This window comes from Hippocampus bargibanti, linkage group LG03 (genome assembly GCF_051943395.1).
Source record: "Hippocampus bargibanti isolate YZ-2025 linkage group LG03, ASM5194339v1, whole genome shotgun sequence".
Taxonomy (NCBI): Eukaryota; Metazoa; Chordata; class Actinopteri; order Syngnathiformes; family Syngnathidae; genus Hippocampus; species Hippocampus bargibanti.
The window spans coordinates 27,928,649-28,217,006 of record NC_142736.1 but is presented as its reverse complement, the minus strand read 5'-3'; the positions used below and the strand labels follow the sequence as shown (position 1 = coordinate 28,217,006).

At 40.4% G+C, this 288,358-nt stretch overlaps 6 protein-coding genes and 1 long non-coding RNA gene across 12 annotated transcripts in view; 3 read left to right on the top strand and 4 right to left on the bottom strand.

The window, feature by feature from the left end:
* Positions 1–1,142, bottom strand: part of chrna3 (cholinergic receptor, nicotinic, alpha 3) — an 8,328-nt gene extending 7,186 nt beyond the window's left edge. The window contains exons 1-2 of the mRNA XM_088992939.1: positions 1,016–1,142; positions 471–610 (exon numbers count right to left, since the gene is read on the bottom strand). Of these exons, the coding sequence (XP_088849065.1) occupies positions 471–610; positions 1,016–1,067 (192 nt within the window). The 5' untranslated portion in view covers positions 1,068–1,142. The remainder of the gene's footprint in view (positions 1–470; positions 611–1,015) is intronic.
* Positions 1,143–4,256: 3,114 nt separating this feature from the next.
* On the bottom strand, positions 4,257–9,621 carry chrnb4 (cholinergic receptor nicotinic beta 4 subunit). Its single transcript, XM_088992940.1, has 6 exons — positions 9,350–9,621; positions 8,315–8,460; positions 8,191–8,235; positions 7,925–8,034; positions 5,771–6,824; positions 4,257–4,836 (listed from the first exon to the last, which is right to left on the bottom strand). The coding sequence occupies exons 1-6, from the start codon at positions 9,396–9,398 to the stop codon at positions 4,669–4,671; spliced, it is 1,572 nt and encodes a 523-aa protein (XP_088849066.1). The 5' UTR covers positions 9,399–9,621; the 3' UTR covers positions 4,257–4,668.
* Positions 9,622–25,182: 15,561 nt separating this feature from the next.
* On the top strand, positions 25,183–34,404 carry ube2q1 (ubiquitin-conjugating enzyme E2Q family member 1). The gene is made up of 13 exons (XM_088992942.1): positions 25,183–25,377; positions 25,655–25,759; positions 27,247–27,369; positions 27,442–27,495; positions 27,631–27,771; positions 27,954–28,038; positions 28,969–29,029; positions 29,111–29,201; positions 29,281–29,339; positions 30,011–30,059; positions 30,178–30,273; positions 30,885–30,951; positions 31,916–34,404. The coding sequence occupies exons 1-13, from the start codon at positions 25,219–25,221 to the stop codon at positions 31,945–31,947; spliced, it is 1,122 nt and encodes a 373-aa protein (XP_088849068.1). The 5' UTR covers positions 25,183–25,218; the 3' UTR covers positions 31,948–34,404.
* Positions 34,405–78,156: 43,752 nt separating this feature from the next.
* Positions 78,157–172,377, top strand: shf (Src homology 2 domain containing F). 5 transcript variants are annotated; one of them, XM_088992926.1, is made up of 8 exons: positions 78,157–78,860; positions 97,959–98,091; positions 140,132–140,350; positions 142,232–142,330; positions 151,472–151,618; positions 158,799–158,973; positions 159,234–159,353; positions 168,789–172,377. In XM_088992926.1, exons 1-8 carry the CDS (start codon positions 78,432–78,434, stop codon positions 168,973–168,975), a joined length of 1,509 nt encoding a protein of 502 aa, XP_088849052.1. In that variant the 5' UTR covers positions 78,157–78,431; the 3' UTR covers positions 168,976–172,377. The 5 variants fall into 5 exon arrangements, with proteins under 5 accessions (XP_088849052.1, XP_088849054.1, XP_088849053.1 ...); XM_088992928.1 differs by lacking the exon at positions 142,232–142,330 and having other exon boundaries at positions 78,158–78,860; positions 151,475–151,618; XM_088992927.1 differs by lacking the exon at positions 142,232–142,330 and having other exon boundaries at positions 78,159–78,860.
* On the bottom strand, positions 83,672–104,700 carry LOC148900887 (uncharacterized). The gene is made up of 3 exons (XR_016114526.1): positions 104,655–104,700; positions 85,934–86,040; positions 83,672–84,712 (listed from the first exon to the last, which is right to left on the bottom strand). It is a non-coding gene; the product is annotated as an uncharacterized LOC148900887 (long non-coding RNA).
* Positions 172,378–176,328: 3,951 nt separating the features above from the next.
* Positions 176,329–181,510, bottom strand: LOC148900885 (ubiquitin-like protein 7). The gene is made up of 11 exons (XM_088992923.1): positions 181,447–181,510; positions 181,021–181,195; positions 180,413–180,532; positions 180,249–180,334; positions 179,363–179,447; positions 179,243–179,300; positions 179,035–179,171; positions 178,079–178,128; positions 177,816–177,992; positions 176,633–176,746; positions 176,329–176,560 (listed from the first exon to the last, which is right to left on the bottom strand). Exons 2-11 carry the CDS (start codon positions 181,193–181,195, stop codon positions 176,420–176,422), a joined length of 1,143 nt encoding a protein of 380 aa, XP_088849049.1. The 5' UTR covers positions 181,447–181,510; the 3' UTR covers positions 176,329–176,419.
* On the top strand, positions 180,489–269,338 carry cd276 (CD276 molecule). 2 transcript variants are annotated; one of them, XM_088992925.1, is made up of 10 exons: positions 180,499–180,625; positions 180,709–180,845; positions 181,972–182,269; positions 183,929–184,037; positions 200,747–201,097; positions 204,662–204,958; positions 229,845–229,982; positions 236,425–236,469; positions 247,943–247,984; positions 269,101–269,338. In XM_088992925.1, exons 4-9 carry the CDS (start codon positions 183,983–183,985, stop codon positions 247,963–247,965), a joined length of 909 nt encoding a protein of 302 aa, XP_088849051.1. In that variant the 5' UTR covers positions 180,499–180,625; positions 180,709–180,845; positions 181,972–182,269; positions 183,929–183,982; the 3' UTR covers positions 247,966–247,984; positions 269,101–269,338. The 2 variants fall into 2 exon arrangements, with proteins under 2 accessions (XP_088849050.1, XP_088849051.1); XM_088992924.1 differs by lacking the exon at positions 247,943–247,984 and having other exon boundaries at positions 180,489–180,625.
* The last annotated feature ends 19,020 nt before the right edge of the window (positions 269,339–288,358 follow it).

Below are 288,358 nucleotides of genomic sequence, written 5' to 3'. Positions count from 1 at the left end.
ATAACTATATAAATAAATATATAACTATAAATAAATAAATAAATAAATAAATAAATAAATAAATAAATAAATAAATAAATAAACGCATTTGTATTCTGTTTCCTTGCTTTGACTTTCCATTGGGAGAAGTTTAGTCATACAATATGAGTTAGAATTTTTAAACATTTGTTTGCTTCACAGTGTAATTCCCTAAATCATATTTTAATGTGTTCAGAAAAAAAGAACAACAAATTTGAAAAAAAAAAAAAACAGTTGCCTCCATTCCGCCCCTTGTGAATTGCCATAATCTGGATGATCGATAATGCTGCCAAACCCAAAATTGTCACGGTGCCATCATGCACCGTTGCCCATACATCAGTCATGCCGATATCCTCATTAAAATGAGCGATGAATGTTAGAGAAAGAGTCGCTCCATGAATCCCTTGCCGAGTATAAATCCCCGTACACTATAGGCAAACCAAGCTTCTCACCACTTTGACCAGTTGGGACATGGAGACCTCAAACTGCACAATGACCGGCTCAGATACGTTCTCCACCGGTCGAATGAACTGATTGTACTTGGAGAAGATGACGGAGAAGAGCTTGTGCTCACCCTCTGAACATGCGCCTCCTGATGTCACAGGGACACATAGACAGACAAATTGATACGGTCTCCAACACCTGTGATTACAGTTTGTGAGTTATTATTTTTTTTCAGGGAAAAAGAGGAACAAATAGACCTAAGAAAAATAATTGAAGACAAGATGCAGGTCGATGTTGCAGATAACACAATATATGTTTAAAATGGATATATTTTAAAATATTTTTCGATTATCTTCTGACAATTTGGTTATTACTATAAACTTCACAAAGTTCAGGTTGTACAATACAAAATATGACGTTTTTTTAATTTTTGGTGCGGAAGCTAATTAACAAAATGTGTATATAAATAAATCAATTGTGTAAAAGCATTAGCCGATCCAGAATTAAGCATTTTTTTTCTGTTAAGTCACATAGTAGTAGAATTCCAACTCACCCTGAAGATGCGACAATAAGGACGCCAAAAGGAGGCCAAAACTGCCTTTCATTTTCCTGGGTGCTGGAAACAGACTGTGCTGAATCCAAGCTCAGCGAAAGTCAAGTCGAGGATGAGTGAAATGATGCAGAGCGCCAACAAGCGTGAGTGAGTGAGCCGGAGGGAGGGTGGCAAGCTGAGCCAGCTTCTGACAGTAGGTCGATCGCCACGGCAACCTATGAGAATTTGATATGACCCAAGCCAGGGTTGACATGCTTTTTTTTAAAATGTCCAGTCCATTTATTCAAGTGTGTTTTTAAATGCATTTATTTATTTATCTATTTATCCATGAATATGTTTATTTTATTTATTTAGCATGTTGAACTCTTCAGTAGCAGGCCTTATTGTGATCACCACAATGACAATATCTATATGGAATATTATCTTCGAACTCATAAATTAAGCTTTGTTAGTCAACTATGAAGCTCCATGGGGGCGATGGTATGGCAACTACATATTTCCCTCAATTCAGTAAGAATAATAATACTAATAGTATCTACAATACTATTAATAAACAGAGTGGCTGCCTTTACGGTAGCTCCTGTATTTTGTTTTCCTACTTTTTCTTTTCCTTTCCTCTTAGTTTCATCACTTTGCTGCTGTGAAATGTACATTTCTCCACTAGGAGACTAATAAAGGCTAATCCATATCTGCTCATACATTGTACGTATAGCATTTACGAGAGTAAAGTACCCCCGAGCTCTAAAATAAAAGACCACACCCTGAAATAAAACCAGATAAGGACCACAACTATTAAGGAGAAAAGAGAAGCTGTATTTTGGGGTGTCTGCATTCATTTGTAGATGTACATTTGTTTTCTAAGGCGGTAAAAAAAGAAAACCACATTCATTTAAGGGCAACCAACGTCACTTTTTTGTTTTTTAACTGACATCAGAAAAACGTTTTATAGCATCTAAAATACCCAAAACACGCTGTATGATATTTTTATTCAAATGCAAAACACCAATAACAATGACTTAATCTGCAAAAAAAAATTGAGCTGCGAATTGGGCATTTTCAGAAAGTCCCGCCCCCAGTTCGTGACGTCATGCCACGACGTCTTGCATTGCTGGAGAATCCAAACAATGGCTTCAGATTCAGAGGATATGCCTTCTTGTTACACATCCAGTTATGAATATGATTCAAATAGTTCTGAAGAGGAAAGCATACATGTTTGCAATTGATTAAATAGTTTATTCCATGCCATTTTGAGGCAACATTGGGGCAACAATGGATCACCAGAAAAGAGGCACAAAATAGCGACCTCCACAGGCTGATAAATTCCTTATATGGAGCTTGGACTCCCTCTTCTGGCGGCTTTTGGGTGCAACTCGGTTCTCAGACCAAACATGTACAGCAAAATACATTGACGTGATGGAAGGACTGCTACAATGTGTCTTTTTTCGGTCAGGGGGCGGTCCTTTCGTGACGTCACGTTCGGACTCGTCACCAACTCAAAAACAAGACTTCCTGAATATTCAGAGCAAGTCTTAAAACGTAAAATATAGCTATATGCGGTGGAATCTTATTAAAATATGCTCAGTAGAAGTCATTTGAAGCCATTCTAGATGTCGGTTGTCATTTAAAAAGTGAGTTGTTATGAGCATTCTATTAAAAATTATGCCCATTGATATGATTTACATACAACATAAAAAATCTATTTTTCCTCCTGCTATACTGATTTTCCATGCCGTCCTTCAGTCAATGAACGAGCAGTCCCTGAGAGAAATTTAGAGAGTCGTGCACTGACATGAAATGGAGAGGTGCCAGATGGGAACACCACTGCTGACGCCGGAGCCTTGAGAATATATAAAAGTGCGTGGTCAGGTTATTTGTGTTGGCCTCGTCTATATGGTGCCTAATTGTGTAAATCCTATCCTATCCATCAAATTGAAGAGATACAGGCGCTCACACACATACACACAAAGCTCATTAAAAGTCACAGTCTACTAAAGCATATAATAAAATGGATCTCATCCTAGCAGCTAATGACAGTAAAACAGTCTGACAGTAAATCAGGCAGCATGCAAAGTAAACTGCAGTTATTCTAAAAACATATATACAAATTAAATTTCATATTATAGTCCATTTGGAGAAAAAAAAAAGAAAGAGGGGCGTAGTTAACATTGAGCCTGATTGCTATCTTGTGATGAAGCCTTGGCAAAATGGCCGATAGTCTGCGGAAAGTCATAATGAGCACACTCAGCACGATTTAATGAGGGGTTTCGATGGTGTGTGGGAGTGGGTGCGATTTACTTGAACTACCAGATTTAGTGACAGAGTTTTGTGATGTGAGCAGTGACAAATCAATTTCTATCGGTTATTTCAGGTTGATTGCTCAAGATGATTGTTTTTGCACCTCCCTGAGCTCAAAGTGCATCTTCACCTATGTGCATTGCTTGCACCAACAGGAATGGCTCCAAACAGAGGACACCTCATTGTGTTGCCAGGTAGATTTTTCACAATTTTTCACCACCACTTTAGTGACTTTCAGATAAATAAATAAATAAATAAATAAATAAATAAACAAATGTAGGCACTTTAATTTTTTACTAGGTAAAAAAAATAAAAAATATCAGACTCAGTGCTTGATAGATGAAAAGAAGCAGGCCCAAGAAAAGACTTTTGCAGAGCCATCAATAGATAGAATAATAGGTTGATAGATCAAAACCCACCTATTTAAAATTGCATTTTCTGTGTAGCTCTCTCTTGTTTCTATTTATAATTGTATTTTATTCATTGCGTTCTATTTGTGATTGTATTTTATTTATTATAGTACCTACGCTTGTCTGTGACTGGAAAGTGTCCTTGAGAGCTTTGAAAGGTGCTTAAAATGTAATGTATTATTATTACTACTATTATTATTATTATTATTATTATTGGATGACAGACAGAAAGAAATCTTACTATTATTATTCCTCGTAAAAGCGAACACCTATTTTTTTTATTCAACTACAGAGTGTTCTTTAATAATAATAATAATAATAATAATAATAATAATAATAATAATAATAATAATAAAATATTTCATTTATAAGCGCCTTTCAAAACTCTCATGGTCACTTTACAGTCACAGGATAAGTTTTTCTGCGGGTGAGCAGCGGCAGCCACATGCGCCAGCTTCCACAAGCTTTATACGAAGAGACAATGAAAAACCCCATAAAATGACTAAATGAATTGACAAAATGACAAAACTATTGGCAGTTGCCGTATTTTAATTCTTTCAGCAATGATTATTTCAATACTGACAGTGTAGCAACACAGATAGACAGATAATATAAATATACAATGTTTATTCTCTACAAAAAAAAGACAAGCATTACAGCTGCTAATTGAGTCAGTTGACGCACATAACAGATTGTCATTTCCATTCTTTTCAATGAAGGAAAATGATTTGACATGAATGTTTTGAGTTATGAATATGGCCTATGAATGAATTACTCGTATCTGAAGGCACCACTTTTTCTTTTCCTTTTAACACACCTCATTGAAAAAGTTACAGAAAAAGCAGATCACACACTAAAACAAGTTCATCCTTTATCCCTGCAGTTCCACAGATTGACAATGACTTCTTCCCTACCAATCATGCACTAATTTATTTTTTAATGCGCTGATCAAATGCGAGGCATCTCAGACGTGGGGTGCTGTTGTTGCTGAGGCACCTGAACATGGAAGAGCGGTTGGAGGAACAGGCCCAGGGTACCCACCACACACACAATGACAAAGATCCACAAGAACATGCGATCCACCACCATGGCCACGTACTTCCAGTCTTCTATCACCTGTGAAACAAAACAGCATCCATCTCAGGGGTGAGTAGCTGTGCGTTGGATCTCAAACTGGTGGTCTTCTAGAAGGATGTGGTGTATCATACAGACTGGGTTATCAGTTTTATGGCCTTGATAAAGCTTTGCCACTATTGACCCTTTCACCCCTTTTTTCATCTGTTCTTGATGGATTTTAGAAGCGCTCATTCCTCACTGGTTCCTGTCGATTTGATTTGGCCAAGGCATTTGAATTGCTGAGTCACAGTTGCTAGTTAAGATGAGTGCTATTTCGAAGGAGGCAAGGAATTGAAGAGTATCAGCACATATCATTTTGGTCCCAGTTTAATTGAGAATGGATGATCGAATTCTCAATGAAAGATTCAGTTCGCGAGTGTCAACAGTGGATGTTCAGATTATGGTAGGCTAGCGGCTCAACATGAAGTTTCTTTCGTAACGGCCTATGTATTTAAGAAAAGTCTGAAATATTGAGAAAATCTTGCACCTACTGTATTATGCTATGCTACACCACACAAAGTTAAGTTACACAATGCTACGTTATGTCACATATGCTAATTTACGCTAGCTATTTTCGGCCACGCCGCGGTTCATGTTGTTAGACCATGATCAGACTTGTATTTCCTGAAATGTAAACATGGCTGCGAATCCAATTTCACCACACTTCAATTTGCTGCGCTACTATACACACGACACTATGACGGCTAGACTACAATAACTACAATTTGGATCTCCACAACGTAATCAAACTTGTGTTTGTGTGTTTGTGTTTTTATCACTGCAATGAACCTATGCTGAGATGTACAATGCTGCTTCACCATCAACAAGCATACCAGAACCACAGCAAAGCACTAGCGAACCTGGCAATGGCTTGGGTTAGATATTTCAAGACCCTTTTAGATAGAAACACACTCAGCAAAAGAATTATACGTACACTTTGGTCATCATCATCTGCCATCATGTGCTCTGCCACAAAGCACACCCCGTTCACAGCCTCTTGGACATTGGAAGCCAAGTGTGAATTGCTTCTAAGATGTCGGTCCTGCGTCAGGGAAAGACCACTGGGAACGGAATCTGTGGACTGCAAATTGCCCTTCTTGGTGTGGTGGCTGAACTCCAGAGGAAGGGTTGTACTTTTAAGTCCTTGAGTAGGGTCAGCAGAGTCTGAAGGTAGCAAGGTTGAAGACGTCTTGGGGAAAAGAGTTTTGAGTGCGCCAGGGGAATCCAAGCTCATTTTTGTGCTTCCAGATTGGATGCATCGCTGTTGTTGTAGCCTCTGACGTTTACTGTCATTATGAGGACGTCTCATGAAAAGCAAGGTCGGCAGTTTGACCAGAAAGATGATCTTCACCCAGGGGGGCATGGTATGCGTGCTGGGGGAGCGGTGGTGGACATTGAGCACACACACACTGGTGATAATGGAGAAGGTCACCAGCACCATGGTGAACATCAGGTACTTGCCGATCAGCGGCACATCCAGTGAGGTCGGAGGGACGATCTTAGAGATCAGGAGCAAGAAGACTGTGAGGGCCAACAGGACAGATATGCACAGTGTCATCTTCTCACCGCAGTCAGAGGGCAAATAGAAGACCAGAATGGCTAGAGAGGTTATCAGCACACACGGAATGATTAGGTTGATGGTGTAGAAAAGCGGCTTCCTCTTGATGATGAAGTCATACGTGACGTCCACGTAAGTGGCATCCAATGGGTTGACCGTCCGCCGGCCAGGTAGTGCCAGGATGTCCCACTCGCCGCTGGGTGTGAAGTCATCCATGCTGGCCACCTCAGTTTTTAACATCAGGTCAACTTCGGTATAGTCGTAGGTCCATGAACGGAACTTGAGCGTGCAGTTTTGCTGGTCAAAGGGGAAATGCTTAACCTCAATCTTGCATGCGCTCTTGTAGATGGCAGGTGGAAGCCAACTGATGCTGCCATTGGAGAGTAAAATGACGTTGGTGAAGACTGTCACTTCATAGGTGCCGTCAGCACTGTTTGGACGACAAAGGCATTACTGAATCCAGATCTTATGTCAACTTGTTGGTCAGGAATGGTTGAAAATTAATCTTTAGTCTACTGGGATCAGGAAGCCTTTATCGAGAACAAGTGGGTCCTTAGTATCAGAAAGGCCACCACTCTACCACATAAGCAAAGTTGCTCCAAAAGAGAAAAAGTCCAAGTTTGATGATGCAAACTCCACATAGACAAAGGTTAATATATCTGCGACATGATCTAATTTCAGGATTAAAACAGGATGATTAGCGTGATGTGGTTTTAGCATTTTTTTATCCTTGAGATACTCTATAAATGAGACCTACAGTGATACCTTGGCTTACGAACTTAATTGGTTCCCAGACAGTGTGTAAGGTGAAAAGTGTCTATCCCAAAAAAATATTTTCCCATAGGAAACCATTAAAATGAGAGTAATTCGTTCCCAGGTCCCTATAAAACATAATTTTCTACTTTCTAATTTTCTAAACCTTAAAACTACCAAACATATACCTTATTTTATGTATAATAAATGTGCTATGGTATTATAATTAAAGAAATAAACTGTACTGTCTAATAAAGTCATTTTATTTACCTTTGTGATGGTCGTTGATGGCTTGATGGAATAGAGTGGCCGGTTTCCTCAGCATTAAACACTTGATGAGGAATGTAACCTTCTTTCACCATCTTGAGGAACGATCCCTTGTAGGTGCTTTCTCTGTGATAATTTTATCTAGTTCCTCATCAATTGTGTTTAGCTGCCTTTGAATTATCAAAGTTGAAACTCTCTCACTGTCGTCTGCCTGTCTCTTTAATGTTTAAACCACCTCCCCTCACCACTGCGTTCTTGACCAATCACGTGGCTTTAACCGAAGACGGGGGCGGGGAATAGAGGAAAAAAAAGTCGGCAGCCATTTTCTTTTTGGAGAACAGGCTCGTTCGCGAACGACACATCACATCACAAATTTTCATAAATTTAACATTCGTAAACCAAAAAGTTTGTAAGCCAAGGAGTTCGTAAACCGAGGTATCACTGTACTGTATTACTGGTTTTAAAATTGTGAAAATGACACATAATATGGCTCTTTTAAATGCTACTAACTTATTATAGAGGACGATTTCAGGCAGCCAGACGTGTCTGGATGGGATACGTAGCTTGTTGATTCCCTCGTACTTGGCGGGGTCCCACGATAACCTGTAGTCCACCCAGTGCTGAACAGAAAAACAATAAGTAAATCCGACTTTCCAACTGCCATCTTCTTTTTCAGTGAGTATTCATAAGAATGTTGTGTATAAGCAGTCGAATCCACTTGACATAAAAAAAATAATAATAATAATTTCAAATTAAACTTTGTTAATTCTATTAACCTGAGTGAGCCAGACATTGGTGGTCATGATCTGCTCCCTTTCATTCTAGAAAATGACAAAATAGAATTAACAATGGAATAAACCCTTTCTTTGTATTTTCACGACGACTTGAACCAATACATACAACGCTAATGAGCTGTGCCAGAGACACTTGCAGCTTCACTGTGACCCTCTCGGCCGGGTTGACCGCAGGGCGGATGAGGGGATTGTAGTGGTTCTCGCCAAACAGCCAATTAATAAGACGCTCTTCTGAGTCAGCACTCGAACTGCCTGGACACAAAAAAAAGTTTCATATTTAAATACACACTACACATAGTATCATATATTTAATTTGAAACTGCTTATATACATACAGTGTTTGACAAAAGCAAATTGTTTGTTACTCGCCAACAAAACAAATGAACTGATAGCAATTCCAAAACTACAAGTCTTTCATTATTTTAAACATTTACTGTATGAGTTTGGTCAGGGACTCTCAGGAGGTGCTTGAGAAATGTAGTTTTAAAGAATATTTTAATTTGAATATAATTTAATGTCGTCATTATTATTATTATTATTGTTGTTGTTGTTTTTGATATTAATATTGTATTATTAATATTCCTAATCTTATTATTACTATTAGTAGTAGGGGTAGTAGTAGTAAAAAAATCGGTATCCCGTCACTGTAAAGTGTCCTTGAGTTTTGAAAGGTGCTTAGAAATAATAAAAAATATATTATTATTACTAGTAGTAGTAGTATCATTCACATTTCCTCTTCACTAATCATTTTATGTTCAAGTAAACCTGAAAGATGAAAACAAATCTTAGTGTGGCATTGGAGATCATCAATTGTGCGCGCCAATGTCGCCAATCTCACTGAATATGCTTGAAAATTATTTATGACAAATAATGTATTTTAAATTGTTATTGTCGCCAGCAGCGTTCATAGGTCCTGTTTTTTTTCCTCGTGTAAAATACATGTTTTACTTCAATAAAAGTTTTAAAACTGAATTTGAACACACAAAGGAGACTGGGCAGAAAATGTACTAGTACGTATATGCATACACGATATTCTGCAAAAGCCTTGGGACAGCCAGTGTAACAGTGCAAGTTCTTTGGTTATTAATAATGTCGACATTTCAGCAACTTGTACATAAATCACGAGATAAATAGCACTTACCTTGTATTAACGTGAGCACAGAAGCGACAATGGCGAGAGTCGTCGTCATTTTTCAATACCGCGTGGTTCGTCGGGACTTGTGAGTCAGGCGAAGTCTCAGAGGAGAGCTTTTTTGACCGCGCAAACCGCAGGCGACGCGCCCCTGTGCGGAACCGGCATGGAGCTCCTATCGGTAATCCAAATTATCGGCCCAAAAAGTGTTACAAAATGCTCCATTGTGATGTACCTTAGTTGAAATTAACACAGGCAAAAGAAGAAGAAGAATTCGCTGTGTGTACTTTAGCAGTTGTTCGTTCATCCGTCCATCCTGCAGGGGGATTCTCAGGCTATGTGTCCGCTCTTGCGGCGTCTCAAGCGGCACGTGAGCGTCCGAGACATGCCCTGTTTAAATTTACAGTTGGAGCTCTCGTGTCATGAAGACAACTGTCATTTCTTTAGCATTACAAGTCAAACTTCTTGCATTCCTTCCATTCTGTGGTCAAATACTGTACACTGTTTAACTTACATTTGAAACCTTCATTTTTTTTCCAGCAGAATTTGGGTTTTCGTCGGCGACCTGTCATGTGTTATGGGGAGCGATGGATAAATCTTAAAATTTGCCTTGAAAAGTGGTCCGAACATCTAATCATTCGCAAATTTTCCCTTGAAAAGTGGTCAAAACATTTTTATTTTATTTATTTTTTTTACTTTGTTACTTCCGGGCTGAGGGAAGGCGGGCGCGTGCGGCTGCTGCTGCTCACCTGCAGAAAAAATATCCTGTGACTGTAACGTGTAGTTGAGAGTTTTGAAAATCGTTTATAAATGAAAGGTATTATTCTTATTCTTACTATTATTATTATTATTATTATTATTATTATTATTATTATTATTATTAAAAAACACTATTTCTGGTATTAGTGTCAGGTCACACCACAATAGAAACTGCATACATATTAAGTTCCAGAAATCATAAATCAGGAGATTTTTGTACTCATGGCTCTGTGATGCCTCTTAAAATAATTGTGAGTGTTACAAAAGTGTCAATTAGAAGTAAATAAAACACAAACATGCTTTCATTGTTTATTTATACATTTCTCTGTATTGTGTCAATAGTTGCTTTACAAAGTGAGCATTGTGGTCAAAAAACGGGAGTGATCCAACCAAATTGTGAGACTTAACATGTATGAAACTGGCTTTAGGAACATTAAACGTAACCTCTCATGGCGGGAAGGTAACTGGACTGGTGTGCAAAGTTCAAGCTTGCCTCCCCACAGTTTGAGTTCTGGTTCCATGCAGTCCTTTTTAGATTACATGAATTCGATTCCACTCCTGAAAAAATGTGTTGTGACATTTACTTGAAAAAAGTTTCATTCAAAAATTCAAAATATACAGGATTCTGACAGACTTTCAAATTGCATAATAAATGAACTCTAGGATAGAGAAAGAACGGACCTGTCGCCATCACAGTACCATTGTGCAATTCCCCCTACCCCCACCACTGCACCATCATACATATATCATAACAGACAGTTCATTACCTGGAGTGCTACATGGGCTCCAGTTCTTCACAACCTCGCCCTTATGCGAAATTATCGTCTGCTCCTGTCGATTGCTCATCTGATTGATTCATAAATTGCAACCTATTTTTACCCTTAGGAAATCATGGAAATATGAGGTGGCTTATTTGTCACCACCAGAAAGCTCTTATCGCTTTACAGGCAACTTGTAAGCAACCTACTTATCTGTCATGTGCGTGAAAATGTATATGTCAAACTCAACCTGACCTCGAATTACAGGTCGTGCAAAAATGTGTCCACTGCAGTGCCAGGGTTTTTGTCATTGTCACTTGAATTCCAGGACTCGCAGAATATTTTTAGGACTACATAAACATTCAATACAGCGTTAGAAACCGAAGTGTCTCTTCTTTCATCAAGAAAAAAAAACAGTTAATTCCTAAATTATATGGGCCTGGAGTAATCTGAGTCTGAAATGGGGGTGGCTGTCCAAAATACAATGCAATACATACATATTGGCTTATATAGATCTAGCTACTAATTATCTATTGGCGAGCTAGCTAGCTTTCTATCTGTTTGAGTTACTTCCGGGTTGAGTGAACGCTGGCGCGTGTGGATGCCGCTGCTCACCCACAGAAAAACTTATCCTGTGACTGTAAAGTGACCTTGAGAGTTTTGAAAGGCACTTATAAATTAAATGTATTATTATTATTATTATTATTATTATTATTATTATTTAACAATAGCTGAAGCTGTAACAAAGCACTAACATTGACAAAAAGGCTGCGCCCTCGTGGAAAAGAAAAAAACATTGCCAGAGGCCGTGGCCAGCGCTTGATCGGCACCCAAGCATGAAAAAACATTCAGGAATGGCGCTCTACGTCATATTTTCAATACCCGAATAAATTTGTGAATGGCAGTAAATGAGTTCAGACCGATGTGATGTGAAGAGCATCCATTATCTGACCCGCTTATCCTCAATTTCATAACTTGATTTTATTTTCATGCACCATTAATCCTTGAAATAAATATACACATTTTGTCATTTTGCTTTCTACTGATAATGACAACACATGGATCAGGTAAACGACCAGTCACGGCTCATTTGAAGTTCTGAAACTGAGCTGTGAGATAGCTCCACTCACCTCGATTACTTTATTTTTGCTGTCGACTGAATTTTTTTAGTGACTCAAACATAAATTTCAGACGAAAGATCTAAATTGCATCTTATATTACTTCTGGTATTTTTGGAATAGAGTGTAGATGGAAAAGGGAGTGTATAAAATGTGTTTAGCCTTGGTAGGGGGAAGAGTCATTTTAGTGTTGTATGATACCTTCATAAAGATCACGTCGGCCCATATGATTTAAAGGACAGCCGACAGCAATTTTTTGTTTTCTAACAGACATCAGAAAAACGTTTTACAGCATCCAAAATACGCAAAACACTCAGGCTGATATTTTTAGTCAAATGCAAAACACCAATAAAAATGAGCTAAAGTGTCCCAAAACTACTTCGAAATGACGATGATGCCGAGTTTCAGAAGGTCCCGCCCCCTTGTTCGTGACGTCACGCCAGGACGTCTTGCCTTGCTCTAGAATCAAAACAATGGTTTCAGATTCGGAGAATATGCTTTCTTGTTACTCATCCAGTTATGAATATGATTCAAATAGTTCTGAAGAGGAAAGCATAAATGTTTGCAATCGATTAGAGAAGTCCTCCTGTATCAATTCGAGCCATCAGGATCCCAATGTAGCGTCCCAGAAAATGCACAAGATGGCGCCCAAGCTCCGTTGGAAATGGGCTGATTTGTTTGCTGGGAATTTGTGTCAACTCGTATCAAATAGTAGTCTTGGTGCAACACACAACGATTCACCATCGCGTTATTTATGTGTTTTCTTTCTAATTTCGGCATCAACACGAAGTTTTCAGACCAAACAAAGTACCCAAAATGCATTGTGTGTCGCTTTCTTGGTCAGGGGCATTCCAGACGTGACGTCACGCCAGGCATCGTCATCAACTCGAAAACAAGACTTCCTGAATATTCAGCGCGAGTCTTAAAACGTAAAATATAGCTATATGCGGTGGAATATTTGTAAAATACCCTCAGTAGAAGTCATTTGAAGCCATTATACAAATTATGGACACAACTTGTCCGGAGACGTCGGTTGTCCTTTAAACCACAATAAAAGCGTCATCATAAAGCAGGTAGATCGACTACATAATTTTCTCCATGCAAAATCATGTATAGTGTAAAAACTAAAACTAAAATAAGTCTGCGTGTAATAGATAAATGGACTGTGCACATCCACTGTAATCGGATGAAGGTTATCTTGTGGAGCCTCAGAGTTCCGAGGGATCTGTTGTTGCTCATGCCATTTAACCAAGTCAACTGGCTCCCTAATCACATTCAAAGCAGTCTCTTTACTTTGTTGTGACTGGAAGCAACATGAGGCTTCTGTGAGAGTCCCATAAATGAGCGCATCACTCCACTAATGCCTAAACAGTTTACAGGGCCTAGGGGATAAAAGGGGGAGGGGGGAGGGGTTGGAGAGGCTGACAATGAGAAGAAAGGGAGGCAAAAACTCGTATCTAAGAGGGCCAATGTCTTGTTAACTCATTCACTGCCATTCACGAATGTATTCCGGAATTAAAAATATGATGTGCAGCGACATTCCCGAATTTTTTTCGGTTTTGTTTTTTCTTGCGGGGGTGTCGATCAAGCGCTGGCCAGATCTCTGGCCATGGCCTCTGGTAATGTTTTTTTTCTTTTCCACAAAGGGGCAGCATTTCCCTCTTTTCAACGTTAGCGCTTTGTTCCAGCTTCAGCTATTTTAAAATAATAATAATAATAATAATAATAATACAGTAAAGTCTCATTATATTGATATCGGTTATATCGATAGTACTGCTTATTATGATACTATTTCTATGAACGCAAGGAGAAAATTTACCTGCCGCAGGATCGGATATATCGATAGTCCGGTTATATCGATATTTTTTCCGACTCCCGAGAATATCGATATAACAAGACTTTACTGTAATAAGTTTCATTTATAAGCGCCTTTCAATTCTCTCAAGTTTACTTTACAGTCACGGGATACAGAAGTTTTTCTGTGGGTGAGCAGCGGCAGCCACACGCACCAGCGTTCACTCAACCCGGAAGTAACTCAAATAGATAGAAAGCTTGCTAGATCGCTAGTAGCTAGCTCTATATAAGCCAATATGTATGTATTGCATTGTATTTTGGACATCCGTCCTCATTTCAACCTCATATAAATACTGACACATATAATTTAGAAATTAACAATGTTTTTTTTCTGATGAGAGAAGAGAGTCTCGCGTTTCTTACACTGCATTGAATATTTATGAAGTCCTAAAACTCAATATTTTGTGGGTCCTGGAATTCGAGTGACAATAACAAAAACCCTGGCACTGGAGTGGACACATTTTTGGACATGTCTGGCAGTGAATGAGTTAATCAAAATGGCTCATCTCCCCCGGGGATGTACAAATTTGGGCTAGCAAAGACTCTGTCGTTGCTTATTTTTATTTTGCTGTGTGAAAGGAAAAAGGTGGAGATAGTGGAGGTTAATTCGCCGGGTTTTAAAAGCACCACCCTGATAAACATGCAAGCTGAATGTAAATGTCAAACTGAAAGGGATTATCGGAGATTTCAAGGATTGTTTGGTCAATTCAAGAGTTTTCTCTTGCAAATAACAACATCAATATATGTGAGTGAGCAAATATGCTGGCTTCTCTGTTTGGAATCGACCGTAGTCCTTTTGGGACTTTACGTGAGTGGAGAACGGGGCTGAAGTGCAGAATGAGAAAAGTTGCAAACATATGGCGGCTGTGCTGAGAAAGCAGTGTGTGGGTGATGAACATTTTCCACCAGTGGATGCCATCACAACAGAGGGGGCAAGAAGAAAGAACAAATAAAGCTCTCGAGGGTAGCGACTCACCATCTGGATTGTCGACTGCGGTGACATATCCAATTTGGATCTACCTGTGCGTGGACCGCTTGCGAAACCTCTCTCTCATGGGACCACATCTTGCGCAATGAGATACATTTGTGCTCTTGCACAATTGTCAAATCAACCAGTCAGACCACAAAAGATCCTGGCAGCTTTAATTAAATAAATAAATAAATAAATAAGGTGAACAAAAAACTAAATAATAATAATAATAATCATCATGATCATAATAATAATAATAATAATTATTATTATTATTATTATTATTATTATTATTATTATTATTATTATAAACAGTACTTTTAATCATCATAGTCCTTGTAATAATAATAAAGATAATAATAAGAAGAATTAAAACAATAATAATTGAAATAAAATCATAAATGCTATATAATAATTGTAATAATAACAATAGCCATTGTAATAATAATAGTACTTAATAATAATAGTAATTGTAATATAATAATAATAATAATAATAATAATAATAATAATAATAATAATAAACAGTACTTTTAATCGTCATAGTCCTTGTAATAATAATAAAGATAATAATAAGAAGAATAATTCAAACAATAACAGTTGAAATAAAATCATAAATGCTATCTAATAATTGTAATAATAACAACAATAGCCATTGTAATTATAATAGTACTTGTAATAATAATAGTAATTGTAATATAATAATAATAATAATAATAATAAACAGTACTTTTAATCATCATAGTCCTTGTTCTAATAATAATAAAGATAATAATAAGAAGAATAATTAAAAAAATAATCATTGTAATAAAATAATACATGTAATATAATAATTGTAATAATAGTAACAATAGTCATTATAATAATAATAGTACTTGTAATAATAATAATAATAGTAATTGTAATAATAATAACAATAATAATAATAATACACAAAAGAGGATTCAGAAAGTGCTTAAGATTGAATGACTGTGTTGTGTGTTGTCATATTATTATTATTATTATTTTTTTACTTCAATTTGGCGCCGTGAGACTGGTTGCCTTTCCGGCAGCTCCTGTATTTTCTACTTCTTCCTTTTCTTTCATCTTATTTTCATCACTTTGCTGCTGTGATATGTAAATTTCTCCACTGTGAGACTAATAATGGCTAATCCAATCCTTATTCGGGTTGTGGGTAAACTTTGAGCAAGAAATGGCCGACACCCTACCATGATCGCCAGGCATATTTCTGTTCTTCCGAATGGGGGCGATATGTGAATGAAATCTTTAAAGCATATTGATTCTCCTGTATTTGCTACGACCCCCCCCCCCCCCCCCAGTTTGCATCATTTGCTTTCCATTGTTTTCATGCACGCATAGCATCATCCCCAACCTGTGACTAGCCGTATCCAACCCCCACAGAATACAGATCCAGGTGGCTCATTTACATGCCCAACACTGACAAGCATTGATTGGATCTCCACAACCCTGACCATCACCTTCAAACCCCAGGAGGGTTGCCGTGGAAAATCACACTCCGTCATACTTAAATCCGATCGGTATTGACGTCAGAGACAATTCCTGTTCTGCCGAGCTCTGGATGTAATCGGATCTCAGTCTCCACAATCAGATTTTGATGAACTTTTATACTGTAATGTCGTTATTGTATGATGTCATGTTTCTCCGGCAATGACAAATAATGTACTGTACACCCTCATCACCTCATCCTTACACTGTAAAGAAATCACAGATTGAATTTGAGGAATTTGTGTTCAATGCTTCTTCCCCGCCTTACTGGTGTCTAATCAGAGGATTCGTCATTTTCAACTCAAATAATATGACACGTGGTGTTCCATTTTGTCTTCAAGTGACAGAGCAAATATGCGCCTATTAATTGGCTAATCTGTCTTCACCGGAGACTTTTCATTAGTGGCATAAGTGAGACAAGGTTGTAGATTACTGCCACCTGTTTCGAATAACACAGCATGCCAAGAAGCCTCCTGATATAAGTTGACTGTTTTGTTCGTGTACAATTAAACTGCTGAATTTAAGCTAAAATACAGTGAGACCTCAACTTACAAACACCTCAACTTACAAACTTTTTGTCTTACAAACGTCAAATTTATGAAAATTAAACCTTATAATAAGCACTATTTTCATAATACACACCCACCACGGCTGGCGGAGTGATCTTCGGCGGAAGCACACGACCGAACAGCACCAGAGGTTAAGTTACCAACAGTCCTTATGGAAGGTGACTCTCCTTCCATAAGCCATTAACGACCATCAAAAAGGTAAATAAAACTTTATATTGCAGCACAGTTTATTTCTTTAATTACAGTCCTCATGTAATGCGCCTCTCTTTCCAAACAGCAATTCCCTTTGACCTTCGACTTCCAATGCCATTCCATCAAGCCATAAATGACCATCACAAATGTAAATAAAGTGACTTTATGATACAATTCAGTGTATTTCTTTCATTACAATACAATAGCACATTTATTATACATAGAACATATGTTGTGTGTAGTTTTAAGGCTTATTTAGTTGAAAAGTCTATTTTATGGAAACCCGGGAACGGATTATTCCCATTTTAATGGTTTCCTATGGGAATTCTTTTTTTGAGATACACACTTTTCGCCTTACACACTCTGTCTTGGAACCAATTAAGTTCGTAAGTTGAGGTCTCACTGTATAGCAAAAAATAGCTTTTTTTAGATTTAGACATCAATTGATTTCTAACAAACATCTTCTGGCCCGGATCTAAGAAACTCACGGAAAACGCGTGGGTCTGCCTCGTCATTCAATACACCACAAAAGAGGAAGAAAAAAAAAAAAAAAGAAAACAAAATCACCTCCTTGAAATCTTGGTTTTTGATTAAGTGTTGAAGGAACTGCAACCTCCAAACAGGACATCGATCAGTACTTTGAAAGACGTCAACATTACAACACTTTGTCCGGATAAACTCGTTTTGAAGCAAGTTGCTGGTAACTGGGTTTGTTATCTTAAGCTAGCTAGCAGCTAAGAAAGAGAAGCGCACATAACTTCGGCAAATAGCTATCAAGTGGGGAATTGTTGAAATCGTCATGCGAGAAATGTTTGCGAGGACGACATGAAAATACGAGGAGCAATTTTGTGGAATAAAAGAAGAGAACGGGAAACAAGGCGATTTTTGCAAGCTGCCGTGGGTTGTGTTATGCAGACCCGGTTTGTACATTTCTTACTCTCACTTGCTGAGAAAAGAACTACTTTCAAGTACAGTACAGTGATATCTCGGTTTACGAATGCTTTAGCGTACACTTTTTTATGCTTTACGAACATTAATTTCGTGAGAATATAATCTTGGCATACAAACTAGTTTTCGGGAAACACACGCAGCGCCACGATGGCTGGCAGACTACTTTTCCACACCCCCTTTCTCCGAGTGCATACATTATGTATGCATGCATGCATGCATAGGTGGTTTGCTATCGAGTGGATACTTTTGCTTTTTTCGGGACCGAAAAAGACCCCACCACAGGCTAGTGTTCAGCCAAAGAGGACACAAAACAAAATTACGGTCGAGCAGAAGAAGAAGATCATCGAGAAACACAAACGAGGTGTGCGTTTGTGTGACTTAGCGTCCCACTATGCTAAGTCGACCATTGCTACGTGTGGCTAAGGGTGTTTCTGAGTTGTCTAAGCAACGGTCTCAGGTAATAGAAGAGGTTGAAAAACTTACGGTATTTGATTAACAAAAAGCAGCTCGCATGGGACAGTGTGAGTGAGGGTATTAACGCCGAGAAAGCACGGCAACTTCACTCGGATACCATCAAGAGGCAACTACATCAACAACCACCACAAAGACAAATAAAACGACTTTATTTTACAGTATAGTTTATTTCTTTAATTACACTACAATAGTACATTTATTATACATATATATTATATTATACGGTATATTTTGTGTAGTTATTAGGCTTATTTAGTTGAAAATTATGTTTATGGGGACCTGGAAGTTGATTATTCTCATTTCTAATGGTTTCCTATGGGAAATTAATGTTTGGAAGACACACTTTTCGCTTTACACACACTTTCTGGGAACGAATTAAGTTCGTAAGATGAGGTAATCTTGATTTCTCTCTGCAAATTTCCTCATTGTGGGACTATTAAAGGCTTTCTGATTGGGATGGGTGGAGTTTGCATGTTCTGCTCAGGCCTGAGTGGCTTTTCTCCGGGTACTCCGGTTTCCACACACAATCCAAAAACATGCATGGCAGGTTAATGGAATACTCTAAATTGTCCCAAATTGTGAGTGTGAGCGTGGATAGTGGACTATCTATGTATGCCCCGTGACTGGCAACCGGTTCAGGATGCCCCCTGCCTATTGCATGGTATGCCCCACAGCCTTGTGAGGATAAGCGGATCAAAACACGGATTGATGGATCTTTTCATAGACTCCATTACAAACAGAATAATGTCCTCATCAACAGTGAAGCAGACTGTTTCTGTCGCATATTTTACACATCAAGAAGCACGGGAGCAATTTTAAGCATAAGTAACAATGTAAATTGATCCGAGAGATACGCTACAGTGATGCAGCCGCAACTCAGGGTGACATTTATTCGGCCTTTGCCCCGAATGGGGCTCTGTGGACTCATTGGAGAAGTACTAAAACTGACTAAGACACATCGAGTGGGCCCTTTATTGTTCAAGAGAATTATTCTGCGAGTTCTCATTCTACTGTATTAATGCGGAAAAAAAGTCATATTCTATAGAAATTAAACAGCCGTTTATTTTGAGCATATTGAGTTTATGTCATTTTAATTATATTTTCATTTAAATACATATTTGTGATACTGAACTTGTTTTTGATAATAGCCTGTGTTTCATAAACGTGTTTTTGTTCTCATTGCGTGACCCTTAATTTAAAAGAGTATTTTAATTCTCCATATTTCCTTGTTTAAAGTAAATGCCCTCTTCCTTATTAACTAATTCATTGCCAGACGTGCAAAAATGTGTCCACTTCAATGCCAGGGTTTTTGTCATTGTCACTCAATTTACAGAACTCCTATAATATTGAGTTTTAGGACTACATAAACATTCAATGCAGCGCAAGAAACCTTAGACTCTCTTCTTTCATCAGGAAAAAAAACGTGTTAATTCCTAAATTATATGGGCCTGGAGTTATCTGATCTTGAAATGGGGGCAGCTGTACAAAATGCAATACAATACGTACATATTGGATTACATAGGGCTTTATCAACAACTGAAGCTGGAACAAAGCGCTAATATGGAAAAAAAAATTGCCAGAGGCCATGGCCAACGCTTTATCGCCACCCAAACAAGAAAAAACAAAACCACGTTTCTCCATATAACTTAAATTTACTCATTCATTGCCAGACGTGCAAAAATATGTGCATTCCAGTGCCAGGGTTTTTGTCATTGTCACCGGAACCCACAGAATGTTGAGTTTTATGACTACACAAACATTCAATGCAGCGTAAGAAACATTAAACTCTCTTCTTTCATCAGAAAAAAGAGTTAATTCCTAAATTATATGGGTCTGAAGTTATATGAGTTTGAAATGAGGGCGGCTGTACAATTCAATACATATAGCTTTATCGCTTTAACAAATGCTGAAGCTGGAACAAAGCGCTAAAATGGAAAAAGCGGAAATGCTACCCGCTTGTGGAAGGGAAAAAACATAGCCAGAGGTCTGGCCAGCGCTTCATCGGCACCCGAACAAGAAAAAAAAATGTGAAGAAATACGGGAATGGCGCTCTACGTCATATTTTTTATTCACGAATAAATTTGTGGATGGCAGTGAATCAGTTAATCCAATCCTATTCATTCAATAATGTCAAGCAAGGCTACCGAATAGAACATGCTAATGTTTGTGTGTTTCTATTTTATAGCAAGCAGTGGGCTTCCTGACACGACGGCCATCATCTGGGGAGTGAAATCGTAAAAGTAATGAATGGCGAGGAGTGATTCGCCGAGATGGAATGAGGTGACGAGACGGACTTTTAATTAACTTTTCGCCTCGTTGTCGATGTGGAGGGCAAAAGAGCAAGATGAATCAGTGAGGACAACAGCAATCTGCTGCTTTATTGGTGCGTACCCAAGACCCTCTGCATGATAACGTGCATGTCAAACAGACATGCACCGCTAACATGAATGATACACACGAAGCCATTACACTTGTTTCATTGAACAACATGAAAATGGTGTATGACCCAAAAGTAACTTGGCGAGCTCGTACCTGCACAAAGGCTGAACCGCTGATTTATGTGTCAATTAGGTTACTTCCTGGTTCATGGTAGATGATGGTCATTCAGATGCAGTGATGGGCAATGAATTTCATCGCTAGACCTTCAGAAGTGCTACGTCTGAATCAATCGAGACTGAAAAATGTGTGGTGTGATTGACGACAAGTCCACTAGAGGGTAGCATTCGCCAGGAAATAACTGACTGACCTTTCTTAATGATGTCCATTTTTCCTTGAAAGTCCATCTTGAAAATGGCTTTCACGGTAATTCTCCAACCAAATCAATTTCTTCTCCTCCTTCAGCCATTGTGGGTTGACAAAACTGCTATTAAATCAACAAAATATACTGTATTTGCATATGCAGCTTGCTACTGATACAGTGTGCTAGCTCTGGCCAGTATGTTCTTATGACTAGGGGCTAGTGATACAATGATTGGCTAGTGACTATCCAATCGTAGTTTGCGAAAACAAAACTCACTTTTCCAGTGCCTCCCAGCAGGCCTTGGGTTGTCAACTCGAAATATGATCGTTTGAAGCAACAGTTTCATCGACAATTATTTTATGCTCCAAGGCCTGCAGAATTGATTGTGAAGGTGTCCAGGTAGATTTCTGACCCTGGTAACAAATGATGGCTGAAATATGATTGTTTAAGTGCTTAAATAAAAGAACACATGACTGGAAGCAGTGCAAGAGTGGAAAAGTAATGAAAGGAAGCTGAAAGACATTTTGGGAATTATTTCATAAGAATTCATGGACAAAATATAACCATCATGATCCGGGGGGAGCTTATGTTCATGGTCAAATAGAAAGCATATACAGTAAAGTCTCGTTATATCGATATTCAAGGGAGTCCGAAAAAATATCGATATAACCGGGACTATCGATATATCTGACCCTGTTTGCATGTAATTTTCTCCGTGCATGCATAGAAATAGTATCGATATAACCGGGACTATCGATATATCCGATATCGATATAACGAGACTTTACTGTAGCTGTAGTTTTAGCCTGGCTTTCACTTAAAGGACAACCGACGTCCCCGGACAAGTTGTGTCCATAATTTGTAAAATCACTTCAAATGACTTCTACTGAGCGTAATTTAATAAGATTCCACCGCATATAGGTATATTTTACGTTTTAAGACTCGCGCTGAACATTCAGGAAGTCTTGTTTTTGAGTTGGTGACGAGTCCTCACGTGACGTCAGAAAAGGACCGCCTGCTGACCGTGAAAAGGACGCATTGTCGCATTGTCCTTCCATCACGTCAATGTATTTTGCTGTAGTTGTCTGGTATGGGGACCTCGTGTTGCACCCAAAAGCCGCCAGAGGGCGTCCAAGCGCCATTTAAGAATTTATCAGCCTGTGGAAACGGACGTGGCCACAGGATGTCGCCATTTTGTGCCTCTTTTTGTGAGAGATTTTATAATAATAATAATAATAATACATTTTATTTGTAAGCGCCTTTCAAAACTTCCCCCAATGTTGCCTCAAAATGGCCCAAATACATTCTTTAATCGATTGCAAACATGTATGCTTTCCTCTTCAGAGCTATTTGAATCATATTCATAACTGGATGTGTAACAAGAAAGCATATTCTCCGAATCTGAAGCCATTGTTTTGATTCACAAGCAATGCAAGACGTCTTGGCGTGACGTCAAAAAATTGGGGCGGGACTTTCTGAAAATGCCCAATTCGCAGCTCATTTTTTTGCAGATTTTGGACACTAAGTCATTTTTATTGGTGTTTTGCCTTTGACTAAAAATATCATACTGCGTGTTTTGGGTATTTTAGATGCTATAAAACGTTTTTCTGGTGTCAATTAAAAAACAAAAAAGTGACGTCGGTTGTCCTTTAAATATCAAGGAGTTTATCCATAAAGAGCAAAAAAATGCTGACTTATCATTGATTATTACTATTAGGTCAAGGTCGTGTGCATGTGGGTGGGTGGGCTGCGAACATACATGTCACCATTGTAACTTTAAACTGCAGAGCCAACACAGTGACATACTCTTTCACTGTCTCTCTTTCTGACACACATACACACACACACGCACACACACACACACACACACACACACACATACATATACACACTTTACAATAGTCATTGGTATGAAAGCCAATGACTGAGTTTGCGAAACTCGAACCTCAACCTTTCGTAACATCAGTTATGCCCCCTGACCTTTCTGTTTAGAGCGTACAATGTTGGCTTGCCTGCTACACGACCAGGGTGCACGATAGGTCACCCATAAATTTGTCATTCATCCCTTGAGAGGTTTATTGTTGACTGCATGTGGAAGAAAACAACAATTTAATGGTTGATTGTATGAAATGCAAAATGTTTCAAAATGTGTTGCAGTCATCAAAAAATCTGTATTAAAGGTAATAATGATTTCATGACAATAAAGCTATTATTAAAGGGAAAAATACTAGGTCCAAATATCATAAACATACTTTAGCATTATTATTATTATTATTATTATTATTATTATTATTATTATTATTATTATTATTATTATTAGTAGTAGTAGTAGTAGTAGTAGTAGTAGTAGTAGTAGTAGTAGTATCATCATCATCATCATTATTATCATCGTTATTATAATGACTGGTACCAGTCTTCATTCTGCTTTCAGAATATGTTGGTTATACACTAGTAATGAAAGGGATTATTTTACCTTTTTTTGCGCAAATTACGCAAATTATTATTTTGTTTGTAAAATAGATTCAAGAATCAAATTAACGCACAAAATTCAGCCCTCTATCTGCTTCCCGCTGTTTTCGTCATCACGTCAAGAAGTCATTGTTGTTTGGTGAAATACTGCCCCCTGTTGGAAATGATATATTAATACAATCATACGAATTGAAGTCTGAATCTGAGATTCGATTTCCTGATGGACTCTCCTCTCCAGCATCCCTGAATAGATATTTTTAAGGAGATTGAGGAATGTGATCCCACTTTAATTCGATTTCTGGTTCCCCTTCTTAAAAAGGGGGTTCATCACCTGAGCCTGCCAATCTAGAGGCACTGTCCCCGATGCCAACACAATGTTGATGAGGCTTGCCAACCAAGACAGGCACACAACATCCACATTCTTGAGGAACTATGGGTGAATCTGATCCAACCAACGCCATCAAACATATTTTTAACCACATTGTGACCTCAAACCCAGACATTGGAGTTGTGCTTACCCTATCTCCACCATACAATGTGCTCTGCTTCCCCCTCCCGAGATGCCAGATTATGGGTACGGTTTTCCTTGAAACTGTCTAAAAATAAATATTTCTCAATAACTTCACCGGTCCAGGTTTCCACCTCAGAGACTACCCAAGTTGTGTTTGAAATCACTAATAACAATAATATTTCTACAGTATGTTAACAGAGTTAAATCTCACATGTGCGCATTGAATGGTTGACCCTGTGAAAACTGCAGTGCTCATAACTTTATTTAAGAAATGATAATAACAATAATAGTGGCCAAATTTTAATGAGTATATTTGATAATTCAAAGACAATAACCCTAAACAGACTGTCGTTTTAAAACTGAAAATATAATTTCAGCTAAACTTTTGCCTTGGACCTCCGCGGGCTCATGCGCGGTGGATTGTGGGATGCTGCGGGAACGGCGAACTCGCGGAACGCCATCTTTAAACCCCAAACAGAGAGGCCAACTACGCTACCAGTAGGTGAACCGGGATGAAAAACTGTCCCTCCTCCGCCGGACTATTTCCACCCTCAGCGGGTTAGCGGGACGAACCGTGCCCTCTCCCGCCACTTCGATGAATAACGGCGGCGCCGTGCCATGGGAGCGAGTGGACGAGATGAGCTGACGTCGCCTTGCAGCCTTTTAAGACAGTTGTCATCATAGGCGGCCAACAACAATAGACGGAAAGACAACAACAACGGACTAGCATGCTAACGTGCTAAAGGCTAATATTAGCCGCTACGTCGCTGAAAACATCGAATTCAAATCAACTTGGACCGGACGCTCCCGCGGAAAGCACCGCTTCGTTGAAATCACAGTGGAGCCGGAGGGACAAATTGTCATTTTTTGGAATCTAAAATTAAACCCGGATATATATTTGTTTTCAATTTTAACTTTTGTTTTTGCTTGTGGCATAAACTAGCTACGAGCTACAGCCCCGGCTTCTTCTCCCCCTCCCCAAGCGGCCCGGCCGGAGATGCGTGGAAGATGTCTGTGTCGGGGCTGAAGGCCGAACTGAAGTTTTTGGAGTCTATTTTTGATCCAAACCACGAACGATTTCGGATTATCGACTGGAAGCCCGACGAGCTGAGCTGTCAGTTCAACGTAACTGGAGAGAAGCTGCTGATTATTCACTGTAACATAACGGTCAGTACGCTCGCGGCGATTGACGTGTTTATAGGGGGGTTAGCAGGTAAGCTAAAGTTAGCCGTGAAAATTCTTGGTCAAGTAGTCGACTCTGCAAACTCGGTGATAAAATATTTCTTATGACCAACGAAGTGAATTGCAACGTTTCCTAGAGCACACGTGATCATATTTAAAATTGGTTGAAAGTATATTTTCTGATGTTGCTGCCAACGAGCTAAATAAACTCACTACAATGCAAGCCATGGACTCAAACCCTGCATTGTTTTTATGTCTCCAGGAGTCATATCCATTAACACCACCTATTTGGTTTGTGGACTCAGATGATCCGAGCTTGGCACAAGTTTTGGAGCGTCTGGAGGATGTGAGAAAAGGCAGTACCTTGGTAAATATTACCACCATATTCTGCAAAACACTTGAGTGTCTACACGCTTTATTGTATGATTGAATTGAGTGGGTCCGGCTGATTTATTGCCAATTTGTGGACAGATGCACTTAGTTTTCAAAAAAAATATTTTTGCAGTGAGTATCAATTGGCCCATGGATTGACAAAAGTCCACCGCCTGTTTCTTAGGAACCAATGAGTTATTTGCGAGAAGAAAAAAAGAAGCGATAGTGATGATGGTGATGATGAGACAGTATCATCACATGTGCAAGATTGCTGACAAATTTATGAATCGGCAATGAGATATATCTCATCTCACATCTGCACTGAATTCATTGGAACATTTTCGTGATTTCAAGGGATACGTTAAAGTACGTTCAACAATACATCATGGCCTTCAATAAAACCTGGTGCATGTTTTGACCAGCGTGTTAGTTAAGATTAACGTGACAATGAAGAGCCACACGATATGCAATCATCCAATATAGGTTTGACAGGCTGGCGAGGCTCCATGAGGGGTCCCTTCTCTTATGTCGAGGAGCATCTGTGAAATTCACTTAATTGACTGACAGATAATTTTGAAAATTGCAGCATAAATACATGAAAATGGTTTAATTTAGCATGCAAAATGTGATTCATCAGTCATGAGACCAAAATTGTGCTGGCTGATTATTTTTCAATCATTAAATTGCGTTTAATGATTGCGCAACAACACACAAAGTGGCTTCACGTAACACAGACAAAATGAGATGAATCAAGACAGTTTCTTTGCTCATGTAACGGTTTATAAATGCAAACAAAAATAATTGCAAAATGTTTATTCAGCAATGGAATGTTTTTCAAAGTAACTGAAGAGCTGACTTGGAGTCAGTCACATGAAGGAGTCATGCCGTATCGCCTATGACAAAAATGTATTCGGGTCATTTGAGTGCATTGTGTCAAACCATGCTAGTCTTTTCCAGAACATTTTTCTGGGTATGCTTTCTCAAATGTTTTTACACGTCACGCAGGAAGCACAAATCCAATTGCCACACACTTGAGAAAAATCAAATCAACAAAGCATGCGGTTGTTCGCTTTCCCCCAAAATAAGTTTTATTTTTTATCACTGAGTAATGGATTTGCTTTTCTTCCACTACCAATTTCATTTCCCTCTTTTAAAATGTCATTTTGCTCTTGCGATACTCTATCAAATAATCATTTTATCAGTACGCTAAAATCCTTCCCGCACCATGCGCTGGGACAAAACCCTTCTGTGTGAAAGAATAGCGAAAAGCTGTAAATGTTGTCAAAATATCCGGCGAATAAATGTCAGATCTTCTGTTTAGATGTGACATCTTGCTGCGAAACTGAAAACTCCCTATTCTTACCCCTATCTTCCAGCAATCACATAAAATGAGTTTTGTTTGTGTTGGCTTCAACCAATCACTTCATAAATGTCAACATGTCATCCTCTGGCTCCCCCATCCCCAACTTTCCTTCTTACCAGCTATTACAGCAGTTAAAGAAGCTGATTTGTGACCTCTGCCGGCTGTACAACCTTCCCCAGCATCCTGACGTGGAGATGCTGGACCAACCGCTGCCTGCCGGCCCTGTTGGACAGGATCGGAAGGTACGATCGGCGCTATTTATTGCACCTTCTAAACATCTTTATCAGCTTAATGATGTGGATGTTTGTATGTAGCATGGGACAGAAGAGGTCACATCAGAAGAGGAGGAGGAGGAAGAGATGGGAGAGGTAACAATATTTGTACAAGAGCACTTCCTGTTTATGAGACACAGAAGCTAAACACCGCTCTATCTTTTCAACCATGCAATCACGCAAGTTCGCATTTTAAGCGGTATTCACATCTCAGCTGTGGCCCCCTGACAGGACATTGAGGACCTGGACCACTATGAAATGAAAGAGGAGGAGCCCGTAGAAGGCAAGAAGTCCGAAGACGATGGTATCGAGAAGGAGAATCTGGCCGTCCTGGAGAAGATCAGGAAGAACCAACGGCAGGACCACTTAAATGTGAGTCGGACGTGTTTATATGTTTGCTGAACCGGTGGCGTTTACTCACCTTTGAAACACAGCTCAGCAAAATTGGATATGTCTGGGGCCGTTTGTGTTTTCGCCCCTCAATAGATTGTGACAGCATCTGTTTTTTTCAGTGAAAGTCTTCGTCCTCGAGTGATTTGGTCAATTGCTTTCAGGGTGCCGTGTCTGGTTCTGTACAAGCTTCGGACCGCCTCATGAAGGAACTCAGAGAGATCTACAGGTCTCAGAGTTACAAGACGGGTAGGCTGCTTTGTGCCCCGAAAACCAGAATCCACCATAAACAGTGTGCGTGAGCACATCCAAACATGTACTTACTCTCCTACTAATAATTGAACCCCAGTTATCGTGATACATTCCACATGACCTGCAAAAGGTGAAAATTTAGCATAATCAAAATTTCAGTCGTATAAAACACTCGTCATTGCCAAAGAAGATGCAATGTGCGGTTCCTTCAAGCTGTTTGTCACTCCCAGTTAAAGTTGTAAAACTGATGACACATCAACGAAAAAGAGAATTAAACATTGTATATGACATGTCTTGCATCTCACCTTTTACATGTAAGTAATGTACGAAGCACGAACTCATTGACTGCCAGACAATGTGCAAAAAAATGTCCACTCCAGTGCCAAGGTTTTTGTCATTTTCACTCAAATTGCATCACCCACAGAATAGAGTTTTAGGACTGCATACACATTCAATACAGTGTTAGAAACCTTAGACTCTCTTCTTTCACCAGAAAAAAAAAGTTAATTCCTAAATTATATGGGTCTGGATTTATCTGAGCTTGAAATGGGGGTCACTATACAAAATACAATACATATTGATTGATATAGCGCTTTAACAACAACTGAAGCTGTCACAAAACGCGAACATGGAAAAAGGCAAATGTTGCCCCCTCGTGGGAAAAAATGCCAGGGGTCTGACCAGCGCTTTATTGGCACACAAGCACGAAAAAAACAAACCCTGAACAAATCAGGGTTGGCGCTCTGCGTCATATTTTCAATTCCAGAAAAATTCTATTTTTGTATTCTCAGCATTTTGTGGGTGAGTTGTCACCAAATAAATAGCAAAACAGTGGAATTGTGGAGTCAAAGACAATTGTGACCATTGGATATGCAGAATTATTGAATGTAATGATAATTTGTATTTCCATTTTTTTTAATATGTCAGGCATCTATTCGGTAGAGCTGGTCAATGACAGCCTGTACGAATGGCACGTCAAACTACGAACGTGAGTGAAAATTGTGCTTAGACGTACCTTTGTTTTGGGTCTGCGCTAACGAATGAATGTCATGTTCCATTCATCCCACAGTGTGGATCCGGATAGTCCTTTACACAGCGACTTACAAGTCTTAAAGGAAAAGGAAGGAATGGACTACATTTTATTAAACTTCTCCTACAAAGTGAGTACATGGACAATTCAGAGCCAAAATTGCGACACAAAGAGGCAAATGTTTCATTGTATTTAATTTCCTTCTTCAGGATAATTTCCCTTTCGATCCTCCATTTGTGCGGGTTGTGTCACCTGTGCTGTCTGGGGGGTGAGTTATTGAAAATGCAGTGGGTCATGAGACATTGTACCCAAACTGAAAACTCATATTTATTATTTTAGTGTCAGCCACCTATCTAACATAGCAGTTGAAATATTGTAGTTTGTAGCCATTGTATACATAACATAAATTCTGTTTTTTTGTTTTGACTTCAAGATGGCACTGCAAGCTGCCTTTCCAGAAGCTCCTGTATTTTCTTTTTCTACTTCTTTCATTCCTTTGCTCTTCCTTTCATCACTATGTTACTTCGGGGTAGAGTGAACGCTGGCGCAAATGGCTGCCGCTGCTCACCTGCAGAGAAAAAGGGTTCTTATCCTGTGACTGTAAAGTTTTGAAAGGCGCTTAGAAATTAAATGTATTCTTGTTATTATTATATTGATTGTTTTTTCAGACATGGTGTGTTGACTCCCCTCCCTTTTTTATTTTGCTGAGTAAAATTGTGTTCAGGGGATGAATTGGGGGGGGAAAATGGTTGAATGAATTTTACACCACCACTATGAAAATGTTATACATTATCACGCGGGGGAAAAATTGTGAGCTTTTGAGCATGGGAGAGCCCTAAAATGGCATTGTAATTACTCATTTGTCATAATGCAAACTATTTAACACATTCAAGGTTTCAAGGCGGAATTTAATAATGCTTCTTGTTTGTTCCCCTTTAGCTATGTTCTCGGAGGAGGTGCCCTGTGCATGGAGCTTCTCACCAAACAAGTGATTTATTCTTTATATATTCTTCAAAAGTTCATTTGTGCTTGTTTCATTCTTATTTATGTATTTATTTTTTAATTAAGACCCTTTGTAACGGCTCCATCACTTTTTTTGCCCACAGGGTTGGAGCAGTGCCTATTCAATTGAATCTGTCATCATGCAGATCAATGCCACTTTAGTCAAGGGAAAAGCCAGAGTGCAGTTTGGAGCCAATAAAGTAAGCGAGTGCAATGCTGTTTCGCTGTTTTTCACCTTGTGTTTCTTCACCTGGATTTATTCAAAAGACCGTTTGATTGGAGCTAACTGCATCATCAGAAACGTATTATTTAACTGAACAATTGTTATATACAAATAGATCGGAGATGAGCATAATCATTGATTACTAGATTCAGAATTCAATTGTCTGGTTAATCATAGTTGAAAAAAAAAGTCAATCTGAAGTGCGCTACTGTTTATTCAGTCAATTCAGTGAAACTATTTTACCATGTAAAGAAACAGGATATGACATATAGCCATTGGAAATTTTTGTTTTGGTAGATGGAGTTGAATTGTATTTGTAGTTTTATTCGTGATATATTTGTGTGATTTGTATCATTTTGATTCTATTATTATTCATGCAAAATAAACTTTCATTTTTGAAATGTGTATAGGTTTTTCATCATAAAACTCCCAAGTGAATATTTGTTAAATGAATGGATTGTGTTACTTACAGGGGACGTTATGCTACATACACAAGACTGACTTTTGTTGTCATCCGATGAAGCATTTCAAAAATGGCCCGTATTGTTGTTGGCCCAAAGTTTGACCTTGATTCATCTTTCCTTGCAGAACCAGTACAATCTAGCCAGAGCACAGCAGTCCTACAAATCTCTTGTCCAGATCCACGAAAAGAATGGTGAGTACCCATCCCCCCCTTTTTTTGTTTTCATTTACGGACCCTTCAAACACAGCTGAAATGCGACCGTTTTTCTATGGATTGAGTTTCTGAAATAATTTTGACGTGGTAGAAAGAAAGGTTCTGTGGCTGTCCTGTTAAGTAACAGCACAGATGGGTGAAAAATCTCTCGCCAGAAAGTCTGGCATTAAAACAACATTGGGCGGGTTGGTTTAAATATATTTGGAGAAAAAAAAAAAACATTTTTTTTTAAATCACAATATTAATGTTTTACTAAAATATAGTGAAGAGGTTGACTTTCCGTTCAAGTATCCCAGCAAGAGGGCTGAAGAGGCTCTCGCGTCACTTCTGCTTTACCAAAGACCCAGAAGGAATATGATCAAAGTTCACTTTAACTCATTCACTACCAGACGATGTGCAAAAATGTGGCCACTTTTGTCATTTTCACTCAAATTACAGGACCCACAGAATATTGACTTTGAGGACTCCATAAACATTCAATGCAGTGTAAGGAACCTTAGACTCTCTTCTTTCATCAGGAAAAAAAAAAGTTTGTAGATTTTATTTGGCTCAAGAGTTAAATGTTACCTCCTCGTTGGAGGGTAAAACATTGCCAGAGGTCTGATCGCAACTTGATTCGCACACCCTCACAAGAATAACCAAAACCCGAACAAATTCGGGAATGGCGCTCCACGTCTTGCATTTCAATTCCCGAATAATTTCGGGAATGGCAGTGAATGAGTTCATGATCTTGAAGTCGTGGCTGTTGTGACATCTTTAAAAATGTATCACAACCGGGGTTGGTTCGTAATGTCAAAAAAAGCCATTTTACCATACTCTGGCTTTATTGTTACCTTATGACTTCACACATAAAATTGAAGTTTATTTATTTATTTTTTTGCAATAGTTCTCCTTCAATTACAGTTTAATTGCTTACCTGTTGTTTCCTTTTTTTGGCCTCTAGGATGGTACACACCTCCAAAGGAGGATGGTTAAAGATTTTTTTTTCTCCTTCATGCTCTCAATTTTTTTTTTTTTTTGTGACCAAACTTTTTTTTTCTTCCCCCAAACATTTTTGTTTTGGGTGCAAATGGTTTAGAACGTTTTGTGAACAAGCCAAAATTCTTCATTCATTGACCAACCAATCAGAAACAAGCACATAAGAAAACATACCAACGCACTACTTTGGACGTCGATCCTGATGTCACATATTTATCTCCCGATGGAAACGGTGGATTTAATAATTCCAATGCCGCCGCCCATCACAGAAGTTCATTTTTTAATGGGATGGGAAGGTGCCTATTTGGCTGCAGAACCCGCATCGGCCCGCTCCACCATAGTGGTGCCCAAACCCAACAGCGTCTGGGCGGACCAACCACTTATATCAAAGCCAGCTTGCATTTGGACATCCTTTTACAAGCCTGCAGGCCTCAAATGAAAAGAACACGTGCACACTTTTCCTTTGTCAATTTGAGCCAGGCATGGAAAATCCGACAAAAGAAAAAAAAAATGGACCGAAGCAGTCGGCATCAGCTCACACTGTAATCTAGTTGATTTTAACGCCACAGTGTAAACATGTACATTTGTATTTCTGCAAGAGGATGTTTATAATGTAACCCCGTCCCGGCCCCCCCTTGAGACTGTACAAACTCAACGTGGGCCGTGACTATCAACTGCAGCTTCCATCTTGGAATGAAGAAGTTGCAACGTGGATACTCTTACATAAGGAAAGTCAAGTATGCCATATTTTTATGTAAGGTTAATGACTACTGCAGTTTTTTTATATTAATTTGTCATCCAGGTAACAATAGCCTCTTTTACACACAAAGCCTGGGGGTGAAAAAAAAATGCTGCCTGCATCGGCGCCACAACAGAAGATGAGACGTTAACGAGAAAAGCTGTCATCTCTAAAAACCTGGTACCATCTGTCCCAAAGTCTCACAATACTTTTGGTATCACATTTCTATTACGGCTTCCATTCTACCTCCAAAAGCCGAAAATCAGCGTCGATGTCATCCTCATTTTCCGTGTGGCTGCCGTTCATCCTGAATGGCAGGGGAAAAAACAATAGTTTTTGCAGGCAGTGTTAAAGGGACCATTGACTCCTTTTGTATGATGGTGCCTCTATATCACAACTGTCACTGGCATTCCTGAAGGTTTTGGGTTTTTGTTGATGTTTTATTGTTTTGTTTTTTGTTTGTTTTGGTCATTCCTTTAACCGGATGAACCTCAGTCAGGCTATGCATGGAATCGTCATTTAATCGGGCCGCTTAGTTCTCACAAACCACAATGTGGTTTGAGGATGTCTGAAGGTGGGGAAACAAAAAGTGACCTTTCCGTCTTGTCCTAAATGGTGTTTTCGTTTTTTTCCCCCTCAACTCACAGCAATAGTCAGAACTTTACAACCTCACTAGTACCATCACGGAAAGTCCTTTCCCATCTGTGATGTTATGTGATTCCTGTTTCGTAGTAATTCCGCATAATGAACTCCCATCATGGGTCTTCAATTGTGTCACAAGCTTTTTTTTTCAAGTACAACATGCTAAGAGTCAACATAGGAAGCTTCATCACAAGGTTGTGGTCACACTTTTGGTTAGGTCCTGAATCGCAACAAAAATGAGCCAAATCATCTGGGCAATGTTTTTTGTTTAATTTTTGTGACCATACTAGACACCAAACTAGAGTGCGAACACAACCTCAACATCCCTTTGAAAAAAGACGACAAAACATCAGCTGCCGCTCCTCGCGTCACCATGTGTATTCATTCTCCAAAACGGCATTGACGCAATCAGTATTCATGCTGATATCCTGTGGAGGGTTGGCACAAACTCAGGAAATCCATACCGCAAACGTAGCTACGGATCTTCAAAATCACAACTTGATCATTGCTGTACATGCGAATCGATCCCAACTCCTCAAAAGTTACTGAACGGCCTCGGTGGATGGAAACGGAACATCTGTTTATAGGCATTGTCACTGTGTAACAGCATTGCCATGACTCCAAGGCTTCAAATGCAATATTTTCATCTCATTCAGGTGTTTTATTATTTATTTCAAAGGCAACATTAGAGCAACAAATGCCTCTTGGCACTTGGCAGTGGCTTAGTGTTGCCCTGCGGTTGGAGCCAGTTTACAAATTCCAATCCAACGTTTTAACCTTTTACCTTTCCGATGATTGTCAACCATAAGTCTGGTGTGCACTGAAAGCGCCCCGCCTACCCCCTTAGCTCGACAATTTCCAAAACCAACGCCGATTCAAAGGCAAAATGACGCCGGATTGATTATGTTCCGCTAACCGCGATTGTCCCCTGGCTTCTTAAGTTATGCACTGGTTAGCATGCTTTGCATTTGGTTAGGATTTTTTTTTGTGTTACCCCCAAGGGTGAATTTGACCATGTAAAATAATTTGTGAACTTGCATCAAGTTTATGAATAAAGAATTTTATGAACTATCCATGCGCTCTTCATGAAATACTGATTTACAGTTGATTAATAGATGACCGAATGGCTCGCTGTACTTCAGACAAATATGTCTGGGCTCCTACAATCATGATTTTTAGACCCTCCAACACACGCATACACAGCGATGTCTGGCTTACGACCAAGGCTGAGCTGCAAGAGACCAAAGAGCATTGTGACTGCCAGAACCTTTTGTTTTTTTAGCAGTACTACATTCTCAGATCCTGTGGTCCATCAAGAATAAACTTTAAAAATCACACAAACATTGTGTGATCTTCCATTCAACTTTGTACCATATTTGACAGTTGTCATCACAAATGTACCTACCTTGACATGATTTCTGTAATGTTCCCTTAAAAATGTACTGATCAGTTGGAAAACGTAACAGTATTTTTGGATCATGGTCAGTTGGTTCTTCTCAGAAGCTGAGACTTGAGACTCATGCACACCCTATCGATGACTGTTGTGACTTTGCTAGATTCTGAGCCATGTGGAAAGCAAAAGAACTTGAGACGACCTCTGAGAAAAAGTAGTTGGAACTTAAGAAATTCGGAAAAGGATATAGAAAAAAATTACCAAAGATTAGAAAATACCAAAAATTGGTAACTTGTTAATAGCAAGTCACAGTCAAGTGAACAAAGATGTCTTCCACAGCTGACACAAGATTGTCCAGAATATACAGGTATGGCGAAAACCAAAAGCAAGTGGTCTGCTGTTTCAAGATACAATATAACGGGTCGGGAATCGTGATCCATATATGGCTCTTTTGATGATTGCAACTGGCTCGCCAATAAAACTAAATACACTACGCTTTTCCGCTGTTCATTTCCTGTTTGGGCGGCAGTTGGCTGAAAGCGCAATTTTGATTGGATGATATTGACCTAAGGTGGCTATTGATGCTAAAAGAGCATTTTGATTGGATGATTGATTGATGTCGAAACAGGTAAAACCCCCATTTTTAGATAAGCCTGCGAGTAAAAAAAAATGCCGAGTATCGAACACTTCAGGTTGAATGAACCAAAGGATTCGCCTTTGTGGAGAGAAAAGGTTCTGCCGTGTTTCTAATTTGTAAAACAATACTATGAATGAAACAGTTGAATATCAATGGCACTTTGACAAGCCCCATGCTAACTTTAGCATCAATATACTACTTTTGTGACAGACAGCAGAAAGCAAGCGTGCAAGCTAATGACACGTGTGCAGGCTCGCTAGCAGTAGCTTCGCCTGTGGACGTGGGAAGTTGACTTTCATTCATTTCATTCATTTGGCTGGATTTTTTACCAATCACGAGGAACGGATAACTATTCATGTTAATGGTGAGTATTATCACAAAGTTATTTTAAATATTCGGACCTATTGTTGTGTTAGTGTGTTTGTGTGTGCGCGTGCGTGTGTGGCTCTCGAAGAAAAATACGTACGTATTTCTAAATATTTTACTTTTATGGCTCCCTTCGTCGAAAAGGTTCCCCCTGCAATATAATAACGTACTTGACCCAAAAAAATGGACACATTTCCGCAAGGTATGGGAATTTGTGAGCACACTTGTACATACACGTCAACATAAACGCATATTCTTTACATCCTCAAAAATACATTATCCAAATATGCATCTCAACCAGATTCCTAAAAAAAGGAATAACGTCGGCCTTGTGCTATCAGAACCACCGACTTATATTTACGACCTAAATTATATGCATTTGTCTATTCCCAACACTCTATGCTCTTCATTTTATATTTTTCTGGGGTTTAATTTCTAGTTTTTAGTCTGCTTGCCTAATATTACATAAGCGTTTTCCCAGATCTCTTGATGGTTTGTCAGAGTATGCCAAGTTTGAGCAAACGCATCTACATCTGTCGCAGTCTTTATGTCCACGATTAACGATTAACTAATTTGAAACCTGTTTTCCTGTTCGACCATTTCTGTTTTGGGTTTCGTCGTTTTTTATCATGGTGTTTGATTCCATGAACCGCTAGGTGGCAGTAGAAGACTGTCAACATTTTTTTGCTTGCTAGCCAGGTTGAAGGAGTCCTAAATCTTTTGGGTCATTCAAACTGCGTCGGTGAACAAGAAAAACTCTCACTTTTATCTTGCTGTGCTTTATTTTTTTGAACTTGATGTTTGTATTCTGGTTTCGAGGACCTCTAGGGGGGCCATCTTGAGTCTATTATTTGTTACAGGGACAGATTGAAGAAGTCTAAAGGCCTCAAGGGGGGGGGGGGGGGGGGGGCAGAGGAAAGAAACAGTCCATATCTATGATTAAGTGTCCACATGGAAACCTCTCGATGGGCACGGCTTCAAGCACAGGCTGTGTCTGTGTTTGGCAGTGTTCACTGGTCGATCACATTTTTGGAGTTTACCATCCTTTGGTATCTTACGGAATGATGTTTGGATATTCAATGTGATTCTGATCATAGGATAAAACCTGTACTAACAGGAAAATTCTACGCAAACAAGTTCATAGAATGAAACGGAGTGTTTTCATTCAGTAAATCATTATCAAGAATCAAGGCAATTGCTGCAATTCATCAAGCAGGAATAATTGTCATAATGTGATGAGTTACCAAATATGGAAAACAACTTAAGTACAATCATACCTCGGCTTACGAACGATTTAGCTCACGAACCTTTTGCCTTACGAACGTTAAATTCGCAAGCATATAATCTTGGCATACAAACTATTTTCGGGGATACACACGGAGTGCCACAGTGAGTGATGTCGTTCACGAACGAGCCGGTTCTTGGCGCTCCTAACAAGAATCTGAAAATGGCAGCTGACTTTTTTTCCTCTATTCCCCGCCCCCAGTCTTTGGTTAAAGCCGCACGTGACACAGGAAAGGCAGACGACAGAGCTTGAAACAAAACAAAAAAACAAGTGAAAAAAAATCAAAAGCGAAAGGTGAGAAAATGGAGAGAAAACACAGTGAAATGTGGACTCATTTCAACTTTATTGATAGTTCAAAGGCAGAGTGTAGACTGCAAGGTTAAAATATCCCATCAATCATGCTCCACAAATAACCCGCACAAGTCATCTGTACAATTTGAAAAGAAAATACAAGCAAGGGAACCAGCTATTAATGAAGTTTCTAGTGTGTCTGCCGGCATCTGTTGCAATATCATATCTTCCAAGATGTACAACCCAGAGCTCCTTGAGACACTTTACCCAAAAAGCTATCCATTCCATCAAGCCATCAACGACCCTCACAAAGGCAAATAAAACGACTTTATTATATAGTACAGTTTATTTCTTTAATTACAATACAATAGCACATTTATTATACAAAATAAGGTATATTTTGTGTAGTTTTAAGGCTTATTTTGTTGACAATTATGTTTTACGGGGACCTGGGAACGGATTAATCCCATTTTAAAGGTTTCCTATGGGACATTAATGTTTGGAATACACACTTTTTGCCTTACACACAATTTCTGGGAACCAATTACGTTTGTAAGCCAAGGTATCATTGTACAAAATTATTTGTACACATACCATGGGCGCTAGTACACGTGATTACACAAATTTCATTAATATGCTCAATTCTTCCAAACAGCCTTTAAAACAGTGCAGCATCAGCAGGTGTTTCCTGGTATTCAACCCATTTTATGGCGGCCTGTGTTGTGATCCTTGTTAGCTAGCGTAAATTGAGCAATCAGGGCCGCTCAAATGAGGTCTGCCTTTTGAAGAAGAAAAACTCCCACTGTGACTCTACGACCATGTTGGGGCCGCCGCATCTGGGCGCTAACACACCCACACAGAACCACCCTGAGAAACTGTCGCTCTGTGGCTGTCATAGTCTGAAGCGCTTCACATTTAATATAGCACGACTGTCCATCATCAAGGCTTCAAATATCACCAATAGCTGATTGAATTTAAATGAAAAGAGTTAGGGGTGAATCTCATTTCTTCTCATGACGAGTCGCCGGCTAGCATGAAAGCTTTGTCATCTGTCTCGTCTAATTGCCATCACGCCGTCCGTCCTTGGGTTAGCCATTTCAATACTATCAAGTCGACAAGGACGTGAAAATGAAAAAAGGGCAATGAATTGCAAGTGAGTTGAGAAGACAAAGAAACCAATGTCTGCGTGAAAAGAAAAGCTGACAAGATGGAAGTCATTGGCGAGGTACCGTCATGCTAAACGACTACACATCTCTGCGTTGACAAAATTGTTGGCACCTTCTGTAATTTACAAAAAGAAATAATGTCACAGATATAATTTGAATCTGAGGAAAAGATACGACTAGCATGGAAATGAACCATTTGTTGTTCATTCCCAGTTGCCGTGTGACCAAACTAGGTTGTTTTTCACCCTGCGTGATCGCTCACTACAATTTTGCAGCTGTTCTTGGTGTAGTGGTTCACGAAGATGAATTCCAGGCACTTAATCACCTGTCATCCCATGGTTAGCATTTCGCTCTTTGCGTTACGCTACATCAGGTAATGCATCCAGAGATAAAAGGTGTCACATAAGTGCGGTTGCAACCACGTGTGGTGTAATTGTTCACATAGTTGACATGAATGCAGCTGGTTCTAGATTCCCAGTCAATACCCCATTTTTTTACTTTCCTATAACGTAACAGCAGCTGCTGTATTTTGTTTTCCTACTTCTTCCTCTCCCTTCCTCTTCCTTTCATAACTTTGCTGCTGTGAAATGAAAATATCTCCACTGCGAGAGTAATGAAGGTAAATCAAATCCAATGTAATTGATTGGCAACGATATCAAAGTTCAATTTTATGCCTTGACAGCTGTGTCTTGGTGCAGTGGTTCATTTTACTGATTTTTACACAGTTTATTGATTCCACAGGTTATTGATTCCTCTGTCAATAGCCTTCCTGTCAAATGATCCGGTGAGGGTATAAAGAATTTGGAATGCCAGATAAATGCATTGAGGTTGTTCAATTTGTTATTTCCGGGTTGACTGAACGCTGGTGCGTGTGGCTGCCGCTGCTCACCCGCAGAAAAAAAAACATCATGTGACTGTAAAGTGTCCTTGAGAGTTTTGAAAGGCGCTTATAAATGAAATGTATTATTATTATTATAATAATAATAATAATAATTAAGCCGCGAGAGTGGCTTCATCTACTGCAGCTTCTGTATTTTGTTTATTGCGGCTGTGAAATGTGAAATTTCTCCGCTGTGAGACAAATAAAGGCTCATCTAATCTAAATCTAAAATGGTTCAACAGCAATATTTGTTAGTGTGGGGGTTCCAAGAACCAAATGACATGATACCTCAGTTTACGAACTTAATTGGTTCCCAGAAAGTGTGTGTAAGGCGAAAAGTTTGTCTGCCAAGCATTTATTTCCATAAGAAACCATTAAAAATGAGAATAATCCGTTCCCAGGTCCCCATAAAACAATCTTTTACTAAAAAAGCCTTAAAACTACACAACATATACCTAATTGTATGTATAATAAATTTGCTATTGTATTTTAGTTAAATAAATACACTGTAGTGTATAATAAAATCGTTTTATTTACCTTTGTGATGGTCGTTGATGTAGTTGCCTCTTGATGATATTCGAGTGAATCCATGTCACCGGTCCACCTTTTGACCTTATATCAAACAATTCATTCATGATCGAAATGCGTCAGTAGATTTTAGTTAGTCGCTGTTGCTGGAGTGATTAACTGGGACAGAATGCAGTTTTTCTGCGACCTTGAACAAGATCGACATTATCAAACGTAGCTGTTTAATGTGCTTACTTTTTGAGATATTTCACATTGGGTGTCCTTGCTAGGCTCAAAAGAGGCCAATGTGTCGTTCTGCTCCCCTGCACAGACGACGTTTACATCACACCGAGGCTAAATGGATTTCCATTAGCGCCGCTGTGACTTATCCCAAATGTTTACTCAATGTTATGTGGGCACCCTAGCGGAAAGTTCCCACCACTCTACCCAACAATAAAAAAGCAAATATGACCATTAGGCGAAGAAATTGTGTGCACACGCTGACGGCTGAAAGAATAGGGCAAAATAAGACTGATTGCTTCGAACCAGCACTATAAAGGCAATAAACGGCAGCTGGACTGTTGAAAAATGCACGCAGTTAGCTGCGGGAGCAACATCTGTTTTCTTGGAGGAGCTCAGGTCTTTATGGATACGCCTCATCAGGCAACCAAACCCGCACTTAGAGGATCAATAAAAAGAAGCATGAATCCTGGTGAAAAAGCCCATCGGTCTCTCTGCTCACCTCCCCTCACGGTGCTTTTCGACGCACATTTATCCTCCTCATCCCTTAAAGCCTCCATCCCAAAAGATACATTCGTCTCTTCTCTCATTAGGCGCTGGATGGTATCTTTATGCCAAATAATGAGCCAGAGATAATTAGAAACATGAAAGATTGGTACAGCGCAATATGAATGGTGGAATCTATCTCCTGAAGGTATAAAAACAATAAATAAAAATAAACAAAATGTACCACAAATGAGACGCTCAACGGGTTTCATCATCCATTAAGTTGGGAATAAACAAAAAAAAGTCATGGTCTTCAATTAAGTACCGTGTTTTCCGGTGTATAAGGTGCACCCAAAGGCTTTGATTTTCTTCAAAAGATGATCCTACGCCTTATATGTAAAGTAATATTGAGCCACAACAGGTCTCGCAACTACTGACTCCATTTCCCCCAGTAGAAGAAATAGTTCTTAACCCCAGACTCTACTGTAGCGCCTTATAATATGGTGTGCCTTATATTTGGAAAACCTTTATATATTTCTATATTATATTTGGAAAATATTTTTCATTCATTGAAGGTGCACCTTATACTCCGGTGCACCTTATATATGGATAAAAGTTTGAAATTACAAAATTCATTGGGGTTCGCCTTATACTCTGGTGTGCCTTATACAGTCTGTTTAAAAACATTTAAACTTTTTTGATTTTACATCAAATTGGGTATTACAGTAAAGTCTCGTTATATCGATATTCTCTGGAGTCGGAAAAAAATATCGATATAACCAGACTATCGATATATCCGATCCTGCGGGCATGTAATTTTCTCCTTGAGTTCATAGAAATAGTATCGTAATAAGCAGTACTATCAATATAACCGATATCGATATAACGAGACTTTACTGTATATCATTTAGAAAAATATTTTTTTTCTGCTATAATTCAGTGTCATTTAATTATGATTATTTGCCCAAGTTGTGCTGCTTATACTCCGGTGCACCTTATACACGGGAAAATACGGCAAATTTCGTGCTAGATTCAAATGCAGATGGACCTTCATGAAGCTTTTAATTCAAGTCGTTCAAGAATCAAATCAATGTTCCTCCTTGAAATAGATTGACATGCCCTGAATTAAAACCTTGTTTTTGTTCTGTTTTTAACTAAAATAAAATTAAAATAGCACTTTGGAGGTATCAAACCCAGAACCAGAAAAAAACATCTGTTTCCAGAGTCGACTGAATGTTGTATACTGATTTTGGTAGGGTATCAAAATCGGAATCATCTTTTTTGGCCAAGTATGTAGAACACACAAGGAATTTGTCTCCGGTAGAACACCCTGAACTAGTATAATTATTAAAAAAATTGCAAAGAGGCTCGATACAGTTCTATTTGGATTACTGTTTGGAGAGTTAATGGCAATGGGTGGAAGAAGCTGTTTAAATGGCTGCTGGATTTGGTGTGCATGGATTGGTAGCGTCTGCTTGAGGGGAGTAGCTGGAAAAGGTGGTGGGCAGGGTGCGGAGGGTCCATTAGGATTTTCCGTGCCCTTGTTTCGATTCTTACAGTGTGCAAGTCCTCGAGCGTGGGTAGGGTGTGCCAATGATTTTTTTTTCCCACCGTCCTAACTGTCCGTTGAAGTCGGATTTTGTCCATTTTTGTGGCGGCCCCGAACCAAACTGAGATGGAAGAACACAGGATTGATTTGATGACAGCCATGTAGAAATGTTGTAGCAAATCCTGTGGCAGGAGACAATGCTTTTGCATACGTTTTGGTCCGCTCGATACAATGCCACGGTTTTCTAGTCTACAAAGATGATGGGGACTTGTTTCTATCTTGGCTCATAGACACCCCCCACCAACCTCCTACTACAACTCCTAATCTTCCGCCTTATTTCCAGTAGCAGTGTATGGTGATGGTGATGATGCACAGACGACGTTTACATCACACCGAGGCTAAATGGATTTCCATTAGCGCCGCTGTGACTTATCCCAAATGTTTACTCAATGTTATGTGGGCACCCTAGCGGAAAGTTCCCACCACTCTACCCAACAATAAAAAAGCAAATATGACCATGAGGCGAAGAAATTGTGTGCACACGCTGACGGCTGAAAGAATAGGGCAAAATAAGACTGATTGCTTCGAACCAGCACTATAAAGGCAATAAACGGCAGCTGGACTGTTGAAAAATGCACGCAGTTAGCTGCGGGAGCAACATCTGTTTTCTTGGAGGAGCTCAGGTCTTTATGGATACGCCTCATCAGGCAACCAAACCCGCACTTAGAGGATCAATAAAAAGAAGCATGAATCCTGGTGAAAAAGCCCATCGGTCTCTCTGCTCACCTCCCCTCACGGTGCTTTTCGACGCACATTTATCCTCCTCATCCCTTAAAGCCTCCATCCCAAAAGATACATTCGTCTCTTCTCTCATTAGGCGCTGGATGGTATCTTTATGCCAAATAATGAGCCAGAGATAATTAGAAACATGAAAGATTGGTACAGCGCAATATGAATGGTGGAATCTATCTCCTGAAGGTATAAAAACAATAAATAAAAATAAAGAAAATGTACCACAAATGAGACGCTCAACGGGTTTCATCATCCATCAAGTTGGGAATAAACAAAAAAAAGTCATGGTCTTCAATTAAGTACCGTGTTTTCCGGTGTATAAGGTGCACCCAAAGGCTTTGATTTTCTTCAAAAGATGATCCTACGCCTTATATGTAAAGTAATATTGAGCCACAACAGGTCTCGCAACTACTGACTCCATTTCCCCCAGTAGAAGAAATAGTGCTTTACCCCAGACTCTACTGTAGCGCCTTATAATATGGTGTGCCTTATATTTGGAAAACCTTTATATATTTCTATATTATATTTGGAAAATATTTTTCATTCATTGAAGGTGCACCTTATACTCCGGTGCACCTTATATATGGATAAAAGTTTGAAATTACAAAATTCATTGGGGTTCGCCTTATACTCTGGTGTGCCTTATACAGTCTGTTTAAAAACATTTAAACTTTTTTGATTTTACATCAAATTGGGTTTTACAGTAAAGTCTCGTTATATCGATATTCTCTGGAGTCGGAAAAAATATCGATATAACCAGACTATCGATATATCCGATCCTGCGGGCATGTAATTTTCTCCTTGAGTTCATAGAAATAGTATCGTAATAAGCAGTACTATCAATATAACCGATATCGATATAACGAGACTACTGTATATCATTTAGAAAAGTTTTTTTTTCCTGCTGTAATTCAGTGTCATTTAATTATGATTATTTGCCCAAGTTGTGCTGCTTATACTCCGGTGCACCTTATACACGGGAAAATACGGCAAATTTCGTGCTAGATTCAAATGCAGATGGACCTTCATGAAGCTTTTAATTCAAGTCGTTCAAGAATCAAATCAATGTTCCTCCTTGAAATAGATTGACATTCCCACCGTCCTAACTGTCCGTTGAAGTCGGATTTTGTCCATTTTTGTGGCGGCCCCGAACCAAACTGAGATGGAAGAACACAGGATTGATTTGATGACAGCCATGTAGAAATGTTGTAGCAAATCCTGTGGCAGGAGACAATGCTTTTGCATACGTTTTGGTCCGCTCGATACAATGCCACGGTTTTCTAGTCTACAAAGATGATGGGGACTTGTTTCTATCTTGGCTCATAGACACCCCCCACCAACCTCCTACTACAACTCCTAATCTTCCGCCTTATTTCCAGTAGCAGTGTGTGGTGATGGTGATGACAGATGAACACATGACATCATTCCATTGAGCTGACTGATATGTTTCATAACGCAGAAAAGGCTCTGCCTATACAGGGTTGCATTATCCCGATGAGCTCTTGTTTTTTTTCTTTTCTTTTGAAAGGCTGGCACAAACCGCAATGAATCACCATTTATAGGAGTTCTTACGAGAAGCACAAGGTGAACACCTCCAACTCAATTACATTGGCCGTGTTGAATAGGCGCCCTCTTGGATTTTATTACATAACAGTGGGTGTGCTTGTGTAAGATCTATTGAGTGATGAATTGAATTAATCCAACAAATTCAGTTGGGAAAAAAAAGAAAATACCGGAAATGTTATTGTTGGATGCTTTCCGTAACTGCTGTATGCCGCTTAACCGACTTTCCATTGAGTAGACACACTCGAGAAAATAAGTTGTGTCACAAAAAAGAAATACTTCAATGAAGTGCTTGTGGAAAAAAAATGAAAATATGAATAATAATTGCACTGAAACAAAAAAGGGTCCGAAAAATGTAAATGAGTCAAACATTTTTAAATGGTTTTATTATACACAGCTTTAAAAAATGTCAGTTGAAGATGTATGAATTAATATTTAATTTTAATTATGCAAACTCAAAGGTAGAAAAATGCAATAAAAAATTACAAAACTTACCCAATTCATAATAATTAAATAACACTGAATTAAAGTAGAAAAATGTTTTCCTAATGATCTAAAACCAAATTTTATATAAAATCAAAAAAAGTTTAAATATTTTTTAAAGAGAATGAATTTTTCGGGTTATAAGGTGCACCGGGGTATAAGGCGCAACCCCAATGAATGGTATTTTGTAACTTTTTCCGTAAAATAAGGCGCACTGAAGTATAACGCACACCTTCAATGAATGAAAAAGGGTTTCCAAATATAATACAGTGGGACCTTGGCTTACGAACGTAATTGATTCCCAGACAGTGTGTAAGGCGAAAAGTGTGTATCCCCAAAAATTATTTCCCACAGGAAACCACTAAAATGAGAATAATCCGTTCTCAGATCCCCATAAAACATCATTTTCTTCTTTCGAATAATCTAACTACACAAACTACACCTTATTTTATGTACAATAAATGTGCTATAGTATTATGATTAAAGAAATAAACTGTACTATACAATAAAGTCATTTTATTTACCTTTGTGATGGTCGTCAATGGCTTGATGGATTGTAGTGTCCGGTTTCCTCAGCATTAAACATTTGATGAGGAACATAGGCTTCTTTCACCATTTTAAGGAATTATCCCTATAGGTCAGGGGTCGGGAACCTATGGCTCGCGAGCCATATATGGCTCTTTTGATGATTGCATATGGCTCGCCGATAAATATTACATATCATAACACATATTGTCGTTTTTTTCGCCGTTCATTTCCCGTTGGGGCTGCAGTTGGCGGAAAGCACAATTTTGATTGGATGACACTGACCTAGAATGGCCGAAAGCGCCATGTTGATTGGATGATAGTGGCCGTCAAGTTGAAATAGGTAAACGCCCCTTTAAATGAGCCCAAGTTGTGCACTTCAGTGTGAAGGCACCGGAGCATTAGAGGAGAGAAAATGTTCTGATTCTAATTTGCAATGAAACAATACCATCGATGAAACAGTCGAATGTCAGTGACATTTTAACAAGCCCCATGTTAACGTTAGCATCGACATACTTCTGTGAGAAGTAGATTGCAGATAGCAAGTGTGGAAGCTTATGAGCCGTGTGCAGGCTAGCTAGCAGTAACTTCGCCTCTGGACCGGCAAATTGAATTTCATTCCGATCGTTTTCCTGGATTTTTACCAAACACGAGGAACGGAAAACGTTCCATGTTAACGGTGAGTACTGTCACAAAGTTATTTTAAATAATACATTCTGATATTTTATTGAAAAGTGGCCGCGCGTGTGTGTGTGTGTGCGCGACGCGAGCGTTCGTATGTGCGCGCGCGTGCGTGTGGCTCTCGCTGAAAAACATTTCTAAATGTTTTACTTTTATGGCTCTCTTAGTCAAAAAGGTTCCCGACCCCTGCTATAGGTGCTTTCTCTGTGATCATTGTATCTAGTTCTTCATCAATTGTGATCTGTTTAGCTGGGTTGATAGCTTTTTGCGTCAAGTGTACAGATGACTTGTGCGGGTTATTTGTGGCACCTGATTCATGGGATATTTTAACCTTCCAGTCTACACTCTGCTTTTGAATTATCAAAGTTCAAACAAGTCTAAATTTCACTGTTTTCTATCCATTTTATAACCTTTTTTTGTTTTTTTCTTTTATTTTTCACTTTTGTTTTTTGTTTTAAAACTGTCATCTCCCTTTGGTGTGTGTGTTTTCTCTCACTCTCTCTCTGTTTGCCTGTCTCTTTAATGTTTAATCCCCCCCCCCCACTGCTGGGGTCTTGACCAATCACGTGGCTTTAACCGAAGATGCCATTTTGTTTTTTTGGAGAACGGTATCACTCTCTTTCTGTCTGCAACCCCGTCCCCGACTGCTGCGTCACGTGGCTATAACTGAATCACGTGGCTATAACTGAAGACTGGGGGTGGGAAATAGAGGACAAAACAGTCGGCCACCATTTTCTTGTTAGGAGAACGGGCTCGTTCGTGAATGACACATCACTCATTGTGGCAGCTCCGTGTGTATCCCGAAAAATAGTTCGTATGCCAAGGTAAAATCTTCATAAATGTAACGTTTGTAAACCGAAAAGTTCGTAAGCCAAGGGGTTCGTAAGCCAATGTCCCACTGTATATACCGTATTTTTTGGATTATACGTCGCTCCGGAGTATAAGTTGCACCAGTCAAAACATGCATAATTAAGAAGAAAAAAACATATAGGTCGCATTTTTGGGGAAAATTTATTTGATAAAATCCAACACCAAACAACATACATGTCATCTTGAAAAGCAATTTAAAATAAATTAATTAAAATAAAATAGAGAACATCAGGCTCCGTTTCACTTCTTTTTTTTCTAACATAACACCGCAGCTCTCGCTCTACGCAACTCCGATGGACACACCTCCCTTTTGGTAACCCAGAACAGTCTTTTACAAGTTATTCAGATAACTCTAACACAAAGAACATGCTAACAAGTTCACCAAAATATCAGGTTTTACTCCAAATCACCAAATCCAAGGAAATCTTCATCCTCGGTGTCACTTTTAAATAACTCCCCCAACTGGGCAGGTAGACAAGGCGCCACTTCCTCTTCTCTGCGCTCTCGCGGTTTAATGTGAAAATAACGTGAAATGATATACAGTAATAAAAAAAGCATATACAGTAAAGTCTCGTTATATCGATATTCAAGGGAGTCCGAAAAAATATCGATATTACCGGGACTATCGATATATCCGACCCTGTTTGCATGTAATTTTCTCCGTGCGTGCATAGAAATACTATCGATATAACCGGGAGTATCGATATATCCGATATCGATATAACGAGACTTTACTGTATAAGTCGCTCCGATTTATAAGTCGCACCCCTGACCAAACTATGAAAAAAACTGTAAAAAAAATACGGTAAATATATAAAACATTCCAAATACATGTATAAGGAACACAACGTTATAAGGCGCTACAATAGAGGCTGGGGTTACGCACTACTTCTTCTAGAGCAAGAAATGGAGTCCATGGCTGTTGACAGACATTGCAAGACCTGTTGTGGTTCAATTCCGCCTTATTTCCAGTAGCAGTGTATGGTGATGGTGATGACAGATGAACACATGGCATCATTCCATTGAGCTGACTGATATGTTTCATAACTCAGAAAAGGCTTTGCCTATACAGGGTTGCATTATCCCGATGAGCTCTTGTTTTTTTTTCTTTTCTTTTGAAAGGCTGGCACAAACCGCAATGAATCACCATTTATAGGAGTTCTTACGAGAAGCACAAGGTGAACACCTCCAACTCGATTACATTGGCCGTGTTGAATATGCGCCCTCTTGGATTTTATTACATAACAGTGGGTGTGCTTGTGTAAGATCTTTTGAGTGATGAATCGAATTAAACAAATTCAGTTGGGGAAAAAAAAAGAAAATACAGGAAATGTGATTGTTGGATGCTTTCCGTAACTGCTGTATGCCGCTTAACCGACTTTCCATTGAGTAGACACACTCGAGAAAATAAGTTGTGTCACAAAAAAAAATACTTCAATGAAGTGCTTGTGGAAAAAAAATGAAAATATGAATAATAATTGCACTGAAACAAAAAAGTGTCCGAAAAATGTGAATGAGTCAAACATTTTTAAATGGTTTTATCATAAACAGCTTTAAAAAATGTCAGTTGAAGATGTATGAATTAATATTTAATTTTAATTATGCAGAATCAAAGGTAGAAAAATGCAATAAAAAGATTACAAAACTTACCCAATTCATAATAATTAAATAACACTGAATTAAAGTAGAAAAATGTTTTCCTAATGATCTAAAACCAAATTTTATATAAAATCAAAAAAAGTTTAAATATTTTTTAAAGAGAATGAATTTTTCGGGTTAAGGTGCACCGGGGTATAAGGCGCAACCTCAATGAATGGTATTTTCTAACTTTTTCCGTAAAATAAGGCGCACTGAAGTATAACGTACACCTTCAATGAATGAAAAAGGGTTTCCAAATATAATACAGTGGGACATGCCATTTTGTTTTTTTTGGAGAACGGCCTCACTCTCTTTCTGTCTGTAACCCCATCCCCCACTGCTGCGTTATTGACCAATCACGTGGCAATAACGGAAGACTGGGGGCGGGAAATAGAGGACAAAACAGTCGGCCACCATTTTCTTGTTAGGAGAACGGGCTCGTTCGTGAACGACACATCACTCATTGTAGCAGCTCCGTGTGTATCCCGAAAAATAGTTTGTATGCCAAGGTAAAATGTTCATAAATGTAACGTTCGTAAACTGAAAAGTTCGTAAGCCAAGGGGTTCGTAAGCCAATGTCCCACTGTATATACCGTATTTTTTGGATTATACGTCGCTCCGGAGTATAGGTCGCACCAGTCAAAAAATGCATAATTAAGAAGAAAAAAACATATAGGTCGCATTTTTGGGGAAAATTTATTTGATAAAATCCAACACCAAACAACATACATGTCATCTTGAAAAGCAATTTAAAATAAATTAATTCAATTAAAATAAAATAGAGAACATCAGGCTCCGTTTCACTTCTTTTTTTTCCAACATAACACCGCAGCTCTCGCTCTACGCAACTCCGATGGACACACCTCCCTTTTGGTAACCCAGAACAGTCTTTTACAACAGTTATTCAGATAACTCTAACACAAAGAACATGCTAACAAGTTCACCAAAATATCAGGTTTTACTCCAAATCACCAAATCCAAGGAAATCTTCATCCTCGGTGTCACTTTTAAATAACTCCCCCAACTGGGCAGGTAGACAAGGCGCCACTTCCTCTTCTCTGCGCTCTTGCGGTTTAATGTGAAAATAACATGTGAAATGATATACAGTAATAAAAAAAAAGCATATATAAGTCGCTCCGATTTATAAGTCGCACCCCCGACCAAAGTATGAAAAAAAAACTGTGATTTATAATCCGAAAAATACGGTAAATATATAAAACTTTCCAAATACATGTATAAGGCACACCACATTATAAGGCGCTACAATAGAGGCTGGGGTTACGCACTACTTCTTCTAGAGCAAGAAATTGAGTCAATGGCTGTTGACAGACATTGCAAGACCTGTTGTGGTTCAATATTACTTCATGTATAAGGCGTATAAGGCACAGGGTCATTTTTTTAAGAAAATGAAGGCTTTTGAGTGCACCTCAGACACCAGAAAATACCGTCTTTATTAAAGGTTTAAGAAAGTTCAAAACAAACCAGATAAAAATAGGAATGAAAAATCTAAATGGTTTTTATTTAAAAAAACATTGAAAAACTTTTCATGTATATATTTCAAAAAACAAATGCCGTGCCATGACCAAGCTTGAGACGACCGATAAATCGGAATACTGATAGTATTACTCGTTAAACTCCTAGTTGGAACTGTGGGATACATAAGTACAGATTTCACCTCAAGGGACCTTTCGAAGCTTCTACTCCAGCCCATTTTTTTCCTCACAGATGGACAAACAAACTGTAGCCGGCAAAAACATACCGTCCATACCATACAGAAAGAGGTAATTACCTCCAGGAAGGTTTTATGTCCAACAGATGTGCCCAGATACCAAGATACAGGCAACGTTTCAATCACGTTAAAAAAAAAAGAAAGAAAGAAAAGACAGCTTCCAGTTCACGTAGAGACAAAAAATAAAAAAATACATGTCGGGAATCAATTAGTTTCCCGTTGAGCTTTCCTCATTGTCAGGCTGGCTGCCGGCCAGGAGGACCCTTGAAGAGAGATAAGGCCGCACACCCCCTCGCCCCCCCTTTCAGTCAGATAGGCATCTTATCGGCCTGTCGTCTGCATCTTGGCCTCTTGTAGAACACAACGTTAGACGAGTCCCAGCAGACCTAAAAATCCTTTGTATTTGCGAAGGCGAGCAGTGGGAGAACCATTTCTATATTTGAGGGCTTTCTTACGAAATGCTAGTATTAACTCATTCACTGCCAGGCGTGCAAAAAATGCGTCCACTCTCGTGCCACGTTTTTTTACTTGTCACTTGAATTTCACGACCCACAGAATATTGAGTTTTAGGATGACATAAACATTCAATACAGCCTTAGACACCTTAGCTGCCCTTCTTTCATCAGAAAAAAAGAGTGAATTATATGGGTCTGGAGTTATATGACCTTGAAATGAGGGTCACTTTAACAAAAGTTGAAGCTGGAACAAACCGCAAACATGTAAAAAAAGGGAAATGCTGGACCCTTGTGGAAGGGAAAAATATTGCCAAAGGTCGGGCCAGCGCTTTATCGGCACCCAAGCAAGGAAAAAAAACCAAACCCGAACTATTTTCGGGAATGGCGCTCTACGTCATATTTTCAATTCCCGAATATATTCGTGAATGGCAGTGAATGAGTTAATGTATATTGACTATGTTCCCATGACGCTTGAGTACAAAGATAATACCAAATACTTTTAGCAATTATTGTTTTTAGTATAGCTGACATTGCTAATTGTTGAAAGGAATTACCATATTCTCCGCACTATTATGCTACACTGAAAGCCTTCTTTTTTTCTTCAAAAGCTGACCATGCGCCTTAAATTTGTGAATGGCAGTGAATGAGTTAAGATTATTTCTGTCCTATGGTAAAGTGAAAGTGAACGTTTGTTCTATCGTCGGCTTTCCGAAGTCTCATCAATCTTTTGGCTGCACTCGTATCTCATGGTGGCTCGGCTTTCACTGGCGATAGCAGTCGATAAACCACAGTGACTTGGAACAGGAGCAATTCAATTAAAAGGGATCACCAAGACACAGAGAGGGAGGGCCTATCGGAGGTCATCTATCCGCAAGTGTGATGAAAAGGGTGTCCGGGGGGGTGGGTGGAGAGACGGGGTGTTGCACTTGCACGTCAGCGCTTTCTGTACTTTTTCAGCCGATCTGGGTCCCGACAAAGACGCTTCCATGAAAGGAAATACTCGTTCATTCAGTTGTTGCAGCTTCCCTCATGAAGATAATTACATACATGGCAATATCAATCACTTTTAACTTTTTTATGTTTCGTTATGGAGCACACATTTTTTTGAATATTCTTACCCCGAATCCATAACTGTCAATCTCCGAGACACTGTGACCTTACTAATGGCTCAATTTTTACTTACTGAGAAAAAAAAAACATACATGTGTGTAATATTTTATTGCGCAATTTTATGAACAAAATTTCACATATAAACATTTTAACAAGTTACCAAATATTTCTAGCAATAGTCAAGTATGATCTTTGTCGGAGAGCATTGTGCCTTTTTTGTTGTGGACAAATTGAATACACATTCATGCAAAGTTTCATACATACTCAATGAACTTGTCTCAAATTATATTCAGTCAATAGGCTAGTGTTCACGCAATGCACTGATATTTGATGGATGGGCTTGAATTCCAACCTGATGAAACAGATGTAGACTGAAAGTTTGATGGATGGCGCCAACTCCCTCAAGTTATTTAATATATCCGTATTTAATGACCTCCTCTCAAAGATTCATTTAATCAACTCTGTCGCCAGAGTCCTTTGTTTCGCCAAGTTGAACTTAAAATGACTCAAAGAACATCATGTAGTCCCTCCCTCAACACTATGCCGCAAAACAGTGGCCACCTGTGCATTTCACTACGCCTTCAGTAATGCTAAATCTGAATCACCCTTAATAAATCACCCTTAATAACTATTTTGTGACAACCTGTACAACCTTTACTGCAGCTACAGCTGCAACTGTAACTAATATAATCCAGGTAGATTTCTGACCCTGGTAACAAATAATGGCTTAAATGAGATTGGTTTAATATTTAAATTAGAAAATACACATCTGAGAGCAGCACAACAAGGGAAAAGCAATGAAAGGAAGCTGAAAGATATTTTGGGAATTATTTGATAGGAATTCATGAAAAAATGAGAAGAAAAGCGCGTCAGAGCAGTGCGCTGATGCGTATGTGAAACTGTCGCGGCTTGGAATTGAAGCGGATTTATGTGGGACAGGAGATCTGAGACAGTCTCTTTTCGTCAATGGATGTGACAGCTTTGTGGTGGCTTTCAACATTTGGCCTTTAACAGACATGCACATTTCACCATGACGTCCCGGATCCACTGCTGAAAAGGATGCTTTGATCCTCTTTCATCTAGAATTGCTTCATACAACAAAGAGGGTGACGAAAGATTGAATGACTGCATGTGTCTTTTATATTGTGTCACTTTATATTGTTTTTTGTTTTGTTGTTTTGACTTCAAAATGGCGCAGCGAAAGTGGCTTACAACAGCTCCTTTATTTTGTTTTTCTACTTCTTCCTTTCCATTCCTCTTACTTTCATCGCTTTGCTGCTGTGAAATGTAGATTTTCTCCACTGCGAGACTCATCAAGGCTAATCCAATCCAATTCAATATAATTAACATCAGTCTGTGATTCAGATATTTTAGGCCAGCAGAGAAGACCTCGCAGGCCCTGACGGTCCACCACTGCCACCAACCATTCATACCGTATTTCCAAGCAGTCTGCAATGTGCTTTTTATTCAAATCAAAACCGTTGTACTCAATTTAAAACTTTATGTAATCCACTTTTTGCCTGCACACTCATTGATTGAACAAGCTGTTTTTTTCATTACTTGAGTTGGATAAGTGAGAAATTACTTGGATGCTTTTTTGTGTACCAATTTCTCCTTCCGTCGGTCTGTCCTCTCTATTAGTCACACGTGCATTCTCAAGGAGGCAAAGCGATCCACTCTAATTACCCGACGCTCCCTCCCCGCAACTTGTGTTAATGGCTGCTTCCGCCTTAAGTAGGCTATCTATATGCAAAGTCTCCTCTGATGAGTTTCTTCATTATTTATTCTTAATATATGACTGTAGCACCATTGAGTAGGAGCAGTGTTAGCTTTACACAATGCGGTCAAGTGGGAATGTCACACAAGACAGGTTGAACAAAAGGGAAAATAAATGAGAGCTTTTTTTTGCAGCGTTGTTGTTCTGCGTGAAAGGCACTAACAAGGAAATCTCATGCAAAGAACATGAGAAAAATGCCATATAGGAATAATTTGATCATACTTTGCTAAAATCTCTGATTCTGCAGAAAGCAGAAAGCCAATCTGAGGCCTACCACCCATTTCCAATGAAACCAGATCGGGGTTTGACACTCCGCCGACCTTGATCGAAGGCTGAAATTCGATCCACTGGTCATGCACTTTGGAGCCATTAAGGTTGTGGTCCACACGGACAATACATCCTTGCATTTTCTATCGCCCTTGTCCTTATTTGGCTCGAGGATGATCTTATGTTAAGGTACATCAAATCCCAGAAGATTTGATTAGGAATTATGGATTATTTCTCCAGCATGTTTTTCCATAGGTAACATCTTGCTTGCGATTTGATTAGCAAGTAGCACATGAAATGCCAGGTTCACATTCATTTCATTGAAAAGCTTGCTGACTAATGGCATTGACCGGTCACATCTTGTTCCACTACACTCATAATGTTTTCCCTCGCCATTCAGTGTATTTGATTTCCATCTGAGGGGGCAGGAGGGTGGCTCCTCGAAGCATCACTTCCACCGATGTCCCCGGCATTATACAATTATGCCCCGCAGACATTGTCACAGCTCATTTCTGAGAGAGGCTCAAACAGCAGCCCCCCAATTGCCCCCACCCCCAAGCCCCAGTGTAAAATTCATTTATATTCGCCTGCCCAGATAGGATTATAAATCGGCGGATGACAAAATGGTTTCCGGGAATTCATCTTGAGTCGATGTCAAAGGGGGGGATGTTTCGAGGGCGTAGGGTAAATTATAATTCAAATAGTTTGCCAGAGAGTCCAAATTCTTGCCATCCAAAAATGGTTCTGTTAATCCTTAATTTATTGGAAGAGTTGAGGCAGGCTGGTTGGTGATGATGTATTTTAGATTAGATTAGATTAAATTAAATTAGATTAGATGAGCCATTTAGCAGCAAAAACAAAAGTCAAGGCAGGCACTCACGCGGCACCATCTCGAAGTCAAAAACAAAACAAAAAACAAATAATGTGACACAACACAAAGGACACAGACAGCCATTGAATCTTAAGCACTTTCTGCACCCTCTTTGGTACATGAAGCAGTTTGAGATGAAAGAGGAGAGGATCAAAGCATCCTTTTTACCTGTGGATCAGGAACGTCATGGTGAAATGAGCACGTCTGCTACAAGCTAAACGTTAAAATCAAACACAAAGCTGAAGCATCCATTGACGAAAAGAAATTGCCTCATTGTTTTCCTACTTTCACTAGTTGCAGCAGGCACCAGTGAGTCACCTTGAGTCCCTGATGAAGTGATGCCTCCGTCAGTGAAAATACAGTCACTGCTTTTAATGCCTCGTGCATAGTTTGCTTTTATTATGTAGCTTTATTTATTTAATTATTTCTGTATTTATTTATGTTTATTTATTTACTTGTATATTTTATTTATTTATTTATTTATTTATTTATTTATTTATTTGTCTGACTGAATGTATGCTTAATATATTTATTTATGTATTTTTGTTATGTACGTATATACAGTAAAGTCTCGTTATATCGATATCGGATATATCGATAGTCCCGGTTATATCGATACTATTTCTATGCACGCACAGAGAAATTTACATGCAAACAGGGTCGGATATATCGATAGTCCCGGTTATATCGATATTTTTTCGGACTCCCTTGAATATCGATATAACGAGACTTTACTGTATTTTTATTTATTTATTTGTGTGTGTATGAATGTATGCATACATTTATTTTTTTATTTATTTACTCATATATTTTTGTTTATTTATGTAGTTGTATAATTTTATTTATTTATTTATTTGTGTGTATTTATTTATTTATTTATTTATCTATTTATTTATTTTATTTATATTCTGGGTTGGGTTGGGGGCTCACCCTCCTGGTCATCAAATTAGCCAACTTGTCAAGGGATCCGCAGAGGAGGGAGAAGTTAGCAATGGCTTATTTGCTATAGACTGGCTTACCCCTTCAAAATAAGTTAATTTCAGCGTGGTTACAAACAAGGTTCAAAAGTTTTCTTCAATTCTTGAACCTTTCTGTATTCTATCCACAATGCATTATTTGTCTCATTAAAAGTAAAAAATGTTAAGGTTGATATTTTTGGGGACAAATATTAGCAGCCGTTATTTATTATTTGTTTCTTTTTTATTATTCTTGCTTGATATATGCCCCATCTCAGCCATAATTGATGGATCGGATTTGAGGACAGCACCGTTCTGTCTTGTATCCAATCCTTCCCAGGGACACCCGGTCCCGCGGTGGTGTTGTTTCATTGCGCTACAAGATGGCAGAGCGTCCAATTAGCTACATTTCACATGTCGCTTCACGTTAGCATGACCTTTGCCAAAGTGCGACAACAGCGGCGAAAACAAGCTGCCGATAAACAGGCGACGACGGGTGAAGAAATAAAGAGATCATGGAGATGATGCAAATGCAAAAGAGAAGGGGAACATGATCCTATGATGTTCACATGAGGAAGGTGAGGGGGCTATTCATGAATTCATGAAATGCGATGAAACTTGAGATGAGAGCACCTCTTGTAAGAGTCTTTATCGTTTTGGAGTATAAAATCCAAAGTTAGTGATTTAGAGAAATCTGCCAACTCCTACAGTGCACTTAAGGTTTCTTACTCTGAGGTTGTCTCACAGACCTTCAAATTGGCTGTAACATTCTCTTTAGTGGCATTTGTGTCTTGTCAATCACAAGCAGACATCTTTTACAGCGTGACCTCTCTACTGCCACCTCAGCTTCTCCTTCCCCCACTTTTTTTTCCACCTCTTCACATCTATCCGATGATCACTTTTTCATTTTTCCTCCCACAACGTTCATTTCACCCAGACACAAATTTTGCTAAGTGTATCAATTAAAACCATATCATTGTAATAAAATGCAACTCCTCTGCCCCTCAATTTGCTTCATCTCATGGGGCACCGACCCTTCTGGAGCAACTGACGTAGAAGTAGACACCAGGATAAATAAACTATAAAAGATAGTCGAGTGGTTAGCACACCGGCTTCACAGTGCAGAGGTCGTCGGTTCGCGTCCCGGTCCGGCCTCCCTGTGTGGAGTTTGCATGTTCTCCCCGGACCCGCGTGGGTTTTCTCCGCGTCCTCCGGTTTCCTCCCACACTCCAAAAACATGCATGGCAGGCAGATTGACCACTCCAAATTGTCCCTAGGTGTGAGTGTGAGAGTGACTGTTGTACGTCTTTGTGTGCCCTGCGATTGGCTGGCAACCAATTCAGGGTGTCCCCCGCCTCGTGACCGAAGACAGCTGAGATAGGCTCCAGCAACCCCCGCGACCCTAATGAGGAATAAGCGGTACGGAAAATGAGATGAGATAGAAACTCACAATCCCCCAACTGCACAAATTACAATACAATACATATTAATTCATATAGCGCTTTAACAACAGCTGAAGCTGGAACAAAGTGCTTAAAATGGACAGCCATCATGCTACAAGAAATAAAGCAGTAACAAAGATAGTAGAAAGCACTACGGAGTTTAATCAAGATTGAACCAATTAAACCACCAATTAAAAAAAACTGAAACAGACCCTAAATCAGTCACTAACTGACAAAAACATACAAATCAAGCAACCAAAAAAAGAAACAAATGACTAACTCCCAAAACATTAAATAATAACTAACCAATCAAAAAAAGCTACCCAAACCCAAAAAAACCCAACCCCCAAAAAATCTAACTAAAACTTAAATTAAACTAAACATATGTTAATGTTAAGCAGATTCCTTACTTACAGTGTATTGTAGGTGTTCAAATACCTGACATGTTTCGGCGACTACTTCCGCCTTCGTCAGTGTAAACTAAACATACTACAATGAAATATCAAATCAAAAATTAATAAGTTATATACCATACAACAAGAAAAATAATCAAATAATTGGCCATTTAATAACCAAGAACCCCCCTCCCAAAAAAAAAGAAAACACCCTAACAAAAACTGACCTACCAAGAAAAAACACATTAGATCAACCAAAAACAAAAGAAACACAACTTCGACCAAATGAAACAAGATACCACTTCCAAACCAACGAACAAATTAATTAATAAACAACAGGCCAAATAACCCCAACCCCAAAAAAACCTCACCCCTAAAGAAATTAATAACCACACAAAAAAAGCAAAACAACTTACCAACTACAAAACGAAAACTAACTGACCAACTAGCCCTCAAAAAACACATTTTTTATTCCGTTTCACACTAACTAACCAACCGAGCATACCAATAAAGAAACGCTGACGCACAATCTCTCTCACCTTTCACAAGTGACATTGACTGTCAATAAAAAATAAAAAAAGACAAACCAAATGATCGTCCAGGGAGCTCCTTCATAAAGCTTTCCCTGGGCGGCGTGATGACTTGCCAGGTGGTCAAAAGTGCAAACATGCCAAAATGTGAAACATCACAATTCCCTCGACAATTAAAATCTCCCGTCATATATGACAACATGCAAATGGTGGCGTATATCAAGGGTGTCAAAGTCATTTTTTTTGCCGCGGGGCCACATTGCTGTTAAGGTTTCCTCTTGGGGGCAGTGGACAAATGTACATTTCACAGCAGCAAAGTTATGAAGAGTAAAGGAAAGGAAGAAGTAGAAAAACAAAATACAGGTGCTGCTGTAAAGGCAGCCACTCTCATGGTGCCATCTTGAATTCAAAACAACAACAACAAAAAAACAAATGTGACACAACACAAAAGACAGTCATCCAATTTTAAGCACTTTTTGCAACCTCTTTGTTGTATTAAGCCGTTATAGATTAAAGAGGAGAAGATCAAAACATCCTTTTCACCAGTGGATCAGAGACGTCATGGTGAAATGTGCACATCTGCTACAAGCTAAATGTTGAAAGCAAACACGAAGCTGTAGCATCCATTGACGAAAAGAAATTGTCACATCTCCTGTCCCACGTAAATCCGCTTCAGTTCCAAGCTGTGACATTTCCACATACACATATTGTGTAACTAGTTTTCAAATTTGAAGTAAAAAAAAAGCCGTTATTGTGGTTTACATTGGCCAATTTTAAATTTTGGTTCGGACATTAGCAAGCATCATAAAATGTCCTTTCATGGGCCGAATAAAATTATATGGTGGGCCATATTTGGCCCCCGAGCCTTGACTTTGACATCTGTGGTGTAAATCATTAACTATGGTGATTTTTAAGTGTTTTTCTACCAACGTGATGATCTGTCATCATTCGCACCGAACAAAGGCATAAAACACTCCGGAAAAGGATGCCTGTAATCAGTTTGCTTGTAATGTCATTTTACTTATGGAGTCCATCAGCGTGCCAATCTAGCTGCTCACAAAAATCGTGCGCACAAACTGGATATTCAAACTGACATTGCGTCAATGTCAGCACAATACACTTTAATAATCCATTAGGAACCATCGCGGAGTGGGCCCACTGCCCACCCTCCCCCCACACTAAAGTCAATCCTCAAGTGCATCTTAAGTGTGCGTCACGGCCATCCATTTGGCTTCTAACGTGGCGGCTAAGTGTGAGATCAGGCCTGGGAAATGATGGTGGAAAAATCATGGCATGCTCAACAAAAAATGGGGAACGGAAAATGTCTGCGTTGTGATCACTTTTTCATAAGGAATGTTGATTGTTTTTGGCTCATTCACTACCATTAAATAAATTAGTAAATAAATAAGTCAATTTCTCCATTGTGAGACTAATAAAGGCAAATCCAATCCAATTACCGAATTTATTCAGGAATTGAAAATACCGCCATTTCCGAATTTGTTCGAATTTTGGTTTTCTGGGTGCCGATAAAGCACTCGTCAGACCTGCGGCAATGTTTTTCCCGCCCACAAAGGGGCAGCATTTGTCTTTTGTATAACCGGCCCCACTCATACAACTCATATTACTCCAGACCCATATAACTTAGGAATTAACTGTTTTTTTTTCTGATGAAAGAAAATTCCCTAATTTGTTCAGGTTTTGTTTTTTCATGCTTGGGTGCCGATAAAGCGCTGGCCATGGTCTCTGGCAATGTTTTTTCCCTTCCACAAGGGGACAGCATTTCCACTTTTTCCATGTTTGCGCTTTGTTCTAGCTTCAGCTGTTGTTAAAGCGCTATATAAATCAATATGTATGTATTGCATTGTATTTTGGACAGCCACCCTCATTTCAAGCTCGTATAACTACAAACCCATATAATTTAGGAACTAACTCTTTTTTTCTGATGAAAGCAGAAAATCTAAGGTTTCTAACGCTGTATTGAATGTTTATGTAGTTGTCAAACTTAATAGTCTGTGTGTCCTAGAATTTGAGTGAAAAATGACAAAATGAATGAGTTAACTTTATTTACCCTGATTTAAAAGTCAAAAACCACCAAGTGCTTCTCACTGTAATTCTCACTGAAAAGTGTCCATTTTCCAGCTGGACTTCCCCTTGCACGTTTGTGCACTTTAACTCCTCGTTTTCCCTTGGCTTTTACAACCCCGGTTGTGCCGTTCGGTCCGTTTTACAACCTCTGCTCGTCCCACAATGGCGCCCAATTTGCAACAGTGTGATCTTTACATACTGTAACGACAGCTTTTTGCGACTCCGGGTGGTAGTTAGCATGCGTTTTTATTTTGGTGAATGTTTCCTCACGGTGTCATACGGAGGCATAGTTGTATAAGGAGGGAATAGGCCTCCATAGGCTTCTGTCTGGTCCGCTCACGTGGTATCTTCTAGGGCAATTACACTTGAAATTGGGCAAGGCGAGAGCAGCGCAACACAATTTCTCTCCACGCCCCTCGTGTCAACACACACGCACATATATAAATAGAAATAAACCACTTTCTCCTCTTCCCGCAAAACTGTCTTTTCCAATTTCTCTCCCCGCCCAGCTTCTATATCCATTAAGTGTGACATTCCATTCACCCTTTTAATCACCTCTGTATTGGTTTTGTCTTTCTCCTCCGCCACAAATAACTTCATATGTGATGCTGGTAAAAGCCACACATCATCTGACAAGAAGCACGAGTAGGTGCACTCGCGCAATCTATGGTTGTGAGGTTCATTTTGACAACCCCATCTGTAAATGAAGATAAAAATGTCAAAACACTTAACTCATTCACTGCCAGATGATGTGCAAAAATGTGTCCACTCCAGTGCCAGGGTTTTTGTCAATGTCATTATAATTGCAGGACCCACAAAATATTGAGTTTTAGGACGACATAAACATTCAATATAGTGTTAGAAACTCTTCTTTTATCAGGAACAAAAAAGTTAATTTCTAAGTTAAATGGGTCTGGAGTTATCTGAGCTTGAAATGGGGGCAGCTGTAAAAAATACAATGCAATACAGACATATTGGTTTATATCGTGCTTTAACAACAGATGAAGCTGTAACAGCACTAACGTGGACAAAAGGCAAATGCTGCCACAGGTCAGAAGAAGAAAAAACAAACCCGAACAAATTCGGGAATGGCGCTCTATGTCACACTTTTCAATTCCCGAATAAATTCGGAAATGGCAGCAAATGAGTTGAAATAAATATTCTTTTTCTTTTCAATTTTGGAGCACAGAATCAAAAGGGGGCGGGGTAGAGGATGTGCAATGTGACCGCATGGCTTCGTTTTGTCGCTGAAAACAAACGACTGTCCATTTTTCGGGTGTTGAAGGATCCTCTGCCTGTGGTGACGGGCGTTCAATGGTGCACAAACAGCTTACAGGCAGGCAGGTAAGCGAGATGGCTCCCCCTTATCAGGAGGATGTCTTTGTCTGTGTCCTTGGAGGTGAGCAGTCGGGTGGAGACGGACGGATGGAGGGAGGGAGACGGAGGAAAGGGAGGATGGGCTTGCATTCGTATTCCTGTCACATCTGCGATCGGTGGAGGAAGGTGTGTGGAAGGGCACTCGTCAGGGGCTCAGCGAGGCTGTGGCAGGAGGTTGAAGAAAGGCTAAAAGATGTTAAGTTCTTGACAGATGCTTGAAATAAATAAATCCAATTCGGGCTGGGGCTGTCTGGCCTTGGTGTAAAATATTGTTTTTTTTTCCTTGAAAAATTTCTGATTTCTACTTTCAAAAGTCAATCATTTTATCTTATTTTTTTTCCTTTTGCTGTTTGATATTTTTTTCCTTGACATCAATTAATTTTTTCCCAACAAATTTCAAACCTGGCATGATTTTCATCAACTTTCACAGTAATGCAGTATTATATTATTACAGTAAAGTCTCGTTATATCGATATCGGATATATCGATAGTCCCGGTTATATCGGTACTATTTCTATGCACGCACGGAGAAAATTACATGCAAACAGGGTCGGATATATCGATAGTCCCGGTTATATCGATATTTTTTCGGACTCCCTTGAATGTCGATATAACGAGACTTTACTGTATCATGATATTGTCATATTATTTGTTATTTAGTTATTTATGTTCTTTTGACTTCAAGATGGCGCCGCAAGAGTGGCTGCCTTTCCAGCAGCTCCTGTATTGTGTTTTTCTACTTCTTTCTTTCCTTTCCTCTTCCTTTCATACTTTGCTGCTGTGAAGTGTAAATGTCTCCACTGTGAGACGTGTAAAGGTAAATCTAATCCAATCCATAATTCAAGAATGGTTGAAAAAAAAAAACATTAATTCTTTTTGGCTGAAAATGCCTTTTTTTTTGTCTATAGTAAATTATAATTTTATATTTTTCATTCTAATTTAACACTTATTCAATAGTAGAAATAAAATGGAAAAAATGAAATAAAACAAAAAAATGGCATGTGAAAAAAATGTACAGAATAAAATTGAATTATGATCAAATTATTTTTTAAAATGTTTTTATGTATGGGATGGACACACCTCATGCGGCACTCAGGTCATTTTCACAAGCACTTCGTGTCCATCAATTCCCTCTCGTCTTCTGTATGTCACTCTGTTTGGCTTATGATCTCAAGCAGAATGAGTCACTGATCAATACCCTAATAGAGACCTTCTCTCTCTCTCTCTCTTCCTCCAATCAGCTTGGTCAAAAAGCCTCTGCACTTTAGCCGTCCACAACAAAGAAATACATAAAATAAAAACATCAAACATTGATGGGACAGAAGCCTAAAATGAGATTTGGAGAAATCCCAATGCTTCACATTATTGATCCAAAGCTGATTGGCCCAAAAAGCCTCGCTGGTATCATTTACCGCTTAGACTTAATGGCTTACACGCACGGCCGCACACACTGATATGGATGGGCACAAAAAACAAAAACGAAAGATATACAACCACTTTATGTTACTATCAGAACGATTAGCTGATGGTAGGTAATGAGTTACAGAACCACAGCCGCTGTGTTTTAAAGTCTCTGTGGCAAAAAAAAAGAAGTGAACAAAGCAATTAGCCAACTTGTATAAAATCATGAACGCCTTTTATTGTAGCATCGCTTCTTATTAAAAGCGAACGTCTCTTTTATGCACCATGCACGGTTTGTATTTAATTGCTTTTAAATTGGCCAAAAAGATGGAAACAATTGTCCCATAAATACATACAGAATCAGAAAGTCTTTAATAGTCCTGCAATGGGGTAATTTTCATCGATTATAAAAAGCTAAACTAGTTTATATTTGAGCTATAAAATGTATACTCAAGTGGATATTTTTTTTTGTATTTCAGAAGCATCTCAGCGGTTGAACATGATCCATTGTGGAACTACGGTTAGTTTCTGATTTTATCACATTTATTAAGTTTCAATAAACACCGCATACTCATGTATTTGATGGTAAGCACCTGCAGCAGGTTAGGGTGATTAAGGATAGCGACGGCAATGTATAAACAGGTGCCAGTAGTGTGATGGCAAGATGGAAATAGTACTTTGAAGAATTGATAAATGAGGAAAATGAGATGCAACAAAGAGTAAAAGATGTGACTGTTGTGGACCAAGACGAAGCAAATATTAGCAAGGATGAAGTGAGGAGGTCACAAAGAGGATGAAGGGGTGAAAGGCACTCGGCCTGATGATTTACCAATCGAGGTATGGAAGTGTCTTGCAGAGGTGGCGGTAGTGTTCCTGACTTGGTTATTCAACAAGATCTTAGATGGTGAACAGATGCCTGAAGAATGGAGACAAAGTATACTGGTGCCCATTTTTAAGAACGAGGGAGATGTGCAGAGTTGTAGTAACTACAGAGGAATAAAGTTGATGAGCCATACAATGAAACTATGAGAAAGAGTAGTTGAAACTAGACTAAGAGCAGAAGTGAACATTCGTGAGCAACAGTATGGCTCCATGCCAAAAAAAAGAATACGGCAGAGGCAGTGTTTGCTTTAAGAATGCTGATAGATAAGTACAGAGACGGTCAGAAGGAATTGCATTGGGTCTTTGTAGATCTGGAGAAAGCGTATGACAGGGTGCCCAGAGAAAAGCTGTGGTATTGCATGAGGAAGTCTGAAGTGACAGAAAAGTATGTCAGAGCGGTGCAAGACCTGTATCATGACTGTAAGACAGTTGTGAGGTGTGCTGTCGGTGTGACGGAGGAATTCAAGATGGAGGTAGAACTCCACCTTGGGTCAGCTCTGAGCCCCTTCTTATTCGCTATGGTGATGGACAGGCTGACAGACTGTTAGACAGGAATCTCCTTGGACCATGATGTTTGCAGATGACATTGTGATCTGTAGCGAGAACAGGGAACAGGTGGTGGAGAAACTAGAGATGTGGAGGTATGCCCTGGAAAGGAGAGGAATAAAGATCAGTCGCAACAAGATGGAATATGTGTGTGTGAATGAGAGGGATCCAAGTGCAAGAGTGATGCTACAGGGAGAAGAAATAAAGAAGGTGGAGGAATTTAAGTACTTGGGGTCAACTGTCCAGAGCAATGGAGAGTGTAGAAAAGAGGTGAAGAAGCGTGTCCAAGCAGTCTGGACCGGCTGGAGAAAAATGTTAGGTGTGATGTGTGATAGAATAGTTTCAGCTAGGATGAAAGGAAAAGTGTATAAAACGGTGATGAGACCAGCCATGATGTATGGACTGGAGACAGTGCCACTGAAGAAAAGACAGGAAGCAAAGCTGGAGGTAGCAGAGCTGAAGATGTTGAGGTTTTCTTTGGGAGTGACCAGGTTAGATAGGCTCAGGAATGAGTACATTTGAGGGACAACTCATATTAGAGGCATACTAGTGCAGCGTGTTCTACCGGAAACAAATTCCTTGTGTGTTCTACATACTTGGCAATAAAGATGATTCTGATTCTGATTCTGATTCTGATTCTGATTTGGAGAGAAAGTCAGAGAGGCCAGACTGAAATGGTTTGGACATGTCCAGAGGAGAGAGACCGACTATATCGGGAGAAGGATGCTGAGCCTTGAACTGCCAGGCAGGAGACCGAGAGGAAGACCGAAGAGGAGGTTTATAGATGTTGTCAAAGAGGACATGAAGGTAGCTGGTGTGAGAGATGAGGATGCACAAAACCGGGATAGATGGAGGACATTGATTCCCTGTGGCGACCCCGGAAGGGAAAAGCCGAAATGAAAAGAAGAATAAACACTGCAAAAGTGCCTTTTCTGTTTTAAAATAATTCTCATTTGGATCAGTACGAGGATGCATGGTTTTTAAGCAAAGAGTGAGGTGATTTGTTAGTCCTTCTGGGCTTACTGCATGAAAGTATGTTGAGCATAAGCTGTCTCCACAAGTCCTGACCTCTGTGGTACTTTGTCAGAGCTTCAGCTCTGACCTGGTTGTGGAAGCTCAGTGTGGGACTGACAGAAGGAGCCAATTAGTATGAAGAAATGCAATCACATGTCACCTCACGGGTGGACATCCGACTGCCCTCCCCCTCGTCCGAACATGTGGCGATGTGACTGATGGACACCGTGTGATCCATTTGTTTTAATGAATGTTTTATAGCGGAAAAAAGTGCCTGTGGAACTGTTGAGAGTGTACAACTCACAATTGATCCTTTTATACAATTCCATTTAATCAAGTATCTTGTGAGTGGACATCTCCCTCTGGGGGAACTTGCTTTTATTCGCCATTGTTAATCATGCTCATTCAATTGGGACACATCTTGAATCCATTTTGAGAGAATGATAACCTTTTGCAAGAATGGACCGTCGCCTGTCATGTCAACAATTGGAGTCATTTTATAATATTTTAGGACAACTGTATAAAATGTGTTCCGTTATTGTTATTTTAATGACAATGTCTCAATTATCTCGAGCGTGAGCTCTATTCACCCAAAAGGGACGCACGCAACTTGTGACTGGACATCACATTTAGTCCTTCTTGGATCAAATAGGACAACAGAAGTGTGATGTTGCGACATGTGCGGACACTGAATATTAAGTGGGGTTAAAGTAGTTATATATAGTAGTTAGTAATTTCGCTGTTGTTTGTGGAAGCAAAGTGAACATGTTGTAGTGTTATCTTGTGTGTTTTTTGGGCATGATTTTTTTTTCTTCTTTAAAAATGTTCCACCTCCTAAAATTTTGGCACTCACAACTTCCCCTATCACTATGTGAATATATCTGTTATACCAGGACTGCCCCATGTTTATTTATTTATTTAATTATTTATTTGGTTAGTTAGTTAGTTATTTATTGTATATATGTATTTCTCGATTTATGTTTTTATCTATTATCTATTATCTATTATCTACACATTTATCGATTAATCTATTTATCTATCTATTAATCTATGTATCTACTTATTTATCTATGAATCTTTTTCTCTTTATCTATCCATCCATCTATCATACATCTATCATCCATTTATATGTATTAATCTATTTATCTATTCTTTCAATATCTACTTATCTTTTTATCTATATTTATTTGTGTATTTATTTATCCAATCATCTGTTTATTGATTTGTCTATTTATCTATCTATTTATTTATTTTTACCTATTTGATAGACACACCAGGACTCCATCAAAAATAGCACTAAACCCTAGCGTGGCAGATAAGGTTAAATTCCAGATCAGCCTTGGATTACTGTAAAGCTGCGGGTCAATCAATGGAATGCCCTTTGAGGAAAGTACGTCATCTACCTTGTATCTTCGTAGTCATATAAGATATGAGAGGTATCAGCATCAAGACCACTGGCTTCAAGACAGCCTAACAGGCTTTGAATTACGGCTTCTATGAGACAGTAGACCAAGAAAAATAATAAAGCCACTGGTGCCGGGAGCCACCCGAGCCTTCGTTGCACATAAACATATATCTAATAAACCGAGGTTATGGCCGAGTTGGATGTTTTTTAGAGAGAGGGAAAAAAATACATTCCCAAGACTTTTCAGGGGGAATTTTATGTGCGTTCTTTGATTTAATCAGTGGTGAGCTTGGAGCTCACTGGTGTCGTGTATATCGTTGGCCTTATAGAAAAGATAGCAGTATTTAATAACATATTTATTTGAACACCCCCAAGAGGGAGATCGACTGACTCGACCAGTGTCTGCCCCTTGACCAAGACATCCATCGTCACATAAAGTACACCCTGGACTGGCATTCAGCCAGGCTTAAAGATACACTGAGATAAAAACAAAAAAATAAATATAATTTTTATTTATGTATTTTTTTTAACGAAAAAGTTACAACATCTGAACGCACATTTAAAAAAAAAGGAACATTGCTATTGTTTTTTCTCTATGCACTATTTGGATCACCTGTTTCTGGATGACAAGGTCCAGTGCCACCTTTCCTGCCAGCTTGCTCACCTCTCGACTCACATGCAAATGAGACCTTTTTAATCTCACACCAGAAATGAGCTACCGTAAAAGATACCCCAGGCGTCTTCCATCCGTTTTTTTTTTTTTTTTTTTTTTTGGTAGCTGTGATGAATACTATTACGATGCTTTACAGACCCACCTGCAATATACAAACTGAGTGTGTGTGCGTGTTTGTGTGTGTATGGGCTGCACTGTAGTCGACTGGTTAGTACGCACAGTGCAGAGGTGCACTGTTCTATTCCAGCTCGTTCCGGCTTCCTGTGTGAAGTTTGCATATCCTGTGTTGTTGTGCTTTTGGCTTTCCCAACGACCTGCTAATCTATTTGACTACAAACAAGTTACAAGACTAAAAAATGTAAAATTTCCCCTACGCCAACCAAAAGAAAATTCCACAGTGTAGAGCAGTGCTGTCAAAGTCATGTTTTGCCGCAGGCCACATTGTAGTTAAGGTTTCCTCTCGGAGGGCCGTTATGAATGTCAGGAAAACCATTACAATGTTTCATCTCTTCCATATATTACACACAGAACGCACAACAAATTAATGAATAACTAGTTTTCAAATTTAAAGTAAAAACATAATAGCTATTTCTTTCATTAGGATACAATAGCAAATTTATTATACATAAAATAAGTTCTATTTTGTGTAGTTTTAAGGCTTATTTAGTTGAAAATTATTTTTTTATGGGGAACTGGAAACGGATTATTCTAATTTTTAATGGTTTCCTGTGGGAAATTAATGTTTGGAAGACACAGTTTTCGCCTTACACACACTTTCTCAGAGCCAATTAAGTTTGTAAGCTGAGGTATCACTGTACATTGGCGGAAAGAAGCGCAAGCCTCTCCATTTTTAACCGATTCGATTGATTATGTAGATGAATGTATGGCTATTGGCTTTGTGACAGGAAAAAGTTCATCACCCCGCTTGTATCAGTACCTTGTAACATACCTGTTAACCACCCGTATTTTGCCGTATTCTGTACAATTTTTACACATTTTTAAATGTGTACGGCATACAAGAAAGTTTGTACGGGAAACACAAAAATGGTTGAATAACTAAATAAGTAAATAAGTCCAAAAGAAATGTTTCGCCGGTGCACACTGGAAAAAAAATGTCAAATATAATTTTGAGATACTTTCGATTCCTTTTTCGTCATTAAATATTAGCAGTAATGCTAATTATAACAAATATCGCTACTCGTAAAAAACAAGTCCGCGCAAAAAGTCTCGAAGAAACAGTTCCAAGAAGACAAGCTCCGTTCAAGTTGCATTTTATTTTGAAATCAGTCAAATTAAACATTTTACTGTGTTTTTTTTCCACCGTAATAACATTCTTTTTTTTAATAAACATTATACATCGTAAGAAATACATAAATACCCTTTGAAACCAGCTCGTCAAGTGTTGCGATTGATCAATGTTAAAAAAAAGTACAAAAATGAACTGTAAATAAAAAAAAAACACTGTTACACGCGACATTTTGTTAACATTGCGCAATGAAATATTACACACACATGTTTTTTTTCTCAGTAAGGGAAAAATCGAGCCGTTAGTAAGGTCACAGTGTCTCGCAATTTGACAGTTATGCATGTTACATGGGACAATTTGAAATTTATGTTCGGACTTTAGCAAGCATAATGGCACTTGATATGCTTGATTTGCTTTCGCGGGCCAAATAAAATGATGTGGTGGCCCAGATTTGGCCCCCGGGCCTTGACTTTGACACCTGTGGTATCGGGAAAAAAAACAACAATCTTTAATTACATTTCCGACCGACTACCCTACTATATAGCTACTTAACTGAGCAGCGACGATCACCTGAACACAGTTCAAGCAGCAGGATATGGACTTGTGGTGTGTTTAATGAGGCTGAAGTAAAGGCTCCCAGCAGGCTGGCCATCAGCCCAGACAAGCTCCCTCCTCTCATCTTATGCGACAGTTATCCATCATCTTCAGGATGTCATCACATTCATGCCCTCGCAACAACGGCACTCCGGTGGGTTCTATCTCGCTCTCGGATCGGACCCCTGGAGGAAGTGACTCATGGTTCTTGAAAAACAACAAGTCTCCAAATGATTTTCTTTCCTCTTCTTCAGGACATAAAACAAAGACGGCGAGTCCATTGTCTGCTGATGATTTCCCTGGAGTGAAAGCCGTTCTGAGCCACCGAGCTGTGCCTAATTTGTCTAGAGGGGAAAAAAGGTGTTCGGAGAAGTGCTCAAAGAATGCTTGGATGTTTAATCTCTCTTCTATTGTGCGGCATTGTTTTTTTTTTTTTTTTTTCTTTTTGGGGGAGGAGGGCACAAATGCTTCCTGAATCAACCCCCCACCAACCCATTGGAGATGCTAATGTGGTGATGGAGAAATGTTGTACACATTTGTGGAACAGCGGCAATTATATCAAGTGACACGAATAAACTTGCACAAATGATAAAACGATATACAGTGTAATTACAAGCATACCTGTCAGTCTGCGAGACACTGACCTTAATAACGGCTCAATATTTCCTTATATACTGAGAAACAAAATGTACACGTGTAATATTTCATTGCACAATTTTATTAACAAAAATTCACATGTAAACATTAATACTAACAAGTTACCACATATTTCTAGTAATAATCAACTATGTATGTTCTTTGTTGAATATCATTGTGGCTTTTTTGCTGAGGACAAATTCAATTTGTCCACAGCAAAAACAGAATTTGTTTTCTTATGATGTATAATGTTTATTAAAAAATGAATGGTATTACAAAAAAAAACAACGTAAAATGTTTAACTTAACTGATTTTCAAATTCCACTTGACCGGAACTTGTCTTCTCGGAACTTTTGTTTCTTCTCGAGACTTTTCGCACTGACTTGTTTTCTCTGTGGTTGACTTCGCTTTTTACGAGTAGTGATATTCATTATAATTAACATTACTGCTAAGATTTAATGACGAAAACAATCAAAAAAAAATCAAAATTATATTTAACAATCCTTGCGTTTTCCGTACAAACTTTCTTATATACCGTACACATACAAAATAGTGCCAAAATCGTACAGAATACATTAAAATACATCAGTTTGACAGGTATGTTACAAGGCACTGATACATAGATACAAGCAAGGGGGGTGATGAACTTTTTCCTGTCACAAAGCCAATACATTCATCTACATAATCAAATCCGTCAAAAATGGAGAGGCTCACGCTTCTCTTCGCCAATGTACAGTGGTACCTCAGCTTACGAACATAATTGGTTCCCAGAAAGTGTGTGTAAGACGAAAAGTGTGTCTTCCAAACATTAATTTCCCATAGGAAACCATTAAAAATGAGAAGAATCCGTTTCCAGGTCCCTATAAAACATACTTTTCGACTAAGTAAGCCTTAAAACTACACAACATATACCTTATTTTATGTATAATAAATGTGCTTTTGTATTATAATTAAAGAATTAAACTGTACTGAATAAATAAGTCGTTTTATTTACCTTTGTGATGGTCGTTGATGTAGTTGCCTCTTGATGATATTCGAGTGAAGTTGCCGTGCTTTTTCGGTGATAATACTAACACGGTCCCCTGCGAGCTGCTTTTCGTTAATCCAAATCAACTGAAGTTTTTCAACCTCCTCTATTGCCTGAGACCGTTGCTTAGACAACACAGAAATACCCTTAGCCACACGTAGGAATGGTCGACTTAGCATACTGGTACTGGGACGCTAAGTCACACAAACGCACACCTCGTTCGTGTTTCTCGATGATCTCCTTCTTCTGCTCGACCGTAATTTTATTTTGTGTCCTCTTCGGCTGAACATCAGCCTTTGATGGGGTCTTTTTTGGTCCCAAAAAAAGCAAAAGTGTCCACTCGACAGCAAACCACATATGTGGCATACGTGGTTTGCACTCAGAGAAAGGGGGTGTGGAAAAGTAGTCCGGCAGCCACAGTGGCGCTGTTCGGCCGTGTGGTTTGGTGTTCTTCCGCCGAACAGTTGTCCGCCAGCCATTGTGGCGCTCCGTGTGTTTCCCGAAAACTAGGTTATATGCCACGATTATATTCTCGCGAATTTAATGTTCGTAAAGTGAAAAGTTCGTGAGCTAAAGCGTTCGTAAACCGAGGTATCACTGTACTTGTATTGTCTTATAACATAATCTCGTCAAAATGCAAGCTATGGATAAAGCGCTGCTATTGCCTGGATAGTCCGTTCAATTGAAACCTTTGCTAAGCTCCACCACAAAAATGCTCGCAGGCCAATCACTGGGCGGCACAGAATTACTCACAAAGCGCTAAGCATCTTTACAAGAACAATATTGCTATTTGCTCACCATTCTCTGTGATCAAACTGCGCCCATATTTTTTTGTTGTTGTATTATTTCCATGGTGTGGCAGATGTAACCTGTAATAGGAAAACTGCACATCAGAGTGATGACCAGACTATTTCGATGCTGTCTTTTGAGGGAAAGGCTGTAACAAATGAGAAAATTTATTGTCATGCTTGTGCGTCATTGAAGACTGATTGCTATTGTGTATGCGTGTGTGTCAAATAAGTGCTAAGCAGCTCACTCGGGTTTGGATGTGGCTTCATAGTCACTGAGTGCCCTCAATTCTGCTGCTGCTGACATCGTTTTCTCCATTTAGTGAGTTCATGTCGATTTCTCAGAATGAAAAGATTATCCCTTATGGAAGCATCGAGAAGATTTGCTTGAGTCTAATTTCAAAGCCGGTTTCCAAACCTTTTATTTGCAGAAGTATATAGGTACGAATTGTCCTCAAACACCCTTTTAGTTTAGGTTGTAAGGAAATATGCCCATCATATATTTTTCTTTCTGCATTCTGCCAATATTTAAATACTGGAACCTGATTTTTTTAAACCCTTTCTTCTATGCCTCAAAAGGAAGAATGGCCAGAGGAAGAACAATTTATCAGAAACAGAAGGCCGGCGAGGTGTCACTCGTTTGCTGTGCAATCACAGGTACACTCCTCACGGCACAAACTCACAGCCTTCAGATGACCTGCTAACTTGGGCTTCTGGAGCTTAGTGGAAATTATTTTCTAACGTTCATCATTGAGAAAACAAAAATCCTCATACCACGTGCTTTAAAAACGGAGGATAAGACGAGCAAACAGAAGCAGAGAGATGTGAGCACACTTAGCTGAGAAGATGAAGGAAGCGGTGTGCCATTAGCAACATTTCCGCATGACACTCTTTATCACTTTTTAATTTTTAATGGATTGAACATTCTCCCCAAAATAAAACTTGAAACTAATACCATTTAATGTTATAGTCACAGTGTATTACAAATAAGTCACTCTGCCAACGTCCCATCCTTGGCTAACACCATCTTGTTGACGGTGATAACGCTAGCTTTTTGTTGCTAGCACTCTGCATTCGTTCTCTGACTGTGAGACTTAATATTTATGTTTATTTCCATTAGAGTAAATCTAATCTATGAAATATGTAGAGTCCATTTTGCAATCTGTACAAAATCAATTTAGCCGGGGATTTTCCACCCCCCAAAAAAAACAAAAACAATAGCCTAAAGAGCTTTTCCAGTACATTGTAAAAGTAAACTAAAATGAGACAGCAGCCCTTCAACTCCATCACAGAAGCAAATTGGAATGCCAAACCACAAAAACAATTCAAGTTAAAAGAAGGTCAATTCTGATTTGGGGTGACGTAAACCTCAAGCTCACTTTCCTTCCTTCCTGCCTGTCATCCTGTGTTTTGTTTTGTATTATTTACCACCCCACCCCCCCAAAAAAAACAAAAACTGTAAGCCACCTGCCTGGTTCAGCGCAGCCTACCGTGACACAGACAGACATTACTGGGTCACATAGACGCCGTTAGCCAGAAAAACGTGTGAGAGTGAGCGAATGTCACGCTCACCCGGCCAACAGCATCAGACACCTGAGATTGGATCTGTTCCTAGAGCTGCACTAGGCCAACAGTCTGACACTTACTTTATCAGACCATGCACAACCATTACGGACCTTTCTACCGTGACACAACTAAGTTCCAAATGACCTATTTTTCCAACTTGTAGTGTCCACATTTGACATAAGATGGACACCAGGAGCAAGCCATTCAGAGAACCGCTGTTATACGAGCCTAAGGAGAATTGTTTTTCGGAACCTTGATGGTCTCTGTAATTGGACATGCAGTGTCTTTAAAAGATGGTCCAACTTGGATAGAAAGTCCCTCTTTACTTCCTAAGCTTTATTTATCAATGTAAGGACAATTGAGAACAGATTCTCAATTGAAAAGCTGCGTAGAAAGAAACAATAGACGTTGCAACTTCTGGATGACTGTCCAGCCATAATGAACAATGGCTCCCGGAGTTTGGGCCAAGTGGTCGCAAACGGCGAACCAGCTCCTTTAAAGTATTTTTCAACGTATTTTTCAACGTATTTTTAAAAATTGAATGAATCCTACTACTTTTCATAGATCTATACTTTGGAAATTTGTCCCCAGGCCATATAAAATGAACCATAGACCAGAGAACCGATTGCTTGTTCTGCCATTGGTTCATTTTGGAAAGCCAAGGACTGTCCTCCAATGTGTCCTGTAGAATGCATGCATGTACAAGGGCGCTCTTTAATAATACGTGAGATGAGGTCCCTTTATTTCAGAGCGACCGTCAAAATGAAGGCTTCAAAGAGCCATCGGTCCATTCATTTTTTTTGTATGCGCAGCTCAAGGCTTGGAACAGCAGAGGTGGTGCAGGTTAACGAAGGAGGTCTTGACAAGTGGGATTGTGTTCAAAATGGACTGCTTTCCATAAAATTGAATCTAAAGTGCTAAAATAATTGGATACATTTGACAGTAAAATCTCAGTCGTTGATGAATAAAATAGATAATCGAGCCGGAAATGAGTGGATATTAATTTCATGTCATTTTTTTATTTGCTTTTGGATTTATTGTTAGTTTATCTAAGCTAAGGAGCAGTCTGAACAAAAGAAAAATAGCATGAACATGAAGCCAGTATTCAAATGATATGATGATCATTCAAAATGGAAAAACGTCACTTCCAGCTTTGCCTTCACAATTCAAAACGATTTTATAGTAGACCTCATTAAACAATAGAGGCATTTTATGTAATTTTCTTCATTTTGCTGTCTGGGCTAAAAAAACAAAACAAAAAGTTCAAAATGTGCCCAAAATATCGTGTTTGATAAATATTTTCACAGCGCCAATCACTATGACAGACTGGTTCTGCTGTCGCATCATTTCCAGCACAGCCTGACAAAAAAGCCCTCAAGGAAAAACAACTCAGCAGAGGAAATAAAGTTGTTACATGTCCCGCAAGACAGCAAGTCTTATTTTATTTATTTCAGCTGCATGGCAACAAATGAAGGCATTAAAAACGCCCCCCTCCCCCAAACCCCATACTGAACCTAAGCTGACAGCCTGCCTGAGCTGCGTGAATTTTAGGATGATTTTTGTACGACCCACATACACAAACATACACACTATAGGAGGGCGAATGCACAGCCCTAAATGTTTTGTAATTGGTTCTTGCACTTTCAAGGTTATTAATCACGTCATTAAAATGTATAAAATGTTGGCTATTGATCACGCGTGACAGAGTAGATCAACCATATATCAAGGATTTTTATTCCTGTTCTGATTGTGGTTCTTGCTAGGCAGACCCCATTTAACTTGATTGGAACGGTGATGAAAAAAAAAAAACAACGTCATATAGCAATTTGTCCATTTGGTTGTTCAAATGACAAGCTCAGGCCTCAACTTTGTTTTATTCTTGCTCAATATGGCGTTGGTTACCATGACAACCGAGAGTGGAGCTTGGGCGCCATCTTCTGCATTTTCTGGGACGCTACATGGCTGTCATTGACGCTCAAATTGATATGGGAGGACTCCTTAAATCAATTGCAAACATTTATGCTTTCCCCTTCGGAACTATTTGACTCATATTCATAACTGGATGAGTAAGAAGAAAGCATCTTCTCTGAATCTGAAGCCATTGTTTTGATTCTCCAGCAATGCAAGACGTCTTGGCGTGACGTCACGAACTGGGGGCGGGACTTTCTGAAAATGCCCAATTCGCAGCTCAATTTTTTTGCAGATTTTGGACACTTTAAGTCATTTTTATTGGTGTTTTTCATTTGACTAAAAATATCAGCCTGCGTGTTTTGGTATTTTAGATACTATAAAACGTTTTTCTGATGTCAGTCAGGAAGCAAAAAAATGGTTTCAGTTGTCACAATTCCTTTTGTTTAGGACACATTTGAGTTCTCCAGACAACCCTCCAAAAAAAACTACAACCACAAAATGTGTGACATTAGTACTGTAATAACATACACGGGTGGCTACAGGTGCACGGCGAAACATATAGTCGGTGCTGCAGCGTAATGGCTGCATCTCAGCGTTGCGATTAGAGAGAGAATCTGCTGGTATTCGGAGTCCAATCACTCTTTTTATTGCGCCTCCCACTTTCTGCTGCCTGAGCTGTCAGCCATCAAAATGCAAATGCTGTAAACCGACATCTCAAAGGAGACACATCCTCTTTAAGTAGCTCTATGTGCAAGGGTGACTATATGGATGTACTATATGCATATAGTGTATGCAGCCATCGGAAATACTATGTCAATCTATCTTTCAACTGATACCTGTCTGTTTTTCCTTCCAGTCTCCCACCTTTATAAAGTGCTCAGTCCTTTGTATGTACTAAAAATATCAACCTGGCTGATAATCACATGCGCTCAACCACTGTGGTTCACTATTTAAAGGACAACCGACACCATTTTTTTGTTTCCTAACTGACATCAGAAAAACGTTTTATAGCATCTAAAATACCCAAAACACGCAGGCTGATATTTTAGTCAAATGCAAATCACCAATAAAAACGACTTAAAGTGTCCAAAAGCTGCCACAAATCAGCTCGACACTGGGGATTTTCAGAAAGTCCCGCCTCCAGTTCGTCACGTCACGCCAGGTCGTCTTGCCTTGCTCAAGAAACAAAACAATGGGCTCACTGAGTTCAGATTCGGAGAAGATGCTTGTTACTCATCCAGTTATGAATATGATTGAAATAGTTCTGAAGAGGAAAGCATAAATGTTTGCAATCGATTAAAAGAGTCCTCCCATATCAATTCGAACCGTCAATGACACTAATGTAGCGTCCCAGAAAATGCACAATATGGCGCCCAAGCTCCGTTAGAAATGGGCTGATTTGTCTGCTGGGAATTTGTGTCACCTAATATCAAATAGTAGTCTTGGTGCAACACACAACTATTCACCATCACGTTATTTATATGTTTTCCTTCTAATTTCGCCATCAACACGAAGTTTTCAGACCAAACAAAGTACCCAAAATGCATTGTGTGTTGCTTTCTCGGTCAGTGACGATACCTACTGTGACGACACAGTAGGTATCGTCACTAACTCAAAAACAAGACTTCCTGAATTCAGCGAGAGTCTTAAAACGTAAAATCTAGCTATATGCGGTGGAATCTTTGTAAAATACGCTCAGTAGAAGTCATTTGAAGTGATTTTACAAATTATGGAAACAACTTGTCCGCAGTCTTCGGTTGTCCTTTAATTGTGAATGCTGAATCTTGAATAAAGATGCGGAAAATCCTACTGGACCCTCCGCACCCTGCCCACCACCTTTTCCAGCTACTCCCCTCAGGCAGGCGCTACCGATCCATGCGCACCAAATCCAGCAGACATTTAAACAGCTTCTTCCCCCAAGCCATTAACTCTTTGAACTCTTTCAACAGTAGCCAAAATGGAACTGTATAGTGCCACTTAGCAGTTTTTTTGACAACGATACTAGTGCAGCGTGTTCTACCGGAAACAAATTCCTTGTGTGTTCTACATACTTGGCAATAAAGATGATTCTGATTCTGATTCTGAAGTAAATGTTTCCATTGTGTGAATTATTTTATGAGTGAAATTATTTTGTGGTCGTGAATGAAAAGCAACACACACACGCCCACACACACTGATAACTTGACACTTATGAAAAAGGACTATTGAAAGTACGAATCAACCAATCAAGTAGTAAATGTTCTTGTCGGTGATCTTAATCAAGGGAAGCACCGACCGGATACAGATCAACGATCTCGTAGGTAAATATCCCAAGATGCATTTCGTGCTACAATCACGGAAATACATCCGCCAGAGTAAGTTAACACACAGCCATTCCAAATTAAAACGAGACTTGCGTTCTTCAAGCATGGTCGAATATGTTGTCACAAAACTGGACATGCCGAGTTAAGATCTCCTGGATTCTTCTCATTGGGAAGATTAAAGGGCACCATCCCCTCCAAGCAGCCCCCATTTACTTCTTTCAATGAATCATCTCATGTTCCACAATTCCCATTTTTCGGTTTTGGTTTTGGAACACCGCACTGTTTGACACAGCTGTCGATGACGTCACGAGAGATTAGCCGAAGCGGAAATCGGTCAGTTGGAGCGCACGCGCTATAAATGGAGTGTCCAGCAGGGGACAGTAAATGTCGTCAGGTAACTGAGACCAGGTTGCTCCGAGAAAGAAGGAGGGGAGGAAGAAAGTAGGGGGCGTGTCCTCATAGTCGCTCCCATGTTGCGCAGCGTGGAAATGTGACGTGTGTGTGAAGCACACACATTCATTACACTACAGTAGAGAGCGAATGTGAGCATGGTGTGTTTGTTGTGTCATTGCGTGTGAGGCTTTCACAGCAAAAAAGTGCCCCTGGCGAAGCCTTTCACACCCCCGGCCGGCTGTGGCTCCCGGCTGACCCACGGACTTAATTCTCATTGGCAATTTCGGACTCCTTGAACTTCAAAAGAAGAAGAAAAAGAGGGAAAAACTAGTATCGTCGTTTTTGGGTCGTAAGCGATGCTCTGGCAACATGGCCAAGTGGTTCAAGGAGCACCTCGGATTCAAAACTGCCAAAGCACCACCTCCGGCGCCCCCGAAGCCGGACTACCGACACTGCCTCACCAGTGTGCCCGGCGCGCCTGGCTTCCAACCTGGAACCACTTTCACGTTAACTCCCGCTCAGCCGGACATCCTTGCCGCTTACAAACTCCAAAAGGAGCTGGACTTCGAGGACCCGTACACTCCCGGTGGAAATATCTCCTTTCCCGTGGGCTCGCCGGACATCAAGTACGTGTCTCCGAAGCACCGTCTTATCAAGGTGGAGACGGTGGAGAAACCCAACCCGGTGCCCGGTGCTGGTGGAGGAGGCGGCGGCGCTATCGTGGTCGCTCAAGCCGTTGCAGTTGGCAGCGTGAAATCTCCCACGTCGCCCTCCACGGAGCAGGACAACAAGGACAAGGTTGGTCAACTTTTTTGTCTTTAAAATAAAACGATTGACGTTATAGACGAGTTGGTTTTATTGGGTTGCTTTAAAATGTTGCATTTATTAAAATCTGAATTTCGTTAACTTTGCGGGGCTGACCCACTTTGCGACAACCGGTGGAACTTGTCACACTTCCGACTAATGACTAACCTGCGCAGCAGAAAGTGCTGCGTGAACTGCGGTCCACAACCGACCCACGAGACCTGTAGTAATGAAAAGCAAATTTGTTCTGTGCTTACTTTCACTTTGTATTGTATAGCACTTTTATTGTCCACGTGGTGCGTTATAGTGAGCTTTTGAGGACTGGGCTGTGTTTTTACATTTTTGACATTTACCTATTACTGTATTTGTGTGTGAGTATGTTAGGGTGTGTGTATTCTACCTATCTAGCGATGAACATTTTTGTTTACATATGGAGAAGATTGATTTTCATGATTATTTTACCAGTTAATGTCCTGTGTCACTCCTCATTGGCTTTTGGGTACTGGAGCTGATCTCAACTGACTTTTAACGATATGCGGTACAAGGCAGATATTGGACAGTCAATGCAGGGTTTTTGAGGAATTGAGTTTTGTGATTTTTTTTTTGACAAATGCTTTTAAAATGATGTACATCCGATTTAGTTTAACCTGTAATAATAAATATTACAGGTATAGGTGATTTGGCTTTGGGCAAGAGGCGGCATACGCCCTAGATTGGTTGCCAGTCATTCACAAGACACTCATACAAACAGTAATCAACGGTTGCACCTCCTTATAATTAAGAGTCTTCATTCTGCATGTTTTCAGGCTGTAAGAGGGAACCAAACTATAAGCCAAATTATTTTACACTATTTTTTTTGTTTATTGCTAAGAAGTTAACACTTGCACCCATGCACACTGCAGGGAGCTGTTGTGTCAGCACAAAGTCAACGTGGAGACAGACAGCCAGGCAGAATGCTTCTTGGAGCACTGGCCTCTCAGGAATTCTCTCTCTCTCGCTCTGTCGCTCTGTCTCACATTCACACAACCACAGGCGAAATCTGAGAAGTTTGGTTCAGAGAGGACGCGCTTGTGTGATGACGCATGTTATCCGGTGTTGTGGAATATTTGCTACTCATATTCACAGACAACATACAGCAACTATGTGTAAACACACAACAAGTTGCATCTTTGAATACTGATATTATGATTGTCGACTTGTATTGTCATGAGCAGCCAGGACAGTGAGTACTTATTTGTGCTTCAGCCTCACTGTCTAGAGCAGGCAGCACTGAGAAAACTGCTTCTGATACACCACTGTGAAGCTTGCACCAAAACACCAATTCCATTGAGGTGCAACAAATAATTTGTTAACAGAATAATGAAAACTATTAAATTATCTAACTACTCAATTAATGTTAATCAGACACATTTAGATTTTTTTTAATTTAAAATTGCTGAAGTTCTCAGAAATTTTGATTCTCAAATTGAAGTATCCGATTTCCTTAGTCCTCCATTAAAATGGACTGATTATGTTAAATCCAAATCAGACATTTGCTTTGACTTGTGAAAACAATTCACATTTTTTTTGTTGATTTTCTGACTGGGTTTGGCTCAACCCAGGAACAGCATCATAATTAATTTCTTCATGCATTTTCTGCAGTGCATACATATAAAACTGACATATTTGAATAAAGAGATAAAAATGGATAATGTGTTTTTTTTAAACGATTTACAGACTAACTGTCAAATAATCCACCGATTACTTTCTATTATGAAATAAATCTTTAGTTGTTGCACTCAATTTTATTCATATGCAAGTGCTACAGCACAATAACATTGATTTATGGTGGTATATTTGAGCTAACACCGTGGAAGTGACTCAAGAGGCAACATCGAGATGATAACTTTTTGTACCTTGTTCATGCCGAAATTCGTGTTCTGTAGCATCCGCGGCTGATTTTCCTCCTCCCTCCCACCTCACTTTGGCACTCTGAAAACAACTGTTATTGCCATCCAACATATATTTCCCATATGCCCGAAGATCAGCAAGCATGACAAAATCATAAAAGGCACCTTCCGCCGCAGCTTGGTTTTATCAGTCCTACACATCTGTGTTAACGATGTCATGCAAACAGGACACCCCCCCCCCCCAAAAAAAACAACAACAACTATAATTTCGCTTCAACCAGTGCAGCTGTTCAAGCTGATTAAACAGATTACGCTGTAGTACCTTCTCACACACATTGCCTTTAACAGACTTCACTTTGTGTAGTGTGCTGCACATGCTGAGTAGTAGACGCAATGTGAAATGAGTGCTGACAGCTTGGCACTCAAGAGCAGTGCAGTGAAAGATGGGCTTTAAAGGTTTCTCGTCAGGTGCTGAGGGTTTGACACCAGGGTTGTATACATTGTGAAGTCTGACGCTCACTTGATCTGATTCTCTGTATCGATTGATTTGGGGAACAATTGGACGCTTGTATTACACGCACATATGAAATGAATGGAGAAATCATTACGACACCAGGCACGGAAAGAAAAGAATACTGTCTATGTTAATGTTAAACTACATATATTCTAGAGTGGATCAATGGGCAAAAAAGATGAACGCAGAAGTAGTTAGATTGCTCGAGGTTATACATTTGCCTTGTTACCATTTAATGCATATTCAAGCATGAACGTTGGCATGCATCTCCTGTAAATAAAATGGCAACTTACTCATTGATCTATGCTAACACAAATCAAGGAAGCAATGTGAGTACAAAATAAAATGTAAAGGTGACTTGTTAAGGCTTTATTTATTTATTTCATAAAATGCTAACATGCTAACAATTGATCTGTGAATATAACCATGAGATAGGAACCCGAGTGAAAAAAAGAATACATTCAGTCATTGGTTTACTAATCGTGCGAATAGGTCACATGCTAACATGGTTCATGTTGGAATGCTACCATACAACTAGGCAGAGTGGCAAAGTGACAAATAGTCTGCACGTTTCACCTAATTGCTTTCTATATCCTTCTCGTTTGCTGAGGACAGTACTACGACCACTGACTAAAAAAATTGAAGCTAAAAAAATAAATTGCACCAAGTGACTCGGCTTCTCCTTGCTTGGCTGCATCGATGTTTTAATTACTTAACTGATGAATGCTAATTATATTGGCGCTAGGCTGATTAGCAGAATGCCAATAGAAGAATGGATGGTTATTTACCGGGTTTGTATTTACCTATTAAAGAAGGAGGGGAAAACTAGATGGCTCACTTTTGTGGCGATTTCAGTTTTTAAAAATGGAGTGAAAGTGCAGTGGCTTGGAATTCAGTCTTAGCATTGTGAATTGCTAATTTATCTTGAAGAAGTTGACTTTGTTGTCAAAACCTCACTGAAAAAGTGCAACAGATTCAGCCAAAAGCCAAAGCAAGAAAAGTTCCACATGTTGACCCTGTCACGCATTATTTCTATTTGCCTTATTTTGTATTCGGAAGAATAATTCTGAAAGACGAACAAATTGGAAACAGGGATAACTAGTTTTGTAATCACTCAACTCAGCTCTCTTTTACTAATTTTTTAAGACATCAATCTCGTTTGGTGAAGAGAAAAACCTTGAGTTTCGACTGTCACTTCAGCCTTCTTTGAAAACAGCTACTGTATTTGTTTGATTTTTAGTCAAGTGAGTGTCAACAGGGTTACAAAATGATTTCATTAGTTATTATACCAGGTTCATGGAAGTTGACACGTGAATTACTTTTATGGGCTACATAACATGATGTGGTGCGCCGAATCTGGCCCCCGGGCCTTGACTTTAACACCAGTGCTTTAGATTTAGAGTATTATCATTGATCATTGCATGGATTCCAACTCCCTTGTTGTGTTCTTTCAAGGCTGTGAAGTTGTGTTGTTTTTAATGACGGCAAGCCCTTCATGCTAGACGGCGTCGAGAGAGGTGATCAATTCTCATCCCGCCTCCGAACTCATTATAGGCCTCATCGGCTAGCTCATCGCCACCCTCAACTTTTAGTCAAGGGCGCCCAGAAAGTGATGATGAGTTGCGCTTGATGAGACAAAAGAAACATATTCTAAACAAAAGGTGGTGGTGCAGAGCTCACGGGATGCTGCGGCATCCTCGTGGCCCGCCATCATTAGTGTGTGTTTGCACTGGGGAATAAGGCTGCGCCAGTCTTGTCGAGCCAGCTTGCACTGAATCCTCCATACATAGTAACACATTTCCACTGAGCTCATTTTAGTACTTGTCCTCAGTGAGCCTTTTGTACTAGAAAAAAAACAAGCTCAGCATTCCCCAAAAAATCATTTATTAATGGTTGTAAAAGCTGCTCCGCCTCGCCAACACTGACCAGCAATGGATGGATCGAAACTGCAATATTCTGTCTTCTAAGGTAGTATTGTAACAGACGTTTAAAATGGTGACCTGAAATCAATTTTGTAGTTTCTAGATTGGGGTGTTCCCTCAACTCGGTGGATCAACACTTTGGTTTGATACACCATCTTAGGTTTGGTGCATTTGTTTAAATGGGGCATTTCAGAGAGGATCACAAAATGGCAGACCCCACAACAGGACGTTTAAAACAGGACCTTAAATTAGGGACTCAAAAGCAGAATACTACAAAGAAATGGAATCGTAACACAACGTTTACCATAGCATTTTGATCGAAGCTGCTCAGTACAATATTGTATGGCTTCGGAATTTTTTCAAGAGTTTTCAGGCTCGCAATTGATATGATACCTTTTACGGCTTGAGAGAAGAAGAAAAATCTAAAAAGGGTGAAACTGCTTTTATATTTATTGTTGTACAGATGATATTGGCTCCATATACAGCACTTTGCATAGTCAGTTGGGTTGAGTCATAAAGCTAACTATAAATACAGTATTGTGAAATGTCCTTGTCTTTTTTTGTCTCTGTCAATGAATATCATCATGAGCTTTCAAGGTTCATTTTAGTTCTTTTTCTTCTTCATGTAGTCCCAGTAGTTTTCCCATTTCAGTCAGAATGTGTTCACCTGGACCCTCACCTCAGCACTTCAAAATCAGCATATTCTCTTGTCCTCATCTCAGCTCTCTGATAGCCCGAGAAATGGCAGCCACTCTCTCATCAATATGGTCTGTGAGAGTTTCTTTTTACACTCACAAGCTCCCGAATGGATGGAAACATCAGATCACTTCATTTTTTGTAAGAGGGGTCCTTTTGAGAGTGCATTTTAAGAGGTCTGTTAGGCCAGATTGATGTCATAGCGTTATATTTGTCACATTTAACTGTAAAGACATGCTTAATAGCAAACATCTGCGAAAACATATGGGTCATTCTGAAAACCTGGCTTTCTAAACACCCCATGAAAAGGTACATCTGGAAAATATGGCTCTCAAAAAGAAGAATCAGATGGGGCAAAGATATCCCCTTGCAGTTGCTATAAAGCTGGATTTTGAAATCACAATCCTGCAAGGTTTACAAAAGATGAACCAAGGAAATGTTTTTTTCGCAAAGATGCATCTCGCAAAAGATTTCCACGCCGCTTTATCATTTCACAGAGGCAACACCGCTATTTGTGTACAGTTTTCCATCATGCGTCTCTTTCAAAAAGGAACTGTGATTCGAAGGCTTTTTTCTTCCAGTGCGGCTAAACACCACACACTTCCTGAGCTATTTGAAGTGTCTCAGGAATGTTTCCTCATATCACCTTGGCTTGCTCTTGTCAACAAGTTACTCACCAGTTCAAAAAATACCCAATGACTGTCATGGCAAACATTCTCTGCAATCCTGTTCGTGACGTGGAAGTTTTGGAAAAAGGAAGTCACTCTGTTGTCTTGGATTTATGCTTATGCCTCATTCGCCTTCGCTAGTTGACGTGATGTCATCCTGTCGAGAAAACATAGGAACGCCTCAGCTATAATTTAGCAGTCCACATAGATCATTACATAAACATCACTGTGCCATAATCAAATGTTATTGAATATAATAAGTAGTCCATAGGTTTGGTGGTTTTATCAAGAGTGAACCCAAAAGTCTTTGGATGGTCTTTCATGACCACAATCGGACTGTCGTTTCCAATAATTTTGCCCTGATGAGCTCAGCTGAACATCTCCACCACAATTAAGCCTCACATGGCCACCCTCAACACATGTCATCCATTTTGTTTAATGGCAGCGTATGTCGCCTGGGGGGTAATCTTGGTGGTTGGGCAAATTCTCACAACCCACTGATTAGATGGATGCGAGAAATTGGCGCAGCGCTCTCCTTTCTACGAGTCAAATGTATGCAAACATATACTTTACACAGCTTTTTGATTAATAAAAATATGTATGTATTTATATAAATGTATCTCACCCAGGCCTAATAATGTGACAACAGTACTAAGCAAATATATGTTCATAGATCTATTTCTGAAAATGCTTTTCTTTGGTCCTCTTTCAAAACAAAGTCGTCATTGAACATGATGATTTTTTTTTTGTCATTTACCGTATTTTGTGTATAAGACGCACCTGCATATATGACATAGGACCATCTTTTGAAGAAAATGACGGCTTTTGGGTGCGCCTTATACACCAAAAAATACTGTAATTTTTGGATCAAACTTAAAACGCTAATATATTATCATGAGTTGGGCGAATTCCAACCTGTTGTCAATCATTTTCTACTCACAAAAAAAAAATCTCGTTAATGCAGAAAGTCAGCCACTGTCTGTAATTGTTTGTAATAGCTCACTCACTCCAAGATTTAGGAAGTGCTCCCTTCCTGGCAGGAAGTGTTTACGTGTTGGTGACATTCCCTTTTTAACTCGACAAGTCTGCCCTCGCTTCGCTCTCCAAAAATATAGAACCAAGGGTTAAATTGTTTGCAGCTGTTCCGGCGAGAGCCAAACACCCGGATGAAGAGTGACAAATAGTGATTGCCCCGTGGCGGTCACACGCGCCACCGATGATGCTGCTTTGCGGTAATAGATTGGCGATTGTCGCTTACAGCTGAGCATAACAGCCATTTGAGACTCCGCCCAGTCTAAGCATTGTCTGTTGTCTCCTCATGGGGCCATATGAGGCCACGTTTCATCATGTCAAAACAAATAAAAAGAGCTTTGTTTACCTTGTTGTGGCTCTGTGGTTATGTTGAGATGTCAGCCAGATAAGACCTAGAAACCTCTTAGTATGCATCATCATTCTTTCATGTTTGAGCTGGTGTCCTCCATAAGCCTGCTCATGCATTGTCAAAGAAAAACACAAATTAGCATTTCCCTTGTAATTACAGCACATACGGGATTAACATAGTTTATAACTTTTCAACAAGCCTCTGCGCGGCCGCGATTGTACTGCAGCAATCCCGCCAATAAACCTATCAAGGGGGTGGCAAAGGAAGGAAATTGGGTGCCATCAAGCGTGTCGCCAAGTACTTCATCTATCACACACTAAACAAACTTTTTATATGGCGCAACCCAGACCCTCCGCTTGTTTCTCATGAGTTGCAGCTCTAAAGATGGATTTATGCTGTATGAGATGTTTTTAAAATCCAAATTACTGCAATGAGTAAACCCTATAGATGGTAGTCGTGTTTGTGTGTGTGTGTGTGTGTTTGTGTGTGTTTGCGTGTGTGTGTGTGTGTAACTAATTAACTGTTCAATCTAAAAGCATACCTTAAGGATCCCTGCAGACAAACTATACTAAAATGGACAATTATATCACCATAATTTGAAATCAGGATGGAAACCATATCATGATTAGCACAGTATGTGTACACTGCTGACTGGGCTCATAATATGGAAGTTGTGGTCCACAAATTACATCTCTTATTGTACGCAATTTACCAGAGATCAATTCTCGAGGTGGTTTTGATCAATCTATGATGGTACTTGTTTGAAGGTACGAGCAGTACAAAATGAACGACTGCAATGGTTTTCGAAAATGTCAGTCCTGCTCATTTACTGCTGTACTTGTACTTTTTCTGTTGATTGATGAATCTAATGGTAGCGCAAAGCAATGTTCAATTTCCCACTTGACATGTGTGGCTGATGTTACATCAACAAGGGGAGATCTTGCGATTCATAAACTTACTTTGGGTGAGACAATCGTAGATCCCACCGAGCCAATTTCTGCTTCCGCAACGTCAAGGATGATGGAAGCTTCTCTGCACTGAAGTTAAAGAGTGTGGATCGCTACTTGAACGGGAAATAAGATGGCTGAATTCACACCCACAGTGGCGCACCTCCCCACTGTACCTAAGCCTGCCTACAAAATGACAAAAAAAAAAAACAACTCCACACACGCTTGCCGTTGCTGGACAGATAGATAAAGCCCCCAAATTTTAGATCGGTTCTATTAACCCAAATCCTGGAGATGATTACTTTCTAATCCATGATACATGGCTACAGTTTGAATCTGTAATGCGAATGACCCAGCTCTGAACTTCATACATGCCATTAAATGACAGATTGTAAATATTTTGGGCAGTTTATTGCCACTGGTGTCTGGTCAGTGATATCACAGCTCTGGAAGATCTTTTATGCAAACTGCACTCGTCTATAAACATGACAGTACTTTTAGGGTTGCCCCACATCGGCAGAACTGCAAAGATCTGAAATGCAGACGTTGAATGTGTTTCTAATTTCAAAGTGGGAGTGGGGTTGGTAATAAATTTACTGCAAGCGGGGTGGCACAGATGTCTCTTAGGGAAAGGAAACTAATAGCTGCGTGTGTTCAACATGGAATCCTTTCAACATCTACCAAAAATGTACTCCCCGGGCTGAATTACAACTAAAATAGAAGAGACTTTAACTAATAAATTATCGCTGCACTTGTTTTGGAAGAACTGCCAGCTTGCGACCTTGCTTTATCATACCCACACTGCCTCCCACTTAAATCCCTGTTTGTTTTGCTTGACAGTCCCATTCACGTGTCCACAAATTGCTGCGCCGAGACGATACTTCAATTAGATTAAAGCAAAGCAAATGAATTCACTGCACGAAAAATAAAAAAAAAACACAACTCAGAGTTCCTCTTAAGTGAAGTGCTCGCGCAGCTTGATTGAGAAAAATGTCTTCAGAGCAAGTACAATGCAATTGCCTTCTCTACTCTCTCAGTAGGCCTATAGAGGAAGTGCCTGATTTTCCTGAATGTGCCAGAGCAGTAGTTGCTTTTGGAAATGTATTCCATAAAGTTTCATTGTCATCAGCTTGTTGTATCCATGGTAAAACGCAGTGCTGTGCGCCATCTGCCCAATCTGTCCGGGAATGTTTTAATGCAGTTCGGTCCTCTGCAAAGGATGCCGTGATTAATGGTAACGAGAATTGTCACAGACAAACAAAACAGTACTGAGAGCGCGTATTGCGTTGTGCCAAATGACTTACACGAAACGGCCAAGCACCTCGCGATATGGTCAGTAGTTTTGCAAGAGCCTTCCTAATGAGGTAATTCATCAATCGATGCAATTGTAAAAGTGTTGTTTTAAAAATCGCACAATGAGATAGCAGCTAGCTGCGCGAGCACATCTACCTCACCGTGAAGAAATATGTATGGCTGTTCTCCCTGTGATTTTTGGAAGATTTCTTCAGATATTCACATTTCCTACCGCATTCATTCTAAAACAGACTGTGTGGGGTAATGAAAGACTCCAAATCAGGGGTTGACCAATAGATATAAGTTTGCATCAACTGGTGATCAGCTCCCCACGTCCTGCAGGTGTCGTTGGCACTCATTACATACTGTTTCAAACTGTCCGAGCAAAGATGGTTGATGTTATCTCAGTCTGTCCTGTCTACTCTGAGGTCTCTGGACTTGTTGATCTCTGGGTAATTTGGCTTCTTCCTACATGATAAAAACATGCTTGTTGGGAAAAATAAGAATGTCAAAGTTGAGTATGCATGATTGTGTATGTTTTCGGGGTCGCCTCCAGGTCACTACTGACCTCAATAAAGACGCTCTATGGAAAATGGATGGATTATTCAACAGTCCTGATTGTCACATGATCGGTTTGGAGTTGCTGATTGTTGGAGCTATAAAGGCTGTCAATTCATACATGCCCGACAACCTTTTCGGCCCTTTTCCCAAATCAAAATTTTTACTGCTTATTTTCACAAATCTCACAGTAGTGGTCATATTCAAGTCGGTAGCGTGTGGTGGACAAGTCACCAGATTAGTCTGTTGTGGATCCCCCCCATTGTGAATTGAAACTATTCATCGTAGAGAAGATGTTCCTTGTGGATGTCAGAACAGCTGTCACATTTTTTTTTTGGGGGGGGGAAGCGGGTGGCGCAAAATGTCCTCCCACATCTTGTCTTCTCTCCTTTGTCTGAAGCGCTCCTGCTCGTTGCTTGTTTTGCATTGTGACAAACAAAACCACAGCAGTAAAAAAACAACAACTTTTGAAAGGCTCTAATGCAATATAGCTGCTAAGCACTATGTTGTATCGGGCAATCGTTGGCTGCAATCCCTTGTGGCATGAACCATAAATCACATATGCCAGTCTCTCTCTCCCGGTCTGTCTCTCTCTCTCCCCCGCTCTCTACCGTTCTCCCTCCCTTCCTCCCTCCCTCCACATTGGATAGCCTGGTGTCTTTTCTGCCATTCTCAGCGGGGCTTCAACCATGACAAGCTCTATTCCATCCCAGCCGCTGCGGAATAAATGTCGCACTCCCATCAGCGCGACTGAGGCCTGTCAAGGAATTTGTCTGGTTAACATGCACAGCTCATAATTACTCAAAAATATCTAGACCGTTGAAAAACTAAACCATCAGCAGACCATTTCTTAATTAGAAGTGTCACATCTCCAATCCCATGAGCTCAAATGACAACAAATGCATCCACTTTTTCTCTCTCTTCAGCCATATGCCAACTCCTCTCTCTAAGTGCACAGAAGGACAATTCCCGTCCATGTTTTCTCTCTTGTAATGGAAAAATGAGGGCCCCAATCGAATTGAAATTGGAGAAGCTCTCGGGTCGTCCGATATTGAGCCAAAGTGGCAGGTGCCAGTTGCAGCCTGGCCGCCTCCCTAATGTTCCCCCTGTTTCTGCTGATGCGAAGAGGACCTTATTGGCTGAGAGATGCGGCACATTTCAAGTTTTTGCCCCCGCTGGGGAATAGTCGGATATAAGAGACAGGGTTTTGAAATCTGAGTTCGCAGCAAAAGTAATAGACAGAGGTGCCATTGGGACATGTCTTAAGCTGTTGCTGTAGTTGGGCAAGAATCTTATATTGCAGCACTGTGATGAATTTCAACCTTGGGACAACACAGAGGCCATTCAGATTCAGAGTTTTTGAAGATCTTTTTAGTAGGGCTTAACAGAAATGATTTGATATTCATGCCTCATATCAGAATATGAATACAATTCGAAAGGACTTTCGGTTTGGTGAAAACTGAGGATTTTTATAAATATATAAATAACAAGAAGGGATGTGGAAAATTACTCAACATTAATCAATTAATAAGCAAGCATTATATTGTACTCTTCAAAACATTTGCCTACCTATTAGATTTTCTCTGTAAATGTTGCTATATTCTTGGTAACTTAACAAACAGTGCTAAAATATCACCGTTGTGATTTCTTCGGCCGCTTTAGTCTTGACTGTGACTTGGCTGCGGTCCTGACGCACCCTGGCCATGCCATGAGGCAGATGGTGTGTCCCCGGGCGCTGCTGACTTGCCGATCGCAACCTCATGCTTTCTCCTGCTGTCAATTGGTCATTAGTTTCGCGGGAGCGGACGAACATTTTGGGGCAGTATACAAATACGAAGCCTCTCATCGATATTCACTAACGGTTATGAACAAGACAGCGGGGGGCAGGTTGATGGGGCTTTTTAAACACTGTTGATCACAGCGATTGCCAGTTTGGATGTGATGAGGATCAATTATTAACACTGTTGCCGAGGAGTGGAGAACAAAAGACTGGGTTATGAATCCGTTGGCTAAGAAAATGTATTGAACTCATTGAAAAAACATGGGATTCCTGACTTACATGTTGATTGAAACGAATGGAGACATTTATGGAAGCTTCTGGAACTGTACTTTTTATGTACCTGAATGGATTGAAACAGGTTGACCTTCAATTTAAATTGCTGTGGTGTGAAAAGATCGCTTTAGTTTCTCATTGCAGATTTTAAAATACAGGTGCGAAAGAAAATTTTTTTATTAATAATCTTTTTTTTTGAGTCAGTCACACACTTTGAGTAATTCCATATTCCCATTGATTGTGAGGAGGAGGAGGTGTTTGCTGACTGAACTGCAATTTGGAGGGGAGTGCATTAGGGCAGTACATTATTCCAACAAAGTTAGAAATAGCAATTCATGCCAAGTGAAACTGAAGTTAAAACGAAGAATGTTATGAAGACAAACGACTACATGGTAAGAAATGAAGTCGACTGCGCGCAACTAGCCTTTTGTTTAACACTACGGAACATAAACATGGACGCCCACGACGTTGTAAGGGTGACCACTTGATAACGTGCAACAAAGACAAATTGTTGTTCGCGAAAGCATCTCCACATACCGAGAGTTTAACTTCACTTGGGAACTCATTTAATATTCATGGCGAGACACGATATTTTATTTAATCTAAAGGACTATTGCAGTTTCTTTAATCAAATCAAGAGAGTTCAACTGCAAATCTAGTGAATGTTTTGTAAAATGGACAACGGCTGCCAACTACTTTCAAATGATGACGTCTATTTTGAGAATGCATGCCATTTTGACTATGGTGGATTAGCTGGACAGCGCTGTACCTCCTGTCTTACACTTCAGAGAAGCTTTATCGAATCAGCATCCTGACATTTCTTTGCTGCCATGTCATGCTCCTTATGGGTACTCTGGTTTCCTTCCACATTCCAAAAACATGTGTTTGGTTAGTTGGAGAGTCTAGATCAGGGGTGTCAAACCTACGGCCCCCAAAGAGGTTTGATCAGCCCCGCAGGATAATTTAAAAGTTGAAAAAAGCACAAACGACATGGAATTCAAAATTTTAACAAGGATGAGGTGCAATTCAAGGATTGTCCACTAGCGGGCAGAGTAGTGCTGTTTTGATCAACGTAGAAAAAAACAGCGGCATTTTTTTCAACCGTGGTCTTTTTTTTCAACCGCGGTTTCCACACTCTCATTAGCCAAAATGTCATTATCCAAACGTTGAAAAGTAGATAAGGAGTGAATAATTTTCAATGAAAAATGGACCACGTCATATTTTTTACAGTGATGCATGGGAAACCTCTGGGCTTGGTGTGTTTTCAACAAGTTTCGGTAATGAAGGAATATAATATTCGACGCCACTACGAGACTCATCACAGCGAAAAATATGACGGCTTGCAAGGACAACTGAGAAGTGTCAAGGTCGACGAATTGGTGGCGGGTCTGAGGAAACGGCAGTCAACTTTCACCCAGAGCTGAGAAGTCAGTGAAGCAGCAGTAAAAGCCAGCTATCTAATTGCTAGCAAAATAGCATTAGCATCAAAGCCGTATTCCGACGGTGACTTTGTGGGAGACGCTAATGGCAAGTGGCAACTCCGCTTATTTCCCCTGCCTGAGAGATGTGTGTATGACCAGACCTCAATGGAAGCGGTACAAAGACAAGATTGCAGGATTACTGTGGGAGTTTGAGAAATGTTTTAGGTATTTGGTGAACAGTTGCAATGCATATACTGTATGTGAATGATAAAAGTAAATTGCACATTTGTTCATGAAACGTTGTGTAAAAGGAATGTTCATTAAATGTCATCATTTTCCTAATGTTCTTGTGCTTCTTTACACCAAAACTAATGAAAGACATGATATTTTGGTTATTTATAGCATGTAGGGTATACTTTTAATGGTCCAGCCCATTTGACATATACGGAGGCCATATGTGGCCCATGATGTGAAATGTGTTTGACACCCCTGGTCTAGATTATGTCGTGGTGTGAACGGGAGTGTACATTTTTGGTGTACGTTGCCTCCGCTCGGCGTTTTATTTAAACACACCTCATCCCTCGTATTTTGTTCTAGACCAGTCTCATACCCACGGTTTAATGAAATGCATTGGAGACTAAGATTGAATCAAATCGCTCCCGACCGTTCAAATTAATGGCTCAGCTGCTGCGTCTGATTGCAAAATCCCATTTTTTTTATACGTTTGAAATATCAGCAGCTGTGTAAAACTCAACTCTCAACTCTCATTTTGATTGCCCGTGAGGGCAAAGCACACACTAGTTTCTCTTTCAAACATGACAGCTCTTTGAGATTTTATAGCTTAACTTGACACTCAGGCAATGTTTGAAGGCTGTTGGCAAGGTTTTCATTGCTCACTCGTCCTTCGTTTGTCCAACGCTATGTCAACAGGAAAGGCAAAGATGATGTCATCCTTTAGGAGCAACTCCGCCCGTAACTCAATCAATGATGCTGTTGTTTCCTGAAGCATGCTAAAACATCCTGCAGCTCACAAGGATCCATAACAAGGCTGTAGAAAGTGTTAAAAGACCTTGAATAAGAAATGTATATCTGCAGTTCCAGTGGAGCCTTTCCTGTCAAATACACAGTTTGAATTTCCAATTATTTTATCACAAGAAATGAACGAATGCCCCCAAGCGTGTTTGAATGACAATGATGTGACAACAATGTACCATTTTATCGTGTCTTACAATTCTATGTTGTCACCATTTGATTTCACTGCGTCCCACCACAGGCTAGTGTTAAGCCGAAGAGGAAACAAAAGAAAATTACGGTCGAGCAGAAGACGATCATCAAAAAACACGAACAAGGTGTGCCTTAGCGTCCCAGTACCATTACGTTAAGTCGACCATTGCTACCATCCTCAAGAACAAGGAAGCTATTAAGGGTGCTTTTGTGTTGTCCAAGCAACAGTCTTCGGCAATAGAAGAAGTTGAAAAGAATCTGTTGATTTGGATTAATGAAAAGCCGCTAGCAGGGGACAGTGTGAGTGAGGGTATTATCACTGAGAAAGCATGGCAATTTCACTCGGATATCATCAAGAGGCAACCTGTAAGTTCGTCATCCATTGACAACTACCATCACAAAGGTAAATAAAACGACTTTATTATACAATACAGTTTATTTCTTTAATTACAATACAATTGTACATTTATTATACATAAAATAGGGTATATTTTGTGTAGTTTTAAGGCTTATTTCATAGAAAATTATGTTTTATGGGGACCTGGGAACAGATTATTCTCATTTTAATGGTTTTATATGGGAAATAAATCTTTGGAAGATGAACTTTTCACCTTACACACATTTTTTATTACTGTAATTGCATTATTGTTGTCAATTTGAATTACTTACCAAGCAGGACACATATGCTTAATTTTTGATAGACAGCTATTTTGTTTGACTTTCACTGCACACGTTTTCCCTCCTCAACGTTTGGGCTGGACTGTTTGGTCTTGCATAAGTTTGCAGTTGAACTCTCTTGAGATTTCCTGGGGTCTCATGACATTTGCATACACTCGGAGAGTGTGCACATTTCCAGAAAATAAGGAATCTTACCGCCGGCAGCGCATTCTGAGTTGGACCAGCACCAATTTACTTTGTCAAAACCTGTCCAAAAGTTTAAATCTACTAGAACACGAGGCCAAGTCATGTTATGCCAACAAGGAGACACATTACATCACTTAGTGTGTTTTTGTGGGGCATGGCCTCCAACCACTTCATGGAAGTACCGCAGTCGGATGGGAATTGATTAATTATGTTTTCATAGTGAGAGTTACTTATTCGTTGGTCCAAGATGCGTATGAGCTTGGTTTTGGAACACAGGTCGCCATTACTGTTGCTCAAGCTTTCATGCTAACTCGCGACCAGGTGGTAATCAAACTGTGTTTGCTGTTGATATTTATTTTGCTAAGAGATTTGAGGTCCTTTGGGGCCCTGAGGTCGTTGTTTGTGTTACTGATTTGTTTTTTTTTGTTACCTCTATTTGCAAGACAAACATATGTATTTTATTTTGTGGCGTAAAAACAAACCAAGGCGATGTTTGTGCTGGACTTGAAACTCACAAAAGCATAACATTTGAGGAACCCATAATTATGCTGCGGCAGAACAAGACCTATTTATTTTCCCTAAAAAGGATGGAAAAGAGCACCATTGTAATATAGGGGATTTAACACAGAGTAGCTGTGAGGAAATTCACCCCGAAGGTGTTACAAAGCAGTCGATGCCATGGTTAAAAAATAGATATATATTAAGCTAGGTTCCTATCAAGCGGTTCCATTTTTTTTCACAGTTTGAAATGGGCACATACTTATTTTATTGTTTTTCCATTAACTTTAGTTTCTAATCGTAGACTTGTATGCTCTGCATATACAGTACATTGATTGTCCTTTTCATTCTCTATTTTATGTCTTTTCCTCATGGCTCTGCGCCATCGCGCCGGAGTCACATTAGTTTTGTGTGGAAAAATGATCAGCTTCAAGCTTCGAGGCAGCCATTTACTGTGACTATTTTTTGCCATCAAAATAGTCAAGTTATCGAATAATCATTCCAAAGCCTCACAATCGGGCCACATGCGCCACAGCAACACCACAAACAAACCCCACTGTGAAATTCAGAGTGAAACATCAACGGTTTCATTTTTGTCTTGATAGACACACAAGTATAAACTCTATAGAAAAACGGCTAAGTGAACATTGTTAGTTTTTACATCGTGGGGAAATATAAGTGCTGTGAAATACTCATTGGACGACTTGTGTGTAAGCAATTTGACTTTTTACATGTTTTCACAGTCATAACGGGCCTACGAGATTAACACGACAAAAATGAATTTGGCATCTTTACACTAGATGGATTGTGTTTTTGTCATTGTCGGATAACATGCTTAATATTTTTCATTAACTTCATCTGTGATTGATTTAAACGAAGTTAAACTGTGACTCAGTCACTCCTATAAATTGTTGGTGCTTTCCCAATTGAAGTGAAATCACTGTTATATCATACATGGGTATTTAAAGCGTGATTGAGTGTTTGTGTGTGTGTGTGCGTGTGTGCGTGTGTGTGTGTGTGTGTGTGTGTGTGTGTGTGTGTGTGTGTGTGTGTGTGTGTGTGTGTGTGGGCTGCGTGCACGTTTGGCTATGCCTGATTGTTGTCTCAGCATAGCCCTGATGAGTGATATGCTTGTTTATATTTAGTCTAAATTATTTCCCGGTGCCAATGACTCACAGGGTGTTGTGCCCATCGTGTACACTCAGGTCGCTGCATTAGCATTTGGCTGATTAGACTGATACGTCAGTGTGTTTTACTAGCACAGACCAAATTTTTAATTATTACGTGCCTTGTTTGGGCACAGTGAAGGTCACTGGAAGTCACGTTCTGAGTGGTGGGATCTTAATGCAATCAAGGCATGTTAATACAAGGGCTGATCTTTTTGGTGCTCGATATTTTTCGATTGGCGGCGGCAATAGTGCGAGACGGCTGTTTAGCCTACAGCTTTCCTGTCACGTCTTGTTTTCTCACCAAAATAATTCCAAATATTGACACATTGTGGAGTTTGCAGCATTCAGCATTGACTCATTGAGGGCTGCTGTCACTCTCCATGTTTCTTAGGGAAATATCGGGAGGAAGTCCAGCAGGTAATAGAAAGTGAACACACCCCATATTGAATCAATAACAATTCATCATTTCAAATCTGACATGAACTTCAACCATCCACTTTGCATCACGCTTGTTGTCAATAGGATGTACAATTCAGAGTCATCAATCAAACCAAAATGCTTGTTTGTGTTAATAGCCATTCTTGGGTATAAGACCGAAAGGCTGCGGTTAAGATTTCAACTCTGAGCCTCAGAATTTTGTGAACAGAAATCCACCATGCTAGCTTTGGCTATCCATTCCTTTTTCTAAAATACATGAGTGATGGTTCTTCGCATTTTGGTTGTGGATTTGGGTGAAATAGAAGAGCAGCCTAAACTGGTTACGAGTTAATCTCAGTTACCTCTACGAAGACGCACTTACACTTACTACCATGGACAATTTCGAAAAATAAAACACCAAAAACATCCAACTGTTTATGAAATTTGGAAGATAATAGACTAAGTTTTGGAGATTCTTCCCTTGAGGATTCCATTGCAAAGTTACTCTCTGACTACGACTACCCAAGCAGTCGCTAGGCTACCACTCAATGTAAACAAATAAATCCCACCGGCATTGCGTTAAATTGCGCGTCTACTTTGGTGAAAGGAAATTCAAGTTTGAATCTCTCTTTGAATAGCTCTCTATGATGCTACTTTTAGGTACTCTGCTTTCCTTCCACATCCCAAAACTATTTTCTTGGTGTTCGGCGAGAGTCTGAGTGTCAGTGTGAGCGGTTGTTTGTTTATGCGTGTCCTGCGATTGATTGTCCAAGATGAAACATGGCTCCAACCCAAAGTCATGATGAATTGACACTAGTACCCTAATGAAAGCAAGGCACGTGATTGGGTGTTACATTCCAGGTAAACAGATGCACATTTACCTTGTGACACTTTCTGTATGAGCAGTCAATGTCAAGATAAAATAATATGGAGTAGGAACATAGAACATTCCCCAACAGCAAGAACAAACTCCTCCGCTCACACCTCTCTATTAGCGCCAACGTCTGAGAGCACAGATGGCTCCAGATGGACCTTGAAGTTCTTTCAAAGGACAAGCATTTACTTTTTAAGAAGCTGTGTCTTGGTGAAGAAAGCAAATATTTCACAAATGCAAATACAACCCTTGGAGGAGCCCTAGATGAACACTCTGTTCCTTCCAGTTTTTGCTCCGTGTTCCTCTGGTCTCAGGACGTCCCCTTAATTGCCATCTACTGCGCAAGACTGCAATTAGCTTGGGTTTGCTGGCCGGCTGGTCGGGTATAAATCTGCCAAATTGCTTGTCTTAAAGTCCAGCAGGCCAGCTCGAAGCCTCTACTTTTTGAAAAGTGGGCCTGTCACTGTCATATAATTAGGCCAAGCAGCATTTTCAGGGAGAGCGTGCTGGAAGCCCCAAGATGGGACATTGCGGTGTGCCGGCGTATGTATCGCTTCATCTCGCGGGCCAACTCTGCAGATGTCCAGTGCACATGACGCCTGATCTATCGTCACAACCCTCCTGACACCTCATCATGTTTAAGAGTGCAGAAAAATAATGCTTGCCGCAATTTCAACTTTCCCCTTGTCGTATTCCCCTCACAGCTCATTATCCTTGAGGACTACGCCGACCCGTTTGATGCCGAGCAGGCTGGCGGTACTCAGGCCACCACAGAAAAAGTGACCCCTGAGAATGATGGATACATGGAGCCATACGAGGCTCAGAAGATGATGGCGGGTAAGTGTGATGAAGTCTTGTCACATTGTTGATGTCCACAGTTGGAATATGTTTCACTTTGCATTCATTCTTTAGTCAATCTAAGTTAAGTGAGTCATGATGCTGATGTCCATAAATTCCCCATCCGACTTCATTTTTATTTCATTTTAATGGAAAACGGAAAGATAATGCTTTGCTGTCATCATTAGTTTTGTGAAGACTGACTATATTCGTTTATCGGTTATTAAAAGGCATGAAACTCAAATGGATCATCTTCTTCTTTTCCTTTCGGCTTTTCCATTCAGGGGTCGCCACAGCGAATCAGTGTCCTCCATCGAACCCGGTTTTGTGCATCCTCTTCTCTTACGCCAGCTACCTTCATGTCCTCTTTGACAACATCCATAAACCTCCTCTTCGGTCTTCCTCTCAGTCTCCTGCCTGGCAGTTCAAGATTCAGCATCCTTCTCCCGATATAGTCGCTCTCTCTCCTCTGGACATATCCAAACCATCTCAGTCTGGCCTCTCTGACTTTCTCTCCAAAGCCTCTAAAATGAGTTGTCCCTGTGATATATTCATTCATGATCCTATCCAACCTGGTCACTCCCAAAGAAAACCTCAACATCTTCAACTCTGCAACCCAGCTCTGCTTCCTGTCTTTTCTTCAGTGGCACTGTCTCCGGTCCAAACAAACATCATCATCATGGCTGGTCTCATCACCGTTTTATACACTTTTCCTGTCATCCTAGCTGAAACCCTTCTATCACACATCACACCTGACATTTTTTCCCAGCCGTTCCAGCCTGCCTGGAGACGCTTATTCACCCCTTTTCCACACTCTCCATTGCTTTGGACAGTTGACCCCAAGTACTTAAAATCCTCTACCTTCTTTATCTCTTCTCCTTGTAGCATCACTCTTGCACTCAATTTGATCATAGGATGTAGCAATATATCTATGTTGAATATTTATTCTGCAGTTAACGTAGCCATATTGGTATAAAGTCTAATTGTGATATTTTCAAACATTATCTTTATCTTTTCTTTTGGAGAATATTTATTGAGACCATTAAATTCTTGATTTTTTTTATTAGTCATTTTTCAAATTTAGTATTATTTTCATTTCATTGTACTGTTTATTTTTCAAATGTTATTTTATTATTTTAAATCAACTTTTAATTGCATTTTTTTCTTTTATATTATTTTGTTCGGATCAAAAGTTTTTTTTTTAATGATGCATCTGAACGGCTTATTATCCCACAATCAAGTACCACAGTAGACTATGGCAAAACAAAATAGTGCATTTGGCGATTGCCACCATTTCGTGCTGTTATTTGAACATGCATGCTTTGTGGAATTCTTGTTGCAATGTAATTTCGCCACACTCTTTCACGCTGGGACTCACCAAAGGCACCTCCGATGGCCCGGTGCTGCTTTAACATGACAGGTGCAGCAGAGCAGAAAGCAAATGTGTGTCATCGAGGATTTGGAAACATTTTCAAAAGCGGATACTTGCCAGGAATGATATGATATCTGCCTCAAAGCGATTTACACAGGAATAAGGTTGAGAGTGGCTCTGAAAAAAGGTTATTTTCTGTAGTTTTTACATAGAAGCAGCTGCACGCTGGGAGTTTCTTGGAAAACATTTTCTTTTCCTTCTCCTGAGACCACAACAGTTGTGTCCTCATGTAAGAATTCAGTTCCACCACATTCTCCACACTGTTTTGTCACACTGCTCATTCATTCTGTGGCTGAATGAGTAGTGACCAAAAATGTTTTGATATATAAAACATGGCTTCTTAACAGCCTGATTGAAATCATTTAGTTTTAAGTGAAGTTGTGTTAAAGTGAATGGTGAATTGAACACTTATTCAGGATCCCAACCAAATATTTTTTGAAAAAGTGACAAGTACCAACTACAATGCCCCCCCCCCCCCCCCCCCCCCCCCGCCCACCCACACACACACTTTTTAGTGTTATCAACCAAGACCTCAAACGATTTTTGAGAGCTCTTTCAAAGAAGGATTTCGCTCCGATGCATCCGGACTGCAAATGGATGGCAATTTTCCTCTATCGCCACTGGCTAATATGTGATGTCAGAATTTGTTGGAATTCAAAAATAACCCAGTCACAAACATGATTTAGGAAATAATGCAGGCGATAAAATATATATTTGTTTCATTTCATGCTTGATGAGGAAGCAGATATTCAAGAGAACCGCCTACAGTATTTTTATACAAGCAATTAAATGGTACATTTTTCATAAATGTCACTCTTAAAGGACAACCGACATCTTTTTTTTGTTTCCTAACCGACATCAGAAAAACGTTTTATAGCATCTAAAATACCCAAAACATGAAGGGTGATATTTTAGTCAAATGCAAAACACCAATAATAATGAGATAAAGTGTCCCAATACTACTTTGAAATGACCCCGGAAATGGCGAGTTTCAGAAGGTCCCACCCCCTTGTTTGTGACGTCACGCCCGACGTCACACCCGACGTCTTCGCCTTGCTCAAGAAACAAAACAATGGCTCACTGAGTTCAGATTTAGAGAAGATGCTTTCTTGTTACTCATCCAATTATGAATATGATTCAAACAGTTCTGAAGAGGAAAGCATAAATGTTTGCAATAGATGAAAGAAGTACTCGCGTATCAATTCGAGCTTTTTGGACTCCAATGTAGCGTCCCAGAAAATGCACAAGACGGCACCCAAGCTCCGTTGGATATGGGCTGATTTGTCTGCTCGGAATTTGTGTCAGCAAATAGTAGTCTTGTGGAAACACACAACGATTCACCATCGCATTATTTTTGTGTTTTCCTTCTAATTACGCCATCAACACGGATCAACACAAAGTTTTCAGACCAAACAAAGTACCTAAAATGCATTGTGTGTCGCTTTCTCGTTCCTGACATGACGTCACGTCAGGAATCGTCACCAACTCGAAAACAAGACTTCCTAAATATTCAGTGCGAGTCTTAAAACATAAAATATAGCTATATGCTGTGGAATCTTTGTAAAATACGCTCAGTAGAAGTCATTTGAAGTGATTTTACAAATTATCGACACAACTTGTCCGGAGGCGTCGGTTGTCCTTTAAAGGGCAACCGACGTCACTTTTTTGTTTTTTAACTGACATCAGAAAAACGTTTTATAGCATCTAAAATACCCAAAATACGCAGTATGGTATTTTTATTGAAATGCAAAACACCAATAAAAATGACTTAAAGTGTCCAAAATCTGCAAAAAATTGAGCTGCGAATTGGGCATTTTCAGAAAGTCCCGCCCCCAGTTCGTGACGCCACGCCAAGACGGGGAATAAAAACAATGGCTTCAGATTCTGATAATATGCTTTCTTGTTACACATCCAGTTATGAATATGATTCAAATAGTTCTGAAGAGAGGGGGAATGTGTCACCCAAAAAGAGGCAAGAAAATGGCCACCGAGCTGTGAGGAATGAATCAGCCCGTTTCCACAGGCTGATAAATTCGTTCCATGGAGCTTGGACTCCCTCTGCTGGCGGCTTTTGGATGTAACACACGGTTAAAAAAAAAAAACAGTACAGCAAAATACATTGACGTGATGGAAAGACGCTACAATGCGTCTTTTTTTACGGTCAGGAGGCGGTCCTTTTCTGACGTCACGTGAGGACTCATCACCAACTCAAAAACAAGACTTCCTGTATGTTCAACGCGAGTCTTAAAACGTAAAATATAGCTATATGCGGTGGAATCTTATTAAAATACGCCCAGTAGAAGTCATTTGAAGCCATTTTACAAATTATGGACACAACTTGTCCTGAGACGTCGGTTGTCCTTTAAGTCACATTCACATGGTTGGACTCTCCTTGTCCGACCATGTGATGTGTTCTTAAAAAAACGCCCACGAGAGTAACAGGAGTGAGCTTGAAATGGACACATTCAATAAACATTTGATACACTGGCAAGATTATATAAAAATTGAGCTTTTTGACACATCACAAAGTTGACTTTGAAACATAGCAGAACCATAGGTATGTTCAAAAGCGTCTAGTTTTTTTTTATTTGGCACAGGATGTCTTCAGTCTGTGGACACGATAAAATCTCAAGATTATAAAGGCAATCTGAAGCGGTACCCTGTCGCGCAATGTGCAGGTCATGCATCCTGCCGCACGATAAAATCCCCAAAAAAATATATAACTGAAAACACCCACGAAGGGCAAAGAACATAACTTTGGACTATTGTGAAATACCGTCTTTCGATTAGCCTTAATCAAAGTCAAATTGAACATCCATAAACGTGTAATTTTCAGACAAGCGGGGCCTCAATCCCTCAGATGACACCTTTTCACAGAGTCCCATCACAGATCTAGATCTTGACAAAAAGAGTGTTCTCGTTGTCTCCTCAGCAATTTTCCTCTCATGGCATCCAGACAATCTCTTGTTTTCATCTGTCTTACTAGTTTGACCCTGGCCCAGCCGTTGCCCCAGCCGAGTAAAAAGGAAGAGAGAGAAAAAAAAAAAAGATTTATCGCCTGTTCTTAGCTGCTGGTGGCTGTAAAGAAGAAAAATCACAGCAACTGTTTTTTTTTTTTTTTTCTGGTGGCAGCACTCGAATGAGTTTTAAATTGAGCTAGATTTGCTTTTATTTTTTCCTCTCCTGGCGACATTAAACTAGGATGGCAGCGGGATAGGATGTCAATGTGATAAACTCAATGGAGCTTTCTTCTACATTATGATATGTTTTTGTTTTTAATCCTATGATACATCTTTCCGAAAGTTTTGACAGAAGCTTCATGTTTTGCAAGCTCAGGTTTTGACATCATGAGAGCAATTCATGAAAAAAAAACCTTCAACCATTGTCTAATGTTTATATTCAGTATGAATTTAATAGATTATAGTTTCACCGCATCACCGAGTCAGGCATTTTAAAATGGCTAATAGGAAAGTGCATATTTTATAAATCATCAGAAAGGTATCCATTCTTAATGGTAATGTACGATGCAATTGAAGTATTTGTTTTAGCTCAGAATGTGTATGTTTAGGCTTTAAACGACTACATGTATTAAACATTTTGAGAGGGCCTCCATTTCTAATGAATTTCACCTATTTAAAACCCTTAAATATCACATAATCTCCAATGTGTAATATTCTGCAGATGGAACAGGCAGACAGCCAATAATGAACAGAGCGACACCAACTTCCTTATTCACAGTTAATGTCCAGCCTGCTTTTTGTTTTAGCACCATCGCCATGCCATTCATAAACTCCCTCATAAAGTGAACTCTGTGTAAAATTCAACAATGTATAAAAAGATGGAGCGTATATTAAAACATCCAATTAATTCATGAGAGCAGCGTGGGAGTGAATAATCCTTTAATTGCCCTTTCAAAAATAAGCATAACATGGGAAGGGAGTTCAAGTAGATTTGCTTTAAAACACAATGATCATTTCTTCGTTACACAAGGCACACACCCTAAATACACAAAGACTGATGATGCTCTGGCTTAATTTACCGCCGCGTTGGAGGGGCATGTCATGACTTCCTCAGCCCTAAACGGCAGCCCGTCCTCCCTATGAGTGAGCTAGCTTGAGGTCAACCTGCAGTCATGCCAAGACATCCACACCCTCTAGGCCTGTCTGTAAATCTGCTCCATGTGTACAGGTCTGTTTTCCCACCATGCCTGACGTGTTTGTCGTGTCTATACGCGTCAGCCATTACAATGTCAACTTTGAATGTGTGTGATTCCAAATTTTTTTTCTTGTTTTCTACCACGGCGACCGTGTTTACATTAGATGGATTCTCATTTAAAGGACAACCGACACCATTTTTTGTTTCCTAACTGACATCAGAAAAAACGTTTTATAGCATCTAAAATACCCAAAACACGCAGGCTGATATTTTTAGTCAAATGCAAAACACCAATAAAAATGAGTTAGTGTCCCAAAACTGCTTCAAAATGACCTCGGAAATGGTGAGTTTCAGAAGGTCCTGCCCTCTTGTTCGTGACGTCACGCCAGGATACTCCAGACACAAAACAATGGCTTCAGAGAGTTCAGATTCGGTGAACATGCTTTCTTGTTACTCATCCAGTAATGAATATGATTCAAATAGTTCTGAAGAGGAAAGCATAAATCTTTGCTATCGATTAAAGAAGTCCTTCCGTATCAATTCGAGCCGTCTGGACGCCAATGTAGCTCCCAGAAAATGCACAAGATGGCGCACAAGCTGTGTTGGAAATGGGCAGATTTGTCTGCTGAGAATTTGTGTCCACTTTTATGATGTTACCGCAATCTGTAGTGTTGATGCAACACACTACGATTCGCCATCGCGTTATGTGTTTCTCCTTCTAATTTCGCCATCAACACGGATCAACACGATGTTTTCAGACCAAACATAGTACCCAAAATGCATTGTGTGTCACTTTCTCGGTCCGGGGCATTCCAGACGTGACGTGACGTCAGTCATCGTCATCAACTCCAAAACAAGACTTCCTGAATATTCAGCGCAAGTCTTAAAACGTAATATATAGCTATAGGCGGTGGAATCTTTGTAAAATGCGCTCAGTAGAAGTCATTTGAAGTGATTTTACAAATTATGGACGCACCTTGTCCGGGGGCGTCGGTTGTCCTTTAAAATAGTACCTGGCACCTGCGAAGAAATAGAACCTTTAATCAACATACCCGTTTTTGCTCTCTTACAATCATGTAATTTTACCATTTTAACGTTACATTATGTAATCAATTCTCATTTGAAACCAAAGGGAATGATCTAAAATCCACATCAGTCTGCTCTCGCAACTTTGTCACTCATATTGCTAACTTGCAATCTTTTCATTTGACCAGCATGCAAGCATTTTATAAATTATTTTAAATTCTACCGGTATACAAGCTACAGATGTGCATGTGTGATGTAAAATGATATAAAAACCTTCATTATCTGTAGTAACTTTTTGTTCACTCATTTTGTTTCATGCTAGCACACCACGTTTTAGCATATTAGCAATGATTACACCTTCATTTGAAACACAACCTACAGTAATTAAAGACCATGATGTAAAATCCCTGTTAATGTTGGAGCACCTTTTGTACTTGCATTTCTATTTTGCTTTATGTTAGCTTACCAATGGGCTAGCAGGTGAGAATTTGATCAAGTCTAAACTGAAATATATATAATAACTCTGCGGTGTAATAAGATGCATTGCTTATGTACTCAGGTTGCTATTTTTTGCGCGCACACAGACACAAGCACACACACTCACACACACACACACACACACACACACACACACACACACACACACACACACACACACACACACACACACACACACACACACACACACACACACACACACACACACACACACACACACACACACACACACACACACACACACACACTGTTGCGTTCAGTAGTAGTAACACACATCCACATTCAGCTGTCATTCTGTTCATTCCTAGAATACCACAGCAACAAACTAATCACAGGTGGAGATGCCGGAAGAGAGGCCTCTTTTGGTTTGTTATTACCGTCGCTACGGAGGTTGGGTTTCATCACCATTGGTTTAAGAAACATCGTCGCGCAAAGCCGTTTGCAGAAATTTGCTTCCGCATAGGTTAGCATACCAGCTGCTAGCATTTTTATCCAGTCTCATTAACTTTTTGAAATAGCAAAGGGTACGGTGTAAAATCATTTTCAATCGGCCTTAGTGTACTCTTTTCAACTTGTTAGCATATCAACTGTGAGCGCCCGAGCATTTCATACAGTGTCATAGGTCTTTTTAAATAATTAGGTGGCGTGTAACCTCTGTGGACATGCCTAAGTAAAGGGCATGTCCATATGTAGGTTGTTTCACCCTGGTAGAGTTATGCGATTCTGCTTATATATGGTCCAATCCCAATGACATTGTTGACGCTGTTGAGACTTGTGCTGACAAGCACATGGGGCGGCGCGAGTACTCTTGGTTAACGTTGCGTCAGGGCATTTCTCAATGAACATACACGCACCCACACACCCACCCTTCATATTCACTCACTTACTTAGACACAGCCCCCCAAAAAATTCCTGAATTTTCTCACAGTTGCATCGCAGTCCGGTTTTGCAAACCAAACTGCTCACGTGAATTAGCTCTGCGGTCCACTGCAATTCCCGTTGCCACCGTTGCCAGCACTGAAAGCCTCAGACTGAAGACACACATTTTTCTGGTTGAGTGTTCGGAAGTAATTATGTTCTTTATTACTGTATTTAAGTAAAGCCATACGTAATTTTATCTATTTTTTAAATTCCATAGCAATTGAAATAGATACCTGTACTGTCGACTTCATTTTTACTTTGTCAAATACTTTTTCCAGCCTCCATAAATAGCGAATCTATACGTACTTCTGCTTCAGTATAGAGTGTGAGAACTGTTGTCCTCCTAATGTGTCCAATGCAAGTAATGCCAGTGGTTTGAATTATTTTAGTCATTCAAACTGTGTCAATATTGGTTTGTCCTCATGTGGCAGGTTATCGTCCAAGGAGTCGGGGAAAATGTTAATGTTTTCCACAATGGTTGACTCATGTTCGTGTGTAAGATGCTTGGAAGTGTTCAACAGGAACACTCCCGGTGATGCAGAGCATCTAATGCCAGGAGGTCGAGTCATTGTTCGCCATGGAGTTAGCAGTTTCCGTTACTCATGAAAATGATGTAACCGAGGCTGCTGTTGGCCTCACAAATCCAATGCCGGGAATAACGTCGAGTCAGGAATGTCTTGGGGCATTTTGAACTTTATCCACATATTTTATTATTCTCTTTACATATAAATATGATGCCAAAATCATTAGGGTTGCGGCTTTGCTGCCCACTTATGTCACAGAGAGTTCAGTGGGCATTCTGAATTTGTCAATCTGATGAGATGGGAATGTATTTGCGCTTTGTATTGTATCCTTGTGACACATTCATAAAGTATAAAATCTGCCCCCCTGACAAGTATCGTTTGATTCATTTTTGATTGTCTTTACCCTTCATATTCCGGTCGACATGGTCATGGTAGGTGCATCTTCTATTGTCCAACAGCATAAGGAGCATAGTTGCTCACTAAAAACTGATTAATTTCAAATTAAATCAGGTGTCAAGTGGATATTCAGACACAAGGATACTGTTTAAAAAAACTAAATCCCCTTTTACTGCCTTGAGATCTTCATCCAATCTCACTGTCAGCAGACTATCTTTAGTTACTGCAGAAACGCTTAGAAGCTGTTCAACACAAAACGCAGGTATCACAGGCTTCTTAATTCGCGTTTGGCTGAGATTTCTATTTTGAGACATTAAAAACCCCACTTCGCAAATTTGTTTCTCTGCAATATTTCTTTTAGTTTCTGTGCCGCCACTATGTGGAATATCAAGGTGGCGGATTAATGATTCAAGTGCAGTAGCTTTCAGACGAGACTGTAGATTCAATGTTGGTTTTGACAAATGCTGTGCTTTTGCTTCAGACTATCCTCTTTGACAGCAGAGGTTAAGAAGACAAAAAGGTGCAGAGTATTACAAGCCTTCTATTTATTCATTAATCCAGTTGTGATCCAGTTGCGTAGTTTTTACTCAGTTGCGTAGTCGTTACTCAGTTTTTCTTGGCCTATGTATTGCTGTTTGTATATCTACCAGACTCTGTTCTTCGGCGGGTATTTGCTTTTTATCTCTTCCCTGTGTATGGACTCCTAGTGTCTTCTGGTGTTCAGATTGAGACACCACATACTGAAATGGACGCAGCACTTGTGAGATTGAGCTGTGTGGCAAAAGTGTTGAAGCAGTAGGATGTTAAAATGTCACACAATATTCAAGACAAAGTTATAATTTCTGTTTTTGAACTGTTCAAGATTCAAAGAGCCATTTTCATCATAATGGCAAGCCGTGATAGCATAATGAGTACTCATAAAGTAGCATACTCAGTACTCAAATAGGGCACCAATGTAGTCTGACTTAGTTAAGACATTGGGTTACATTTTTAAACTTCTCCAGGACATCGTGTGTCTCGCTCGCACAGAAAGAAAAAACATTGTTGTGATAATTTTGTTGTCTCACAAGCCCATTGTACGCCTCCCTTTAAAACCAACATACATACCGAATCGTGGTTTTGTGGCGTCCCACTTGTGAATTTGCATCTGTTGCTGTCGTGTACCCCAGCAGCTGTAGCTTGTAAGACTTGCACTTGGACACCCTCACGCTGAAAGAGAGCTTTGGCACGGCCTACTGTCAACACGCCTGATGCCCTCGCTTGACTTTTAGCGCAGACTTGCGCACTCGTCGCACACCCACACGTTCACTATGTGATCCGTGCCAGCCATCTGCTTCTCTGCTGCTAATTCACGCTCAACAGCCAAACTCGAGTCAAGTAGCAGCCTGCGACGGCACGACGCAAGCTCCGACTTGCGGGCACTCGAAGGCGAATGGATACTTGACATATCCAATGACCCGCAGGAATGTGTGTATGTGTGAGAGTGGCAGCTGTGTAAACCTCTATCTTGCGAAGCACGTATCAATGCCTGCTACATCCAATGCCAAACCGCTACATCCCTCGACAGGGTAGAATGTAATGGGGTCGTTAATCTCTCCTTTTAAAATGAATGACTTCAGACCCACCGTGACCCGTGCCAATGTGGCTACACAATCTCCCCCCCCACTCGTTCCTCCTCTTCAGCCACCCAACTGTGAGATACGGAGCTCAGTCATTCCATCCATCCATCCCTTCATCCATCGTTGGATTGGCACTACCTAGCATAGTAGGATATTGGAGGCCAGGAGGAATGTGCTGGCGAGGATGCAAGCTTCCTCTCTGTCTTGCTGCTAGAGTACTTCTTTGTGCGTAGGTTATATGATATTTGACAGCAAAGTGATGAAGTTAAACACGGTCAGCAGCTCTGTCCATTCAGCTGCTGAGACGCTGACAACTACTGTATGTGACAGATGTGTTTCTCACTGCTTTAAAAAATCATGTTCATCAAAGCAAGATTGAATATGTCTTCGCATCCTCCTTTGTAGAGTGAATTCTTCAATGAAATAGCGTAAATGATTTACAATCGCCCAGCCGTCAGATTCGGATTGAAGTCAGGAGTTTTTCCAGAGATGTCGTAATTAACTCGTCTGACATTGTACAGTGCACTTTTGATTCCCATTCAAAGACTGTGCGAATGCTTGTCTGTTTCAATATGTTCCCTCTGTTCGATTGTCATTAATTCAGGTTGTCGTTTGTCTTTTTGTCCAAAGTCAACTAGAAAAGGCTTCAGCGGATAAACGCTATAGGAAAAAAATGGATGCATGGATGGATCGATAGTACCGCTTATTACAATACTATTTCTATGAACGCAAGGAGAAAATTACATGCGCGCAGGGTCGGATATATCGATAGTCCCGGTTATATCGATATTTTTTTCGGACTCCCGAGAATATCGATATGACGAGACTTTACTGTACTTCCAAAATGACCGTACCGCACCTCCGCAATACTGCAATGACCATACCGCAATGACCACAATGACCATACCGTAAAGAGTTTGATGTTTCTCTTTATTTGTAAGTAGGTTCGTTGTCAGATCTCCCAGGCAGGTGACGCGCAGAGCTTGATCGTGGCGTGGAGTCGAGCAAGTCGTGCCGTGATGTCCGTCCGACGCCCGGCATGAGCCGGGCGTGAGTCCGAGTTGAGTCTGCCCCGTGGTTCGCCCAATCTCTCTGTCCTGCGACAGCTTCTTTTATACAATTTGCAAGCGTGTGCTATGCGTCAGGGTGATACGCACATCAAGGAGATCAAGGAATTGAAAGACATGAAAGTGTTGAAAGGCGCACTTCAAAATCATACACTCATGTGACGCAACAGGGCTCCCCTCCTGGATCCGAAGTCGGTGAAAACGATGAAGGAAAAAGAAATAAAAACAAAAGTCATTCTGCGACATGGTGAGGCCAGGCAAGATGACGGTCACCGGGCATGGCAGGCGTCGGTGGGGTGGTTTCCGAGGAGGTTTCGTGGTGCCTGAAGTCGTTGTACGGGAGCACGGCAAAGAGTGCCCTACGACTGCCAGTTTGAGTCGATCGATGGAAACTTTCCTCGCGGCCGTCGAGTCGATGCCGGAAGGTCTTCTCACCGTGAGTTGTTCGGCTGGGATCGGTCAAGTCGGAGAATCGATGAGGGATTGTGAGGACGAAGGTGCGTGGGGTTGGCCATGCTGCCGGGCTCGGACAGGCCGGTCATCGGCGACGGTGTCGATGATCGCGCTGCCATGGCGCTCTGCAGGACGCTGAGGAAGAACGCTGACATCGGCGGCCGTGTCGGCCATGAAGCGTCTTCCCGAAGTCCGATCGTGGACATAAGCGATGTCCGACGATGTCCGATCGTGGACATATATGATGTCCGATCGTGGACATAAGCGATGTCCGACGATGTGCGATCGTGGACATATACGATGCAGCTAGTTGCAGAGTCGCCAGGCGAATTGGACGATGTCGGCCATCAGGGTGCGGCAGGTTTCACGGTGGGGTCGGGGCGCCCACGGGTGGTGGCGGTCCATCGGGAGCTCGGCTTGAGGGGTCTTGCTGTGAAGATGCCGGGTTCACGGGCGGCTGGGAAATCTGGGTGTTTCCATTTGGAGAGTTGATTGAGCTGAGGAGGAGGGAAAAAATGCCCCTGGCTGGCTCGCCAATAAAGAGTTTGATGGTTCTCTTTATTTGTAAGTAGGTTCGTTGTCAGATCTCCCAGGCAGGTGACGCGCAGAGCTTGATCGTGGCGTGGAGTTGAGCAAGTCGTGCCGTGATGTCCGTCCGACGCCCGGCGCGAGCCGGGCGCCTGAGCGGGTCCGTGCAAGTCTCTTTGGGTCTGTGAGTCCGAGATGATTCTGCCCCGTGGTTCGCCCAATCTCTCTGTCCCGCGACAGCTTCTTTTATACAATTTGCAAGCGTGTGCTATGCGTCAGGGTGATACGCACATCAAGGAGATCAAGGAATTGAAAGACATGAAAGTGTTGAAAGGCGCACTTCAAAATCATACACTTGTGTGACGCAACAACCGCACCTCCTTTTTAATTTAGCATTAGCTGGCATAGACAATAAAGCTTCCTAATTTTGTTTCGCCCTTTTGCTGAGGTTACCTGCTTCTGATCATCTAAAAAAGGCAATTTCAAAACAAAGTGGCTGAGTTCCCTTTAATTCATATGTCATGTTTGGATACACAATTACTCAATTTCGTCCCAAACACTGAAATTTGCGCTCCTAATGAGCTGCCAATTATCCAACTTGTGATGCTCTGCTGCCGTATTTGGAAAAGAACACAAAACAAAGCAACAGCTTTCATCTTTCGGTTCTGTGGAAAATGAAACTTCAATTCTTTGTGTAACAGAGCTCCGCATTGTCCGTCTCAACTGCCTCCAGTTGAACTTTTTTCCGCTTGATTTTGTTTTCATTGAATCCTCATCAGACATTTTTCTTTTGCCTCCCTGCCTCATTTCGAAGATTGACTTCCGTTCTTTTCGACTGCCTGTTTCCCTCAGTGCACGCACACTTTCCATCATTCTACCCCGGAGGCAGCCGCCTGAGAATCCTGCTTTCACTTCCATAGACTATGCGCTAAGCTCCTTACAGGAGGCATTGTTGTCTTATAAAACAACCCGTCGCTCTCTCCAGGAGCCAATTTATTTGTGACATTTACCCATGGATGACCTTCACTTCCTCAAGACACGTGCCGTAATGTGTCCTCCTCGGGCAATTCGGCCCATATTATTACAGTTTGATTCCCACAGTTACCCTTTCCTCTTTATGCACGACACGTACACCCTCTAATTGATTTGTTGTATCTGCACCAGTGTAAATTGGAGTCTCACTTGTTTTTAAGGCAGCAGATTAATTAGAAAACCGGCACCAGATTACGACCCTATCAGAGCAAGTGGAGTAAGTGTCAAGAAGCAGTTACGCTGGAGGATGCCATTCACCGGGCAATAATCTGTCATGCATACCCGACTAAGCAATCTATTGTCAAAACAATAAAGAGTGGGGAAATTGAATGCCCTTAAAAGACAACCAACGTCTCCGGACAAGTTGTGTCCATAATTTGTAAAATTGCTTCAAATGACTTCTACTGAGCGTATTTTACAAAGATTCCACCGCTTATAGCTATATTTTACGACTTGCGCTGAATATTCCGGAAGTCTTGTTTTTGAGTTGGTGACGAGTCCTCACCCTACGTCACTGAAGGAACACCCCTCATTGAGAAAGGACATACCTTGCATCACCTCAATGCATTTTGCGGTACTTTGTTTGGTCTGAAAACGTCGTGTTGATCCGTGTTGATGGCGAAATTAGAAGGAAAACACATAAATAGTGCGATGGTGAATCGTGTGTAGATGCGGCAAGACTTCTACAGTGTATTTGATGTTCGCTTACAAAACGTCCCAGGAGACAATTCACACGGAGCTTTGTCGCCCTCTTCTGCCTTTTTTGGGTACTGTGAGTACTAAAGAGTTTGTAACTACATTTCTCTCCAGATGCATTTAAATGACCGGAATAAATTATTTAATCAATTCAAATCAATCAACATGTATGCTTTCCTCTTCATAACTATTTGAATCATATTCATAAAGCATCGAAACTGAAGCCATTGTTTTGATTCTCCAGCAAGGCAAGACGTCTTGGCGTGACACCACGAACAAGGGGGCAGGACCCTCTGAAACTTCCGGTTTCAATTTGAAGTAGTTTTTGGACACTTTAAGTCATTTTTATTGGTGTTTTGCATTTGACTAAAAATATCATATTGCGTGTTTTGGGTATTTTAGATGCTATAAAACGTTTTTCTGATGTCAGTTAGGAAACAAAAAGTGATGTCGGTTGTCCTTTAAGTTCTGACTGTTTTGAGAAAAATTGACGTCTGGAGGGTCGGGGGAGGGGTTGCAGAGTAGCACAATACGATGGACCTTGGCAAACATTGTCAGATAACTTGGTACTTTTCAAACATAGCATGGCAAGACGTCTGTGTAAGCTCTCAGTTGTACAGGAGTGGTCCATCGATGAAAAGATTTCTTCAGCCGTCATCTGTACTTCAAGAAGTACAGATGACGGCTGAAGAAACATTTTCATCGATAGCATGGCAAGCTAGATATATCTGTGTATTTTATTATTTGTTAATTCTTTATACTCTTTCTGTTTTTACTTGTTTTTAGTGTCACCACCGGTTAAGATGTATGCCATAAACTTTTTCTTTGAACTGTCTGAGGCTTTTATTGTATAGCATCCTCCAAACTTGAGTTCAACTCCAAATGCCATTTTAGTGGGCATCAAATGATGAACTCTATCTCTACATTTTGCTTTTTGCGACATTCACTTCAAATATTGAAGTTTGGACCCCTACCAAGCAAATTTGCAAGCATGGACCGCTTCAGACCTCAACGAACCTGGCAAGAATGATCATGAGCTTTTCAATCATAATCATTTCGTATTGTATTTCTGATGCGATCGCTTCAATTATCTCTGTCGGCAGGTGACCTATTCATGCATATTCTTCTGTTCCAAATGTTTGGCAGCTTCATCGCCGGCGAATATAAGACTCTTGACAGCAGCTCCATGCGACCTTTTCCCTTCATTACTTATTCCATCAAGAGAATAATTACTCTGCGTAAAGGCAAATCGCGGGAAAAACTGTGCACAGTTTTCGTTTGGTTCTCATGGCTGGCTCTGTCTCGCTCTCTTTCTCCTTCTGTCCCTCTCTCTCCTTCTCTCTCTCTCTCTCTCTCTCTCTCTCTCTCTCTCTCTCTCTCTCTCTGTCTCTCTCTCTCTCTCTCTCTCTCTCTCTCTCTCTCTCTGTCTCTGTCTCTGTCTCTGTCTCTGTCTCTCTCTCTCTCTCTCTGGCTCCATACGGTCATTGCTTCAATTCCATTTGATCAATCATGGAATGGGCTTGCCGGTGCGGTGAGGTGAAGCGATGGTTCTACTTGGGGGCTGGCTGCTGTGGGTTTCATGGAGGGGTGGAGGGGGGGGGGGGTAATAGGATGGTGCAGCTGGTTAATTTGATATGGTGTGTGTGGCCGCGGAGCCTCATTAGGGCCTGGGAGGTGCTCCATTATGAGAGGTAGGATATCACTGGCGGGAACAAAAATGGATGGGAACAAGGTGTGAGTGGGTTCCTACTTTGTTTTTTTTTTTTTTTTGAAAAGTATACTGTGGTATTCAACTCAAAAACATAAAGAGATCATTTTCATCATTTTCAATGCCATGTTTGAAAATTGTTCCCATGCATGAACTGACACCCCTACAGGATAATTCATGGACTTTTTGGCAAATTTCAACATTTATTGATATTTTCTGAACTCCTATAGTAATCTCAGTGTTGTATCGAGTCGAATAATGCTAATCCTGGAGGAGTCTGAGCCTGGTTGAAGGACTTCCTGACCTTCCTTCTTTTGACAGCACAGCAAACAAGTTTCCACTCAATCAACATTGCTTCTGCTGGTTGTAAACCAGTTCCTGATTAATCACTTCTTGAAGTAAAATGGAGGACATATTTTATATCAGGGATGTGTCAGCAGCCATTTCCAATTACTTGAACTCTTCGCAATCATCTTCCAAAGATTCTTGTTTCGGTGTGCAAGATTGCACAACACATTTTCTGGTGACCGATGCATTCAAAAGTATTGTTTGTGATGGATCATTTTTATTTTGCTCTGAGATTGACAGCATGCAAAGTGGTCATGCAAAAATGTTTGACGCTGTAACGCTATCACCCCTAAACCCGCGGGGCTGAGAATTCATTTCCATTCCGTCGTCGCTTTTTCCTGACAACTGTGTTACAACATGCGGCTGCTCTCTCCCCCTGTGGCCAAGCGTATGACGACGTGTGGGAATGGGCAGAGTAAATTATTCATGTCAAAAACAAAATAAATACATCTCCCTTGACCAAATCCAATAAAGGTCATATGATTTGAGAGGTGGTCTGGATAGGGAAAACTTATGCATCTCATGGCGCCGTCAAGCCCTCACCCACCCACAATGGCTCTCAATAATTGACTTGTGCTTTGTATTGATTTTCTAGTGATTAAGAGCATCTTGGCTAGAGTGGAGGCCAACGTCTGTCTCCTCGGCTAGCCTATTTTAAATGACTTTTGCCTCAGCACAGAAATGTGGTTAACTTCCAGCTTGGTGATCTGGCATCGCTAATCACCATTGATTGATCAATACAGTGGAACCTCAATTTATCTTCTTTCAGCTTGTGAAATGGAGCGCGACCAACATTTTTTTGGGGAAAAGATGTCTTCAAGGGGACATATTCAAGAAATTTGTCTTGCCTAGTGCTTGCAAGCAAGTAGCCAGGTTATTGGATTACCGCCCCATTACACTAAATGCTTTTATGTTCTTTTTCTATTTTGATACTTGGATATCATGTTTGGAAGCTCGTATTAAAATAGACTTTTTATGTGATTTCAGTTTTAGAAAAGGCCATAAGAATGTCAATTTTCATCCCCATTTTTACTTTTTATGGCAGGGTCCAATGGAAAATTGCCTGACACTGTTTAATAATAATAATAATGATAATAATTAATAAAACATATTTCAAAGCTCTCAAGGACACTGTACAGTCACAGACAAGCATATATACAATAATAAATAAAATACAATTAATAAAATACAATTACAATAAAATACAATTTACGATAGAAGAAACCAACCCCGCACACATCATGCACAATCAATACACAAGCCAGGTCGGATATTTATGTATCACCTTCCCGTTTGAGAAAGAGATATACATTCATTCAGGAACAACAATAAAAAAAAAGTGATTCTGCCAGTGTCGCTAATATGCGGTTTGGATGTCCGTTAAACCGGCTCATCGTCTTCCATTCGATCGGAAGAAACCTGTCATTTGTTTGCAAACACTGAGTGGGCAAGTTGGTACACACACACACACACACACGCACGCACGCACGCACACCGACAAATCCGTGTAATAAGCAAGCTCAAATCATTCAGAATATGTATTTTTTTAATACTCTTGAAAATGCTCATTCAGCAAGTGGCTGGACTAAAAATACTCTAATTATTTCAGTACCTATTGGGGAATGTAAGCTCCTTGAGTTATTCTAAAGAATCAATGACTATGATAATTAATTTGATGTTATGTTTGATTATGGCCTTACATGACCAACTGAGTTACTGCAATGTTCATACCATAGACATATTGTTACGGAGCTTTTCTGTAAGGTCTCTTTAGGTCACAGGTTGGCCCGGGGGCCAAATCCGGCCCGCCACATCATTTTTTTCGGCCCGCGAAAGCAAATCAAACTTGTTCAATTCCATGATGCTTGCTAAAATCCTAACCAAATTTTCATATTTTTGAATGTAAACCACAATAACAATCATTATTCTTGACTTCAAATTTGAAAACTAGTTATTCATTAATTTGTTGTGCACTCTATATATGGCTTCCCCAAATTCATAACGGCCTTCGAGAGGAGACCAGTACTACAATGTGGACCACGGTAAAAAATGCCTTTGACACCCCTGCTTTAGGTTGATAGTACAGCAAATTTATTTTAAGAGCCATGTGTTTAGCATTGATGATATTTACATCCGAGTTTGAAGTCACTAGACTCGAGAATCCCACTGTGTCGGCTTTCCGTTTATAGGTGTGAGACTTGGATACAAACCTGCATCGTTACATGTTGACTAGACTCCTTTGGTCCTCATTCCTTTGAGAAAAATTCCCAGGTCCCTTACGGACGACTTTGTCACTGAAGCCAAGCATTGACTTCTGCAACCAATCTTTTGCTCTTCCAGGTACATCCAGAGGCTCACTTCCAATTCTTTACAGCCTTGTTGTTTTTGTTTTAAGGTTGTGAGATAGGGACAATAATCTACCACATTTGACTGGATTTCTTTGGTACCACGTCCCAGTGGAGCATGTTTAACCACTGACAAAAAAACATATTCTTTTTCTTTTTTTAGTCGACCCAAATGGCTTCAGTCATATATAAGTGACAGGCACATCTTAATGCCCAACGTTTCATTGCCGCTCATCAGTCTTGTGCTCTTCATAACAACTACTGACAATGTATGAACTGCATCTGTTTGTGATTTTTTTTTTTTCCTTCACTGATTGGAAAGGAGACACACGTCTGTGCTGTTTTCTACAGAGCTTAATGTCATTATCATTTCTCAGCTCTCATTTGGACTAAGTACTTGTGGCAGAGATAGAGATGTGCTGCTCATACCAGACAACAGGTGAATTACAGAGTCCAGTGATTTGTGATAGACCCTTGTGGTATAACACACTTGTAAAGCACCTTCATTTTGAGTTCATCCATCCACTTTTCTGTACCGCTTATCTTTGTTAGTGTTGCGGTTAATTGGAACCTCTCCCGGCTGACTTGGGGCGAGAGGCGGGGTACACTCAGCACTGATTGTCAGTCAATCGGAGGTCATTTTCAGTTCATTTTCACAATTAGGGCAGCGAAACATCCAGTGAACTGTACCTTATATATCACCTTTGGCAATATGTCTTTTTGTCATCACTACTGTTATACAGTTAAAGTTGAGGACAATTTCATAGATTGTTTAGTTTAATTATGGTTTCCTTGTTTTGGACAATCACAATAATTGTTTTAGATATTTCCATAGATTGGCCAGGGCATTTCCAGTGTTGGTTCAACACAATTCCAGTGATTATTCTGGACAATGGGTCCTTCACAACGTATTCTTTAAGGCTGCCTCAGTGATTAGTAAGGACATTTCCATCAAAGTCCAGTGATTGTTATGGACATTTCCAGTGATTAACCAAGACAATTTCAATAATTATGTCGGACAGTCGATGGCACAAGCCAATGATTAACAGACCCCACTCAATTACACTATAGTGTCCTTTTCTTGCTGTCCGTTCGCACCTGGCTTTTCTCTCTGGGGTGGAAACAAACCCTCTTTGAACCAACAAAATGTGCAGATGACTCGCCACATTGCTTCTTCACACTCTTACTGGCTTCTCCGCCATGCTCCACCAGCAAGTCCACATGTCACTGCCAGCTGGCTGACTCGCGGGGCATGCAGGTAGGAGTTACCAGGCCCTTTAGAATATCCCCGGGTGTGCTGAGACCACCCACAGGCTTGTCGTGCCAAGTCAGGTTGGAGGTACACTGTGTCCTGAGGAGAAAGACCCACGGTGGGAGCATTTGCTCTCTGCAGTATACTGTTTTACCTTTTGAATGGATCGTCATAGAAGCCACTCAAAGCACTGTAACTTAAGAATGAGAACAGCTGGGCCATTCAAAGCACACAGGAAGCCCTTGGACACGAAATCACCGCTGCTATTGTGTCGCCGGCTACCCTTTTAGATTAGAAAAGTTAAAATGGGAACAATATCTCTTTCTCCTTCTGATATTCAACATATTCTTAAACTGTATTTTTTTGTATTTGGGGAATTCTATCATGAATCGGATGTAGTACAATTTAATATTTTTTTTCAGTTTTACTGTTGTGAATAAACCAAGTTACAGGACATTGGAGGAGAAAGTCAACACAGCCATTTTCCTTTTTGGTATCGGAACTGTAGGATGAAGGACAGCACATTTATTTTTGGGAACGGTGAAAAATAGGGACATACTGTAAATGTCAAGGCAATTTTCTGTTTCCTTGTTGAAAGCAGTCCTCACTGTCATCGCAGACTCTCAGTGTGTCTGCAAACACTTGCAGAAAAAAGAAACATTTGTTTGGCTCTATAAGTAGCACAGATATGTAAGAAGGGTAAGAAGTGCACCATAGCCCTCGGGATGTCAGAAATTTGCCATACGGGTAGGTGATTTGTCAAACACTTGCAAAAAAATAATATTTTAATCATACCCCCTTAGTTTCATACTGATACCGACTGAATACACGATCGTGCAACCTTTTCAGTTGATGGCACCAGCACAGACTTGGTCACACCATATCTCACCACAGGCTGTTAATCCCTGTTTGTAGCCAAAATAATATAGCATTTTTGCTGCTGTCTGTCAGATTGTTTATATATTTGTATTTGCTGCGTTTGGATTATATGTTCTTGTTTGGGTCCCAAGATCAGAACCACAGCACATTCAGTCAACCACAACCACAACAAAGCATTTGAATGCTGCTACCGTGTCTATTCTTAGATGTGCACCCGGCACATCATTTCTTGAAGAGAGCAAGGCACTGGTATGTCTCGTCTTTCTGTCAGAACACAACCATTTCAGCCATGAAAAGGGATTCGACTTGCCAAAAGTTAGAATAAGATCTTCTGGAGATGAAAGTTATGCATTCCAAATATGGTTGCATCGACATGTGGCCTCTGGCTTGCACCCGAGGGCAGTTTGAATCACAATGCAGTTTGGATAAGAAGTGGTTGTGTCCTCCCAGGCTTGGCCAAGATATTGTGATTCAGAATCAGAAAACCTTTATTTGTCCCACAATGGGGAAATTTGCAGTCCACAGCAGTAATTTGAAAGGGGATGGGGTTGGTGATTCTGCCCCAAAGGTGGGGAACAAAATTGTGTTCCAAGATAAGGATTTTTTCATGCTGCATAGTCAAGTCGGTCAGAGTCAATGCCAGATAGGCATCATTGTTTTCGTTGTTGCAGTGTACTTTTTCCTGTCACATTTACCAAAATTTGGTCTCACATGCTTTGAATGTTACAAAATGTAACAAATAAAATGTTGTAAAATGTAATGTAAAATGTTTGCTGCTGTGAAATGTAAATTTCTCCACTGCGAGACTAATAAAGGCAAATCCAATCCAATCCAATCCAAAATCAACCTCAGAAGTATGAATTGCTAAGATAAACAAATGAGTTGCTGTTATTGAAAAATAATAAATCTTGAATGATATGCAAGGACAAACCTGCAGAGAGAAGGCAACGGCTATGTTACGAGGTATGTCTCTACATACTGACTAAATACAACCGTCTTATTTACCAATTTTTCGCACTGAAACGTTTTGGTACTGGGCAGCCATCACATTCACAGTAGTCCCGCTTTCATACACATGACAGGTTTCGTTTTTGCCATCACTGGGCCGTAAAATGGTCATATCGGAGCCCAAACAGGCTTTCATCTATCTGCGCCTTCCTCGTAGAACTCAGTGAAGCTGGATCATTCTGTAAAGGTCTTCGTTGTGTCACACGATCGGTGAGATCGTGTGTCAACAACAACCACACCAAAGTTGGACTCGCAACCTTTTCTTTCGACTTTTTAAAGCCATCGTACATACAGTAGAAACAACAAAACTTGGGCAAACCTACTTTCAGACTTTGCTGGTGATCATCTCAACATTTCTTATAGGGAAGCCACTGTAGTAATATTTGCCTTCCTTTTTTGGGTTATAAACAGATAAATACACAAACAGTATTCAAAGTCAGTCCTTCGATTTTTATGCAAATAACCCGTGCGCAACGGTGATCCCAAGGCTACACACTAGGTTCCGCCCTCATTACTTTAAGGATGTAATGCATTTTTGCAGGTCTCAACCTCAAGGCCCACACGGATTCCTGCGAGTATTACATTCATGCATACTGCCGGTGTAAATGTTGATTCCTGCAGGCACACACTATACGATACGGCGTCTTATCTGTCGTAAAATGTTTACACCTCTTAAGGCCCGACTACACATGTCACAATTTGATGTTTTATGACATCACATGTAGCTTTTTCACGGATGATTTATGACGGGATTTACGCCAATAAATCCGTCTTGTCGCTTCCGAGCTGAGATCTGATAGTGCTGATCAGCATATCGCAGGCGCAGGGGACTGCAGCTTGAGTAATTGGACCCTTTGGGGCTTTTGAAGCGCTTGGGTGCCGACTACCATGACCTAGTATTTCCTGCATTGGGAGGATGCAGACAGGAAGGCCTGATGGAGGGAGTTAGATGGAGAGGTGGGTCAGAGAATGTGGAATCCACAGTTGTTTTTTGTGCACCTCCTGGCCCATCCGTATGATCCATTACTCATTTAAGCATTTTTCATTCCCCTTTGGGTATTTTGTTATCATCCTGCGATTTATCAAAGTTCCTTACACTCCCATCCTGAATGAAACCATCTTCGACCCCCACTTATCCAGGTAATTGATCTTCTACAGTCCTAATGAGATCTGCGATACCAGGTAGCTAGTCTGTGTTATGCAACAATCTGACATTTTTTCTTTGGGATTTCTTGCAAGTACAAGAAAACCATTTTCAGGATTCCAAATTTTTATGTTGCAGTGGATAACAAGTTGCATTTTTCTTCAGTTAACTTTGTCAGTGAAAAAAATCATTCGTAGTAGATAATATTGGCAATAACTGTAAATACTCATTCATATTCTGATTTTCTACCATTCAGTATGATACAGAGATTCTCGCTTGGAACTTATTAGATAAGGAATAGAAAGTAGGACTTTCTTACGCTCTTGCCATACACCTACTCACTATTTGTTAATAAATACAAATCAGCTCAGCCCCTGGCTCCCTCACATCATTGCTTGCGGTATTGTAGTTGTAGTTTATCAGACTATTTCATTTATTTGAAACGGAACTGAGGTCTCTACAGGGTTCATCGACTGAAGCTAAAGCAATAAAAAGGTCCTTGGTGTTTTAGTTGCGTGTGCAATACTGACTTGAAACTGTTTTCACTTTCCAGAAGAGAAACTATCTTATGTCTTCCTCAAAAAAATGTATTTATTCATAAATATTTCAGTTGGTACATTATATTGTATTTACTGGAGAATAAACCGTCATTATTTGTTTGTGTTGAGAATGTTTTCCGGTTTATGCCAAATTCCTTCAATAAAATAGCAGACCCATACTACTGCCACTTTTAATTCTTAATAAAACTGCCTCTTGTGACTAAAATTACTCCATTCCATGCCACCCTTCTGTGGTGGGTTAAATCCCGACAAACAAACAAAAGCGAGCAAAACTCATTGAGAATGGAGTTACATCATCTGAGATCAAAGTAAAGTCACCCCAAAAAAGCGCTTATGAATAAAATGTATTATTATTAAAACTAACAAAAAGTTAACTTGAAGCAGAATTGTTCTGTTTTTAATTTTTACTGCACGTTCCAAATTGTCACAGTCTCTACACATTTGTTCATTTTTTTCGTCTATTATTTATTTATTATTATTTTTTTCAGAGGGGTGATGTTCTATGTTTGTTATTGAATGTCATAGTCCCACCCCAGTGTGGCATACAATAATGTGGAACACCATGAAGAGCATCAGTTTACTTGCAGTCTTTGCCCTACTTAATAGATTCCTTTTCCAAATGATTGTGGTTTAAGAAATAAAAACAGCTCGTCACTTTAACGACTACATAAAAGGCTTTCTCCTCCTTCATCCAAAAGAACATGACCTATTTCTTCTCCCGACTATCCATACAGACAGCGTCCTCCCGGTACATATTTAGACTTTTCGCACAGCACACGACCGCAAAATAAAAATAGTTTCACTTCCAACTTCGGGATCTCACTTTCTATGAAACTCCCTTGCATGCCAGGAAGACATCCAGCTCTTATGCAACGCAGGTGGGGTTATCCTGGCGAGCGGCAGGCACTGGCTTGACCCAGTGAGTCGCTTTCCTTTGTCAGGATGTGGAGCGGCAGCGTGGGCGGGAGGGAAGCAGGGTGCGCTTCCGTCGTCCATTCACACACTTAAACGAGCTTTGTGTAGCCACACGCCTTGTTTCCAGACAGCGGGTAAATATTCAGAGGCAGTTTACACAACACGGTGATTAACTGAAAATAGAATTCATGTCATTTTTTTGGAGGAGGATCATAGTTTTTAGAATGTAAATAAGTAGAAACATACTGTTTTCAAAACAGCACCTTGGTGCTCCAGCGGTTAGAATGGTACAACATGATATTTTGAGGTAGTATGATTAGATATACGGTGTGACTGCATTGCTTTATGACTGCAGTTTTGTAAACAGAAGTGGTGAAAATAGACTTGGATTTTCCTCCTATTTTATTTCTCAACCACGCCAAACAACAACCCCTGCCTTAGCAACAAAACTTTGCCGTCAACCACGAACACCTATGAATGCTTGTAATAGGAACATAAACCATGCGTTAACGTTGCTGTCATCTACTTTTTATGATAGTGCGGTACTGCCTTGTTTTAGCCGACAATGTTGCAGTATTACTTATAATTTTTTTGGACGCTCCTGTTGATCCACCACGAAAAAAACATACACACACACACACACACACACACACACACACACACACACACACACACACACACACACACACACACACACACACACACACACACACACACACACACACAAAAACAAAAAGGTGAAGCATCGATGAATAGTTTTATTTATTTATTTATTTATTTATTGCCACTTTAAACTCACCTTGAATGAACCATAGCTGAACTTTCTATTATGAGTAAAACACTTTAGAGAAGTGTGACATGCTTTTATGAATGTTAAGCTAATGTCACACAGATAAAGGGAATGTGTTTTCATTTTCGTTTGTTACACAAACAACCGGCGTAAGCATCACGAGCACTCCACTGACTGCCTGGCTTCCATATGGCCTTATTGAACTCCAGTGACATTGATGCCAGCAAATAAACTATAGGTTATGTTTGTCGACTGGATCGTTCGTCCATTGACAGACGGGAAGGAAAAGAGCAAAATCCAGCACAGGAGGTTTTCGATGGACAAGTGACACTATGTAAACATCTGGGCTGATTATTAATTCAACAGAAGTGCAGGCCAAGCAAGGTTAAGAGGTGCCTGAGTCAAACTGCTGCTCTGCTTATTAATTTCCTTTGATCAGGAATAATTGCATTATTTAAAAAACGTCCAATCCGCACGATGGAAAGTGATGAATCAGATATACCCGGGAGGTCTCCCGTGAAGCTTCCATGGTGAAACGTTGTCAATATAAAGAGACAAAACTGCTACTGTAGAATGACTTTGGTATTCCTTTATAATCACTTCAGTCCAAGCTATTGCAAAGCATAATCATGGATATCATAATAATAAACAAAAAACATTGAATGGTCTGAAGGCAACCTAACAGAACAACTACAATTAAGCCATAGGAACCCAAGTTTTATACATGAGGACCGATCATCATTATTTTGCATGTAGCGGTCACATCTGTTGTGGCACCTGAGACCCTCATGAGGACAAGTGGCGAAAGAAATGGATGGACATAGTCTGCCATCATGGAGAGCTCCATGGATATCGCTCGATATCCCACAGCTGCCACACAGAGGTTGCTCCTTGTTTTCTGAAGCTGCATGTGCAAGTCATTTGAAAAGACAGATTCTTGGAAAGTTTATATAGCCTTTTAATTAGTGTTCACGTTATCATAGGCACTCATAGGCCAAAAATTGGCAGCAGTAGTGGAGGGAAAAATACTAGTAGATATACAGACACTCCCCAATTTACGAACAAGATACGTTCCGAACCGTCGTTCGTAAGGTGAATTTGTTCGCAAGTTGCTTCAGTGCTATATTTTGTATGGGGTGTATGTATAAGGCTTATATAAGTATGTTTAAGACTGAGAGCTTACACAGACGTATGTTTAAGATGTATATAAGTATGTTTAGAGCTTATATAAGTAACCTGTATTGGTTTGTACTGAAAAATAAACATAAACACAAACATAAAATAGATGCTCTATAAAGATGTGTATATGTACAACTGGAGAGAATACTACATATGTCAGTTCAAAAATGTGCGTATGTGTGTACCGTTGTTTGTAACTCGAATGTTCATAAGTAGCGGAGCATCTGTACAATACAATACATATTGATTCATATAGCACTTACACAACAACTGAAGCTGTGATATATACATTTACCGAATTGTCCTAGTTAGGACAAAGAACCTTAAACTGCACGTCAAGGTTTACAAACAAATCATCAAAGGTTTTTTCATACCTTATGTTGTGGATGATTACCTGTGGAATACATGCCGAGATTATGGAGAATATGGAGAAAATGGCTAAACTGACGCAGAGCAATAGAAAACATTTTCGCTGCAGCTTGTAGGCTACAGCAGTTCACCACTATACTATGCTCTGCTGCACGAATAACGCATCACAAATTCAACATCAGATGGTGTTTCAAAGAATCCAGGGAGTTCGAGTCATTACAACGAGAGCATGTGTGACGAGGTGCTGTTTAAGCAATGTAAATTAAATAAATAAATAAAAAAAGGAACGTTCCACTCACTGCCCACATCTGAATTTGATAAATCAAGCCCATCTGTGTGGCGTCATTAAGCAGGCTATCACGGTGAAAATGCTAATGTTTGTTTAATTAAGCCTTGGGCGACAAGGGGAAGCTACAGGTGTTTGCGCTTCTCCCACCAGGTCTTGGCAGGCACACAACTCCATTGATGTAATGAACGATTCTATAGGTATTTCAAGGTTTGCATGTTTTAATTGCGTATCATTTGGCATCCAAAGCAAATTTCCATCACTTGTCATTCAGGCGGCGCGTTCGTCAAGCGTTTACGGCATGGTTGGCGTTCTATCTAGCTTCCATCAACGTGTTGGGACAGCAAACCTGAGACCAGCTGTCTTAGCTCATTATGACAATCAACGCTGCTTGTGAAAGAGGGTATATACACACACACACACACACACACACACACACACACACACACACTGACAGTTTTCATTCAGCGACACGTATAGCTGCCTGGCTTTTGTTACTAATGGAAAAATCGACTTGGCTTTTGAAAGCACTCAATTAGGTCCAACTAAGTGATAGCAGGGAAATGTGAACGTGGACAAGTAATTACTACATGTCTGCGGATTGCGACCCCGGCATGACAATGAGCCGATTAGGGAGTAAAATGTTAGCGGTAGCATTAGCAGAACAGGGCTATATATGATAACGTTGGTTTCGTCCTGATAAAATCTTGTATAAACAGATTACAGTGCCAAACAATATGACTGTAAATGAATTTATCAATATGTTCTATAGCAATATTGATCTTTTCTCCATATGCTGTTGTATCCGTTCAAGGTCACAGCAAATAATGATACAATACAGTATATTGCAAACTGGATATTTTTTCCATAAATCCAGACCTAGTCCACTTTTTTATCTCCAGTTTTTCCTCTCTCTTTAGCTGGCTGAGACAGTCACATTGGACTCCAACAAATTTGAATCTTTTACATGTAAGCCTCAGGACAGTTTCTTAAACAGTCATGTATTCTGACAATCCACCTTTCATCTTGACTCCCTGCCGTGCAACTCCTTTGTTTGTTGACAATGGAAGCTGGAACTGAAGTTGCATTCAGCCGCCAGCCCGTCAGAGCCACTTCTCACCAAAAAGTACTTCCGCCAATAGCTCTGTGAGCCACTCAGCTTTTGTTGGTTGCTGTTTGTTTTTTCTTTTTTCTTTTTTCTTTTTTTTCATTGCAGCTCATCCAATTATAATGAAATAGATTTCTTTTTACAGCCACCTACTCCCTCCTTCAGCATTCTAGTGGCATACAAAGTGCTGAGACACAAACAGGAAGTGGTTTTTCAGCCTTTTCCCTACTTAAGATTAGAACAGTTCCACGGCACAAGATAATGGGGCTCTTTTAAGAAGAAAAAAAAATATTAAATAAATATACTATATGTACTTAAACTGAACGTCTTGTCAAAAAAAAGACATTTCAGTCATTTTGAAATAAATCATAATTATGACCCAACGAATCTCTATACAGCATACAACTACCATATCAAATGTAAAATGAACCAAATACACCTTTTATCTGCCTTATCCTGAGAATATGACTCTGAAGCATGTAAAATGCATTGAAATATGTGATATAGAAATAATATACGTCGGTGTAAACTCTCAGTCGTCGGTGTAATCTCTCAGGAGTGTTGCATCGATTAAAATGTTTCTTCAGCCGTCATCTGGACTATAGGAGCGAAATGTCCGACACCTTCAAAGAACTACAGATGACGGTTGCAGGAACCTTTTCATCGATAGAAACAATCTAAAAACATGTCAAATTATTTTTAAGGTTGCCCTACACACTTTAAAAAGTCAAAAAGTAAACATATTTTGAATGTGATTGATAAAAAAAAAAGCATAAAATGTATATGAAACGACACTAAAGCAAAACTATAGTACGTCAAACTACTAAACTTGGTAGGTAAGAGCCAATGATTGGATGCAGGATTTGGAAAATGGTGAACAAGAATAAGCTGAGCCACGTGCTGCTTCCCCAAACAAAAAGACATTTCATCTGATCACGGTTTAACAGGCTGCTTCAGTACATTTCCATTAGAATGCCCGAAGGCAATTCAATGTTGTTCGTTGATTTAACCTTGTTGGTCCTTGCCGTATTTCCCTTCCGGGAAAGTTGGGCTACACTGGTACTACTTCTTACCATATGCTTTGCATTCCTGTCCAACCTGAAGGCTTTTAAACAATGTGGCAGATGGTGGATTATCCAAACAAGTGGATAAATAACCTGGCTCCCCTCTGAGCTTGGCCGCTACGTAGAGCGGCCGAGCGCCCGTCAACTGGCAGCGACCACGGCCCACGCATCACCGCCCCCGTGTGTCACCTCCTGTGTTTTCGCCTGTTCCCTTCTGACCTTTTTTCCTGTCGAACATCGCTAATTTCTCAGCAATGTGCTCATTTTTGATGCAGTATTCTCGTAAGAGGCTTTGGCTCCATTAGGTTTTTATTTGACATTTTTACAAACCTGTCCGTTTTGTTCTTTATCACATGCACCACAAAAGTTGGATGGTCCTATCATATTCCGAGATGTACTGTAGCAAAACAATTACTTAATAGTTGCCTTCCCGATAATGATCTGGACAAGTCATCGAGCAATGCCAAGGTTCAGACCTCGATTGTGATGTATTGCCTGCCTTTCATCTTAATCATGATCAAATGCCTCTTTTCCCAAGTGGCTTGCATTCCCCATATGCCTGGAGACAGAGATTCTCTATGCGCTGCTTGAATAACTAATGAATGCTAAAAAATGAGCCTACCTTATGTGGGCAGACAGCTATTGGAATCTAACAAATGATAGAATAACCCCCAAACCCTTACCGCCACCACCAGCACCACCCCCCTTCCCCATCCGCCGTGCCATCTTCCTCAGCTACTGCATTATCTTCTCATCCGTTCATGTTTTTATTCATAGCCTCTCCAACCGTCCATATTTCTAGTCAAGACTTGTTTGCTTCGACTGGCAGGCTGAAAAGGTCAGACGCCATTTAGTTGGGTTGTAGTTGAGTGTAAAATGGGGAGTACATAGCCAGCATGGCGATAATACATGCGTACACATTAGCCTTGACTTTCTGAAATGAGCTTATGAATCACACTGGAGTGGGAGAAGGGCGACAAATTCCTTGAGAATCGAAAGCCTAACGAAGAAATTGTCCACCCCCCACTCTTCCTGACAGGATCCCTGGGGCTTCCTGTGTCTCAGCAGGAAGTGCATGAAGTCGCACTCTCTATAAGTCTCCACACAGTGGATCGTCAGTCGTCAGTAGAGTCGATAGTGTCCTTTGAGCGCCCACTTACGACTTTAAGAAAATAATTAAATAACATGCACAACTGCAGTTTTCAGAGATGATGGTGGGGAATGCTGAACGAAGAGTTATGTATATGCCCTGCTTTTAATTTCCTTTTACTACTGCCAGGTTACTGGCTCATAAATTTAAACCAAGCATATTAGACACCCGCAAGAAGCAAAACTGACACATATTGGACTCATTCACCATTTTTATATTTTCTTTCATGTTGCAAGAAAACAAAAGGCACATGAAAGAAAAAAGTCTGTTTTCCAAAATAAATCACGTTTCTCCATACAATAACTTAAGTTAACTCATTCATTGCCAGACGTGCAAAAATATGTCCACTCCAGTGTCAGGGTTTTTGTCATTGTCACTGGAATTCCAGGAGCCACAGAATATTGAGTTTTAGGACTACATAAACATCCAATGCAGCGTAAGAAACCTTAGACTCTCTTCTTTCATCAGAAAAAAATAGTTAATTCCTAAATTATATAGGTCTGAAGTTATGAGTTTGAAATGAGGGCAGCTGTACAATGCAATACATATTGGCTTATATAGCGCTTTAACAACAGCCGAAGCTGGACCAAAGCGCTAACATGGAAAAAAGGGGAAATGCTATCCCCTTGTGGAAGGGGAAAAAACATTGTCAGAGGTCTGGCCAGCGCTGCATCGGCACCCGAGCAAGAAAAAATAAAACTTAAATTCTGGAATGGCGCTCTACATCATATTTTCATTTCCTGAATAAATTTGTGAATGGTAGTGAATGAGTCGACCCACAAAAAAAGAAAAACAGATAATTCTGGCAAAATTTAAAGTGGTATTTTTTCCCCCCTCCTTTGTGTTATACTTAATTATTTTATTTAAAGAATAATATTTTGTTTCTTACATATAATTCAAATTTCTTGCGATTATTTAAAAACAATGTCAGCAGTAGACATTTGAAATATTCCGCTATTTTAATAACCATTTTTATGCATTTTAAATTGAACTGCAGAGATCTTTTGCACCATGCAATTTATTAACCGACCGGAAACAAATTCCCTGTGTGTTCTACAGACTTGGCAATAAAGATGATTCTGATTAAGATATGCCTCTACAATGTTGCACGTTTATATACATTCTTGGACACCAATGCGGTATCACCATTGCGAAGGAGCGGTTTTCAACTGTACCGCACCCTGCTGAGACCTGCGTGTCCCTGTAATATTTTGCTGCCCTCATTAAGCGATACAAAAGGCAGAAAATATTCAAATGACTCCAGCATTGCTGACACACAATGATAGTTTGTATTGTCCTATCCGAGGAGAAAAAAAAGAATGCCACCATTTTATCTGTCATCACTGGCATACTTCAAGCATGCAGCCTTGTGAGGCTTTTCAGTCGTCCATAATGACACAGTGGAGTTTTTAGCATGCACGCTAAGAACTCTTTTTGTAACTTTTACGCGTTGGGGTAATTACAGTCGAGCACAGGCGGTGTGTGTGGCATTCCCTTCAAACGGTGTGATGTAAAGTGGGTAGATGGTTGGAGTGGACATTCCTGGAGGGGAACGCACTCCACCACTCGGGGGCGCTTCTATCTTTTTTTTTTGTTGCTTGTGTTACATTTTTCTTTTTCTCTTCTTAGAGGGCACAGATGTTGTTCCTACAAAAGGCCAGACCACATGGAGGATAATTACACTCCTGTGAATGACAATTCATTCCAAATAATTTGGTAATAGCATCCCTTGTCAATGTTGATTTTAACACAATACTGCCAGCCAGTTCTTAGGATTTGGAAACGTTGTTTTTGCCACATAGCGTCAGGATTTGTCTTAGATGTTGAACCCTATTGTGCCTCAATACCCTTACAAGTATTCGACTCCCATGCCAGTTTCCTGTGTAGAGTTTATAATAGCTTTCCTGAAAGAGTGAAATACAGCGTGGACAATTTATTGGTGTGCTGACTGATGTTAGGCAGCGCTACTTTTGAGATTGATGTAGAGCTTGTGCGCTGCGGCCATCCAGAGGTATCATAAAACTAAAGACCCGCACGCACTGAGGGAAGACGAAGGGTCACGGTTGATCTTGAACCAATCCCAGTTGACGATGAGCCAGTCATCTGCATTGGACTTGTTGCCAGGCATTCGCTATTTGCAAAAACATCTCTTGATGTTGTTTTTGTTGCTGTTATTTGTTTATTTTTTTTTTTTTTGTGAAACCAAAATTCAGCTCTTCTCAGCTTTCACGTTCTTTCGTTGAATATCATAAAATGCCACAGGGTGGTGCCGAAGACGGCTCTCTATTGAGGCAGCAGCACTGTAATTGGTCCCAAAATGAATGTTAAATCCCTTCGATTAACAGTGAGCCCTGTGCAAAGATAATGACATTTCGAATACAGAAAACAAGGAGGGGGTTTGTGTTAAATATTGATTCAAACGTTCCAGAATTTTGAATTTAAGATTTTGATCCCGTGACATCACCTAATTATTATTATACAACACCTTTACATTTCGTTGCAAAGATAATGTAATATGAAACAAGGAAATAGCTGCATTTCGCAACAAATGACCCAGCCTGTAAAGCTTTTCATCCCCATTCAGTAGCAATAGCATCTATCAGCTGAGATAATAACACAACATGTATTTGTTAAGACAGGGCCTCATTTAAAGACAGGGCTCACGATTTGAGAAACTGTAGAGTGCCCTCTCCAGCTTAGTTTAGAGGTAATAAGAAGTTGAAGCATGTGTTTCATGCTAAACTACTGTATAATCATTTCAAGGTCATTTTACATAAACTTTTTTACCATGGCAATGTCACCGTCTCTGGATTAAACCGCCTGTAGTCCCCGTGCAAATTTCCCCCGAGGAATGCCACAGGATTTCCAAATCAATATAAAATTGCCTTTAAGAGGGAGGAGGCATTTTTTTTTTACTCCGACATAATGAATATTGATGTAGTACTCATTGATTAATTAAACATAAATTTAGAATTAACCACCGTTGCAGCATGAATGATTCTAATTCGGCTTTTAAGTTGAGAAATATTGTGTGTGTGTGTGTGTGTGTGTGTGTGTGTGTGTGTGTGTGTGTGTGTGTGTGTGTGTGTGTGTGTGTGTGTGTGTGTGTGTGTGTCTGTGTGTGTGTGTGTGTGTGTGTGTGTATATCTAAAGCATCTCCACAAGTTATTGCGAAGGGTTCACATACAGTTCAGAGTGGCTATTGTTGTTGCCACATCTTAGTTACCCAGTTTTAGTTGTAAAGCATGTCTTTCCAGACACTCACTGTCACTCACTATGAATATAGTGAGTGACAGCCCAGAGAGACGACAGAAACTCAAAGGAAGGAAACTTTTTTTTTTGTTGGCCGTCTGCATCGTCTGGCTACTGCAAGAACAAAACCAAAACTAGGGAATAGCGGTAGGATTCAAACGGTGATTTACTGATGAAACTTTTTCAACTTTGAGGGAGAGGTGGTATGTGATGGATGGAAGGATAGATGGGTACACATGGGATGATAGTTCACTCAGTTGTCAATATGTCCTAATAGTATGTCGTGTGATTAAAAAAAAGTGTTTTAATACATGTGAACAAGTACAGTGATACCTCAGCTTACGAACGCTTTGGCTCACAAACCTTTCACCTTACGAACATTACCTTTGCGAGAATATAATCTTGGAACACGAGCTAGTTTTCGGCGGATGAACCAAACCACACAGCGCCATGGTGGCTGGCAGACGAGTTTTCGGCGGATGAACACCGAAACACACGGTCGAACAGTGCCACGGTGGCTGGCGGACTAATTTTCATCACCACCTTTGAGTGCAGACATGGTTTGTTATCGAGGATACTTTTACTATTATGGGACCGAAAAAAAGACCTCACCACATGCTCATGTTAAGCCGAAGAGGACACAAATGAAAATTACAGTCGAACAGAAGAAGGAGATCATCGAAAAACACGAACGCGGTGTTGGCTGGCGGACATTATGCTAAACCGACCATTGCTACCATCCATTGACAACTACCATCACAAAGGTAAATAAAATGACTTTATTATACAGGACAGTTTATTTCTTTAATACAATAGCACATTTGTTATACATAAATTAAGGTATATTTTGTGTAGTTTTAAGGCTTATTCAGTAGAAAATTATTACACTTATATTATAAGGCTTATTCAGTAGAAAAGAACCGCTGCTGCACGTAGATAAGTAGATTGATGAATAGCATGATAGATAGATACATAGGTAGATAGGTAGGTAGATAGCAGTCATTACGTGCCTTCAAAGTTAAGGCCAAGGGTCCAAGGTAAGGATGTAGCAAGTGCCCCTATCATCACTAATAGGCTCTTAACCCCCATTGGGAAGAGGCCATGACAATTCATCACATCTACTTTGACGTGTCACCAAGCCCCCCTTGGCCCCCCTGCACTCCTTCATGACCACACATGCGTCTTTCTGCATCACCAAGCATGCCGATGCCAGACACGGCTGACTTATTTCTTTGCCGATGACTCTCACTCCCTTTAAGTCCCCAGCTCGGGCTCTCGCATTCCCTTGCTCTGTCGTCTTCCTCCAGCGCCTATGAACTCCGGCTGCACTCTGGGCCTAATCCATGGCTCTTCTTATCTGTGCAGGAGGAACAATAGCCACATACAGAAAATAGCTTGGCTTCTGCACATCACTGCTCACATGAAATTATGTTTTTCGTGCCTCCTATTACAGTGTTCGACTTGCATTTTAACAGGATTTACATAGGGCGGCAATGACACTGTAACAGTCGTGTTTTTAATTTTTGTTGGCATTCGCAGTAAACTCTCTGTGTCTGTGTTTATTGCCAATCTCACCAGAGACGGCACTCCAGGGGGGTATTTGTGTCATTGGGGATGAAAGTTGAGTGAGAGAAGCATCATTCAGACACAGCAAGATACAGTTTTAAGTTTCAACCAGAACAATAGAAGACAAGAAGATGAGACGAGTTCCCTTTGTTGACGATCCACACAGGGGTTTATTTATTTTGTTTCAGTTTGTATTCGTTTGAACTTCAAGAGCAAGTAACCCACACAGGGATCAGTTTGACAGAAAATGGACCTTTCTGTAATGTAAGAAAGTTGAACTTATTGTATGTTCTGTTCTCGCTACCCTGATCTTATGAACAAAACCCTCTTCCTAGTTGACGCTCCAGGAGGATGTGATGCATAACAAAAAGTAATGGCTGCTGGAATGCAATTTGGTAATTATGTGCCAGCAGCTTGAATAATGGCTTACTGAAGACCCACGGATATATGTCGTCGAACTACAGTAGTTGTAAATTTATTTTATGACTGTTACAGCGTCTGTGTTTTATACTTCCCCGTTCAGTGTTTGACTTAAACATACATTCCATACAAAACATAGCACTGAAGCAACCGACGAAAAAACTCACCATGCGTATGACTGCTCGGAACTTATCATGTTCGTAAGGTGGGGAGCGTCTGCACTCGCACAGGGCCTTGGAGTGAGTATTTGTATGTGTGTTGGGGTGGGGGGGTGTCCTCCATTATCCCGCCACTATTCCAAAGCAATCTCCACATTCATCTTTTCCATTAACCAGTTTTCACCTCACTCTTAATGAGCTGTGATTGTGCCCATCTACCGGCCGGGATCGATGCCCAAAGTGGACTCGGGGAGTATGCATGAACGAGGCATTGCCTGATCTGGATTAAATGACGCACGCGGGAGAATTCCCTCAGTGTTTTGTTATCATCTCCAGTTTGACAGCCAGTCCACTTAATTAGTGACTACGCCATTGCCAGACGCTCACTTCCAATCATGTTCAATTGAAAGCAAGCACACAATTTGCTCCTTTGAACATCTGGCGAAGGACCCAAGACCACATCTTTATTGGTCTTTATTTTGAATTGTAATTTTAGAGATGGGTGCGCTTCTAGAAAACTCCAGAGTTAGAATGACCATCTTGAGAGATTCCAGCAAATAAGTATTGATATGATACAAATAAGTATTTTTCGTGTTGCTTGGCCTTATTTTCAGAATGGCGGATTAGATATCTAAATTGAAAGAAATAGAGAGACTTTTAAAACTGAAGAAAGATAAGGAACGCTTCTACAAAGAAGGCATCGATGCCTTTTTACAGAAGGGGGTTTATTTATTTTGTTTCAGTTTGTATTCGTTTGAACTTCAAGAGCAAGTAACCCACACAGGGATCAGTTTGACAGAAAATGGACCTTTCTGTAATGTAAGAAAGTTGAACTTATTGTATGTTCTGTTCTCGCTACCCTGATCTTATGAACAAAACCCTCTTCCTAGTTGACGCTCCAGGAGGATGTGATGCATAACAAAAAGTAATGGCTGCTGGAATGCAATTTGGTAATTATGTGCCAGCAGCTTGAATAATGGCTTACTGAAGACCCACGGATATATGTCGTCGAACTACAGTAGTTGTAAATTTATTTTATGACTGTTACAGCGTCTGTGTTTTATACTTCCCCGTTCAGTGTTTGACTTAAACATACATTCCATACAAAACATAGCACTGAAGCAACCGACGAAAAAACTCACCATGCGTATGACTGCTCGGAACTTATCATGTTCGTAAGGTGGGGAGCGTCTGCACTCGCACAGGGCCTTGGAGTGAGTATTTGTATGTGTGTTGGGGGGGGGGGGGGGTTAACGGGTGGGGGGTGTCCTCCATTATCCCGCCACTATTCCAAAGCAATCTCCACATTCATCTTTTCCATTAACCAGTTTTCACCTCACTCTTAATGAGCTGTGATTGTGCCCATCTACCGGCCGGGATCGATGCCCAAAGTGGACTCGGGGAGTATGCATGAACGAGGCATTGCCTGATCTGGATTAAATGACGCACGCGGGAGAATTCCCTCAGTGTTTTGTTATCATCTCCAGTTTGACAGCCAGTCCACTTAATTAGTGACTACGCCATTGCCAGACGCTCACTTCCAATCATGTTCAATTGAAAGCAAGCACACAATTTGCTCCTTTGAACATCTGGCGAAGGACCCAAGACCACATCTTTATTGGTCTTTATTTTGAATTGTAATTTTAGAGATGGGTGCGCTTCTAGAAAACTCCAGAGTTAGAATGACCATCTTGAGAGATTCCAGCAAATAAGTATTGATATGATACAAATAAGTATTTTTCGTGTTGCTTGGCCTTATTTTCAGAATGGCGGATTAGATATCTAAATTGAAAGAAATAGAGAGACTTTTAAAACTGAAGAAAGATAAGGAACGCTTCTACAAAGAAGGCATCGATGCCTTTTTACAGAAGGAGCAGCGCATGGACTTCATTTATAAGTAAAGGTAATGATAACATTTTTTTAATTCTTTTTTTCTATGCTACAGTTTATATAAAGAATGCTGACATGACATTTTAAACAAAACACGTTAACTGTTGCCAATCAAATGGTGAATAAGCTACTCTGTAGAGTTCATATGTTTGTAAATCTGACTGTGATGACGTCAGTGCCTCACCAGCCGTGAACCTCACCGCACGTCACTGTGCTAGGCCCACACCGTGTTAGAACATCGCTTGAGCGTAGTCTGCACAGTTAATAAAGATGCTTATATTTGAATTAACGTATTTACAAGAAGAAAGTGTTGTCTTCATCTTTAAAACAGCTTACATGTGCAATTACTTAGCCCTTAAGCCTTTCAAACAGAGCCTTTTCCCCAATGAGACTCAGTGTGCTGTGTTCAGGGGCTGTCGTACAAAGAAGCCTCGTTTGCCTCACTACCTTTGACTCACTGTCACGATGTTTCTGTTGTTTATAGAAGCCCGCTGTGTGAAACACTCACTTGTCTGGCTCGCTTTATCTATAGACTGACTTTCTTTGTCTTCACATCCCCAAGGTTTTCGTTCTTCTTCTTCCTCTTCTGTCACTTTGTGTGGCTCATTTCCATCATCGCTTTTTGCGCCGTAGTCTCCTCTGTCTTGCTCTCCGCCACAACCCTGGGACCGAATCTATGTGCATGTCGTCTTGTGCTTCACAAGTTTTCCACCTCCAGGCCATCGGAAGGAAGAGTAAATTAACGTCATGTAAAAAGTAATACATGAGCATGTACCAGGCATGTATGGTATGTATCTTCTCGGTTAAAAACAATTGCTGTTCTATTAATCATGGAGTTGTGTAAAAGTAGTGTTTAAATACACTATTTTAAACAAAAGAAAGCTGATGTAATGTTAAATTGTTTTATTATTGTTAAGTTCAAATGCTACTTTTAATAACAAGTAAGAATTAGTGGCTAACTCAACCAAGCACCATCCAATTTTGACTGTTGACATTCAAGATTTGAGTGACATTTATTGATCTATTTATTTGTTTATTTATGTATTTTACATTATAACATATATTAGTTTTGATCAGCATTTGAATTTTGCCCTATAGAATTTGCTCTATCGAATCGAAACAGTCCACAACTAGCTACCATGTGGCTAGTAGCAAGCAAATAACGATATATTTACTGACTTTGAGGCATTTATGTGTCCTTGATATATTTTCAGGTTTATCTTGTCAATATATGATTTGTTCACATTTCCCATTAGTATGTTAGACTAATGAGACACTAAAGACACTAAATTAGTGTTTAGCAAGGTATCAGTTAGCTCAGGCTAACGGCTTTGAATGTGCTAACGACAAATATAAAGACACTCATTCACATTTTCGCCTTGCATTCACACAGACATCAATAACAAGACACTTTTATGATTTCACTGGGAAACTGTAAACATTTCCACCACAGGGTAAGAATGTATAAAAAAAGCTTTCAATCTTTTTCAATTGGATATATTTTGCCCCTATGAAGTAATATTTGTACTGTGTAGTTTTGACATTTTTATTTCTTAAGGAGCAGTGATAATCAAATTGTGAATGAATATCCTGTACTAAACTCAATCTGAGAGTGAACGCTGGCGCGAATGGCTGCCGCTGCTCACCCGCACAAAAAAATCCAGTGACTTTGAAGTGTCCTTGAGAGTATTGAAAGGCGCTTAGAAATTAAATGTATTATCATTATTATAAACTCACTCTTCTTTTCACAGCCAAAATGGCAATATGTCTGTCATAGCAGCGACTGTAGCAAAGTTGTTAGTATTCTGGGAGCACGAGCCACCTCACGGCTCCTCTCTCCAAGCGGAAAGACAGTCACAACAGTGAGGCCACCACGGTTCAAGCAGGGAGCAATCACCTTCCTTGTTGGTCGTGTGACTGACCGACAACTTGCGTGCCGTCATATGACTCCCACTTCGGCTGCACTGCAGGACGATATCACGCCAAGTAGATACTTATAGGCTCTTCGGATACTCTGGACATCGTAATTATATCATTTTTCTTTGGCATTCACACAGTTATAGCAGATTTTTTTAAGGCAGGGATATTAATGTGTGCCTGGAAGCAATTGAATGCGTTATCATTTAATTCAGCCGCCTCAGCAGGATATCATCATCCACTCAATGGGTGTATATTCATACCCATCAAAGCGTGAGAAAATCCATATGAAATGTTAGTACCTCGGGGCTTTACAATTAACAAAATGCACTGTTTAAAAAAAAGCCTGAAAGGAATTTGTGAAACAGTGAAGCTGTGAAAAGTAACCTGCGCCACAGTTAGGGTTCACTGTAACTGAAAAGGTATGGAAGTCGATGATTGTGGCATATCCCATGAGCCTCCTCCAGTTACAACTACCGAGGCAATCATACATAAAGCAGAAAAAAAAAGGTTAGAGGGCAGTCGAGGCTCTCTGTGGCAGACACAGAAAATCTTTAACACATCAGATCGGCTTTACGCTCACATTCTGCCGACTTACTCTTTATCCCCCCCACACCTTTTTTAAAGCCATTATTCCAATGGCATTTAACAGATGCTTGTGGTCACTGCTACTGCAGCTCTAATGAAGCTTTCTCCATTTTTACAACACTCGCAGCACTCAACAACTTTCCAACTGACTAATCAGAATTTAGCCACAGTGCTCTTGTCTTACTTTTTTTAAAGGGCTGGTGAGTTTTAAATGAGTTGAAAAGGAAATGCAGCATCTGGACAGGAAGTAGGGCGTCCTGATGGGGACCAAGGGGGTTGTCAAGGTGTGGGCGGATCGGCCTAGATCTTAAACACAGAGGTCAGAAATTGTGGCTGAGTGGCAACATGCAAGTTGTTCGATGTTCTGGCAGTCACTATAATTTTCTTAGACAGATGTGTCTCCACCCAGCACTCCAAAAGCAAACACAAGCTAGCATCGAGGGATGGAAGGAGTTGCATTTTGATTGCAATCTACCTCAGTAGCCAGGACCATATCAAATAGTATCACTTTTGGGTGAGAGGTGGATTACACCTCGGACTGGTTGCCATCTATTTGCAGGATATATATGATCAAACAACCAATTACACGAACATTCACACGTAACGTATGGCCAATTTTAACGTCTTACATTTTTGGGATTGTGGAAGGAAGCTCAAGTCCAGATAAAACAAGCCAACTCCACACTGAGATGATCACTGTCGTTCATGGACTGTCTTGATATCAAAAACTAAATGAACCCCGATAGAAAAATGGTTCTCCACTCATTCAAGATTTACTCTACTCCAAGATTTCCAAAGATATTTTGCTCCTCTGCTGGCGAGCCTGGACCTCTGTAAATTACATGTGAGATCAAACTGTGTGACTGTACCTAACACCGAAGACTCTGATACAGCCATTTTCACCTCACCTCCACCAGAGGTCCCATTAAGCTTCCCAATGCATCGCTCGTTTTTGTCCGCAAGAGCTACCTGCGGGTAAAGAGGCAATTATGCAGCAGCGGTGGCATAATATTTCATTCCCTTCACATGGTGGACACTAACTGTTTCATGAAGAATAGGAGAGCGGGAGCAGAAAATGGGGAGCTCTCAAGGGCATGGTGCTTCATTAGGAGTGTCGCTTTACTGGGAGGATGAAAGGATTGGAGTGTGTTCTGGTTTGGGGCAGGTGGCATTGAGGAGATTCGTGACATGAATGTCATCGGAGGGCAAGACCATCAATAAGACATGAAGAATCCATCTAACTATCTTTTCTTCTTTTAATTAAAATAATATTGTTTCTATGTTTGTATGTCTGTCTTGCTATCTAGCTATCTATCTAGGTAGCTATCTAGCTATCTATCTCCATAGCTAGCGAGCTAGTTGGCTAGCTGGCTAACCAACCACAGTTACACCAGTTTCTTTTGAAATCAGCCATGGACTGCAAATTTCCCCATTGTGGGACGAATAAAGGTATTCTGATTCTGATCGCATGTGATAGTATTGGTGACATAGGTGACATCTTGCATTTTCCCCAAAATCCATTTGTCCAAATAAGGCCTACGCCCATAATACATGTGGAGAAAAAAATCTGATATTTGGAAATGAAAGATCACTATAGACACGTTGATAGACAGTAACATGTGTTCTTTTTATAACTCAAACAGATGTGCCTGGCTTCTGCCACTGTGTGTTGGCAGATGTGAGTGGTTTGAATATCAGTCTCAAAATGCCTGTCGATGTCCATCAAATGAAAATGGACCATACCAAATCGCATAAAGTTTGATATGACAATTTATTTTTTCTTGTCATTGTCTTTAGAAATTCGATCGAGCAGTCGTGGGCCGAAGGACGGCAGCACCAAACAGCTACCCCTGTATGACACTCCGTACGAGCCCACCGAAAATGGTGGAGACTCTGACCCTGAACGTTCACGCTGCCCTCGGGAGAGTCGACTGCCTCAGGACGACGAGCGGCCGCCCGAAGAGTACGACCAACCCTGGGAGTGGAAGAAGGAGCGAATTTCCAAAGCCTTTGCAGGTACGTATATGTAAGCTGCGATTTATGGTTATAAAGTTGGTGACAAAAGTGCCACCATTATGAATTTTACACTTGCACACAAAACATGTCATTTTATTTTTTTGGATAGGAAGGATTTTAACATAGTATTTTCTCAAAAAAAAATCTTATGGTGTGAGAAAAGTCATTTTCTCACTCACTATTTTACCATCTTAACTCATTCATTGCCAGATGTGAAAAAAATTATCCACTCCAGTGCCAGGGTTTTTGTCATTGTCACTGGAATTCCAGGAGCCACAGAATCAGAATCAGAATCAACGCATATATATATATATATATATATATATTGGTTTATATAGCGCTTTAGCAACAGCGGAAGCTGGAATAAAGCGCTAACATGGAAAAAAAAGGGAAATGCTGCCCCCTAAAATGTAAAGAAAAAAAACCTTGCCAGAGGCCATGGCCAGCGCTTTATTAGCACCCAAACATGAAAAAACAAAACCCAAATACATTTGGGAATGGCGCTCGACGTCAGATTTTCCATTCCCGAATACATTTCTGAATGGCAGTGAATGACTTAAGAGTAAAGAAAAAAAAAATACAAAATGTGCCGACGCTTTTTTGTTGTTGTTGAATGAATCAAACGGATACATGTTAGGTTGTGTTCCGCTGCTTTAATATCATATTATTTAAGTCACCGATATGATAGTCCTTATTTGGCAAAGACGTTTTGAAAGGAAATCTACTCGGGAGTCAGAAAAAAATATCGATATAACCGGACTATCGATATATCCGATCCTGCAGCATGTAAATTTTCTCCTTGCGTTCATAGAAATAGTATCGGAATAAGCAGTACTATTGATATAACCGATATCGATATAACGATACTTTACTGTACATTGTGTTTTATTCCATAGTTCTCAAAGAGTTTTTGATGTAGAATGTTTTCCACGTTGATATCTTACATTCAGGAAGAAGCTCTTTCTATATTTGGCATATCCATGCTATCAAAGTTAGCATTTGATAATGTGTTAGCCTTGAGTAAAGCAACATTTACAGTAGATCTATAAAGACCTTGAGTCCGTAGACGTCGTAGCCATATGAGATATGAGTGAGGGAAATTGCGAAGATGCTTTTCTCCTTGGAGATGTATCATCGAACAAATACTCACAGGATAAAGTCAGAATTATTGCTTTTTATTGTAAGGTGTTATCCTTGCTCAGTTTTATGATTTTATATGCTGAATATATAGCAAATATTAAAGCTACTTACAATATGGTGGACAGGTTGACATATCGCTGTCACCCGGTTCAACAATCGTCCCAGAGACGGACGGCGGGACCATGCCGTCCCAAGGATGGACACTTCATTCAGGACAGAATGCCCATCACTTCTCCACACATTGACCCTAGCCTCAACAGGTTGCAGTTGACAAAATCTAAGCATGTTATCAACCAATTGGTGTTGATGACTATCAAGTGGGAACTGCACTGTAACAAAGTGAATTTTGACTAATTCTTACGATAAGACTGAATCAATTTTGACGAGGTAGTCATTATGTCATTTTTTTAACCAATTTCTATTTTCTCCCCCGGTTCACTGTTCTTAAACACACATCCCATATGCCTTTTCTCTTTTTCAAGCACCTGCCACCGTGTTTATTTGCAGGTGTTTCTCCGTTGTACTCTTAGTGCTTTTAAGCAGGGAGGGTGGGTATACAGATTTGGTTCGTCAGGCAGGTGCACGTAAGGCAAGGTTGGCTAAGGCAGCCATAATATCAAAACAGGGCTGTTCTTGACAAACAAATATGAACAAAAATAAATAAATCCTACTTAACCAGCACTCTATATATATATATATATCTGTGTATATATATTTTCTTTTGTTTGTATCCTTGAACAGCTCTGCTTTGTTATGACTGCATTAGCTACGAGGGTTCTGTAAGTGGCACTGGATCAGTTCCCCACAGAAGAAAGGACTGCACTTCTAAATCCCCCACAGGTACCACCACTGTGCAACTGGGCGTCTTTGTCTTTCTCTCTTTTTTTTTTCTAATGTGATGTTTTCACCATAAATCATGTGCTCAATTTGGGATTTATACAGGGGGGCTTAGGGGGAGATGCCCTCAGGTTGCGGTCTTTTGATTAATAGGATGAAAAAAGGTCGATCTCTTGAAGTGAAAATCAGCTGGCTTTGAAGGTGTACGCCACTGGAATGACATTAGCAGGGGCAGTGTGCAAAGGCAACAAGTGTGAAAATATTGACAGTTTCCTTCAGAACCATAATATATTCCATAGAGTTGGCAAACTGTGTGTGTGTGTGTGTGTGTGTGTGTGCGTGTGCGTGTGCGTGTGCGTGTGTGTGTGTGTGTGTGTGCGCGTGTGTGTGCGCGTGTGTGTGTGTGCGTGTGTGTGTTTGGTCACACTTAATCCCCTACTGCTAAATTTCCATTCTTTTGTTCATTTTCTGTTGCACTTAGTTATTTAATTGCATACTTGATGGGTGGAGAGACACACTAGAAATCCAAATATTTGCATATAACACATGCATTATGATTATTAATATTAATAGTACTAGTAGAACGTCTGTGTAAGCTCTCAGTCGTACAGGAGTGGTCCATCGATGAGAAGGTTTCTTCAGCCGTCATCTGTACAAAAGTGAAGGTTTCGGACGTTTCGCCTCCTATCCAAGAGACTTCGTCAGCGAACTAAAGCCTGACTGGTCGTATTGGCCCCATTTATATATCCCTAATGTCCAGACCTAGTGGCGCCGGACACAGCTATGATAGGTCCCTACTCTCAGGTTGGGGGGGGCGCGGGACCCCCCCCTGTGGCCCCACTGATTGTTCCTACATTCCTGACTAACGATTGGCCTATTACCCCCACTCCCCCCGGTATCACCTCATCAGCATAACGACCCTCATCAGCATTGCGAAAGTTGCCTAACCTGTTTTGCCTGAGCAGGCTATTGTATGAACGATCCAAATTGAACCTCACACCACCCGACCGGTTTAATGAAGGATTTTGTTGTTTTATAAGAATCGCCTCTTTTACCCCCCTTTCAAACCATCTATGTTCTTTCGCTAAGATTTTAACCTCATTGTCGTCAAATGAGTGGTTAGTAGCTTTTAGGTGCAAATGTACTGCCGATTGAGGCCCACTAGTATTATCCCTGCGATGTTGATAAAGTCTTTTTTTGAGAATTTGTTGAGTCTCCCCAATGTACTGCTCTTTACAATTTTCATTCTTACAATGTATGGAATAAACTACATTACTTTGTTTTTCATTTGGTAGCCTATCTTTTGGATGCACTAATTTTTGCCTTAACGTGTTTATCGGTTTGAAATAAGTAGGAATTTTATGTTGCCAAAGGACTCTTTGTAATTTTTCAGAAACTCCTGCAATGTACGGTACTGCTACTCCTCTCCTTTTAGAATCTTGAGAATTATTGGTTTCGTTCGCTATTCTTTCTTTCTGACATTTGTTGAATGACCACTGAGGGTACCCACAGTTAGTGAGTGCTCTCCTGATATGTTTTGACTCCTTTTCTCTACCTTCAGTGCTAGTTGGTATTAGTTTAGCCCTATGCTGTAGGGTTCTGATAACTCCTAGTTTATGTTGTAAAGGGTGGTTAGAGTCAAAAAGTAAGTATTGGTCAGTGTGCGTAGCCTTCCTAAAGACTTCTGTTTTAAGCGCTCTGTCCTCTTTTATAATTACTTTACAATCCAAGAAGGCTAGTTGGTTCTCTTGAATGTCCTCACGAGTAAATTTAATGTTGAAGTCTACAGAGTTGAGATGATCTGTGAAGGATTGAATTTCTTGTTTCTTAATTATGACAAAAGTATCGTCCACATATCTAAACCAGTGTCGAGGTTTTGTCCCTGGGAAGGATGTGAGGGCCTGTTTCTCCATCTCTTCCATGTAAAGATTAGCCACTATGGGTGAAACTGGTGAGCCCATAGCACAACCATGGATTTGTTTATAAAATTTTTCCCGAAATTGAAAATACGTAGTATTAAGGCAGATTTCTAATAATTGGCAGATGTGATCCGGTTTCAGTTTGGTTCTTTCATGCAGAGAAACATCCGCCAGCAGCCTCGTCCTCACCACTGAGACTGCTGCTGGGGTTGGGACAGATGTAAAGAGAGAAGTCACATCGTATGATGCCAAAGTTTCCTCAGGTTCCAATATGAGGTCTTTGATCCTCTCTACAAACCCTGTGGTGTTCTCTACGTGGTATTCTGTGTTACCAACCAACGGAGCTAAAATAGTTTTTAAATATTTGGCTACATTGTATGTAGAGGAGTCAATGCTACAAACAATGGGTCGGAGGGGGAACCCTTCTTTATGTATTTTTGGCAGGCCATAGATACATGGCGTGGCCTCTCCCGGGTATAATCTAAAATACATCTGTTTATCTATATGTTTTCCTTTCTCTAGCTTTTGGAGACAGTCAATCATTTCTTTCTTGTATCTATTGGAAGGGTCCCTTTTTAGTTGCTCATACGTGTTAGAATCACTGATTAACCTATTTATTTTGTCTTCATAATCCAAAGTGTTGAGCAGCACTGTGCATCTGCCCTTGTCTGCTGGCAAAATAGTAATATTTTTGTCTTTTTGTAGAGTAGTTAACGCCTTTCTCTCTTCTAATGTTATGTTGGACGGAGGAAGTTTGGCACTACTGAGAAGAGCTGATATTTTAATGCGTAGATCATCTGCCTCTGCATACGAAAGTTTGTTATTTTTAATAGCCGATTCAGTAGCTGTGATATAATCTATTGTAGGTATAGTTTTAGGAGTCACTGAGAAATTTAAACCTTTGGTAAGTACTGCCTTTTCTGTCTCTGAGAGATCTCTGTCTGACAAATTTTTGATCCAATTCTCCCTTGCAAACTGTTCATACCTAATTTTACGCGTGTTTACCAGTAGCTGAGATTGTTTCAGTAAAAGTAATTTTTGAAATTTACCCTTTTGTCTCTCTTTGGTTTTGCTGTGGTGCCTCATATAACCGGATTTAGTAAATTCACACACTTCCTGATAGATTTTGTGGGTAAGATTAGTTTGTAATCGCTGATAATAAGTTTCTATTTCTGACTGTTTGTTTTTTATCTCTATGTTAAGTCTCCTAATTCGCAAATTTAGAATTTTCCTAGTATAATTTTGTTGCATTTTATCGGCCAAGTATCCGGGTTCCAGGGTGCTTGCTTCAAGCATTTAGGAATTAACCGGCTCTGTCTACATCTAAGATTGAATCTGAGGTGGTTCTTTAAATCAGCTAATTTAAAGGTGGCCTTTTCTAAGTTACGTACCAGCAGAAGGATGTCTCTCCCAAAGTTGGCAGCAATACGTCTGTGTAAGCTCTCAGTCGTACAGGAGTGGTCCATCGATGAGAAGGTTTCTTCAGCCGTCATCTGTACAAAAGTGAAGGTTTCGGACGTTTCGCCTCCTATCCAAGAGACTTCGTCAGCGAACTAAAGCCTGACTGGTCGTATTGGCCCCATTTATATATCCCTAATGTCCAGACCTAGTGGCGCCGGACACAGCTATGATAGGTCCCTACTCTCAGGTTGGGGGGGGCGCGGGACCCCCCCCTGTGGCCCCACTGATTGTTCCTACATTCCTGACTAACGATTGGCCTATTACCCCCACTCCCCCCGGTATCACCTCATCAGCATAACGACCCTCATCAGCATTGCGAAAGTTGCCTAACCTGTTTTGCCTGAGCAGGCTATTGTATGAACGATCCAAATTGAACCTCACACCACCCGACCGGTTTAATGAAGGATTTTGTTGTTTTATAAGAATCGCCTCTTTTACCCCCCTTTCAAACCATCTATGTTCTTTCGCTAAGATTTTAACCTCATTGTCGTCAAATGAGTGGTTAGTAGCTTTTAGGTGCAAATGTACTGCCGATTGAGGCCCACTAGTATTATCCCTGCGATGTTGATAAAGTCTTTTTTTGAGAATTTGTTGAGTCTCCCCAATGTACTGCTCTTTACAATTTTCATTCTTACAATGTATGGAATAAACTACATTACTTTGTTTTTCATTTGGTAGCCTATCTTTTGGATGCACTAATTTTTGCCTTAACGTGTTTATCGGTTTGAAATAAGTAGGAATTTTATGTTGCCAAAGGACTCTTTGTAATTTTTCAGAAACTCCTGCAATGTACGGTACTGCTACTCCTCTCCTTTTAGAATCTTGAGAATTATTGGTTTCGTTCGCTATTCTTTCTTTCTGACATTTGTTGAATGACCACTGAGGGTACCCACAGTTAGTGAGTGCTCTCCTGATATGTTTTGACTCCTTTTCTCTACCTTCAGTGCTAGTTGGTATTAGTTTAGCCCTATGCTGTAGGGTTCTGATAACTCCTAGTTTATGTTGTAAAGGGTGGTTAGAGTCAAAAAGTAAGTATTGGTCAGTGTGCGTAGCCTTCCTAAAGACTTCTGTTTTTAGCGCTCTGTCCTCTTTTATAATTACTTTACAATCCAAGAAGGCTAGTTGGTTCTCTTGAATGTCCTCACGAGTACTTACTTTTTGACTCTAACCACCCTTTACAACATAAACTAGGAGTTATCAGAACCCTACAGCATAGGGCTAAACTAATACCAACTAGCACTGAAGGTAGAGAAAAGGAGTCAAAACATATCAGGAGAGCACTCACTAACTGTGGGTACCCTCAGTGGTCATTCAACAAATGTCAGAAAGAAAGAATAGCGAACGAAACCAATAATTCTCAAGATTCTAAAAGGAGAGGAGTAGCAGTACCGTACATTGCAGGAGTTTCTGAAAAATTACAAAGAGTCCTTTGGCAACATAAAATTCCTACTTATTTCAAACCGATAAACACGTTAAGGCAAAAATTAGTGCATCCAAAAGATAGGCTACCAAATGAAAAACAAAGTAATGTAGTTTATTCCATACATTGTGAGAATGAAAATTGTAAAGAGCAGTACATTGGGGAGACTCAACAAATTCTCAAAAAAAGACTTTATCAACATCGCAGGGATAATACTAGTGGGCCTCAATCGGCAGTACATTTGCACCTAAAAGCTACTAACCACTCATTTGACGACAATGAGGTTAAAATCTTAGCGAAAGAACATAGATGGTTTGAAAGGGGGGTAAAAGAGGCGATTCTTATAAAACAACAAAATCCTTCATTAAACCGGTCGGGTGGTGTGAGGTTCAATTTGGATCGTTCATACAATAGCCTGCTCAGGCAAAACAGGTTAGGCAACTTTCGCAATGCTGATGAGGGTCGTTATGCTGATGAGGTGATACCGGGGGGAGTGGGGGTAATAGGCCAATCGTTAGTCAGGAATGTAGGAACAATCAGTGGGGCCACAGGGGGGGGTCCCGCGCCCCCCCCAACCTGAGAGTAGGGACCTATCATAGCTGTGTCCGGCGCCACTAGGTCTGGACATTAGGGATATATAAATGGGGCCAATACGACCAGTCAGGCTTTAGTTCGCTGACGAAGTCTCTTGGATAGGAGGCGAAACGTCCGAAACCTTCACTTTTGTACAGATGACGGCTGAAGAAACCTTCTCATCGAAGTACTAGTAGAAGTATCGATGAAAAGGTTTCTTCAGCCATCATCTGTACTCCTTTGAAGGTGTCGTATGTTTCGCTCCTCATCCGAAGAGCTTCGTCAGCGAACTAAAGTTGTGCTGGGACCGACGCCTGCAAAGAAGTACAGATGACGGCTGAAGAAACCTTTTCATCGATGGATTACTCTTGTATGACTAAGAGCCTACACAGAAGTTGTAAGACAGCTGACTTTGGTTTCAACATGTCACCAGTTCGTCACAGGACATAGACAACAACCATTTTCTGTTTTTGGGCCTGCATCAAAGTCACGTGATTGTACCGGGACATATGAGACATTTAAAAAAGTCCATTTTCCATCTGGCCTCTTTACGAATGCATTTGGCTTGATAGCTCTGCGTAGATAAGAGTTGCAATCCTCTCAATAACGCTTCCTCTCTCTGTCATTATGTCGCCGTTAAGCAGCACTCAGACATTTGTTTTTACACACACTCTTCAACTTCTATTGAAAGCCCTCGTTACATGTGTCTCGATTTTTATTATGCCAGCGTCAGCCGTGCCTTTAAATATGTCATTTAAAAAAAGAGAGCTGCTCTTTAAAAGTCCTTTGATTCATTTCGCTTGTGTTTCTAAATGTAAGACCTGGAAAAACAAGGATATGAATTGAGTCCAAGTCTTGTCCTTTGAGGCTTATTCTTCTTCAATGTGTTGAAACACCCTTAGATGTATACATCAGGGAGCATTTCTCCATATCAAGGCCTCAGCTGGTGTAATTCCCTTTTTTCAGATGCGCAGGGGAATAAGAGCTGATGTCTGCAGCATCAGGAGATATAGATTGATTTAATCTCCGCTTGAGAGAGACGTCTTTTTAACCATTGGTTGCTATGGATTCCCGAGGACATACAGTATGCTTATCAGTGGGGAGGAACGCTTGTGCCAAGCAAACATGTCAAAGATGGAGATTAAGTCAGGACTATAACGCAGGAATGGTATCATGGATCCATTTTGCAAACGTGGAATTAAAATGAGCTTGGGATGTATCGCTGACACTGAATTTAGACAGTGTTTCAACACTTGAATATTGCTATGTTTCATACCATAGTTTGGTAAGAAGTGCCCCCAACCTCACACACACACACACACACACACAATTTATCCAGTTGTTAACGCCGTTGCTGTTCACAAAATGCAATAATACTTTCCATTGGCAAGCCACTAACTGTCCTCTGTTTTATTCTTGTAGTGAAGGACGTGATAGGCCAGCTAATATCAATGACTAATGTACTCGCCGACAATTGAATTTTAATAGGCCGTTCCAGCACACATGAAAAAAAGCTTCACCATTTTATACGGCCACATTAAATAGGAAAATGAAAGTGTCGCCCAAACAAAATATGATGTGAATGCTATCATAAAACGCTTGCTCGCCGCCCGCTGCCCTCCCACTAGGGTCTGATAACACAATGCCAGACTATTTATTCTCGTTAATGATCAGCCAAGGAGAGCCAATAACACTCCACAATATGTTTTAATGTAAATTCCAAGCCTTGTTAAGGTGTTGGGAGAGTGCACAGACTTTTTTTTTTTAGTTAATCGCTCATCCTTGTTGTGACCTCATCAATAGCAGCAGCCTCAGTCGCACAGTGGCAACAAAAGCCTCTTTTGCCGCCGCTGTTGACTGAGGCGCTGATGGATGAGTCGGGAGTTGAGGAGTAACCATGATGTATGATGTGCGGAATAAGTGAGGAAGCCTGTATGGGAGTGAGAGGAAGTGTAATGGCGTTTTCAATCTGTAAGAGCCGCCATTGCTAGAAAGATTCACGCACTGGAAAATGTAGATGCTACTGTTAATTAGCATTAGCATCAAGCTCGTAAATGACTTATGGTCGGATTTCTTTTGGGGGGGGACAAATGATCAACATCTGAGATTTATGCTGTCACATTTAGGAACGTATTAACTCATTCACTGACATGACTGAATTCACTCGAGAATTGAAAAGTATGACATGGAGCGCCATTCCCGAATTTGTTCGGGTTTTGGTTTTTACTTGCAGCTGTGGTGCGGATCAAGCTTTGGTCAGACCTCTGGCAATGTTTTTCCTTCCCACGAGAGGACAGCATTTGCCTTTTTTACAGCCTGCAGATAATTCAAGAACAACATAAGCTTGACATAAACTTTTTTTCCTGTTGTTAAAGCGCTATATAAACCAATATTTATGTATTGTATTGTATTTTGGATAGCCACCCTCATTTAAAGCTCAGATAACTCCAGACCCATATAATTTAGGAATTAACTCTTTTTTTTCTGATTAAGAAGGAAAGTCTAAGGTTTCTTGCACTGTTTATGTAGTCCTAAAACTCAATATTCTGTGGGTCCTGCAATTTGAGTGAAAATGACAACAACCCTGGCAGTGGAATAGACACATTTGCACATCGTCTGGCAGTGAATGAGTTACGCCAGTGTATGAGAAGAAAAAAGGATTGGTATTATGTTTTTTTCAGATTCTTGTTTCGTACACGGTAGACAGTAGCCACTATTTTGTATCATTATGAATCAATGAATCTGTTTATAACTTAACTTTATGAATCGGATCAAAGATTGATGTCACTCGCCACCTCGCAGTTGTCTGGTATGATACTGCAATGATGTACTCGTACATCGAAATGATTGCCCTCACCGTGTATCACATTTCTACAGGTGCGTTCAAGAGTCGCCTTTATGAATTTTTAATGACTTTTCCCCAAGCTTAATGAGCCAGAAAGTCCTCAAATAAATTATCGATAGGCTTAATGTTTCAGCGGCAGGAGGATTATGGAGAAAAAATAGGCGTCTTCGTGCAGATGACCTTCAAGACAGCCCTTTCTTTTAAACGTGTGCCGCCGCTTGCTCTTATCTTCACTAGCACACATTGGCCCGCACACACACTCGCTCTCCTCACAACGTTTTCACTCGCAGGCTCCTTGTTGGCAGCCCCGCGAAAATACTTTCACCAAGTCTGCATCCTTTTTTTCCCCCATACAAATGGAGCTCTTTCACACGAACATGCTCTGAAATGGATCTCCATTGTACAATGTGACAGATTTTGGCATTGAGAAACTGAACACCGGAAGCGAGCAAAAAACGAGTTTCTTGGTGCACGTAATTTGCGGTGTAAACACGGCCGCCTTGTGTTGAATATGCACGTGTTAGCAATTAGCCTAGTAAATTAAGCGTAGCCAAATTAAATAGCAATGGAGCAAACCGGCATGCTAATGAATAGGCCTGAAGTAACGTATACCTGCCTTTTGAAATCCCATTCATCAAGGTCAAACGAATGCAAGGTCAACACACTTCCTTCATTCTGTGCGGTGACTACTACCAAATGTGGTTTATTGTTACAATCAAACCAGCTAGTATCGTCTCAAGCTAACTTTTTCCCTCCTGTTTTGCTTCCTTTTCTGTTTCCAGCTTCCTGGGTTAGTTGATTCAAACACCTCTCCTACCTCAACTTGTGAGAAGTGTCACACTGATTTCTTCTGCCTCTCTTATCTCTCCGCCCTTCCCTTTGTTGTCATCCACCTCTTTCTTTCCTCCTTGGGGTGTCTCTTGCAGTAGAGATTAAAGTGATCAAGGACCTACCGTGGCCCCCTCCGGTGGGGCAACTCAACACCAGCCCTCCCCTAGTGGAGGAGCTGGAGTCGCCCTCGCAGACGGCTCAACCCTCGCCCGGACAGGCCGCCAGTGAGCAGCACCAACAGGGTGGGTGTTGGTGTTCAATGTCTTGTCCCATTGACTCCCGACATCCATCATTTCATTCATTCTTTTACCATGTATCAATCCATACGCCCTTTTGTTTTACTCGCGGTTGCAGTGGAGAGTAATTGAAGATGATGAATTATAGGTTTGGAAAGCCAGAGGGCTTAAATGAGTCTCTTCTTGATGTGGTTTTTTACAGTATTATTTTTGGACGTTGACCTTAACTATTTGTAAGGATAAAAAAGCATTTTTGATCACTCAGCCAGTGTGTCAAGGCATCCTGACAAAACAATGGCATATCTAGCTTTCATCAAGGCCATTATCACCTCATTCACTGCCAGACATGTGCCAAAACGTGTCCACTCCAGTGGCAGCGTTTTTGTCATTGTCACTTTAGTTCCAGGACCCACCGAATATTGAATTTTAGGACTACATAAACATTCAATATTGCGTTAGAAAACTTAGACTCTCTTCTTTTAATCATAAAAAAGGGAATTCCTCAATGATATGGGTCTGGTTTTATGCGAGCTTGAAATGGGGGCGGCTGTGCAAAACACAATACAATAAAATACTCTTATTTCATCAGAAAAAAAGCGTTAATTCCTAAATGATATCGCTTGTAATGTCAAAAATACAATGCAATGAATACATATTGGTTTATATAGCGCTTCAACAACAGCTGAAGCTGGAACAAAGTGCTAACATGGAAAAAAAGCTGCCCCCTTGTGGAAAAGAAAAAACATTGCCAGAGGCCATGGTCAGCGCTTTATCGGAATTAGAGTTTCGGATCTTTGCAACACAATGTTTTTGGTCTCTATGCCACCATGTTAGCTTCTTTTACACACATATCTAGTAAGTCCAAATCAAGGTAGTGGATGTAAGGTTTGAGTCCTGGCTGTTTGTTGTGATGACATGTTTCGACCTTTTCAAGCACAACTGAAAATAAACATGAGGCGATATTGACAAAATAATTGCAGACCAGGAAATACCTCATGCAAGGTGTTAACTCATTCACTGCCATTCACAAATTTATTCGGGATTTGAAAATATGACGTAGAGTGCCATTCCCGAATTTGGTCGGGTTTTGTGTTTCTTGTTTAGGTGCCGATAAATCGCTGGCCAAGGCCTGTGGCAATGTTTTTTCCTTTCCACAATCGGACAGCCTTTATAAATGAAATTTATTATTATGGTTATTATTATTTCCTTTTTTTCCCATGTTAGTGCTTTGTTCCAACTTCAGCTGTTGCTAAAGCGCTGTATAAACCAATATGTGTATATTGCACTGTATTTTGGACAGCTGCCCTCATTTCAAGCTCGTATAACTCCACACTCATATACTTTAGGAATTGACTTTTTTCTCATGAAAGAAGAGAGTTCTAAAGTTCTTTCTGCTGCATTGAATGTTGATGCAGTCCTAAAACTCAATATTCTGTGGGTCCTGGAATTTGAGTGACGATGACAAAAACCCTGGTAATGCAGTGGACACATTTTTGCACGTCTGGCAGTGAATGAGTTAATATGACGTCCACGTCAAAGGTGTGTGTGTGACTATGAGGCTATTTATTACACGTGATCAGGCTTCTTAACTACTATGCTATGCTAATTATAGCCTTTGCTAATTATAGCCGATAGGTATGGGTGGGATTTCCAGGGACGATTGAAAGAGCATTTCGTGGCAATACTAGTGCCAAGCACTAGCTTTTGTAAACACCACACTTTTTCCATCTGGATTACACGTGGCGGAAAATCACTCACTCCTGTGCTGAGTTTTAAGTGCTGAAGGCTCATTAGTTTTAATTGTGCCCAACTGCCTCTTGTCTGCGTAATCACTCACTCTGACCCCCCATTTCCTCTTGTCAACACACACCGCGCTTCCAGATGGTTCCCCCAAATGGAAGCGTCCTCGCTTGACTAGCAGGGGGAAATAAAATCACACTCAACTTAAGTTGTTTTTAGTCCATGATGTAAAAATAGTTACTGTCATACAGATGTAAGCAGAAGTTAGCTCGTGTAATATCACAGGTTGCATGACGTGATCGCAGAGGTGTCGCCACCCAAGGCGGAAGCAGATGTTGCCGTATGAGTGTCTGAGTGAGACATGAGCTTTGGGTCTTCACCCAGGTTGGCTTATAAAGTCAAAGGTCAATTGTTGTTGATGGGGGAGGGGAGTAGCTGGAAAATGTAGTGGGCAGGGTGCGGAAGATCCAGTAGGATTTTCCGCGCCCTTGTCTTGAAGAAGTTCAGAATCGCTCGCTGAGAGACAAATTTTCACCAATAGGCAGCTAACAAAAGATCTACCATATTTTACGGACGAAAGGCCGCATTGGATTGTACGCCGCATGATCAGCTTTTGAAAAAAAAATAAGGCTTTTAGGTGTGCCTTATAGTGCGGAAAATACGGTATGCGGTTGTTTGATTTCCATTGATTGGTTGTCTGGTTCTCCAGGGACCTAACTACTTGCAGACAGGTAATTAAAAAGTCAATTATTGAGGAGTTTGGCTTTAGACTTTCTGCTGTATTGCCTCTTATAGACGCTCACAAAGAAGTGACCTTCTTGAAAAGCAGTCCGAACACAGACGCACAGTGAATTGCCGTCATGACGCATAGAAGTGAAGGACGTGTGGCAGAACTAATGCAAGGGAATGGGATCTGCCCCTCGTGGAGATCAGCGTGTTAAAGGATACCCCAGCTCGCTGTGAGCGAGGACTTGATTTATGTTGGCCATTCCATGGGAACGCTTTCTGCTCCCCCCGCCCCCATTGCTTTGAGAGTGGAATCTAACTGTAAAGCGATACTCACCCGGTTTGAGCAAGTGCGGCAGGTTTTCGGGTGCCCTATGTGACCGTGTGACTCCCATTTGCTCAAGCGCTTGTCCTCATCAGGGTCACGGGCGAGAGATGGGTTACACACTTGACCGGTCATTATGAAACAAATGAATCATGAGAGAGAAGTCACTATAAAAAAAAGAACATTCACTCTCACATTCAAACATAACCCATTCACTGCTATTCACAGATTTATTTGGGAATTGAAAATTTCGGGTTTTGCTTTTTCTTTCTTGGGTGCCGATAGAGGGCTGGCCAGACAACTGGCAATGTTTTTCCCTTCCACAAGGGGCAGCATTTCCCTTTTTTCCATGACTTTGTTCCAGATCCAGATGTTGCTAAAGTGCTATATAAATCAATATGTATGTATTGTATTGTACTTTGTACAGCCATCCCTATTTCAAGCTTAGCTAACTCCAGATACGTATAACTTAGGAATTAACTTTTTTTTCTGATGTAAGAAGAGAGTGTAAGGTTTCTTACACTGCATTGAATGTTTATGTAGTCCTAAAAGTCAATATGTAGTCCTAAAACCCAATATCCTGCAATTTGAGTGAAAATGACAAAAACCCTGGCACGAGAGTGGACAGATTTTTGCATGTCTGGCAGTGAATGAGTTAAATAAGCCTGAGAAAGCTCAAGCAAGCATGCAGTGAATTCAGCCCTGAGCCAAAATTCTAACCCAGAACCTCAATTTTGAAGCAGATGCACGAACCATGATACCAACATACTCCTACCTTGCCTCTCCCCTAAAAAAAAACCTTAAATAATAATCATAATACGTTTCATTTATAAGCGCCTTTCAAAACTCACAAGGACACTTTACAGTCACAAGATTTTTTTTTTTTCCGGGTGAGCAGCGGCAGCAACACGCGCCAGCATTCACTCAAACCTGATGAGCTCATTTCAACTCTGTTGCTAACCAAAACAGAAGTACCTGCTGACATATATGCTCCATGTTTATGTTGTTGGAGATTATATTAAGTGAAAAGTCTTGTTGCATGGTGAAAATCAGTCCATATTGAATGTATGCTCTGGGGGCTTTTTTTCCCCGACATGTCAACATGCATAATATTCCTATTTAAAAATTAACATACAGTTTCCATACAATTTAACGTCTTTATAATAAAGCATTATTTTCCAAATTATGACATATTATGACTTCATGATTTTCAAACAAAGTCCACATATCACAATGAAATGTAAAGGTCCTAAAATGTTCATAAAACTAGATTTTCAGTTCGTCCAAAATCATGAATATTTTACTAACAAAATACCTTGATTACATTTTGACATACCATCTAATCTCTACTTGACAGCCAGACACATTCTACTTTGACCATTTTTTTTCTCCTCCAGTTCAATTTTTTAGAGTGCTTCCTTTAGAAGGCTGAAGCATAAAACGGGGCATGTGTTCCCCCCCATCCATCAACATCCGACTGACACTTTCATTCAATTCCATCGACAATCGCTGCGCCAATACATGCATGACAGTTTGTGTGTGTGTGTGTGTTTCTCCAGATAACTGTGCACATTCTCATCCCTCTTAAGCCGCCTGTCGGGTCCTTTTGTTCTCCTGGCCAATCATTCCGTCAATCTGTTGGAGAAAAGAGGAGTAAGAACGACTCGCTGATGTTAGAGCCTAAAATATATATTTTACTACCGGGAGGGTAGCAAATGCAATACTTTTAGATTTTAGTTCAATCACATACTCCATTTCTTTTGTCTTGTCTCAAATGGATGTAGGTAGACAAGAGCAAGATGTGGTCAAGTGAGCAATCCATACACTCAAGTACACAAGTTTGAGCAATGCACTTTATATATTGTTTTTTTTAAGGTTTTATATTATTAATACACTTTGACAGCATAGTTTGTAGAAATGGTGATGTCAAGCAGCGTGTACATATGATTGTTACGTTGGCATGTTTCAAATACTGCATAAAATAAAATGCAAACTGCAAAAGGTAAAGGAAAATGTTTCATTTTTAATAAAACAGCTGTCAACAGGGATAAGAGGACCGAAACCTTTGTTGTTCCCAATGGTCAGTTGCCATGGGAACAAAATGTAGCACACTCATACCACAGTGGCTGTCGTAATGTGATATCCCGAGAAAACCAAACAGGTCTTTAACGTGGACTCACCTGGAGCATCAGGTGACTTTTTTTTTTGGCTCCACCTCACCCACAATCGCCTCAACATTCATCTTGGGTGATTTTAAAGTAACTGATTTCTCATCATGCATCAGGTTTTAAGAACGAGGACATTAAAACAAACACAAGTTAGATGATCCAATTCCGTGGGTTTGCGATTGAATCAAGAGCAATGAGTTCATTCAGGTGAAGAGGAGCCCCTGCTGTTTAAATTTAGAATGACACACTCGTCTGCTTTCATTGAAGCAGACGACATTGCATGTGTTTGCATAACATTAGCATACGCTGCGCATAAACTAATGACAAACACAACAGCGGGTATGGATTTACGAATAAAAAGTAATTTGCCTAGAAAGCGTGATAGATGAAGAGCGTCATACGTAATGACACTTTACTCAAACGAATGTCAATCAAAATATATCCATCTTGGATAAAATGATTATCTTGATATTTTATGAACATTTATAGACATGAGATAGACAGCAACCTTTTAGTCATCCACAAGGAAAATTCACAATTAGATAAATGGCGGCTGCTGCCACTACTACTACTACTACTACTACTACTACTACTACTACTACTACTACTATTACATTTCATTTATAAGCGCCGTTCAAAAATGCATCATTTCAAATGCAAATGCCCATCCTGCTCTTACAAGGAGATTGTGTATAACTGCTACCAAATTTGAAGATTTTGTAATTAATGATAAGCGTTGTTTTCGCAAGATTTTCGGTGTTGTCTCTCCCACTCTCAAAAAAACAAAAACAGTTGTTCTCTCAAGGCAATGTCATTTAAAAAAAATCAGCTCCAAGAACTAATTCACATGCAATTTGGTTTGTCCAGCATTAGGAGACCCACAAAATCACCAATTTTGGGTCCTTTTAGCATTCCCATGGATCCTTCAAAGACTCACTCGAAAAGAAAAAAAATCTAACCATGTGCAATAGAAAGCCGAGTGACATGACAATGCTGACATATTTCGTTCTAATCATTGCATGTGTGCTCAGCACGGTATCAAAACTTGATGACTCGAGACTAAAAGCGCAGATTCACATCGTCAGAACTTGGCCAAATGTCTTGAGACTAATTAGGGCCCCACCCATTCATCAACCTCTCCAACGACTTTCTGCATGAAATGTGTTTTGAATTGCACGGCGGGCCGCATCAAATGTTCTCAAAGAGCATATGCAGCCCAGAGGCTCAACATATCTCACTGGACATGTTGTTACCCGTTCTCATAGCACACTGGAGATGACTCTCCATTGATGACATAAAGACGCTGCCAGCCCCATATGTCAATTTTCTTCATCGAGCATTCGCACCACCCAACATCTGCTACGGAAGTTATTTGCACATGCCGGCCCCACCACTGGTGTGTCACCATGTCTCTAAAATAGGTCTCTTCCAAAGCTAAGGGTGCTGCGACTTCAATTATCGTGATCGATGATGGCGGGAAAGAGACCAAAAGCCACACACATGGGAAACACACACACACACACACACACGCACACACACACACACACACACACACACACACACACACACACACACACACACACACACACACACACACACACACTGAATGGCCACATGGCTGAATGGCCATGTGAGCCTGATGTCATTCCCCACTAAACATGTTTGGTGACTTCTACCGGTCGGCCTTGAGCGCACTGGACCTTGTGATGATGTGTAATGTTTAACTTTTCTGTGTTTGTATGTTTGCTACTGACATGGTCACACATGTAGGAATGTAAATATGCATGTATTTCAATAATAATAATAATAATAATAATAATACATTGTCATTTATAAGCGCCTTTCAAAACTCTCAAGGTCACTTTGAAGTCACAGGCTAAGCACATGCGCCAGCGTTCACGCAACCAAGAGTAACTCAAATAGATAGTAAGTTAGCTAGCTAGCTAACAGATAACTCATAGATAGATAGATAGATAGATAGATGGATAGATAGATAGATAGATAGATAGATAGATAGATAGATAGATAATATTCAATATTCTGTGGGTCCTGGAATTAAATTGACAATGACAATAACCCTGGCACTGGATTAGACACATTTTTGTCTGGCAGTGAATTAGTTATGTTATATGTTGTGCAATGGCCTCGTCTGTTATCTGACTTGAATCTGGCTGAGGTTATTATTTTTTAGGACTTGGATTTTAAAAAAATGTTTTATCTTTTGCAGTCCAGTTTGACAGCGTGGAAAAATCTAGAACGTCGCCCACCAAGGATGGGAAAACCCGTCCGTTGCAGCGACACTCCAGCGGTTGCTTGGTAAACACCAAAATGACGTCAGCAGAGCAGCCCGGCTCATCCGTAGGGGAACGCGTTGATCCCAGCATGGCCTTGGAAAGCCAATTGTAAGTTGCTACCCGTTGAAATATAAATCTGGATGCTTTGCGTTTTTAAAAAAACGTAACAAAGTACTTCTCTTGCAAACTTCTCTTGCAAATTTCCCCATTGTGGGACGAATAAAGGTATTCTGATTCTGATTCTGATTCTCAAAAGACGCTTGACCAAGTTCACTTCAAACCTGACCGTGAATAGTGAATAAACCTGAATAGAAACCATGTAGTGGAAAAAGAACTTTTAATTTCCTTCTGTGTTTTACTCTCTTCAGCTGGTACCACGGCGCCATCAGTCGAACGGATGCAGAATGCCTACTCCGACTGTGCAAGGAGGCGAGCTACCTGGTGCGGAACAGCGAAACTAGCAAGAATGACTACTCCCTCTCACTTAAGTAAGAATGACATTTTTCTTTTTATTGAATTACATGCAGTAAAACCTCCACTCACGAACTTTTCGCCTCAAGAACATTAAATTCGCGAACATATAGTCTCTGCTGACAAATTAGTTTTCGGCAGATGAACCAAACCACACGGTCAAACAGCGCCACGGTGGGAGCCACGACAAGCTGACGCTCGCTCACGGCGTCCCATTTCGTCACCCCCATTCTGTGAGTGCGGACTTGGTTTGTGTTTTGATAGACATCTTGAACCATATTCAGTGTACTTTTGCTATCATGGAACTGAAAAAGACCCCACCACAGGCTAGTGTTAAGCCTAAGAAGACATTAAAGAAAATTACGATTGTGTGACTTAGTGTCCGAGTACCATTACGCTAAATCGACCATTGCTGTCATCCGTAAGAACAAGGAAACTATTAAGGGTGCGTGTGTGGCAAAGGGTGATTCTGTGTTGGCAATAGAAGAGGTTGAAAAACTTCTGTTGATTTGGATTAATGAAAAGCAGCTGGCAGGGGACAGTGTGAGGGAGGGTATTATTGCCGAGAAAGCATCTTCCAAACAGTAAATCCCTCCCTCCCACCTCCCCTCTGCATGCCATCAAGCTATCAACTACCATCACAAAGGTAAATAAAACAGCTTTATTATATAGTACAGTTTATTTCTTTAATTACAAGAGAATAGCGCATTTATTATACATAAAATAAGGTATATTGTGTAATGTTAAGGCTTATTTAGTAGAAACGGATGTTTTATGGGGACCTGGGAACAGATTATTCTCATTTTAATGGTTTCTTATGGGAAATAAATGTTTGGAAGACTTACTTTTCGCCTTACACACACTTTCTGGAAAACATTTATGTTCGTGAGCTGAGGTATCAATGTATTTGGATGACTTCCGGTGTGACTTGCCTACTATCAGACAATTTAGAGGTCATAATAACCCAGAAGCGGGAACACATCGGGAAAAAAATAGCTTCAAATTCAGCATTAGGGCTCTGTAGCATATCCTGGCTGTATTAGGGTGAGAGGTGGGGTCAACCCTGGACTTGTTGTTACAGGTCACACAGACTGGGAACTTCCTTCACAGAGGTCAGGCGAATGAATCACTACATTGTCGTTGATGTGTATGCAAAATCTTTTTTTAGTCAATGAATGATTAATTCAAGGTTGACCAACTCTGCATGTGTACATTCTGTTGGTATCAGAATCAGAATCAGAATCAGAATACCTTTATTCGTCCCGCAATGGGGAAATTTGCAGTCCACAGCAGCAATTGAAGAGGGATGGGGTTGGGGTGGGAGTGAAAGGATAGAAAACAAGATATTCTAAGCATAACAAAATAAAAATGTCAACTGTATACTGTGCAAATGTAGATGTGCAAAAACCATTCTATAAACAAGACTGTACATAGTGCAGAATCAATAAATGCATTTAGATATATTGCAACAACCCATATTTACAAGTGTCCAGTTTTTTTTTCTTTTTTTTTCACATATAATATTTCATATTTCACGTATAAAATGAGCGATGAAATTCTTGAGTGCATGGGAACCTCCACTGGGACCACAAAGGTATGCTTACTTTGTATGGTACGCATTGTCCGGTTATGCTAATGCTCTTCACCTTTCCCACCTCTACCTCCCGCCAACATTGCCCTCATTCCTCACCTTGCCACAACGGCCTCATAAACCGCTGACAGTTCAACTATTGCCTTTGTCCGTCAGTGAACTTTGACCTCCCGTGAAGGGCAGCTCTTATTGGCCGAGTTATGTCTTGACATTTTGCGGCAACGAACTTTCCAGCCCAAGGGATGAAGTCGTATGGCGTGCTTGTCGCTGCAGCTGGTTGCCAAGACGACGGGAATGTTGCTCGATATTCTCTGACAGCCTGGCAAAGTGATTTATTTGGTTGAGGTATGGAAATATTCTCGATTTGAAGGCAGACATCTGACATTTCGGAAGGTCCTCGCGATTTTATGAGAACCTTTAGAAGGGAGATGAAAGACAAACGAATGCCGATTAGCCTTTAGCATCAACTTGCTGGAGGCAGGAGGAAAAAGAGAATTGTATATTGTACATTTTCCATGTACAAAAATGTGTCCACTCCAGTGTCAGGGTTTTGTAATTGTCACTTGAATTCCAGGACCCACAGAATATTGAGTTTTACAACTACATAAATATTCAATACAGCACAAGAAACCTCAGACTCTCTTCTTTTATAAAAAAAGTGTTAATTCCTAAATTAAATAGGTCTGGAGTGATATGAACTTGAAATGAGGGTGGCTGTCCAAAATACAATGCAATCCATACATACTGGTTTATATAACACTTTAACAACAGCTGAAGCTGTAAAAAGCGCTAAAATGGAAAAAGGGCAATGCCACAACCTTGTGGATGGGAAAAACATGGCCAGAGGTCAGCGCTACACCCGAACAAAAATAAAACAAAACCCGAACACATTCTGGAATGGCGCTCTACGTCATATTTTTAATTCCTGAATACATTCGTGAATGGTAGTGAATGAGTTTATGTTTCTGCACCTGGCCTCACCATTTATGATTTAGCCATGAATTTAAAAACATAATTTAAAATAGCAAATCCATGTTTATGCAACTCAAAGCATTCCCTAATACACAGAAAATATACAATTCCAACTTTGAGGTAAACACAACCCTGAGCCATCACTAGCTAATTTGACAATATATTTGCTATTTCACCTGTCACTTGAAAGTGGCATTGGATGTTCATCCAGCCACCAAGTCAGAGGAAGTGAAACAGTGTGGTGTTGGTGGTTAGTATGTAAATTAATGCAGGTGCCGCATGGCTCACCCACAGTCACATTTTCCAAAACAGTCCGCAAACAGAGAATTTACTTTGTTTTGTTGGATGAGGAAGAACTCCAGAGACCCAACTGCAATTAAAAAGTATATTCTCCATCATATCTCCCCTTTTAAACGCTTTTTATTTGCCAAACTGCAATCTGTTGATGCTAAAAGCAACCAAAGTAATTTCCCAAGGGCTCCAACCAGTGACGCACGCTCAATAACAAGCACTAATTCAATATTTAGCACAAAATGATCAATAGCTGCACAACCACAATCAACGTCCTCGACCTTTTGGCTTCGTATAAAATTGCACTAAAACAATCAGATGACCACAATAAGCGTGTCTCAGGTCACTGCGGTGGGACAGAAGATACGAGGTTAGCCTTCTGGATCCCGCCGCCACCATTAATCCACATCACAAAAGTGTCCAGCTGGACCTCCATAACGAGCCAGCAGCCATTAAAGCAGATATGCAGCCGGTGCAGTAAATTGACTTATTCATGGTCTTGAAGCTACGGCGGCTGCTGCTGACTGATATTAAAGGTTTTGCGTAGGATAACTTTTGTGACCCCGACACATAAAAGATAGTCGTACGGGGTAATGCGGGAAAAATTAAAGTCACATTTCCAACGAGTTCCCTGTGGTTCACACGCGTCAAAATGTACTTGTACGGATGAAGAGCTCGCTCTGAGTGAACACCTTAAACATGGTGGACACCTTATCACTGATAGAGGCCCTCTTAAAAGTACTTGAATCTATTTAAAAGCATGTAAGAGTTTTTCTTTTTTTTCTTTTTTCTTTTTTCTTAGGGGGCTACAATGTATCCACCATTATAATTGGGCATACACAGTACTGAGAGTCACAGTCAAAAGTACAGTGATACCTTGGCTTACGAACTTAATTGCTTCCCAGACAAGTGTGCAAGGCGAAAAGTGTATATCCCAAAAAAATGATTTCCCATAGGAAATCATTAAAATGACAATAATCCGTTCCCAGGTCCCCATAAAACATAATTTTCTACTTTCTAATTTTCTAAGCCTTAAAACTACACAAAATATCTTATTTTATGTATAATAAATGTGATATGGTATTGTAATTAAATAAATAAACTGTACTGTATAATAAAGTTGTTTTATTTACCTTTGTGATGGTCGTTGATGGCTTGATGGAATGGATTGGCCGGTTTCCTCAGCATTAAGCACTTGATGAGGAACGTAACCTTCTTTCACCATGTTGAGGAATGATCCCTTGGAGGTGCTTTCTCTGCGATAATTTTACCTTTTTCCTCATCAATTGTGTTCTGTTTAGCTGGGTTGATAGCTTTTTGCATCACGTGTACAGATGGCTTGTGCGGGTTGTTTGCGGAGCCTGATTGATGGGATATTTAACCTTGCAGTTTGAACTATCAAAGTTGAAACGAGTCCAGATTTCACAGTTTTCTATCTATTTGCTCATTCTCTCTCTGTCATCTGCCTGTCTCTTTAAGGTTTAATGGCCTCATTCTCTCTCTGTCTCTGTCTGTAACCCCCAACCTCCTCACTGCTGCGTTCTTGACCAATCACGTGGCTCTATCGAAGACTGGGGGCGGGAAATAAGGACAAAAACAGTCGGCTGCCATTTTGTTAGAACGGGGTCGTCCGCAAACACACATCACTCATTGAGGCAGCTCCGTGTATGCAAAAAGTTCGTATGCCAAGGTAAAGTTTGTATGCCAAGGTAAAATTTTCATGAATGTAACGTTCGTAAACCGAAACGTTCGTAAGCCACGGGGTTCGTAAACCGAGGTATCACTGTAGTTTTTCCTTAACGACTAATCTAAGTCAATCTTCTGAAAACCATGGGAAAACACTCTTCAAAAATCATTGCTGAATAGCCCAGAAAAAAACAAAAACTATGACACATGCGAATATTTTGCCGATACTTCTTCCCCAATGTGCTGCTGGTCCTCAGACAACATCAGTTCTCTTCCCTGCGGTGCGACTGTGTCAGGCCTCAAAAGCAATCTTTGGATTGATTGGTGGTCGCGGCATACGTCGAAGCGCCTCAAAAGCACAGGTGACGAGTTCACCCCTCTCGCTCGACATGAGGCGAGTTCCCCAGCTGCCACTGAGATTGAGCGCAAGACCCAAGGTGAAGATGGTCTGTGTCTCGGATCGCTGAAAAATGCATGAGGCCAAATGGTGGCACGTGTGTGTGCGCTGCATTATTGATAAAGAGCCACAGAGTCTTCCTTGGTCAGTTCTCTGACCTTATGGGAAGTGTTTTCTGTCTGCCCTCCCAACCTACTCGCTCTTCCCCGACGACCGTTGAGTTACGAAGAAAGCCTTTTTCATCTTACTCAATGAAGTCGAAAGAACTTTGAAGCATCAACGAATGAACAATAAAGTCGTCTGTGATGGGACAATGATGGATTTGGTGTTCGGTAACGGTCATTTCTATTGTTCACAGATCCTATGGACGAAATATAAAATACAAACAAGAGTTAACGTTGAAACACAACTTGGTTGGTAACTCATTCACTGGCAGACGTGCAAAAATGTGTCCACTTTAGTGCCAGGGTTTTTGTCATTGTCACTTGAATTGCTTATTAAGATTCCACACCGCATATAGCTATATTTTACGTTTTAAGACTCGCACTGAATATTCAGGAAGTCTTGTTTTCGAGTTGATGACTATGCCCCAAGTGACGTCACGGAGAACGTCCGTGACTGAGAAAGCGACACAAAATGCATTTTGGGTACTTTTTTTTCGTCTGAAAACACCATGTTGATCGCGAAATTAGAAGGAAAACTACATAAATAACTCAATGGTGAATCGTTGTGTGTCCCAGCCAATTGCGGTAACACGCATAAAGAAGGTGTAAGTTTCCACAAATTCCCAGCGGACAAATCAGCCCATTTCCAATGGAGCTTGTGCGCCATCGTGTGCATATTCTGGGCACTACATTGGAGTCCAGATGGCTCAAATTGATACGGAAGGACTTCTTTCATCGATTGCAAACATTTATGCTTTCCTCTTCAGAACTACTTGAATATATTCATAACTGGATGAGAAACAAGAAAGCAACTTCTCCGAATATGAACTCTCTGAAGCCATTGTTTTGATTCTGGAGCAAGGCTGTATGTGACCAATAGTGACATCACAAACAAGGGGGTGGGACTTTCTCAATCTGCCCAGTTCCAAGCTCATTTTGTGGCAGTTTTGGGACACTTTAAGTCATTTTTATTGGTGTTTTATTTGTGTTTTGGGTATTTTAAATGCCATAAAACATTTTTCTGATAAGTCATTTTTATTGGTGTTTTATTTGTGTTTTGGGTATTTTAGATGCCATAAAACATTTTTCTGATGTTAATTAGGAAACAAAAAAATGGTGTCGGTTGTCCTTTAAGACTAAATAAACATTCAATACAGCGTTAAAAACCTTAGACTCTCTTCTTTCATCAGAAAAAAGGTTAATTCCTAATTTATATGGATCTGGAGTTATATGAGCTTAAAATGAGGGTGGCTATCCAAAATACAATGCAATACATACATTGTGGTTTATATAACATTTTAACAACAGTTGAAGGTGGAACAAAACGCTAACATGGAAAAAAGGGAAATGCTGCCCCCTTGTGGAAAAGAAAAACATTGCCAGAGGCCATGGCCAGCGGTTTATCAGCACCCAAGCATGGAAAAAAAAAACAAATTCGGGAACGGCACTCTACGTCATATTTTCAATTATTGAATACATTTGTGAATGGCAATGAATGAGTTAAATTGTTTGTAAACCAAAACGGCAGCACTTACCAACACACAATTGTAAAGTACGTGAAAGTGTTGGTGTTTTACAGGTTAATTCCTGATGATGTAGAAATAGTCAAAGGGGGACCCACGGCAATTTGGTGTGAGACAGAATTGTGTCGGGACTAATTCAATTTGCGCTCATGTGAAATGAGGGATGCCCTCAGCATATTTGACGCTCTGTAAAATTTTAAAAGGTTATCGGCACAGTCAAGGATCATTACCATTTGACAGACTATTTTAGTTTGACATCTTCAATTCTTAACACTCAGATCGTCATTTTACGGGATGTCGGATAATGTCGTAGGCATGGAGATAAGCCGCCATTGCCAAGGACGAGCACGCTCATTGCGAGCAATGCCAGATATTCATCTTGCCTTGAAAAAACCTTGTGCTCTATTGCTCTGCTGCCGATGTGGCTCTGCGGGATAATATCGCAGATCTACAACCCCAAATCATCTGGTAATTCTAATTAAAGGTTAGAAGTTAGATTCAAGGTTCGTACAGAGAAGTAAGAGTGAAAGTTGGGGTGACAAGATAGGAATTTGTGATTAAGAGGGTCAGGAATTAAGCATTACACATCAGGGTAGGAGCGAGCAATGTTGTCCTTGCTGCTGTCTCAGAAGGACAATATTGTGCATAAACAACTTCAAACATTTGCTTGCAAATCATCGTGGAATCTAAAAAAAAAGAAAACAAACAACAAACCCTGAAGTGGTTTTGTTTTATGTGCATCTCGATGTAACCTAGCATGCGCCCCCCCGAAGGGATCGATGAGTCATCAAAAACACTTTGTAGCGACTATTTTTAGCATTTTAGTCTCCTGGCTGGCCAGCAGAGACTAACAACAGAAGTGGCGATACAGAAATGCACCAATTTCAAGTCGTTCATGACACTCTGGAGACTTCATCATAGAAGAGTCACTGAGGTGTGTTTATTCTGCTTCATTCGAGAAATATGACACAGTGACCTCATCTGTCAAGCGCTAACTACAGGAAAACATTTTGCCATTCTGAGGACATCCTTAGATTGAACACTTTGCTTTTTTTTGGAACACTGTTGTCATTAGTGTGCTATTTTTTCTCTGTGCATGATAAAGCATAGATCATAGGTGTCAAAGTCAAAGTAATTTTATTCAGCCCGCGAAAGCAAATAAAACTGCTTGCTAAGGTCCGAACCAAAATTTCAAATTGTCCAATGTAAATAAACCACGCTAACAGTCATTATTTTTTTACTTCAAATTTGAAAACTAGTTATTCATTAATTTGTTGTGCACTCGACAGTGATACCTCGGTTTACGAACCCGTTGGCTTACGAACTATTCGGTTTACGAACGTTAAGTTTATGAAAATTTTACCTTGTCATACCACAATGAGTGATGTGTCGTTCACGAACGAGCCCGTTCTCCTAACAGGAAAATGGCAACTGGCTTGTTTTGGTCCTCTATTTCCCGCCCCCAGTCGTCACTTAAAGCCACGTGATTGGTCAAGAATGCAGCAGTGAGGGGGTGGGGGTTATAGACAGAGAGAGAGAAGCCATTCTCCCAAAAACAAAATGACAGCTGACATTTTTTTTGTCCTTTATTCCCCGCCCCCAGTCTTCGGTTAAAGCCACGTGATTGATCAAGAACGCAGCAGTGAGGGGAGATGCTTTGCACATTAAAGAGACAGGCGGATGACAGAGAGAGAGTGACAAAATGGATAGAAAACAGTGACATTTGGACGCTCTTCAACTTTGATAGTTCAAAGGCAGAGTGTAGACTGCAAGGTTAAGATATCCCATCAATCAGGTTCCACAAACAACACAACAGCACAAGCCAACTGTACACTTGATGCAAAAAGCTATCAACCCAGCTGAACAGAACACAAGTGATGAGGAACTAGATACAATTATCACAGAGAAAGCACCGACAAGGAATCATTCCTCAAGATGGTATAAGAAGAAGCCTACGTTCCTCATCAAATGTTTAATGCTGATGAAACCGGCCACTCCATTCCATCGAGCCATACAACGCCCATTACAAAGGTAAATAAAACCACTTTATCATACAGTACAGTTAATTTACTACTATACTATAGCACATTTATTATACAGAAAATAAGGTATATGTTGTGTAGTTGTAAGTCTTAGAAAATTAGAAAGTAGAAAAATATGTTTTATGGGGACCTGGGAACGGATTATTCTCATTTTAATGGTTTCCTATGGGAAATTATTTTTTGGGATACACACTTTTCACCTTACACACTGTCTGGGAACCAATTAATTTTTGTAAGCCATGGTATCAATGTATTCTGTGGGTCCTGGAATTTGAGTGACAATGACAAAAACCCTGGCACTGGAGTGGACACATTTTGCACATATCTGGCAGTGAATGAGTTAACTACGTATTTTTCTATCGGCCACCTCTGATGAGCATAAAAATGTTAGTCAGTTTTGTTTTGTAATTTTCTGCCAACGCAATTAACAAACACGAGTTGCTCAGTCTAACATTCCGACTGCTCTGTTTATTTTCCCTAACGAGATATATGGAATGTAAATAGTACACGGTTCCCTGCGGCCTGCCTCAGAATGTAAATTTTCTATTTGCGAGCACAGGATTATTGAGAAACTGTAAAAGGTATTGATCTGAGGCTGGTGGAAGCGTGCAGAGAGCCTCTTCATTTGCTTTTTACTACTCTAGCTTAAGTGATTTATCCTTAGGGTTCATTAGCCTCATCTCCATGCCAGGCACATGACGCCTTGCACTTTAAGTACAAGTCTTAGTCGCGTCTCCCGGGTTGTGCAATACCGACCCTTTCTTCTGTTTTTTTTTGTGTCACTAGGAGCAGCCAAGGCTTCATGCACATGAAGCTGTCCAGGACCAAGGAGAACAAATACGTCTTGGGCCAGAACAGCTGCCCCTTTGACAGCGTGCCTGACATCATCCACTTCTACTCCAGTCGAAAGCTGCCCATCAAGGGGGCCGAGCATATGTCCCTGTTGTACCCCGTCGCCATCAGGACACTATAATACCCCATGCAAAGCAATACCCCCCCATTATGGAAAAAGAAATCTCCAAACTGCTGATTTTGACTCATCTTACTTATTGACCGATTCTCAAGGATTTGTCTCTTATGCAGGAATTTCTTTGTTTATTTATGACCGACAAACGCGTACTTCCCCTTTTTTTAGGGGGCGGGGGTTTCCATTGAGAGTTTTGTTGCGGCTCTTCATTTGGAAAACATGGGTTTTCTGTGAGGCTAATACAAAGGATGGGCACCTGACTCAATTGGATTTCAGCTGAATGAACGCTTGATAACGCTACCGGGAAGGTCGCCACGATTGAGGTCGGTGTGATATATGACGATTAAGAAACAACAATGGAGTTGTCACTCACATCTCAACTCGTTTTTGTCACATCCCATAGGCATTTGGGGGATACTGACCTCCTTTTTGGACAGCAAGCAACTGAGACTTACTGAACAGAGAACTCAATTTTCCTTAAATACATTAGGAACTAGCTAACAATCCTTTTAAGTACCCTGCTAACAAAATAGTGTCCTTGAGTGTTTTGAAAGACGCTTAGAAAAAAAATGTATTATTATTATTATTAAATTGGAACAGGCAACGGCGCATTCCTGAAGTTCTGAACTTCCATTATAATGCGTCTATATAAGCTCTCAGTCGTACAGGAGTGGTCCATCGATGAAAAGGTTTCTTCAGCGGTCATCTGTACTTCTTTGAAGGTGTCAGACGTTTCACTTCTCATCCGAAAAGCTTTGTTTCATTGAATTTGCCAGTTAAAACTGTTGATGGAAAAGACACTTTCGAAATGGAGATTTTCGGCCCATGTATGACAAAATTAAGAAACAAGACTGTAGATTCCTGACTTGTGTGCATACCATCCACTTGTTGCTGGCATTAACTCATATATTTTATGACAAACTGGCAAGCAAGCAAACTACAGAGTAAACCAGTCCCAGGATTGGATTATCGATCAAGTACTTGACTCCTCCTTCCATGCTAATGGGGTCTTGAAAGAAGTTGCCAGCAAGCCACTATTGTGGAAGTCTGCGAGGATTGATCACAATGCTGTCATATGCCTTAGTTGAACCTCAAATTCTGAACTCCCGGTTTCCAGAACGGGTGAGAATGAAAAAAAATACGTAGTCTGTGTCCCTGCTTGTCCGGCAGTGTCGTCTCTCTGATATATTGCCCCCTTTTTTTTTAGACGTCAAACTTGCTGATGTCGGTTCCAACCGAGCGATGCACTCAATGTTGTCTCTGTTACATGACTAAGAATGCACGGATTGTTAACATGACCATCCCTTCGTTGATACTCTATGCACGTCGACGTATTGCAAAGGGAGTGCGGGGGTGCATGAAGAAGTCTGAGGGTGTCCGACTTTTGCGTTGATCTCTCTTTCATGTCATCGTCAATACTCTCCGTCATCCGTCAGCGAGGGGATGGGGAGGGGGGCGGCGGGGGTGTTACACCAACGGCAACCTAAGTGGCAAGACATGCTGGGAGAGAGTGTGATGGACGGGTCAACTCATCCAAAAAGCCCAGAAAAGGAACTAACCACCCCCCCCCCCCCAATCCCCGCCCGACTTATTTTTTAACCCTGTACCCATCCCGCCTCCCCCCTTTGCCACAGCGCTTGCATTGTCTACCTCAAAAAAAAATCAATGGCGTTCAGCCGTCTGTCTGACGATCAATAGGTACAGTGGGACGGCCCGCATCGATCCGCTCTCTCTGCTTCGTAATTTCCTTAAAATGGCATCATTCATTTTGGATTGAAACGAGAAAAAAAAATGAGGGCGAGCAAAGGACAATTCAAGCCCGGCTTTGGTGTGTTTTTGTCACTACTACAATGCTTTGTGATATCAGACGTTTGGTTGAAGCCTTATCGTGCATGGAGATCAGCTGAATGCTATCCTGCTTTTCAACGATTATTCCTTGACTGTAATTTATTGGTGGGCTAATTAGCGCCCCACTTTTTTGTTGTTGTTGTTGTCGTGATCGTGTTCTCCGGGGTGACTCCTGTGGTGCTCTCGTTTTGCTCTTCTTGTGTGTTTGTCACGCCTCGGCCCAATTCTTCCTGACCTATCGCAGTGCAGTTTATTGGAATCCCGATGAACATTCAAAGTGGAACGCTACATTTCACGTCTCCCATAACGAAGACTTAAGAACACTGGCGGTCTTGCTTTGAACCATTTGAAGAAGGTCTGTCACTTCTTCCTGGATTTTGCTCACCAAGCACACTTTTAGTTTAGCAAATTAGCATTCGTGATGCTAGTCCCCAGACAACTGTCTATTTCAGAGTTGTTTGACAACCAAGCCTTTCCATTGGTCCACTATCCTAAATTTGACAAATTATACGCGTACCAAGCACACATAGATTTATTTTGGGCATGTTAGCATTAGCAATGCTAGTCCCCAGGCAACTAACTATTTCAGAGTTGTTTGATAACCAAGCCTTTCCATTGGTCAACTATCCTAAATTGACAAATTATCCGCTTACCAAGCACACTTAGATTTATTTTTTTGCAAATTAGCATTAGTGATGCTAATCCCCAGACAACTGTTTATTTTGTACACTGCATTACATCGTTCAACGACTGACACATTCAAGTTCTAAGTGTCCTTCCACTGTAGTAGATAGTTTTCATCTCCCCTGCTATTTTCACTCAACGATTTTAAGGTCATCATAGACAACAGAAACAGATTCACTATCACTGTCATCCTGTGTTGATGTTTTATACCCTGACACTGAACATGAAATGAACAATGATAGCCCCTAAACACAAATCCAGCTCTTCTAATCAGTGGTGTTTATTTATCACTATCAGCTAAAGCCTTGCATGCATTTTAAAGTGTTGCTTGGTGAGCAAATCCACAAGAACTGATCAAGTTTAGGCGAGTGTTCGTACAGAAGAGCTCTGGAGAGATCACTGCTAAGTGTGTGCTATGCAACTGGAGGACTCCCGATTAGTGTTTCAATGGTACCGACCGTCCCACGTCCCAACGACTTCCATGCCTAAAAAGTCGGGCAGGGTGCGGTCGCGGTGACGACGTCTCTGCAGCTTTACTATGACTTTTAAATGGACCTATGAGAGAAAAGATTTGGAGAAGATAAACGAATGTCGACGTCAGCTCTTCACGACTGCTGCAAACGGGTGTTCTAGTACTAGCCGGGAGGCCTTACTTAGCTTTGGAGGAAATAGACTGCAATCCACGGAGGACACTTCCACACATCTCTATGGAAAGCATCTCTTCTGTCTGAAGTGTCTTAAATTGTGTGCGTGAGTGTGTATGTACTGCGTCCCCCTCATGGCCAAATGTATATACTGAATGTATTGTAAGCACGGGGGACGCAAAGGCATCTAAGTAAATAAATAAAAGAAGAAATAGGGTTTATTATGATTAAATAGCAGTGTCGTGTCATGTTTTTTTTCGGATGATGACATCGGTTTCCATGGTTACGCGACTGAATAGCAATTCACAACTACATTGTGTTAGGCAAGGACTGCGGCTATTAGTAGCCACTGCACAATTTGCGTATTGATCCATATAGAAATACGATACTACACTTGACTCAATGGACTGCGTCTTAGAATTATACACCTCAAACAAAAAAATAACCTGACAAACAAATAACATCAACTAACAGTGCTACCAATTTTACACGAACAAACACAGCAGAAAGTAGCCAAACCAAATGAAAAATCAAGACGTAAGCAATTCAGGAATAAAAAAAAACAAAGTAGAATGAAATAAAAATAAACTGGGAGTAGTAAGTAGTAAAATATGAACTATTTACACCAAAATAAGTAAATAAACCACTGGAAATAGCTAGCTATCTAACAAGCAAATCTGAAAGTACTCTTGTAACTAACTTACAAATACATGATAGGAAATTTAGGAAACAGCCTTTACTTTTCCAGAAGTAGCCCAAGAATGAACCCACAAAAGTCTGAAAATGTTAACGAACAAAAAACTGACTAGCCAGAGATTAGATAGTGGAAGTTAAGAAATGTAAATAAATGAATTGTCAAACCAAGACATTTCCTCATCACCCCAATTGCTAACTTCTTCTTCTTTTCCTTTCGGCTTGTCCCTTCAGGGGTCGCCACAGCGAATCAATGTCCTCCATCTATCCCGGTTTTGTGCATCCTCTTCTCTCACACCAGCTACCTTCATGTCCTCTCTGACAACATCCATAAAACCTCCTCTTCGGTCTTCCTCTCGGTCTCCTGCCTGGCAGTTCAAGGCTCAGCATCCTTCTCCCGATATAGTGACTCTCTCCTCTGGACGTGTCCAAACATCTCAGTCTGGCCTCTCTGCCTTTCTCTCCAAAGCCTCTAATATGAGTTGTCCCTCTAATGTACTCATTCCTGATCCTATCCAACCTGGTCACTCCCAAAGAAAACCTCAACATCTTCAGCTCTGCTACCTCCAGCTCTGCTTCCTGTGTTTTCATCAGTGGCACTGTCTCCAGTCCAAACATCATGGCTGGTCTCACCACTGTTTTATACACTTTTCCTTTCATCCTAGCTGAAACCCTTCTATCACACATCACACCTGATATTTTTCTCCAGCCACTCCAGCCTGTCTGGACACGCTTCTTCACCTCTTTCCCACATTCTCCATTACTCTGGACAGTTGACCCCAAGTACTTAAAATCCCCCACCTTCTTTATCTCTTCTCCCTGTAGCATCACTCTTGCACTTGGATCCCTCTCATTCACACACATATTCCGTCTTGCTGCGACTGATCTTCATTCCTCTCCGTTCCAGGGCATATACCCCCAATTGCTAACAAATAAACCAAAAGGTGCTCCACTTTCACATCAACCAGCAAATTGTCTAGTTATTACCTCACTCTAGGGTTCATAAAAATGATGTCTAGCCCGCTAACTAACAAAAACAAAACATGGAAAAGTCTGCTTTAAAAACATACAAAGTACCCAACTCATGAGTGAAAAAATGAAACTAAAGCTAACTAGAAAACTAAACCACAAGTTACTGCCCTGAAATTTGAAAATAGCCTCTGAGCTGATGTGCTGACAAACCAGGAAGTAGTCAGCCTGTACTTTATTAATTCAATTCTTAATTTTAACATTCACTGAGGCCCACTTTTGTCTTTAACCGTGTTATTCATGAAAGCAATACGCTGAAAGAAAACATGTAATCCATTTCTCATTCCAAGATTCCATAGTGACTCTCCACAGACGTGATCTCCACCGCGTCACATGAGCTTTTGTGCACAAAGGAAAGCCAAGATGGAGGCTATAGCACAAAAAACGTGGGTTGAAAGCTGTTGAATGAAGCTTTGAGGGGAGAGAACTGACCTGCTGTCCACCATTTCACAGCCTACATGGTGGCAGAAACCAATCTCAGGTAGCAGACGTTATGCTAATTATACCTCTTTTCACCACCGTGTCCCCTCTTTGTCGTCAAGGTGGTCTCATGTGGATGGCTTTTGTTCTTCTCATCTGTCCTGCTTTGATTATAGTAACATATAACCATCATCTGACAGCCATTGCTGAAATCCAGATATGACCAAAAACAACCAATCTCACCCAATTAGCTACATGAGCGTGGCCTAACAATGGTGCTTAAAATTAGTTTAGTTTAATTTTATTTCAAATACTTCACGAAGTTCCCCGTGTGCTTACGCAAACCAGACAGAGGCCGATACGCAAACGCTCAACAAACTAGTATACAGCCACGACATAACAGACGAAGTATTAAGTAGCCTATCAAGTTCACAAATAAACGACCATTTCAATTGAGTGACGTTTGAGGTCGTGTTAATCACAAAAAAACACACACAAATCATGTACAACCAATATTTAATTGAATACAATACAAAGGCAAAATATTTACTGTTCCTCTAATAAACTATTACTGTATACGGTTTCTTGGCTGGCGAGCCAAAGTAAAAGCCAGTTTTAACGAGTCAGTCAAGAAATAAATGGAACTATATTGCCCTCTAGTGTACATACATGCTAACTACACGTAAGGCCACTTCAGTATGCACGTAAAATAATAATAATGATCTTTTCCTTTCGGCTTTTCCCTTCAAGGGGTCGCCACAGCGAATCAGTGTCCTCCATCTTCAGAGGTTTGATTCGCATGTTTGTTTTGTCCAAGCTTTTACGTCGGTTGCCCTTCCTGACACAACCCTCTGTATTTATCCGGGCTTGGGACCGGCACAAGAAGACTTATGTCCCCTTGTGGCTACAGAAGAAGCAACTCGTTATATATGTCATTTATAAGCGCCTTCAAAAACTATCAAGGTCACTTTACAGTCATAGGATACGTTTTGCAGTGGGTGAGCAGCAGTGACGTGCGGTGAGGTTCATGGCTGGTGAGGCACTGACGTCATCAATGACGTCACCGCTCGTCTCTACTTAGTTTTTGAACGGTAAATGTGAAAATTCAGCGATTTTGAAAAAAATGCTAAAACGGTGAAGTTAAATGGACAAGAACTTTAAAGTACAAATCACTAAATACATCTAACTGTTTAATTATTTTTTTTCATTTGATATTTCCATGACAGCTTTCCATGATGACAGGTGAGGCACTGCCTCACCTGCCTCCACTGACTGCACGTCACTGGTGAGCAGCGGGAGCCCCACATGCTCCAGCATTCACTCAACCCAGAAGGAACTCAAATAGATAGAAGGCTAGCTAGCTAAGAGATAGCTAATACATACTTAGAAGCAAGCCAAAGTTAAAGTTGAGACGAAATGAATGTATGCTGTTCCGCTAATTTGTACAAAGAATATTTTGATAATACAATAAATATTTTTTAATAGGTGTATTTGGCGTGCCTTTAAAACACAGGTGTCAAAGTCAAGGCTCGGGGGCCAAATCCGGCCCTCCATATCATTTTATTCGGCCCACGAAAGCAAATCTAACTGGTGAAATTGCATGATGCTTATTAAAAGTCAGAACCAAAATTTCAAATTGTCCCATGCAAACCACAAAACATCATTTTTTACTTCAAATTTAAAAACTAGTTATTCATTATTTTGTTATGTGCTACGTACATAATATATGGAGATGATGAAACAATTATATGGTTTCCCAAAATTCATAATGGCCCTCCAAGGGAAACCATAACGATGACGTGGCCCATGACAACACTGCTTTAAAAAATCCTCAAAAATACATGCCAATGCAATTGTATTATAACAATGCTGAATTATTAAATTTTCTTCACGTTTCGAATAATTATCTAACAAAAATAATATTTTTATGATGTGGTCATTTTGTTGTGTTTCTCACAGAATCGTTGATCGATGGAATTTGTTTCAGTTGCCTTTGTTTCGAAAGTGCCACATAGACATAGTTGAAGATTTAAACATGAGAGCTATTTCAAAAACATCTTTATTTCCATGCATTTCAAGCATAGTGACAAGATAACAGAATGTATTAGAATATTATGAGACAATATAGAGGTTCAGAGCCCCGGTCCGCCGGCAAAGATGAGCTCCAGGGCAGCCTGGATATCTCCTTCGGTGGCCTGCAGAGCTCTGAGCATCAATTCCTCGTCCTGGATGCCCATATCTCTGAGCTGTTGCATTTGCGATTGCCAGCGGCCCTGAACGTATCGTGCACAAATTGTTTTATTCACTTGTGTCTCAGTTTGCTCTTTAACACAGAGATATTTTACCTGCAGGGCAGACATGTTGGTGGCTTGGAGGGCTTGTTGCAGCGCCTGGCTGAACAGGTCATTGCTGACGGGGGTCCCTGCCGGCATCGGGGGACCGGTGCTCGATGACTCGGCCTGCAGGTTAGGTCAAAATATCATGTTGATGAGGGACATTCTGCATTTAATCCATTTTTGATGCGTATCGAGTATAAATGTTTGTTGCTTATCATTCACCAAATTTGTTTTGATAGTCGTTAAGTATGTATATTTTCATCTCAACAATCACTTTGTTATGATGTTACGTAGCGTCAATATTGGCGTTTTTAAAAAAATTATTAAAAATAAAAATAATTTTAGGTTGCATGATTAATATATGTACAACTATTTCTCACCATAAACTGTGAGACAAAAATATTGCTCTAGTAATACGCACAATCACGGATGTGAACTTTTGTCACTCATATAGCATGATAATTTATTTATGACAATAACATAACATGGCCGCTTAAAGGACAACCAACACCATTTTTTTGTCTCCTAACTGACATCAGAAAAACCTTTTATAGCATCTAAAATACCCAAAACACGCAGGCTGATACTTTTAGTCAAATGCAAAACACCAATAAAAATGAGTTAGTGTCCCAAAACTATTTCAAAATGACCCCGAAAATGGCGAGTTTCAGAAGGTCCCACCCCCTGTTCGTGACGTCACGCCAGGACGTCTTGCCTTGCAAGGAAAGCATAAATGCCTTGCCTTGCTTAGAAAGCATAAATGTTTGCAATCAATTAAAGAAGTCCTTCCGGATCAATTCGAGCCATCAGGACTCCAATGTAGCGTCCCAGAAAATGCACAAAATGCCGCCCAAACGCCGTTGGAAATGGGCTGATTTGTCTGCTGGGAATTTGTCTCAACTAGTAAATAGTAGTCTTTCGATTCACCATTGCGTTATTTATGTGTTTTCCTTCTAATTTCGCCATCAACATGATGTTTTCAGACCAAACAAAGTAGCCAAAATGCATTGTGTGTCGCTTTCTCATTCAGGGGCGTTCCTTCAGTGACGTAGGGTGAGGACTCGTCACCAACTCAAATTTTTACAAATTATGGACACAACTTATCCGGAGGTGTCTGTTGTCCTTTAATTCTCATTCTCCACATAATGAACCTTATCACATGTAATTGTGAGATGTTCCAGGATGGCTTGACCTGGCTAGCTGTGGTCGGAGTCACTGCGCTGCTTTCCGGCGTGCTGGCGAGGGCTAGCGCTGTAGCTAGCTCACTCTGCGTGATAGGTCGAGGGCCCGTGGCACCGCTGTGGTTCAGAGAGAGCGGCCGAATGCCTACAGACGGACCCGCTCTGTTCGAGGGGCCCGCCGGGCTGCCCTGATGATACACGCACAGAAAAACGACGCTTGTAAGAATTAACACTCCAAAAGAAGTCCAATGTTAAGATGTGAGCAAAAACTCACTGGTTGGAAGTCTTCATCATCATCTGACATGCCCTCAAACATGAAGCCTCCTAAAAAAAATAAGTGGTCAGTTTAATCGAAAAACAATGAGATTAAAAAAAAAATATATATATATAATACAGTGATACCTCGGCTTACGAACGCTTTAGCTCACAAACTTTTTGCCTTACAAACATTAAATTAGCGAGACTATAATATTGGCATGCGAACTAGTTTTCGGTGGACGAACCAAACCACACAATGCCACGGTGGCTGGCGGACTAGTTTTCCACAACCCCTTTGAGTGCAGACGTGGTTTGTTATCAAGTGAAGTACTTTTGCTATTATGGGACTAAAAAAGAGACCCACCACAGGCTAGTGTTAAGCCAAATAGCCCACAAAAGAAAATTACGGTCGAGCAGAAGAAGGAGATCATCGAAAAACACGAACGAGGTGTGCGTTTGTGTGACTTAGCGTCCCACTACCAGTTTGCTAAGTCCACCAATGCTACGTGTGGCTAAGGGTGTTTCTGTGTTGTCCAAGCAACGGTCTCAGGCAATAGAAGAGGTTGAAAAACTTCTGTTGATTTGGATTAACGAAAAGCAGCTAGCAGGGGACATTGTGAATGAGGGTATTATTGCCGAGAAAGCACGGCAACGTCACTCGGATAGCATCAAGAGGCAACTATATCAACGACCATCACAAAGGTAAATAAAACGCATTTATTATACCGTACAATTTATTTCTTTAATTACAATACAATATCACATTTATTATACATAAAATAAGGTATATTTTGTGTAGTTTTAAGGCTTATTTCGTAGGAAATTATGTTTTATGTCGACCTGGGAACGGATTATTCTCATTTTTCATGGTTTCTTATGGGAAATAAATGTTTGGCAGACAAACTTTTCACCTTACACACACTTTCTGGGAACCAATTAAGTTCGTAAGCCAATGTATCACTGTATACTGACCTGGCATATCGCTGTAAGAGCTGGCTGTGGCATTGCGGGTAGAAGAAGGAGCAGTGGACTGCGTGGGTGTGCTTCCTGCCACGGAGTGCAGCACCAGGATGATTGCGTTAACCAGGGCCGGGTGAGAACTGATGAGCCTGTGAGGTACATAATGAAACGTCATGATTTTTTTATAAATATATTTATTAAGACAAAAACAAGTACTCACGTGTCTAACATGTTTGGGTCTGTGAATTGCACGAACAGGTCTTTGTCTTGCAGCACGCCTGGAGCGGATTCCAAATGTCAGCATTTGCATTTTTTTGCACCAATGAAGAAGAAGTCTTACCGAGAGCCACCGGATCCGACTTGAGTCCTGGTGTGGCCACGATGATCTGATCTAGTGACTCTTTGTTGGTTATCATTTTGTACACCTTGGTGGAAAGACAAGATGCAGGATTGACTGTGCATTTTACATATTCTTTGGCTATGTTGTGACAGAGAAATCAGTGCATGTGTCGACTGACTATATTTCGACAACATTTAAGATTGAGATTGTACAGTTCATCACAATAGTCAATACATACGTGTATAAAGTACAGTGAGACCTCAACTTACAAATTTCTTGTCTTATAAACGTCAAATTTATGAAAATTAAACCTTATAATAAGCACTATTTTTATGATACACACCCACCACGGCTGGCGGAGTGATCTTTGGCGGAAGCACACGACCGAACAGCACCAGAGGTTAAGTTACCAATAGTCCTTATGGAAGGCGACTCTCCTTCCATAAGCCATCAACGACCATCAAAAAGGTAAATAAAACTTTACAGCACAGTTTATTTCTTTAATTACAGTTCTCATGTAATGCGCCTCTCTTTCCAAACAGCAATTCCCTTTGACCTTCGACCTCCAACGCCATTCCATCAAGCCGTAAATGACCATCACAAATGTACACAAAGTGACTTTATGATACAATGCAGTGTATTTCTTTCATTACAATACAATAGCACATTTATTATACATAGAATAAGGTATGTTGTGTGTAGTTTTAATGCTTATTTAGTTGAAAAGTATATTTTATGGAAACCCGGGATCGGATGATTCCCATTTTAATGGTTTCCTGTGGGAATTTTTTTTTGGAGATACACACTTTTCACCTTACACACTCTGTCTGGGAACCAATTAAGTTCGTAAGTTGAGGTCTCACTGTATATTTAAAGTCATTATCACCGATTCTCTGTAGGTGGAGTGGAGCGAATGAAGGGCCGCGTGAAGCATTCGAAACTCTCTGGCCGCAGTGGCTCGGTTAACAGGTTCTGAAAAAAAAACCACTCATTGAGAATCATTTGGCATCACAAGAAAAACGTCTTATCACATGTTAGATTTTGACACACCTGCAATGCTTTCCGGCTCCGGCCAAGTCTTTTTCAGTATATGCAACGTGGATCCTGGTTGAATTCCGCAGGCATCCAGTGTGAAGTCGTCTTTCAGTTTACGGCCACAATGGACCAGCTCTGGAATAATATACACACTTAAAATGATTTGGAAAACAAAGAGACACAGAGCATATCGGAAATAAACTTTCCAATGGCTTCCTTCGGTCCCAGGTAATGTTGATAACGTGAACACGTCATTTTTTTACCGGGTTGCTGAAATTAACTTTGCTTTAACTAATACTGCTCTGTTACAGAACGTGTGTTTACCACAACATACATTGCATCTTATGTTATAAAGCTGACGTTTAATGTGGAGTCTTAACCAGAATAGGAAATGAATGGACCTTTTCACTACCCAGGGGGGTTATAGTAGTTTCCAGACTACAAACAGGTAGGTAATTCCCTTATGTAAAATATAAGTGCTACTAAATACACGGCAAGAAATAAAATCGAAGCCTCTCTGGAGACACCGTCCGATTCTGGTCGGCTCCGGTGCATTCAGGAAACATCGGGGGAAAAATACACATCTTCTTGCAGGCAACCTTCTCTTTTAATCTTTGTAATACCTATGAGGTCCGGATCAGGTATGGAGTCTGGGAGCTGAGCGGCGACAAGCTGCTTTAAGGTGGCAACTCGGTACCCTCCTGGTGCTACGTCCCCTGGCATCATCTCAGGGAAGTGGAAGGTGGATTTGGGCTGACCCAACAGTTTAAGGGACAAGAACCAGTCTGTGGGAGCCATCTGGGTCGAAAAGAATACACCGAGTGAAATTCTATAATATGTTGATGCGAGAAAGGCTATGGAACATAAACAAATAGGCAATCACTGCTAGCGGATTTTACGAAGATACAGTTTCTATGTCGCAAATACACATTTCAACATTTTTCACGGTGTCATCACATTTTAAATTGGTAAATAAAAGACTATAATGTAATAATATCTCATGGAAAACTTGACTACAGCGCCCAAATTAAAGAAATGCGCACACTCACACTTTCAATGTTGACGCGTTACCCACTTCCTCGACTCAAGTCACGTGGTGTTGTGTGGTGCGTTTACAGCCAGTGTACATGTTCGGAGCCTTTCCTGATACGTAATCAATTTTCTTATTCAAAAGAAGCATTCCACTATAAAGATGACTATCCAAAGGCACCATTTAAATTTGGATGTGTTTTATGTTATTTATTTTTAATTGTATTGGTATTATCATATGCCGTACAAATTTTTTTCCCACTGTGTAGTTCAGCCGACGCTGCGTCATTTCTTGGGGAAAATGTGATTCCAGACAAATGAATCATGCTGTGTTATTTTAATTCAGATCAGGAGGAGGTATCCAAACTTGACAAGCTAATGTTCGTCGCAATTATTATAAATAGATATTTCTTCTACTTTATTACTACTACATGACATGTACGTAGTACTTATATTGCAGCGCTGCAATTAATGTTGCTCCGTCAAAATGATGTACGTGAAGACTATGCGAACGAGACCTTCACTGACTACAGTTTTCTTTGCAGACTCCGAGCAGTTAACCCGAAGTGGGACGCCACTCGCCCCTCCTCGAAATGACATCACCACCGAGTAAACTAAGCAACAAGGAGTGGTTTATTGAAAGGGACCAGTTCCAAATCAATGGAATACACCCGCGCACTTTGATAACCCCTGACAGAGCCCATTTAAGACAACAAAACACCGTTATCTTAAAACATAACGGGACGAGGGTAATAAGAAAACACTGCTCCTGAACGCAACGTTGACTCCAGGGAAAGACCAGGACGTCACTTGAGCACTTTTTCTGGTCTTTGTCCTACCATGGTAAGAAACTGTTCATCTCCTTCTGGCATGCATTTCGCCACCGGGTTACGAGTTGAGCTCGCTATTTATCAGAACAGACACAGAAGTCGCGAACTGGGAGCTGAGGTTTTAAACTCTATTGTTTATTTGAAGGATTAATGTAGTTTTTATGTATGTATGTACATATTTCTTAGCGAATCTATGGTCAAGCTAATAGTGAAGCATTTGAATGCCTTACGTATAGTGCCCCCTGTTGGCAAAATGAAGTCATTACGTTATGTGGTCCGAAAAAAATCCTCTCCCAAAAAAAACTTGACTTCAAATGATTAGATGCGTTTAAAGGATGAATAGATGCGTTTAAAGGATTTTCTCTGATGGGGTTTTCTGGATTTACGTTCTTTATCACATGCTTATTCAGCAGGCAGGTACAACTTCCTGCAGGATGGAGAGGATGTTGTAGTCCCCATCCGGATAACTTGAGTCGGAAGTAATTCCTGGTGAAGTCATCCTGTTGTGACTGCGGCCATCCATATATCTCTACAGTTTCTGTTTTTTTTACAAGAAGCTTTTTCAAAATGTCAACATAACATTTTTATTGAAGCAAAAATTTCCTACTATGCTGTTGTCATTGCCGATCGGATCTTTTCCTGTTAAAATGATCAAGTCAAGCCACTCCCCTGACCCTTCCCCCAAGTGCCCCCCCCCTTGATCTTTTCCCACTTGAGAAAGTTATAAAAAAGTTTTAACGAAGGATAGTTAAAAGGATTTGCATTGCTGGCAAAGGGGAGCACTGAACTCAGTTAGTCACTTCCTGATGTCTGGCACCAGGCACAGCCTGTGGTATGGTCGGTCCAATTTGACATTGTGCTGTCCAGGGAGAAGTTGAGGGAAGTTTGGGGGAAGTTATTTATTTTTCTTAGCTTTGGACAGTGACAATGAAAGTGACGAGCTGCTCTGTTGTGGAAACATTGGTCATGATGAGGCTGCAAGTCTGACCCACATCCTCTTTGCTCAAGTCAAATACAAACGCTGACTATACGATACTGCTGTTTTATTTCATTATAAACAAATGGACTCAAATCCACGTCACATAACCAAATTTAGAAAATGGTTCAGCCTGGTGGTTGTTATCGTGTGGCTGCCGCCGCTCACCCGCAGTAAAAAAAATACCAGTGGCTGTAAAGTGTCCTTGAGAGTTTTGAAAGGTGCTTATAAATGAAATGTATTATTATTATTACTGTATCAATTAGCTAGCTAGCTGGCTTTCTATCTATTTGAGTTACTTCCGGGTTGAGTGGACGCTAGGGCTTTTGGCTGCTGCTGCTCACCCGCAGAAAAACCTACCCAGTGACTGTAAAGTGTCCTTGAGAGTTTTGAAAGGCGCTTATAAATGAAATGTATAATAATAATAATAATAATAATAATAATAATAATAATAAAATAAAAATATGATTATTATCTGAGTCCTTGGGGACTGTGATGTCATTTTGACTTCACAGCAAGTGTTGCCAAATGATTGCCTCCTGAGATGGATTTTTTATTTATTTATTGTTATTTTTATTTGCTGCTTGGTTAATTTTTCAACAAGTGGAATTATTGTCAAGAGAACTATCAACCAAAGAAGACTAAAAAAGACAAGCAAGTAAGATCATTCTCATTTTTCTGTTTTGATCTCTGCAGCGTCACGTCTGAAGAAGTTTTCGCACCATACGAATCCACTCCGGAATCACCACAATGTCCTTGCTGTTGCCCCTGCTCCTGTCTGCCATGTTGGCCTTCCAAGTTGTTGGTAGGTGTCAGCTGTGGTAACAACAGTATGTAGTATACAACAGTATGTAGTATACAACATTATGTAGTACTACTACAGTATGTCGTAGGATTGTTTATCTAGTCTTTTCAAAGGCCTTTGAAGGGCAAAAATTAAAGACAACATTCAAAAGTTCCTGTAGTTTTACACAAGGGGTTGTTTTTTTAAGGGGTAGCTTTAATGGCGGACCATGGCTTTCTATAAAAGGTATTGATTTTAAAATAATAATTTAAATAAACGAGTATAACGCACAACATTTTCTAACTAAAAAGAACTCAAAGTTTGGGTGCGCGTTATAAATTCTCATGTATATTTAATGCTCTATCCCTTCCAGGAGGGGGCAGCATTTCCATGGCTATTCTTGGCCTTCAGTTTCGATTCTCGGAAAGACCTGGATCACTTTGCGCATTTTTTTTTAATTTTTATTGTTGATTAACATTTCTTTAGCTACACTTCATTTCCTTTCCTCACCTCGCTCACACTGAAACGTGAGTTAAGCATTGGTTTTTTGCGCAGTTACCAACATCCAGAGTTTTGATTCAGTGTTTACATTGTCATTCAGTGTTTACATTGTCAAGAAATGATTTTTATCACAATGCTTGGTCTGAGCCGAGAAAAAGTGAAACAACATTTTAGACCGATTTTTAATTGAAAATTAGGGATGCACGTTATACACCTGTGCGTGTTATACTTGAATACATATGGTATATAAATAATGTCTTAAATACGAGTGCATATGTTGTTTACAGCACTGATGTCAAAGTCAAGGCAAGCGGGCCAGATCTCCCCTGTCACATCATTCTATGTGGCCCGTGAAGGCAAATCAAACATGTCAAATTCCATCACGCTTGCTCAAGTCTGAACCAAATTAACAAATTATCGTATGCAATCCAAAATAACAATCATGATTTTTGACTTCTGATTTTAAACTACTTATCCATCAATTTTGCTCTGCACTCTGTACGTATAATGCGGAGGTGACAAAATATCGAGATGGTTTCCCAAAATTCCTAACTGCCCTACAAGGTAAACCGTATACAATGTTGTCCGTAAAAAAATGAGTTTGACAACCCTGGTTTATAGTATCAATGTGTATACAATATAATACCATACCCTACCCTACCCTACCTTACCACACCACACCACCACCATGAGTTTGACAACCCTGGTTTATAGTATCAATGTATGTACAATATAATACCACACCATACCACACCACACCATACCATAACATACAATACCATACTATACCATACCGTACCATACCATATATATTGATTTCTATAGTCTGTATGTAAGAAAACTGTTAAGACATAGAATATAGTTTCACGTTATTTCAGTCGCAAGACTTTAAATGGTTCTGTGGCATATTTATGCCAGGCACCGAGTTAGAGATCTATGAAGATATACAATCTTGGTGTTTCCCCGGGTGTCTGTGAAAACTGCTTTTAAAGCAAAACTTCCCAGTCGATGAAGGGGCGACTGGGTGATGTCGCAATGAAGGATTCATAACTTGAAAGTTTCACTTCTCTCCAAGTTGGGTCTTCATAAAACAAGTAACAAATAGACACCGACTGACTTGATAACGACTCCAAGCTTTGTAAATAAAAGAAAGAAGTCCAGCATGTAAAAAAAAGGATCTACACGTCAAAGTTTAATCAGCTTCTTTTCTTCGCAATATGTGTAAGCTAGACATATAATGTAAATCCGGCTCAGTGGGTCTCAGCGCAATCACTCGTTCATAAGGCATCTCTTCCACTCCCGACACAAATCAGACCATGGGCTGGCTCATTACTGACGGCGTGGAGGAGGAGTAGATGTGGGCGGCTGGTACAATGATTCAGTTTCTCTCCGCTAAGTGGAGCACTAAGTGAATTAGTTGGCTGCTGCACATGTAACTTGAGACAAATACACATCAGATTGTGAAGTCCCCACGCGTAATCAAAGGTAACACTAGGAGCTAAAGATGGCGTCTTTTTCCACACAATAAGAACATAATGGATGATAAATTAGACCCAACGGTGATTGTGTAAAATCTGATCATCGCTCATGTTCATCTCAAGTGATGATTAATTTTTGCTGCATTTTGAGATGGTGTCGAACTACCGGTACATTGTGGCATTTATTTGTATTTTTGTTGGTCATATATGTCTTTCTTTTGACTGCATTTGATGTCTTCTTTTATAAACTACATTGAGCTTTCGATGAAAAGGCTTCTTCAGCCGTCATCTGTACTTCTTTGAAGGTGTCAGACGTTTTGCTTCTTATACAAGATGCTTCTTCAGCGAACTCAAGCCTTGCTGGTAGTTTCGGTCCTATATATATGTCCCTACTGTCCAGACATGGCGGTGCCGGACTCAGCTATGATAGGTCCCTGCTCTCAGTTTGGGGGGAGCAGAGGACTACTCCCTGCGGCTCCACTGATAGGTCCTATTGTCCTGACTAACGACTGGCCAGATTGCCCTATTTGCACTGGTATCACCTCATCAGCATTACTAATCATATGTTACCTAAGCAGGATGTTGTACGAACGATCCAAATTGAACCTCCCACCACCATATCGGTTTAGTGAAGGATTTAGCTGTTTTATGAGAATCGCTTCTTTTACTCTATCTATGTCTTCTTTTACTCTATCTATATACTATGTTCTTTTGCTAAGATCTTAACCTCATTGTCATCAAATGAGTGGTTGCTAGCTTTTAGGTACATATGTACTGCCGATTGAGGCCCACTAGTATTATCCCTGGGGTGTTGATAGTCTTTTTTTGAGAATTTGTTTAGTCTCCCCAATGTATTACTCTTTATAATTTTCATTCTTACAATGTATTGAATAAACTACTTTACTTTGTTTTTCATTTGGCAGCCTATCTTTTGGATGCATGGATTTTTGCATTTAAGTGTTTATCGGTTTGAAATAAGTAGGAATTTTGTGTTGCCAAAAGTTTCAGAAACTCCTGCAATGTAAGGTACTGCTACTCCTCTCCTTTTTGTATCTTCAGAATTTTTGGTTTCATTCCCTATTCTTTCCTTCTGAGATTTGTTAAAAGACCACTGAGGGTACCTACAGTTTGTGAGTGCTCTCCTGATATGTTTTGAGTCCTTTTCTCCTTAGTATTCTCCTTTGACTCCTGTTTTAGAAGCAGGGAAGTGACATAAAAAGCTGGGGGAAGACCCAATACAGGTCATGCTTTTTATTTTATTTTTTTGTCTCACTCTTGAGCATCCATTCTTGCATTTTCTATACCGGTTATTGTGGTGTATATTGAGCCTGTCTCAGCTGACACCTAACAACAGGTGAAATAGATATTAGACTATTTCCCTGCTCCAAATTCAGGGGAATGTCCACCCAAATGCAGCATCGGTGACTATCTTCGAGCAGTGTCAGCCAGTGAAAGACTTGTTTTTTTGTCTGGCCATTTTACTTATAGCTTGTCATTTTTAGCCCATTGTCCATTAGTGAGCTGAAGTGGGAGGGGCGGGTTCAGACCATGCTTTACTAAAAGGAAGACTGTCTGCTGAGCGTAGTGCCTTGTTTAGTTTTCTTTATCTAATCTGACACAGTTTACTTGAATGTATAATCACAAATATCTCAACCCCTATACTCCATTTTCAGTTGTTGCTTTTTAAACTCATTGGGAAAAAAGTACATGATTACATATTTACACACCTGCACACCCTCATATTATGTTGAAAAAAATTCACGTTGATTATGTTGTGGGTCATTTTTACCCGTATGTAAAAATCCACTCAAAACAGTCAATGGGTTACATCAGCAGCTATCTAGCTAGCTATCTCTTCGCTATCTGGCTAGCTAGCTATCTATTAGCCATATGGCTAGCTAGCTATCTATTAGCCATCTGGCTAGCTAGCTAGCTATCTATTAGCTATCTGGCTAGCCAAGTACCATATTTTACGGTGTATAAGGCGCACCAGAGTATAAAGCGCACCCCCAAATAATGTTCTATTTTCAAACATTTCCATAGCTAGCTCTCTATTGGCTAGCTAGGTAGCTAGCTTTCTATCTATTTGAGTTATTCCGGGTTGAGTGAACGCTAGGGCTTTTGGCTGCTGCTGCTCACCCGCAGAAAAACCTACCCTGTGACTGTAAAGTGACCTTGAGAGTTTTGAAAGGCGCTTACAAATGTAATGTATTATTATTATTATTATTATTATGATTATTATTATCACATTTTTTCAAAAGTCCGAAACCGGTGTTTGTATCGCTAGCTAAACTGTAAGGTTAGTTGTCTGCTTCTATCTTTGTGACTGCTTTATTTCCTGTATATAATAGTTATCAATGTTAAGCGCTTTTTTTACATCTTCAGCTGTTGTTATAGCGCTATATAAATCAATATGTATTGTATTGTATTAGCATAACTGGAGCTAACAGTCTTAGCGCCTAGCTCACCATTTGTGTTCAGTAGAAATACTACTTTGAAAGTTTCCCAGATTTCTCTCCATAAAGGGAAGCCTAATGCTAATCCAAATTAATTTGTGTGATTTAATAAGATCCCCGAGGTGTGACAATAGTCTGCTCTCAACTGTCCTTCCAAGTGTGATAGCTCTGAATGCAGCTCCTCCCCATATATCGTCCTTTTCCGCAACACTGCGATTGATTTTGGAGAGCGTTCACTCTAGTCTGCTCATAAATTCAATTTAGGGGCTATTACCGTGTATCTCTGATGCTCTTGCTAATTCAATTGCGTCCGCTAAAGGGTCCCTTTGAGGGGGTCATCTTGACTGAAGACATCACATACACAATCACGTACGTCATCAATCTGTCACTTGCACTACCTCTTTCCTCTTTTCTTTCTCCCCCGTGCGTTCATTGAGACAGTGCATTACCCAACAAGCACCTCATGATTATTTCAACAAGTCGTCAAAATGCAAGCCTGCGGGACTGTTTAAAAATTGATTCGGGTAATATACAACGATTGCACTTCTGCAGGCGTTGTGCGGGATCCGCAGTTATGTGTGGTTGACTGTACGTCTTGTGGGCTTGCGTGAATGGTTTGAGCTGTGCTTGGAAACTGTTATAGGTTCAGCTTCTTTGCTCAGGAGGATAATGAGTAAAGCGGAAGTCTTTAACTGAACACACCCTTTGCTTGTTAGTAGTTGTGGTTTTGGCGACGTGGCAGCGTGGATGGAACGGTATTCTAAAGACCTTATGGCAACCCTTGTAGTGGAAATTTTATATTCAACCGTGTCAGCTTGTATTTAAGAATTAATGGTGGTAACTTCTACGGCAGATCTGTGAATGTTGTTTCTCCATCAATGGTAGCTGAAATAAATTTCACCAACGACGTCTATTGTCTCGTTTTCCTTGGACAAGTCAATTAGGCCCCTGATATTCCCAGGAGACATTGACCAATTTCAGTGACAAATTCACTCCTAAATGTTGATTATTGTCTTAATCAGTTAAAAACAAAAATATAGCATCAACAATGATCTCTTAACATTTCATGTTATGAGCAGTTAAAACTCATCTTACTTCTTCCCCTAAAAAATAAAGGCTTGTAATAGTCAGTATGCAAAGGAAAATTGTCTTTTAACTCATTCACTGCCAGACGATGTGCCAAAATGTGTCCACTCTAGTGCCAGGATTTTTGTCATTTTCATTCAAATTTCAGGACCCACAGAATATTGGTTTTAGGACTACATGGACTTTAAATTCAGCATAAGAAACCTCAGACTTTCTTCTTTCATCACAAAAAAATAGTTAATTCCTCATTTATATGGGCCTGGAGTTATATGAGCTTGAAATGAGGGCGGCTGTACAAAATACAATGCAATACATACATATTGATTCATATAGCGCTTTAACAACAGCTGAGGCTGTAACAAAGCATTAATATGGACAACGGGTAAATGCTGCCCCCTTGTGAAAGGGAAAAAACATTTCCAGAGTTCTGACCAGCTCTTTATCGCAGTCCCCGCAAGAAAAAAATAAAACCCGAACAAATTCGGAAATAATAATAATAATAATAATACAGAAAGTCGCTCAATTCAAGTCACACTTTTATCAATTAATTTTCTCCGTGCGTGCATAATAATCGATTCGGACTAATATATCCGAATCGATATAACGAATACTGTATAATAATAATAATAATAATAATAATAATAATAGGCAGCAAACGTTAATAATGACATCACCTCAACTTACTTCTTTGACACAAACTACTTTCTTGTTAAAAAGCCTTTGGCGCCAGTTTCTACCATCTTGGGCCATTTCAGAAGAGTACAAAGCAGCAAAAGGATCAGCAAACATGAAAAAAAGTAACGGGTTGATTTGTGAACAGATATGGCGATGAAAAAATATCTTTCCATTCAGTATGGTGCAGTGCCCTAACAAGCTGTTAGATTTAAGAGAAAGATGGACAAGACAACATCCTGTGAAGGGAAATCAAGGAAGCCTTTCTCGCCCTGCTGTCTCTCTTCTTCAACCTTGAAGTTTTCTGTCTTCAAGTGAGATCTGACCCCGTGACCTCACGTCTACCTTGACAGTTCGCCACATTCCTTGTCTTTCTTCTTTTTTTTTCTCCGTTTGTGAAACCGCAGCTCATCAAAAGGCTCCCGGTGTCCACGGACTTGTAAGCCAGAGGCTCACTCTTATCTGACTGCCCGGGCCCATTAGAAGGGTTATTGACAGGATATGAGATGTCTCGCATCAAGAATGAAGGCAAGAGAAGACAGAAAGAAAGAAGGAAGGGGGAGATCGAAAGAAAGAGAAATCATGACTGAATAAAAAAAACAACAACAACATAAAAGAACATCGCATTTGATTTATGACTCTGCGGGAAATAACCAAGTCTCGGCCCTTATCCAGCCGATCACTTGTATGTCTCCCTGGTGAGGACACACTCCTTTGTGATTTCCTGTGGAAAGAAACATAAGAAGGGAGGAGATTCTTTTCAGAGCTTGATGTTGAAAGTGACCCCCGTTTATGCGCAGAGGTTGTGTGTGAGGATGTGGAGTCTCCCCTGATGATTATGTAAAGACAAGATCCCCATCATCGAGGCAATGTGAGCTCCCACTGGGACCCTCAGTTCCACCAAAAACCAATAATGCCGACTCACTCAGACCAGTTAACAAACCGTTACTCACATTCACCAAACCCAAAGAAAAGTGGCACTGAGGTACTCAATATTGGTACTTCAAAGACGCAAAACGATGAATGAAAATGTACGTGCAGTATCACATGTTCACAGAAGGGGGTAGTGTTGTACAGGCAAGCATCGCACTCCTCTCAGAGACAGTTTTTTTCTCCATTGTAAATTCCGTCACATTTACGGAAAAAAACAACAAAATATTTTATTTTAAACATACGTGCGACGCCTTTTAAAAATGACTACATATAATCACATGAAAAAAGTGAGGTTAAAGAGCATACTGTTATCAAATTCAGGAATAAACCATACAAATGTGTTGAGGTTCATGGCTAAGATGCTAATCGACGTCACCCACCTGGAACACGTTTGTGATGCACCATTTAACAACACTTCGTGTTAAACCTTAAATGGTTGTCCAGTTAGCTTACTAACCTTTCCATTTGCCTTAGACTGATCATTCACAAACTCTTCGTTTAACTGTGCCATTGACTTCTGTGAGAATTACCCTTTCATTTGGTGTACACACTGATTAGAGGATGACTCCAATCATTGTAAAAATATAAATGTCCAGTTTTTTTGAAAGGTAGTTATTACTTTGAGAAAAGGACAGCTGAGATGCTAAATAAATGGTTGTCAGAAAATATAAAAGGTCAGGTGTCTTGCAGCGGTGGCCCATAGAAAATGAATTGGAAATCATCTCTGGAACCAAAATGACAATATTGGACTCGATTTTGTGCTAGGATGATGTTTAGAAACTTGTGCTTGTTTGTCAACATGACTGATGTCAGTCCTGCTGACAGGAAGCTTTTTGCTCCACTGCAGCACTCTTACAGCTTCTCCATTGTAGTGTCAAGAGTTACTCATGTCCAACTCCTCACATTGTCTTGCTACGGACCTGTCAGTAGTCTAGCAGGTGTGGAATATCAATGTGGTCTCTGGCCTTTGACGCCATGGAGCAATCTGCGTTTTTTGGTGTGTGTGTGTGAGTGTGCGCACTTATGTCTGGGCGCAATTCTAACTCTTGTTTTTGATTGTATTGATACAGAGGCGACTGATACGTGACAAAAAACTTAAGCTATTTGAAATTAATAAAATGAACAAATATATGACATTTATTTTAAACGCACCGTAACTGTTTAAGGATGCTCATGTACGAGCACGGGCACGGAACATAGACATGACAATTTCCCCGCGCTCTTAATGAGGTGCGATTATCGGCTCTGCTGTCAAGATTCACAGATAAGCTAGGTACATTAAGGTGCAGCAGGTTGTTGAAGTACAAATATTGAGTAAATACACCATATGGATAAAAAGTACGAGGACACCTGGTCATTATGCCTACAGGAAGTGAAAACATATGGAATTATACACTCTTCTGGGAAAGCCGTCTGCATGATTTTTGGAGTAGGTTGTTCATTCTGAGAAGCATGTTGTTGAACCTGAATTGATGTTTTACCCCATCCTAAATATATTTGATGGAGTATGTTAAAAAAAGGTTTGACGGTATACTATATTTTCCGGTGTATAAGGCGCATCTTCAATGAAGAGTGTATTTTCAAACTTTTTTCCATATACAGTGATACCTTGGCTTACGAACTTAATTGGTTCCCAGACAGAGTGTGTCAGGCGAAAATTGTGTATCCCAAAAATTAATTTCCCATAGGAAACTATTAAAATGAGAATAATCCGTTCCCAGGTCCCCATAAAACATAATTTTCTACTTTTTAATTTTCTCAGCCTTAACACTACACAAAATATACCCTATTTTATGTATAATAAAGGTGCTACTGTATTATAATTAAAGAAATAAACTGTACTGTATATTAAAGTTTTTTTTATTTACCTTTGTGATGGTCGTTGATTGCTTGAAGGAACATAGCCTTCTTTCACCATCTTGAGGAATGATCCCTTGGAGGTGCTTTTTCTGTGATAATTGTATCTAGTTCCTCATTAATTGTATCCTGTTTCGCTGGGTTGATAACGTTTTGCATCAAGTGTACAGATGGCTTGTGCGGGTTGTTTGTGGAGTCTGATTGATGGGATATTTTAACCTTGCAGTCTACACTCTGCCTTTGAACTATCAAACTCTCACTGTCGTCTGCCTGTCTCTTTAATGTTTCAACCACCCCCTTACTTACGTTTACGTCGTAAAATAGGAGGATTACTCTGGTAATACTTTATATTGTCAGACAACCTTCTATTGATCCGACAACAAAGTGCGTTCCTGACAATTGCCACTTGTCATTTTGCTCACGTTTTTAAGCAAATATATTACTTCACATTTAAAGGACAGCTGTGTATAAGGCGCAGGGTCATCTTTGGAAAGTCAAGGCTTTTGGATGTCCTTATACACTGGTAAATACAATATATAAAATGACGAAAATTCAATGGAACAAAATGGTGCAACTGAAATCTAAATGCATGATGTTTGTGAAAAATCTAGTTTCAACCAAATCTAATAAGAATGCTCAATACTGTATTTTCTGGTGTATAAGACGCACCCAAATGTCTTGATATTATTTAAAAGAGAAGTAGTGTGTGATGCATGCTGGGATATAAAACACGTAACTCCATCCTCTACTTTTGCGCCTTATAATGTGGTATGTCTTATATATTGAATGTTTTTTTTACACATGTCATTCATTGAAGATGCGCCTAATCATCCGGTGCGCCTAAAACTGTATATGGAAAAAGTTTGAAGTTACACCATTCGGTGAGGGTGTGTTTTATAGTCCAGTGCGCTTTATACACCAGAAAATACGGTAACTACTGCAATGTGCTTATGCCAGTTGCGCAGACACCGTTTATGACACCAATCCTTCGGACATCAACACTAAAAATATCTTCTCCCCCATTTTCTTATACGAGATAACTCGCCAGAAACATCTCTGGCGACAGTGTGTATAAAACATTCCAGTTGGTGCAAACCAAGCGTATTAACACAATGTGGTTAAATGCTCTACTCGCACCCACACTTGCCTCGAGCCTCCATTCCCATCATCAGAAGCCACCATAGCAAAAGCGGCTTGTTGATCCCTGACAAAAGCACTGTTCTTGTAGGAAGGTGTTAGAAAGTTCCACGGTGATGGTTATTCTTGAAATTAGAGTGGAGAACGGTGTGAAGATCATTTAAACACCTTTTGTTTCCTACCCTCTTTCCTCGTCAGCGCTCGCCACTAAATACGGCCGGCTGCCAGCGGCCAGCAAAGGCTTAAATGAGTTTATTTCATGTCGGCTGTGAAAGTGCCCGTCCGTCTCTGTCACATAGGCACTCAAACAGAGCTGAGGCCTATAAACACAAAGTGCGGCGTGTAAATCCTGGCAGCCTGACGTCTCCCGGCCTGCCTTCGGTGGCTGCTCAGCATGTCTTTATAGGGAGGGCAGGAGAGGAGAGTCTTTTCTTCCCCTCTGGGGAGACCCCACTGGGAAGACTACGAGGACAGCTACCTTTCTCCTAAGAAAATACCGCGACTTTCTTTCGGAGAAGACAACCATCCCTTTACGGGGTGTCTTCGGCAGAGTTGCATTCCCTAAGCAGGGTGACATAACCGGAATTTGTGTGTCATGCTGACCAATGTATATATCAGATGTGTCCAAAGTCCGGCCCTGGGGCCAATTGTGGCCCACGGTCAATTTTCATCCGGCCCACAGCCTCCGTCATAAAATCAATAATGCCTGGCCCGTATGTAGAATGAATACATTGGACAATAGTGCTTTGACCTGCGTGTGCTAAGGCTCAATTAGGAACAGTAAATTACTCAGTGGTGGACCGTCAGGGCCTGTAAAGCCTTCTCTGCTGGCCTCAAAATATTTGAATCACCGACTGATGTTCATTATATATTGTCAATGAATTCTTATGAAAAAATTCCACATTGTCTTTCAACTTTCTTACATTTCTTTTCCCCTCTTGTGCTGCTTGCAGGTGTTTGTTTTTGTATAGAAGCATTTAACCAATCACATTTCAGCAATCATTTGTTACCAGGGTCAGAAATCTATCTGAACGCCTTCACAATTAGTTCTCCGGGACCTGTAGCATCAAATAAGTGTCGATCAAACTGTTGCTTTAACCATTCAGATTTCGAGTTGCCAACACCAAGGCCTTCTTGCAGGCCTTATTACCTGGCTAACAGCGCCTTCTTGCAGGTATTATTACCTGGCTAACGGGACCTTCTAGTGGACTTGTAGTAAATCACACCATACTTTTACATGAGACACAGCTGTAGCTGCAGTAAAGGTTATAGCTACATAAAATAGTTACTAAGGGTTGGATTGATTCAGAGGTAGAACTATTGAAGGCCTCGGTGTGAAATGCACAGCCCACCACTGAAATTAGTATTTGAGTAATTGACTGAATGAGCCGTCCCGATTTTCTAAAATGGCGATGATCCACAAAAGGAGGAACATTGATCATGAGGGCAGACGGTTCAAGGGTGGGTGAAAATGGGCTATTTTGTCAGACTCTGACAATTTCAAAATGACCCCGTTGTTTTGACACATAGTTTAATCTTCAATATCGCCTGATTAAAATTCAACAATTCCATACTGGGGCCAGGGAAGTATACTGTAGATGTGTAGTGTTTTGTTGGTTTTAAAAGAGGAAGAGCAGAGTACAAACAAGTACATCCCAGCATTACTCAAGCAAGCAGACATAAAGTGACAGTTCGGTTTCCGAATGCTTTAGCTTACAAACTTTTCACCTCACGAACAATAAATTTGCGAGCATATAGTCTTGGCTGACGAACTAATTTTTGGTGGACGAACCGAACCACACAGCGCCACGGTGGATGGCGGACTCATTTTCGGCGGATGAACACCAAACCATACGGTAGAACAGCGCCACCGGTGGCTGGCGGACAAGTTTTCCACACTTACTTTCTTTGAGTGCAGAAATGGTTTGTTATCAAGTGGAATACTTTTGCTATTATGGGACTGAAAAAGACCCCACCACAGGCTAGTGTTAAACCGAAGAGGACACAAAATAAAATTATGGTCAAGCAGAAGAAGGAGATCATCGAAAAACACGAGGTGTGCGTTTGTGTGACGTAGCGTCCCAGTACCAGTATGCGAAGTCGACTATTGTTACGTGTGGCTAAGGTTGTTTCTGTATAATCTAAGCAACGTTCTCAAGCAATAGAAGAGGTTGAAAAACTTCTGATCTTTTGGAATAACAAAAAGCAGCTAGCAGGGGACAGTGTGGGTGTGGGTATTATTGCCGAGAAAGCACGGCAACTTCACTCAGATATCATCAAGAGGCAACTACATAAACAACCATCACAAAGGGAAATAAAACAACGTTATTATATAGTACAGTTTATTTCTTTAGTTACAATCCAATAGTACATTTATTATACATAAAATAAGGTATATTATGTGTAGTTTTAAGGCTTACTTAGTAGAAAAGTATGTTTAATGGGGACCTGGGAATGGATTATTGTCATTTTAATGGTTTCTTATGGGAAATAAATGTTCGGCAGACGAACCTTTCGCCTTACACACACTTTCTGGGAACCAATTAAGTTCGTGAGCTGAGGTATCACTGTATTTCCAGACTCCCACTTTGTTAGCTTCCAATTTATGGATTTTTGGCGAGCACCATCTTAATTTTATTTCTTTTTTTCTGGTCCCACATTACTGCCATACTAAAACAATAGTAATTAAAACTTCAGATCAATAATCATTTATTTCTTCGCAATTTTTACCAATGTACGACTGCATCTTGTTCTTGTCGTGGAGATATATGCTTTCTGTAACCAGAGTAGCCCTTTGTCACAGGCACGCAGATCTGAAAGAAACAAAATGCACGCAGCGATATGCCTCACGTGGTATTTCACCTCTGACGAATAGGACATCAGATGCACCCTTTTCCATGACGTCAGCCGCCGGCCTTGCTCTCGTCTCCTCTGCCAGTTCCCTCCCACTGACTGAAGTTGTTCCTTATGTTATCTTTGTGACTACGCAAGTGGCCCTGTGTAGGATCTTCCAAAGCGAGGTGGAGGGTGCCTGTTAACAACTAAAAAAGATGAGTAGGAGAGGTGTTGTTGAATTTATTATTATAACGTATTATTTTCTTTGAGTCGGAGAGTATAGTGAAATTAGAGATTTTTCTTGTTTCCAGATATTGTCTTGATTTTTTTTTTTCTCCCACCCGATAACAATCCTGTCCTCATCTTTCTGAATTTCACCTAGTTGTGTGAGTCACCCATGGTTACTTTCAGAGTGATTTAATTGCACTCTTCCTCCCCTTTTCTCTCATCATGAATGTCATGGAGTATCACCGATGGCCTCCCATCTTGGAATATTGAAACATATTCAGGAATCCAAACAAGGAGATTCAGAATTGAACATCTAATCCCTGGAACTGTTTTATTTTTTGTAATTTATTTTTCGTATTTTCTGCACGATAAGGCACACCTAAAAGAAAATATATTTTTCTCAAAAGCTGATCGTGCGCCTCATAATCCGGTGCGTTGTATGTCTGGAAAACGTCATTGTTATTTTGTTATGTCAAATGTCATTTGTTAATAGTGCGCCTGATATTCCAGAAAATATGGTATTTCTTTATTTATTTGTTTATTTATCTATGTATATACAGTGATACCTCGGTTTACGAACCCTTTGGTTTACGAACTTTTCGGTTTACGAACGTTAAATTTATGAAAATTTTACCTTGGCATACGAACTTTTTTCGGGATACACACGGAGCCCCACAATGAGTGATGTGTCGCTCGCGAACGAGCCCGTTCTCCTAACAACAAAATGGCAGACGACTGTTTGTGTCCTCTATTCATCGCCCCCAGTCTTCGGTTAAATCCACATGATTGGTCAAGAACGCAGAAGTGAGAGTTTCAACTTTAATAGTTCAAAGGCGAAGTGTAGACTGCAAGGTTGAAATATCCCATCAATCAGGCTCCACAAATAACCTGCACAAGCCAACTGTACACGTGATGCAAAAAGCTATCAACCCAGCTAAACAGGACACAATTGATGAGGAACTAGTTACAATTATCACAGAGAAAGCACCTTCAAGGGATCATTCCTCAAGATGGCGAAAGAAGAAGGCTACATTCCTCATCGAGTGTTTAATGCTGAAGAAACCGCCCACTCAATTCCATCAAGCCATCAACGACCGTCACAAGGTAAATAAAATGACTTTATTATATAGTTACAGTTTATTTATTTAATTATAATACCATAGCACATTTATTATACATAAAATAAGGTATATTTTGTGTTGCTTTAAGGCTTAGAAGATTATAACTTCGAATATTATGTTTTATTGGGCCCTGGGAATGGATTATTCTCATTTTAATGGTTTCCTATGGGAAATTATTTTTTGGGATACACACTTTTCGCCTTACACACTCTGTATGGGAACCAATTAAGTTTATTTATTTGTGTGGGAAAGAAGCGTAAGTGGTTGGACAGTTTGGGAAATACCCGGGCGTTTAAATCTTTGTGTTAAGTTAATGAAAAGGGGGAGTAGAAGTAAATGTGGATTTATTTTTATTCTCAATAACAGAATAAAAACATGTTGGAGGAGAAACCTTGATAGGTCAATCCTGGCTGCTGTCGATCCAAATTTCAGCGCGCAACATTTGAATTCCAAAAATCAGTCATTACTATGGAAACATAACATGCTTTATACCATTAACTTCTTCAGTTATCAAGGTGACACTCCATCCACTCCATCCCCCATAAAACATTATTGCACGTTCTAAAACGATAAACAGCCTTTTTTCCCTCCCGTTATCTTGTAGGAATTTTACCGTTGACCGATAGGTGGCACTGTTCCTATATCAGTGGCAAGGGGGATACCTCGCTGGGATTTGCTAAATGTTACATTACATTAAAAAAACGGGCCTGCCTGGACTCAGCGTCCACAGATGAAAGTCTTGTTTGTTATTAATTGGGCAATAGATTAAAGCACCCCTTGGCGAATCTTCAGTCACCGTCGACTATACAGTGTGGTAGAGTTCAAAAGAAGGAGAACAGGCAAAAAATGTGACCTGATTAAATAAGCATTGCATGGACAAAATATTGTCTCACTCCTCGGAACAAGAGTTTTTTTTTTTTTTTTTTTTTTTTTTTTTACATCCCGTGTTGTTATGCTTATAAGTGTATCGGTGTTATATATGAGCAAATACAGATCAATGAGGAACGCTGACTTGCAAGGATGCCACGGAAAGGCTTCCTGAGATGGCCGCTAATCCGGAATAATTACGTTCTCACCCTCGTCTACACAAACAATACAGCATGTGCCGCTCAATCAGCGACTTTTTCAATATAAGCCTGGCTGGCATTGTCTCGCCTCCCCAAAAATGTACACGCAAGAGTTTTTTTTTTCCTTCCCCGTTGCCATAATCCCTTTTTACAAACTTTATGCTGCCAGACCGTGTAAGCAATCTATCTCATTCTGAAGAAGATCCAGAATACGTTTCAAACCGCTTGACTATTATGGGTATCATTCTCTGACGCTTGAATGCACCAAATTTCTGCATAACTGCGGACTGAATTCTCTTAAACACTGGTGGTGTGCTTCCTCTGCTTCTAAACTGATAACAGCCTGAGAAGGTGGATAATTCACAACTATGTCCACATCCTGTATTGATAATATCTCACAAAATGGAAGAATAAACAAATAATAAACAGGTTTCTTGGTTTTAGATCAGGGGTCTCAAACTCAATTTACCCGGGGGCCGCTGGAGGCAGTCTGGGTGAGGCTGAGCCGCATCGGTTTTTCCACAAGAAAATCACAGATAAAACATTCCAATGTTCTCAAAATCTTTATTTTTAACACACACAAAAAATAATTAAACGAATAAATGGACAAATGAATAAAAAAATAAATGACCCAGTAATAAATAAATAAAATAATGTAATGATCATAAGGCAGTTACAGACGACTGAAAAATACCACAGAAAAACTATTTACAGTAAAGTCTCGTTATATCGATATTCAAGGGAGTCCGAAAAAATATCGATATAACCGGGACTATCGATATATCCGACCCTGTTTGCATGTAATTCTTTCCGTGCGTGCATAGAAATAGTATCGATATAACCGGGACTATCGATATATCCGATATCGATATAACGAGACTTTACTGTATTTTAATAAAGTTTCAAATGTCTGTATTCACAGTTCTTTAACCTTTAACTTTCTTAACATAAAGAAAATATTGAACATTAACTGTCCTAAACATTGCTTATCTTGCCTACTTGTTCAGCTCCACGCACAAGTTTCATTCATATCAATCATGCCGCACTAACATTAATCTTTCATATCAAGGCGGGCCGCAAAATATTCTTTCACTTGATAACAAACCACGTCTGCACTCAAAGGGGTTGTGGAAAACTAGTCCGCCAGCCACCGTGGCGCTGTGTGGTTTGGTTTGTCCGCCGAAAACTAGTTCGTATGCCAATGTTATATTCTCGCGAATTTAATGTTCGCAAGGCGAAAGGTTTGTGAGCTAAAGCGTTCGTAAGCTTAGGTATCACTGTAGTTCTGTAGTTACATTTCCTCGTTCAATTCCAAAGTTTGTACAACATCACTCACACGCTGTTCACCCTCTTTTATAGCCATGATGGAGGTACTCGTCCCCGACCAACCCGTGGTGGCGCTACACAATACGGATGTCATTCTGAACTGCTCGTTCAATTCCACCGGCCCTTTCAACGCATCTGACGTGACAGTTTTCTGGCAGCTTACCGACACTAAACGCAGCGTGTATGGATACAGAGAAGGACTCGATCAGCTGGCAAACCAGGCTGAAAGGTTTGCCAACCGCACCGGCTTGTTCCCCCACGAGCTGGGCAATGGAAACGCTTCGCTGCTGCTGAAGAGGGTGGTGGTGGCCGACGAAGGCAGCTACACTTGCTTTGTCAGAGTGCGGGATTACGGCAGCGCCGCTTTGTTTCTGCAGGTGGCGGGTGAGTTTAACTTTATACAACTGTTTTTAAAACACACACCCCCCTGTGACAATTTGCATTTATTATGAAGAAAGGCAACTATGGAAATAACAATTTAAGAAGAATGATCTGAGCAATCCTGAGTGCAGACCCTGAAATTGACTAATATCTATCACCCACACTAAACCCACCTAACACCCAAAATATCATGCAATAATCCAGTCCAAAATCCGGACCATTATTGTCTGCCTGCCTGCCTGTCTGTCTGTCTGTCTGTCTGTCTGTCTGTCTGTCTGTCTGTCTGTCTGTCTGTGTCTGCATCTCTCTCTCTCTCTCTCTCTCTCTCTCTCTCTCTCTCTCTCTCTCTCTCTCTCTCTCTCTCTCTCTCTCTCTCTCTCTCTCTCTCTCTACTCTCTCTCTCTGTCTCTCTCTCTCTCTCTCTCTCTCTCTCTCTCTCTCTCTCTCTCTCTCTCTCGTTTGCTCTCTCCATCTCCATCTCTCTCTCTTTCTCTCGCTAGGTCTCTTTCTCTCTCTCTTTCTCTCTCTCTCTCACTAGGTCTCTATCTAGCTATCTTGCTCGCTAGCTAGCTAGCTCTAGATATATCTCTATCTCTCTCTGTCGCTCTCTCTATATCTCTTGCGCTCTTGCTCTATCTCTTGCTCTTTCGCTCTCTATCTCTCGCTCTCACTCTTTTTCTCTATCTTGCTTTCTCTCTATCTCGTGCTCTCCCTCTATCTCTCTTTCTCTCTCTATCTCTATCTCTCTCTACCTCTCTCTCTCCCTATGACACGTATGCACATCCCTAGCATGCGAGAAGTAGACGTGATAAATGGTTTCCCCAGTGCAGAGCTGCCGCTCGACTTCGTGTCTGGTCAATAAGCGCTGATTGTGGCCTTTGCTATGGTCAATAGCTGCTGACTTTGACTATGAGCCATTGTTTTGGTTTGAACATCTTCTCTGTTTACATGACATTGAAAGGCCACTGTTCACAGAAGAGAGTCTTAATTTATTGACAGTGCAATGGCACATTTTTTATAGCTATTGAGAGATGGCTGTTTTATTCTCAGAGGATGGATGTGCATTAGGTAGTTTTAATGAATAATGTTTTTTTTTCCTCTATTCCCATCGTGGCTGGCGAGAGGCAAAACAATGTCTCCCAACGGTGACAAATTGGTACCATTTTATGCATGAGAATTATAGATGTTTCTATTTTTAAACAGCATCCATGGTTAAATTTTTATATTTTCTGCCCGCTGCCAATGCAAAGAAACCACAATACTGCATTTAATTCACTTCAAGTATGATCTGGTTCATTTCAATCACTGTGCTGCAATTATTATGACATTTAAAAGCACATCTAGATCACAAGCACAACTTCATTGTTTTTTTTTTAATTGCCTGTTTTATAACATCATTTCTGAAAGCTAAGCCAAATAGCAAGTGCTTCAACATATCATGAACACAAAATCCATTTTTAAAAGCAAACAAAAATGATGATAAACAGAGAAATGGATTAAAACAATTTGTGGCGCAACAGTACAATAAATTCAGAACTGTCTAAAATGGAGACGTCTTCAGGACACATAGCGGAATGGCGAATGGAAATACTCTAATGATTGTTGTCAGTATATTCGAAAGAAGGCTTAAAATAGCTTCTTTTAACCTGTAGATTGGTAGTTGATGGTTTGGAAGCGTGCTAGTTTGCAGAAAGCACGGTAAATCTCGTCTCCATGCCAAAAGTCCTTGACTCACCAACAGGTCAGACTGACTGAAATGATCTGAAACTCAACTCCACCCCTCTTGTTTGCTGTGCCATGATTGGCTCTGGGAATACAGCAGCCGCTTTTCTCTTCCACCTTTGTACTCCTGCTGCAGCTCAAGGGATTGACTTTTGGGATTTTCGTCGAGGTTGACATGAGACCCCAACCGTGCCGACACCATTTTAGACAACCTGGGTTGTCTCCTAATCTCAGAGGCAGCCATTTTATGCCTATCTTCAACTCCTGGCTTAAACCATTGCTTGTTTCCCCTAATGAGTGGCTCTGCATTTTGGCACTCTGGCGAATGTTAAGATGCAGCATGCTTAGAGTAGGATTAACATTTTATGCTAAGTGGCAATAAATATAATTATGATCATAATAATAATGGCAATAATATACAGTTAACCATTTTCCAAGTTTGTCAAACTAAACTTTTCAAGTATTGATGCTTGTCTAAATCACCCAAAATGTTCACCCATTAGACATAGTGATTATTTTGTTCTCTCGATTTAAAATATTTTTTGGTCAAATACCTCAACTAGCCTTGCATGCTGGGTCCGAGAGGACAGTAATTTCATCTGTGCTGTATGTCACACATATTAGCATATTTGACAATAAAGCTGACTTTGACTTTGACTTTGAACTACCAAGAATTATGGCATACTTGCCACTCATGGTATATTGTCTTGCTGAAATTAGCTAAATTCAGACACGAAAATGAGTCAGTGTATAATTTTACCCATATATTGAAACAACAAAATCAGAAAATGATGACCGGGGGCTCTAGAATTCGGAACAGAGTGGCTAATGCTCGAGGTATCGAGAAACAGATTCACTGGGGAGAAAATATACAGGTAACCTTTTTCCAAGGTTTGTCAAACTAAATTCTACAAGTTTTTATGCTTGTCTAAATAAACAAAAAATTTCCCCCATCAGAGATAGTGTTTATTTTGTTCACACGATTTAAATAATTTTAGGATTTTTGTTTGTTGTACTAAGCTCATCCTGTCTACTTGGTATCTAATTTAAAGCAGATGCTTTACTTACAGACAGTGTAGGTGTTCAAATACCTGACATGTTTCGGCGTCTACTTCCGCCTGTGTCAGAGTCTGACGAAGGCGGAAGTAGACGCCAAAACATGTCAGGTATTTGAACACCTACACTGTCTGTAAGTAAAGCATCTGTTTTAGGATTTTTGTTTGGGGGCGTTATATCCTATCTGCTTTGGTAAAATCCCTCAACTAGCAAGAATTATAGCCTTCTTGCCACACACGGTATAATTGTCTTGCTGAAATTAGCCAAATTCATACATGAAAATGAGTGAGTGTATCATTTTCCCCATATATTGAACCACCAAAATCAGAAAAAGATGACCATGGGTGGAGCCTTAGAATTCGGACCGGAGGGGCTCATGCTTGGGTAGCAAGAAACAGATTCACTGGCGGGGAAAAAGCTGCCATTATAGACGACGTAAGCATTTTCACTTTTTGAGACTGCACTTAATAGATTAAACTGTGCTTACAAGGCCCATTGACAGGACATTGGACTCAGCCATTGCTTTATTCAGTCCAGTTGATGTCATGGACCAAGAAACTCGATGTGGAGGTAAATTAGACCAATTGAACGGTGGGGGACGGATTTGCGGAACGGCTCGCTCACAGTCCATTTTTTTAGAAATGGTCAGATAACAAAAGATTTTCTTGGTTGTTTAATTTCACACTCGATTGGTGGCCAAGCACTCAAGCGACCCACCCATTTGTATACAAGCACTTAAAAAGTCAATTTTCCATCACGTGTTCCATTTCAATCCTTGTATTTATCCAGCTCCTTACTCCAAGCCTGTTGTGACCTTGGAGTCGGAATCGAACCTACGGCCCGGTGAAGAGGTGGCTCTCACTTGCGTAGCTTACGGAGGCTACCCAGAAGCCGACGTCGTGTGGCAGGATGGGGCTGGCCGAAACATGACGGAAAACGTCACCACTTCCGTGGTGGCCAACGAGGAGGGTCTGTTCTCACTGACCAGTGTTCTGACGGTCGTCCTGGAGCCCAACAGCACCTACAGCTGCAGACTCATCAATCCGCTATTGGGGGAGGAGGGGAATGCCTTTGTCACCGTCACAGGTGTGTATAACTCTGTTTGCCTTGCGCCTTAGGGATGACCGTGGACATTTTTCGGCAGAGCCTCACTATTTTTGTAACTCTAGAACACTTTTCCTTTCTTTAAGTACCCTTTCAGTCATCGTGGTAAAAAATGGGATTTATACAGGTATTGGTCTTTAAAAAAAGTGTAATTGAACATTCTGAGTAGGCAATGTTGGCCAGCTCCTTCTGAGACCAAAGCTCTGGACAGATCCACGATTGAAGTAGTGCAGCTCAATGTGGTTGTTGACGAGCATTGTAAACAAATGGCAAGGTGGAGAAAAATATTGTAAGTGTGCCAATATTCTTAATTTTATTCTTAACTCATTCACTGGCAGACAATGTGCAAAAATGTGTTCACGCCAGTGCCAGGGTTTTTGTCATTTTCACTCAAATTGCAGGACCCACAGAATATTGAGTTTTAGGACTACATAAACAGTCAACGCAGTGTCAGAAACCTCAGACTCTCTTTTTTCATCAGGAAAAAAGGTTTATGTTTATGTTGATTTGATTTGGCCTTAGAGTTATCTGCAATGGAAATGGGGGTGGCTGTACAAATGATGCCCCCTCGTGGGAGGGAAAAACATTGCCTGAGGTTTGATCGAACAAATTCGGGAATGGGGCTCCAAGCAATGCTTTTCAATTACTGAATAAGTTCGTGAATGGCAGTGAATGTGTCAATATCCAAAACTTTGCGAAACTACTCAAGTGTAAACTACCACTGCCATTTATATTTCACTGGCTTGTATCTGCTCATGATTTGGCCTTGTGTGTCTCATTAGAGATGCTTTTATTTTTAATGAGTCACCTAATCAAATCTCTCTTGTGATGAATATCCCATTGTTCAAGATTCCATATTTCCTGATGAGGCGACAAAATAATCCCATTGCAAAATAAATACATTTGAAGTAATCTTGACTTTTCAAAAACTGTCACCCCATCACCAGTGTTGCCATGGCAATTGAGGTAACGGTACACATTTGTACTTGGTGTCAAGTTTGACGATTATGTTCTCCAAATGTACAGATTCAATAAAACAGTAGGGGAATGCAGTTTGGTCCAAAACCATACTGCATCCCCTGCTTTAAATCGCACTAACACTGCAATTGCCCTTCTTTGTGAAGTGTAGAAGCAGCCCTGCATAAGGTAGGCCATGGGTCAAGGTAGAACATGTCTCTAATGGAGGCACAACTGTGTGAAATAGCTTATAAATTATAGAAGAGGTGGACCAGACCTTCTCTTTGGGTTTCAGCTTGTGCTAAAACTTGGGGGCAGGTGTAGCGGAGATCTGGGCAGAGGGTCACCGTGAATTGCTCTACTGGGCTGGGAAACGAATGGACACGTGGCAAGGGTGGCCTCAAAGGGGTTGGCCTTCAATGCACTTTTGGCGGCCTCTTTCAAACCGTACATGTGGAGTCATGTTGTGTTAACAATTATTTTATTCATGAAATATAAATTGGTCAATTATTTTGACAATTACTAGACAATTCACTGAAGGTGAATGGTCTAGTTTAAAACTTCATATTTAGGGCGCACTGCATCCTAAGGTACAAAGAATATAAGCTACAAGTGCTAGGGGTTGCGCTATGCCGCCAATAGGTGGTGTTATACTCAAGAGAATACAATACAATACATGCATTTATTCCTATCGAGTCTTCACAACTGCTGCATCTTTAAACAAAGCCATGGGAACTAGTCACAAACACGGACATGGAAGGTATAAAGACAAATGAAAGACAAAATGGCATTTTTTGTTTCAAATCAAAGGTGATTTTCAAATGGTTGCAAATGTCTCATTTCAAAACAAAAAAAAAAGATCCATCAGCTTTAGTTAATGGAGCACAAGACAAAAATCTGAGAATCTTTTTGCTCATACTTCTCTATGCGAATGAACTGTCCAAATTATGAACAACATGGGTTCAGAAAGGTCGAATTATTCGTAAAACATTCTAAATTTCAATCCATAATTGATATTTACAGTCATTTCAGTACCATTACGTCTTCACATGAGAAAGTTATTTTACCCTAAGACTTATCAGAAGCGATTACAGGACATACACACAACATATAACCATTATTATACACTAGTTGATAAGAAAATAACCAGGGTCGAAATAGGCTGCCGTACCTTTCAGTAATTTGCATTTAGAGTGAAGTTGATGTGCGTTCATATGAATGAACTGTATAAGTGATGCCATAATCCATCCATACATTTTCAATACCACCTTTTACTGTTGGGCCGTGTCAAAATTACCACAGTGAAACAGCTCATTAAAACATTGCAGTAAATCGTGACATTCCTTTGGGAGGTGGAGAGGAGCCGTGCTCTGAATACGGCAGCATCTTTTTGTAACATGATTGACAGGTTGATAGGCTAAAATTTTAACACAATTTTCAAGTTTCTGCAGACCATCAGAGGCCTGCAAATTAAATCCGGAGAGGTCAATAGAAGAGGTGCGTTGTGGGTTTTGAGTCAAAGAGGCACGGTCTCTTATATCCTCATATCATTCTCCGGAACTAGAGAATCAGTTATAATGAGTTTTGAAGAAGCTGGCCAAGAGCCAAGAGGGGCGGAAAAAAAAGACTGCAAACGTAGTCACGTGACAACATGTAAGATTTCTTGTTGGACAGTGATAATAGCAAATTCTGAAATACACAAGAGAAGGAAGGCCCTTAATTCAAAAGTGGTCATTTTAAAGGACAACCGACACCATTTTTTTGTTCCCTAACTGACATGAGAAAAACGTTTTATAGCATCTAAAACACACAGGCTGAATGCAAAGTGTAAAAAACATTCCATGATGTCTGGCCAGTGTTTTATCGGCACCCAAGCAAGAAAAAAAAAAAAACTCAAACTAATTCGGGAATTACGCTCTTTGTCATATTTTCAATTCCCGAATAAATTTGTGAATGGCAGTGAATGAGTTAACATGCTGAGTGCACAAAAGTTGAAACACACAATACCGTCGCACACAACACTTAAAATGGAGTAATATTGATCTGTGTGAGCTTTTGGTCTGTAATATGTTAACTTCAATCGTTGGCTTTGACTTCCTGTCGCAGGCGATTAACTCATTCGGTTCAAAAATCTTTAGCAGCTTTAGCTGCATCAAGCATCTCAGAGATGTTATCTTTCTAAACCCTCATTCTACCTCTGGGGTGATTTGGTTGTGCTGGGATATTATGGATTTTGCAGCGTGGATCCATCTGTAAAGAATGGTGGGTATTAATGACTAGAAGAATGTTGGAAAGAAAGTATGTTCACGTTCCCAATTGAGCTGCTGTGTCTCCTGCTGTGGTTTTTGGCTTCTCATTCTCATCTTCCTCAAGTTCATTCTAACCACTTTAGTTTCAGTTTGGGAAAGAAAAGATGTTTGAGGTTGTGTTTGTATGTGTGGGTGAGGGGGGGGGGTGTCCCATATCTTGTCATTTACTCCTGGTTCTCTCCTGTGAAGGCAAAGAGCGTGTATCCAATCATCCGGGTTGGTGTGATTGCCACAGCAAGTTTTGCTGCGGGCTTGATTTCAAGACTTGTCATTGAAATGCCCACCCCATCTCAGCAACAATTCCCACCTCGACTCACCCAAGCATTCCCAATGAAGCCAGGCGTAATGTCTCTCGCATTACTACGCTGGCGCGGCATTTATTGGCCAAGTGTGACGAAAGTGTGACATACAAACTTTGGCTATTTGCACACATTGAGTTCTGTGCAAAGTAACTCTGCCAACTTGTAGCTTTCATCCTGTCATCTTGTAATCAAACTCTCATTTTGTTTTCCCCCTTGGTGGATTTCATTTGGCGTTAGGTGAAGACAGTAATTGAATACCCAATCTCATTTGTACCTTAAATTCAGGTTGTTAACGGATGAGACTATTGTCTCACTGAGTGTGTCTTTCAGTGACTGTTATATAGTGAGAAAGATCATTTAATATGGACGACCTTTAAATGACTTATTCGTAGGTTTTCGCTACGAACGAACAAATGATAAGCAAAAAGAAAAGTAGATGTCGTACAAAATGGAGCTAAGCATGTTTCTGCTGATAGTAAGGGGTCGCATTTCTCCCAAAAACAATTTGATAGACGTCTCGATACAAGGGTGCAATACAAAAGATGGTGTATTTTAACATATAACGATTTGATTCGATGTACTCGCATCTTTTAACTGATTCACTGCCAGACGTGCAAACATCTGTCCAGTGCCAGGGTTTTTGTCATTGTTACTCAAATTCCAGGACCCACAGAATACTGACTTTTTGAAGACTCTCTTCTTTCATTAGAAACAGTGTTAATTCCTAAATTATATGGATCTGGAGTTATACGAGCTTGAAATGAGGATGGCTGTCCAAAATACAATGCAATACATACATATTGTTTTTATAGCGCTTTAACAACAGCTGAAGCTGGAACTAAGTGCTAACATGGAAAAAAGGGAAATGCTATCCATTGTGGAAGGGAAAACATTGCATGATGTCTGACCAGTGCTTTATCAGCACTCAAGCAAGCAAAACAACGCTCTTCATCATATTTTCAACTCCCGAACAAATTTGTGAATGGCAGTGAATGAGTTAAATAAAAACCTATGTCCGATTCAAATCGACTTTCATTACACCACTACTTCACACCCTTTGAATGCAGCTGCTAACTGCAACCGTAGATCTTGATTCTGTACACACAGAGTTGTCAATGATCGAGGGCCAATCAAACCGATTGTGGACCCGAGAGTCTTTCCAAGTCTACTCATATAATTCGCGCATGAACTATTTCACAGGAAAAAAAAACATCACCCTTAACACCTGCATGCGCTGATGTTTCTATACTGTCCAGTTTGTCTCGCTGCATTGTTGTAGCTAAAGTTGTGTAGCAGGAAAATGGAGGGCATGGTTTCAAATTTAACCTGAAGCCTATTGAGAGCATGACAGCTGAGTTGAATGTGCGTTTAACTCTTGTGTCGGAGGCCATCACCGGCATGACAGTTTGTCGAAATTACGCCCACCCAACGCCTCCTTACTCATTTTTTTTTTGCTTTTCAAGATTGTCCATACCATTCTACCTGCCTTGCCCACCTCTCTTTGAAAACTAACTAACCGGAGCAGCAAGTGAAAAGAACAGACTATCAGCGGGACATTTTGTTGCAGTGACCTGCAAAGCACCATCAGCAACAAAGCCAGCCAATATTAGCTTCTCCAATAGAGAGACCTGAGCCATTGTAGTTTTGTGCAGCCATTGTTTCGTGATTTTTATTCATAACATGGCAGGAGTTTGCAGCAATTTTTGCGCATCGACCCATTTTTGGTATGGAGGTTCTTCCTGTGTTTTTATATTTTTGTTTGTGTGTGGGTGTTTTGACATTCTCCCACATTCCAGAAAGATGCAACTTTCATTAACTACAGAAAATGGACGGACGGGCATTGTCCACCTCCATTCCGTGTCATCGGCGTGTAAAGACAGCATTAAAAAGGCTGAAAAGCATTTTTTTAACGTTAGGGTGAAAGGTTCTATCGCTACCAGACCGCTTCCCCCACTTCATTGGAATACACTTGAGGAGAAACGAAAGATGTGTGATTAATTAATCACAAGGTTTTACGCTACAGTAAATGTTTATGCTATATACTAAATGTTCAGTGGATGTCATCGAGCTGGGATTCAAATCTCCCATGCTTACTTGAGTAGCCCCCCGAACCACAGTCTTATTGCCTTACACTCGGTTGAAAAAATATTACAGTTATACTGTATTTCCCAGTTGTGGTAAAAGCATGTATTCAGTGGACTTCCACTGTTTGCATAGTGAATTCCTGTGAAGCGATGCTGACCTAAAACTGATGACCCATTCCTTTAATATCACACAAAATATCTCCTCAAAACATTTTAATAGCATTTTAAATGCTTATGAGCATCTTCAAACTTTTCTCAGAAGCTACTGCTTCTATTAAAACATTCTTTGAGCGGCAACCAACCCTTTTGTATGTCGATAGTGGTATTTCTTCCCAGCCTCCCATTATGTTCTTGTTTGTAATCTTTTTCAATCACATTAATCAAAAGTAATGTCCATGCTTGTTTCTTCCATCTTGAAACAAAGAACATTCTGGTGTTTTGTTTTCCACACTTGTTTGAGACTAATCTAAGTGTGATTAGCAGAGCCTGCAGTGGAGCCGAAAAACAGTATTAACAAATGTGTTGTCAGTAGCGCTGCAGCAAACTTTCTCAATATAACATTGAATTAATCAGTGTAAGGTGCACAAACACGCTCTCCCTCTCTTCCGCCGAAAGTGTGTTTTATCTTATCAGGGAGCCAGCCGGGGAAAACGACAACACAGACGTATGAAGTAATGTAGGCAATCTAGAGTAAACACAGGTAGGCGGCAGAGGCGCCATCAGGATTATTAACTTGGGCGCCTGTCACTGTTTTTGACTGTTGACTTTCAATGTCCTCCTGGAAGCTTTCAGTATAGGAAATTGCATCTTTGTATTTGCGGCCCAGGAAATGTTATTTGTCATGCCTCCAGTCTTACACGTCGGCTCCCAAGGATTGTTGGGCTGGATTTAGACGTGGCCACTTTCTGAGCTGCCCTGCTGTTCTTCAGCACTACAATCATTCAGATAAAATGAGCTCCATTCTTTGGCGCAGGGATTTAGGGCCCCTTTATTTTTGGGTGCTTGGTGTAGTCCCCACGTTTTACTCTTCAAGGCTTCCTGAACCGATACGAAGGATTAATTTATTTATATATTTATCTGGCTATTAATATTTATTTATCTTTCTATTTATTTGCCGTATTTTCCATTAGATTGATGAAAAGGTTTCTTCAGCCGCCATCTCTACTTCTTTACAGGTGTTGGATGCTCCTCATCCGAAGAACTTCGTCAGCGAACTAAAATTGTGCTGGTTTACAATGATAGTGTCTGCTTCCATTTAGTGTATTCTTTTTCATTTTCTTCTTCTTCTCCTCTTCTTCTTCGTCTGCTTCTTCTTCTTATTATTATAAGTATTATTATATTTTTAAAATCTAACTTTATAATGTCCCCATGTACGACATTGTAGCCATTAGATTTGGCTAATCTCTACTTGCTTCGTCACTCAGAAGTTCCACTAGCTAAAAACAAACAAAAAATAAAAACAAGATTCAGGCTCCCGATGTCCAGCTCTATTGGCTTTTTGGACCTGCATAGAATCTATGAGTGTGTGTATTTTCTTTATCTACTAGGATATCCTTAGGATAATTTCCACAAACACTATTGCAGCCAGTGTGATGATACCCCTGTGCCATCTTTTTCACAAACAGTACTTCTTGATGTGTGTCCACAGACTGGCGCAAGCCTTTGCTCTTTATGCTCCTTTACTCGCCTTTCCGGGACGTTGTTTTTATGGCTGCCGTAAATGTACAAAGCCCACTTTTTGTTATTGATTGTGCGCATTTTATATTTGGACACGCAGGACGGACTATCACGGGGTGCAGCTGGGACCCCGGAGTGGACGTTTTATGCAGCTCCTGTGCTAAATCCTCTAAGTGGGATTGCTTTCAGTTGGTCTGGCGTTCGTCTCTGCACGATACGAAATCATTTTAGTCTCGGGCCTTTCAGCCAAAAGCGAATGCCCCGGCGCATCTTCAGAGTTTGCTGATTTAATTATACAGTCCATTTATTTGACGTTTAAACTCCTTTACCTGATAACACGGAGAATTATTACGCCGCAAAGGACGGCCGCATATTGCCTCCCCAAATGCCTGTGGTTTTTTTACACTCTGAATTAGCGTCTGGCGTCTTGAAGAGTATTGTTTGGCACCGTGAAGTGGTTTCAATTAATAGCAAAAAAGCAAGAATGAAGTTTGTTTTCAGGATAAGTGCCTCTTTTCTGCCGCTAACTCAGGAGACTAGTGATTGACGACCAAGTGTACAATTGAAGTCAAGACTAGGCCAGGTGTCCCACGGCGTTGGTGTTGGACTCCACACCCACTGCCTGGCATAGTACATACACTAGCATCTCCTGCCCCCCCTTGCAGAAGGTTGGCATCTTTTAAAGCTAGTGTCAAAAAGAACATTACTAGTTGTGACAAAGTCAAAATACACCTGTGCTCCTCATGATACTCATTTAAATGGACGGTTGCTCGCCATGACTCACCTCTATCTCAGACTGCATTAATATTCTCCCGCTGGTTTGGACTCAGCTCGTCTCAGTCAACGTCCCCCCAACCCCCACATAATAACTGATATGAGGAAACACACTACCTCTGCTTCCCTTATTAATATTGTCAACTGTGTTTAATTTCATCACTTGCCATCGAGTGCGTCGGCCAAGTATAGTGCCTCTACGCCGACAGCCGAGACAGCCTGGTGAGCCCGCACTGAAAGAGTCCATCATATCTATTTGTCTGGGCTGGGCCTTTAGCTCCTGTCATTCACTCCCACTCATGACGAGTGATGTGTTAGTAATTTGTTGACGATCAGTTGTTTTCCTCCAAGGAACTGTAAGAGGGCACTCGGAAGTGGGTTATTCAGGGAACGTCAATTCAACAATTTCCAGCCGTTTATGGTGGAGCACTATCCGGGGGTTCCTGGGTTTACAATCGCATCAACATAGGATGGTTGCTGGATAATGAACGGAACGCATTGAACTGCTGTAGTCTGAATTTCGGTGTAAAGTCTGCAGCACACCGAGCGACGTGACTGTAACCAACTGAACTGTTGAAGGTTCAAGATTTGACAGCTAGATTTCATGACTGGCGAACTGTCGGCCTCTGGTTTTGCTGACTTTCAAATTTTTAATTGGAGCGGAATGGATTTGTAAGAACCAGTCAATAATGTCGTTCACTTCCACAATTTGGTCTTCACATTATATCAGATGTTTATTTTTATTTCTTTATTATTATTTTTTTCTTAAGTTATACAACTTGTAGGTGACAATATTGATGCAGAATTTATCTCATTTGTTGACCACAAAAAAATGGCATTTGAACAGGGTATGTCGTCTTGACAGTACAATGATACCTCGGCGTACGAACGCTTTAGCTAACAAACATTTTGCCTTACGAACGTTAAATTAGCGAGAATATAATCATGGCAAATGAACTACTTTTCGGGAAACACATGGAGCAATGGGTGGCAGACTAGTTTTTGGTGGAAGAACACCAAACCACACAGCCGAACAGCACCTCCGTGACTGCCGGACTACTTTTCCACACACCTTTTTTCTGAGTGCATACGGGGTTTCTTTTCGAGTGGCGTACTTTTGCTTTTTTGGCACGAAAAAGACCCCACCACAGGCGAATGTTTAGCCGAAGAGGACAAAATAAAAATATGGTTGAGCAGAAGAAGAAGATCATCAAAAAACACGAACGAGGTGTGTGTTTGTGTGACTTAGCGTCCCAGTATCAGTATGCTAAGTCGACCATTGCTACGTGTGGCTAAGGGTGTTTCTGTGTTTTCTAAGCAACAGTCTCAGGCAATAGAAGAGGTTGAAAAACTGTTGATTTTGATTAAAGAAAAGCAGCTAGCAGGGGACAGTGTGTGAGGGTATTATCGCCGAGGAAGCGCGGCAACTTCACTCGGATATCATCAAGAGGCAACTACTACATCAACGACCGTCACAAAGATAAATAAAACGACTTTATTATATAGTATAGTTTATTTCTTTAATTACCATAGCACAATTATTATACATAAAATCAGGTATATTTTGTGTAGTTTTAATGCTTATTTAGTAGAAAATTATGTTTACGGGGACCTGGAAACGGATTATTCTCATTTTTAATGGTTTCCTATGGGAAATTAAAGTTTGGAAGACACACCTTTCACCTTACACACCCTTTCTGGGAACCAATTAAGTTCATAAGCTGAGGTATGAGCTACAGTAGAGGCTGGGGTTATAAACTACTTCTACAGGGGGAAATTGAGTCGGCGGCTGCTGACAATAGTTGCAAGACCTGTTGCGGCTCAATATTACTTCACATATAAGGCGCAGAGTCATCTTTTGAAGAATATCAAGGCTCTTGGGTGTGCCTTATACACCGGAAAATATGGTATTTATTTTCTGTGTTTCAACAAAGCCAGGTGACTTGTCAGGTTGATTTCAGTGAGGAAAATGTGCACCCAAAAAGGAAGAAACACTCTGACATTTACGTCGCAAAATAGTAAGATTACTCTGGTAATCCTTTATATTGTCAGAAAACGTTGTATTGATCCAGCAACAAAGTGCCTTCCTTCCAATGGTCGCTTGTCATTTTGCTCACGTTTTTAAGCAAAGAACAAAAAGCTTCCAAAATAATCACGCCGCTCTTTTAATACGTATGCCAATTTACGTAATACGTAAGACACTTTTTTTTCCTTCATCCTGAATTTTATTGCGGTGTATGAAATCCAAACGTAGCCCCCCCCCCCCCCCCCCACTTTCAATAAAAACAAATGCACCCCAAGTTGGAACTGAGCGACAGTATGAGCCACTCAGTTATACATTCAACGACATCTAAAGTTCAGCCCGTCTGACATCGCCTACTGTAAAACAACTGGAGGGAGGAAAAGAATATTTAAGTAATAAGTTATGAGAAGTTGTACTTCACTGATAGTTCAGAGGAGCTCAGGGGCACGACTCGTCTGCTGGCAACCACCATTTTTGTAAAATGACAGCAACATAAAAAAAGCAGAAATCCAAATGTCCCATAAGTGTTATATTAATCCTATTTCATCCATAAATTCTGCTATTTGTATCAATCTCAGTGGTGATTTTGGCCATGTGAGTTATTTTACATGAATTTTTGCTGTTAACTAATTCCCTATGCTTCCATTGTCATCGTTTAAACTTCACAGATAGCTATTTTACCACAAGGGATTATATTATTATTACAAATCAGATTTTATAATGGAGCATTTGAGACCCAATCCTCCAGCCCCCACCTTCATGTATTAATTATAATTATTCAGTTCCATCAGTGGGACCATTTTTTCCTTCACCACCAGGATTTCTTTTTCTTTATTATTATATCAATTATTGGTTTTTTTTTTTTTTTGGCTACATTTTCTTCAATGGATAATAAACAATATCACATTCTGAACCAAAACAACAACCAATGTTGTTTATTTTTATGTATTTATTTAGGTTTTTGTGTCTGCATTATAATCCAATGTGCCTTATATGTGTCACGTTTTGGTTCACAGCCAAAGGGTGGCACTGTAGAGCCCCATCTGCAGCTGCACAGTTGTAGGTCATTCTAATCAGTGGCATTTAAAAGTGACTACACCGAAGCGACTATTCAGTGTCAGGTCATTGTTTGTTTCATCCTGTCAGGTTTGTTTCATCTTGTCTGGTTTGCTTTGTTTTTAGTCATGGTTTTGTTTGCTACTTTGGACCTTTTTGTTCTGATGATTTGGTTGTTTGAGATTTTGTTCCTGCTGACTATTTAATACAATTTGTCAAATACACCCTCTTCCTCCATCCTGCCTGCATTTTTGGGGTCTACCACCACCAAAGTGTCCTTGAGAGCTTTGAAAGGCACTTAAAATGAAATTTATTATTTTTATCATTATTATTATTATTATTATTATTATTATTATTATTATTATTATTATTATTATTATTATTATTACTACCACAAATTGTGACAATATGTGGTCCACTATTCTGATTTCTTGGAAGTAGTATTTTAAATCTTTTGTAAAAAACTTTCTAGCATCTAAATGTGATGCCTCGATATAGATAAAACTGAATTGTATTCTCTTGAGCAGACCTCCATCTTGTAAATGCGTAATGCAACTGCTGTTACTCATTGTAACTTCTATTCTATGCACCGTATATTGCGTTGGTCCCCATACATGAAAAACGTTTTAAATTTGGCCATTAACTCATTCAATGCTCAGGTTTTGGTTTTTCTTACTTCGTGCCGATCAAGCGCTGGCCAGACCTCTAGAAATGGTTTTTCCCTTCCACAAGGTGGCAGCATTTCACTTTATTCCATCTTAGTGCTTTGTTCCAGCTTCAGCTGTTGTTAAAGCGCCATATAAAATTGCATATTGCATTGTATTTTGGACAGCCTCATTCAGCCCCTCATTTCAAGCTCATAAAACTCTAGACCCATATAATTTACAAATTAACTCTTTTTTTCTGATGAAATAAGAGAGTCTGGGGTTTCTTATCTTGCAGTGAATATTTATGTAGTCCTAAAACTCAATATTCTGTGGGTCGTGGAATTCAAGTGACAATGACAAAAACCCTGGCACTGGAGTGGACACATTTTTGCATGTCTGGCAGTGAATGAGTTAACTGAGTGTGAGCCTTATTGGACGGAAAATGCGGTACATCGTTTTTTCAACCACAGATCCCCTTGATCGAAGTAAAAATAGGGCTCAACAATGATGGCCAAAATGTCAATCACAAATATTTTCATAAACACTGTTGTCAAGAAATGTAAGTTTTCATCATGTTATGGAAGACCTGTATTAAATCTTACACAACCGGATAATTGTGCACAATAGTCTTTTGGAGAGATCCGATCATCATAAATAAATATGTATAAATGTACAATACATTTTCTGTACATACAATTAGATAAATATACATACACCTTGATGATATTCATATGTCCGACCCATTTCACTGACTTTTGGTTACACCTTTCATCCAAACATTGTAGCAGACTATATGCTATATACCTTATACGTACAGTCGATAGGAGCAAAGGAGTGTGCAAAAACTACCCTGAGGTATGGCTTTAAAAATGTCATCACATATTCGACAGGTTCTCCCTCAATATGAGACGCATATTAACAGCTCACGGTCTTTTGTAGAAATTCCACCGAGCCAGTTCATGTTTACTTGATGAGTTGCCTTGCATTCTTTGAAGAACTGATTTGTTCCGCACTTAACATTTACATCTCATTGTGTGTGGATTCCATGATTGTGTTTCTAATTCAAATCAGGTTTTGTGGCCAAAGCAACACATGGCAGTTTTCCATTTGAAAAGGGTCACGTATACAGTTGTTATATTCTTATTGTTTCATGAATACAACAAGCCTCAACTATGACAGATTATTCCGGAAACTTGTGATGTCACCGGATCGGTTCTGGACAAAAATAAACACGACACGGTGGCCGTTTCAACGGGTGTCATGTTAACGTTAATTTCCTGTGATATTCCTCATTCGCTTTGCTGCGCAGTGATGCAACACGGGAGCTGTTTTCGCAATAGGTGTGGGCCTGCGGGGCATCTGCAAGAAGTCTCGTGCTGCCGTTTTGTTTTCCGCTGCAGAGACTGCTTGTGAGCGTGATGCATTTACAAGTGTAGTCCTGCATTAACGTAGAAGTAAGTCGCGGTTTGTGAGGTGTTGCTTTGGCTTCACCGTATTTCTCAATTGTGTTCAGGATGATATGCACAACTCATAAATGTATTATTATTATTATTAGTAGTAGTAGTAGTAGTAGTAGTACTAGTAGTAGTAGCAGTAGTATAAATGCAAAAAAACATGACTTCATTCACTGCCATTCCCGAATTTATTCAGGAATTGAAAATATGACGAAGAGCGCCATTCCCCAGTTTGTTCGGGTTTAGGTTTTTCTTGCTGGGGTGCTGATAAAGCGCAGGTCAGGCAAGGAACCATTTGATCTGACAGTGTACGTTTGGTAAGACCAACTGATGATAACAACAAATCATTCAAAAAGGCTCCGGTTATGCAGAGGATGCAAGTGGGATCCGATATAAAATGTCTGTGATATTAGAGGATGGAGAAAAGATTTTTTTTGTCTTTTGAGACTCCTCCAGTCATTGTTGCGTCAGTTAATACAATATGTGTTCTGTTTGCAGTTAAGTGTCAGAAAATTTCATTAAAATAGACTGAACCCAGCACAATGGTTGGAAGTAAACCCCCTTTTCCCTACTTCTTGGTGAATCATGTCTAGAATTCTGGATCAATGCGTCCCCTTCTGACTAGTCTCAGCTTCTTCGTCTTTTCCACCGCACTGATGTTCTGTTTGGCTACTGATAGCTGTCAGTAGTAATTTTCTCTTACACATTCTTTGGCCTCTCGTGGAGGGGATTGGTTGTTTTAAAGCGAATTAAAAATGTACCCCGCACAACATTGTGGACTGATTAAGGTTCTCCTGTTCACTGGTTCTGCCCGCATTGCCAGGAAGAAGGGGAAAAAAAGGAGCCAGAACAAAACGAAATACAAAGATGGAAGAAAATCAATTGTCCATGCACATCTGACATCTTAATGCCACAATCAGTAAGGAATGATGTGTGTAAGTGTCAGTCAATTGTCGGACATCGCAGGAGCTCTTAATTGAGTTGGTGGAAAGTGGCTGGTTGGGATATATTTCTCATGTTGGTCGAGGGCATCACCTGTGGACTGTATTGTTGGATCATGCAGACAGGTGACTTGTTACATCTCTGAGTCTTGCAATTTAACTAAATGCTGCATGTTTGTCTGTATGTTTTGCTATTTTTCTCTGTGACGGTCGTCATTAAAAAAATCATAAACATGATACTTTTACCGTCAAATATGCAGTTGGGCATTTGAGGCAAATAAAACAAATGTCTACCCTTAAAGCACAAAACACATATTGGCATTTGAGGCAAACTTCAGCTTTTAATCCCTCTTCTGATCAAAGTCAGTCAAGACTTGGTTATTGGAAGTCTCTTAAACGATTATCCTGAGCGATTGATTATCCTGTGGTATGCATCATTGATTGGTAAAAAAAAGGAACGTACTGAACTTGAACACAATATCTCACCCATAAAGTCTAAAAAGTTCCTTAGGAATGGACCTTTTTTTTCAATTGCTGACGAGTTTTAGCCATAAATATCATACAGACCAACATTTCTTGGTGTGCGGCAAGTGGGCTCTTTAAAATTACCGAGATGTTTCAAGATGCATCACGGAGAACGCGACAACTCATATGCATGTGTCCGTGCAGAATTTATCTAACGCTATAAAGTTTATTTTTTTTCTCTCATCCCCTTTTTCGTGTTTGCTTTTGCTGCCCTCTCAAACTTAAATATCCATCATAACACAAATGACCATGCTGCCAGTGTAAAATACTGCACTGGAGTAAAATGTTTGGGCATAAACTGGATGCTGTGCCTGCACTCTGCCTTATTAAGCAGCCAAACGGGCCAGGTAGGGAAAAAAAAAACTCGGATTTTTAACTCATTCACTGCCATTCATGAATTTAGTCCGGAATTGAAAATATGACATAAAGCACCATTCCCGAATTTGTTTGAGTTTTGTTTTTTCCTGCTTGAGTGCTGATAAAGCGCTGGCCATGGCCTCTTCCAATGGCCTCTGGCAATGATTTTTTTTCCCTTCCACAAGGGGCAGCATTTCCATTTTTTCCATGTTAGCGCTTTGTTATAGCCTCTTCTGTTGTTCAAGTGCTATATAAACCAATATTGCACTATATTTTGGACAGCCGCCCTCATTTCAAGCTCATATAACTCCAGACTCATACAATTTAGGAAATAATAATAATAATAATAATAATAATAATAATAATAATAATAATAATAATAATAATAATAATAGTAATAATAATAATCATCATCATCAGCATCATCATACATTTAATTTCTAAGCTCTCAAGGACACTTTACAGTCATAAGATATTTTTTCTGCGGGTGAGCAGCGGCAGCCACACGCGCCAGCGTTCACTCAACCCGGAAGTGACGAAGTGAAAAAAAAAAAAACTAAATAACAAATAGTATGACAACACAAAGACGCATAGAACTATTAACTCTTCTTTTCTGATGAAAGAAGAGAGTCTAATGTTTCTAACACTGTACTGACTGTTTATGTAGTCCTAAAACTCAATATTCTGTGGGTCCTGGAATTCAAGGGACAATGACAAAAACCCTGGCTCTGGAGTGGACACATTTTTGCACGTCTGGCAGTGGATGAGTTAATAAAGTCCACACAAGTTGAAACAATCATTTTCAAATCATAGCAAAAATGAAAAACACCTCTTCTGACTATTTTTGAATCTTATTCTTATCCCAACCATTTTTTGGCCTTGTTTTTGCTTCTGTTTCATGCACTATTTGTTTTTTCCCCTCTGTAAGATTGCCAATTGTTGCTTTTTTAATTTATATTTATATGTGGAGCACATGCGGCTAATATTCATTAGACTCATTAGAGTTTTAGGGTGCATTTCTGTTGTATCTAAACACAGAGACAATTCTGACGAAAGGACGTTTAAGCTACGGATTCATTGAAAATAATTATTTGAAATGATTCAGACAGTATGCAATTTGACAGTGAATTTTCTCATCTTCACAGGTGAATGTAATCCCATGCCCAGTAGACTGGTTAATTGACTGAAAATATCGCTTGGAGGTAGGCTGTCCTGTTAGCAAGGCAAAAGTCTCGATCGCAAATGGAGCGCAATGACAATGTGTAATAGCTGAGAAGGAAACTGCATAAACAATAGCCCGCAGGTCTAGGTAGGACAGCATAACAAGGATAAACTTTGCACATTGAAAATGTCTCCTTGCGAGGATGTGGCTACATTGTTTTTTATTGAAATAAATAAATAAATAAATAAAAGATTGTAAATGTCATGTCAAAAGTGCAGCTCTAGTATGAGCTCACTGCATGTTAACCAGTGAGCATACGCTTTCCCCTTTGCGCTACAACAAATACAACATTTGCACGCAATAAAAATGCCATGGAAGAAAATGGAGTTGGACAGCTGTACAGCGACAGGACCCAAAACCATGAGCAAATATGTCACACACTATGAAGAAGACGTGATTGTTTCCCAACTGTGACACAAGTGGTGCTTGCCCTCAAATATGAATTAAGAAAACAGGGCAGATTGCTTGTCCTTCCTAATAATATTACGAGACGGAAAATGCAAGACAAAAAATGCCCTTATTTGGAGAGTTGAGAACAGTACCTGCACACCCTTTCACACCAATACCCTGCAAAATTGCAACATCAGAGCACAATAACTAGTTTGTCAGAATTTGCCTTTGAATCAAAATGAAACTCGGCTGGATTAACTTTCATTAATCTTACAGTGGAGAAACAGCAAAGTGATGAAAGAGGAAAGGAAAGGAAAAAATAGAAAAACAAAATTAAGGACCTGCTGTAAATGCCGCCATTCTCGCGGCGCCATCTTAAAGTCAAAAGAACAAAAAAAACTAGATATTAAATAATCAGAGAATAGATAACATCAGTGGCAGCATTTAGAATATTCTACAAAATACTTGTAAGACATCCAATGCTTATCGGCAAAAGAGTGCAAGTGTCATGCAAGTTTTCAACTTTGCTTACATCAAGGCGCACTGTCTCTGTTCCGAATCTTGTGATATTGTTGGTTTTAGTTTAAGCCCATATTTCACTGAGCGCAAAAGATTTCCAAATGTCTGCGTGCATTCCATAGCCTCCATTTTACTCTAAAAAGACGATATTGTCACAAAGTCTTCTTTCTGTCTTTCACAATACTGTCAGCTTAAAAATATGTTGTGAACGATGTTTTAATTAGCGAGTTACACTACACAATTGTAAAACCTCATTATACTAAAAATTGTCAGAAGTGGACTCTCAATTGTTCACCGGACAGCCACAATATTGAAAACGATACCATCAACACGCTACAAACTCTTTCTCAGCATGTGATAATGGGACCCTGAGCCTGTAGGCTTTGACCATTGCTTGAATGAAATTATTCACCTGTGGATCATTAGCGTCTGACTCAGGGGAGATATGACCTTTCCGCACGATCTCATAATTAATAAACCTTTGCTTTGCCGGAATGAAATCATACGTCTGCAAATTATGGCCAAGGGCGTTCATTTACTCAACTGCTGAAGGCATAGCATTACAATGGCAGGTTAAAAATGTGTCATTTGACGTGAAATGAAAAGGCTCTGTTATGTAATATTACCAGTAGTGACTTATTGAAAATAAGCTATGAAGCTCCCAAAGCATAAAGATGGACACTCCAAACATTGGTGCGCAACCTCAACAGAGAGTCGAGTCAATGTTCTTTCCTGTATCATGCTCTACACCACAGATATGTAAAGGTGTGTGAGCTATAGGTTCCATCTAGGTTCCTGGCCCGCAGCAAAAAAAATTGTTTGACTTCTTTGATCTACAACCAAAACGGCAGTATGAAATAAACTAAATGTATGGGACTACAAACTTCATGGAGTGAGTGAAGAAGAGTGACAAGGACCATGCTACCATGAAACAAAAGCCACTGATGATGTAGCTGTGCTTCCCTCTGGTAGTTTTGGCACTATTCCTTAGGGAAATAGAGTAGCTTATTAGCTCAGAATGCACCAAAACTCCCTTTGCGTGGGTCATTCTTAATTATTATTCATTATTCTCGTCGGTACTCTCCATCACTGGCTTGTTTTTCAAATGACACTTTCATTCTTCATTCCGTGCCTTTTCTCAGCTTACAATTGCCCCTCTCGCCGCCAGCAGATGGCTTTTAAAGACCCCCCTGCTAAGCAAAACATAGAGCGCCTTTAGAAACTTTATTCTTGCTAATGCATACCCATTACTCCCCTTTTTATGTGGCTGTCTCATCGTCACACGCTCGTTTTATTTTTGCCACAACACCAGGGTCGTTGAGGGAAGGGCAATAACATCGGACAAAGAGGTTCCTTGCGAAATGGGCGCCCCGCTTCTCATTTTACCTATAAGATGGAAATCTAGCATCTTGCTACAAAGGAAGTGTGATGAAAACCAGTTGCCATCAACTGTTGATGGACAGCACAAATGGATGGATTTGAATGACTGACACAAACAATCACACAACATGCAAAGACCTGGTTCATAGCATCACCATTGCATTAAGCTAAAAGGAAGTAAAACTCTACTAAACTTGAACTAGCCATGGCGCAACATTAAATAATCTACCAACTTCTGCTCAGTCATCCGCATGGCAATCATCTCCATCTGGCATGACACGGAAGCAATCTTAAATGCTTGAACCACACCTGAGTCTTTTCTGATAAAAAATGTCAGTCTACTTTCTTCATGAAAACCTCCATTGGATATGATTGTCCTGTCTTGAAACCCTCTCCCTGTTTCCACCACCTCAAAGTACCCACTCAAAGTTGTTCGCTTGAAATTTTGCAGGCATTGTAACTGATGTAATTGATGTCAACGGTGTGCTCACAAATGTTGGCCCAACTTTAAATGCCACAAGCGTTGAGAGTGTTTGACTTTTTCACTGTGTTTCAAGCTATGGCTCCTCAACTCTTTTAGCTGGGTTGTGAACATAACTCCTGGTCAAGACCCTTGTCCAGAACAGTCCCCTTTCTTTTGTTTAAATAAAGCCAAAATGTTCACGATAACATCCAAGGCAAACCCCCTAATTGACTTTTTCTTATCCCTCGGATGGACTTCAATAAGACTTAGGCTCTTCTTTCAGCCTGAAGGCATCACTCTGTCAAGGGACACTATTCCCCTTTGGTCACAGCTTAAGAGACAAGGTTTCTTCCAGGCAGGTAACGCTGAACTGACACTCGGTAGGAAAACTGCTTTGATCCCCATCGCGATCACTGCACATCCAAGATGACAGCCAGGGGCGTCTTTGGACCGCTTTATTCCACTCAAGGTGGAAGAGAAAACACACAGGCTCCTAAAAAAAGAATGTGTGGCACTCTCATTTACTCAAGCCAAAATAATACCTGGACTGGCCTTTTGTGAGTCCCCGCTAGTGTTTTTGCGAGAATAAAGAGGCCTTATGTCTCACAGGCAATATTAGGGGCTCCATAAGGGAGTAGCATTTTATCATACTGTTGCTTGCCCCTGTTAACCATCTATTTTTAACATAGCTGTCTGATGTGGCCTTTTACAAATACAAAACACCCAAAGGCAATGCAACACCTGTAATCCAGCTGACAAAATAAGATAAACCGCAGTTGCGTTCACCGTAACTCACAACAGCATTATAGGTCGATTGTTGCCTCCAGCTATTTATTTTTTGATTTATTTATTTTAATGGCCACACATTGTTTATTGTATGTAGTAGTATTTTATCAATTTAAAAAGAACAAAAAGAAAAGATAACGCATCACGCCTAGGTAACTGACCACTCCCAGGACTTGAGCACTTTATCCGGACATTGTCTATGTCAATTTTAAGCGGTTCAGTCCAGAGTCAGACAACTTGGGGAAGTGCAGAATTATTGCAGCTATACGTTTTGGTCAGGAGTTGACACTTATTAATTACCTTTTCCCCACCGACACAACTTGTTTGGTCAAGCTTTGACCTTGTGGGGCTGAGTTATTAGTCATCAAATTTCAGTGTCATGACAAAAACTAAAAGCTCAAATTTATCAAGTGTACCACATTCATATTTTCTCGCTATCATACATTTCAGTGACAAGTCTACGTTTACTGTGAATTCAGTGATTGGGGGTGTGAATCTCCGCTTAGGCCTTGCAAAGTGAAGTTTCGACGTTCTAGTGCAGGGGTGTCAAAGTCATTTCTTGCCGCGGGCCACATTGTAGTTATGGTTTCCTCTCGAGGGCCGTTATGAATTTGGGGAACCCATTACTTTACCCATTACTTTAAATCCCTTCAAATGTTACGTATAGAGTACACAGCAAATCAATGAATAACTCGTTTTCAAATCTGAAGTCAAGAATAATGACTTTTATTGTGGTTGACATCCAATAATATGAAATTTTGGCTCAGATTTTAGCAATCATCATGGAATTTAACAAGTTTGATTTGCTTTCGCGGGCCGAAAAAAATGATGTGGCGGGCCGGATTTGGCCCGCGGGCCTTGACTTTGACACCTGTGTTCTAGTGTTTCAGTCCATTTTCTCTGGCTAGTATGGCCATATTATAAAACCCTTTTGCTTGAATTTATGAAAAAATATCAGGTGTTCATAGTTTAGTGTGCCTTGCGACTGCTAACTGCAACCCACGTCTGACTGATCAGGCACTGAAATGGCCACTTGAAACCAATATGACTGACTTCCTGTCTCTACCCGGACATTTTTTGTTAAGACTTGTTTTTTGTGATTTTTACTCTTGTCGTAAATACTGTCTATGTCATTTGGATACTATGATTGCACTCACGGTTCACAATGAAATATGTCTAAAGATCACATTGCACACTCCCAATCTGGCAGCCATTAGGAATATTCAACAATACTACTTTGATTGTTCCTGCCCCCAATTAGCTAGTCTTATAGCTGGCGTCACCTTACACAACCACTTTCTCAATGAATGTAAGTTAAAAATAGATTACCAGTGTCATGTGTAAAACAGAATAGTTTTAATTACTGTGACGTTGCCTCTTGATAAATCACGCTTTACTCTCTGTAGACTGAATTATTCCCAGGAGGATTATGAAAAAAAAACATCAGCACAACGGTTAGCATTAGAGTTTAAGAATAGTGGAATAACCGAATGGAGCCTTCTTAAAATTAGATCCATTGCCAATTAGATAGACTTTTACTCATGATCTTCATCCCTAATGGGATGTTGGTGTGCTAATAGTGTTTGGAACCATGTTAAATAATTGTCCAATAGAGGAGGATTCCGTTGAAAGAGCGTTCGATATTCAGCTGTTGTGCGCCCAGCGTCGAGGTAGTTGAAACAGATTTGTCTAGCCTCTTATTAGAATCCAATGGTGTTTAATAATGAATGTAATGCATTTCCTGGGCTATCATGACCATGATCCACATGCTGGCTTTATCGCTTCTTTCGGATCAACTTGATGTAAACTAGTGCTGCAGGGATTATGTAACAGCAATTCAGGACATCATTTTTGTTTGTTTGTTCTCACAGAAGAAAAATCTGCCCATTTAGAAGCAAAAACCTTTGAGAGCGGTGCATATGCTGAGACTTCATCTCAGTTGGTGTTTTGCCTTACGTTCACTGATGAGCTGTTTTATGGTTTGCTTTCTGTGCAGTCAGTGCCGGTTGTCAGTTGGTGCAATAAGTGTGAATGCTTGTTTGTGTTTATGCACTCTGTGATTGGGAGTAGATCAGGGTGTGCCCAAAACAAAGTCAGATGAGACAGGCTCACCACCCGGGTCAGTAAAACTGCTATGGAAAAGAGATTGGTGGTTTCAGTGCTTTTAGTAGTCTTGCCGGTCAAAAATGTAAAAGTGTCACTTGAAATATTGCTTTTGCATTTAATATATACCTATATTCAGTGATTATCATAATGACTGAAAGTACTGACAGAGAGATGGGACATAAGATTATAGGTAATTAATGCACTCTTACTGCTCCTTTCCTACTCGTTTGCAACATTTTTTTTTTCACGCATATCCAATTTTATGCAGCGCTTCATGAAGCTGTCATGAAATTACCCAGACAGATGGTAAAGATGGAATTAATGTTCTTTCCTTGCCTCAGACATTCAAACTATTTACGTATATACAACTATAAAGGGAAGCTTATTTGGCGCAAGTCCATATAAAAGCTACAGCGGCAGGTAATGTCCAAGGCACTCCATCCATTCCCTAGCACAGGAGGGAATAGAGGCTAGGTAAACAAAGCCATTAGAGACAAATCTATTTCTGAAGAAAACAGAATCACATCATCAAACTCGAGAAGAAGAAAAATATGATCCTGCAGCCCTTTGGGCCCCGGCGTGGCAATGATAGCCGACTGTGGCATTTGTCTTTATCAGTCCGCCTTGAGGGAGGGACAATGTGGCCGGCAAAGTGTGAAAATAAAAGGGAATGAGAAAGACAACAGAATCCGAAGAGCATAAGATCTTCTTCGCTCTTGAGCAAAAGGAAAAAAAAAGACGTCTCGGCCCCTACTTGTGTATGTGTGTGAGCATGTGGCATATACTTTCAGCTTGAATACACAGGTATACACAGTACCTCTGAATACATACCAGTTGCGTTCATACGCATTTCTTTGTAGATGCAATGAGGCTCTCAGGCAGTCATTCTTGAAATAGCAAAGAATGAGGGGATGGGCGGACATTAGGACCCAAGCCTCAAACCTTGCTGACTGACACACCGTTTCATCAAGATGACACCAGTGACCTGAGCACCTTTTGTTCACTTTGCAGTAACAACACAGTGGTCACATATAAATTGTAGTTTATTGAGGGGATGACACCATCTGATGGGTTATATGGTCTAGGGACAGGACAACAATAGCTGTGTCGTGATATTAAAATGGCCACAATACCGTAGCCGTCATGATGTTAAAAGTAGGAAACAGTAAGCGATTGTGAAACATTGCTTACAAAACCAACATTGAATCTGGTCATATGATATATATATATATATATATATATATATATATATATATATATATATATATATATATATATATATATACAGTAAAGTCTCGTTAAATCGATATCGGATATATCGATAGTCCCGGTTATATCGATACTATTTCTATGCACGCACTGAGAAAATTACATGCAAACAGGGTCGGATATATCGATAGTCCCGGTTATATCGATATTTTTTCGGACTCCCTTGACTATCGATATAACGAGACTTTACTGTATATATATATATATATATATATATATATATATATATATATATATATATATATATATATATATATATATATATATTTCTTATTCTCAAAGTAGCGAAGTAGCGAGGGATCACTGTACACCTCCGTCTTCTGACATTTTTTTATGCTTAGAAGATTTTTATCTTTTCACACCCCCCCCCCCCCCCCCCACTCCCGACCCAGTTTCCAATTGCTGCTGTGGACCGCAAATTTCCATCGTGGGACGGTTAAAGTCTTTCTGATTCTGATATTCGTGAATGAGTTAACAATGCTGAAATATTCTACAGGAAATATTACTACCGGTGTATATTCGATGATACGGTCGGTCCTTCTTGTTCAATCATGTTACGCTTTCATTAATTCTAGCGAGAGAGAAACAGGAACAATTGTTTCCTGACGTCAGAAAAAGCATCTCAGACGGAGTCTCATCTCCGTGTCGGATCCCCTCTGTTTGCCCTCCATCTTGGCTTCACTGTATAAAGCCTTGACTAGCTGCCTTGAGATTCCATGCCAAGTCTTTGCAGATGCTTCATCAGTTCCTTTTTCCAAAGCCAGACATTTTTTTTATGTATTATTTTTTTTTTCCTTCCCCCTCTCTGTTATTATCTGGCCAGAGCGGGTATTCTCTGAAGGCGACCTGTTTGTGCTGCCGCCAGGCTCATAGCCATTCACTGGCTCGCCTGTTTTCTTTTCTTCTCCCTCTGTTCAGTCTAAATACTCGGGGGAAATTTGTCTGTCTCTGATATATATATATATTTCTGCTGACCACCCCCCCCTTTGTTTTGCTTCTACTCATCAGTTTGCCGTTTGCTGAAACCCTCTTACTCATTTTTATGTGATTTTACAAGAGAGCTGTGTGGAAAAATCATTAATTAAAAACACAATTTATGTGTTAATATGCATAATTGCGTTTGTGTCCTGATCCCTATTGGAGATAATGCACCAAAAAAATGCCCTTCACCAGAACCTCAACAGCAGAAGGCGATAGTCAGCTCCAGCTTGCTTAATGCTGTGCCAATGTTGTTTGAACAGAAAAAAAAGCTAGCAATCGGCCATCTGGACATGATGGAATGACTCAAAAGGAGTTTTGAAGAGACTCTTAGCATCATCCATTCTCACAAAGACCAAAAGCTTGACTCATGCTTCTGTTGTCTTTGGGAATTCTGCTTTGGATGGTAAAACTGGAAAATGATCATTACCACTAATCATTAATGTCATTTGAACCAGATTCTAAACTCTCATATTTTGGTAAAATTTTGACATGTGACTTCATTAAAAAATGACCGTTACATGATCAACATTTTGGGGTCCGATCGCTTATCAATGAGGTTTTTAAAAAAAATGCAGATCCAATCACACAACAATGAGCATTCTGTCAATCAAAATAACTTATTTACCTCCCCATTTCTCCGCTGTAGGACAGAGCATCTCCTTCCCCCCTGTGGCATTGTGGGTGACCATCGGCCTCGCCGTGTGCCTGCTGGTCCTGCTTGTGGCGCTGGCCGCCGTCTGCCGCAGGAAGATCAAGGAGAGCTGCGAGGAGGCCAGGAGAGAAGGTAAGAAGGTCATTCGACACCGCTGGGCATTCTTCCATTCTCATGAATGATGGCCCAACACTGACCCGATGCCAATGTTTCATCCTCGTAGGTTGAATAAAATGGATATATTTTCATTTTTGTGGGGATGGGTCGGGATGCAAATATGGATTACTCTTTACTGACAAGAAGTGATTAAGTACCGTTACTGAATAACATTATTCAAATAAAAAGTCAAAGTCCATAGCTGAATAAATAAATGAATAAATGCACGTATGTACAAATAAATAAATAAATAAATACATTGCTAAATTAATAAATACAGACGCTCACCTACTTACGAACATTCAAGTTGCGAACAACGGTACATAGGTACATATTTTTAGTAAAATATGTAGTATTCTCTCCAGTTGTACATGTACGTATCTGTATAGAGCATATTATTAATTAAATGTTTATTTTTCAGTACAAACCAATACAGGTTACTTATACAAGCCTTAGACATATGTATATAAACCTTAAACATACTTATGTAAGCCTTAAACATACATTCCATAAAAAATATAGCACTGAATCAACTTACGAACAAATTCACCTTACGAACGACCGTTCGGAACGTATCTCGTTTATACGTTGTGGAGCGTCTGTACATGAATAAATACATAAATACAAACAGATATGAATACATAAATAAATACATTGCTAAATAAATACATTCATAATGCATAAATAAATACACAAATAAATAAATCAATAAATAAATGGAACATACTTTTCTCAACTGTGATTCTTGTTAACCGCCATTTTCAAGGTGGCAGCGCATTTTTTCCCCATCAAACCAATTCATTTTCATCACCTCTTCTTCTCCTTAAGGTTTTAGCGGAGGTAGAACCTTTTTGACATATAAGCTAAAATAACATGTGGCCTAATTCATAATCATCAAACTTATCATTTGAAAAATGTGGATCTATTTCTCTATGTAGGTAGTGATTTTCCATTGGACTGCATATTGACTTGAGATGAATATTTAATGCGTTGGTAGAATCACCCTGAGTGTTCTGAATACCTGTTTCTGTTATTGGACTGAGCATAATAATGCTGCCCTGATATATTTCAGTTTTCCGTGGGTGATTTCATGCCCCCCCCCACCCTCCCCATCTTGCTTTTTTTTAGATGAAAAACTACGTGAAATCAGCTTTCTACTCCATGTTGCCTCAGTTTGTGTTGGACCAACAATAAATGGCATGCCGAAGCAATCGAGTCTACTATTATAATGCAATTCTTCTTTTATGCATTAATTAGGAACAACACTGGAAAAAAGGCTCTAAAGAATGGAGGAAAAAAAGTAAAAGGCCACTGCACAATTGGATCTTTTCCATGCTGACTGCAATAGCCCAACCCGCTTGGTCCGGTTGTGATACACACTGTGAAGGCCCGCATGCATTATGACAGGAAAGACAGCGAAGATAAATTACTTCCACTTTTTTTTTCCTTTCACTGACCCCTTGCACGCGCGCTACCAACACGTGGTGAGCAACGAGTCAACTGCAATCCGGCTCGGCCCGGGAACGGCATTTAAAGATAAGACAAGCACAATTAGGCCGATGCGTTCACAAGGTACACGCGATCGCTTTTATAATCCTCCCTCCTCGCATCCGTTTTCACACCGTGTCATTCAATCAAAGCCTGTATCGTATGTGAATAAGTCGGCGGGGCCCTGCACTTCAAACACCAAAGTGCAGCTGGAAGGGAACAGTGTATACGCCTTTACATTTCAATCAGGTAGCTAACCAGATAATCAATCCTGCTTTCAGTGCGTCCAGCTCCTTCCCGCCCGACAAAATAGAGGCCACACAACCCCGAGAGCCCTTTGCTTGCGTGAGGCAGTGCATGATATATTTCTCTCTTTCCATTTCATTTGATTCTATACGTTCGATGGAGCTATTTACTCTCTCCCTACTAAGTCTGTGTCAAGTTCATATATATTTTTAAACCTGCGGGCCCTGTTGCAGACACCGGCTGACCTTTATTTAAATGTCTCCTCTACTCTGGGTGGATTTCATGACAGCAGAGCTGGTGGCTTTGCACCATTTGTATCCACACTACCACTTTTAGTTGTGATCCCAAGACGTTCCGTCATGGTAATTTCTGGAAGCAAGCGATATTCTCTTGCCATCTTGTATATATTAAAAAACATAGAAATAAATAAACAAATACATAAATGAATACACACATAAATAAATAAATACATACATACATACATACATACATACATACATACATACATACATACATACATACATACATACGTACGTACATACGCACACACGCACACACACACCTATCCATACACATATACACACAGACATACATACATACATACATACACTTAAGTGGTTGTTTTCGAACACACGAGTACGCAATCTGCCAAAAGCTTTGGAGGCTTGATGGATGCGGGCCTGGACGTCATCATCAATTAGACAGGAGGGTGTTAGAATGCTGCCGAGGTAGCTGAATTGTTGGACAACCTTGAGGGGTGTGCCACTGAGGGTGAACGCTGGGGTTGGAGAACTCTCTTTTGCCATGACCTCCGTTTTGGTTACATTGATCACGAGACCGAGTGATCGGTAGACGGAGGACATGGTATCAAGGGCATTTTGCATGGCAGCTGGGCTGTGGGCCAGCAGAGCACAATCATCTGCATACTGTAGCTCGTGGATGCCGCTGATCAGGGTCTTGGTCTTGGCCTGTAGGCGTCTGATGTTAAACAGGTTACCATCCAGGCGGAATTGGATTTCTACGCCGCCACCTTCCTGGATGGACTTATGGAAGAGGAGCGTAGCTGCCATCAGGAACAGGTTGAATATAGCAGGGGCCAGTACACAGCCCTGCTTCACCCCGACTTCCACAGGGAACGGGGAAGATTGCTGGCCACCAACAAGTACAGTTGCTTGCATGCCGCTGTGGAACTGTTTTAGGATGCCGAGAAATTTGGAGGGGATGCCAAATTTCTGCAGTATGGTCCAGAGAATGTCACGGTTAACTGTGTCAAATGCCTTTGTAAGGTCAATGAAGGTGATATAGAGGTCCTTGTTTTGTTCCTTGCATTTCTCCTGAACTTGGCGCGCAGCGAAGATCATGTCCAGAGTGCTTCGATCCTTCCTGAAGCCGCATTGTGTCTCTGGGAGGATGTCTTCGGTAATGTGCGATGTAAGACGGAACAGCATTACTTTTGCAAGAATCTTGCCAGCAACAGAAAGTAGGGAGATGCCACGGCTGTTGCCGCAGACTGACTTGTCCCCCTTCCTTTTGTAAATGGTGACGATGTTGCTGTCTTTCCATTCCTGAGGAAGTGTCCCGTTTTGCCAGATGTTGCAGATGAGGTGGTAAAGCTTCCGTGTCAGGAAGTAACCGCCGCTCTTGAAGACCTCAGCTGGAAGTCCATCAGGGCCAGGGCTTTTGTTGTTTTTAAGGCTCCGGATTGCAGAGAGGACCTCTGTGAACTGAGGAGGTTCATCAAGGGAGGGAACTGATGGAAGCTCTGGGAGGGAGTCAAGGACAGATGTGTCTGAAGGGTTTACTTGGTTGAGCAGGGAGTCAAAGTGCTCTGCCCAGCGCTCAAGTATTAGCTGTTTGTCCTTCAGTAGTACAGAACCGTCTGCAGATTTAACTGGGACAATGTGTTGTCTTCGTGGGCCGTGCAGGGATTTTACAGCATCATAGAAGGCGTGTGTGTTGTTGTTGTCTGCATGCCTCTGGATTTCTTGGGCCTTGCTGAGCCACCACTTGTTCTCCATCATCCTCAGCTGTTTCTGTGTTTCACCACGGATGGCCTTGTAGTGAGAGAGGAGAAGTGGAGAATGAGGGTTGGAGAGAAGTGTGGTATGGGCTTTGCGCTTGGCTTCCAGAAGCTCCTGTATGGCAGCTGAGCTGTTATCGAACCAGTCTTGATGACGTTTCTGAGTGAAGCCGATGGTCTCAGAGGCAGCTTGATGAATTGTTGTCCTCAATTTTTTCCACCTGCTTTCAACATCAAGGTCACCGTTACTGGTGTCGTTGTCCAGGCTGGCAAGTCCCTCTGCCAGCTTGTGGCGGTAGCTGGCTGCACATTCTGGGGACTCCAGGGCCCTGGTGTTAAGACGCCTTTGGGGTTGCTGTTTCTTATGAGGAGGTCGAATTCTCAGCTTGAGCCTGGACTTGATCAGTCGATGATCAGTCCAGCATTCAGCCCCACGCATGGCCCGCGTGATGCAGACATCATTTTGGTCCCGTTGCCTTGTGATGATGTAGTCCAGTAAGTGCCAATGTTTGGACCTGGGGTGCATCCATGATGTGATGTATTTCTTTTTCAGTTGAAAGATGGTGTTAGTTACAATCAACTGATGCTCAGAGCACAGAGTGAGGAGTCGGAGGCCATTGCTGTTTATTTTCCCCGTCCCGTGCCTTCCGATTACTTGTTTCCAGAGCCTGGCATCAGTACCTACTCGGGCATTGAAGTCACCCATCAGAACAAGTTTATCAGAGGCAGGGATTTTGGATATGGTAGCATCCAGGGACTCGTAGAAGGCATCTTTGGTGTTATCGTCAGCATCCAAGGTGGGAGCATAGGCGCTGATTAAAGTTGCGAAGCGACCTTTTACCAGGGGAATACGCCAGGTCATAAGCCGTTCACTGATGCCTTGGGGGGACTCAGGGATGTTACTGAGTAAGCTGCTTTTCACAGCAAAGCCAACTCCATGGAGTCTTCGCTCATTCTCTGGGAGACCCTTCCAGAAGAAGGTGTAACCTTCACCAACTTCTGTGAGTGAATCCTCGCCTGAGAACCGAGTCTCACTGAGTGCGCCAATATCGATGTTGTACCTTCTCAGCTCATGTGCGATGAGGGCAGTTCGTCTCCGAGGTCTCTCCATCCCGTCTCGAGCATCGAGGAGGGTGCGAACATTCCAGGAAGCCAGGTTCATAGTCATGGGTTTGATTATATTTCGTTTTCGACCGCAGAGGGGGGATGCCTTGGTGGCTGCGGTGGGCCACCCAGGTGTGGTGGAACAAGCAATGTTTAGGTCACCTTTTCTAGACCCTTCCCCTATAAGGGGTGAGCAGTGCGGACCCTGAATAGGGCTGCTCAGACGCACAGGATGCTGCCGAAGGATAATGTTGCTCCATCCCATCTTCGCAACGACCATCAATCCTGTACCGCCGCTGTGTAGGATTCAAGCTAGAAGCTTCCAGTCACATCCATGACCTGCCCCCGTCACTTTATCCTATCGCCAGTGGACTTATATGGTGGAAGCTGAAACCTGCGCTACTAGTGGATTTAGTGTGAGGGACGGGGCGCGCAATTCCTTCCCCCACATACTTGGCCGCACCCACTGTATTCCAGTGGCAAGAGTGAAGACTCGAGACGACCTTCAGGTGAGTGCGGTTGCAAGGGGCTGCCGGTGGTCCGATCTGTTGGACTCCGCCTACGCCTACCCCCGGGTGCGGATTTGGGATCACTCTTTGTCTGGCCTCTACCCTCCGACCTGTTCGGCTTGGGTGACCCTGCCAGGAGTACAAGATTCCAGCCGACATAGCTCTCGGGGTCACGGAGACGCGCAAAGTGCCTCACCACGATAAGGTGGTGATCCCAGTCGAGGCATACATACATACATACATACATACATACATACATACATACATACATACACGCATACATACACGCATACATACACGCATACATATACGCATACATACACGCATACATATACGCATACATACATACATACATACATACATACATACATACATACATACATACATACATACATACATACATACATACATACATACATAAAATAAATAAAAGTACCTAACACAAATAAGTTACAGATAATTAAATAAAGGAGTACAAATAAATTAAAGCAATAAATAAAATATGTATATACATAAATAAATACATAAATTACAGATAAATTAATAAAGGAATAAAAATAAATGTAAAAAAATTAGTATATGTAAAAAAAACTTGAATTACAAATAAATGAACAAATAAAGGAATACAAAATAAATAATAATAATAATAAAATATGTATACAAATAAATAAATAAATAAATAAATGTAAAAAATACATTTTCTATAATTCTAAATAAATACAATATATACGGTATATCATCATATATTGTATTAAAATATGTAATTGTGTATTTGTTTATTTATTTAATTATTTATAACCAGCAGCTAAATGTGTTTACCCTATTGGTGAGAAGAATTGACACTCTATTTTGCGGCTGTTTAACGCATATATCTGTGTGTGTTTTTGGTATGCCGCGACATGGCACAATCGCGCTGAGCTTCATGGTCATCCAGGTGCTCTCATCACAACTTGTCCTTTGAGCTTGCCGCAGGCGGCTGATGAAATGATGTGCATTGTGTCTGTCACTTTCCACTCATAGCAGCGCCTCGGTTTTTTTTTTTTCATTACAGCTGAGGAGGCCAAGGAACTAGAAGAAGACGAAGAGTCAAAGACAGGTCAGCCAATGCACACTGCGTTCATGCACTGACACTCATCGTCCTGACAGAAAGATTCTGTATGTTTAGAATGGGGAGGGGGTGTGGGGGGACAAATAGTGGGCAGGAATTAATGTTTTGCTCAGGTTATTGGCTTGCCATAGGTCACAAAACTGTGCACAAAAAGAATGCAGATACACACACACACACGCACGCACGCACGCACGCACACACACACACACACACACACACACACACACACACACACACACACACACACACACACACTCATCTAAGTGAACATTGTAAATAATGTGAAGATATGGCTGTTATATATACCAAAATGGTTACTCGCCCACCCAAAAAAAAGCTCAAATATCCAATAATTGCAAACTTTGCATCGAACAATTTGCCCGTGACGAAAACCACATTGACGTCAATATGCAATCTTGCAAATCGATGCAATGGTCAACGTTGCTTGTCGAACACAACCAAGAAGATAAATTAGCTAATATCGAAATTGGACACTGAAGCAAAAAAATGAGGGAGCGAGCGGCCAGGTGTAAGGGCGACCTAACAAAAGCACTTAGTGAATGTTAACTTTATTTACTCAAGTGCCAGTGAATGCTGATGAAGCATGAATGCACATAAAAAATGAGAACTGCTTCAGGCACCAAATCCAGCAGCCTGTTGGCATCATTCTTCCTCCAGTGCGTGTGTGTGTGTTTTTGTGTGTATGCGTATGTTGAATAGAGACAGATGCACTCATTTAGAAACGCCAACAAGCTGTTTTACATTACCTGTTCCCCAAAAGCGACACCGAAAAAAAGTCATTACGTTCAAGTCGCACCAAATGAACGGCGGTTAGAGCTGGTGTGTATCTCAAGCTTGTTGTTCGAGCCGCACTTGTAGATATTTTGGGCAATAAAGAGTAAAATAAACCTGACGTCAATACTCCACAGTAACAGGAAGAGAACATCCCAGGAGGTGCTTTAAAGTTTTGCCGCTTGATCAATTTCATACGTTTATCAAAATGGCCAATGAAAGAAAACAACTAGACGTTATGTAATGTCAGCAGGGAAATTAAGAGACTTTTTTTTAAGAGTTGATAGCAAGGTCGACACTTTTAGCTCAGTCTTTGCAGTTGGTAAGAAAATCAATCAATTCCAGATTTTTGCTTGGTTTTGTGTCCACAAAACAAACCCATCATCCAACACTTATCTTGTTCAGGGTTGTAGTATATATTGTATGTACTCGTGCCCATTTTTAAGAACAAAGGAGATGTGCAGAGTGGTACTAACTACAGAGGAATAAAGTTGATGAGCCATACAATGAAACTCTGGGAAAGAGTAGTTGAAGCAAGACTAAGAGCAGAAGTGAACATTTGTGAGCAGCAGTATGGCTTCATGCCAAAAAAAGAGTACGACAGATGCAGTGTTTGCTTTAAGAATGCTGATAGAGAAGTACAGGGTAGCAGAGCTGAAGATGTTGAGGTTTTCTTTGGGAGTGACCAGGTTGGACAGGACCAGGAATGAGTACATTAGAGGGACAACCTATATTAGAGGCTTTGGTTTGGACATGTCCAGAGGAGAGAGAGTGACTATATCGGGAGAAGGATGTTGAGCCTTGAACTGCCAGGCAGGAGACCGAGAGGAAGACCGAAGAGGAGGTTTATGGATGTGGTTAAAGAAGACATGAAGGTAGCTGGTGTGAGAGAAGAGGATGCACAAAACTGGGATAGATGGAGGACATTGATTCGCTGTAGCGACCCCTGAGGGGAAAAGCCGAAAGGAAAAGAAGAAGAGTTCACATTAAAAAATATTTCTGTTATTATTGAGAGGCTGAAATGCGATGGTTTGGAGTTGATCAATTGCATGAAAGGATCACTCATTCATCAGAATAAGTACTTATTTTGATAATTGATTATTTTTCGATTAATTATTAACTACCAATGTCAAGACCATAAACAACCTAGCACAGAAGCAAACTCAAGATTATTCAGTAAATCTTGACTTCATCTTGGTTTTACTCACTGGTGCTTTCTACTATCTTTGTCACTGCTTTATTTCCTGTATATGATAGCTGTCCATGTAAGCGCTTTGTTAGAGCTGCAGCTGTTCGTCTGTGTAAGCTCTCAGTCAGACAGGAGTGGTACATCGTTGAAAAGGTTTCTTTACATATATATGTATATATATACTTACAACAGACTTCTTAGATCGTTACGAAATAGGCTTAATCATGGTGATGAGGTGATACCAGGGCGAATGGGGCAATCAGGCCAGTCGTAGACCATAATCAGTCAGGACAATGCTCCTCCCAAGCTTAGAGCAGGGACCTATCAAAGCAGAGGTCTGGCACCGCCACCTTTGGACATTAGGGATATATAAAGGGCCAGAGCTACCCGCAAAATTTTAGTTCGATGAATAAGCCTCTTGGATGAGAAGCGAAACATCCGACACCTTCAAAGAAGTACAGATTACGGCTGAAGAAATATTTTCATTGAAATCTTCAGATGTTGTTAAATCGATTGCTGTGTAAATCAATATGTATTGTATAAATGGTCACCATCATCCTTAGTTATTTTCCCCTCAATTGTTAATCTCATTGCAATCCTTCATTGGACTCCTTCTTTCATCTGATTACATTTTCTAGCCCTCCCCCGCCATCCCTAAAGTTAAAACAATGTGATTTTAATACGGCACAAGGTGATGGCAGTGGGGCGCGATGACTTTTTCTATTCTTTATTGCCTCCCTCATAAATGCTTCAGAGTTCTGTGCATCCAAGAATGAGGTCGGCTGTCCCGTAACTAGCTGGGCTGAATATTTCAACGAAAACAGTGTAGGGGACTGATCATGCATGCTAGGGCAAAAATAAGCAAGCAGATCACCGTGCCAACTCGCCCGCGATCCCTCTCGCCATCGTGTGGATCGTGGTTCGATCCAGGTAGATGTCTCGGGGGCGGCATCACTGGTGAAGGTGAGCTTTAATGGCTCTTGCCTTCTGAGACGACTCGTGTAAGCACTCCGGGACGGTCGGCTTTTGTGTTGCCATCTGGCTCCAGTTGTGCTGACAAAGGCCGGGTCCCTGCCCAAGACAAAGACGGCCAAAACAAGCTCGGCTTTTAATGATGACGATGGGGAGTTCACGTGTGTTATCTTAATGAGCTGTCCAAAGGAGAGCACGCCTTCCCTTTCAAAGGCGGCCTGACTGGAACAATAAGTAGTGATAACGAGGAACAGGGACTCATTCATTCACGCCGGGGTGAGGTATTCCTTTGTTGGCTTTATAGCTACGGCAAATAATGTTAAATGGCACTCAAATTGTGGATTCAGTGCAAATGTATTCCCCTTTTCCCAATCTGTGGTACCAACATGGCTGACTCTCCATGTAGGATAGATTTGCCATTTGCTGTCTCAAAATAAAAAAAATACTTTGGTTTAAATACTCTTTGAATGGAGGCTTAGCTATTTGTGTGCCGATGAGTATTTATAACCAAGAAATGAATGTTCCATTTGAAATTAAGTAATTCACTGCCATCCCCAAATTTATTCGGGAATTGAAAATATGATGTGTAAGCGCCATTTGTTTGAGTTTTGCTTTTTCCGGCGGGGGTGGGTGCCGATAATACGCTGGTAAGACCTCTGGCAATTTTTTTCCCTTCCCTTTCCAGCATTTCCTTTTTTCCATGTTAGCGCTTTGTTACAGCTTCAGCTGTTGTTCAAGCGTTATATCAACCAATATGTATCAGTATTCGAATCATCTTTATTGCTAAGTATGTAGAACACACAAGGAATGTATTCCCGGAAGAAGACGCTGCACTAGTATCATCATCAAAAAATTGCAGAGTGGCACTATACAGCTCCATTTGGGCTACTGTTCAAAGAGTTCAAAGAGTTAATGACTTGGGGAAAGAAGCTTTTTAAATGTCTGTTGGATTTGGTGCGCCTGGATAGGTAGCGCCTGCCTGAGGGGTGTAGCTGGAAAAGGTGGTGGGCAGGGTGCGGAGGGTCCAGTAGGATTTTCCGTGCCCTAGTTTGGATTCTTGCAGTGTGCAAGTCCTCGATAGTGGGTAGGGCGGTGCCAATGATTTTTTCCGCCGTCCTAACTGTCCGTTGAAGTCGGATTTTGTGGCGTTTCCATTTTTGTGGCGGCCCCCGAACCGAACGGTGATGGTATGTATTGCATTGTATTTTGGACAACCACCCTCATTTCAAACTCATATAACTCCAGACCCATATAATTTAGCAATTAACTCTTTTTTTCTGATGAAAGAAGAGAGTTTAAGGTTTCTTACGCTGCATTGAATGTGTACGTAATCCGAAAACTCAATATTCTGTGGGTTCCACAATTTGAGTGACAATGACAAAAGCTCTTTAACTGGAATGGACATAGTTTTGCACATCGTGTAGCATGAGTTAAATAAAAACATATACAGTAAAGTCTCGTTATATCGATATTCAAGGGAGTCCGAAAAAATATCGATATAACCGGGACTATCGATATATCCGACCCTGTTTGCATGTAATTTTCTCCGTGCGTGCATAGAAATAGTATCGATATAACCGGGACTATCGATATATCCGATATCGATATAACGAGACTTTACTGTATATATATATATATATATATATATATATATATATATATATATATATATATATATATATATATATATATATATATATATATATATATATATAAGCCAAACTGGGGGTGAAACATTTCAGAAAGTCCACATTTCTCCTCATGCAACAGTTTTGTCGTCATTTGTTTTAGAGTATTTTGTGTAATTGGGTTTAGCATGGAAATGATCTTTAACTCAACTGTATTTATAGAGTACTTTCAAACAGACAAGCTGCATACATAGTGCTGTACACGGACAACTTTCACCCATACTTTACACCCCCCACTACCCCTTACCTCCTCCGAAAAAAAAGTCTACGCGAGGCATGCTGCCTGCTCCCTCATTCCAACAGCAAGCTATCTCAGAATCCACCCAGCAGGTTCGAAGGCTGCAAACGTGGCATCCACACTTTGATAGTTATTTATTTATTTTAACAGTAAGGAGCCGCAGCCTGACCCGCATCACAGACGGGCTTTCGCCTTGGCACGGGGTGCCAGATTATTCATTCTGCACTGCTGCACTAAACTCCCCTAACACCTAGTCAGCAAAACAGGCGTCGTCAGTGTCGCTTGACAGACCTTTTTGGTACCTTGCCAGGATGACTCTCAATTTGTCTGAATCCAAGCTAGGAAATGCCATGCTCAATTGGGGAGACAAAGCCATGACATCACGGCTACACCTTCTGCAAGCTCGTATGGTTACGCACCGTCAATGTCATGGCGAAACATGTCATCTGGAAACATAGTTTGCTACTATCGGAATTATACAAAACCCCGGATGCATGAACTGTTATGGTATTTTTAAGACTTTCCTATTCTGCTTTTTTTTTTCCTGACACCATTTTTTTTAAACCAAAGTAGGTCTGACAGACAACTTTACAGCTAATTTCACTTACATCAATACCTTGGCTTACGAACTTAATTGGTTCTCAGACAGAGTGTGTAAGGTGAAAAGTGTGGATCCCAGAATTTATTTTCCCCTCGGAAACCATTAAAATGAGAATAATCCGTTCCCAGATCTCCATAAAACATGCTTTTCTACTTTCTATTTTTTTCTAAGCCATAGAACTCCACAAAATATACCTTATTTTATGTATAATAAATGTGCAATGGTATTATAATTAAAGAAATAAACTTTACTGTACAATAATGTCGTTTTATTTACCTTTGTGATGATCATTGATGGCTTGATGGAATGGAGTGGCCGGTTTCATCAGCATTAAACACTTGATGAGGAACTTCTTCTTTCACCATCTTGAGGAATGATTCCTTGTAGGTGCTTTCTCTGTGATAATTGTATCTAGTTCCTCAATTGTATTCTGTTTAGCTGGGTTGCAGTCTACACTCTGCCTTTGAACTATCAAATTTGAAACTCTCTCACTGTCGTCTGCCTGTCTCTTTAATGTTTAACCCCCCCCCCCCTCACTGCTGCGTTCTTGACCAATCACGTGGCTTTAACCGAAGACTGGGACGGGGAACAGAGGACAAAAACAGTCGGCTGCCATTTTGTTGTTAGAAGAACGGGCTCGTTCACATCACTCTGAAGCAGCTCCGTGTACTAAGAAAGTTCGTATGCCAAGGTAAAGTTTGTATGCCAAGGTAAAACTTTCATAAATGTAACGTTCATGTACCGAAAAGTTCGTGAGCCAAGGGTTGGGTAAACCAAGGTATCACTGTATCTTCATCTGCATTTAAGCACATGAATGCCATCCGATTTCCATTTGCGCAGTTGAGTGTTTTGGACTCTGACAGCAGAAAAAGCTCCCTGACAGTGTGAATGTGAGTATGAATCATTGCCCATCTAAAAATCGGAATCAGAATCAGAAAACCTTTAATAGTCTCAAATGGGGAAATGTGTGGCTTGTGATTGCCTGGCGACCAGTCCAAAGTAGATTTGCATTTGGCCTGAAGTTAGTTGGAGTCGTCTCCCGTTTACCTTCAACCCTGAACAGAATATGCGGTCTTCAGGATGGATGGATCGTATTGAACTGTGCGTGCTCGCTGAGACAAAGTACACTCAACAACGGCGTGAGTTGAGATTCCAAAACTCCAAACGCTCGTGCTGTGTTAAATACCCCAAGCACCGCAAAGCCTCACTTTGAAGCAATTAACAGCACTACACTAAAATCCCTTCAAATCTCTAAGTAAGCCAAGTATTGACTTGATTTAACGCATCTAAATGACGCCACCCTAATTTATGTTCACTGCCAGATCTGCACCGAGCGGGTCATCCAAAAACTTTTCTGATGATTGTTGTCAGTACTTTTCAGGGAAAGTGCTCATTTAGAACTGGCAGATTATAAGTGTACAAGCTTGTAAGTATGAGGGCATCTTTTTGTTAGCATTGTTAAATAGCACGCTTCTATTTTTGTCCACGCCTAAATGAGCCTGGAGGCTCGTTGTCTATGTGTTGCAGACAGACTGAAACAAGGGCGGCCGTATCAGTCAAAGTCACCTCTGTTCTTTTTATATCCCCATCCCTCCGTCCCGTCTATCGAGTTATTCGCCAGCACGTATGGCAATAAAGATAGAACACCTTAATGTGCGAGGAACGGAGTGTTCACCTTATGCTTCCACTGGGGAAGCGCGGTGTTATGCTCGCAGCGAATTACTGCCACGCTTTCAATATTCTTTCGGGAGCGTTAGCTGTATGTTCCTTGGCATCTGTAATTGCCTTGGGGACTTGGATATACAATGCGTGCATCATTTTCAATATAGATAGACAATTGTTTTTTTGTTTTTTTTTGGGGGGGGTTCTAATTGTCCTGAGCTGTATTCTATAATTATATTCAACTCCAGTCGAAGTTGTTAAGGAAGCGCCACTCAACAAATCAATATCAACAACTCAATTTCATCTGTTATTCTCCTGATACAACACAAAGATCAACCTGGGCAATATAATGAATTCTTATTACAAAGATGTCTGTAAAAAAAATCATCTAACTTTTGAAACGATAACGATATTCAGCGTGAAAGGCAACTCTCGCCGTTATTCATTCCGCGGTAATACGAATGCAATACAAATAATTGGTTGACTTCCATTCATTCATTAATTCATTTGTGTAAAATATTGTCCTCGTGTGGGTTGCAGAACCGCTGGAACTTATTCCAGGTTGATGGCATACAAAAGATGAAGTCGATGAAAATGTTTCTTCAGCCATCATCTGTACTTCTTTGAAGGTGTCGGACGTTTCACTTCTTATCTAAGAGCCTTCGTCAGCGAACTAAAGTCTTTTGCTGGTAGTTTCGGCCCTATATATATCCCTACTGTCCCGACGTGGCGGTGGCAGACTCAGCTATGATTGGTCTCTGTTCTCAGGTTGTGGGGGAACAGAGGACTACTCCCTGATTACTTCTATTGTCCTGACTGATTACTTCTATTATTCTGCCTGAGTATGAGGTCTAGGACTGGCCTGATTGCCCCTTTGCTCTGGTATCACCTCATCAGCATAACTAAGCCTGTGTTGCGTAAGAAGTCAGTTGTACGAACGATCCAAATTGAACCTCACCCCACCATGGCGATTTAGTGAAGGATTTTGCTGTTTTATGAAAATAGCTTCTTTTACTCCGCTTTCAAACCATCTATTTTATTTTGCTAAGATGTTAACCTCATTGTCGTCAAATGAGTGGTTGCTAGCTTTTAGGTGCATATGTACTGCCGATTGAGGCCCACTCGTATTATCCCTGCGATGTTGATAAAGTCTTTTTTGAGAATTTGTTTAGTCTCCCCAATGTATTGCTCTTTACAAGTTTCATTTTTATAATGTATTGAATAAACTACATTACTTTGTTTTTCATTAGGCAGCCTATATAAGGTGAAGTCAAAACAAAAGGTAATCGGTATCATATTAATCTGTTGCAAATTTCCCCATTGTGGGACCATTACAGGTTTTCTGATTCTGAAAACACGTTTTAAAGATTCTCCTGAGTTTGTAGCTAAATAAAAATGATAATCAAGGTGGCTTACCATTTGTAATAGATATAATAGACATCAAAATGGCTACCCTCAGGCCCTTTAAATTTGGCGCGAGGTGTGCTGTCGACATGGTAACAGACTCGCTGGAGGAGAAACTCGTTCGGCACAAAGTACGGCGAGAAGATCTCCAGTGGATGACGCAAGTTTGACAGCTGCCAAGATGGCACTTACAGACTACCTTCAAGCCCAAATCATGTCTTTCTGAGACACTGGTGGCTAATCAAAGAGTAGCAAAAACGAGATGTTGTTGAAATTTCTCGGGGAGTTGGGGTTATGAGGCCTGGGGTGATATTAATAAAACCAACCCGTATTCTTCCACTGATTACAAAAGGACAGATCATTATTAAAACAAATGCTTCTATTGTTGCGAAACAGAATTTTGGAGGCCTTGAACGATAAGGCACCAAAATGCTGGCAAGATGGAGACCTCTTGTTTGAGAATGGTTGGCTGTTAATAAAGTACCATATTTTCCTGTGTATAAGGAGCACCAAAAGGCGTTAATTTTCTTCAAAAGATGACGCTACGCCTTATGCGCAGGTGCACCTTATATGTGAAGTAATAGTGAGCCGCAACAGGTCTCGCAACTACTGCCACCGACCGATTTCCCCTTATCGAAGAAGTCGTGTCTCTACTGTAGCGCATTATAATGTGGTGTGCCTTATATTTAGAAAACCTTGATATATTTTAGATTATATTTGGAATTTTCTTTCATGAATTGAAGGTACGCCTTATAGTCCGGTGTGCCTTACATGTGAAAAAGTTTGAAAATACACCATTGGGGATGTGCCTCATAAATGAAATGTATTATTATTATTATACACAGGAAAACATGGTAATTTGCGCATTTTACAAGGCCAAATTTAAATACCTTATTTATCTTTGGGGTACCATATTGATGCAAAGTACCCTTTTATTTATTGGTTTGTTGACTTTTTTTCCTGACTTATGCAGAGCCTGAATATACAGTAAAGTCTCGTTATATCGATATTCAAGGGAGTCCGAAAAAATATCGATATAACCGGGACTATCGATATATCCGACTCTGTTTGCGTGTAATTTTCTCCGTGCGTGCATAGAAATAGTATCGATATAACCGGGACTATCGATATATCCGATATCGATATAACGAGACTTTACTGTATTTATTAACTCATTCAGTGCCAGACGATGTGCAAAAATGTGTCCACTCCAGTGCCAGGGTTTTTGTCATTTTCACTGAAATTGCAGGACCCACAGAATATTGAGTTTCAGGACTACATAAAAACATTCAATGCAGCTTACAAAACCTTGACTCTCTTCTATCTTTAGAAAAAAATAGTTAATGCCTAGGTTATGTGGATCCGGAGTTCCCCGTCGTGGGAGGGAAAAACATTGTCAGAGATCTGACCAACGATTTATCGGCACCCCTTCACAAGAAAAACCAAAACCCGAACAAATTCGGGAATGGCGCTACACGTCATGCTTTTCAATTCCCGAATAAATTTGGGAATGGCAGTGAATGAGTTAAGTTTATCTTCAGTTCTACAATAATATCTAGGTTGAATAAAAAATAAATAAATATAAAAGCTTTTCTTATGATGACATGATTGCCTTGCAAATACACACTGCAATACTGTTGCTTACGCTCTCATGATTTCATAACCTCGTTTGACAGACCTTTGGGTCCCTGGCATACATCTCGAGTCATAATTGAGAGGAAGAGAGCCTGTGGATAGAAGCTCAACTTGACATGCCCTTCTTTACACTGGCAGCCACGAGGCTCTCCCAACGGCCGCACATTACTAACTAAAGATATGTAAATAGAACAGCGGTGGTGGTGGTGCCTTCATTATTAGATGTGGGTTGCCGGATAACTTCAAGAGTCCTAATTAAGAGCCTCCCCCCACTGGCGTGTTGTTTAGCGGTTATACACGTGTTAGCGAACCATTGCGCTAGCGGCTTTGACGGCAAAAGCTTTTCCACGCGAGTATATTTCTCTCCCAGAGAGGCACCCGAGAGACTGCCAACACTGTGCTGGGATAATAACAGGAATTATCAACCTCTTAATATTGCATTGATTTCGAATTAGATGGAATCCTGTTGTTAGTCGGAGTACAGCTGCAGGGTGTTTTGGATAAGGGGTTTTGCCCTTCCTTTATTCATCCACTCTTATTTTACTGTTTATCATAAAATACGGTGATTCTCAAGGTGTGGCACACATACCACGAGCAGGCTGTCCTGTAAAACTCAAATAAAAGCATCGCCTGCACAATGATTACAAAAAGCCAACTGGATGCTATGCTAATTTTTTCAGGTCTCGCTTCCTAATTGTCACTTGTTCCATTTAATGTCACAATCATGGATTCCGCAAAAATTGGCAAGCAATATCAATCATAATTATTAAAATGTTTGTTACGATTGTCTCCTCTGACTGTTTTCCAGAGTCTGTTGTTGATCACTTCCCACAGCTCTGGTTAATCACTCCCGAATTATCTTTCAGACACATCACAGACTCCAGATTTTCCTGACTTTGATCGTAAGGAGTGAAGCTACTTAGATTCGGCCTGATACACGTTTTGATTCGGCCTGATACACGTGTTCACCGCATTTTACAAATCAAGATGCATAGCTTATCTCTAAAGCACCACTACTCGTTTTCGGATCGCCATCTTCACGCCACATGTTGCAAGTGCTTCACCAGCGGTAGGAGTGATGTACACTGTGTACACGCACCCGACGCATAATCCCCATATCTATCTCACTCACGCCAAATCTGCCTCCCCAGTTTGCCTCCACACTAGTGTGACTAATGAAATAAAATATCCACGCCCTCTGCGTCCTGACAAGAGGGGAGAACTCCCCGCGAAGCCATCTAATGTGTATCTCATGCTAATCTCATTTTTTTCCTCCTCAGCAATGACACTACTGAAGAGCTAAAGCCCAGAGACAACAAAGGGTGAGTGTGATGTGAATGTGGATCGCCTCTCTTTATTTGTTTTTGTCTCTCTTCGAGCACACTCGCCTTTTACTCATTCACTGCCAGACGATGTGCAAAAATGTGTCCACTCCAGTTCAAGGGTTTTTGTTATTGTCACTCAAATTCTTGGAGCCACAGATATTGAGTTTTAGGACTGCATTCGCATTCAATTCAGCGTTAAAAACCTTCGACTTTCTTCTTACATCAGGAAACCAAGAGTTAATTGCTAAATTATATGGGTCTGGAGTTATATGAGATTGAAATGGGTGTGGCTATACAAAATATAATACAATACATACATATTGATTTATATAGTCCTTTCACAACAGTTGAAGCTGTAACATAGATAAAAGGCAAATGCCGCCACCTCGTGGAAACATGGCCAGAGGTCTGACCAGCACTTTATCGGCACCTCCCGCAAGAAAATCTAAGTTCTTCTCAATTCATTTAATGTCCCCATGAATTGTGGAACAACATCTATTACAAAAAAGGCCACTATTGGAAGAAATATGATCACTCTCAACTAACTTTAACAACAAGACCATGTATCCATCTGTCGTACCCACCTTTATAAAAGAAGCCAAATCATGATTGGTCAAAAGCAATGATTTCATGTAATTACCTCAGTTCATAGACACCTGCTGCCGCTCTTCTCCTGTACCACTTCGACACCATTTCGGCCCTGCTTGGCTTCGAGTGGTCACTTTTCCCATTTGATTTTTCTGGGGGGCCGCATGCTGACAATGTAATCACTTTTCAGAACTTGACTTTGAGCCGTTTGAGGCCATGCAATTACTGTCTTTTGATTGCACGACAGATTTCCTCAATTCTCAAGTGAGGTGGCAAAAGCACGTCTGCTGAACATATCCATTTCCTGGTTTTAAAGCCAGCTATTTTGAAAAAATAAAACCTCTCATTATCTTTTGACTACCTTGAAGCAGTAATTCATGCTTTTGTCACATCTCGGTTCGATTACTGTAATGCACTTTACTTTGGTGTCAGTCAATCCTCCATGAAGCGTCTCCAGCTGGTATCCAGCTACTAATCTGGCATCCCTTCACTGACTCCCTATACATTTTAGAGTTCTTTTCAAGAAATTATTATTTGTCTTTAAATCTTTAAATGGCCTTGCTCCTCCTTACCTCTTCGAGCTCATCCACCCCTACACACCTTCCCGATGCCTCAGATCTGCAGACCAGACATTATTAGATGTGACAAAAACTAAACGAAGGCTTAGAGGGGATCGAGCCTTTTCCGTTGCTGATTCCACTCTCTGGAATGACCTGCAACTGAACATTCAGCAAGCCCCTTTACTGCCCATCTTTAAAACCTGTCTCAAAACTCACTTGTACTCTGTGGTATTTGACTCAGCATGTTTCTGACTTGATCGTAGTTTCATTCCCTGGTGCTTTCTACTATCTTTGTGACTGCTTCATTTCCTGTATATGATAGCTGTCCATGTCAAGCGCTTTTTTACAGCTTCTGCTGTTGTTAAAGCGCAATATAAATCAATATGTATTGTATTGTATTGTATTGTATTGTATTGTATTGTATTGTATTGTATTGTATCTATCACACACAAATAATCAAACCACTTTTAATATAACTTCAAGAGAACACAATGAAATGTAAAATGCAAGGCCCATTCACTTTAATAATGAGAGCTTTCCAGTCTCAGCCCAAAGGCTTGCTGCACTATAGCCCAATGGTCATGGACCCCGCCTTGGGGTGAAGGGTTTTGGGTGGCCTCGAGAGACTGAAGGTCACAAGCCTCAAACTCAAAGAGGCGGGCAAATTAATGGGACTGAAGTCCCGTATCAATGCTCGCTGGGGGCGAGCTTTGTGTGCCGCTCGCTAAATCACTCTCGCGCCTATTTCATCCATCCCACATATGAAATGGAAAGTATGCTCCAATGTCGTTGTAAAACACAAACTCGTAGATATGAACTGTAGTTTTGTCGTCACGGCCGGCGGGTGAGTGACCGGTGGGTGGCTGTCTCACTGACTCAAACCTGAAAATTGATTTTTTTTCATCTTATATGTGAAAGATTCTGTTCAAAAGCACTGCCTGACACTTGTGAAATGTGACTCTGTCATGGTGACTTGTGCATTTCAATTGATCCTGCCCCCCCCCCCCCACATGTTGCATTGGAAATGTAACGTAGGCTGGGCAGTGTCGTACAATGCCGTGCGGTGCGAGGCTGGAATCTGTTACAGAAAAGCGTCGTATAGTTCGCATGCATCAAGTCAACGACTAGACCTTGAACTTGCCATTGCTAACCAAAACAGCAGCATGTACCCAGAACCATTAAGCAGAGTTAGGTCTGTGTAAGCTCTCAGTCGTACAGCAGTGGTCCATCAATGAAAAGGTGTCTTCAGCCATCATCTGTACTTCTTTGAAGGTGTCGCATGTTTCTCTTCTCATTCAAGAGGCTTTGTCAGCGAACATTTTTTTTTGCTGGAAGGTCTGGCCCTATATATATATATATATATATATATATATATATATATATATATATATATATATATATATATATATATATATATATATATATATATATCTCAGAATCAGAATCATCTTTATTGCCAAGTATGTAGAACACACAAGGAATTTGTTTCCGGTAGAACACGCTGCACTAGTATCGTCGTCAAAAAAAAACTGCTAAGTGACACTATACAGTTCCATTTTGGCTACTGTTGAAAGAGTTCAAAGAGTTAATGGCTTGGGGGAAGAAGCTGTTTAAATGTCTGCTGGATTTGGTGCGCATGGATCGGTAGCGCCTGCCTGAGGGGAGTAGCTGGAAAAGGTGGTGGGCAGGGTGCGGAGGGTCCAGTAGGATTTTCCGCGCCCTAGTTTGGATTCTTGCAGTGTGCAAGTCCTCGAGAGTGGGTAGGGCGGTGCCAATGATTTTTCCGCCGTCCTAACTGTCCGTTGAAGTCGGATTTTGTCCATTTTTGTGGCGGCCCCGAACCAAACGGTGATGGAAGAACACAGGTTGATAGGTCCCTGCTCTAAGCTTGGGGGGAGCAGAGGACTATTCCCTGAGGCTACACTAATTACTTCTTTTGTCATGACTGAATATGGTCTATGACTGATAGTCATAGACCATATTCATCAATCAGTCCTGACTAGACCATAATCAGTCAGGAGTCACTGATTATGGTTTATGGACACCTTCAAAGAAGTGCAGATGACGGCTGAAGAAACATTTTCATCGATAAGCGGAGTTAGGGAACTGCTGTTCCTCGAGAGCCATGCCCTGCCTGTTTTCTAACTCTAGTACACCTGATTCTGTTCTCCGTGATCGTTGCAGGCCTCTACAGAGATTGCTGCACTTGCTGAGCTGACTTTGAATCAGGTGTGCTAGAGTGGTCAAGGATTTAAAACAGGCAGGCTATGACACTCGGGGAACCGGAGTTCCCTACCTCTGACCTAATGTGTCAGATGAATGAAAATCAGGTATCTGGCAATGGTTTCACTCCCATGCCTCGCCAGTTCACTGCATTGAAGTTGATCTTGGAAGACTCTGTGGGGTGCTTGTAATAGGTGCCTCTTCACATCGCTCCATCTGGCTTGAAACACACCATTGCTTATATTGGCGGATCGTTTCTGACCGAAATTTTTTTTTTACATTTTGTTTCTTCTTTACTAAAAGTCCCACACAAGTGAAGTACTTTAAAACAGATGGAGGGATGGCAAAGTGGATTCAATAAGGCACCATTACAAGGTCCCATCATCTGGAATTGTCGTCAAAAACTATTCAGTGAATGTGGCATGAATACAGGCGGGTCACACACACATCACGAGGTGGAAGTAGCCTGTTTAGGCTCGACGCAGACTGACTCATGGGCGGCCTCTGGCAAGGGTACACTTGGAGGAGGACTCTTTGGCGTCACTCCACTTTGCCCACTCTACCGCGGCCCAAACGCCGTCAAACGTCAGCGCCGTAGATCTGAGGCGGCATCGATGTTCCACTTGGAGAAGATGCGTGATGTCACCTTCCTGATAGCGTAACCTCTTTCCAAGACTGACTAAGACGGACTTCGCCAAGGCATGGCAGTCTTTCTCCCGGATATTTGGCCATGAGTCTTCAATCTCTTTTTTTCATTACTCCAACCAAGAAACCACTTTAACTCATTCAATGCTTTTAACAAATTCATTTGGGAATTGAAAATATGATGTATAGCACCATTCACAAATTTGTTTGTTTTTTTTTTTTTCTTTCTGGTGTGCTTATTTTCCCTTCCACAAGGGGCAGCATTTCCCTTTTTTTTCCCGTTAGCGCTTTGTTCCATCTTCAGCTGTTGTTAAAGCGCTATATAACCCAATATGTGTGTATTGCATTGTATTTTCATTTCAAGCTTATATAACTCCAGACCCATATTATTTAGGAAGGAATATAATGTTTCTGATGCTGCATGGAATGTTTATGTAGTCCTAAAACACAATATTCTGTGGACACATTTTTGCACGTCTGGCAGTGAATGAGTTAATGATTAAATCGAATGTCATTGTGTCTGAAGTATCGTGATAATACGATAATTTGCTCCTTTTTTCAAATGACACACCACAATCATTCATTATGATGTATTTTGCAGATTCCCAAGATACGGCTCGCTCTATCTGTCTATTCTTAGCGGCCATATAGGCATGCGTATATCACCAAGGGGCTAGGCAATAATAGAGCAGATGACATTAACATAAAGTACAGACCCGAACTGTATTAGTGCTCCGATGCGCCTCTAACTCTTACTTTAATAACCGTCGGTTTGGTGTCAGTTGCGTGAATCCTTTTCATTACAGGCTTGGCCAGTTACAGCTTGTTTTTATTGCACTCTGATTGGTCATCGCTATAAAGCTAACGCGTGCAAGCCCGGCGCGAGTAGAAGATGATGGAAAATAGCAAAAGTAATTTCCTGTAAACTAGCCAAAATAAAGCCTGGCCCGTAGGAGTCAAGGAAAGGGCGTTAGTCATTACCGTAGTATCCACTGACCTTCATCGCTGCTCCCGTTGCCCAATAATATCCTGCCCGCCTTTCCAACCTCTCTTGCCGCTGAATCATCCTTGATCAATTATTCTAATATTTGTGTGGCACTTTTTTGTATCGATTTGCGCGTTTACTACGACCGCGGCATATCTTATTTAATCAAGCCAGCCTTTGCATTTAATTACCTTGTTCGGGAGTCCAGGGGCACTTTGTTTTCATAAACCTCTGCCTTATCGATACACGTTCATCCGTGACTTATGTTTATTTGCACAAGGCTTTTATGGCGTCATTACCAGCAACCGAGATCAGACGACAGGGTAAATAACTTTCTGCCTCACACCCTGGTCAGGTCACTTGCTCAATTTTTAAGGAGAGAAGCTTCCAAAGTTGAACGCAATGTGGCAAGTTGTTCCAACCCGAAAAACCAAAGTCAAATCATGTAAAGTGAAAAAAGATACCGGATTTTCACAAACCATATGGCCCATGATCTTAAAAGTTGTAGTTGTCACGGTTTGCGAGGTGGTGATGGTTTAGGATTGCAAATAAGCAGTCAGGAGGGAATATTTGTTGTATTTGACAAATTGTATTAAAATAAAGTCAGCAGGAACAAATTCTAAAACATCAAAGTCATCCGAACAGAAAAGTACAAATTATCAAAGAAAACCATAAGGAAACAAACCTGACCGGGTGAAGCAAACACATACAATGACCAGACACGGAATGGTCGGGCCTGGAGTCCTTTTAACTGCCACTGATTGGAACGACCAACGCCTGTGCAGCTGCAGGCGGGGCCGACAGCGCCATCCGTTGGTCGCCAACCAGAACGTAACAGTAGTGCTATACCCGTATTGAATACATTTTTTTAAACACAAGAATGGTAAAACATTCTATCTTGAAAAAAAATTGTAATATGCACACAGTCTAGCTTTTGTTTTTAAAAATACAGTGGGAGCAAAATTGAGCTTGGTTATTCTTTTTGGAAGCGCAGTGATACCTCAGTTTACGAACTTAATTGGTTCCCAGAAAGTATGTGTAAGGCGAAAAGTTCATCTGCCAAACATTTATTTCCCATAAGAAACCATTAAAATTGAAATAATCAGTTCCCAGGTCCTCATAAAACATACATTTCTACTAAATCCGCCTTAAAACTACACAAAATATACATTATTTTATATAATAAATGTGCTATTGTATTGTAATTAAAGAAATAAACTGTGCTGTATAATAAAGTTTTTTTTTTTATTTACCTTTGTTATGGTCGTTGATGTGGTTGCCTTTTGATGATATCCGAGTGAAGTTGCCATGCTTTCTCGGTGATAATACCCTCACTCACACTGTCATCTGCTAGCTGCTTTTCTCTGCTGTTTTTTAAGCTCTTCTATTGCTTGAGACCATTGTTTAGACAACACAGAAACTCCCTTAGCCACACGTAAAAATGGTCGATTTAGCATACTGGTACTGGGACGCTAAATCACACAAACGGACACCTCGTTCGTTTTTCTCGAATGGTCTCCTTCTTCTGGTCGACCATATTTTTTTTTGTGTCCTCTTCAGCTTAAAACTGTGGTGGGGTCTTTTTCTGTCCCATAATAGCAAAAGTACTCCACTTGATAACAAACCACGTCTGCACTCAAAGGCGGTGTGGGAAACCAGTCCGCCGGCCACCGTGGCCCTGTTCGACCGTGTCGTTTGGTATTCATCCGCCAAAAACTAGTCCGCCAGCCGCCGTTGCGCTTTGTGTGTTTTGGTTTGTCCGCCGTAAACTAGTTTGTATGCCAAGATTATATTCTCCCAAATTTAATGTTCTTTCGGCGAAAAGTTCGTGAGCTAAAGCGTTCGGAAACTGAGCTATAACTGTATTATAAAAAAAGTTTAGCTGTTCTTTTTAACTCATTGAGAGTCGGTGATGTAGATCTATTCATGTTAATGTCTATGGGAAATGTGCACCCAGCGACAAGATGACTAAACACTTTTTTTTTTCATGCCATCTCAGCCCAACTACGTTCGGACGAGGATGAGGGGGGATAAAACTGGCTGAGATGGCCGCATGCATAATTGAAAGACTACATCCAGTCATACCCAACCAAAAGACATCTTACATCTCCCCTGGAGGGAATTCCAATGTTAAGCATCATTTCTGTTAGTTTCCGCCGAGCCTCACCTGACAAACGAGACAGTGAAGGACTCAAGGAATTCCCCCTTTTCCTTCCCGCCTTGTCCTCACTTCCCCCTTCCTGTCGACAGCATCAGCAAAGAGTTTTAATCTCTTTCCATCTTTCGGGGAGAACTCTTCAGATAACGCCGACTGTGCAGCACGTAAAGGACTCTTAATCTTAGCAAAGTATATGCAAATACATAGGGGGTGGATTAAATCTATATTTCTCAGATGTGCTGAAGCAGGGAGGAAATGGCCATCATGTGGGACTAATTGCACTTCTGTGTGCAAAAATGTAATCTCTTCTTATCGTCCCAGGTCCCCAGGTACCTGACCCGGAGCTCTAGCACACGTTATTGTTTTTTTTGGGGGATGAATTGTGTGCCAAACAGCACTTTGCTTGCATGATCATCAGTAAAATGACTAGCAATAAAAACGATATCGCAAGACCGCTCGCTGTCAATCACTCTCAGCAGTTTATATTGCGCTTGGTATAAGGATCACAGTTGAGTCTCACAGGGCACATTACCAACAACCATTCACACTCACTCTCACACCGAGGGACAATTTTGGGTTGAACTTAAAGGACAACCGACGCCTCCGGACAAGTTGTGTGCATTATTTTTGTAAAATCACTTCAAATGACTTCTACTGAGCATATTTTACAAAGATTCCACCGCATATAACTGTATTTTACATTTTAAGACTCACGCTGAATATTCAGGAAGTCTTGTTTTTGAGTTGGTGACCCTACCGTGACGTCACGGTAGGTATTGTCACTGACCGAGAAAGTGACACACAATGCATTTTGGGTACTTTGTTGGTCTGAAAACTTGGTGTTGATCCGTGTTGATGGCGAAATTAGAATGAAAACACATACATAACGCAATGGTGAATCGTTGTGTGTTGCACCAAGAGTATTATTTGATACGAGCTGACACAAATTCCCAGCAGACAAATCAGCCTATTTCCAACGGAGCTTGGACGCCATCTGCTGCATTTTCTGGGACGCTACATATCAGTCCAGATGCCTCAAAATGACACGGAATGACTTCTTTAATCTATTGCAAACATGTATGCTTTCCTCTTCAGAACTATTTGAATCATATTCGTAACTGGATGAGTAACAAGAAAGCATCTTCTCCGAATCTGAAGCCATTGTTTTGATTCTCGAGCAAGGCAAGGCGTCTTGGCATGACGTCACGAACAAGGGGGCGGGACCTTCTGAAACTGGCCATTTCCGGCTTCAATTTGAAGTAGTTTTTGGACACTTTAAGTCATTGTTATTGGTGTTTTTCATTTGACTAAAAATATCAGGCTGCGTGTTTTGGGTATTTTAGATGCAAATAACGTTTTTCTGAAAAAAAAAAACCACGATTCATGGAGAAAAAAACACACAACCATCGGACGTTCCAAAGGATTTCAACTAAAAAGAACAGATGTGCAAAAATGTGTCTACCCCAGTGCCAGGGTTTTTGTCATTGTCACTTGAATTCCAGGACCCACACAATATTAAGTTTTAGGACTACATAAACATTCAATACAATGTTAGAAATCTTCGACTCTCTTCTTTCATTAGAAAAACAGTTAATTGCTGCGTAATATGGGTCTGGAGTTATATGAGCTTGAAATGTCCAAAATACAATGCAATACATACATATTGGTTTATATAGAGCTTTAATAACAGCTGAAGCTGGAACAAAGTGATCACATGCCAGAGCCCATAGCTAGCGCTTCACCGGCACCCGAGCATGAAAAAACAATGGCGCTCTACGTCATATTTTCAATTTCCGAATAAATACGTGAATGGCAGTGAGTTAAGAAGCCCGTCAAAATCTGCAGGGCCTAAATATTGAATAGTGAGAGAGAGGAAAGCACTGTGCTATTTTTAATACGTGACCAGTGTTTGCACGTTGGCTGTGCTACGCAAATGAATCAATGTCAGCTAATGAACAAGACGAGCGTGCTGCTCTGTTTACCACTTGTCTCCCAGAGAGAGCTCTTTCTCCTTCCTTTTTTGCCATTGAAAGCCACAGCCTCTAGGCTCAATTAGGCAAAGATTTGGCATAATGCAGATTAGAGTGTGCGTGTGAGCTCTGTGGCGTTGTGGTGCTGATGCGGAAGTGCATGGGCAGAACTGAGACCGCTGGGATATTATGACGGTGAGAAATGCTGTGCGTTTGGAGATGACTGACAAAAAGACGAATGGTGAGGACTGATAAGCCAAGTAATGCATTTTTGAATTAAATTATTTGTAAAATGCAGGACAGTGATACCTTGGCTTACGAACTTAATTGGTTCCCAGAAAGTGTGTGTAAGGCGAAAAGTGTGTATTCCAAAAACTAATTTCCTGTAGGAAACCATCAAACTGAGAATAATCCGTTCCCAGGTACCCATAAAACATAATTTTCAACTAAATAAGCCTTAAAACTACACACAATATACCTTATTTTATCTATAATAAATGTGCTATGGTATTGTATTTAAAGAAATAAACTGTACTATATAATAAAGTCGTTTTTTTTAACTTTGTGATGGTCGTTGATGGCTTGATAGAATGGATAGCTTTTTGCATAAAGTTTCTCAAGGAGCTCTGGGTTGTACATCTTAGAAGTTGTGATATTGCAATAGCAAAAGATGCAGATAGACACACTAGAAACTTCATTAATAGGTGGTTCCCTTGCTTGTATGTTCTCTTCAAATTGTACAGATGGCTTGTGCGGGTTATTTGTGGAGCCTGATTGATTTTAACCTTGCAGTCTACACTCTGCCTTTGAACTATCAATAAAGTTGAAACAAGTCCAAATTTCACTTTTCTATCCATTTTTCACCATTTCAATTTAGTTGTTTTTTTTCACTTTTGTTTTTGTTTTGATTCAAGGTCTGTCGTCTCCGTATCGCGGATCTTGACCAATTACGTGCGGCTTTAACCGAAGACTAGGGGCGGGGAATCAGGCGCTCCAAGAACCGGCTCGTTTGCAAATGATACATCACTCATTGTGGTGCTCCGTGTGTTTCCCCAAAAAATAGTTTATATGCCAAGATTATATTCTCGCGAATTTGACGTTCGTAAGGTCAAAAGTTCATTAGCTAAAGCGTTCGTAAACCGAGGTATCACTGTATTTGTTTACATAAAAAATATGCCTTTTAAGCGGCCGGCTCATTCTCGAATGATTTGTTGTGAACTATCAATAAAGTTTAAACGACTCCAAATTTCACTGTTTTCTATCCATTTCTCACCATTTCAATGTAGTTGTTTTTTTTTCACTTTTGTGCTGTGGGCACTTTTGTTTTGTGGGCAAATATGGAAAATAATAAGACAGCGCACTTGTCAGTGTTCTGGAGCAAGGCAACCAACCCACAACTTCTCAAGGGTTATGCCTCAGCTGACATCTGTAAAAGAAACAGTGCCCTCAGGAATCAATCAAAAGCAAGTAAGAGTAGAGTGGAGCATCTCAGGTCAAGCGTGATTGATCTACAAACATATAGCAGGAAATAGAAATAATTTGTCTCAACACTCAACCCACTAAAATTGTAAAACCTTAATTAGCTCTGCGGGCAGTCTTTCATTTTCATGCCGATATTTTCTAGCGTGCTTGCCCTTGTTAGTAGGGTCTCGGGTGAACTGTATGCGAGGTGTACCATAGTCATGCTTTTATTTTCAGCAAGGCTGTATTACTTTAATAGTGTCTTTACAGGGGGGGGGGAATCAATGAAGCAGCTCCAACTAATCTAAATTACTGCCGCTGGATTCCTAACAAACACGAGAAAACCTCACCACATCACAGGTGTCTTCAAATAACAACACTGCCTTCCTATGAGTCAAAAAACAAAACAAAACAACGTATAAACTTTCCCTAAAGAACCATATTTGGAGCTTATATCTGTGTAGGCCCTCAGTTGTCCATCGAAGTAAAACTTTCTTCAGCCATCATCTGTACTTCTTTAAAGGTGTCGGACCTTTCGCCCCTCATCCGACGAGCTTCGTCAGCGAACTAAAGTTGTGCTGGTAAATCTGGCCCTGTATACATCCCTCATGGACAGAGGTGGCGGTGCCAGACCTCTGCTCTGATACAGTGGGTCCCTGTTCTCAGGTTGGAGGAGCAGTAGACTACTCCCTGAAGCCAATCTGATTACCTCTTTAGATGTAATATGATTACCTACAGGTAATCTGACTACTTCATTAGGGGTAATCTGATTGCCTCTTTAGAGGTACAGAGGGGTAATCTGTTTGCTTCTTTAGAGGTAATCAGATTGGCTTTGGTGAGTACCTAGAGGTAATCTGATTACCTCTTTAGAGGTTCCTTTAGGTAATCTGATTACTCTTTAGAAGTAATCAGATTGGCTTCAGGGAGCAGTCTGCTGCTCCCTCAATCTTAGAACAGGGACCTATCAGAGCAGTGGTCTGGCACCGCCACCTGTCTCCATTAGGGATATATATAGGGCCAGAGTTACCACCACAACTTTAGTTTTCTGATGAAGCTCTTCGGATGAGGAGTGAAACGTCCAATGCCGCCATATTTGAAGCTATAGTTTGGGGTTTATGACCATTGATAATTTTTCAACCTAAGGATCTTCTGTAGCTCATTGTCATTCGAGTCCATCGTTATCGTCAAAAACGAGCAAATAAGGCTTGAATCCGACAGCCTAAATTGGCTCGGCGGACATCCGCGTTGACCTAAGGTGTCCTGATAAAATAGCGGCGAAAATAAGCATGTCGTGGGCCTTCAGCAGCGTCTAAATTGACGGTCACCTTCACGGTACGCGGTGGAAACAAACAAATCACGACACAGGTGGAAAAGAGGAGGTCGCTGGGAATGTCACACTGTGTCATTTTAAATATTCAATCCGATTAACATAGCGAGGATGTAACGCGGCGGGGGCAAAAAAATAAATACAAAAATGACTCATTCGTCTATCGAGGCGGTTGCCATCCTGCTGCGAGCGGCGAATAAAATGCAGCTTTTATTTTTCTGCTCTCTCTGTCAACCTTGCTCCTGCTCCTGCAGTCACCTTGTCTATGGAGCTTACCACAGGAGTCTCTTCAAACCCTCCTTTTAGTCTGAAGTCAAGAGCAAAGATTAATGCACAGCCGTGTTCAAATCAACCTCAACGGGGTTGCCGGTGGGCTGTGGGTCAAAGACTTATAATTAACACCACATCGGCTACGGGTCTATTTTATTTATTATTATTATATTTTTTTTGGGTGCCATACCTTGCTTGACCAGGAAGGAGAAAACGTCTCTTGCGAGGTAAAGGGATGTGTTCAATTGGACTGGGATGACCAGGAAGGGAAGCAGAATAACTCGTTACTGGAACTAATTGGAGTGACCGCAAGCAAAGTGCTTATTGGCAGTTTGAAACCCAAAAGCAGTCCAAAGACAAGCACAATCGGAAATGATCCTATCCTCTATCATCTAGAACTGCATCATGTAGCAAAGAGGGTACAGAAAGTGCTTAAAGGACAACCGACGTCACTTTTTTGTTTCTTAACTGACATCAGAAAAACGTTTTATAGTATCTAAAATACCCAAAACGCGCAGTATGATATTTTTAGTCAAATGCAAAACACCAATAAAAATGACTTAAAGTGTCTTAAATCTGCAAAAAATTGAGCTGCGAATTGGGCATTTTCAGAAAGGCCCGCCCCAGTTCGTGACGTCACGCCAAGACGTCTTACATTGCTGGAGAATCAAAACAATGGCTGCAAATTCGGAGAATATGCTTTCTTGTTACACATCCAGTTATGAATATGTTTCAAATAGTTCTGAAGAGGAAAGCATACATGTTTGCAATTGATTAAAGAAGTCCTTCCGTGTCATTTTGAGGCATCTGGACTGCAATGTAGCGTCCCAGAAAAGAGGCAGAAAATGGCGACCAAGCTCCCTGTGAGGAATTAATCAGCCCGTTTCCACAGGCTGATAAATTCATTATATGGAGCTTGGTCGCCCTCTTCTGTCTCTTTTTGGTGCAACATGACGTTTTCAGAACAAACAAGCACAGCAAAATGCATTGACGTGATGGAAAGACTGCTACAATGTGTCCTTTTTTCGGTCAGGGGCGTTCCTTCAGTGACGTCACGTACGGACTTGTCACCAACTCAAAAACAAGACTTCCGGAATATTCAGCGCGAGTCTTAAAACGTAACATATATATATATATATATATTATATATATATATATATATATATATATATATATATATATATATATATATGCGGTGGAATCTTTGTAAAATACGCTCAGTAGAAGTCATTTGAAGCCATTTTACAAATTATGGACACAACTTTGACAACACAAAGACTCTCTGTGTCTTTGTGTTGTCATATTATTTGTTATTTAGTTTAGCAGCTCATGTATTTGTTTTTCTACTTTCATTCCTTTCATCACTTTGCTGCTGGGAAATGTAAATTTCTCCACTGTGAGACTAATAAAGGCAAATCCAATCCAATCCAATGAAAGGATGCACGTGTTACCGATTTAGCCACACATAGTGACCATTTTTTTGCTCCTGTTTATTGACACATTTTTTTTTCCTCCAGTGGATTTAACCATTTAGCGTTTATCGATTGTGGCCAGTATCAGATGAGCAGTCATCGATTTTTAATTCCTGCGAGACCCGCAGACATATTTCCATATGAAAGGGTCAAAATGTTACTGTACGTGAAAGATAAATATCGTTCAAGTAACCCTGAGGAAGTGTCTCTTGTTCATTAAATGCTCAAACTTTTTACTTTGACATTTACTGGCGGCCTTCGGCGTTCTCCTTCTGGCTGCTTAGCAACCAGTGGAGAGTCAAAAGACAGTATTCCGCCAAAGTTGCCAGCCAAGGAATATCCTGGCCCTGTAACCCTCTTTGCATACATTTATGCATGGTTATTTTCGCACATTGGTTTTGATAAAAATGATTGAGTCTCACATATTTTATTAAGCCCAGCAGCTTTTGGCAGCCACAGCAATATTCTTTTTGTGGACATTAGAGATGCATTGATTTCAAGTGAACTGTCAGCAAATAAAGGTGCATGTTTGTGTTCCTTCCCCTAGAGCAGGGGTGTCAAAGTCATTTTTTGCCGCGGGCCACATTGTAGTTATGGTTTCCTCTCGAGGGCCGTTATGAATTTGGGGAACCCATTAGAATGTTTAAATCCCTTCAAATATTACATATAGAGCACACAGCAAATTAATGAATAACTCGTTTTCAAATCTGAAGTCAAGAATAATGACTTTTATTGTGGTTGACATCCAAAAATATGAAATTTTGGCTCAGATTTTAGCAATTATCATGGAATTTAACAAGTTTGATTTGCTTTTGCGAGCCGAAAAAAAGGATGTGGCGGGCCGGATTTGGCCCGCGGGCCTTGACTTTGACACCTGTGCCCTAGAGGAACACCAATAGTCCAATGTCGTTTGTTTGGGAATGCTTCTATGCGTTTAGAAACAGTCACGCCCATAGAAATAATGAATTATTGGGCCACATGTTATATTGCTTTGCACTTCTGGGTGTTCCAAGAAGCATTTTGACATTCTTTACTGTCATAAACATATTTTTAATGTATTTTCTAAACCCTATTTACCTTTTTGATCCTCCATAATATTTAATAATAACAATTATGTGGAATGCTAGGAGTCCAGGTGCCTAATTTATGCTTGGTGGTAGCGGGCGGTCCACTTATCGTATTTATTCGGGTATAACGCGCAACATTTTCTACCTAAAAAAGAACTCAAAGTTTGGGTGCGCGTTATAAACGAGGCTTGGGAAAAAAAATGTCATATATATTTCATGCTTTATCCCTTCCGGGAGGGGACAGCATTTCCATGGCTATTCTCACCCTTCAGTTTCGATTCTCGGAAAGACCCGGATCACGCGCATTCCTTTTTTTTATTATTATTGTTGATTACCATTTCTTGAGCATTTCTAACGCTTCATTTCCTTTCCTCGTCTCGCCCACACTGAAACGCAAGTTAAGCATTGCTGTTTTGCACAATTACCAATATCCAGAGTTTCAATTCAGTGTTTACGTTGTCATTCAGTGTTTACATTGTCAAGAAATTATTTTTATCGCAATGCTTGGTCTGAGCCGAGAAAAAGTAAAACAAAATTGTATACCGATTTTTAATAAAAAAAAATAGGAGTGCGCATTATACACATTCCTGTAAATTTTGCTTTGGGAAGATTCTACTTTCCCACTTGAGTGAATAAGAAAATCCACATTAGATTCTGAGATTTTCAATTTAAAGCCGTTAAGCGGCCCAAAAAAATTTTTCCCACCCACCCTGGTCATTGCTCTGAAGTAACGGTGGTGCGTGTGTGAAACATTTCCTCTCTTCCCTTCTTTTTATCCAGCTAGCTATTTATTTGCTATCTATTAGCTATCTATCTAGCTAGATGACTATCTATCAGCTATGTAGCTCGCTATCCATTAGCTATCTATTAGCTAGCTAGCTATCTTTCTATCTCTCTGTTTGAGTTATTCGGGGTTGGGAGAAAGCTGGCGCGTGTGGCTGCCGCTGCTCACCCCACAGAAAAACTTATCCTGTGATTGTAAAGTGACCTTGAGAGTTTTGAAAGGCGCTTATAAATGAAATGCGAACCGCTAATAAAAGTAGCAAGGTAGAAGAAAAAAGGAAGCAAAATATATCACATAAAGTTTGTTTTGTGCTCACAATTTCTTTGTTGGCAAGTAAAGTACAGCTCAAATGTTACTTTGGGGATATTTTTTTATATACAGTGCACTACTGCTGAATGTAATCTTTCTTGTGAGATACATTTTGGGTGTTTTGTGGAAGCGAGAGGGAGGTGTTGGATCGGATAAATTACATTTCCATTTATTTCCATTATGGCAACGATGATTTGAAATATGAGTGTGTGAGATACGTGGTCAAAGCTTCCCTGTTTTGCGTCAACTCGTATAGTTATAAATAAAATGGCTGCCGCCTCTTTTGTGAATACTGTTTCAGTTAGCACACCATCCTTAACGTGACATTTAATAGCTTAATAATTTCACAAATCAACACGAGTGCCTTTTAAGCTAAGGTTTCAAAACATTGTCTTTTCATGTGTCGATATTTGTTGAATATGTGGGTGGCAACTGCTAACCTCTATCTGCACGCAGAATACACTGTGGAAGACGATACAGTACAATGCTGTGCAAGGTCAATCATGTCTTAGATATGTTTATTGGATGGAAAAATGCATTGTAATATTCAAGATGTTCCTCAGGGATATTATTTCCGGCATCAGCGAAATATATGATCGGTTACCGGTAATGGGAGCTATGCAAATGAATGTAAATGTATATTGTCTCTCTTCAGCTATAGACGATACTTCATAATTACCAGTCCCTGCACGGAAAGTAATGGTCTCGCATGCTTTTGATCCTCCTGGTAATGATCTTTACCGAGCTTTTAAACATCTTTACTCACGATGCTCCAAATCTTCTCAACTATTTTTTTTTAAGTTTCTGGGTTTCATCGCCGGTGTTTGTCTTTGATGGCTTCCTCTGATTGTACTCTGGCGCCACTGTGTCATAAAGCGGCAGCCCCGCTGTTTTTTGTGTGTAATGTGTAATGTTCCTCAAATATACAAATTAGAAGGCTGCAAACTCTGCAGAATGAACTGTGGTTTTTTTCACCGCCAGTAGTGGATGATGGGATGGAAAAGAAATGGTTGATGAGATTGAATCTGCATTACTTTGCACATGATTAAGCTCTGATAGGCCATTCAAAAAAAAGCTTGCAATTTGGAGTACCTGCTGGAAATGAATCCGTCCATCAGCGTCACGGCAAGCGTGTTGGGAAGGGAGGATTGCTTCTGCCTGTTTAACACGCTGGCGTTTAATTTGGCCTCTTCCTTACTAAAGGACAACCGACGTCTACGGACAAGTCCATAAAATGTAAAATCACTTCAAATGACTTCTACTGAGTGTATTTTACAAAGATTCCACGGAATATAGCTATATTTTACGTTTTAAAACTTGCGCTGAATATTCAGGAAGTCTTGTTTTCGAGTTCGTGACTCACAATGCATTTTGGCTACTTTGTTTGGTCTGAAAACTTCGTGTTGAGAAGAAGGAAAACACATCAATAATGCGATGGTGAATCGTTGTGTGTTGCACCAGGACTACTATTTGATACTAGTTGACATAAATTCCCAGCGGACAAATCAGCCCATTTCCAACAGGGCTTGTGCATTTTCTGGGATGCTACATTGGAGTCCTGACAGCTCGAATTGATACGGAAGGACTTCTTTAATCGATTGCAAACCTTTATGCTTTCCTCTTCAGAACTATTTGAATCATATTCATAAATGGATGAGTAACAAGAAAGTATCTTCTCCGAATCTGAAGCCATTGTTTTGATTCTCGAGCAAGGCAAGAGCACGTCTTGGCGTGACATCATGAACAAAGGGGTGGGACCTTCTGGAAGTGGCCATTTCCGGTTTCATTTTGAAGTAGTTTTGGGACATTTTAACTGATAAGATGCTATAAAAGTTTTTCTGATGTCAGTTAGGAAACCAAAAAATGGTGTCGGTTGTCCTTTAAAAGATCCTGGACACAATCGTATTTTGGTGATTGCTTACATGACGGCCAAAACGTTTGCATTGAAATTCTACAAATGTCTCCATGATGTCTAGTGCACATGGGTCAGCGGACTGTTATTCCCGTATACATGGTATCGAGGAAAATGTTTCTCCAGCCGTCATCTGTACTTCTTTGAAGGTGTCGGACGTTTCGTTCCTCATCCAATGAACTTTGTCAGCAAACTAAAGTTGTGCTGGTAGGTCCCTGCTCTAAGGTTTTGGGAGCAGTCGACTACTCCCTAAAGCCGATATGATTACCTCTTTTGTCTATCTGATGACCTGTAATGGTCTATCCTTGGCTCTGATTGCCTCATTAGCTATGGTATCACCTGATTAGCATGACAAAGCCTACTTGATAACAACCTAAGAAGGCCGTTAATTAACCATTAAACCACCATGGCGATTTAGTCAAGGGTTTTGCTGTTTTACAAAAATGTTTCTTTTACTCCTCTTTCAGACAGAAAGATTTTAACCTCAATCGTCAAATTAGTCGTTGCTAGATTTTAGGTACAGCTGTACTGCAGATTGAGGCCCACTCGCATTGTCCCTGCGATGTTGATCAACACTTATCATCAGAGCCAGCAATAGAACATTAGAGGTGGTTTCATTCCCGTGTTAACGATTAAACAGCAATGTTGCGTACTCAAAAGACTGAGATCTTTTGCAAAATACAATCCAATGTCCCATTCAATGGAAGTATTCCAATCTGCGTTTATCTTCAGGTGACAAACGGAGCAACTCAGGGCTCTTATTTAGGGCTTTAACATTTTTTTGCACATCTTACCCCAAATACAGCACACATTTGTATTTTGAAAGGTTCATTGACTGGCATCGTCGTCACTGAGAGATCAGCACTTATTTCCAGGCATTTTTATCACCATTGAGAAGATCCTTCCCATTTTTCATCTCAGCAAAATTATTACGAAAGAATGAAAGAAAAATGAGGGCAATTCTTGGTTGTAGAAACTGTATGGCTTTTCACCTAATCTTTAGTTCTCAATATTTAGTGTACAGTTGTCCTACTTATGCCTCATGGGTTTCTCCCTTGGGGTTGATCAAAGCCGTTTATCAGCCACACCTGGCAACAACATCCTCAACAACAACAACCCCCTGGGGACACTCCCACCAGGGACATAAATAAGGCAACTCTACACTCTGAAGCCTGTTATCCCGCTGAACTATTGGAAAAGGGAAGGAACTAAAGACAACGAGAGGGTTTGTTCAAGGTCGCAAACGTTCGCCAGGCGAACAGAAGTCAACTGTTTCATCCATCCATCCATTTTCCAGACCGCTTAATCCTCATTAGGGTTGCGGGGTTTCCTGGAGCCTATCCCAACCGTCTTCGGGCACTAGGCGGGGGACACCTTGAATTGATTAAACAGAGACAAACAACCATTCACTCTCACACTCACACCTCTGGATAGTTTGGAGTGTTCAATCTGCCTGCCATGCAGGTTTTTGTAATGTGGGAATGAACTGGAGGACCCGGAGAAAACCCACCCGGGCCTGTGGAGAACATGCAAACTCCACACAAGGAGGCTGGACCGGGTCTTGAACTCATGACCTCGAAACTGTGAATTCAGCATGCTAACCACTCAACTACTGGGCCGCCTCAGTTAAGTTCACATAATTTTCCTGGCAGGTGTGTTTCATAGTGATAGCGCTGTATGTTAGATTTCGGTTTGGCCAGGTGAGATTACATTTCCAGTTTATCATACATGTTCTTTTTTTTTGTGGGGGGGGTGTGTGACAAACACAGAAAACGACAGTAAATTCATCTTTATGAACAGGTACCTTTCAAAATAATGCCCAGTCAGGCAAAAATAGACTTCAAGTTACTCCGACATTTAGCGGAGTTCGTAGCTACATCTTTGGGGATACATTATTGAAGTTATTCCAGCGCTACTTCTCTGCATAGAGTTTCCAAAATGAAAACACTCGCCTATGAGGAGAGCAACGGTTTTATTCTGCTTCCCAGTCGGGGTCGGTGAACGTTAAGTGCGGCGAGGGATGCTAATAATCTCTGCCACATTGCACAGGAGATGGTGTACATTAAGACCTTGGTTGTGCTTGTCTAAACCCGTCACCGATCCCTTTTGATTTATGGGAACTTTGAACGGCTTAAACTCGCTCGGGGGGAGCTGGAGACATCTTTGCCTGTTTGAAGCCAGATTTACGGTACCTACTGAAATACTGATATTCTCCAGCCTGGCCCGTTTTCGAATTGAGACGACTGGGATGTGTCGGGCAGGTTGGTGGGTTGGTCCGAAAAGATTAAGAATAAACAAAAATGACTTCCTGTTGCTGATTCATAAATATTACTAAAAAAAAAAAAATCACAAATGATACTATTCTTATCCGAATGTGTTACAGTAAAAATATTCTGGTTCTAATTCAAATCAACTCATTCACTGCCATTCCTAAATTTATTCGGGAATTGAAAACATGACGTAGAGCGCCATTCCCGAATTTGTTCGGGTTTAGGTTTTTCATGCTTGGGAGCCGATAAAGCGCTGGCCATGGCCTCTGGCAAGGTTTTTCTTGACTTTTTTAATCGATTGCAAACATTTATGCTTTCCTCTTCAGAACTATTTGAATCATATTCATAACTGGATGAGTAACAAAAAAGCATCTTCTCAGAATTTGAACTCTCTGAAGCCATTGTTTTGATTCTGGAGCGGGGCAGTTTGTGAAGGAATTATCCTGACGTGATGTCCCGAACAAGGGGGCGGGACTTTCGGAATCTCGACATTACCGAGTGATAGGAACTATCAGTGGAGCAGCTGCAGGGAGTAGTCTTCTGCTCCCCCCAACCTGAGAGCAGGGACCTATCATAGCAGAGTCCGGCACCGCCATGTTTGGACAGTAGGGATATATATATATAGGGCCTAAACTACCAGTAAGACTTTAGTTTGCTGACGAATTTTCTTGGATAAGAAGCGAAACGTCACCTTCAAAGAAGTACAGATGACGGCTGAAGAAACATTTTCATCAATGGACCACTCCTGTACGACTGAGAGCTTACACAGACGTATTTCCAAGTGCCCTTAAACAAATTGCAATTTCCCAAATTTCCCAATTGTGGGACTATTCAAGGCTTTCTGATTCTGATTATAAACTAAGAATAGTATATTGTGTATTGAAAATGAATCATTAATATTATCTGTTCAAAAAACATATAAATCTCTCACAAAGTGTTGAGAATATTACCCATTTCCCCCGTTTCATTTTGCTTAGTTTCAAGTAGCCAAAAGTTGCCAATAGTTATCATTTGATGTAAACAGCATTATTTGTAAAGCTTCTTTTCCCCGGCTCATCATGACCGGCATCTTTCAAAGATCATCTGCTAAATTTCATCCCATTTTTTTTCAGGTGTTTCAGCCGGGCAGCAGATAGGAGAAGAGTCTGGTGGTTTAATCCCACTCCAGCCATCAGAATCCATCAACCTGCTGACTGTGGCGTCCCCGTAGCCTGAACACAATTCGAGTCCATCATCATCATCGGCGTCATCATCTTCACAATGTGAAGCTCTCTCGAGTGTCCATCAACATACATCACCCGCCACTATCTACTTGTGCCCTTCGCGTCGCCCGCCCCCCCATTCTTTTAACATCTATCTATCTATCTATCTATCTATCTATCTATCTATCTATCTATCTATCTATCTATCTATCTATCTATCTATCTATCTATCTATCTATCTATCTATCTATCTATCTCTCCCTTTCTGTCTCTGTCTCTGTATCTATCTCTCTCTCTCTCTCTCTCTCTCTCTCTCTCTCTCTCTCTCTCTCTCTATCTCTATCTACCTACCTACCTACCTACCTATCTATCTATCTATCTATCTATCTATCTATCTATCTATCTATCTATCTATCTATCTATCTATCTATCTATCTATCTATCTATCTATCTATCTATCTATCTATCTATCTATCTATCTATCTATCTATCTATCTTTTTCAATACAAAAGACAGCTTGCTTAAAAAAAATCATTTCAAGAAGAGCCGGTCTCTGTGATTGTCCCATGCTCACTAATTAGCCTCTGTCGCCCGGGTAACCGCTATCTGTCAGCCCCCCCCTAACCCACCCCATCTCCCATCTCCTGGAAGCAGCCGTGGTTGTAATTGAATGCCGGCTTAGCTCCAGCAAACTGCAAATGTTGTGTAGGACACACCATGACAGCCTTCTTTTCTATATGCTTTCATATAGAACATGAAACTACGACCGGCATGGAATGCTTGATGTTGTCGGTGAATTGTGTGGATGTTTACACGTTTACAAGAGTTTACAAGCCTTCATTTTTTTCTTTTGTTTTTTAAGTCCAAATGACGAATGCCAAAATTGTGCCTCTTTGCAGTAAAGTCACACATAGAAAAAAAATCTCTTGTTCAGTTGTGATATATATATCTCTTGTTCATTATATATATATATATATATATATATATATATATATATATATATATATATATATATATATATATAAAGTATCGTTATATCGATATTCAGTAAAGTCTCGTTATATCGATATTCAAGGGAACCGAAAAAATATCGATATATCCGACCCTGTTTGCATGTAATTTTCTCCATGCGTGCATAAAAATAGTATCGATATAACTGGGACTATCGATATATCCGATATCGATACAACGAGACTTTACTGTATATATATATATACATATATATATATATATAATATCACTATATTATTATGTATTTTTTTTAAATAATCTTATGCCTCACAATGTGTTCAATTCTGTCTCTTTGTTGCACGTATTTCAATGGCCGTTATATCACTATGTACTTTCTTCTTGCTTGTTTTGACTTTCCCAAACGACAATACGACTCTCCTTGGCACCAAGTTGAATGGACTGTGAACCCACATATTGTCACACATGCTGGGCAAAGTCGCAAACGGCAGTCCATGCGCAGAAGGCCCAAGGTAGCGTCAGTGGCAGGAAGGTGATGTCTTAAGTCTCCTGGGATGCGGGACTTATTTTGAGCATCAGGATGAGGGATTCTATACGACGGGAATCCAAGCGCTGCAACACAGATTGCAAAAAGCTTGTCGCCACCGCAGGCGAGACTCTCAAAAGATATTCGACCTTTGCCTCATCGTCAAAAACTTTAAAGGTTCTCCCGCAGAAATAACAGAAAATGTGAAATACTGTATGTCAAAAGTCCGACGCCTGCCATTTCATGTCCATACAAGCTCTCTGCTGAGTGGACAAATTAAAAAAAGCTTCTATTTTCGGCGTAATCCTGCTGTTTGTGCACTTTCAATCATCTTAAACATGTTGTGTATAATGGATTTGCTCTGTGATTTGCTTGTTTGTAGGTGAAATAGCTCGCTTGCATAACTAGAAGGGAGAAAAAAAACACGACGCACCCTCCCCAATCCACCTTCCAGAAGTAAACACACACGCACACGCACATGCACACACGCACACGCACACACACACACACACACACACACACACACACACACACACACACACACACACACACACACACACACACACACATTTTACATCCTAGCTAAAGCATGGTATGCTGTGTGTAGAGTAGCCCTTGACCTTGCCGGGTGTCCTCATGGCCTGCACACCCGCTAGAAATTAAATTACAGATTAGTGGCTGCAGGCCCAAAGGCGGCTTTGGTCAACTCTCACTCTTATTGGGGGATTGGGTGGTGGGGGATTAGAGGAAGGAAAGTCTTGAAGATGTTACAAACCCTTTTTAGCAGATCGCTTGCTGCAAACAGCGTCGAATCTTGCATGGCGTGTCAGCTGCACACCAGGGACATGTATTTAGTGAGCTGGTTGGTTAACAGATGAGATGTACAGATGCTTAGCGTTAAGGAGGCAGGTTGGTTGGTTCCGTTCCGTATTTTCCGCAGTATAAATTGCACTCGCCATAAAATGCATAGATAAAAACATAAACATAAATCGGACTGGTGTAAAAATCCCATTTCGGTAGGAATTTATTTGATAAAGTCCAACACCAAGAACACACAAGTTATCTTGAATGGCAATTAAAAAAAAATAACCCGAACAAATTACGTAATAATAATAATAATAATAATAATAATAATAATAATAATACATTTCATTTCTAAGCGCCTTTCAAAACTCTCAAGGACACTTTACAGTCACGGGATAAGAACTTTTTTTTGTGCGGATGAGCAGCGGCAGCCATTCGCGCCAGCGTTCATTCTACCCGGAAAGCGGAATGACGCTATATGTCCTATTTTCCATTCCCGAATACATTTGTGAATGGCAGTGAATGACTTAATTTTTAGAGCATTATATATGAAGTACACGTACACAGTATTTTTATGAATTGTAGAGCCTGTTCAGCACGTGACTTATTGATGTTCATGTTGATTATACGTAGGATCATCTACAAGACAAGCAGAAACGTTAAAGGACAAGCGAACCATTTTTTTTGTTTCCTAACTGACATCATAAAAACGTTTTATAGCATCTAAAATACCCAAAACATGCAGGCTGATATTTTTAATCAAATGCAAAGCACCTATAAAAATGAGTTAAAGTGTCCCAAAACAGGATGTCTTGCCGTTCTCTAGAATCAAAACAATGGCTTCAGATTCAGAGAAGATGCTTTCTTGTTACTCATCCAGTTATGAATATTATTCAAATAGTTCTGAAGAGGAAAGCATAAATGTTTTCAATCAATTAAATAAGTTATTCTGTGTCATTTTGAGGTGTCTGGACTGCAATGTAGCATCCCAGAAAATGCACAAGATGGCGTCCAAGCTCTGTTGGAAATGGGCTGATTTGTTTGCTGGGAATTTGTGTCAACTCGTATCAAATAGTAGTCTTGGTGCAACACACAATGATTCACCATCGCGTTATTTATGTGTTTTCCTTCTAATTTCACCATCAACACTGATCAACATGAAGTTGTCAGACCAAACAAAGTACCCAAAATGCATTGTGTGACGCTTTCTCGGTCAGGGGCGTTCCAGACGTGACGTCACGTCAAGCATCGTCATCAACTCGAAAACAAGACTTCCTGAATATTCAGCGCGAGTCTTAAAACGTATGTATATGCCGTATATGCCGTGGAATCTTTGTAAAATACACTCAGAAGAAGTCATTTAAAGTGATTTTACAAATTATGAACACAACTTGTCCGCAGGCGTCGGTTTGTCCTTTAAGGCTTTTCACACCTGATAGGAACATGGTTTCAAGTGTGAACACAAAGCACTTCTCAAGTTAAAATGAGTTTTCAAAGCTCAGTGCTAACAAAAAGTGAGTGTTAATGTTTGGATAGCAGCGGTGTGAGCTCACTTCGTTCGGGGCCGAGCTGACAAACAACGTGCACTTGTGGCATGTTGTCATTCCAAACAATTGTTTTTGTTTTTTTGGAGTCGGTCTAAAGCCGACAAACTGAGCAAACTAAGCAGGCATGTTTAAGTAAATAAAACAATCTTACGCTTCGGGATGGGTCAAACTAAATTCCATGCAGGACTATTCAAACATCCCCACTCAAATATCGCTTTTGCCATTAGGGGAAAAAATGGAGCGTAATGTTCAAGTTCAGTTCAGGTATATGAATAACACTCTCTTTCAATGTCAGCCATTAGCAAAAAAACCTTTTAGTGCCACCCAACTCTGAGCATTCTGATTGCTATTTCAAGGCTTTGATTATATTGCGCGTTTTATTATTAAGTCATAATTATGTCCTCATACAAAAAGTTTGGTTCTGTTTTTTTCCCCATTTTTCAAGTCATGATAAAATTTAAAGGACAACCAACATCACTTTTTTGTTTCCTAACTGACATCAGAAAAACGTTTTATAGCATCTAAAATACCCAAAACACGCAGTATGATATTTTTATTCAAATGGAAAACACCAATAAAAATGACTTAAAGTGTCCAAAATCTGCAAAAAATTGAGCTGCGAATTGGGCATTTTCAGAAAGTCCCGCTCCCAGTTCGTGATGTCACGCCAAGACGTCTTGCATTGCTGGAGAATCAAAACAATGGCTTCAGATTCGGAAAATATGCTTTCTTGTTACACATCCAGTTATGAATATGATTCAAATAGTTCTGAAGAGGAAAGCATACATTTTTGCAATCGATTAAATAATTTATTCCGTGCCATTTTGAGGCAACATTGGGGGGGAAGGTATCACCCAAAAAGAGGCAAAGAGCTCCTGTGAGGAATTAATCAGCCTGTTTTCACAGGCTGATACATTCCTTCCATGGAGCTTGGTCGCCCCCTTCTGGCGGCTTTTTGGTGCAACACGAGGTTTTCAGACCAAACAAGTACAGCAAAATACATTGACGTGATGGAAGGACTGCTACAATGTGTCTTTTTCTCGGTCAGGGGCGTTCCTTCAGTGATGTCACGTACGGACTCGTAACCAACTCAAAAACAAGACTTCCTGAATACTCAGCCCAAGTCTTAAAACATAAAATATAGCTATATGCGGTGGAATCTTTTGTAAAATACGCTCAGTAGAAGTCATTTGAAGCCATTTTACAAATTATGGACACAACTTGTCCAGAGACGTCGGTTGTCCATTAAATGGGCTGTCACTTATATAGTGCTTTTCTACCTCAGGCACTAAAAGCACTTTATTATGTTTCCTCTTTCCCCAAGTGATGACGCAGCATCAGGAACAACTTTGGTGTCTTGCTCAAGGACACTTGAACACGGTCACAATGGCCATTATCAATTTGATAAACTTCACAAACTATTATTAGTATTTTGAAGTGTGTGCGCATGAGATCCGTTTATTAACTGTGTGCCTTCTCTTCCCAAATTCAAAAATGACAAGAACACTTTGATATTGATCAACTCAAGTTAAAGAAAATGTTTACTGTTTTTTCCCCCTCCCATCCACTCTCAATTGGACAAACAAAACATCTGAGGTTTTAGAGCAGTGGTCCCCAACCTTTTTTGCGCCACGGACCGGTTTAATGTCAGACAATATTTTCCCGTACCAGCGGATAGAGAAACATTTCAAGGACGTTTGTTTTTTACTCATTTTGCTAGCCTACAGTGGGCTAATTTTAGCGGTATGTATCACATGACCTAGACAAGCACTTTGTATGCGTCAAGAGTAATCTGGTAATTTTTCATTTTTCATTTAATGTAAATTATGTATTCTTTCTGCGCGGCCTGGTACCCATGGTACCAGTGGTACCTAAATGACCCACGGACCAGTACCGGTCCGCGGCCTGGGGGTTGGGGACCTCTGTTTTAGAGAACGTTAAACTCAGAATGTTAGATTGGATAAGCTTTTATTAGTCTCACAGTGGATAAATTTACATTTCACAGCAGCAACGTGAGGAACGGAAAAGAAGAAGTAGAAGTAGAAAAACAAAATACAGAAGCTGCTGGAAAGGCACCCACTCTCGCGGGTGGCGCCATCTTGAAGTCAAAAGAACTAAATAACAAATAATATGACAACACAAAGACACAGACAGTCATTCTATCTTAAGCACTTTCTGCACTTTGTTGGATGAAGCAGTTCTAGATGAAAGAGGAGAGGAGCAAAGCAACCTTTTCACCAGTGGATCAGGGACGTCATGGTGGAATGTGCACATCTGCCAAAATGGAACTGTATAGTGCCACTTAGCAGTTTCTTTGACGACGATACGAGTGCAGCGTGTTCTACCGGAAACAAATTCCTTGTGTGTTCTACATTCTTGGCAATAAAGATGATTCTGATTCTGATTCTGATGTTGAAAGCAAACACGAAGCGGTCGCATCTATTTGACAAAAAGAGAATGTCTCACATCTCATGTCCCGCGTAAATCCGCTTCAATTCGAAACAGCCACAGTTCCATTATGTTCATGATTTAACGCATCGGCACTCTGCGAAATCCATCTTGGACTTCTTTTCCAATGCTTCCAATTTGACGTGTAAATCGCTGACAGGAAGCCAGTGTAATTATACAAAAATTATAAAAAAATATACTTTCATCACTGTGAAATGTAAATTTCTCCAATTCGAGACAAATAAAGGCAAATCCATCTATCCATCCATCCATCCATCCATCCATCCATCCATCCATCCATCCATCCATAGGGAATAAAAACAAACAGTGAATACCAATGTGCAAATAGTTTATTGATGGCAACAGTGGATTTTCCATCACAGGCAATTAAAGTGCAAATAAATAAGTTTGGCTATGGCCACTTAGATCACATGTAAACACAGCAAAGGAGGGGGGGGGGGGAGAAACCTGATCACCGGAAGCGCCCCTTGCATCATTTTTACGATCTACCCGGGTTTGTTCGCCACTTCAGTAGTGGCGTTCTAAGTTTTTTTTTTTTTTTTTTAATTTCCCCCGAGGAGTCCTGATGGCGTAGTTAGTATGCAGAGGATCGACCGGCGCATAAAACAGCCAATGCGACTGTGGTGGAGCGATACTTTTTCGACTGAACTTGCTAATAAGCACGCTGTTTTATGATGCTCTGAAGTAAGCATTCAAGCTCTGAATTTGCTTTGGAATTCACAGCAAGTTTCCTCATTGGAAAAGCCTCAGAGGGTCCCAGATAAGTGATGCTAAGGCTCACAAAAAATGCCCAAAGATGTGATTTTAAATATTCTTATGGATCATCTTGAAGGTAAACAGTTCCTCATGAATGTTCCGGAAGGATGACATGCTAGTTCATCCTGAATTTTCATGCAAACATGATAAAAGTGAAAAAGCTATATCAGGGTAAGTATGAGACTCACATTGTATATACAGTGTACTTGTGAACTTAATTGGTTCCCAGAAAGTGTGTGTAAGGCGAAAAGTTCGTCTGCCAAACATTTATTTCCCATAAGAAACCATTAAAAATTAGAATAATCCGTTCCTAGGTCCCCATAAAACAATTTTCTATGAAATAAGCCTTAAAACTACACATAATATACCTTATTTTATGTATTATAAATGTGCTATTGTATAATTAAATAAATAAACTGTACTGTATAATCAAGTCGTTTTATTCACCTTTGTGATGGTCGCTGATGTAGTTGCCTCTTGATGATATCAGAGTGAAGTTTCCCTCTAGCTGCTTTTCATTAATTAAAATCAACAGAAGTTTTTCAACCTCTTCTATTGCCTGAGACCGTTGCTTGGATAACACAGAAACACCCTTAGCCACACGTAGCAATGGTCGACTTAGCTTACTGGTACTGGGACGCTAAGTCACAGAAATGCACACCTCGTTTGTGTTTTTCGAAAATCTTCTTCTGCTCGACCGTAATTTTCTTTAGTGTCCTCTCGGCTTGACACTAGCCTGTGGCAGGGTCTTTTTCGGTCCCAAAATAGCAAAAGTATTCCACTCGATAACAAACCACGTCTGCACTCAAAGGGTGTGTGGAAAACTAGTCCGCCAGCCACCGTGGTGCTGTTCGACCGTGTGGTTTGCATCTTATAGTCCAGAAATTACGGTGTATTCGTATTCGGTAATAATTTCTACAGCCAAAATTTGAATTCCAAGCATGGATGCAATTTGGCCTTTAATACACAACTAGCGATTTGTTTTTTACGTCACCACCAAATCAAATCCGCGAATAACCCGCTCGTACGTCGACCAACAGCGACTCAACTGTGATCCCGAGTGGATGACTTGTGACATTTGTACGATATCTCATGTATATTTTACAGTTGAACTCACCGTCGCGCATCAATTTACACCTTTTATCCATTTCTGCACGTGTGCCTTTCAATGAAATAAAAGCCTTTTCTTGTCATGTCATTAAATCGTAATCTCTGCATATCCGTGTCACGCCGTGTCAAGACATCGGGTCACATCGTTACAAAACTGAGCTGATAATGCAGAGGAGTGGAAGTACGCGAAGACAAGCGCTGGCATGCCTGGGAATCGCATCACTTTGGAATATTATGACCGAGTATGTGGACCGATACGCAGTAGTACAGAGTGCCGGCACTTCTCAGTTTTAGCGTCTAGCGTAGAGGAATTTTTCATTATTTTTTTTATGCTGTTCAAGTTTTTACTTGTGATATTCAGATAACTTCTTCAATAATCCAGATACAGTGATACCTTGGCTTACGAATTTAATTGGTTCCCAGACAGAGTGTGTAAAACGAAGTGTGTATCCCAAACATTAATTTCCCATAGGAAACCATTAAAACGAGAATAATCCGTTCCCAGGACCCCATAAAACAGGGGTCAGGAACCTATGGCTCGCGAGCCATATTTTTGATGATTGCATCTGGCTCGCCGATAAAACTACATATTGTCACTTTTTCGCAGTTCATTTCCTGTTTGGGCTGCAGTTGGCGGAAAGCCCAATTTTGATTGGATGCTACTGACCAAGGTTGGCGGAAACCGCAATTTTGATTGGATGATAATGGCCGTTCATGTTGAAACAGGTAAACGGCTCTTTTAAATAAGCCCGACAAGTAAAAAAAATGACGAGTATCGCACACTATTTCAGGTTGGAATGGACCAAAGGATTCGCCTTTGTGGAGAGAAAAGGTTCTGATTGTAATTTGCAATGAAACAATACCATCGATGAAACAGTCGAATGTCAGTGGCACTTTGACATGTTAACGTTAGCATCAATATACTTCTGCGAGAGACAGCAGAAAGCAAGTGTGGAAGCTAATGAGCCGTTTGCAGGCTAGCTAGCAGTAACTTTGCCGATGGACCCGGAAAGTTGACTTTCATTCCTATCGTTTGGCTGGATTTTTTTAAGGAACGGAAAAGCATTTATGTTAATGGTGAGTAGTATGACAAAGTTATTTTAAATAATACATTCTGACATTTTGTTGAAAAGTGGCCGCGCGTGCATGTTTGCATGCGTGCGTGCATGTTTGCATGTGTGCGCGCGTGTGTGGCTCTCATTGAAAAACATTTCTAAATATTTTACTTTTATGGCTCTCTTAGTCAAAAAGGTTCCCGACCCCTGCCATAAAACATAATTTTCTACTTTCTAATTTTCTAAGCCTTAAAACTATACAATATATAACATATTTTATGTATAATAAATGTACTATGGTATTGCAGTGAACTGTACTATATAATAAAGTCGTTTTATTTACCTTTTTGATGGTCGTTGATGGATAAGAAAACCTTTACACACAATTTACATCAGCAAAATTATGGAAGTAGAAGACAACATGTGTAGAAATATAAATACATATCAGCATCTATCATATATTTATTTCTTAAATTATGAGCATGTCGCGGCTTGGAATTGAAGCGGGTTTACGTAGGACAGGAGATATGATAATCTCTTTTAATCAATGGATGCTACAGCTTCGTGTTTGCTTTCTATATTTAGTTTATAGTAGACATGCACGTGACGTCCCTGATCCACTAGTGAAAAGGACACTTTGATCTTCTCGTATTTCATCTAGAACTGCTTCATACAACAAAGAGGGTTCAGAAAGTGCTTAAAATTGAATGACTGTGTCTCTGTGTTGTCATACTATTTGTTATTTAGTTGTTGCTTTTTACAGCAGCTCCGGTATTTTGTTTTTGTACTTCTTTTTTTCCTCTTCCTTTCATGACTTTGCTGCTGTGAAATGTAAATGTCTCCACTGCGAGACTAATAAAGGCTAATCCAATCCCATCCAATCCAATAATGAACTGATGTACCCTACCGCAAAATTTACCTACCTAGTTGAAATATTACAAGCACCGGCATTTATGTTTGTCCCCTTAATGGATCCGTACATTCAGTAACATTGGACTAGTCTCAGTTTCCACATAAAGACAAGACAAGGAAAAGCAAGGTCGAGTGCGCCCTTTGAAACTGTTGGCTGCGGGTTGCATCATTTCGGTTTGTTTTGCTACCCAACGGACGCCATCAATCCCTTCATTTACACATCAGAAACAGCAACATGACTCACTTTACAAACCCCCCACAAAACCTCATTTTTGACAGCAATAGCAACAAAATAAATGTGTTCTAGTCACTGGTTCACAAATGCTAATGACGAACACATATGGAAAGTGATGAAAAGAGTGTATGAACAATAACTGAGATACCATTGAATCAGTACATGGATTTTGTACTCTCTGTAATTATGGACTGGCCAGCGAATGAATTAGCAATGAGTGTGAAACCAGCTAACGAAGTCTGCCAAGCTATCCTTGACAACAATCAACGCCCAAACAGCTTTTCATGAAGTTGTTGAGAATTCATGTCGCGATTCAAGCACCGCTAATGTAAAAAGTAAAGCCGATAGTGAGACAACTATGTTACTTAGTCAGGCCTAACTAGTGCACTGTGCTTCCCTGAGGACAGGGTATAAAATTAATTCATTCACTGCCAGACATGTCCAAAAATGTGTCCACTCCAGTGCCACAGAATGTTGAGTTTTAGGACTACATAAACATTCAATGCAGCGTAAGAAACCTTAGACTCTCTTCTTTCATCAAAAAAGGAGTTAATTCCTAAATTATATGGGTCTGGAGTTATATGAGCTTGAAATGAGGGCAGCTGTCCAAAATACAATGCAACACATACATATTCATATTGGTTTATATAGCGCTTTGACAAAAACTGAAGTTGGAACAAAGCGCTAACATGGAGAAAAAAAAAGGGAAATGATGCCCCCGTGTGCATTGCCAGAGGTCTGGCCAGTGCTTTATACCCAAGCAAGACAAAACAAAACCCGAACTGATTCGGGAATGGTGCTCCCCGTCATATTTTTAAATCCTGAATTAATTAGTGAATAGCAGTGACTGAGTTAAGTGAATCAGGGGTGAATCAGAAATTAAGTGAAAATCACTACTCAAATATCATAACAGTAATTCCAATTCCACCAAAAGTTAACTCAGCCCCAAATGCGAATATTTTAAAACATGCTTACGAAGGAGCTCCTTTAAAGCATTTTAAAATCCACTTAGTACTATCAACAAAAATAGCTAGCGCTGACCGCACAGTGTTTGTAAAGTGCTGCATGAGCTTAAAATGTGAAAAAGGGGATGTCTTTGTGGGTGGACAACAGGGAACGTGTCGTCCAACGTGAGGGAAAGAACAGGCAGCCTTATTTTAGCTTATTTGTGCTTGCTAAGGCCATTGAATGCCGCTGTCCCTAATTAAAGAGTTGGGCTCCATTGAGTAGCGGCAGGCTGCTCCTGAGCACGCACATAAGAGCCTTATTCTTTCCATCCATCAAATCTACTGTAATAACGTTGCTTTACAGTGCGCCAAAAGGCGGCTGTCCGATTTCAAGTTATTGCTCAGATAAGTCGACGGTAATTTTCGGCGGCTCTGGGGCTTCGCAGCTGCTGTGTGGATGCAGATGAATCATTTCCTGTGTAAAGTACGGCGACCATGTTGGGAGAACACCGCCTGACAAATGGCCTCTGGGCTACCCGAAAACCCTTCACTACACCCTTGATATTGTCGTGTGCTTCTATGAGACGTTATGATGCTAAAAGCTTGCAAAAACGAGTTGCACTTAATGTTATGGGATGTGTTATTTTACCATTTTATCGCATTGGGGAAATTAAGAGAACAATAACCCTCACCGCCTTATTAGACATACATTAGCAGTGGAAAAAGGACACTTCGGAATTTTCTTTTGCATAGTTTTTTTCTGCTTGATGTACATGCATCATGCTAGTGTGAAGATGTCCATTACTGGTAGAGCGAATGAATGTGCAATCTCTTAATGGCTAAGCCGTACTGTGTCTACTTCCAAAGTGGTTTTTTTTTTTTTTGCATTGGGAATATGCTTTGCATTGATTTTTTTTTCAGAGTGGCTGCAATAACAATCCACAGAAATGTACTGCTGCTAAAAGCTTGCAGATAATTTTCGAATAATCATAACGGTAAGAAATGAGTGAGATACTGACCAATGATGGCAATGATTAACTCATTCACTGCCATTCCCGAATGTATTCGGGAATTTAAAATATAACAATGGAGCGCCATTCCCTAATTTGTTTTGTTTTGTTTTTTGTTTTCTTGCAGGGGGTCCGATAAAGCTCTGGTGAGACCTCGGGATATGTTTTTTTCCCCTTCCACGAGGGGACAGCATTTGCCTTTTTTGCAGCCGCCCCCATTTCAAGCTCAGATAACTCTCGACCCATATAATTTAGGAATTAACTTTTTTTGAAAGAAGAGAGTAAGGTTTTTTACGTCACATTTAAAGGACAACCGACGTTTGCGGACAAGTTGTGTCCTTAATTTGTAAAATGGCTTCAAATGACTTCTACTGAGCGTATTTTAATAAGATTCCACCACATATAGCTATATTTTACGTTTTAAGACTCGCGCTGAATATTCAGGAAGTCTTGTTTTTGAGTTGGTGACGAGTCCGTACATGACGTCAGTAAAGGAACGCTCCTGACCGAAAAAAAGACACATTGTCGCACTCCTCCCGTCACGTCAATGTATTTTGCTGTACTTGTTTGGTCTGAAAGCCTCGTGTTGCAACCAAAAGCCGCCAGAAGAGGGCGTCCAAGCTCCATGGAAGTAATTTATCTGTCTGTGGAAACGGGCTGATTCATTCCTCACAGGAGCTGGTCGCCATTTTTCTGCCTCTTTTCTGGGACGCTACATTGCAGTCCAGATGACTCAAAATGACACGGAAGGACTTACGTAATCGATTGCAAACATGTATGCTTTCCTCTTCAGAAGTATTTGAATCATATTCATAACTGGATGTGTAACAAGAAAGCATATTCTCCGAATCTGAAGCCATTGTTTTGATTTTCCAGCAATGCAAGACGTCTTGGCGTGACGTCACGAACTGGGGGCGGGACTTTCTGAAAATGCGCAATTCGCAGCTCAATTTTTTTGCAGATTTTGGACACTTTAAGTCATTTTTATTGGTGTTTTGCATTTGAATAAAAATATCATACTGCGTGTTTTGGGTATTTTAGATGCTATAAAACGTTTTTCTGATGTCAGTTAAGAACCAAAAAAAGTGATGTCGGTTGTCCTTTAATGTTTATAATAATAATAATAATAATAATAATAATAATAATAAGAAGAAGAAGAAGAAGAAGAAGAAGAAGAAGAAGAAGAATAAGAATAATAATACATTTAATTTACAAGCGCCTTTTAAGACACCCAAGGACACTTTACAATTACAAGAACAATAAACATCAGAACAATAAAACCATAAATAAAATGATAAATGATAAAAGCTGATTAAACTGAAATGTGAATGCAATTTTAAACAGAAGGGTTTTGAGGTTGGATTTGAAGGTGGGAAGAGAGTCAATATTTCGGATGTTGGGTGGACGTGAGTTCCAAGGTTTGGTTGCACGGTTTGGGAGATATGCAGTCCTAAAACTCAAGATTCTGTGGGTCCTGGAATTTGAATGACAATGACAAAAACCCTTGCACTGGAGTGGGCACATTTTTGCAAATGTCTGGCAGTGAATGAGTTAATAAGTACAGTGCTGCAGAAAAAGGAATTAGAGTTGAATGTTTTTTTTTTTTTTTGAGGTCGTCAAATAACCCTAGTCAACATAAAATAATTTTTCAGGAGGGGAAAAATATAATCATCTTGGCTCTGGGCGGAAAAAATTACCTACCACTAAACCCAAAAACTGGTTAGGACACTGTGTAGTACTGGATTGGATTGGATTTGCCTTTATTAGTCTCACAGTGGAGAAATTGCTTCATTCATCAACACAGTTGTTATTTTGACGTCTTACGTTAACATTTGGTTAATGAACTTAAAAACTGAAAGTAAGTAAGAATTTAAGAATACTTTTTTTCCCGCCGCTTTATGACGGCATGGTCTGCTGTGAAAAGATGAGAGTGATCTACTGGAAATAGCCAATGAAAAAGTCCCAGAAGATGTCAATATTTTCTTTTACGGGACGTTACAACAGAGTGTTCACCTCATAAGATGGGGTACTTCCACAGGCATTTTAGTGACTTTTCATAAAAATGAGCAGTTAAAAAAAGTTTGGAAATTGTCGTTTGGTGACAGGCAAAAATAGGGATGGCTGCTCCGATGTGATGCTCAGTTTGCAAATGCAAATGAAACATTTGAATTTTGTCAATTTCTGAACATGTTTTCGACTCTGCAGTTCAAACGATGAAGTGCCTTATTTATGGATTTCATATGCTAATGAGCATGATGTCATGCCATCGCTACATTTAGGGCCGATCCCCATTTTTTTTCCGGTGTATAAGGCGCACCGGAGTACAAGGCACATCCCCAATAAATGGTGTATTTTCAAACCTCTACCATATATAAGGCGCACCGGACTATAAGGCGCACCTTCAATGAATGAAGAACAGTTTTCCAAATACAATATATAAATATCGATGAGAAGGTTTCTTCAGCCGTCATCTGTACAAATTTGAAGGTTTCGGACGTTTCGCCTCCTATCCAAGAGGCTTCGTCAGCGAACTAAAGTCTGACTGGTCGTAAAGTCTGACTGGTCGATACGCTGCTGCTGTGAAATGTAAATTTATCCACTGCGAGACTAGTAAAGGCAAATCCAATCCAATCCAATCCAGACCGACTCACTGAACCCCTAGGGTTCGATAGAACCCAGGTTAAGAACCACTGATATAGATATACATATATATAATTCATGCACAAAATTCCCAATATAAACTGTGTGACACCAAAATGCATCACGCAGTCGTAATTGCTATTTGCATGGCTCGTTAGCATATTAGCGCCAGCTCCACAATAGCCGATGATTGATGAACACGTCCGAGCGCATCATCGTCAAAGTAACAACATTTGACAAATTATAGAGACGACACAGACTCTCTCAAGGACAAGTGCTCACTCCAAATGACCACCACAACAGACAGAATGAAAGCTCATAGGGAATCATTAAACTTCGACGTCTTGCTCCGGTCACATCCGATGACTCAGTTTGGAAAAAAGCTTGGCAATTTGGCTTTGCTCATCTGTCTCCGAGCTGGAGGGTGTCAGTGTACAAACTCAAAATGGCTTGGAACAAGGTTCTTATGTTCTAGGATGATAAATATGTCCATCTAATTTCATGCCGAATTGGTGAAACTGGTCGGCTAATTATTTTATAACAATCCAGGTGAGCATGACTGATGGAGTTTCAGAGTTTCTTTTGGGACTTGAAAAATCCGTACATTTTCACCCTGGTGCAGGATGTCTGCTGCGGTGGATTGGGAAGGCAGCTGTCATAAGTACAAAAGCCAATGTGAAGTTCTCACACATTGCACTTCGACAATCTATTCGCTTCTGGGTTGAGTGCCAAACAGTATTATTGGCACACACAAAAAGAGAGAAAAAAAACTAATTTGGTAGTTTTAATGAGGTGACTAAGACGAACAATCTGTTCTGACACGAGTGCCTTGAAGTGACTTTGGATGTATATGCGCAGCTACTGCTCATTAACGTTCTTGTCATGTTAATACGCTGAGTCCTACTCCAAAGATGAATAAATATCGCGGCGCATTGACAGTGGAAGAAGATTACATAACTTTCCAAGTGCTGATACATTTGTCAACGGCGAGTTTCTGCAACAGCCATAAATAGAAAAATGGGTGAGCAATGCAGGCCACTTCCATATGGAAAGGTCCTTGTGGGCAAACCGTTACAGAAATGCGTATCGTAAAGGTGTTGACAAATATCACCTTTAAAGGTTGCATATACTGTATAGCTAGTGTTAAGTTTGAATTTTTAGTCTCCAAACACTACATACAGTAAAGTCTCGTTATATCGATATCGGATATATCGATAGTCCCGGTTATATCGATACTATTTCTATGCACGCACGGAGAAAATTACATGCAAACAGGGTCGGATATATCGCTAGTCCCGGTTATATCGATATTTTTTCGGACTCCCTTGAATATCGATATAACGAGACTTTATTGTATTTGTTCGGCTATGTATCTATTACTAGCAAAGCAATATTTATACTGATTAATCGTACTATTTTAATGTTTATTTTGAGCAAGGTTTAATATGGCTAAATACATGTATTTATTTCCTAGCTAGCTAGCTATCTGGTGAGCGAGACAGACAGACAGACGGACGGAAAGAGAGAGATAGAGACAGAGAGAGAGAGGTAGAGAGAGATAGAGAGAGCGGTAGAGAGAAAGAGCGAGATAGAGGGATAGAGAGACAGAGAGAGATGGAGATAGACAGAGAGAGACAGAGAGAGACAGAAACAGAGCGACAGAGGGAGACAGAGACAGACAGAATGACACAGAGAGACAGAGAGAGAGAGAGAGAGAGAGAGTAAGAGAGAGGGAGAGAGAGAGAGAGAGAGAGAGAGAGAGAGAGAGAGAGAGAGAGAGAGAGAGAGAGAGAGAGAGAGAGAGAGAGAGAGAGAGAGAGAGATAGGCAGTGATATTTCAGGCAACCAATATCGGCCAAAGACCAAACCTTCCCATTGACAAAACGCTAGTACAGGCTTTCAGACAACGCGGACTGGAACCGACAACCTCTAAGCCGGTTGACCGAGACAGTTACTCTGGTCACAAGATGGTCTTGCTCGGACAGCTCGAAATAGCAACAGTAAAAATAAAATATCAATAATGTGTTCTTCAATATGCTACTTCCTGAGTTGCGTGGGATGGTGAAAGCTTCCACAAGTTGTTGGAACAGATTGCTCCCAGCAAACAGTTGCTGCTTAGAGATCCACCCCCCATTGCCATCTTTTTAGGTATTCCAGTCACATTCTCATTAACTGGAGATAAATAGGGTTGTATGCGGTTTGCACGCCTACCTAACTACCGCACTGTCAAACAGTCAAAGAGAGATGTGTGTCATCAAATTCTGATTGACAGATGAGGTAGGTAGAAATGCGATAGGGTTGAGGCTTATCGACCACTTAGTATATTACTTGAAAATCCCACAAATATGTGTGTGTGTGTGTATATATATATATATATATATATATATATATATATATATATATATATATATATATATATATATATATGTTCCTGATGTGCAACCATCATTCACAAAAGAGAGTAACCAGCGTTAATCTAAATGCATTTCTTGATTCTGCACTATGTACAGTCTTGTTTATAGAACGGTTTTTGCACATCTACATTTGCACAGTATACAGTTGACATTTTATTTTGTTATGCTTAGAATATCTTGTTTTCTATCCTTTCACTCCCACCCCAACCCCATCCCTCTTCAATTGCTGCTGTGGACTGCAAATTTCCCCATTGCGGGACGAATAAAGGTATTCTGATTCTGATTAATTGGTGTTGGAAAGATGATCAACATATTCTGATTTACCCTCATAAAAAGCACACTGACTTTGTAATCAAAATATACCATTTGTAAACATCTGCTTTGTTTGTATTTGTTTAAAGCAGTATACTCATAATAATCAGCAAAAATCGTCATTTTTATCAGAAAAGATAGATGGAAGTACACAACAACAATAATAATAATAATAATAATAATAATAATAATAATAATAATAATAATAATAATAATAATAGTAATAATAATAATACTAGTAATATTAAATCTTAAATAAAAACGAGTGAATAAACAAATAAACAAATAAATAAATACATACATAAATACATTGATGGGTAAATAAATAAAAAATACAGACATAAATGTATAAATAAATAAAGAAATAGATAGAAAAATAAATAAATACATAAATAAGTAAATCCACAAATAAATACACGAAAAATAAATAAATAAACACATAAATAAATGAACAAATAAATGAACAAACATACATAACTAATACGTAATTTAATGTTCCATTTTATAAAGCATGCTTTTTTTAAAAGAGATTTTGATTCAGCTTTTCTTTAGATTGAAGATAAACGTTACTTTTTTCCATCCATTCATATGTTAGACCATTGATCCTCGTTACAGTCACAGCTGGGCATTTACACCTAAAACCATTTGAACGCTCCTGAAAGGGCAATTCATGAAATGTAGGAGGAAACCAAAATCCCGAGAGAATAGTAATAATAATAATACTACATTTAATTTCCAAGCGCCTTTCAAAACTCGCAAGGACACTTCACAGTCACAGGATTTTTTTGCGCGGGTGAGCAGCGGCAGCCATTCGCGCCAGCGTGAATAGCACAGGTGAAGACTTGCAAAATCCGCACAGGTTAAGTCAGAGCCGAGATTCAAACCGCCAACCTCCCAGACCAGGAGGCAAATGTGTTCACCACAGACGGGTCCATTTTGGGTGTTTTGCCAATGCAAAACACCCAAACAAGTGAGAATGTAACGCTCGGAAGACAAGCTTTGATATAACGTGGAGGAACATAACTATTAGAGGCTGCACCCCTCATCTGCGGGTGGTGGGGGATGACGACTATTGATTTTCCCTTTAATGTAAAATGTTGAGCTACACCTCCCAGTGTGGTCTAAGGATAATGGCTTGATGGAGTGTGTGTATTATTTGCTCAGGTTCCTCTCAAAGATCGGTGCTAAATCTCTGTGTGGATCTCAAGCCCCGCCCTTCCAGAATACATAATACATCCCTCCTTCCTCACCCCCCATGCTTGGGAGTCTTATATTACATGCTCGGTTCAATGTTGGATTTTTATGGTCACTCGGTGCATGGTGCTCTCTCTCTCTCTCTCTCTCTCTCTCTCTCTCTCTCTCTCTCTCTCTCTCTCTCATCTCTCTCTCTCTCTCTCTCTCTCTCTCTCTCTCTCGCTTGTTGCAGATGGCTTGGAGGGAAAATGTCTGCTTCGGTGTCAGG

Coding starts and splice junctions, on each gene's coding strand:
- chrnb4 (XM_088992940.1), bottom strand. CDS start 9,398: ATGACGACGACTCTCGCCATTGTCGCTTCTGTGCTCACGTTAATACAA. Junction 8,236..8,314: donor TGGCACAGCTCATTAGCGTT/GTATGTATTGGT, acceptor GTCATTTTCTAG/AATGAAAGGGAGCAGATCAT. Junction 6,825..7,924: donor GAAATCGTCCTCTATAATAA/GTTAGTAGCATT, acceptor TCGTCCAAACAG/TGCTGACGGCACCTATGAAG.
- ube2q1 (XM_088992942.1), top strand. CDS start 25,219: ATGTCTGTGTCGGGGCTGAAGGCCGAACTGAAGTTTTTGGAGTCTATT. Junction 27,370..27,441: donor CTGTTGGACAGGATCGGAAG/GTACGATCGGCG, acceptor GTTTGTATGTAG/CATGGGACAGAAGAGGTCAC. Junction 27,772..27,953: donor AACGGCAGGACCACTTAAAT/GTGAGTCGGACG, acceptor AATTGCTTTCAG/GGTGCCGTGTCTGGTTCTGT.
- shf (XM_088992926.1), top strand. CDS start 78,432: ATGGCCAAGTGGTTCAAGGAGCACCTCGGATTCAAAACTGCCAAAGCA. Junction 140,351..142,231: donor AATTTCCAAAGCCTTTGCAG/GTACGTATATGT, acceptor ATCCTTGAACAG/CTCTGCTTTGTTATGACTGC. Junction 142,331..151,471: donor CACTTCTAAATCCCCCACAG/GTACCACCACTG, acceptor TGTCTCTTGCAG/TAGAGATTAAAGTGATCAAG.
- LOC148900885 (XM_088992923.1), bottom strand. CDS start 181,195: ATGGCTCCCACAGACTGGTTCTTGTCCCTTAAACTGTTGGGTCAGCCC. Junction 180,335..180,412: donor GGAGCCGGAAAGCATTGCAG/GTGTGTCAAAAT, acceptor TTTTTTTTTCAG/AACCTGTTAACCGAGCCACT. Junction 176,747..177,815: donor CTCCGACCACAGCTAGCCAG/GTCAAGCCATCC, acceptor CCTAACCTGCAG/GCCGAGTCATCGAGCACCGG.
- cd276 (XM_088992924.1), top strand. CDS start 183,983: ATGTCCTTGCTGTTGCCCCTGCTCCTGTCTGCCATGTTGGCCTTCCAA. Junction 229,983..236,424: donor CGAGGAGGCCAGGAGAGAAG/GTAAGAAGGTCA, acceptor TTTTCATTACAG/CTGAGGAGGCCAAGGAACTA. Junction 236,470..269,100: donor AGACGAAGAGTCAAAGACAG/GTCAGCCAATGC, acceptor ATTTTTTTTCAG/GTGTTTCAGCCGGGCAGCAG.